Below are 223641 nucleotides of genomic sequence, written 5' to 3'. Positions count from 1 at the left end.
AGGTCTAGTCAGGGACTAAATGTCAGAAAACTGCATTTGAGTCTGTTGTAGGAGACTTTAAGCTACATCCACATTAGTGGAAGATCTGCCGTGGATTTACCCTACGGACTTGAAGAAGTGAAATCTGCAGCATAAGGGCTCATTCCAACGTGCTCAAATGAAATGCACACACAAAGTATTTTCCTTCTGTGAACAAACCCTTTGCAGTCAATGGGCTCTATTCACTGCATAGTGTGTGTGTGCTAATATGTTCACGTGACGCAGGCCTAATGCTACAAAATTAAAACCCGTATTGCGGGTCAATTTATACTTCAGATTTATTTTTAATGGTGGATGAGGTTTCTTGCAATCGCCTCCACACTGCTCGTACTGTTGCACGGTGCGTTTGCTCTGCAATATTCTTACTCCATGTGAACAGATCTTAGGCTCCATGATTCATTGCGGCACGGAGTCTCTCGGTACATATAGCTTCCCCACCCTGCAACTCCTTACAACATTGTAACCTACATTGAGGAAAAGGCTGCAAATAACGCGGATCGATTCCAACAGACGTGGCCCAAGTTTAGTGTAATAATTTATTGATCAGAATCACATTTAGTACCACTATCGGTGACCAACCAAAATGTCTACAGCATAATGAGTCAGAATTTACAAACACTGAGCCCGGATCGGATGTCCTAGTCAGGGGGCAGCGTTGAGCAGGAAAACAACTCCAAGGTATAAACATGCTATATACAGGACAGACGTACATCCCCGAAATAAAGCATCAACATGGTTCCTTCTCCTGCCAGCGGTGCCTGGAGATGCCCTGTGCTGCTCGCCCCCTTGGGCACATTCACATATATCGGATAGTGGAATGATAGATGGGATTTAAGGAAACAAACGCATTCACACAGTGGGGCCGACTTATTTACAGTGCTGGGAGAAGGACACTTTATAAAGAAGGGGGGAGAGGTCAACTTGTCTGAGAGTTGAGATGGCACAGGCTATATAATAGACACACTGCTTGTGCTGCCACCTTGTGGCCGTTGTACGCGTACGTCAGTATTTGGTCATAGTGAAGGATGCCCAAACTACTCATGGTCATTTTTTTTCCTTAAAATATAAATAGCGCCAGCATGTTCAGCAGCGCCGTACAAAGAATCTAATCCCTCATATCAGTTGTGAGTTATTGACTGTAGGCTACAAATATGGGATTAGGAAACAGGACTGCGGGTATGTTTATACGTACCGGAAGTGGCAAAATCCACAGCATTTCCAATGGTGCAGATTTTGACCCAAAATTGGCTGTACATCCACAGCTGATTTCAGAGGATACTGCGCTCCCACTCACTTTCGCGCTCTTGACGCTTCCTTCACCGGCACTAATGAGCGCAGGGTGCTGGTGAAAGATGGTCACTTCTGCATTAACTGACCAGCGGCGCTGACTAGAGGATTACAGTTGCTCCATGAAGGAAGCGCTGAGGGCGCAAAGACTTCGGAGATGAGTGGGAGCGCGCTGTCTTCTAAAATCAACTGATTTTGACACTAAATTTTCCGTGGAATTTTCTGCCGCGAATATCCGCAGCGTTTCCGCTATGTGTAAATGTACCCTAAATCTGGGTGGGAAAACAAAATATTGGCCTTCATTCATCAAAACTGTCCAACCTAGTGTGTTGTGTACACAGCTTCTGCGCAGTTAAGTTACCCCATAGAGAGAACACCTATAGTGTGAGGAGACTTATAAGGCCATGCATGCTCTGCTGGGCAATTTATGTAAATGAGAACAATGCCTCTACAGCGCCACCTATTAGAAAGCGGCATTACTGCAGACCTTGTAGCAATGACTGGAAAAATATTCCTGATGCAGGGTATGGGGGGAAAAAAAATTGACCCTAGTCTATAATGTGGCACTGTGCCCGACCCTTACCCATAATAATGTCTAAAGACCACCAATTATACGATAATATTAATATGCAAATCATAATGACTTCTTGGAATCTGCTAGAACTAGCCATTATTGTTACAGGGTGATAGATGTATTTATGTGGTTATTTTACCTTTTAGTAAACCATTTCTAATTAATGTTGCCCAGTCGAAATGTTACCTAAAGAAAATCAGCTCATTAATATGCTAATATATGCAGGTCAATCACTTACCATAATAAATTAGCAATAACTTTCATAAATGGTATAGGATCCAAGTACCTCAGTAAAGTGATTGAGCCCGAAAACTGTATATTGTGCCAAAGGCTTTATAAAATCATTGTCGGAGATGCTGCTCAACTGCACTTGGCAGACGATGGATGAAGGAAGGGGCGAAGAGTACAAGTGACTGCTGGAGTTAATGTATTGTGCTATGCAAAGACAACCCATGGAGTGAATGGACACCCTTAAACCCCAGCTTTTTTTTCCACCAAAATCATGGGCTAATTAATTTCTTATTATATCTTTACAGCAGTTCTACATCCGTATGTCTGATAAACCGCTACAAGCCCTTGCCTAGAACACTGACTGTCTAAAACCTCCACAAGGGGGAGCCTAAGGCTGTGGAATTGCCGCGCAGACTTTTTGCAAAGTCGATGAGATTTGCAAAAATCTCGTCCACACGCTGCAAAGAAGCGATGAAAATGACATGCCGTGCGAAGTTCAAAGCTGCAGGATGTCAATTTTATCGCCATCTCCGTTGCGGCCATCTTTTCTCTCCATGGGGAGAGGCAGCTGCAGCTGAATGCAGGCGGCGAAGCCGCTTCAAAACCCACGCTGAATGGTGCAAGCTGCATTTCTGCTGCGGAAATCACACTGTATTTCCGTGTGACTGCAGCCATTAATACACATTGTTCATACACTGAACTCAATAACACGGTATGCAGTAAACTCCTAAGCTCCCCCTAGTGGTGACTGTAGGCAGCTAGAATTTTATCATTTAATTTTACATCTGTTCAGGGGCTATGGAGCTCTGAAGACTGTAAAAATATATTAAGATGCACAGAATGTTGGACCTAAAGAAATCGCATGATGTTTAAAGATTGGACATTCACTTTAAGGATAGATACCACCTTCTACATTAACCATTGATAGTGCAGATTCCTGCTGAGAGATACAGAACAAGTTCCACTTTGAAGAATTATACATTATTGGATGCATACACTCCACACCAAAAGATGTAGAATCATGTATTCTTCGATCTGGCAAAAATGCCAACAGGTGCCAAAACCAAGGTCTCCGGTATCCCTGGCATCCATCCATGCCAGCAGCACAGTGTAGGTTGAGGTACCAGCTCAATATCACCATCTATTAAGGGCAATTTTGCTTCATATAGACAAGTGTGAAGATCGTATTGTTGGCGGTTTATGAGCTGGGTTCTTCACCAATTAGTAGAACATACAGGCCACAACTCATTCGGAGCTCCTCGAAGGTTTCCCACACTTACTCCTGATAAAACACCATTGTGACCCAAAAGGACATCATACAGAAGAAAATATGTCTACGGAGCTGGAACTTCAGATGACTAAGTCATTATAAAGCATGGGGCACGAGAGCAAAAAGCTTATTGTGACTAAATGAAGGTCGTATATGATGTTCCTCTAGTCATGTGCAGAACAAAGGAGGCGCTCCAGATCCTTTGTTCACCTCATGCTATGGAGTAGGATCTTCTTCATTGAATTCACAGGAATTCGTCTTGGGAGATTCAATATTTCCACAGGATAAAAGGCGGGCAATTTATTACAAAGTGCAGCTCCGAGATCTAATTCTAAGGAGATGAATGCAGGAAGTGGACACTAAGGAATGTTCACCTAGTCACTGTCCTACACGTCAGAGCTCATCTCCTTCAGTCTAGATTACCTGACCACGGTGGACACAGTATGGCACGAGACATTAAGACAGACATTATGCTGACATGCTCAGTCCTTGGCTGAACATCTGTAGTGGAAAGTGGGGATTTGTTCGGCAGAGCTGGTTTGGGTTCATTGCCTTTATAATCACAATTATCGTTGAGTTTCTTCCCTTTCCCACGTCACTTCATGGATGCGCTTTCTTTCTACTGTAAACCTTGTGCATTTGTGTAAACAGTCGTGGAAAACGCCTTGTATTATGGTTTATGCTTGAAGTGAGCCTCCACTGTAAAATAAAAATGTCATGAGATCAAGGAGGAAAGCCTTGTGTGGCGCAGAGTGCCAATCCAGCAGAAATGCAGTCCTAAGCTCTTGCTCACAACCTGAAGGTTGCGAGTTAAATCCCCTCATGGTTCAAGTAGCCGGCTCAAGGTTGACCCGGCCTTCCATCCTTCCAAGGTCGGTAAAATGTGTTTAGTAGAGGGTAATAAATTACTTGGAAGCACTGCAGAATAAGTTGGCGCTATACAAATAACAAGCTTGTTATTCTTTGAGCAGTTAAGTATAAGCCATTAGGATAAGTGACTAAGTTCTCTTTGCCGCCCCTAGGGGGAGCACATCACATATGGATTTATTACCGACCTTAGTGGAAGCTAGATAGATATATATATATATATATATATATATATCTAACATATATAACAAGTGCTCACTGTTGAGGGTTTTATATATTACACATACATATCATCGCTAGACAGTGAGCTCCACCTAGTGGCAGATGCAGACATAGAAAATTGTAACATTAAGATTGGGTTCACACTGGCATTATTTCAGAGTATCCTGTTTTACAAATACCGAAATGTACAAAATGATAGTGCCGGATGAAAACAGACTGCTTTCCATTTTTGTACTCTCCCACTGGCTATAATGGAAAGAAAAAAAGATCTGTTTTATGAACTGGAAACACAAGAGCAGCCAGCATTGTGTACTTTTGTTCCAGTGTAAAAACAGATTGGAGATGAAAAACGGGTTGAAACTGAAGACCATCTGCTTCAATACATTTCTATGGGCAGGAGAACTGAAACATTTCGCTCCCATGTTGCTGCTCCCGCAATGGAACAGCTAGATGGAAAGCAAAACACTACTGTAAAATGGACCTAAAGGGGTTTCTAAGATGAAAAAAATTACCATTTTTTTTCAGGCAAGGAGCTAAAAAAAATAAAAGCTCTATTCACCGATGAAATGGTCCCTCTGGTCCAGTGCCGTCGTCCTCGTTCCTGAAGCCCTGGTCCCTGAAGCTCATGCAGTGGTCACAAACCAACCATCGTTCACATGCCTGCTGAAACCAATCACTGGCTTCAGTGGTCACATGCTGGCCACAACAGTATCACTGCTGAAGCCATTGAATCAGCAGTCATGTGAGCTTCCAGGATCGGGGCGGCAGGAATGATGGCGACTCCGTGCAGAGACGGGGTACCATTTTAATGGGTGAATAGAGTTTATTTTTGTCTTTTAGCCCATTCCTTGAAAATAAATTTAAAAAAATTACTTTTTTGTCTTGGAAAATGTTTTTTTTGGTCTTGTTTAGTTTTGGCTTCTGGGATTCGAGCTGCATTGACTTTGGAAGCTGCACTGGATGGACGGAACTGAACGGTGAGTAGTGCTTATTTTTCTACTTTAGCCTATTTTATGCCCGTAATTGTTTTTAAGTCTCCAAAAACTATTTTAAACTCAATGTTTGTGTGAAGTGAAAAAAGGGAATTCGCTGCCAAGACCCTTATAAATCATCTAGAACCTACAATGTAAATTCTGTATAAATCCTACATTTGCTGTCCTGTCCTGGACCACGTTAATTAACCCCTTGACCATTTTAAACCTCCAGGAATGTATGTTTAACCTTAAACCTCACAAGACCCTAAGGATAAAAGTTCTTGTCAACCCCTTCAATTACCTCAGACTACCAAATACTTAGTATAAAGTACATTGACTACTTAGCGGCTTCATTGTGCCCCTAGGAAAGCTCTCTCTCACCTGCGTACTCCTGGGGAAGCATAGGCTTATTGAGAACTTTCTGGAAGGCGGAGATCCATTCTGTGCGGTCAGTATCGCTCTCACATGTAAACAGGAACTTCCTGTCGGGAGTGGTAATGGTGATGCCGTACTGCCAGTGATTCCCTTGTGTGGAGGGAGGAAGTCCTTCTTCTACTTTATAGTTATTTTCGGTGCTCCCGATAAACACTTCTCCTCTGGCAAAGGCATCCTGGAGGGGAACAAGACAATGTAGACCCCAATAACACCACTATATCTATGACGGGGGCGCTGGCTGGTAGATGGGGCAGTTCTCACTAACCGGGCTAAATAGAAATGAAAGGTTTAAAATGCACAATAAAAATGAAAACTTTACATGAAATCTATAGGTCAATCACATATTCCTCTTCCTACAGACTTAAAGGCCCTTACACCCATTACACCGAAGTTGTCCAAACTCTCAGACACTGGCAGGACAGGCTGACAGAGGTGTATGAGGCTTTCCTGACTTCTCCCCGACAGATGGAAGCGAAAGGATTGGGCATGTTGAATTTTAATGCCCATCCTGGAGATAAGCTGCCACCAGAGCATTCTGGCTGTGGCGTTCTCCACTATCTCCATGGAAAACACATGAATGCTCAGGAGAACTGAGTGTTCACATATATGGGGGAATCAGTGTTTGGCCAACAGCATTTAAGGTATATGAGCACCTTAAGAGAAAAGATCATGTGTACGAAGCTCGGATGCCAAAGTCTTGTGTTGGTGCCTTCCAACAGTCATTCCAGCCTCTTCTTAGCTGCCTTTGTTTCTGAGGTGAGCAACAATAAGGCTACAATCACAGTTCCTACAAGGGTTGAAAACCACCTCTTCTAGAGGCCTAACCCTAAATACTGTCTATTTATGCAGTAGGAATTGGGTGGGGGTTATTGTTCAAGAATAGGCAGATTTGCCATTTGGGAGTCCGTCTTGTAAATAGGATACAGTTCTTGCAAAATGCTTGAAGGGAAAATGCTGACCTGTTATACCAGATACAGCCCGTGAAGAAAAGAGGTGCTGTGTAATCCCTCTGCTCCAAACCTGCACCAACTATTGGGGCAGACCCATAACATGAAGCTCCTGGGCCCCAGTGGAAATGCTGTGGCCTCCAACTACCAAGCGTCATTCATAATACTGTCATCTTCTAAAGTGGTAGAGGGTTTTTTTGAGCTCTCCGGCACTAGGACACACAGGTGACTGCTACCTCTACACCTCCTACAGCTAAGCCCTTAGTGTGGGAGATTATGCAGTCTGGAAGAAGAGGATTTTTAGGCCTATATTTCTTCCTTCTAATTCCACTATACAAAAATCTAAAACTATGACTACAAGAAAGCAGTGTAAAGCTTGGACTAGTGTGATGAAGGTTACTTCAGGTGTAATCTCTGCAGGAGAACCTCCGATTGCTCCATATCCATCAATCTCACATCGCTCCATTATCCTTACCATTGGATCTTTGAAGTACATTAATCTCCTGTCATCCAAGGTGAACCATCTCTTCTTGAAGCCTTCTGTATGCTGCGAACACAAGCATGTATCTCAGACAGCTTATAATAACTATGGATCCCATGTGTGTTATAAGGTATCACCGTGATCTCCATTGTTGTCCTCATCATAATTCTAGTCAGACTAGTAGCAAACGTTTATCCACTGATTTATCCGCAATCACCCCCCCCCCCCCCCCCCAGGAAAAAATGGAGATTTACAAAATATATGATGCAGCACATCAATTGACCAATAGAAGTGACCATAGTACACTTATACTATGTAGACATTGATAAGTTTTCCTGTCCTAAATCACCTAACCTCTTGACACGACCATACTACAGCACATGTAGAGCACTCTGTGCTTGACTTGCATTGTACTACACCTGCGCAGAGTACAATTTGGTTCTGTATAGCCATAGCACATCACACATAACAGCATCAGGCCAGTAGACTATCCTACTGAAAGCCCTGAGACCCCCCTAAAAGTAGAATGGATTGTGTCTTATTAGCATGTTATGTGTTCTAAACCATGCTACATAAGTAGTAGTTGAGGTTTCAGCCATACTTTGTGATGGGAATTGCATGCTATTGGATATACAGGCTATGCCGCTGCACACAAGCCATCCATCACGTAGCACAATGCATCAGCCCATCTACTATGGTGCAAGGAGCGTTGTCATTACTGAACAGTTGAGCAATGGAAGAACATTCTATGGAGTGACGAATCACACTACATCTACAAATCAGATGGAGGTACTCGAGTGTGGAGGATGCCAGGAAACACCTTGTGTGTTGTGCCAACAGTTAAGTTGGCAGAGGTTCTGTTATGGTCTGGGATTGTTCTACATTGCATGGTCTCGGCCCGTTGGTTGCAGTGACAAGAACCATGAGCACGGAGATGTATCCTGACATACTACACAATAATGTGCTGCTGACAATGTGGTAATACTCTGGGAATGGTCGGCCATACTTCCAACAAGACAATGCGCCTTGTCACAAATCCAACACTGTTTTATCTTGGTTTGAGGATATGGATGTTCCACGATTGGACCGGCTGAACTGAACCCTACTGAACATCTTTCGGGCAAACTTGAATGTCGGGTCAGGAAATATGAATGGTGTCTATCTTCTTTGAGAGAACTCGCCAGACATTTGCATAATGAATGGAGAGAAACACCAGCTGAAGTGTATCACACTTAGAAAGTATGCCACTCAGAGTATCCAATGTTATTAGGGCCAAAGGAGCCCCACTAAGTATCAACATATGGAAATAAATACTACTTTGGATTCTTGCTCAGGTGTCCAATTACTTTTGGTGGGATCGTGTATATCTCCCTATACTGTACAATATACAGATATATAAGGCCACAAAACACACATTCGTACTATAGCTCAGTTTTGTATGGAGCCGTTCCCATGGGGTGTATGGGACTCTACAGTCTGTTTCTGATTTCATAGAATGGTGTATGTATACATCCGACAAAAAAAAGGGTGGTATGCTCCATTAGATACTCTATCTATGCAGATATAGTGGGAGAATCTCTCTGTACATACATAACTCGGTGGAGCCTGCATAGCAGATGACCACTGTATATGGCAGCTGATATCACTGTGTGCCAAGGGGCAGCTGCAGTGGTGCAAACATACTGGTATTATGTAAGAATCAGTCTCCACTGCTGCCACTTGTCATCTATGTGATAAAGGATCGTGTATCATACAATGTAGCTGTGACTTCCCAGAAACCCAAAGTACATGGCACTACTATATGACAGGACTAGAGTGTCAGGGTTATTACATAGGTCAGTAGGCCTTGTCATTGGGTTCTCGGAGCACAGGAACTAAGGGTAGATAAGAATAACACATGGTGTCACTGGCACTTGGCAGCAGGGTTGGAGCTGTACGATTGGCACATATACTCAGCTCATGTTCTTGGGACTCTCTAGGTGCCACATCAGCATCCTAATGAGTACTGTCTGCCCATGCCAAAGCAGCCAGGCAGAACGCCATCGTTATCAGGTGGAGCAGGTTTTGTGCAGCGGTGACTGGCTATTTAGTGCTGGGTCACTTAAGAACATGTAAGGAGACTCGATAGATTTTTCAACCATCTCCTACATACACAGAACATGTCATACAACAGATGCTGGATCAGCAGGTGAATGGCTTCTGGTGCTGAACCACCTCTTGCTGGACCATAGGAATTCTATTATATACTACTGAAGGCCCATTTACACGGGCCGATGATCGCTGAAAGATCGCTCAAACTACAGTCTGAGTGACAGCTTTAACCGATCATTTTGTATAAACTATTAAGTAGTTACTCAGCTACTTAAGTACCAATTAAGTGTGCAAATGAACAATGCTATCAGCACTCCCCGTGGAGAACTGCTGATAAGAGTGAAGGTCGATTTTTAGGTAAGACTGAATTTAACGATCAGCTAGCAGTGCCCGAAAAGCGCACGATGGGCGCACATTTAGATCGCTGATTGGCGATTTTTTAGCGATCATCGGCTGGTGTAAATGGGCCTTTAGATTTGATGAATCCTGCTATTGGAGTTTCCTCTCGGGATTGCTCCGTGCTCTTTACCTTTGGACCCGTCTTCTCCATGTATCCCTCTTTCAGAAAGTTTCTTGTCAGCTTTGGCACCAACTAGCGAGGGAAACATAAAAACATCTTAGATATGATGGCACTAGAATAGGATTGGTAGAGTCTTGGATGATGTATGAACTTGCAGGTATTGCTTAAAAGTGGGAAACCTGGGCTACAGATACAACATATCATTTTGTATCTGTATCTGATATTACATGCTTCTTAACTAAGGATGAGCGAGTATACTCGCTAAGGCACTACTCGCTCGAGTAATGTGCCTTAGACGAGTATCTCCCCGCTCGTCCCTGAAGATTCGGGAGCCGCCGCAGCTGACAGGTGAGTTGCGGCGGGGAGCAGGGGAGAGCGGGCGGGAGAGAGAGCTCTCCCCTCCGTTCCTCCCCGCTCTCCCCACCCCGTGGCAGCCCCCGAATCTTTAAGGACGAGCGGGGAGATACTTGTCTAAGGCACATTACTCGAGCGAGTAGTGCCTTAGCGAGTATACTCGCTCATCCTTATTCTTAACCCCTTAGTGACCAAGCTTTTTTTCGTTTTTCCATTTTCGTTTTTTCCTCCCTACTCTCACAAAAATCATAACTCCTTTATTTATCCATGGACGTCGCTGTATGAGGGCTTGTGTTTTGCAGGACGAGTTGTATTTTTCAATGTGCTGAAAATGTTTTAAAACAAGTGGAGAGAAATGGAAAAATGAAATTCCAACAGCTTTTGTTGCGTCTTGTAGCTACAACGCACAAACTGCAACAAAAACGACCTGATACCTTTATTCTACGTGTCAGTACGATTACGACGATACCAAACATATATATATATATTTTTTTTTTGTACTACTCGTATTTTTAATATTAAATTTCTAAACAATTATTTTCTGCCGCCATCTTCTGCGCACAATAGCTTTTGTATTTTTTCGTCAACATAGTTTTGCGAGGGCTCATTTTTTGCGGGACGTCCAGTAGTTTCCGTCGCAAGCTCCATGGGGCCAGTATTGATATGGGAGGTAGAACACTATTTGTACAATCATGACAACTGGACGCTTTATATTACACAGTACAGACTGCCTGCAGCTCTGAACTCTGGACCCTGTTGGCAGCCGGACTTCTATTGATCTATTAAAGGGAATCTTACATCTATGTCATTTTATTTGCATTAAAGGCACAGTCTGTTTAATAAAAAACAAGGTGCAATATTTTAGTAGTGATTATACATTATCTTACTAATGCAGTCTGTGACCCTTGTTCTTCACAAGTGATCCAAAGACTGCAACATTTAATGGCTGCAGCAGCCTGCCATCTGCTCAATGAGTGATCTTCTGCCTTAGGCAGGACAAGGCAGCGGAACACCCAAACTGCCTGTTCGTTTCTATAGTGCAGGCGCACCCGATGCCTCGACAGTAGAAAATCATAGAATGGTAGAATTGAAAGGGACCTCCAGGGTCATCAGGCCCAACCTCCTGCTCAGTGCAGGATCACTAAATCATCCCAGACAGATATTTGTCCAGCCTTTGTTTGAAGACTTCAATAGAGAACTCACCAACTCCCGTGGTAACCTGTTCCACTCATTGATCACCCTCACTGTCAGAGAGTTCTCTCTAAAATCTAATCTGTGTCTCCTCCCTTTCAGTTTCATCCCATTGCTTCTAGTCTTTCCTTGTACAGATGAGAATAGGGCTGATCCCTCTGCACTGTGACAGCCCTTCAGATATTTGTAGACAGATATTAACTCTCCTCTCAGCCTTCTTTTTTGCAAGCTAAATATTCCCAGATCCTTTAACCGTTCTTCATAGGACATGATTTGCAGACCGCTCACCATCTTGGTAACTCTTCTCTGAACTTACTCCAGTTTGTCTTTTTTTAAAGTGGGGTGCCCAGAACTGGACACAGTATTTCAGATGAGGTCTGACTAAGGAAGAGTAGAAGAATGGGGGATAATGACCTCACGTGTTCTAGACTCTCTGCTTCTCTTAATACATCCCAGAATTGTGTTTGACTTTTTGGCTGCGGCATCACATTGTTGACTCATGTTCAGTCTATAATCTATTAGTATAGCCAAGTCTTTTTTATATGTGCTGCTTAGCCCAATTTCTCCCATTCCGTATTTGCTTTTTTCATTTTTCTTCTTGTCTCTTTCCATCTGTCTCACTCCAGAAATATTGAATTTGCAATATATGTTTCCTTTCTGTATCACCTCTTATAGGCTGTACAGCAAGGTGTGTGCGCTTTATGGCAGCTGCAATAAATGGGAGTAAACTGACGGAGAAATGTCAGATTGTGACAGCCTCCAGGAGGTGATGGGGTACAGGGCTCTCGCCCATACAGATGTTTTCATGCTGAATGTGGTGTTTCTGGAGCTTGTAATAATATCTAGAATGGAACTTCTGGAATCCACAGGTCAGCCGAGGGTGCAGAGCTGCCATTTATTATTTAGCATGTCCTCTGCAGCCTCTTATTATTGAAATTCATTAGTCAATTTTACCAAATATGTGCAGAATTAATCATAACTGCAAGTGCCTGCCCTTATTGTAAATACTACACAAGCATGATGGATGCTAATGGACAAATGTCACCTACACTGCTGTAGTCCTGTATGCAATCTGATACTGCTGATACCATTATTACCTTCTTCAGGGTTCACAGGCTTTCTGAGACTCTTATATTCATACCCTACCCTTACAGAATAAACAACAACTATCAGATTAGTGTTGGTCCGACTCCAAGAACCCCTACGAATCGTATTGATGACTTATATCCTAAGGACTGGCCATTAATATTGTGGAGTCCTGGAAAATCCCCTTACATAGGTTTTCCCATTACCACTATGGCTTATACACAGGATACACAATAAGTGCGGTAAGTTGGGTCCGACAACTCTCATTCCACCAGGTGAGGCAGCCAGGGGGCGCCCATCTAGGGAGAGAATGAACGGAGACCAGGCTGCACAAATTCAGTCTTTGAGTGCCATTCTTTCTAAAGGGATGACGGAGAGAACATCAGGACTCTCGGTATTAGAACTGCATCTCTAATGTATAAATGTAAGTACCCAATAAATTACAAAGACTTAAATTACACCTAATTAAATGTATTTCCATAGTCAAAAGGGCGATTCAATGGCAATCAGTAGGTTCTGAACAAAATAAGATTGTAAACTTACATCAACATCCATTGCGATCGGATAAGCCACCTGTAAGTAGTGAAACCGTGCCGCTCGGATAGCGTTAAACCAATCAACGATTTCCTGCAATGAGAAAAAAATGACAAAAATGTTCAGAAATCAAAGCAAAAACCACCCCCAATATAATAAACAACATAAAAATGCAACAAGTTCTGAAAACATGCAGTTCTTTCGTAACACCACTAGGTGGCAGCACTCTACCAGCCCTGAAGCCTGGAGCTTTGTCACTGGGGAGCTCTTATAGCAACAAGCCAACTCCCAATGGCTACACCCTAGACAGGTGCCTGGTGGATAGCCTTTGATTCGTTATGCTGATTACTAGTGATATGAAAGGGCAAAAGGCATCAAGATCCATTACTAATGTCTTCTGCTTCCTCTGACAGCTGCACAGTCCTACACGTCTGCAGGAAATTAAAGCAGCTTCTTACGGTGGAATGGATCTCTGATATTTGTATTATAGAAAATAACATTGTGTTCTTGGAGAAAGATCTGCGAAGAAACAAGCCTCAGCAGGCAGAGCTCCCTGGGACTTGTAGTCCTACCTACATAGCTGGAACACTGATTGCTTGCCTTCCATGTACAAAGTTAAATGGGCTATCTCATGACCATAACCCTATTTCATAGGTAGATGTCAGGGAAGGAGGTCCCGCACTCCGGACTACCCTCTATGGGTAAGAGCTGGTAGTGATGCTACGTAGGAGTCACTTCCGCTCGGGGGGGATGTGACCGTCCGTGTATTACATGTTCAGCTATTCATCTGCATTACTAGATTTAGGGCTGGGTTCACATGGGGCGCAATTTTCGTGCAGACGTTCTGCATGGACATTCCGCCCGCGGCCTTTTATCCCGGGATTAGCCAGCAAGGTGGACGAGATTTGCAAAAATCTAATCCACACGCTGCGGCCGATCCATTGTGGTCAAACCGCGCTGAAATTGACATACTGCGCGGAATTCGAAGATGCGGCATGTCAATTATTTCTCTATTTCCGTGTTGGCCGCTCTCCTCTCTATGGGCAGAGATGGCCACAGAGGAATGCAAGCTACGAAGCCGCTCCAAAACCCGCAGGTTTGAAGCTGCATTTCTCTGACCAATAACTGACCAATATAACACAGCCATTGCAGAAGTAGCTGAAGAGACACCGAGGGAAGTATTAGCTAATATCTCGTACCCCTCAATCTAGGATCACTTATCGCACTGCTCAGAATGAAACCAATAACTAAGACGCGGGTATGCTGGTGATGTACTACCTGTGATGCGCCCGTTCTCTTGTCCTTCCTCTGTTGGGGAATAAGCCTTTGGAAGTTACTGGTTCCTCATTCCGAGCGGTGTGATAAGCCATTCTAGATCAAGGGGTACGGGGTATTAGCTAATACTTCCCTCGGTGTATCTTTGGCTACTTCTGCAATTGCTGTGTTACATTCGTCCATTACCTGAGTCGGGTCGGTCTCTTTTGTTTCTTCTTTTCTCCGTTTTATACCTACCTGTTCATGATTGGATGTCTATGACAGGGAAGCAGGACCCCCATATGTTTTTTTTCTTAATGCCTTCTTGGGCCTTAGATATGGAGGGGTTCATTTTTGTCCCCTTGTATATCCTAGGTGAGTTGTTCCTTCACTTTCTGTGTTTTGTAGTCCATTGGAGCGCTCTCCTTGTAAATTCTACATATGAGGCATGCAGATTTTGCAGCAGATTGGTACATGGTGAAAAACCAGACTGCATGTGAATCCGCCCAAACACACGGGTATAGGCGTGCCCATCTTAGAGGAGCACAAGACATCAAGGGATCAGCTCAACGTCTCTGGTTTATTGAAAACAGCATAAGTAGACGCGTTTCGGGACTATGGCACCCAGAAGCGTGGGTAGCGTTTGGACATCTGTCCTGTTAACAGAGAAGGAGAGCGATGAGCTGGGTGCTGCCCACGCTTCTGCATGTGCCCCCAGCAAGTACTGAGGAAGGGGTGCTCTAGCCCAGAAACGTATCTACTTATGCTGGCTTCAATAAGAGAGATATGATGCGCTAATCCCCTGATGTCTTGTGCTTTGCTTAGACGGGCGCACCTGTACCCAGTTTTTTACTATTGACCGACGGAAACATATATCTGTCCTCTTTGAAAGTTAAGATGTGATTTGGGTTGGCTGCACCTGTTCAAAAATTTTTAACTAAATCACCTGTAATATTATAATTGGTAAATTAGGCCACTCTGGTGATTTTAAAATGAATTCATTATGTAACTATCCCCCCAGTATATATAAGTGAGCTAGTGTTACCTTTGTAAGTTAGTTCTTTTTGTCTGAAACTCCTGGCCTCTTTTTCCTCCCGTGGTCATGTGACCTCAATTCTGACCAGCTTAAGTTTATGTGTGCTAAAATGTAAGCCAGTTTCACAGTCTGTGTGATGCTGTTACACGCATGTACCATAGAAACTGCCTAGACGGGGATACAGGCACTCCTGTCACACAGTTATAATAGAGGAGATCACAGCTCACCCCCCTGACTGTATACGTATGGTATGGACAAATGTCACCTACACTGCTGTAGTCCTGTATGCAATTTGATACTGCCGATACCTGGAATACTACAATTATTACCTTCTTAAGGGTTCATAGGCTTTCTGAGACTCTTATATTCATACCCTACCCTTAGAATAAACAACAACTATCAGATTAGTGTTGGTCCGACTCCCAGAACCCCTATGAATTGGCTGCTTGAAGAGATTGAATTGCTCAGGCAAGTGCTGCAGCCTATTCACTGTATACTAACTGCAATGCTGTACAATTCATAGCTGCAGTACCTGGTATTGCAGATCAACGCCATTAAATTGAATGGGACTGAGCTGTACAAAGGCCATGTGACCAATTAATGTCACATCACAGACTGAGGAAGAGGTCACAGCACTCTCTAAAGTGTTGTGTCCTCTTCAAACAGCTGATTGGTGCCATTGCTGGAAGTAAGACCCCCCACTGGTCTGGTATTGATGACTTATATCCTAAGGGCAGGCCATTAATATTGTGGAGTCCTGGAAAATCCCTTTACATATTTAGGTGACTATAATAGATAATCATAATAAAACGGTACCCCTGGCAGGCAGGAATGGTTTAGCCTCATCTAATACTATGCTGTTGCATCATGGGATAGACGTGAAACTGAAAGTAAAAAAATCTCAGCTTCAAGATGGTGCCAGATAAGCATCAGACAGGAGGCTGCACTGCATGGAAGTGGCTGGAATACAAAGAGGAGACCTACAGAATGTTACAGGCAAACAGATGAGGGGGGGCAAATGTGTTTGCAAAAGAGTAGCCCTTTAATTAAGAGCTTTTCATACCAACACTGTATTGAGCAATTGCTTACAGTGCAATTCCCTAATATACTCATTAAATGGTATCCAAACCAGAACTTCATTTTAAAAGTCGTACATGACACTATCAAAAACATCCATATATCACTGGTTTTTACGCTTTTTTAGCCTATGTACTCTTCATTTAACATGATCCCGTTTGGATCACTTACCTTGCCATCTTCGTGGTATACGAAGATATTCCTCGTGCTGTTGTCCCGTAAGTAGGTGATTTGCAGGCCGTTTGGGTTTCCTATTTTGGTTGGCTGGAACGTGGCATTTAAATGCTCAATCTTGATAATTGCTTTGGGCTCTCTTGCCTGGAAAACACATTTAGAATAAATAAAATTCAGTAAGAGCCGGTCACAAACCAATCAAATTCTCATTTAAGACTGTGAAGATGAAGTGATATTCCCTTGTAATAGCGGAGTGTGATGAGGCATATAATATGCGGGGACTGCCAGGAATGCCCTGATAGAGAGTTATCTAATAGGGACTCTACAGGAGTCACGGCATGGATTACTTGTACGGCGCTGCCCGCTATACAGGCATTTAATAAGTAACTACGCGCTTAGTGGTAGAGATAACCGCGCAGTCTGCTGTATCCGTGCACCTCACTGCATGGCACCACTGATCACACACTGGTGCCCCAGCCACTGGCATTGTGCCTAGCAGTGACAAAGGGCCTTTGTCATTGTATAAGACTGACAGAAGGGGAAGTATCACTTCTAGGAACTTCTTCTGTACATTCTGCACCGACGTCATAACGCTGCCGTCTACAACTTCACCACTGATGTATGATGGGTGGAACACATAATATCTAAAATAAATCTTTGGAGGACATCGATCACTAGTCGCAGTAGAGGAACTGGGGAGAGCAAAAGCTATTACACGCCATACACAAATAGTGTGCACCAACTATCACACTACCGTGTTTCCCCTAAAAAAAAAGACAGTGTCTTATATTAATTTTTGTTCAAAAAGGTTTAACTTTTTTACATGTATAGCTGCCTGGACACTATTTAAATTGCCTTTTTAAGTTAACTGTTAGCAGGGCTTAATTTTGGAGTAGGGCTTATATTTCAAGCATCCTCAAAAAGCCTGAAAAATCATTTTGCATCCTCAAAAATTCTGGAAAATCAGGCTGTGTCTTATTTTCAGGGAAACAGGGTATTACTAAGACTCACATTACTCCTACATCTAACAAGTCTGTGGGAAGGAAAACTTTTTTGGCGCTTCAGGTTGGCTTAAAGGGCACATCACACTGTGGTACAGTGCCAGATTGGCATCAGGAAGGAATTTTTCGCCTTTATTAGGGAAAATTAACTTCAACCTCATTGGTTTTTTTGGGGCTTTTTCTGGATCAACATAGGGGGTTAATAAGTGGAACTGGATGGAAATATGTCTTTTTTCGGCCTTACATACTATGTTACTATGATAATTATAATGTAGATGAGGAGATTGTTTTGTAGTGCAGATTGAAGTTTATTAGAGACCCCGATCCTTTCACCATTGGAGCTTCCATGCTTGGAAATTAGACATTTAGAGTGCGGCAAAAAATTCAGTGACAAGTTTTCCGTGGATCAGTTTCAGTGTGAATCCACATTAGATGGGAAACTCCAGCAATCTGAGTGACTTCCAATGAGTCCTGGTCATCGGTGCCAGACTAGCCGGGACCGGGATATCATCTCCTGCCTACCTTGTGGGGTTATTTTCGGCAACAGTTTCAAGAGTTTACAGAGAATGATGTGATTGAGGAGAAACACTCAGTGAAAAGCGATACTGTGGGTTAAACAGCGTACTGACGAAAGGGGTCAGAGGAGGATGACAAACAGTTCTGACGAACAGGTGGTCTGCAGTCAAGCAATTTGCAGCTGACTACAACACTAGTGGTCCAACGAACGTGTCGAAAAGCACAATCTGATGGGCTATAACCGCAGATGACTAGTTCCAGCACCATTACTGTCTGAGAAACAGAAAGACTCCAGGGAGCAAGAGAGGACAAAGACTGGATTACTGGGCAGTGGAGGACATCGCCTGGTCAGATGGATCCAGATTCCTGTTGCACCATGCTGCTGGAAGGTCAGAATTTGGAGCAAGCAGCATGAATAGATGAACCCTTCCTGTTATATGACAACAGTTCAGGCAGGTGGAGGTGCAGTAATGGTGTGGGAAATGTTTTCTTGGCGCACCCTGGTCCTCTGATAGCTGCGGATGGATGCCACAGCAAGTGGGTGCACTTTTGAAAGTTGAAGGACATCCAACACATTACTACACTGGTGTCTATAATAGCGACCATTCAGGGTATAAAAGATAGAATAAACATACGAAATTTGCATGGGGCCACAGCCAGTTGTCACATATCCTGAATGTGGCTCCCATAGAATCCAAAGGGCATATATAGTACCTTCATGCATGTTGCGCTATGGAGCCTATATCCCCTCATTCCACATGCTTGTCAGACCTCTGTAACCATTTTTTTTGAAGTAATGGAAACAATTGTCTTGGACAGCTGAAATCCAATCTGCCTGATCTCTGCTTCTCCTGACAGATGTCAGAGCCCAGTCTGCCGGACACCATGGACATGAGATTGTCAGCAGAGTCTAAAGTCAGAGGGGGGCTTAGTATTAAACAGGTGAGACACAGAACGTTGCAGCACAGATATGGCACTGTACCCGTGGGCTCCACAACTGCCAGCCTCTAGCTGACGGCGCAGCCTGCCAACTGTCTGTGAGCAGCAGACAGATTTCTGTAAACATCTACATGAGCCTGGCAGCGAGCAGAGCCGCCCCTCGTGCATGTAAAGCAAGACGCTGGCGTGTGCACAAATCACACGCGCTGCCATATAAATAGGGCGCCGGACTTGTGACACATATACAAATAAAAATATTCTCGCATTTGATTTAGGATCAGACTGAAAGCTGCCTGATGGCAGATATTCCAAATTATCCTGAAATCAACCCAAAAATCTACAAAACCTGTCTTCTGGGGGGGTCACCACTTTTCCATCTGAATTAGCAGGATGATGGCATTACTGCAAAAAATCCCTCTCCAGCTAATCCGTATAGAGATGAGCGGCACTCCAGGATGCAGCAGTAGGTTGTGATCAGAGATGGCACATTTGCCACAATTACCTATTTGAGTCCTCATCTGGCACCAGTTTATGGGGCTCAAGCGTAATGACAGTGTCCATTTAAAGGTCTATCCTTTGCATAGCTCATTAATATCAGATAGGTTGGGGTCTGACCCCTGGCACCCCCTCTGATCAGCTGATTGAAAGTGTCACATGGCTTGTCAGTTAGGTCCTGTTCATCCATCACATGACCCTTTCTACAGATCAGTTCTAAGTGAATGGGATTAAGCTATTACACCAGACACAGCCCATACAAAGTGTACCGCAATATGCCTGGTAGACAATGAAGTGGATGCCCCTTCAAAAGGCTGATCAGAGTGGGTGCACGTCAGGAAAAGGCAAAAGGTAATTGAGGCAGAAATGGCAAAAGGTTATCGAGAAGGAACGCACTTGTAGAAAAAGCCCTTTAAATATACCTCTTGTCAGTGACCTTCTGATCAAGCCTGTCTTGACTAGTCTCTGCTTCATCCCTGGATTGTATCTGACTGATCCTAACGTTTTGTCTGGATTCTGTTACACCCCTACCTTGTAACTCATTACTCCATATACCATGTGTGAACACGTGCTGACAACTATATACACTATCCTACATAAAGTATGTGAACTCCCCTATCAGCAGAATGGATCCTGTCTTATTACGTGTTACATGTCCTAAACTATGCTACATAAGATGCAGACCCTTCGGGGTGTCAGCCATAGATTGTTTTGCTTTGTTTCGCTCCAAGGAACTTACAAAGTTTACATGTCATATCATTGTTGGTTGTCACCCTTAGTAGACTATCAGTTCAAGGCCTTTCTTCTAAAACCCAGGCTGCCAGATCAACTGTGAGTTACGTGATCATAAGGTGGACGAGAGAGGGGCGTACCCCACCTTGTAAAATCAGCAATTAATGATCGAGTTACCATTAAACTGTCCTTTTAATTGTTCCATTTTCTGATTAAATGAGACAGTGTGGGAAGTCATGTGGACCATATCAGCACTTCTTGCAGGTCATTTACTTCCTGAAAGTTGTAAATGAGAAGATGGAATAATACCTCTACAGCACCACCTATGGGAAGGCAGCATTTCTGCAAGTTAGCATCAGAGTTTTTAACAAGCTTTGTAGCAATGACTGGGAATTGTGAGCCAAAGCCAGAAGGAAAAGATAACCATGTACAGACAGCTGTTTCGGGGTGATTGTAGCTCATCATCATGAGATTCCCACTTGCATATTTCCCAGAGGAGCATGGATGGCCTTATTAGTCTCCTCATACCTTTTAGGTGCTTTCCCTAAGGAGAAACTATACCCGTCTATAGGTCTCTCACTAGCCAAGACAAAAACCTGCTGCACACTGATGAGGGGCAATCAACCTGAAACAGCTGTCTGTACATGGTTATCTTTTCCTTCTGGAGAGGATTCTGGCTTTGGCTCACAATTCCCAGTCACTGTTACAAGGCTTGTTAAAAAGTTAGGTGTACTGTAGAGGTATTATTCCATCTCTCCATTTGCATATTTCCCAGAGGAACATGTATGGCCTTATAAGTCTCCTCACACCTTCTAGGTGCTCTTCCTAAGGAGAAACGATACCCTCCCTGTTCCTGGAAGATGTTACCACTGCGTATAAAGGGTTTGAAGATACACTAGAGAATAAGCGGTTACACCACAGCCTGAGGGGCACAGCAGGTCTTTGGTGTTGTGGGCATCGCTCCTACACTAGACATAACAAACATCAGTTTATACTGGAGTGTTCCTGTAGGGATAAAAAGTATAAAGCTCTCCTTACATCATTTTTATTAAAGTATTTCAGCGCTCCTTCCCTTTCCGAAAGAACGAACTTCCTGCTGAGAAACTGCCCGTTGTCACGTCCCCTCTTCCATAGTAATCCTTCTCGGTAACCTGCAAGAAAAAGAGAAAAGATCAGCTTTTCCATCTCGAGATCAATCATCCCTGATGTGGAGTGTGGCGCTCAACTCCTAAGAGTGTTGGCAAAAGGACAAAGTCAGCGCATGATTTATGTATAGCACTTATTACTGAGTCCTACGGTTTCTTAGCATTAAGCAACGCAAAAAACAGGATCAATCACACCGCTGCAAACGTCAAGCTGTCACGTCATGCTGGGAGGTGTAGTTTTTGGTTTAAAGACAATCTCCGACCTTTGAAGCAACTTTTTTAAACAATTCCAATTCCCATACAGTATTTTTTTTTTAGAGGGAGTCAGATGTAATTCAATGTACTGCTTTACTTAGGCCGGATTCACACGCACATGAGTGTAGCACTTCTGCTAAACGAGCATTGCTTTTTTGCGCGTATTTTACTGAACGCAAAAAAATACGTACTTATGCTCCCAACCATAATTAGTCTAATGAGTTCAACATGTGTTCTTATTTCCTATTGGCTTGAAGGAATGCTGCCTTCCAATAGGTGGCACTGTGGAGGTATTATTCCATCTCTCTTATTTGCATATTACCCAGAGGAGCATGAATGGCCTTTTGAGTCTCCTCACTCACTGTATAGGTGCTCTCCCTAAGGAGAAAAGATAGCGTTTCTGACCCCTGTCCCAGGCCTCTCACTAGCAAATCCAGACTCCTACTGTACACTGAGGAAGAGCAAATACCCTGAAACAGCTGTCTGTACATAGAGTCTGGCTTTGCTTTCGATTCCCATTCATTGCTACAAGGCTTGTATAAAGAGTCTAACTTTGGCTTGAAGGAGTGCTGCTTTCCAATAGGTGGCGCTGTGTAGGTGTTATTCCATCCTTATTTGCATATTTCCGGCACAACTGCGCAGGGTTTCAAGCATCCCCTAGTGTATTGCACACATTTGCGCATTCCCATTGACTCCTATGGAGACTTTCAGTGCGCAAATTTACAGGAAAATAGAGCATGCTGCATTCGTTTTTTTGCGCAACCAAATGCACAGGAAAAAAGGCGCATATGAACAAACCTATTGAAATCAATGGGTTCTATTCTTTGCATATTGTGTGCGCAAATTTCCCGTGTGCAAAAACGCCCCCATGAAGCCGGCCTTACGCTTCTATAGACTTAATATTGACATATGTGGCGTGATGGGTCTACTACAATCTGTAAATGAATGCCAGTAACAGAACTAGGGCTAATACAGACTTCTAAGCTTGCCCAGGAGAGTTGGCACCGAACACAATAGCAGGAGAAAATCTGCAGGAGCCTGGCAGCTTGTCTCAGGCAGATTTATAGCTGCAGGTTGCTGACAGAGCGGAGGAGCATGGTGCCCATCTCGCTATCTGTCTAGAATACAGAGTGACGTTCTCACCTGGCTGCCTACAGGCCAATGCCATGGATGCTTCCAGGAGATATCATTGTGGCGTGCCGCTTTATTGTGAACTAACTGCATTCTAATACATTATTATATGGCTGATCCTATATTTAAAGCTGTTCATACGTATTGAATTGATGTATCATCTGCTTATTTTCAGATGGATTTGCCCAAAATCATTCTAATCTGCACAGGGACTGCCAGAATCAGCCATGTCTGCTTTCTTTCCTGTCCGACAATCCTTTTGTTAGCTTTCTGCATGAGATAAGCCGAAGAATTATTGCCAGTTGTAATGAGTGCTGTGTAGTTGGTGATTTCCTTCTCTCTGCCAAGCACTGGGCATTGTGCTACATATGCCTGTTAGCGGGCAGCTTAACTCCTGCACCTACAGGCACAACTTTATGGTGTATTTCCCTACAATGGATCACAGGACCTCAGTGGCTTTATTAGGTCTCCTATCTGAGGGCTGCATAGGGTAAAGTGCATAAATGCACTGTCCTACCAAAAGCACTTGGACCCCCGTCAGTAGAATGGACTGTGTCTTATTAGCATATCACGTGTTGTAAACCATGCTACATAAGAAGTAGACCCTTGGAGGTGTCCGCCATAGTTTGTGACGGCAACTGCACGCTATTGATTCTACGGGTTATGCCGCTGCACGCAAGCCGACCATCGTGATGTGCGATGCATCAGCTGTTCTACATTGGCCAAAAGGAGCCCCACTAACTATTAACGTATGGAAATAAATACTACTTTCTATTCTAGCTCTGTTGTCCAATTACCTCTGGTAGGATAGTTTAACATTAAAATCAGCTGCCTAATATTATGTAGGTCCCACTCGCTCCGCCAAAACAGCTCTGACCCATTGGGGGACGGAATCCACAAGACCTCTAGAGGTGTCGTGTGGTATCTGGCACCAAGATGTTGGCAGCAGATCCTTTAAGTCATACGTTGTGAGATGCGACCTGCATGAATCAGACTTGTTTTTCCACCATTTGGAGGGAATTTGGAGGCCAAGTCTTCACCTTAAAGGGAACCTGTAATCACTTTTGAGCCTCATGAATAAGGGAACAGAGAGTTCGGGGAGTTGTGTTTCACACTGACCAGGTGCCCCGCTCCTGCCCTTTATCCCTGCAAAGTTGGCACAGGCACACAGCGTGACTCTTTTCAGCCAGCTTTGTATATTATCTCCTCTATTTATCTCTATGGCAGCGTATGTACACACGGCCCATTGGGAAGAGTCATGCTGTGTGTGCCCACTAACCTTGTGGGGACATGGAACAAGAACGGGGTGCCCGGTGAGTATGAAACCCAGCTCCATGGGAATTCCCTCACCATAAATTACATTATGGGGTTCAAAAGTGATGACAGGTCCCCTTTAAGCTGTTTGTCATGTTCCTCAAACCATTCCTGAACAATGTTTGCAGTCTGGCAGGGCTCATTATCCTGCTGAAAGAAGCCACTGCTATTAGGGAATATGGCTGCCATGAAGTGGTGTATTTGGTCTGTACATAAGTTAGGTAAGTGGTACATGTTGTAGTAAGGTCCACCAGAATGCCAAGACCCCAGGATTCCCAGGAGAACATCTCCCAGAGCACCCTAATGTCTCCGCCGGTTTGTCTCCTCTCTATAGTACATCCTGGTATCACCTTTTCCTCAGTTAAGTGACCCATACACACCTGGTGGTCCACATGATGCAGAAGAACAGAGGATTGGTCAGGCCACCTTCTTCTATTGCTCCATGGTCCAGTTCTGATGCTCATGTGCACATATAGACACTTTTGATGGTGGACCGAGGTCAACATGAGCTCTCTGACTGGTATATTATTTTTTACCATAAAATAGTTGTGGGCGGCTCTATTATAGCTGACAGCTTGTTATTTCAACAGAGGAAGGAGCCATAGCATATCCAACCCTAGTGAAGTCAGGCACAATTCGTCTATAGTGTTTTCCTAAGGGCCGCTGCCTTTTGGCAGAACTAAAAACCAAGTGACTATCGGAGCGTGTAAACTGGAGCCGCTCAACGTTTGAGCGACTCCTGTTTACTGTGAATGGAGGTGGGCGGCCGGAACGATCCTGACTCACTCCGCCTTAACTTACTTGGACAACTGGCAGCCCTGTGTAAATCATAGAAGCACTAGTCGGGTGGTAGCCCGCGGGACGCTTATGCCAGAAATTCTGAGTTCAGCAAAGGACATAAAGCCATCGAAGGATATTTAACAGTAACAGCTAATCTTGAGCTACCGTACGTTCCGGGAGGTTCTTTATCTTAAAGGGCTTCTGTCACCAGGTTCATGCTGCCTAAACCATGGTCAGGAAGAACCCAGGACAGCTATGCTTATTACTCCTGTATATGTTTTATTCTGAACCACTGTAGCAGAGTGACAGCTCTTGCTTTCTTTTTCTGTATTTGGAGAGAGCTGTCACTCCAGAACATATGGAATATAGATAAAGTCAAATTAGCATTAAAGTGGCTGTCCAGTTGTAAATTATTGGTGGCCTACACTTAGGATAGGCAGTGAATTAGTAGATCAGTAAGGGTCTCCCAACCAGGATTCCTACCAATCAGCTGTTGACCAGGTCAGTGCGCTCATGCAGGAAGCTGATGTGTGCCAGAAGCAGACAGCACTGTTCTTACTGCAGTGGCCAAACTATGTATTACAGGCACTGAAGTGAATGCGAAATTTAGCTGTCCGCTTCCTACAAAAATCAGCTCACTGCATGAGTGCACCGTTCTGACCACAAAAGCAATAGGCAGCTAGAGAGATCAAGTGATATAATTGTACGACTCCATATATGATCCACTGAATTGAAATTTCCATACAGTAAGAAAAGTATATCCACTGCAGTCTGGCATCATTTTAATTGGACCGGTTCAGATAAGACTTTTAACTAGTCGCTCCTGGCGAAGGGCGGCACGGTTGTGCTCTTATCACTGCTGACTTATTAAATAAGCCTTTCTGTTTTCCAATTGACAACTATTCTGCTACCTGCCGAAAATCCCATCATTCCAATAAGAGGCCGCAGACTAAACAGCGGAAATCATGACATTAAAATCGCTCACCATGACACAGAGGGTGACGGGAGCTCTATTAATATTAATTAATGTTAATTAAAGCATGAAGTACATGATTTATACTGCAATGCAAATTGCATGAGTTGGTTCTAACATTCAAGAGCTTAAAAATATCTCGGAGGGGTAGGGAGAACAACAGTAGTATACGAGTGTGCAGCGGAGCAATGTAATTAGAACCGAGGGAGCACAGAGCAATGGCAATGAGATAATAAACTTCAGATGAATGCAGAATTAAGGTAAGACCAACATGGGTACTGTATAGCGCTTGGCATACGTCATGTACCACATCAAGGACATATCCCATACAAATGCGGTACATGGGGCTGCAAAATAAATAAAGCAACCCTCCAGTCCTGGACAAACAAAGATGGCCGCTCTGCTTCTCTGACTACCTGATGCACACTTTGTACATTAGTATGCATTGGTATACTAAGGCCTCTTTCAAATGACCATATGTGTATTTACGCTCGCCGGATTGCAACGTAAAATTGCATGGAAAAAAAAAAACCGTGATCAAGTCCCGGTCTTAATTAGCATTCTCTCATCTATTGACAAAGGCGGCTGCGGCGTATCGGCAAAAATATACCCTTCTCTGTGGAAATCCCTCGTTTGACAGAAATCTTCGGAATGACTGCTAGTGGTTAAATAGATGCAGTGTTAGACGCAGCTAAACTCCCTCCCATCCTTTTTTTAAAAACTCCCATAGAAGTCTATGGAAGCCTCCAGCATATCTCGGCAAAAGATAGGGCAAGACCTATTTTTTCACGCACCGTATAAAATCAGTTGCTGTTTTCGGCCGCTGATGTCCTATTATTCTGGGCGCAGCTTTTTTGAGCGGCAAAAAAAAAATCGCTCATCTGAATGAATACATTGGAATCCAATGTTTCAGAGGGTCACAATTTTTTAACGTGGCTGACTAAGTCCTAAGGGCTCCTGAATAGGGATGAGCGAGCGTACTCGGAAAAGCACTACTCGCTCGAGTAATTTGCTTTATCCGAGTATCGCTGTGCTCGTCCCTGAAGATTCGGGTGCCGGCACGGAGCGGGGAGCTGCAGGGGAGAGCGGGGAGGAACGGAGGGGAGATCTTTCTCTCCCTCTCTCCCGCCCGCTCTCCCCTGCTCCCCGCTGCGACTCACCTGTCAGCCGCAGCGGCACCCGAATCTTCAGGGACGAGCACAGCGATACTCGGATAAAGCAAATTACTCGAACGAGTAGTGCTTTTCCGAGTACGCTCGCTCATCTCTACTCCTGAACACTTGTGTTTTCTTGCGCATTTTTTTTTACCTGATATCGCAGTGTTTTTTTTACGCGATTGTCAACGGGACTTTCTAATGTTGGTGCTTTGCAATTTTAGTGTGTTGCGTTTTTAACATTAGAAAGTCCCATTGACAATCGCGTAAAAAAAAGGCGTAAGAAAAATGCAAGTGTGCAGGAACCCTAAGGGTGGTTTTACACGGGGCCACCAGTCATCCCAGCAATAATCGCTCCTGTGCTTTCAGTGAAATACTCGACTGCTTCAGCATCTCGCAAACTACAATGAAGAGAGCGACGTGCACGAGTGGCTTATTTATTTCTGTAATACAAATGACGGAGAAGAGGGGAAGTATTCTCCCAATGGGGGTCACGTCCCCTTCTAGGACTCCCATCTATCAGACATCTATGGCATTTCATTGGTCAGAGTTCAATAACCTTTAAATTCTATTACGCCCTTGGGATTGGCTCAACCTGGCAATGTGGCCCTCGAATCAGAAAAAGTTGTACAACCCTGGTATAAGGGCTTCTTTCTTGATAAAACCCCTTAAAAAAGTAAGATAAGGAAAAAACTTACGCAGTAGAAAAAGACAACAGAAAGTTGACTCAAAGTCTTGTTTCCCCCTGCAAATAGGGCAAAAAGTTTCTGTACCCCGTGGATCCCCTCAGCTTCTGGGCTGTATAGTAGTTACCCCCCGGCTACAAACTGTTGTAGCAATGCCCAGTTTAAAAGTCCAGTATACTCCGCTACAGTTTATATATATATATATATATATATATATATATATATATATATATATATAATGCCAACGGACTAATTTTGTCAGGATCGGTTGGCCATCTATTGTAGTGTATGTTGGTCACCAGGCTCACCCCAGACATGCCAAGCCAGCATTTATGAGTATAGGGGACATGGGAGGAATAGTTTTTGGCTGGACAAGTGTTTGCCCGTCAGCTATATAAAGTGTGTGGAAGCTTTACAGTCGGTATTACAGGTCAGAGCAGCATTCACAATTCTGCTGGTTGACAAAGCTTATGGCCAAGCACACCAGCTACAAAATTACTGCGCACAAGTTTTAGGCAGGTGTTGAAAAAAGTGCTGCAAAGTAAGAATACTTTCAAAAACAGAAGTGTTAATAATTTACTTTTGTCCACAATATGTAAAATGAATGAACAATAGAGAAATCCAAATCAGATCAATATTTGGTGTGACCGCCCTTTGTCTGCAAAACAGTATAAATTCTTCTAGGGACACTTGCACAAAGTCAGGGATTTTGCAGGATTCTAGTCAGGTGTGTGATTAACCAGTTATGGCAAACAGATGATAGCGATCATCATTTTCATATGTAGGACCGCTGTATGCAACGTTGAGGACCGTAGAGGCAGCGGTCGGCCAAGGGAACAATGTAGCAGAGGACAGGCACATCATGCTTACCATCATGCTTCAAAAAACAGAAGATGTCCAACATTGCCATCTGCCCTGAAGTGGCAGAAAACTGTGAGACCGAGGTACACCCATCTACTGTTCGGAGAAGTCAGGCCAGAAGTGGTCTTCATGGAAGAATGAAGGCCAAGTGACTCAACTATGCTCAAAAACATAGGAACTGGGATGCAGAGAAAAATGTCAGCAGGTACTCGGGACTAATGAGTCAAAATGTAAAATATTTTTGTATAACAGAAGGCAGTTTGTTTGTTGAAAGGCTGGAGAGCGGTACAATAAGGAGTGTCTGCAGGCAGAAGTGAAGAATTGCAGAGGTTCCGCAGCAAATGGAGTTGGGGATTAGGTCAGGATTAATGCTGAGCTACAGGCAGATACTTATCCATCATACAATACCATCATGGAGGCATCTGATTGGCTCCAAATTTATTCTACAGCAGGACAAGAACCCCAACATCCAGCCAATGTCATTAAGAGCGCTCTTCAGCATAAAGAAGGACATGGAGTCCTGGAAGTGATAATCTGGCCCCACAGAACCCTGATCTCAACATCATCCAGTCTGTCTGGGATTACATGAAAAGACAGAAGGATTTGAGCGAGCCAACGTCTCCACAGAAGATCTGTGCTTAGTTCTGCAAGATGTTTAGAGCAACCTCCCTGCTGAGTTTCTTCAAAAACTGTGTGCAAGAGTACCTAGAAGAATTGCTGCTGTTTTGAAGACAAAAGGGCGGTCACACCAAATATTGATGGGATTTAGATTTCTCTTTTGTTTAGTCACTTTGCATTTTGTTAATTGACAAAAACAACTACTATCACTTTTATTTTTGAACGCATTCTTGCAGCGTTTTCTTTCCACACCTGCCTAAAACCTTTGCACAGTGCTGTATAATACAGTGTATTTAGCTTTTTCTACTTCAAAATACCGTGCCTGGTATAGAGACGGTACTTCCCAAAGTGTCTTAAAATACAACCTATTCTCTATAATGGAGCCGTCTTACAGATTGCTCATGTGCTGTTTATGCGCTACAATCACTGCAATTGGTAGGCAGATTCTGACGTGTGTCCGATCGGTATGCTGGCAGATAAGACACATTTCAATCAGTTTAATTGGCCATTAGGCCTACAACTGCTGCATTTTTGCTGCAATTTCAGAAAACCGCACCGTGAACAGAACGTGTGAGCCGTACACACGCCAATTTAGACTGACACTGGTCTGATTGGACAGAAATTGGTTGGAAATCTGTACATGTAAAAGAACTCAAGAATAAGAATAAGCAAGTAGAGAAATATGTTTTACAAAGTGCTGCAACGTTTTATATATAGTCATACGTTATGTACCCTGTCAATGGTTTTCAGAGATGAACATCCCCATAAAGACCATGTTCAGTGCCAGGATCCTGCGCCGCTTATGTATGAATGCTGTAGTTGCCTTTACAGGACTTTCACGGCCTCCTTGTTGGTCAATAAACAATAAGATAAATTAACCCTTTCCAATCCACTGTCTGACATCTAAAGACATTCTGATTGAAGACTGTACAGCGCTGATGTCGGAAGACGTCCGGCAGGGTATTGTTACTGTAGATTACTGGCCGCTCTGTTGTCCGGGGCCTCTCTGGCATGTCTCATACCGCAGTACTGGCTCTAGCCAGCAGATGGCGCCATTGTATAATGACAGAAATAGAAAGCCCCTTAGGAAACCCTGAATCCAAAATTGGATTGCAAAGGGTTAAAGCACAGATCTGGATATGAAATGTAGTGTTTATTAATGAGCTGACATCAGCAGGGACACATGCTCACAGCTTGACATTTCCAAGAAAAGATAACGTTTGGACGGATTGTAATGCAAATACGATGTAATAAAAAAAAAATGATATACTGCACTGACTCAAAGGTTCTCCTAATGTGTCAGCTTAATGTATAGAGACTATATAGTGAGCTATATAAGGCTATATGCATTGGTACAGCAGTAAATAGTAAAAATCACTGTGGCATCAAGGTGGTGCGTAAAAGTCTGAAAACAGCAGAATTCTATACAGAAGTAATAGAAAGTTACATTAAAGGAGTCGGACACGTTTTATAAAATGAGCACCCCAACAAATTAAACGGGGTCATGCCGCTAGGACCTTCAGAAATAAACTGTAATCTGTGGCGGAATCCAGCATCCAGTGTTCAATTCCCCTGCAGTGCCTCTACAGGGCAAATGGAGAATCACAACATGCCACACTACCCACAACAATCTCATCTACTTTGTAAAGTATGCCCTGATTTGTTCGTGCGTCCCCCCCCCCACCTTCTTTGTAATTCTTGCAGAAGAGAAGGGTATCATACCACTGTGGCCAATTCTTCACCCTCACTGGTTGATGTTGCAATGCTATAATCTGTCTCATGAAAGAAATGCAGCTGAAAAACGCTTGTGGTTGGGGGATTTGCCACCTGTCCTCTCCCGGTCAACAGAGACGTTCACGTGAACGGCACCAGTGACATTTGTCACAGGTGGCCAATCCCAAACCACAAATGGCAGAGTGATACACTCAGTGCCACCGCTATGGGCTGCACTCTCTTCATGAGACAGACTATAGTAGAGAGGGCAAAAACAAATAGGCTCTTGCCATCTGTTTAGAAACATGGACCCTCTTCTTGACTTCTCTTGTAGCAAACACACAGGCTTTCTTCATGCTTTATAAATAGAGAGAGAGATGAGCGAGCATGCTCGATCAAGCATTAGCATACTCGAAAGTACTCGTCACTCGAGAGAGCACCACGAGGTGCTGAGAGAGAGAGAAAGAGAGAGAGAGAGAGAGAACCATCCCCTATACCGAGCATGGGGCATCTTCAAAAATGCTTGAGTCTCCCATTGACTTCAATAGGGTTCGTTAGTCGAACCGAGCTCTCGAGCATTACAAAAAGCTTGGCTCAAGTAATGAGCATCCGAGCATTTTGGTGCTCGCTCATCTCTCTATCTCTCTATCTATATGATCACAAGTTGCCCATACACAAAATCAACTGAACCAGACGGCCATTTATCTATATATATATAAAGCTGAAAGCCCTCACTGACTCACTGACTGACTGACTCACTGACTGACTGACTGACTGACTGACTGACTCGCCAAAAGTTCTCCAACTTCCCGATGTCGTAGAAACATGAATTTTGGCACGAGCATAGATTATCTCCAAAATAGGAAAAGTAATTGGGTCCCAACTCGATTATTCAATTCTAGCGCAAAAGAATTGGGGTCAAAATTTTTACGTGCGGAATGTAATTTCTTCCCTTTCCGGTGTCATAGAAACGGGAAATTTGGCACGAGCATTGATTATGTCATAAATAGGAAAAGCTAATGGGTCCCAACTCGATTATTCAATTCTAAGCGCAAAAGAATTAGTGTCCAAATTTTACGTATGTAATCTAATTCTCTCACTTCCTGATGTCATTTTATATAAAGGAAACGTCGCATGGTAACCTCCCGTGGTGTTTCCTGGGTAACGCAGAGAACTATGCAAAATGGTGAACATATTTTTTTTCCTCAGTATCTCTAAAGTAACCACGACTTCATAAGCTTTTCCGTGTGAACACCAGATAAACACCAGTACCAAATTAACTCGGGCGAAGCCGGGTATATCAGCTAGTCTTATATGTATGCGAGTTGACTTCCTCGACTTTTGTGAAAGGAAGAATCAGACATGTTGAATTTGCTCTTATGGGAGATACGCTGCCACCAAAAATGTCAGACAGCGGCTTAGACTGGGTTCCCACTAATGTTCTGCATTCCATTTTTGTGCTCTATGCTTGAAGCAGGACAATGGAATGTCAGATGCACCGAATGGACCCCACTGACCTTCTGTCTTGCTTACCAGCTTTTTTTTTTTTAGGACAAAATAGCACAGCATGCTGTTCTATTTCATCCAGGATTGTATACCAGCTATGCACCAGAGGCTGCAAATGGAAACTCTGACACAGATGTGAACTTAAGCCTGGTTTAGACACAACGATTATGGCTCAAAAAAATCTTTTGAGCGATTTTTGAGCGATATTTAAATTGTTGTGTGCTTTTTTACAGCGCAAGGTGATCACTCAAATGTTGAGCAATCAGCTTGTCTTCTGCATCCAGCTTTTCCCTGCTTGGAGCTCCTGGCTGTTATACAGCTGAGCGCTCCGAGTGGAGGGTGCAGAAGATTAACGATCAGCGATGGCTTATTGAAAACTGCACAATGTCAGTGCAGTTAGACACAACGATTATCGCTCAAAAGATGGCTTTGAGAGATTTGTGAGCGAAAATCGTTGTGTCTAAAAGGGCCTTTAGCCTAACTCTCCTCTCCCCACTGAAAATACTTGCACACTCAGCCCAATTGCGCATGCATGTGTATGGGGGAGCCAGGAGAAACGGTTGTCGGACGAATGCTCAGCTATTGAAGATGTATGGCTAGCTTTATTAACACAGCAGACCCTAGAGCGTCTTCCAAGACCACATAATTTACATTCACGTCAGAGAAACACGTATCATGACGCACTGGAGACGAATGGAGTGGTCCAATATAATCTGGTTATTATTAGTCCAAGAAAGGGTCATTATTGATGAACTCGGAAGCAGCAGACCCATAAATTAAAGGAAAAACAAAACTCTTTCATTTATAGCAACTTGCACTTCATTTGGCTTGCCCTTTAGGTTAGCTACATATGATTAAAAGAGTGACTCAGCCTCTGTACTTGTGATTTACAGTACTCGGGGAATAAATGATGAATAATTCATAACGATGACCTCACCGATCAATACTCCCAGACAGGATATTAATCAAATGATCAATTCCTTTCCATGACAAGGTTCGCCGCTGCTTCTTAACTACCCGAACGCATCAGATAGCAACAGCTCTTGTTCCATCCTAACAGTCTTACATTACCAGAGAAGTGCCTGCCTTTATCTACTTAACCCTGTGTGCGCTGTACAGCAACAGACAGCATGAAATCTATTATAACCAATCACGGCACAGTCTGAGATCAAGAAAGGGGACCGTGGAGGTCCCCAAATGAATGGAGTGGTGCGCACTACTACTCTACTGCCGGATATAGCTTAGCATTGTACTTGTCTATCTCTGGAACTCCTATTGAAATGAATGGAGCAGTAGTGCCCACCGCTGCATTACTTCCGAGACATTTAGGACCCTCGTTCTCATGATTGAGGTGGGTCCCAGTGGTCTGACCCCAAATGATCATATATTTATTCCCTAATCTGTGATTAGGGAATACGATCTTTTGGTGGGACAACCCCTTTAAAGATCAAAACTGTTAAGGAAGGTATTGGCAAGATTGGCCTTGGGTTGCATGTTGGCCTGTGTGGTACTGTCTATGGTATGTAGTAGCATCACACGATTCCTAAATAAATACCACCAACAGTGCTCAAATTATACCAAACTACACAGACCAAACCACAGAGATCTGTGTACCAACTGTATGACGCTGTATGTCATTTTAGTGTTATAGAAAGGCACAATGGATATGTTTTATTCATGATTTATGCGGCCTATCCTCCAAAAACGATAGAGAGTGACTTTAAAGGGGAATTCTGGGTATTTATTGTTGATGACATCCTCAGAATAGATCATTAATAGTTGATCGATGTGGGTTCACCACTCAGGATTTCGGTCGATCAGCTGATCCTCTGGGCCACTGTCAGGGCAGCAGGGCTGGATGTTGGCATCATGGCCAGGGCCAGAAGTGTAAAAGACTGTTTTATTCTCATTGAAATCAATGGAAGTGATGCTTTCTATTACACTTCTTCAAGATAAGGTAGAAACCCAGCAGCACTCACCCAAACCAATTATAGGGAGGTTTCTTCTTAATCACCCTGCACGCCAGTCAGATCGTCAAGCTGACAAAGACCCATGTGTAGGGTCGAAACGTCACATATCTTTTATCATGTTCGAGGAATAAAGAAGCATCCTGATGGATGGATACATTTTGCACCAGAAACCTGCTGCCGCGACTGCTTTCCTTCCTCACTCCTGCTACACTTCTGGCTGCGACCGCAATGAGGAGCCAGAAGTGCAATGGAAGGCATTCCTCCCATTGATTTCAACAGAACCTTTCCATTACACTTCCTGCTCGGAGCACCAATGCAGACTTTCAGCTTGACTGCATTGACGCCAGCCGGATGATCAAATGATCGGCACAGATCTGTGCCGATCAACTATTAATGACCTATCCTAAGCATAGGTCATCATTAGTAAATGCCCAGAATTCCCCGGGAAGGGATAGGCATAAAAAATGGTTCAAATGAATCAGTCGTGTTTTTCTGTATGAAAATAGTAGTATGTCAATTTCTTTATTTCAGTATCCAATAATCCAGAAAATATGACAATCCCAGTATTATAACCTTCTATGAAATAATCGCCTATTTTCCTAAAAGGTCAATCGAAAAGCATAATCCAGAATCCTTCCATACCGTCCACTTGTAGTCCAGCCGGTCATGGTGCTACGATTACAGACACTTCCCTTACACAGTAAATGTCCCTCCATATAATGGATATCTAGCTTAGCTTCACACACTGAGCAGCGGCTAACCCTGTTGAGTTTATTTACAGACAAAGCCAGCTTGACTCATAAATCACTTTGTCAAATGCCGGAGCAGATAATTATCACGCTCTACGCCTAGAAGAGACCATCAGCTCTGGTCGGATGGGAAACCTCTCCTCCCATTCAGAGTTACATGCTTTCTACACGGGCAATATTAGGAGTAAATATTCCGACTAAATAGTCAGGCCAATGTCTCGCTGGGTCAGAGTAGCAGAAGATCTTCCGGTGGGTCCAGACTAACACAGTAATGGGAGCACGAAAATAGGCAGCAGATAGGAGTGCGGCATGACATGGCCAGGCAGGCAATAACGTTTTTGAACTAAGGGTGGTGTGATATGGGGAAGAGAAGGATGGGTAGGATGCGATTAGTGCGTTCATTGTCAGGGGGTGGAGTTTAGGGGAAATTCATTCACATTTTTACGCTTTTGTCGCTGGAGCGGTTTAGTATTGAATGCTGGGGAAAAGGCAAGGCGCATAGGAAAGAGGAATTGGTTGCAAGCCTTTGCAATTTTGGGAAGTGCTATTGGGTATAAGCACACAGAATGTTGTTCTGGTTTGTTCTGCTATCTGGATGCGATTCGGGGGCGTATCAAGTTTACAGCAGCAAAGCATGGTTAAAATATGATGAGCAGGGTTATAATCTCCTGTCTTTCAGCGTGTTGTTGACGAAGCTGCTATGCAATGGTTCCACAGGTGATTCAGCTGACTACAGTACTGCAGCTCACACTTGTTTGGGGAGGAGCTTGTGATTGACTAACCTCTTAAAATAATCCTGGTTTCTGCAGTGTTGCTGGTTATAGTGTAAACTGTATACATACAAATCCAGTATTCCCTGTTTACTTCTAGTATTTGTTCTAACCTAGCTTGTTCTTGTCAATGTAGTCTTGTTCCTATGGTGATGTCTAGTCCATTTCTTGCCTTCTAGCATTGTGATTTTGTCAGTTTCTTCCCTGTTTGTATCAGTCTAGTCTTGTTTCTTAGTTCGGCTCTGTTTTGTTTGATTTTCTTGTCTCTGGGTACTACTGTCCTTTCAGTGTTTGTCAGACTTTGAGAGAGCTAGATATATAGGTAGGTATTGTGCAGTTGTTATTGCTTTTTCTGTCACTTATCTGTTTCATTATCTGATCATCATCATCACCATTGTCTCATTATCATCCCCATTCTGTTCCTGTCATCTATATGTGAGTTCCTAGTCTTACATTTGTGTTGATATGTGCTTCATACTACTGTGCTTTCGACCGCCTGGTCGTTACATAATTCATCCCCACTCTAATCCCTGGGGATATCTGAGTACATGGAGGCATAGATAGTACCTAGGAAAGCTGACTGCTGTAGGTGAAGTCCACTTTGCCATCTAGCGTCCAGTCGCATCTTTGGAGGGGGAAGGAAGTAAATAAACCAGGTCAAGCCAACATCAAGCTCTCTCCATTATAGCCTGTGGCTGTCAAGACATGCTGGGAACTGTAGTTTTGTAAAAACTGAAGAGCCACAGGTTAGAGGCCACTGGTCTAAGTAGATCTGGTATATAATATTTGGCTACTTTATGTCTCTGAGGGTAAAAGAGTTGTGTTTGCCCTGTCTGATATATTACAAAATCAGGGCAAGGGATAAATAGAGGAATAATGCAGCTATCCATATCATACAGTTACAAATACTAAGGCCATGCTGGATTTCCCAGAAACCAACACTGCACCACGGTTTTTGGCAGCACGTTGAGGATAATAGCGTGATGCTCTTTGTTTTTTAACAATCTCCTTGGATATTGATTTTATCACTCAATATATTTTGATGTCTTTTCAATGGTCAGCATTTGAGCAATCCATCATCGTTCTCTGACTATTCTTCTCAGCCTTAACCTTCATCTGGTGACACTTTGAAGAACCAGAGATAATAGCGGCACTTTTCACATACCAGTAGTGCGTTGTTTTTCATTTGGTCAGATAAAAAAGACAGAAAACCTCAAAGCCCATGGGGTAAGTCATCTCCAAGTAGCAGCTTTCGAGTATCCAAAGAGGCCCTTATTTTCTGGGAATAGATGAGAGGAAGGGGTCAATGTTTAATGAGCTGTTCCAGTAGACCCCATGGACTTCATCTATGGATAAAATATTACTTACTGGTGACTATCATTTTTTCATCATTCTACCACTATAGTTCGGTTGTTTGTCTGCCACGTAGTTTTAAACACTATTATATAAGGTTTGCTTTACATAAACAGAATAGTAGGAGAAAAGGAGCTGGGAAGGGTGTAACCCTGGATAAGGCCAGGCTTACACATCCATATGTGGAATCTGCTTGCGGATTCTAGCTGTGAGCCCGGCCTTGATCGTGCGTATGGGCCGTGGGTATATCCACAACCATAGAGCACAATGGGCTCTATGTCGCAGATGTACGTGGTAAAATAGAACATGCTGCGTTCTATTTTCTGCAAGCAGATTACACAATTCCGACCCATCAATATGAGTGAACTGCATAATTTAATGCATTTAATTGATCCACGTATTATCGCGGATCAATTGCTCGTGGAATCCGCAATTATTATCTGCTTGTGTGAGACTGGCCTAACACTGCATATTTATATCTCACTCGGGGTCTGTAAGAAGATACCCCTATAGGCAATAAAACCCATCATGGTTTTTCTATGCTGGGTGACCAAGCATAGACATCTTGTGATCAGTGACATGGTACCACATGATGGCCGTGTCACAAACTCTGTGAGTTTGGCAATCATGGGTAAACATGGTGATTTGAGTGACTCTGACCGTGGGCAGATTATCGGTGCCCACAATTATGGTGCCAGTATTTCTGAAACAGTTATTAGCTGTACCAAGACCTGTTAAAACATGGACAGACATTCGACAGATGATCAAACAGCAGCAGGCCACATCTGGTTGATCCTACAGGTGAGTGTGGGTGGCACATCTGGTATCTCAGCAACGATGTGCCATAGTGGAGCAACTGATCCAGCAGGTACACACAATGACCATGCAGTATGTCTTGCATTGACTGGGGTTCAATAGCCAATGACCTTGACCCCCACAATGCCTTGCATGTGTCCAGGAAAAACATCAATGAACCTTGGACAGGTGGCAGAAGGTCCTCTGGAAGGATGTGTCCCATTTCCTGCCGAACCATACAGATGACCAGGTCTGCATCTGGTATAAAAAGCATGAAGCCGTATCCCATGAGTGCACCAATGAGGTTTAACAGCCGATGGTGGGGGTATCATTGTCTGGGGAGAGTCTTGGCCTAGAACCGTTGGTCATTATACCACAATACTTGAATGGTGAACACAACAGGGTCCTGTTAACTGACCATTTGCACTCATATCTTCAGGAAGTCTTCTCTGACCACCATGCCATCTTTCAGCTGGACAACACTCCTTGTCATCAAACTCAGATCGCTAGGGAGTGGATGGAGGAACATGACAGCGAATTCTCCACACTGCCTTGGCCCCCAAACTCACCGGACTGTAACTCTATTCAAAACATGTTTATATATGTTGGAAAGAACTGTGAGATCTACTGCCACTTCTCCACAAAATGTGTACCAATTGACGGAGCTGCTTCAGCAGGCATGGGTCGAGTTGAGCATGGAGGATGTTCCCCACCTTGTGCAAACTGCCATCTGACGTCTGAAAGCCATAATCGACAAAAAAGATGGCGCAACCCATTACTGAGGAGGTGTTCTTAATGCAGTGATCATTCAGTGTATATGATCTATTATGGTATATAGATAACAGAGGGGGAAATCCGTGCTCAGGCTGCAGGAGATGTGTCTGCACTGCTACAGCTTTAATTATATGTTAGTGGAGATGCTTTACCAGGGACATAACTATAGAGGATGCAGAGGATGTGGTTGCACTCGGGCCCAGGAGCAATAGGGGGCCCATAAGGCTTCTCTTATCTATATAGAGAGTGCAGTGCTATGAACAAAGCATTAAAATTGGGCGCCCTATTACATATTTTGCATTGGGGCCCAGAAGCTTCAAGTTACGTCTTTATCTATCACCGTATATATATATTTTTTACCTTATGCTCTATGCGAGCTGCAAAATATACGAGGACATGTATGAACTTTGCCTGTATAAGATTTTCAAAATGTTGGGAGTTATGCAAGAAATATCTTAATATCTTTCCAGGGAATAGTCCTCATATTCTGCCAGTACAAAAAGATATGTACCCGATGCACAAAACTAGTGCCAAGGCCTCATGCACACAACCGCAATACAGCTCAGTACAACCCAAATTGCACAGAGCCATAATATGGCACCCATAGAGGTATATGAGAGTCTAATCTACCTCTATATAGCTACAATTTCATGCGGAGCTTTATCTCTGTTGTGGCATACTCCATGGGATGCCATATGTACAGAGCTATTCTACTTTAGAAGCATGGCTTCTAGTGAAGAATATCTCTATCATACGGTATGGAGATACTTGGACTGCCAATGGCTACATAGTCCGGGGCTGCAAGCATTCTGTGTTCATGATCCATACACGTCTCCTAATTTGCCCAAAACTGTGACAACTGGCACCAGCACTTCTGGAAGAACAGTTGTCACTGTTATTTGGTAGCAAGTCATTTAGGATGAAGGGGTTAAGTTACATATGTTCTTTGCTTAGTTGCTTTGGGTTTTAATGTCCATGTCAAAACGGCCGTCATTCCCAGCAGCATCATTTAGACGGCAGCTGCCACGTTCTGCCAGCAAGTGCACAGAGCAAATCATCAATATTTAAAGTTGTGAAGCTAAGCTCTCCTCTTATTGTGCGGCCTCTTCATTCACATTTAGCGATGACGGGCTGACCTACTTTATACAAGGTTCTATTAACCCATCAAACATGCCTGACACATGAGCAGGGATTATGGAGCCCTGGTGGGATTGAAACCCTTGGTAAACAGAACACACAAAACCCATTCTCCTCTGCACTCTAATTCCTTTCTGAAGAGCTGTCATCCACCGAAACATGAAAGATCTCTTCATTCAAGTAAGGGTGCTGCACTGGGTCATAATACCAGCAGGTAACCACATTATGCACTGCTGGCGGTATATAAATAACCGCCCTTCAGTAACTGAAGACAAAGAACATCAGTAAAGTATTTTCTGCATGTTTTATTGCATACAGTTGCAAGAAAAAGTAATTGAACCCTTTGGAATGACCTGGATTTCTGTATTACTGCTAAAAAGTGGTTAGATTGTAACCACAATTCTAAACAAACACAATGTAGCTACACTAGTAACACACAAACAGTTGTACGGTTTTAGATCTTTCATTGAGCAAACTGAGTAAACATCCACAATGCAGGGAGAAAAGTTAGTGATCCTCTGTGTTAATGATTTTTCAAAGAGCTAATTGGCAAATGGTGTTTCAATTAAGAAGATTAGAAGTGGGGGTTTTACAGGCGTTTTTCCCAATAAAAAGAGGCACACAAAGCCTGGTTACTGACAAGTCTGTTTTTTTCTCAAAAAAGGTTGGTTAGTGTAAACCATGACTTGATATAAACAAATAGCAGATGACCTCCAAAAGACAAGTCATAGAGATGCGAGAAGCTAGAAAAGGTTACAAATATCATTTCCAAAGACCTAGGTGTACATTAACCCATTACAAATTATCTACAAATGAAGAAAATTCCGGACTATTGCTTCTTTCTCTAGGAGCAGGCGCCTTGTTAAAATCACTCCAAAAGCACAATGTGCAATCCTGAAAGAGGTGAAAAAGAATTCAACGGTAATACAAAAGACCTACAGAAGATTCTACAAATTGCAGCAACCTTAGTTCACGTGTCCACTATTAGAAACACGCTGAACAAGAACGGTGATCATGGAAGAAGATCACAAAGGAGGCTGCAGCTGTCCAAAAACAAATTGCTACCCATCTCAAAATTGCCCCAAACCACTTGAAAGAGCCACGTTGCATCTGGGGAAATGTTCTATGGACAGATGAGACTAAAGTGGAACTTTTTAACATACAGGCACAACATTGTTTGGAAAAAAAGAACACTACACCCCAGCACCAAAACCTCATCCCAAATGTGAAGCTTAAGTTTACTTGTTTTTACCTATAAGGCTGCTATTACACGAGCACCATTAACAATCATGTAATAGCGCTTACTGCCGGTAATTATCGAAAAACGTGACCGCTATCAGCTGCCACTAGCGGTTGTGTATTAGCAGCCTAATTGTGACTTAGATAATAAGCAGAACACATTTTATTAGGAATCAATGCAGAAATCCAGGTAATTCAAAAGGTTTACTTATTTTCCCTGCAACTAACAATGGGATACAATGAGGGTGCCAGGCTCCAAAACACAATCCACACAACCAAGTAGGCTGTGGCAGATTGTTGAATATTGATTGTTTTTTGCCTGTTCATTGCTAATGGCTGTGAGATTTTGCAGGTAACCTATAAATCTGTACAGCCATTAACAATGAACAAGCAATAAACGATGTTTAATAGTCTGATAGAAAACCTCTAAGGTCTACCGGGCCACACAGTTTGCTGGCCAACATCTTACCCGCCCCGCTATATCTTGCCCTTTAAACGTTCTTCCTAAAAAAGGCCTCCGAGTTCTCTTGATGTGTGTTTTAGTGAATACTTAGAACTCTTGAGCTGTACTTCCCTCCAGGAAATGTATGAATATACTGATGACTGGGTGTTACCATTCCCCTTGTCAATATGGCCTGTCCCTATACATATTCATGATGTCACCTGTGATTGGACAACGACAGGGTCTGGCAAAGGGAACGACACCCATCTGTGAATTTATTCATATGTTTCCGGGAAACACAACAGAAGAACAACACAATGCAGGGCAGCAATATAAAATGAACTGCAGTACTGTTTAATGGAGAATGTTTTTGCTAAAAAAAAAGTATATGATGAAACCTAACAAGCCCTCTTTAATGTTAATCGTCCACCAAAAACTGTGTGATCTGGCATCATACATGTAACACAAGACACTGTTCACATTTTTCATAGTGCTTCACTTCAAATGTTAATAGGGTTGTACCAATATACACAGAAGTGATAAAAGTTTGATCATTGGGGGTCTCACTGCTGAGACCCCCATTGATCCCAAGAATGGGGGATTCTTTGTATCCCTTTTCTTATCACTGCGGGGATTCTTCTCCCGCCCATAATGACATCAGAATGAATGGAGCTGCGTTACAGCCGCCACTCCATTAATTTCAATAGGGCTCACGAAAATAGGCGACTGCTTGCACTCAGCTATCTCCAGCTCCATTGAAAGTGAATTGATCGGCACTGTGCAAGTGCGACCATCGCTTCACTCAATCTCCTCACTGGGTGGTGCAGAATCGATAGATGAGGGTCTCAGAGGAGACTCCCAGTGACCAGACTTTTATCACAGGTGATAAAAGTGTATTTTGGTGCAACCCCTTTAAAGGTTTCAGACTATCATTCAGTCTACATAAGGAAGGAGTGGGGCACACAAACATACAGAAGACATCCACCTATACAATGTCATTAGATTGCAAGCTCTGGGGATCAGGGCCCTCATGCCTCTTGTTTGATTGTTAATTAGTCTGTTACTATGCAGTGTATAATTTTGTCTCTCTGAACTAAAGAGTGCCATGGAACAAGTGGTGCCATATATACTAGGGTGTCCCATAGAGATATGGCAAAAAATAGTGGCAGCTATACAGCAAGACACCTTCCCAATTGGTTACATCTGCAGATAGTAATGTTGGGTTAACCCCTTAGTGACCAAGCCTGTTTACGCCTTAATGACCAGGCCAAATTTTGCAAATCTGACACATGTCACTTTAGCATGGAAAAAGACCAGAAAGGTTTTGCATATCCAAGCGATTCTGACATTGTTTTATCGCCACATGTTGTACTTCATTTAGGTGGAAAAAAAAGACCGATAGAATTTGTGTTTATTTATTAAAAGCGCCAAAATTGGGAAAATTTTGAAAAAATCGTCATTTTTTCACATTTCCAACTGCAATATCTCAAATATGTGCAAACATAATATAGAAATTTTTGCTAAGATTTATATTTCCATCCGTTTACTTTATTTTGGGCGCACATTGGAAAAACTTTCGTTTTTTTTTAACCATTTAGGAGACGTACAAATGTAACATTACTTTTCAGCATTTTGAGGAACACTTTGTTTTCCTACACCAATCCAAGATTGGAAAGGCTCATAGGAGTCAAAATGATAGATACCCCCACAAGTGACCCCATTTTAAAAACTACACCCTTTAACGTATTCACTGAGGGGTGTCATGAGTATTTTAACCCCACAGTTTTTTTTCAGGAGTCAATGCAATTTAGAAGAGAAAAACAAAAATTTCATATTTTTGCAAATATGTCATTTTAAAGACAGGACTTTTTTCTATAGTACACATGAAAATCAGGATTTGCACCCCAGAATGGATACCCCTGTTTGTCCCGTGCTCAGAAACATACCCATTGTGGCCCTAATCTTACGTTTGGATGCACAATGGGGCCCAAAATGAAAGGAGCAATCGGTGGCTTTCGGAACAGAAATTTTGCTTGAAGGAGATTTAGGCCCCATTGCCCACTTGTAGAGCCATTGAGTGACCAAAACTATGGAGAACGCCCACAAGTGACCCCATTTTGAAAAGTAGACCCCTTAACGAATTTATCTAGGGGTATAATGACTTTTTTGACTTCACAGTTTTTGAATGAATCTAAGCCAAGCCGAAGGAAAAAAATTACAATTTTCATTTTTTTGGTAATTCTGTCATTTTAAAAGCAGTTTTTTTGTACAGCACATATATGAATGAAGACTTGCACCCCAAAATGGATACCCCTGTTTCTCCCGTGCTCAGAAACATACCCATTGTGGCCCTAATCATATGTCTGGATGCACAATGGGGCCCAAAATGAAAGGAGCAACCGGTGGCTTTCGGAACAGAAATTTTGCTTGAAGGAGATTTAGTCCCCATTGCCCACTTGTAGAGCCCTTGAGTGACCAAAACGATGGAGAACGCCCACAAGTGACCCCATTTTGAAAAGTAGACCCCTTAACGAATTTATCTAGGGGTAGGATGACTTTTTTGACTTCACAGTTTTTGAATGAATCTAAGCCAAGCCGAAGGAAAAAAAATACGATTTTCATTTTTTGGTAATTCTGTCATTTCAAAAGCAGTTTTTTTTGTACCACACATATATGAATGAAGACTTGCACCCCAAAATGGATACCCCTGTTTGTCCTGTGCACAGAAACATACCCATTGTGGCCCTAGTATTACGTCTATATGCACAATGGGGCCCAAAATGAAAGGAGCAACCGGTGGCTTTCGGAACAGAAATTTTGCTTGAAGGAGATTTAGGCCCTATTGCCCACTTGTAGAGCCATTGAGTGACCAAAACGATGGAGAACCCCCACAAGTGACCCCATTTTGAAAAGTAGACCCCCTAACGAATTTATCTAGGGGTATAATGACTTTTTTGACTTCACAGTTTTTGAATGAATCTAAGCCAAGCAGAAGGAAAAAATTACGATTTTCATTTTTTTGGCAATTGTGTCAATTTAAAAACTGTTTTTTTTGGAAAGTGTACATAGGAATGAAGACTTTCGCCCCAAAATGGATACCCCCATTTGTCCCGTGTTCAGAAACATACCCATTGTGGCCCTAATCTACTTAAAGGAAACATAGCTAGGCCTATAATGGAAGGAGCACCCGTTGGATTTCAGGGTACAACGGAATAAATTCCAGTCCCCATTGCCCACAGTTAGAGCCATTGAGCGTCCAAAACGATAGAGAACCCCCACAAATGACCCATTTTAAAAACTAGACCCCTTAACAAATTCATCTAGGGGTGTACTGCATATTTTGACCCCAAAGTATTTGAATGAATCTAAGCAAAGCAAAAGGAAAAAATTACGATTTTCATTTGTTTGTCAATTTTGTCAATTTAAAAACTGTTTTTTTTGTACAGTGTACATAGGAATGAAGACTTTCACCCCAAAATGGATACCCCTGTTTGTCCCCTGTTCAGAAACATACCCATTGTGGCCCTAATCTACTTACAGGACACATGGCTAGGCCCATAATGGAGGGAATGCCCGCTGGATTTCAGGGCAGAACTGAATAAATTCCAGGCCCCATTGCCCACTTATACGGAAATTGACTTCCTAAAAATAATCCCCCCCCCCCCGCCATCCCCATTTTTTGGCATTCCCTAAATATTAGATAAAGGTAATAATATAAATGCGTTTTATGTCCGAAGACAGGGGTAATTACGGAGGCTGGTTGGGCTGGGCACATGGGGCAAGAAAACCGGGTATCCCCCCTCCTCCTCTCATGTATTTTGGGGGGTATTTCGTAACCTCAGCGGCGGGGATGGGGTGTAGAAAGTGGCGCTGTGAGGCTTTGTAATCTTGCTGCGGTGCAGCGGTCTCACAGAGAAGGCGCTCAACAAGCTGCTCCTGGAACTGCAGGAAGGCGAGCGTTCCCGGGGCTTCTTGTAAATTACGGATTACAGGTAGCGGTCTGAATAACGCCGGGCTCACGTAGCCGTAGGCGGAATCTGCTTGCGGAGGCCCGCAGCGGATTCCAGCTGTGAGCCCGGCTGTGACCCTGCGTACGGCCGCGTAATGTACTGCACATAACTGCCTACTCACACAGGCGGTTTTTTGTTTGCATTTCCCGCACCGTCGCTTAGAGATGACCCGGGTACCCGCAGCCCGTACACAATGTGTTTGCATATGGGGTGCGAGTATATCCGCGGTCATAGAGCACAATGGGCTCTAGGTCGCGGATATCCGCGGTAAAATATAGCATGCTGTGTTCTGTTTCTGCGAGTGGATTACGTAATTCCGACCCGCTAATTGGGGGGAATTGTGTAATCCAATGCATGCGATTGATCCGTGGATTACTGCTGATCAAGCGCATGCAGAACCTGTAATTCCTCTCTGGTCACGCGTGACCGGCCTAATGTTAGTTCGCTACTTTATCATGTGACTGGGGACCGCTCAGCGAGGCCGCTGGTCACTGCTCCAAGCACTCAGCGACCGTTGGTCGCTGGGAGCAAGGAGATTTAACATTTCCTGGGCTTCCCGGCTCCTGCGAATGTGTCCGGCATTTTGCCGGCGGGCGCATGCTCAGCAGCCGGAAGGGTCCATGGAGGATAATCGCATCTGGATTCAAATGCGGAAGCCTCCGAGAAGATGTTTCATCTCCCCCCACCGATCGCATCGGTGAGGGGAAATGAAACTGCCACTTTTTAAAGAACTTTTACGTGATCGCCATTATGCATTGGATAACGGCGATCACGTGACCAGTAACCGCATACCGCGGCTCCCCGTGACATCTCCAGGCTCTTGGCTACCTTTTGTAGCCAGTAGCAGGGAGATTTTATATTTCTTGGGCAATCTTTCACTTTTGCGCATGCGTCCGCCATCATGCTGACGGGCGCATGCGCTAAAGCTGGGGTAAGATCCGCGGATCAACATCCCACCAGGGAACGAATCCGGGACCTTGGGTACGTAATTTCATCCCCCCTTACGGATACGATCCATAAGGGGAGATGAAACTTTAACTTTTTAAACTTTTTTTTACTTTTTACTTTTTTTTTTTTTTTTTACTTTTTAACTTTATATGATCACCGTTATCTGATGGATAACGGTGATCATATGACTGGAAACCGCATACAGCGGTCCCCAGTCATATCTCCCTGCACTCGGCTATCTGTGACAGCCGGGTGCAAGGAGATTTTGAATTTGCCGGGCTCGCCGGCTTCTGCGCATGCGCGCCGCATCGGCACATCGCAGAAGCCAGCGGGGGGTCCAGACACCGGCCGGAGGACATCGGCGGACCTGAGGTGAGTATTTTCACCTCCCCTCATGGATCCGATCCATGAGGGGAGGTGAAACTTTTCTTTTTTTACACTTTTTTTTAACTTTTTTGCGATCGCCGCTATCCATTGGATAACGGCGATCGCGGTACCGGGGACCGCTCACCGCAGTCCCCGCTGACATCTCCTGCCTCCCGGCTACCTACAGGAGCCAGGAGATTTTAAAGGGGTTGTCCCGCGCCGAAACGGGTTTTTTTTTTTTTTCAACCCCCCCCCCGTTCGGCGCGAGACAACCCCGATGCAGGGAGGTAAAGAAAGCTCACCGGAGCGCTTACCTGAATCCCCGCGCTCCGGTGACTTCTCTACTCACCGCTGAAGATGGCCTCTTCCTCCGTGGACCGCAGCTCTTCTGTGCGGTCCACTGCCGATTCCAGCCTCCTGATTGGCTGGAATCGGCACGTGACGGGGCGGAGCTACACGGAGCTACACGGAGCCCCATAGAAGACTGCAGAAGACCCGGACTGCGCAAGCGCGGCTAATTTGGCCATCGGAGGCCGAAAATTAGTCGGCACCATGGAGACGAGGACGCCAGCAACGGAACAGGTAAGTATAAAACTTTTTATAACTTCTGCATGGCTCATAATTAATGCACAATGTACATTACAAAGTGCATTATTATGGCCATGCAGAAGTGTACAGACCCACTTGCTGCCTCGGGACAACCCCTTTAAGTCTCCCGCGCCGCCGGGCCTTCTGCGCATGCGGCTGACGTAATGCCGCCAGGCGCGCATGCGCAGAAGGACGGCTACGGCGCCCGGAGCATCGGGACAGCTGGGAGTCGTGCGACGGACATCGGTGAGTAATTTCAGCTGCTCCGATGGATCCGATCCATCAGAGCAGCTGAATCTTTAACTTTTTGGGCACTTTTATTTACTTTTTTGCGATCGGCGCTATCCATTGCATAGCGCCGATCGCAATGCCGGGGGGGGCTCCGAACAGCCCGGGATGACAGCTCCATGCTGTCAGCTACCTGCGGACACCGACAGCATGGAGCTGTCACGTCCACAGCCCGAGGGGCATTATTCTCTGCAGGAAGCATGTTTTTACGTCCTCAGAGAATAAGGCCCACTTCGGGAGGACGTAAAAACACTATGGGCTGGTCGTTAAGGGGTTAAAGTTTTAGCTTTAAATTCCACCTACAAGATTGTGCTCAGAACTGATGTATATTATGAGAAATGGCGCTTAGCCAAAAGATTTACGGATACATGAGCTACAGCATTAATATTAACTATTTGCTTTTACAAAACAACCACTATACTTTACAACATTAAGTACTGACAACGGCATTTGTCCCGACAATCTACACATTTGTGCTGTTCCTCCAAATATATGAAATAAAGCAAAATTACGACACAAAAACTTGTCAGTCAGCGCTTAAGGACTGGACAGCAGACGTCTTGGATCTGTGTTGGAACAGCCTTGTGATTTGCTTCCACGACTTGAAGCAACAGTTATTTTTCTTTTTCATCATTAGTAAAAAGTCAGAAAATTCATGGTCTTTGAGCGCAACCTTGTCATAGACATAAGAACCCGAAACTGCCCCAAATAAAGGTTTCTTAAAACTAGAAGGGGCTTTGCATTGTTGTTCAAAGTTGAGTTATTTGGGCCATCCTAATACACATATATATGATGTTATATATATATATATATATATATATATATATATATATATACACACACACACACACACGAGTATACACACACATGTATACACAAAGATACGCATCTATATACGAGTATACACACACATGCCACTTACACCTCAAGAACATTGCAAGAATCCGCCCTTTTCTCACCGCGTACACGCTAAAAACGCTCACTGTAGCCCTCATCCGTTCTAGTCTCGATTATTGCAACTCGCTGTTGATCGGCTTCCCATGCACCACTCTCCCCTCCAATTCATCCTGAATGCGTCAGACAGGCTTATCTGCCTCATTGCTCTGCCCTGTGTCGATCACTGCACCAGCTGCCTGTCAAGTACAGAATTCAATTTAAACTTGTTACCCTCATCCACAAAGCCCTCTACAGCACCGCAGTGTCCTATATTGCCTCCCTCATCTCAATCCATCACCCAGCCTGTGTCCTGCGCTCCGCTAACGAAATCAGATTAAGCACCCCTTTAATTCGAACCTCTCACTCCCGCCTCCAAGACGTCTCCAGAGCAGCACCGGTCCTCTGGAATGCGCTACCAAAGGCTACCCGGGCAATCCTTGACTCACACAACTTCAGGCGTGCTCTAAAAACGCACCTCTTCAGGGAGGCTAGCCATAATCAACCGCTCCCTGCAATCATACCAATTCAGCCACTATCTGGACCAATTTGACCATTGTCTATGTGTATAGCACCCCTCACTCTCCACCTCGCCATACCGTGCACATCTCCAGCCCGTTACCTTCTGTATCACTCCATTATTTGTGGTATGTAAGCTCGTTGGAGCAGGACCCTCACCCCTACTGTTTCCATCAACTGATTACTACATGTAACCGTGGTTTTGTTGGTTCCCCGTCTTGTAAGCTCTGCGGAATATGTTGGCGCTATATAAATAAAGATTTTTTAGATATATATATATATATTATATATATACATACATACATAAACACACACACACACACATATATATATATACCAGAATGATAGGACAGGCTCAGTATGGCCCGTTGTGCATGTCTAATCCTTCAGAAACAATATTTGAGGGCATTAGCTCACACCAGGCAATCACTTTATGTCTGAAGTTATCGCTCAGTCATACAAGGCATCATCTCAGCGTTTGCCTCGGGCAGCAGCGGCTGACTGACAGCCCAAGTACCAGATGCCTGCAGTTGGGTATTATTATTTACTTGCTTAGTGTCAAACAATTCCATAGCAATCAACACTCAGGAATACGGGGAACAAACAAACATGATGGCTCTGTTTATAAGAGCTTAAAAAGTGTCCCTTAATATATAATATATACCACTTATACTTCAGCCCTTGAGACGGAGTGTTAATTTATCATCACGTAATCAGAGAGAAGACAGTATCTACAGAATATAGCGCAGTACTGACACATCTGTAATAACATTACACCACAAAGCAAAAAGCTCCTGAGTATAATCTACAGGGCAAACAAACCACTCTAACTCATAGCCAAAAATCCATATGCACTCAGGCCTCCAGCACACGGGCGGGTTTGCATTGCGAAATATGGAGCGATATTCCGCCTCCGGATTTCGCAGCAAATTCAGCCCATAGCATGCTGTGGAAAAATGCGATTTCCTGCTCATGAACGAAAATCGACTGCGATTTTCCGCTAGAGGGAAAGAAATCACAGCATGCTGCAATTTGCCGGCGGAACGAAAGGCCGGCTTTCATCAAAGTCAATGGAAGCCGTCCGTGCTGCGGCCAATCATCATTGTGGAATGGCTGCAGGAGCCGTGTCATCGCTACGGTGACAGCACAGCGTCCTCTCAACTGCGCATGCGCCGGCCGGAACATTCACAGAACAGAAGGTCACGTCATCGCCATAGCGATGGAGCGTTGTCCCCTGTACTGCGCATGGCGCATTGGCAGCACAGGAGAACACGGAGAAGATGCCAGACAGGTAAGCAGGCCTGGCACCGGGTCAAACTCCGCTGCAGGAATCCCGCATTTGGGGTCCGACCCACCCTGTGTGCAGGGGGTCACCGGCCTGGCACCGGGTCGAACTCCGCTGTGGGAATCCCGCATGCGAGGTCCGACCCGCCCGTGTGCAGGATGCCTAGATGGTCACTGTATTAGAGACCCTATCTAGTAGTGCAGTGGACCTCCCTTGGCTTCAGACACACAGCAATGCCCCATAACATAGATTCCACTAGGTGATGAAATTCTCCCATGCCTGTCTGTTTCCGCCCACCCATACTTTTAAAGTGGGGTCGGTCACTCTCAAACCAATTATTTCATTAAACACTCAACACTATCTGAAAGAAACTTTAAACACTAAATCCCACTTACCTCATGTAAATGAATACCCAAATTATGCGGTAGATACAGCTCTACCGTAACAAAAAACTGACTAAAACCTGTACAGTGGATATAAAAAGTCTACACACCCCTGCCAGGTTTAGGTCATGTCAAAAAATCTGACAAAGATGAATCATTTCAGCCGTATTTCCACCTTCGATGTGACCCATTATCTGTGCGATTCCATTAAAAAACAAACCGAAATCTTTTAGGTTGGAAAAATTAAGAAAAACCCCCTAAAATAATGTGGTTGCATAAATATGCACATCTTAAAACCAATACTTTTTGGTGTATCCTTTCGACTTTATGACAGCATTCAGTCTTTTTGGGTAGGTGTCTATCAGCAGGGAACATCTTGAATTGGCAATCTTTGCCCACTCTTCCTTGCAGAAGCACTCCAATTCTGTCAGATTGTGAGGACATCTCATGTGTAGCACCCTCTTTAGACTGGGCTATTCCAAAACTTTGATCTTCTTCTAGCGAAGCCATTCTCCTGTTGATTTGGCGGTATGCTTTGGGTCATTGTTGTGCTGGAAGGTGGAAGTCCTCTTCATCTTCAGATTTTTTAAGAGACTTAAATGTTTTGATAAACAGATATTATATAATATTTAGAACGGTTTATAACTCCCTCCACCTTGGCTAAAGCTCCAGTTCCAGCAGTAGGAAAACAGCCCCAAAGTATAGTGCTGCCCCCACCATCTTCACTGCGGGTATGATGTTCTTTTGGTGATGCGCAGTGCTGGTTTTGCACCAAACATACCTTTAGGATTAATGGCCAAGAAGCTCCCCCTTGGTCTCATCAGACCAGAACACCTTCTCCGCATACTTTTGGCAGACTTGATGTAGGTTTTGGATACATAGCTGGCTTGGATATTTTTCTTTGTTAGAAAAGGCTTCCTTCTTGCCCCCCTCTTTGCAGCCCAGACATGTGAAGAATACAGGAGATGGTTGTCACATGCACCACACAACCAGTACTTGACAGAAACTCCTGCAGCTCCTTTAATGTTGCTGTTGGGTCTTGGCATCCTCCCGGACCAATTTTCTTCTGGTCTTTTTTCCCAATTTTTGAGGGACGTCCAGTTCTTGGTAATGTCAGTGTTGTGCCAAATTTAATCCACTTCTTGATCACCATCTTCACTGTGTTCCATGGTATATGTAATGCCTTTAAAATGTTTTGGCCCTTCTCCTGACTGAACCTTTCAACAATCGGATTCCCTTGATGTGTTGTAAGCTTTTTTTAGGCCCAATGTCCACGGGTGGATTTAAATTGCGGAATCCATGGAAGATCCGCAGTTCAAGCCACCTATAGGGAACCATGGGCGTTCGCACTTGAAATTACACATGCAGATTTGTTTTTTCCGGATTCTGCATGCGGAAAACAAATCTCGGCATGCTCCATTCTAGTGCAGATTCTGTGTGGACGGCTTCCACTGAAGTCAATGGAAGCTGTTCCATCCGCGGCCAGTCCACAATTGACATTGGGGACAGGTCGTAGATTCTGCGGAAAAGCAGGAGTTTAAAAAAAAAAACATCCTGTGTATGTGCGCTGGCCGGCCCTTCTGCACACATCTGTAATACAGAAAAAAGAAGACCCGACGGATACGCAGAGTCCTCGGCCGCAGGCAGAATCGGATTTCACTGCAGGCTCCAGCATGCGGAATCTGACCCACCCGCGGCCATGAGGCCTTACGGCTTTTGCTGAAAGAAAGAAAATGTCAGGAAAACCCTCCTAGAAGAGCTGAACTTTATATGGGGAAAATCAGAATCCTTGTAAATAATGGCAGCGGAGTGCTGACTACTACTTATCATGAGATTGGCTAAATCTGAACCTAAGCACATCCCCAACTATAAGAGGGTGCGACACTTATACAACCATATTATTTTAGTTGTGTTATTTTCCTTTTTCGATTATATATGATTTCAGTTGGTTTCCCTTGGAATTATAGAGATAACGGGTCACCTTAATATGACAAATATACGGCATTTAACAGGGGAGTGTAGACTTTGTACATCCAGTGTATATGCGGATGCATTATAGGAAATGCCTTCAATGCTTACTTTACCAGACGATGCAAGCCATGCAGAAGAGTCAGGTGGCATTGTAGTGTCGCTGTGTTTCCTGAGCTGCTTAAATCGTTCTAGGGATTTTGGCACGTAAATAAAGAGTGTGAATCTATGGACGCCGGCCTGTCGGGAGTGATATTATCAGAGACTTGTTTGAATACTTAATTGCAGCTGGGAAGTTCATTCATCATCTCCCTCGTGGACACCTCACTTTGATTCATGACTGACAGTGTAACTTTTTAATGGTCTGTTGGCAACTTCTTTTGGCAGTAATTAGCATTCACCCACGAGGGTCAGATGTCTATTAAATAAGTGGGGACGTTAGTCTGCTGTGGACGTGCCGCATGAAGTCACAACTGTGGAGACTTTTTTTCTCCCATTGTAGCAGGTGTTCATAAAGACAGGGGTCATAAGAGGACTCATTAGCCAGGCGACACGTCTGCTTGTGAAAGTCAAAGTCTACCCTGAGTATTTCTAGGACAATGCTCGAAACATATGTACAAAGTACAACATCAACACTACAAGATTAATCTGGATTTTAGGTTGTTTTTCCTAAATCCACAAAACGAGAAAAATATCTTAACTTCTAAACAAAGGGGGATATTTACTAAAGCCTGGTTTAGATACAACGATTATCGCTCAAAAGATGTCTTTTAAGCAACTTTTGAGTTGTGTGCATTTAGCAAGGTGATTGCTCAAGTTTTGAGCAATCACTTTGCGCACTGAGCAGGGTATGCAGAAGACAAGCAGGGCCGCTTGTGTTCTGCATCCAGCTGTTCTCTTCTCGGAGTGCTCAGCTGTTATACAGCTAAGCGCTCCGAACAGGGTATGCAGAACACAGTTGCACCGCTGTGTTCTTCATACCCCGGCTGTTCACGGAGCGTTTAGCTGGTATACAGCTGTGCGCTCTGTGATGAGTAGGAAGAACACAGCTGGACTGCTGTGTTCTTCATACTCCGGCTGTTCACGAAGCGGGATACAGCTGAAACAATAGTATCAGCTGTATCCCACTGTGAACTCCTGCTGAGGCTCATCGTTCTCTTTCAGCATTCTGAAAGGGAACGATCAGCGATTTGTTGATGAAAACTGCACAATGTCCGTGCAGTTAGACCAAATGATTATCGCTCAAAAGACGGCCTTGAACGATTTTTGAGCGAGAATCGGCGGGTCTAAATTGGCCATAAGACAGGCATTCCACACTAGCGTTTTTCTCTCTCCTTCTAGCTGTTCTGTTGTGGGAGCAGCAAAACGGAAAGAAAAAGAAATCCGCTGCGGATCAGCTATGGCGCTTCCCTTCACCATGCAATATTAGCACTGTCGGCACAACCCTTCACCCAGCAGCCACTTATGCATCACCTGACCAGTGGCGCTACACTCACTAGAGGCTGCTGGGTAAAGGGTTGCACTGACAACGCGAAGAATTGCGAGGTGAAGGAGAGTGCTGTACCTGCAGCTGATTTTGGGTCAACCACACAGATGGTGCAGTTTTTGACTGTTTCCTTGGATGAAATGCTGTGGATTTTGCTGTCGAAAATCTGCAACATTTCCGCTACATGTGAGCGAATCCTAACACTGGAACAATGGTGCACACTGCGGTGCTTTTGTTTCCAGTTCAAAAACAGGCGAACAGAAATTGATGTTTTATTTTCACATTGTAGTCAATGGGAGAAGGAAAACAACAGAAAGCAATCTGTTTTCAATCTAGTTTTCCTCTACCTTTTTTTATTAGGTTTTATTTCTGATTTATGTAATTATGTTTCTTACTATCTATGTCCCCCATGACGTCATATAAGACCTCCTGGGGGACATTCACATTTTTATTTTTTATTTGACACTTTCCCACTGTAGCTGGGACATTCCTGGGAGCCCCAGTTACAGGGAAAAACATCCCCTGTAGTGACATTAGTCACTGGCAGAGCTGGTCAGGGTCTAGTACCACCCTGCAGCTCTGCTGTAGCAGGGAACCCCGGCGGTCACATAACCTCCCGGCTCCCATAGTGGAAGTTACACTTCCGCTTTCACTTTCTGGTACACAGTGCTCATTGAGCGCTGTGTACTCGGGGAAGGAAAAGGCAGAAAGGGTTAAAAACCCCTCCTGCCTTCTCCTCCAGGTTATCAGCTGTTACTAACAGCTGACAACCTGTCCTGTCCCTCAGATTGATTGCAGAGCCAGGAGGCTTAAAGCGCAGTGGTAATTTTACATACGGCTAGGCTTAAAGCCAAGGACCAGGCTCCGTAAATTTACAGTGCATGATCCTAAACGGATTAAGAGTTACAAAGTATACAACATGTTTTTTTGTCAATAAAGGCCGCCTGCAGACAGCCGTGTCAAATCCCCTGCGAGAAATCTCACAACGGGACCCGACCCGCGTCCCTGCAGGGACCAGTGCGGCTCTTACCTTCTCCCGCAGTTCCGGCTCTGCGATGTGACGGCTGCCGCATGCGAGACCCGCACAGAAATAGAACATGCCGCGATTTGTTTTCGGCGTGTATTTTGTATTTTCATGCGGGCAAATCGTGGCTGTCTGCCTAGGATTGCATTTTGTAATGCAATCCTATGCAGGCGGGTAGGGGCGGAAATTCTGCGGGAAATCCTGCAGCAGCATTTCCGCCCGTGTGTAGGGGGCCTAAAACAGAGGAAAACAAACTTGCTATTTTTTTTCAAATCTTCACTATATTTCTCAACATGATGTGATCCATGTTGAAGAAGATGGTACAAAATGTTCTAATCTGACAGCCTGGTGCAATGCTTAGATACTACACCAATATTAAAGGCATTGTACCAGCATTACAAGTTTTACCGTATCCACAGGATAACTTACTCACTGCAGAGACCCCACCGATCCGGAGAATAGGGGTATCCTCCTCACTGCAGGCTTACTTAGAATTAATGGAGCGTTGTTCGCACAAGTGCTGCTCCGTTCACGTTCAATGGGACTGCGAGATACTGCGACCCCACAGTGGCAGGCAGAGGGGAACAAGGGACCTCTTCGATATTGACAAGGGGCTCAGCAGTGAGACCCCCACCAATCAGCAAGTTATCTACTATCCTGTAAGCACATTATTATACTTTTGCTGCCCCTAATATCTACTGCATAGTGTTAAAGCCTAAAGCACAAAAATAACAGTAATTTTACATTCTGGAACAAACAGATTATTCTTTCATCAGAAAAGTCAGAAATGGATACTATAGTAATCCTCTGTGACCACTCACATAGCTTTTGGAATGAAACAGCAGTATGAAATGTGAAGAGTCCATTACGTTAATGCTTGCCATAAATATCTTTTTTTGCAAGTATTTTCTTCCAGCTAATTTCCTTATCAAGTGTTTCAGCCTCCTGGGGTCACGGAACATTATCTCTGGTATGATATTTACCTGGATAGAACAGTAGTAACATAGCACAAAGGTCAGGGCTGCCTATTAGAATCATGTTGTCATAATCATGTATGTTCCTGTTGTCCATCTTGGTACATGCTCAATATCCTAAAATGAGACCACCACCTTCCAATCTCCCCAGGCCCATGGGTCCCAAGATCAAAGTTGGGGGACTGAGTTGTAATAGAGACACCCTAAATATGCTTGCTTAGTAAGACTCCCCCACTGTGTATTGTGACCTCCGCTCAGAATAAGGGCCTTAGAGCCATGGTCAGGGGCCACAGATGGCTCCTGGACTACATTACGTGCAAGTACATTGATTGGTCACTTTATTAGAGTTACCTTCCCTGTATGGAAATTAGACCCAAAGCCCCCGGAGTGCGGCATAGAATCAAGTGACAAGTTTTCCATCAATCAGTTTTAGTGTGAATCCCCATTAGATGGGAAAATTGAGCAATCTAAGTGACTTCCAACAAGGCCTGGTCATCGGTGCTAGATTAGCCGGGGCCAGGATTTCATATCCTGCCAACCTTGTAGGGTTTTCTCATGCAACAGTTTCGACAATATGCTGAGAATAGGGTGATCGAGAAAAGTATCCAGTGGAAGGGGATCCTGTAGATATAAAGAACTCATCGATGAAAGGGGTCAGAGGAGGATGTCAAGAATAATTCTGAGGAACAGTCAGTACACAGTCAAGCTAATTGCACCTTTATACAATGTTGGTGCTTCAACTAATGTGTTAGAACGCACAACTTGTAGTTTCATATCATGGATAGGCTATAACAGCAGAAAATCAGTTCCAGTAAAATTTCTAGTGCCTTTACATGGGCCGATAGTCACTGGAATAATTGCTCAAATAAGAGATTATGGGTGACTGTTGGCCTGTGTACACACGGCCCATGACGGGGCACTGAGCGAGAAGTCACTTAGTAGTCGCTAGTTGTTCCGTTTCAGTGAACTGAAACCGAACGACTACTGAGTGGCTTCTCGTTCCGTGTAAACAGGAGTCAGACATTCTCTAAACGAATCTTGTTTTTTGCGATTGGAGGTGGGCAGCTGGAAGAGATCTTTGGCGCCCTCCATCAGCTGACAGACTATGGCTCCTATGTAAAGGTACAGGAGCGAAAGTCGAACCATGTAAAGGGACCCTAAGGCAGCTCTACTTGGGACAACCTCATCTGAATAGTCAGCCATGGATTGAAAGATTGTTTAGTTTTGGGTGGCTCACACCCACGACCACGTTTTCACCGCGTATCATGCGTGCGTTGCACAGACGGAACATGGCGTCGCACATGGCCGAGAAAAGCGCACAAATATGAACCCTGTTCTTTTGAATGGGGTCATACACATGAGCTACGTTTTCTGCAGGGCACCGCAATGTGATGCAGGAAACAAATGGCAGCATGTTCTATCTCCCTGTGCGCTCTCGCATCGCAGCCAGAAAAAGGGATTTTGACATTAGAAACGCCTGGCATCCTTGGGGAACGCACATGGTGGGGAGCGCGATATGGTGGCGGGATTCACGGCCCCATATCACGATTGCCAGTGTGAAGTTAGCTTTACATTTGCTTGATTGAGTGACTCTTAGGTGGGGTGGTCCAACCTAGGCTTTGGTGTAGGACCACGGCACCAGGTGAGTCTGGTGCATTTTTCTTCAGTCTTTATTTCTTTTCTTGGAGCGTTGTCCTATTCCTTTGTTTTGCACTCTGTGTTAGTTGAGAAACATCGCCTGGTCAGATGAATCTAGATTTCTGTTGCACCATGCTGATGGGAGGCCACAATTTGGTGCAAGCAGCGTGAATCAATGACCCCTTCCTGTCAGCAGTTCAGTGCATCTCAGTACCTACATCTTATTTATGGCCACTGCAAGAAGCTTCCTGTCCGCATGAGTCAATATGCTGCCGAATGATTTCATTGCCTAGTGTAATCTACACCACAAAGAATTGCTCTGGTTCTGAAGATTAAAGAAGGTCCAACCGGCCTACTAGATGGTGGTCTCTAATGCCCTATTTACACGCAAAGACAATCTTTCAAGCAATTGAAAGATTGACAGTTTTAGCGATCATTTTGCATAAACTGTTAATGGACAGTAATGTCCATTACCACTTTATCAGCTTCATTTGTATGTAAAAGGGCCTTTGGGAGCTGTTTGCAGAATACAATGTAATCTCTGACTCCCAAGCAGAACATAGCATGCAGTCTCTGTTATCTCTCTCCGGCTGAACAATGGATTTTAAGCTCACCTTAAAATTATTGTTCAGCGATAATCGCTCATATGCCCTTGTTTGAACGAATTTTGAGCGATAATCATTGCGTGAAAATGGGCCTTAATATGATAATCCTTCAGTGTATATATTAGAAAAAAAATTGTTCTGATAACAAGATAACTCCAGATCTTCAATACATAGCATGAGAAAAAGAGTCCTATGTCCATGGCCAAAATTAGCAAATGTCTCCTATCAGCTCATCTTGGTTTTTTACATTCCCTATAAATATATATTACGGAGCTGGCAGTTCATTACACGCACAGATTTATCTCTCTGCAGACAGAGAACAATGTCTGGCATGCAATAAAGCCCTGAATATTATATTATACAGTATGGCTACATCTCTGCGTCCCATCATTTATGTTCCATTGAAGTACATTCTACTTTTAATACAATGTAGCTAATCAAATGCATGGTCTGGTTACTATATTGCAGCCATTAACCCCATCTAGTTGACGCTTATGTCCAGAACCGGCTTGATACTGCAGTAAACCTATAATTGGAAACACAGATTGATGCTGCTTGTAATTTGCTCTTCTGAGATGTCTCATTGTACAGTGCACAACAAAAAAAACCCAGAGAAAATGGAATGAGTCATATTCCCCCCTGGATGGTTGGGTGATGTCATATTCCGAAATGCAAGTCTTAGCTATCCAGCACCAGCGAGGAGTCCGGCAGCCTTATATAGAATTACTAGTATGGCTTCCCTTTAAAGGATTTCTCAGCATTCACTATGTGTGAACATGAATAATTCTGCCCGTTTTATTTCTACTTGAAGTTGAATAACAAGAAGTCACAATGAATATGCATCAACAGCTTTGACTTAGGAGAAAATAAATCTGTTGAGTTTTCATGACAGTGGGTTCTGATCTCATTTTACTACCTGCAAAAAAGGGGGTGAATGAATAAAATACAGGTAGTTATGAATAGAGAATGAATTTTCAAAATATGTACGTAAATGTTATTATGCATGGAAAGATTTTGATATGATTTGACTTGTACTTAAAGGGACGCTACGTATCTTTGCATTAAAAGGTTATTGGGGGCTGCTCAGGTTGCACTTAATGAGATGAAGTAGAAAGCTATAGAAGTCCTACTGGCTGGACACAACTTCCCCAAGTAAAATCAGCAGCTTAGTATGTCCAATCTGAAAGGGGATGTTTGTGATGAGACCACCCCTTTAAAGTCACCCTCCTGTCCTGGACAAAAAAAGATGGCTGTGCCACTTCTCTGACTACTTCATGCACACTGTGCCCTAGTAGGCATCAGTAAATGAAAGGGGTTTTCCAGGGAGAATACTATTGATGAACTATCCTCAGTTGGCTGGGGTCCGTCACTAATTGTGCGTTGCAAACACAATCATCTGATCAGTCGGGATCCCAAGCGGATAGGTCATCAATAGTATTCTATCTTTACGATACTACAGGCTGCTGTAATTGACCAGTGCTGCCCACATGAGCTGAAGCGGCCAGTCAGAGCAGAATGTAGCGTCTTAGACTACCGATGCATACTAATGAACAATGTGGCAGTCAGAGAAGTTGTGTGACCATCTTTGTCCAGCACCGGAGGGTCACCTTGATTATATCTATCACTGATGAATATACTACGGAACAAGCTGTTTTATTTAATTTATGGAACTAAATTCCTTTAAATAATCTAAGTTCCTAAATGAGTTGTTTGGGATTTGAAAAACATGGCTTGTCTTCCAAAAAAAGTGTCATACCTGCCTACTGGTTGAGTGAGGTATTACAGCTCATTCAATAGATCTTTTGATTTGGGGGCAAAATTCTGTCCTGGGACCGTAGGAAAAGGGAGTATATTATCTGCACTTGTTCTTCAATACCATCCCTCTGTTCCACTGGTTTTAGGTCCTGCTTTTGGACATCCAAGATGGCCGACGCAATCTTCAGGTAGTGTTAGACTACCAATGCACTTATTCTCACCCTCTGATTGGCCAGAGCTGCTCATGTGATCAGTGCTGGTCAATCAGAAAGAAGTGCACAGTGTAGATTAGGTGGTTAGAAAATTGCTGCAGCCATCTTGGAAACTGGAGTGGCAGAGATGAACAACTGCAGGTAATATACCACCCTCCCCCTCTGGTCCTCGGACAGAATCTTATCCTGAAATTGGAGAGTCACCTTCACTTCAATGGGGCTGAGCTGCAATACCAGACGTAACCCATGAACAGGTGCAGTGCTGTTTCTGAAAGAAAAGAGACATGATTGTCCAATTCTGGACAATCCATTTAAAACCCCTGATCTTCCCTAGGAATACATCAAAGAAGTTGGCTAACTTAGATCATTCAGTGTAAGCAGGTTTGCCTTTAAAGAGCATCTAGTCTGTCTTAAAGAGGACCTGCCACATTCTTCGACAAGCAGGATGGGATGCTTAAAGGGTTGTGCCAAGTTATAAAGTAATCCCATACCCACAAGATAGGGGATAGCTTTATGATAAGTGAGGGTCCCAGTGGTTGGACTCCTACCGGTCCCAAAAACGGGGGTCCAGTCGGTCCAGGAGGGAATGGAGGTCTCGCAGGCGCGCCACTGCTTTGTTCACTTCGCATTGGATATCCTATACTGGAGATAGAGTATAACAGACAGTACACTATAACCTATAATACCTTATTGGAACTGTCTGTTTTTGTATTTGCACTAGATTTGCAAATACACTGGAATGCATCAGGAAAAAGCGAAATATTTATTACTAAATGGTGTTGTCATACACTCCAGTAGGCTATGACAAAGTAGACAATCTGTATGTGTCTTTTATTGGAAGCATCTATCATCCTATCCTGGAGTATGCCCCCTCGGCGCAGATCACCAGTGACAGGGCAGGGATGATTAACAGTCCGATTCGCGCAGAACGAAGCACATTACTGGCCTCTGATTTAATGCTTTAACAATTTAGCACTGAAAAGACCAACGATCTTTGAGAACACTGAAGTATTTAAAGGGTGAATATTTTTTGAGGAGTAGATCAATCCTTGAAAAGTACACCAGGCTTACCATCAACGCTGACCTTAATAACATTCAAAGAACTATATTTGTACATAAGGGCTCAATTAAAAGCGCTTTTCCGATTCAGGTCCCTAATACATTCACGTACCAAAAGTTACGGGACAGGAACGAATATCATGTTCTACCCCCTCTAGCCCGGAAAAGTGCAGCAACTTGACATGCATTGATTCCACAAGTGGACGGAAAAAGTCTGGAGGGATGTTGGGCCTTGGCATCTGGATAGTCACCCACAGCTTTGTGGTATTTGTAGGTGCAAAATCTTTAGAAAGAATGGACCTATCCACCATATTTCATAAATGCTCCATTGGGCTCATGTTAGAAGTAAGTAAAGACCACGCCATTGGTAGAAACTCTCCAGAATGTTTCTCAAATCAATACTGGACAACTTGGGCCAAATGGCATAGTGCATTATCCTGCTGGAAGATTCCATCATTGTGGGAACACATGAAGTCCATGGAGGGCGGCAAATGGTCACCAAATAGTGAAACGTAGTGGGCACAGGTCAATGACGTGTAAAGGTAGACCAGTGCACCCAACCCATGCCATGAGAACTCTCTGCACCAAAATATAACCACCACCAGCCTGCACAGTGCTTTGCTGACCACTGGGGTCCATGGCTTTCTGGGGTCTGCATCACATGCAAACCCTACCATGAGCTCAAAATAATTGGTACCATGGCTCATCGGGCCACAACGCATTACCAGTGCTCTAGGCTCCAATGAGAAACCTAATGAGCCCAGGTGAGGCGCTGTGTCCGGTGTTATGGTATTAACAGATGCACTCTGGTGGGTCTTCTGCTCTCATATCCCATGGAAGCTAAAGAAGGCTACAGTGACCTGTGGTATATGCGTGTCAGTGGATGTGATTTCTGCTAGAATCGCTTGCCTGTTCACACAGACAATTTAAACTAGACGCTGCCAGACGTGATAATTAAGAACTTGTAGCTGCCACTGTGCTATCCACTGGGGGTGACAATGCCTTCTATGAGGTATTCCTGGTTCTCATGTGACACTGTGGGTAGGGAAATGTTAAATGCATGAAAAACTTAGAAAATGGAATATCACATCATCATACTTCATTCAAACTCGGATAATTTATGTCGCCTTGCCATAAGCACGCTGGGCAGTGTTCAACCATACTCATAAGACCACACCTCAACTAGATGGACATTGTCTACATTCAGCCTAACTTACTATAACTCATACAGGGGTAGGAATTCCCAAACCTAAACCTATTATTCCTAAACCTATTATAGCAGTACATCATTTTAGGGTATTGCAGTATATAATTCAACAGTAACAATAGGTGCCTATATTATATATAGATATTCCTTTGGAAAACACCCCATACAAAGCATAGCAATGTTCCTATATCCACCACATACGGCACTCGGGCTATGATGATTTGCTGCTAGGAATCCAGCTACTGTCGGTCATTTGTCGTGTCCTCTTCATGGTGTGAAATGTCTGGTGCAACTTTCTGCTAAGGGCGAGGGCGCTGTCATGTCTTTTCAATAGTCTAAACATGAGTTTAACGTCTCCAAATGTTTCCTATACTGCAACGTACAGCTGAGCCATATGCCATTCATTCCAACCTCAAAGGCAAAATCCACTGACTTTTAGTCTAACAGTTCCCTAGTCTGTTACAACAAAGCACAAGGCTGTTTTATCAACTGACTTCACAAGTAAAAGAGCAGGTTATCAGATCCTGGCGCCTTCACTACCTCTGCACACTTACCGAGGACCTGTCACCACCAATACTTGAACTTTGCAAGAAGTAATTCTGGAGCATCTTAGTTTATAACTCTAAATGATGCTGTTCCTCTGTTATTCCTCCTAGAAGTTTGACAACTGGGCATTACCATTCTACCTGCCAAAGGGGTGTGTCACTATATAGTCAACACTGACTGGACAATATCAGACTATGTATAGACACACCCCCAGCTGGTATCATCTAGTTGTCAATTTATTCATACATTTCTACTAGGAATAACAAAGACATGAACAATGAAGAGTTCTAAGAAAGGATGCCCCATTCTAAGAAAGGATGCCCCAGAACTGTTGTTTAATGGGGAATACAAATTATTTGTTGGAACAGACCTATCAGGAGAGACGGTAGCTCCTCTTTAAGGGAACATGAGATCAAGACCCCTTATATTTGTTACACAGCAGGAGGATAATGAAGATTAGATTGTCACTATGGATGTTATGTCACAGATATGGCGGCCAATTATACAAGTGAGAAGTACAAAAAACGGACCAGCACCCCCAGAAAAAAAAGCTATGAGAAACATCTAGGAACAGACTCACCTGGTGTGGTGGTGCCGCCCCTGCAACTGCGGGGTGCACCACAACACCTGACAGCCTGTTTGGCCTTATATATGTGAATCAATGGGTAGGGGAGAGTCCCTGTCTGGTATGGACATCCACTATGGAGTGTCAATCACAGCCGTCAATCCAAACCAATGGTCCAGGGTCAGAAAGGTTGATATAATGAACAAAAAAAGGCAGAAGGCACTCGAGGACAATCCTTCGTACAGTAATTGGCAACAAAATAAGAAAAACTGTAAAACTTACTTTCCTAGGGAGGTGTGTATGTCCAGGGCGGACCTCTGTCAACTCTCTGCATCCAGTAGTGCAATGATTCAGGAATGCACCATGCGGATGAACAATTATTGGTAATGTTTATTTGGAAGTGCAGACAAATGACAACAATTACTTGTGGGGATACAATAAAATGTAACATAAAATGAAATAAAAAATAAATAACATAAACGTACTAAAAAAACAATAAAAAAAAAGATAAAAATAAGGGATATGATGCAACGCGGCTTTTCTCAAGCATTGAATGTAAGGGCCAGCATTAGAGATGAGCGAGTATACTCGCTAAAGGCAATTGCTCGAGCGAGCATTGCCTTTATCGAGTATCTCCCCCGCTCGAGACTGCAGGTTCGGGTGCCGGCAGCGGGGGAGCGGTGAGTAGCGGCTGTCAGCAGGAGGGAGTGGGGGGAGAGAGAGATCTCCCCTCCGTTCCTCCCCGCAGCTCCGTGCCCGCTGCCGGCACCCGAACCTTCCGTCTCGAGCGGGGGAGATACTCGCTAAAGGCAATGCTCGCTTGAGCAATTGCCTTTAGCGAGTATACTCGCTCATCTATAGCCAGCATACCAAACTTATATAGTAGGGGCAATTTTAGCCTGTGATGAGGTGGCGGGCAAATCGGCACGCCAATGCGACCAGAAGGGGCGTGAGCTTCTGGGAACTGGGCTCAAGAAGTAGGGCTGTGTGTTCCAGCGAGAGAAGGTCTCACTTTTCATGTGGCCAATGTAGTGTACTGAGGCCCTATGACAGGAGGGCATAGTACATACTAGTAAGCCTTCGGAGTCGCTTAATATAAATGGATACATAACCTATGAACCAGTAATGAAATATACACTTGGACTAAAAGGCATTTTATTGTCCTAATTATAGGGACCCATAGGCAGTTACTCGGAAAAAGCAATGCTCGATTGCGAATTTGCCCTAAACGAGTACGTTCGCTCATCACTAATAGTCAGCGTTATAGAATCCCTTTCCACGGCCACAAGAAAGTTTTTAAAGCGTGGACTTCTGCAGCATGGGCATGCACTATAAATCATAGTATCTTGTTGAATTGCAGCCCTGGGCAAACCAGCCTAAGTATGAGCTTTTATGTACTGAGCATGCACCACAAAATAAAGTAGAAAAATATCAACGGTCTAGAAGAGACACACTGAGCACGCTCAGAAAGGCTGGACTACCATTCGCTGGGCTGATTACATCCTCACACATTGGGATTGGCTGTGTATGAGGGAGGCACTCTGATAAGATTGGCTTAAGGACCGGTCCTGCATCATTAACTTTTCTCTCCATTGGTCGCTCAGAAAGCAGTGTCTCTCACTGGTCAGTCAAATGGGAAAATCCCTCCCTCATGTTATATAGCAGCTGCCATTTAGGTAGGTGCACCTCTAGTAACACCAGACCCCGGTGGATGCCACTGCTTTGGCGGAAAATGTTGCCGGGGTTGGGTCTATGTTTCTTTTTGTTCTAACCTGCAGATCTGGCGATATTATTTAGGCAGAGTCAGAGGCGTAGCTACAGGCTTATGAGCCCGGGTGCAAACGTTTATCTTGGGGCCCCCCAAGTTCTCTTAACTCCTTAACCGTTGAGTAAATAGTCCTGCTTGATATCTTACATGACTACTAGCTATTTAGTAAAATTCTATAAGGCATAGTAAACAGCATATTGCAGCATCACTAAATGATATATATTATAGGTGGCTCAGCGCTCCCAGGTTTACTAGGTAGGCAGAGGTTTGTCTTCAACCATGGGGGTCTCTTGCCCCAGGGTAATTTAGTGTTAAATATTGTTAATGTACACCCTGAGGCACTTTATTGGGTAACCAAAAAACAGCACAATTCTGAGGTTGTGTATTTTTTTTTCTGACGACGTTCACCGTACGGTATAAATAATGCATTTTTTTTTGAAAGATCTGACTTTTACAGACAGGGCGACACCAAATTAGTTTTTGGGTTTTTTGATTTTGATTTTTTTTTAATTATAAATATGGCAAAAGGGTTTTTTTTTAAAAAAAAAACCAACTTTTATTACCTTTATTTATTTTTTAATAATAAATAAAAAACTTTTTAAAACTGATTTTTACTTTTTTTTTTTTTAGCTCCCATAAGGCACTTTGAATTCTGCAGTATGATGTAATACCATAGTATTACATTATACTGCAGTCTGATAGGCAGTTTATCAAGCCATATCACTGGCACGGCTTGAAAGGCAATCTGCAATGGCAACCCTGGGGCTTTCAGAAGGCCCCCGGCTGCCATGACAACTGAACGGCACCCAATCATCTCATCCGCTCTGGACTCCTGATCTCCGGTTGGAAATTTAAATGGCCCTGTAAGAATTTATGGCGGCATTTGAAGGGCTAACAGCCGCAATCATAGCTGTGAGAAACAGCCAACACCTGCATTCTATGCAGCAAGTTCGGCTCCCAATCCCATTCCATACAAACCCCAGACGCCCAGGACGTAACTGTACGTCCCGGAGCGTTAAGGGGTTAAAGGGCACCAGTCCTCAGTTGTGAAGCTCTTAAACTCCCAACACTCTTAAAACAATGATATAATGTACATTTCCACAATTAATTTCTTAGACTTCCTGGGCAAAGCATACCCTTGCAATGAAGGTTTTTAAATTTCCTGTGCCACATGCAAATGAGCAGCCTGGTGGGATGGCTGGGCCATCAGTGCTGGGCTCCGTGCCTCCCCAAATACTGCCCCACTGTGCTGAGAAACATGGAGACATCCTCCATGTCATCATTGCCAAAACCAAACCTGCGCATGCACAGTGAGCTCGAGAAGTGGCGCATGCGTAATTAATCTGTCCCTGTGGTGGGCAGATTCATCAGATTCAACTGCATATACTCAGATAACGACTTGCGGTCCTACGATCAGTGGTGGCACAGGATGGCGCTGTAGCAGAGAGGGGCGGTGTTTATGGCGGTACACCAGCCAAAAAAGACAGTCTGGCCCACAAACCGTACTGCTCACCAGCAATTTGCATGCAGTATGGGACATTTAAAAACCTTCGCTGCAGTGGTATGCTTTGATGGGTTTTAATGATGTTGAGTGTTTAAGAGCTTCAAAACTGATTATAGGTTCCCTTTAAAAAATGTTATCCATATGGAGAGGAAGAATTCTGCGCGGGTTCCAAATCCGCAGTGTGTCAATTTATGTTGCAAATTTTGACAGCGGATTTCAGCCTTAGTAATGCGAAAGTTGAAACACACAACAAATTGGCGCCACTTAGGTGCAGATTTTCTGCTGTGGGGAATCAGCAGCGAATGCGCCCTGTGTGAAGGCCTCATGTCCACGGGCACGCATGGATCCCCAGTGCAGAATCCCGCAGCATTTTCCAGCTGCGCCCGCAGCCAGGAGGCCAAAAATGACATTTCCTCACCTGTCCGGACGCGACGCGAGTCTGCTCCGTGGCGGCTGGATCTTCTTTCTTCTGCACGGCGGATGCATCCAGGACTGACAGCGGCATGCATTGCGCATGTGCCGTGCTTTTTTCTACATCTCCTGCTTTTCCCCGGATCCACAGCATGGCCACAGTGTCATCCGTAACCATGCAGCAGATCGGATGGCTTCCATTGACTTCAATGGAAGCCGTCCGTGTGCGAAACTGTAGAAGATGGAGCATGCTGCGATTTTTATCCTGCGCATGCCCAATGAATGTCTATGGGCATGGGCATATTGAACTGCGGATCATCCGCGCGGATTCCACAATTCAATTTTGCCCGTGGACATGAGGCCTAAAGCTGATTGCAATTTTCCCGAAGTGAAGCTTGACCTACATGCCTACAAACCCTTATCAATATTATCCTAATTTAGGAACAAACTGTTAATGAATGCAGTCCAGCCTGTCACAATATTCCCCTTCAGCTTAGATTGGAGCCAGCCAGAATCCTACGACCCTCGGTGTATTTAGTGGTTTTGACAGATGGGAATGAAGAGCGCAGTTTACAATTATTTCATTTTTCCTGTTGAACTAAAACAGTTTAGAGAAGATGAATCACTGAAAATAGGGAACTTGCTGGATCACATCTGGGACATGTACCACAAAGCAGAATGTCAATCAAAACCATATTCCCAGTGCTAGTAAATCTATTGCTTTGTGATAAAGAGCCCAATTCAGTTTCAGGCAGGAAGCATTTAAGCCGGAAAGATGTGAGGCTTTACATGAGCTAAAAAAAAAAGAAACACAAAAAAGTTGCTTTTATGACCCAGACTGTTTAGATCTGTAGGTTATGGGTGGAAAACGATGGATTTATTAAATTCTGACATTGAACAAGGCTGTAAGGCCAACATCAGACACACAATGTTAGTAATGAACCATATGGGCAATGAAAAACAGTGATATCACCAATGTGTACATAGTAGAGATAGCTGTGGACTGTCATTTTTTTTAGGGTTCCCTTCCTTCCCGAAAATAAAGTTATTATAGGGTGTACCGGGAGCTAGGACCCCCAGTAATCAGGTAAGCAGGTGTTTTATTTGACTGCAGTGCCACCCAAGGTGAAATGAAGCATTACAGATTTCTAGACGTGCCAGGTCCTCCAGGGAGAAGAAGCTCTTTGTACCCACACTACACTCCCACTAACTGATGAGGGTCCAGAATAAGGGACCTTTTCCCTAGTATCTCTGACATGGTGTTTTCTTAGGGTGCTTTTAGACGATTATTGATGAAGAAATCGTTCAAACGAGCCAAAGTGAACAATGATGTCACTTGCTCGTTCAAACGATAAATCGGCTTGGCTAAAAGGACCCTTAACCAGGAAACCCCTTCAAACGTTAAGCTCTTCTTTCCCCCATTCATTAAACTGATCTTTAAAGGGGTCTTCTAGGCACAAGATGGAAATTCTGAAAATGCTGATATCTAGGAGGTCCAGCTAAGTAGCGCCAACCTGTACCTTTTATCTGCCGCTCTGGACCCTCTTCTTCATCCCGTATAGCATCTGATCTTCCGCTGATCAGTCGCTGTGTTTAGATACATCACTTCTGCAGTAAACACAGCAACAGACTGTTACCTAAAACTCCCAGCATGCATAGCGCTTGTTTACTGGCCAGCACTGTTGCTCCGTCTCCAGCTCACAGGTCCTATAACTTATCAGCACCAACTTCACTCTCACTCAGAGGGCCAGAAAAACCTGCTGATGCTGGTAGATTGGACCTTCTGGCACTCTGAACTACACATGAGCAATACAGTGCAATACCTCCACCCATGCCATCCCATCATGCACTGCTCACAGGATGTTGGAGGCTATGGACAGGGGAGGAAGTAGCAAATGTGGACAAGATGTCAGAGGAAGTGGAGATATTTTTCAGTTGGAGGGTCATGTGACATACATAGAAAATGAAGAAAGTAGCTAGACTGGGTACAGTAAACCCATTACACAATGACTTATTGTGACCATGTACAATAGATTTTAAAATGTTAGTCTGTCCCCGGAACACCCCTTTAACCCATTTAATCTCTTAAACAACTGTAAATTGTGTCGCTCAGGGTAGAAGAGAGAAATTCTCCCAACAGTATGGTTGGACACATGAAGGGTAACCTTAAAAAAACCCTTTATTTTATTCCAAACACGTTCCTGATATTTTGGGAATATCGTTACATGACACACAACCGCGCTTCCATAAGTACTCTGTAAAGTTCCTTGCAGGGAATCTCCAATCGCCTATCAGCAGTACTTACATCTGGAGTCATCTAAATTTCAGATCAAAGTGAGAATTTATTCATAACTTTTATCTGCCACACAGAAATGAACGGAAACGTCTTGACGACTGACTCAGAGCTGTCTTATTTTCATCCTCTCCTAACAGTTAGCCACTTGCACTGGTTCAGCTTGTCTCCTTGTATACTTTTCCACTTGACTTCGCTTATTCTTCCCTTCCCTACAATCAAATCAGTCGTTTTTTTTAACACTGTGCAGTAATGCTGTAATTTTAGGACCTCTTAACAATAAATACCTGTCGCCTCACTGTGTGAAACCTCTGGACTGAGGCATACCGGTGTAAAGGAGCAAAAGGAGGCAACAAAGTGCAAGGACAGAAAACTGCAATGCTGATTTTAACATGGCACAAAAAAACCCACACAAAAACACCAGCAATGCTAACCATGATATTCTATTCTTCCTTGAACCTGCTTTATACCAGAAGGCCTCAAAGAAGTTTATAGCCCCCTCCCCCCTCATACTCTGCTAGTGCATATGAAGAAGTGTATAAGGCTACTTTGTCTCTGACTGTGAGGCACCTTGCAGCAGCAGAAAGCTACCCCAACAATGGAGGCCAAGCAAGATTAAAAAAAGAGCATCTCCATCCTAAGCATTTATGGCATGTCCATAGGATAATTGCCTAATAGATGTGGGCCATATTCCTGTGTCACTTACCTCCAGCGACTACCATCAGCTGACTCATGGCCACTGCTTAAACCACTTTAAAGGGTTTTTCCAGGCTTCAAAATAAGAAATTTTAAGCTGAAAATGTAACTTAAAGTAACCCTATGTTTCCTTGGACAAACTTTTGTTCTGAGACGGCAGAGGTGGTTATATTCGCTGGTGTCCAACATTATTCTTGTACAGATGCCAATCTGCTGGTTATTTGAGCCCCGTTCCAGTAATCAAAAGTGGCCATACTGCTTCCTAGATTACTTGATGCACACTGCATTAGTAATTTTTCATTACATGGTGCTCTGATTGGCCAGCACTGCTTATGTAAGCAGTCCTGGCCAAACACAAAGCAGCATACCATGGCCGATTACTGATGCATGATTTTCATTGGATAGCCTAAGAAGCGTCATGGCCATCTTGGATCACCAGAATGAGTCCCCAGGAACCAGCAACTGTACAGAATAAAAGAACAGCATCATTGAACACTCCACGTGTATGGGAATAGAAAACCAAGTCAGAAAACCAATCATTGTTTTACAGACTTGTCAAAAAGTTGTACATTGATTTGAAGGAATGCTGCCATCCAATAGGTGGCGCTGCAGAGGTATTGTTCCATCTTCCTTATTTGCATAAATTACCCAGAGGAGCATACATGGCCGCATAAGTCTCCTCACTCACCCCTCAGGTGTCTTCTCACACCCCTTCTGGGTGCTCTCCTTGGGAAGAGACAATGCCATCCCCGACCCACTCACACCCTAGGTGTCTCCACACACTTAGACAACATCCCTCTTGACCCACATTAACACCCCCATCTCTTGTTCCCGGACTGGAGGGTTGTTTAAACCTCTCAATCTCCGGGCACTGCTGCAGCATGACCAGTCCATGATCTCCTGACCATATATGTTAACATTTGCTGAAGTTGTGACAAGTCGTACCTACACATAATCACTGCAGTTAATCACTGGACTCAGTGGTCATATTCTGCATTTGCTGAAATCACTCCTATAGCAATTGATTTAAAGACTCATAAAATGTGGAGGGGCAAATGGGATGACACAAATAGAAGTAGCATTTCCTAAGGCGTAGCATCACTTTGTCCCGCCCCTGAGGAGACATATCTGATAGTAATACTATATAAGGGAACCGGTATTTAAAAATGACTTTCAAATAGAGTTGAATAGGTTTCAGGATAAGTATACTATATAATAGAATGTATCAAATAATGTTATATCATAAATAAGCTGTGTTTGTATTTAAGAAAGCCACGGCTGTTAACTATAGGGTATTAAATATTTAGTGTAGACTACAAACCGAAAAGCAGCCTGAATGCCGACTGAACACGGCTCTACTGGTTACATAACAATGACAAGTGGATGGCAGGAACACTGGACTAATTCTTGCCGGTCACTTGTGAACTCCTCGGTTCTACTTCTCCGTTTACAGCATTCCCTTTGTGACTTGGAAGCTTGTGTTCGACTTTAGAACAACATGTCACTGTGTAACAAGACAATGCCCCACTTGCAATTGTCTCTCATGTGAAAGACAAGAAAATGTCACAGAAATGGTATTTTGTATCTTAACATAATGAGCCTGTGGAAGAACAAGGGGAGCTTGGCTCTATGTCACGGCGTATACTGGGGCTTTTGTACAAAAGAACATACCTCTGTCACAGTGGATCTGCATTACGTAAGAATATTCACTATTTAATAAGACTATGGGTATGCAAAGTCTTCCATCACTGATTTATCAAAAGTATCTGATTTATATGAATTAACAAAGGTGTTATACCCTGCCCTACATCATATAGAGGGGAGGGGGTAATAGCCTGCACAGGTCCTCACCACCTAGTGGCAACAACAGAATGTACAAACCAGGAGTGGGCCTCTTATCTGCAAGGGTCCTATATAAGCCCCATGGTCTGGCTCTATGATACGTACACCGTTGAAGACAAGGGACTTTTAAAGGGTTAGAGATTTGCTACTTTCTTCAATTCCACTCTTCATCTAGACGGTGCTGGAAAAAGATGCAGCAAAATAATTAAAGGGGTTGTGCCATGAAGTGAACCTATCCCCTACCCTCAGGATATTGGATCTGATTAGTGGGGGTCCGAGTACTGTGATCCCCACCGATCAAGAGAATAGAGGTCCCAAGTGTCCTAAAATTATCTTGTGCCAGGATAGTCTTATAAAAGTCTGATCCGTAGGGGGGCTCACTATGAAGACCCCCACTGATCCTGAAAACAATTCCCCAGTGTTCCCTTTCTCTGTCACTGCTGGGAAACCTCTCCCACCTGCAGTGACCTTAGATTGAATGCAGCGGTGGCTGCGCCTGTGCAGCCACCGCTCCATTAATTTTACGCATTGACGAAAATAGCCAAGTACAAGCGATTAGCTATCTCCAGCAGTCCCACTAAATCATTGGAGTAGCACCGCACTTACATGACCATCGCTTCATTCAATCTGCTCCTCAGTGCGAGGGGTGCATCACGCCCACAGTGAGGAAGAGAGGTGGACACAGGACCCTTGTTCTCAGGACTGGTGGGGGGTCCCAGCGGTTGATCCCCACGATCAGACTTTTATCATCTGTCCTACGGATAGGTGGTAAAAGTTTATCTTGGCACACCCCCCTTTAATGGAGCAGTGGGCACACATTTACGCTCTTGCTCCATTCATTTAAAGGGACTGCTGGCGATAGCTGAACGGTTGTACTCAGCTATCTCCGGCACTCCCATACAAATGAATGGAGCATGACCATTCAAACCCCTACTGATCCGATACTTAACACTTGTGCGTCAACTAGTCATACATATGCGACATATACTGCCATGTAGCCATAGCTTAAAACACATACCTACCCTGAACGTTTCCAATCTCCGTAATGTAGTGCTATCACTATCCTCGGTCTGTCCTTGGTGTACTTGAGATTCAGTTATGACCCTTTTACACGGCATGATAAATTGGAAGCAGATACAACCAGCGGTGATGTAGCCATCCAATATCCTTTACTTGGCATGCATTTACACTGACCAATTGGGTAGTTTCATCATTCATTGGAAGATAACCACATAACCAACCCCACGTTGGTCACCCATCTGCCAACGCCTTCTATCCAGTACATCGTACGCCGCCTGTTTATACCAAACAATGCAGGCGAAGAATGATTTTCAGGTCCACATTAAGGATCCGATCAGCGATATAATCTAGGGGTTAATCACTGATTTCGGTTCACTGCACACATTTCCCCCTAACCACTATCGTGCGGCCCACTTGATCTAACGATGGTAGCTACCAGTAAAAGCTCCTTTAGAATCCCCATTAATTCCCTTAGTATAGTGTTCGCCCCCGCTCGGAGTTTCCGTTCAGTGTGGCATCCAGCTTAGTGAAGGTGAGATAGAGATCATTTGCATGTTCCTCTGACAGGATAATTGGGCCCCTCTACAGCACTACATCTATTCTCAGCAAAATGGAATTTTAAATTGTTTTCAGTAGCGTGTTTGTCGAGTGCCGGGTCAGCGGATTTCTTTATTTTTCTCTTTTTTTAACCTTTGGATTGTAATAGAATAAAAGTGTGTGCTTGACTGATTTTATATGTCAAGGTGAACAGTTCTAGGAATGAAAGGCTCCTCAAGCTGCGACCGCAGATTATGTTGTTCTATTAATATTATTATACGGCGATCTCCTCTCTCTTCATTGCTCCGTGTACTTCTAGATGACCTTCTGCCATTCTTGCTGTGATCCTTACATTAAGGGCTCCTTCTCACGGGAATATTTGCGCCCGAAATACGCAGAGAATAGAACCCATTGATTTCCATTTTTAGCGCATGTGAAAAAAACGTAGCACGCTCTACATTTGTACGCAAGGTCCCATAATCGTCTAAGGGGAGTGCGCAAATGGATGCACAATACGCTGCGCAATTCCGCAAGAAAAAGAACACATCTGGAAATGATTAGGCTAAATAGCCATTAAACCCTTTCCAATCCACGGTCTGACGTCTGAAGACATTCTGATTGAAGGCTGTACAGCTCCGATGTGGGAAAACATCCAGCAGGGTATTTTTACTGCATATTACTGGCCGCTCTGTTGTCGGGGGCCTCTCCAGCATGTCCCATACCGCAGTACTGGCTCTATCCAGCAGATGGCGCCATTGTATAATGGCAGAAAGAGGAAGCCCCCTAGGAAACCCTGAATCCAAAATTGGATTGCAAAGGGTTAAATTAGGGCGTGCTTGTGTCCCATCTGCAAAAAACCATGGTATGCGGGAGCAAAAAGGGTACAGTAAAATATGCCGATAAGCGCGCAAAATGCCCTCGTTCATAGAGCAAAAAGTTGCTCTAAGGCACGCACAAAAAACGCATACACCCATGCAAAACTATGGCGAAAACAAAATTTGATACGGTAGACTAAGGCCTTGTTCACACAGAGCATTCTCATATAGATTTTAGTACGGAATCCACATAAAATCCAACTTTGTCGAAATAAATGACTTGACGCTTATTTGATATGCATTCCACATCAAATCAGACATTCACGGCAAATCTGCATGTAAAATGGGAAATCCACCGAAGAAATGTACGATTAAATTGACGGGTTTTCCATGAAATCCATGCTGGATTTGTCTGACGCAAATAAAAATAACTCAAGGATCAACTAAATATTTCAGTGACATCAAAGACCCTCCAGTCTTATGAAAGTTTGCAGAAATGGACGACATCAGTTGCGCCAAGACTCTTTCCATTCTGTGATATTCCTTACTACAGAAAGCGCTGTTATGTAAGGGGGTCCTGGCACACTGCAGCCGAGCTCTAGGTGCCCATTGTGCCCTGTATCTAGTAGTAGTATGCTAGCATTCCTAGGCTAGGAACATAAGTAGACTCCATTGCTCATGCCCATTGTTGTAAAGCAGTAGAACGTTGCTCCGACTACAGACATAGGTGTAGTTTAGAAATAGACTATATATAAGGGGTCCTGGAATGGTGAATGCTCAGATCTAATTTAATAGCAAATCACTTATTTAGGGTTGGGTATTCTGAATTAGGGAGTTTTTATGACTTATTTTTCTTCTTTAAGTCCCCCCTGCCTCAAACCACAAACTAGTGGTGTACTTACTATGGCACCGGAGCATACCGCCCCGGTCTGTTTACAGGATGTGACTGATGACGCCTGTGTCGGGGCCTCCGATTGGCTGCAGCGGTCACATGGGAAAAACAAACACGTGAAAGCTGCCATTGAAGTAAATAGACCAACAAGAGGACCGTAGCATCAGCGGGAGAGCAAACTGTCAGAGAAGAGGGCCCACTGATTTTGATTGGCATAGTGAGTGTAATGCTAAGTCTTCCCTGTGGTGGCGCTGTAGGGGAACTGAAGACTTGCCTACAGCATAAGCTCATCTTGAAGAAAGAAATAGTGATCATCTATGAAAATCCAAGGACTTCTTAAAGGTTGATTGTCTAAATGGTTCCAATAAACATGAGGACTGTGGTCCAGTCATGCAAGAATCAGTTGGATTCAGGGCTAGTCACTTGATACTTTTATTAGTAAATGAGGGGTAATCACGATAGGTAAAGGTATTTAAAGGAATATTCCAATTTCAACAAATAAATGTTATTTTTTGCATAATGAAAAATTATACAAGTGTTACATTCGAAACAGATGTTGATCACAACCTGTCCAGATCAGATGCAATAGATTGCCCAAAAGAATGAATATACACACAAATTATAAATCGGAGAACAAACCGACTAATAACAATACAAACTAGGGGAAAAAGGGAAATCACTCCCTAAAATATTAGTATGAAAATACCCTGCCTAAAGCAGGGCGATCTTTCTGATGAGGGTGGCCCTACACCCAGAACCTGGGGCTACCTAGACTGCCCCTAAATGGAAAAGAGAATGACAACTGACAGATTTTAACAATAGTCACTACAGTACTAGAAAGGCGATGTTAAACCAAATATTCAATAAGAACTTATCTGGCAGTAAGCTGAGAGCAGGAGGACGTGGGCCGGACGAGAACTCTACCCAACAGAGGAATAACCAGCACCCTCTGAAAGGAGCGGCCAGAATTTACATACTACAATAAAGGTTGATTGGTCTGCTGGGGACACAACCTCCCTGCTGACCAATGAAACCACACACTGGCAGAAAGGTGCTTACACATCCGTGCTAAGCACCAAATGACAGGGTGTATTCACTGATGCAACAATCACATGTGTAGGCTGACGTCACAATGCCAGTCTGGATCTGCCTTTGTGCTGTGGCCATCGGACTGGCTACTGCGACGATGAGTTTCAAAATAGTTTCAGTATTAATTCCTGGTATTTTTTAAAGATCTCTGCTTGCTTTTATTCTATAGAAACTTTCATTGTTTACTCCTGGGGATAAAAATTAGCCCTGGCCATGCGATATGTACGGATGCTTAGTGAATCCAGCGCTGGTTCAGTCCTCCATGCAGAAAACTCTATGGGGACAAAACCTGGAGGTCACCATGGGGTTAAAAATGTGAGAAGGAGACCTTTCTGGTCTCCATCTCTCATAGCTTCTATCCATATCAGTATTTTACACTGGATCGAAAAGTGCCAAGAGTGGCGCTTTTTTATCCAGCTGACAGGGACGGAGACCAAAAAAGTCTCCAACTGACATATTCTCCCCTATGTTGATCTCTAGGTTCCATCACGGTTTCCATCACTTGCAGTTTTCTGCATGGAGGATGCAGATAAGGACGGAACCAGCGCTGGAGTCACAAAACCTAATGTGTAACCAACCTTACAAAAAACGGCTATTCATGTACGTCCATCACGGGACCAGGATAGACTTTTAGCCACTGCCTGACTGCAAGCAGAGATTTTGAATACCATGAAGAATTGATACAATGTATACATTGGAAAATTGCAAACTTTTTATTATACAAAGAACATTTATTTGCTGAAACCAGATTATATTTGCAGCACAACTCTCTTGTTCTGGCTTCATCTATGCTAATAATGGGACAGCAGGGGCCATATATCCCTAACCCCCTTGCCAGTCGTCCCCTGATTAAAACTGCAGTACATGTATTTGATGCCAAGAGACAATTACAGCATTGTAACAGAAAGCTTTGCAGTGCCACATCCTTATCATCAATGGCACCGATTCATGCATAAATAATTATTACAACAAATTTAATTCTATCCCCTCTGCTGGGTTGGAAAATGCACAGCAAAACATAAAAGGAGACTGTTCCGCTGAAGAAGGGCATTCCAAATAAATAAATGGATAAATTATTAAACCTGGTAAATCCTGCCTGCTCAGTTCTTTCCTCTTACCAGCAGATACAATTGATATTGAGCAGGAAGTATGAATAATGTATGTGAAGGAGAGGGTCGTGAATATGCAGGATGCTGCGAGTCTACATGTAGCCACCACCTCCTGCTGCACTGACACACTGTGCTGGGTAGTTGTGCTCTGCATCAGCGTGTAGCCATAGACTATTATGTCAGCAGTCTGGGTGCCTGCCAGTGTCTGGAGGCCATCAGCTGGTACACTTGTATTAAGTATAAGCACCTACAATGAATCCTTCTAGATACATGTATCAAAACTATTTGCACCATTCTGTGCTATACCTGAGATGATTTCATAGACCAAAGTCCTAAAGTGCGTTAAATAACCTGGAGGTGCAAATAATTATAATAAATCAAAGAAAACATCATGTACAGCAGAATGTACTGTGAAAATGGAAAAACAGCATTGCTAGGAGAACTCACTTCCCAACTCCAAGCCTTTCTTACAAGGGGACCCCTATTTTCAAGAATGCATGAGCATTTGCTCAGGTCCTGGGGTTTATGGACAAGTGTGTGTGGTACTAATGCTGGCTTATCTGAAGTGACTGGAACATCATTACATCAAGAGACGGGTCAAACCTTACACCCAATAAAGAATACTTGCAAAAAAAGAGGACTTGGGGGGTTAACTATTCAGCCAAAACTGTGTGTTAAAGGGTTGCGTTAAAATATGCAACCCTTTTGAGAACGCAGGGGCCGATAACCCCAAGTCTTGCTCTTGGCACCCCGGCAAACAGTGTGTTTTGTTGGGTAAGCCATGACATTTTTCCTGTAGTGGGGAGCAGGAGGTCCACCGAGAGGGGAACCGCTCTTACTGAGCAACTCTCCGATCTGGGACATAGAGAGGAGTCCCGAGAGACGGACATATGCTGTAATAGGGCATATGAATAGAAGATACCATTGTGGCCAATGGCACAACCTTTTACGTTTTTTACTCTATACCAACAAAAATTACTAATATACCATAAATATTTCTCCTGCACTTTCATAAAGTCATTTGTTCACTTCATGATGCCCTAATGTAATGCTTTTTATATGTTCATTGCCTGTCCAAATGCCTTATTCGAAGCCTAAGGAGACTAAAGTGGTGTTCTCTGTTCAAGACTCCTCTCTATGGTCCAAAATAGGCAACTGGTAAGAAAGAGCAAGCCCCGCTTTAGCCGGTTGGGTATCAGAGATGTAACTTAAAGCTCCTGGACTACAAAAGAAGAATCTGCAACCTATTATACACTATTTGTAGTACTGATGCCTTTGGGTGTCCTTAGGCACCAGGGCGCAGGAGTGACTGCTAGTTGATCCAAGGATTATTCTAACTGCCACTATGGAGTCAGGAAGGATTTTTCCCCCCCAAAATGAGGTAAATTGGCTTCTGCCTCATTATTTTTTTTGCCTTCCTCTGAATCAACAAGGGTGGATAGAAACAGGCTGAACTGGATGTACATTTGTCTTTTTTCAGCCTAGCATACTATGTTACCTCTGCACCTGGGAATGTATTACCTTTTCCCCCATTCACTCGACTATTTGCCATGTAATCCTACCTTTCACCAGTAGTGGCCGCTGTAGGGAAAATGTGTAGCCAGCTACAAATTCCCGCACTTGAAGCATTTGAAAAGCCAAATAGAACATCAATGTATAGAGCATGCAATGCAGGTGTAAATGTTGGCCGGCTCCAGCAGCACTGACCCAGGTGATCAACTCAATATTGGTGGAGCTGATGAAAAAGTAGGGTTTGCCCCTTTAAGAGTGATATGTCCAAGCAAGTGTGTGTAAAAGAAAACAAAATCGTAAAATAAAGAGAGTATCTGTCTGACTGGCATGGATTTGCTGTGCCAACCAAGGGCATTAATAGCCTAAAAGTACACTGCAGAGTTGAAATTGTTGTAATATTTATAAAGCACTGTTTGATCCTGGAGGATTGCAGAGCGGCCGGTGTGATCTGCTGCATTCTGTTTTATTTCACTCCAGGCGGCAAAAGGATTAGGAGCAGCTCTAGGCTGATAGCGTCCATACCTGCAGAATACGGCTCCTGCTTCTCAATGTAGATGAACTCTTTCCTCTCGTACTTGGCTCTAATCCACTGCTCACGGAGCACTCTGCAAGCACAAAGGACACCTAATTCAGCCGGCACATTAGACACTGCGCCTTATCTGTTCACACACGTTACTAAAGCGGGAAGGATCGATAAGTCGTTGAAAATACAATAAGGTCACAAAGTGACCATCGTTGCATGTCATGACGGAGAGACGCTCTTAAAGGGAAAGTTGCAAGTATGGCAGGTGGTCTTAAAAGGGAATCCATCAGCTCCGATGAGCCCTATAAACTAAAGTTATATACTTATAGAAACTGAAATGTCGAATCCAGGTATGTGACTGTTATATTTACCTTCATCAACCTTCCCCTGCTCTCAAAGCCGTGGGAGCAAGCAGATCGCGGACTAGTTCTCTCATTCTATGCATGCGCCTGTGTAGTCTGCAGTCTGCATGCAGCCACGGCTTTGTAAGAGGACAGCAGGGGAATGCTGAGGAGCGTAAATATAATAGTCACATCCTTGGGTTTAGTTCCGTTCCGATGAGTCCATAACTTTAGTTTATGGGGCTCATAGAAGCTGACAGATCCTCTTTAAAGCCACAGTGAATGTACAATAGGAGACCTTATGAGGTTTTTTAGAACAATAGAATAGGTAATTGATGGCATATGGGTAGCATATATGTCAATAATGTAAGATCAAGCGGGATCTGACCGCTGTGGCTCCTGCCAGTTTCTAGAATAAAGTGGCAGTCCCACTATTTAAGTGCCACTTCATCTCCTGCAGTGACGCCACATGGCCATTGACTAGAGGGATCCTTTAGGCCTCATGTCCACGGGGAAAATCCATGGAGAATCTGCAGCGGGTCCCTCCTGCCCCGCGGACATGAGCGCCGAAAATAACAATAAATCAGAATTAACTCACCTCCCATCCGCTCCGTTTCTTCTCTTCACCGCGGCGTCATCTTCTCTGCCTCGCGGCCGGATCTTCTTTCTTCGGCTCGGCGGAAGCGCATGATGACGTCGGTGACGTGCCCCGCGCATGCGCCGTCCCGAAGCCAAATGATCCGGCCGCGGCTGAGAGAAGATGGCGCCGCGGAGAAGAGAAGAAACGGAGCGGGTGAGTAAATCCCGATTTTTGTCTCCCGCGGATCCGGACGGCTTCCATAGGCTTCAATAGAAGCCCGCGGGAGCCGTCCCCGCGGGAGACCCGCATGAAAATGGAGCATGGTCCGGATTTTTTCATGCTCCATTTTTTTTTAAATCCCTTTTATTGACCATCCGCGGGTATTTATCTACCCCGCGGGTGGTCAATGCATCCCTATGGGGTGCGGATCCGCGGGCAGAAGAAGAGTTAAAATCCGCTGCGGATTTTAATTCTTATTTTGCCCGTGGACATGAGCCCTTAAGGGTATACTGCACATATATAGACAAGACAAAGTAAACCGTTAATATATTGAATTACTTACTGGCAGTCAGAAGCTGTAGGTTTGTAATAAAACGCTGGCACTTTAGACTCAAACTTTGCTTGTGCTACTTTGTTTCCCAGACATGACATGTACTGAAAAAAACGAAAGAAATAATTTATGCAGCATCTACTAAAGAATGTCAAGGTCAAAAGCAACGACTCGAAGACGAACTATTGGCGATGCAAGAAATTATATCCTTATCCTCAACAGTTTTCATATGATTCACTCTCTGAAAACTAATTCAGTATCTCGAAAAAAAAAAAAAGTCTTTGCCCCATTTCAGGTCCCTTTCTTACCATATTTAAACCTTCTTAATGAGTAGCTGCGCTTTTAATTAACATATCACAGAGACATGTCAAAAGTTTGGATCAGTGGACGACCTGTTGCTGAGACACCCACTGATCGCTATAACAAGGGGGCTGTAGCACTCACCTAAGCACTGTTCCCATTTATTACTTACCTGCTCCTCCCAGCATCTGAAGATGGCCTCATAAAGATCAATAGAAAATATCTAAAGACCTCTACACACTTGTCTTCAACTGCCAGGAGAAGCCGGCAGGTATCCAAGATGGCCAAAGGAGGACAGCACTTGGGTGATCACTACAGCCCCCTCATTCCAGCGATCAGTAAAGGTGTTAGTAGCGGGATACCTACTGATCAAAACTTTGAACATGTCTCTGATATGTCAAAAGTTAGTTAAAAGTGCAGCTACTCTTTAAATTTGAGTCCGGTAATGTGAAGATCTTGAGGAGAAGGGGTTAGTCCTCCAGAACAAGACATAGTCTTTGCACCTGCATAGGGGTTCTGTCCTGCTGTATTCCGTCCTCTATTCATTGCGGTGGTGATCCGCTTTTGACTACCCATTACCAAATGCCCTACTAATACAAATAGACAAACAACCAATAATCCCAGTGTTTATAACGCCATTATGACATAAAGCACACATAAGTACCAGATTTCTTACATAATGCACCATGTGTTTTTTCTTAATTCTTCCCTAGGTAATTTCCAACAAAGAAAAACTGGCCTTCTCATGTGACTCTACAGAGGTAGTTAAACACTAACTGTAGTCAGTACAACTAGATCACTCACCACCAGCAATACAATCCATTAAACGATCCCTTTAACTTTTAACCCCTTGAGTGGCGGGTTTCCTACCACCCTGTCGTGCCCACCAGGGCAGGTTTTGTTGTCTCAAGAGCCATAACTTTTTCATTTTTCCATTGACATGGCCATATAAGGGCTTGTTTTTTGCGGGACAAGTTGTGATTTTTTAAACAGGGGGGAAGAAAAAAAGAAATGGGGAAAAAAGAAAAAAAGGGGCCATGTCATTAAGGGGTTAAATAATGTATTAACTTCCTTCTCTGGGTCATTACGACGCATGGATACCACATGTGTGATTGTATTTTTGATTTTTTTACAAAGTAAAGGGAGACAAGTGTTTTTGTTATTTTTTTATAATTTTTTAGCTTTTTTTTTTTTTTAAATTTTTTTTTTGTCCCTTTAGGGGACTTCCACAGGGACCCATCAGGACCCCTGATCACATTCCGGGGGTCCGATGGTGACAGCCCTTTACATGCTGCAGTGACAGGCCTTTACATGCTGCAGTCACATAGACTGCAGCATGTAAGGGGTTAACACAGCAGAGATCAGAGGTTTTCTCTGATCTCTGCTGTAAGAGCTAGTACCTAGCTGTCCTCTGACAGCTAACAACCAGCTCTCCCTGCCACAGAGACCATCGGCTTGCTTCTGACAAGCCGATGGTCTCTATGGCAACCTGTAAACAAAGCAGGAGATTGCCGACATATCGGCAATATCTTCTGCTGGTTTTTCAAAGCCCTTGCACTGCTCTGTGTGGGTCTGTGCAGGCAGAGCACACTGCCACAGCTTGTGGCATTGTGCTCTGCAGCTCCCATAGTGATACATAGCCCGGAAATCTTCTGGGCTATGTTGCTATGAGCAGTGGAGCTCGTCCTGGAAATTTTCCGGGCATGCCACTCAAGGGGTTAAACCTCTTACAATAGAGGATCCAGCATATCTGTACATCACACGGACAGTCCGTTACTTTTAATCGGAACTGTGTAATGCTTCTTTTCACCTTTGGGGGTGCTGCAGGGAAATTAAACACTTTTTCTCAGCCTTCTTACAAGCAACAGGATACACAGTGATCAACTTATTGTCAGGGTGCCGTTCTAACTTACTGCCAACCGAAAGAGAGCAAAATAGTTAAATGTTGCATGTTTGATGGAGAATAAAGTACATCACAATAAAAAACATCAGAACAGTTGGATATCATTACACAACACAATGACATATTAATAGCTTCTGTTCAAGATCTTATGTCTCTTGTAGAAGATAGAAATGGCCTTCATGCTCACAAGACCTTGACCAACTGACCTCATAAATATAATGCCAAGCTCAGTGCTGACCAAATACTGAATATTATCATTTATCAAACTCCTTCACTTAAAAATAGCCAGAAACTGTGACCTCAGATTAAAGAAAGACTCAAGATCCAAAGCAATACTTAACCCTTAAAGATGATCTATCAGCTCTCTGGACAGGTTTGCTTTACTATATACCAAATTGTATCTTCCTCCAAGTAATTCTGGAGCATTTTTTCTTAGATATTAGTGTTTTTACGTTCCTCTATTGTAGAAATGTATGTATAAATTGACAACTGAATGTTGGTTGGTCAATACACAGACTGACACCGTCCAATCAGTTCTCACTGTGTGGGGAGCTTGACAAAGACCAAACAGGTCGGAATGTCGCATTGATTGATGGAGGAATAAAAGGATATTATATTTTTGCACCATTTGATGCTGCCACGTTATTGGATGATTTATGTGTAGGGAGACACACCCCTCTGACAAGAAAAATAGTAAGACCCAGTTGTCGATTTATTCATACGTTTCTAAGAGGAATGACGGAGGAACGGCACAATATAAAGTTTCAAGAAAAAATGTTGCAGAATTCTTACAATTATAGAACAAAGCAGACAAATCTGAAGAGCTGACAAGTCCTTTTCGAACATAATCTTACCACAAGGTCTAGAAAGGTCTAAATTCACCTCAACCTATTAAATAACACGACCTACAAATAACCTTCTTCTCAAGCCCTTGTGTTAGAAAAGTTTTCTTCTCTTTGATAGTTCTGAACTTCTCAATCGATTGTAAATTAAGCTGCAATCCTTGGGCTTGACCCAGTCCTCCTAGTTGTTATATAGCTCTAACATTAAAACATCTTAAAATCCAGTATAATCTTATCTTGCAATCTAAGATTGTAAGACTGCAGCCAACTCATAAAGCTAGCTACGTACGGGAAAAAGTTGTTTGACGATCTTACGTGTGTGAGGATGGAGCATGCTGGATATAAACCTGCCCAATGTCATTGTTGGTGCCACCTGTAGGGTGCATTCGTGCCCTCCTCTATAAGGGACAGCGCATGCACTCAGCTTTCATGTTCCCGGCCAATCTAGATTGTCCTCTAGTTACTTAAGACATCCTCCCCCACTGATGGGTTCTTTAGCAATAGGTTCTGTTTGTTCCTACAAAGGTGCTACTATTTTTTGTCTGATTCCTGATTCTGACCTGTGCCTGTTCATCGCACTTTCCCATCTTTTCCTGTCCTGACCTCAGCTTGTCATTTGACCATGTTTTGTCCGACTGCCACATTTCCTGACTACGGTATGTCTTACCGTTTATACATGAACTCCGCCTGTCATGATCTCGGCTTCTGTTTCGACTTCATCCCTGCCTGTCTCACCGGTATCATGATATGGTGCCTCTAACCACTGCACTGTGATTACTTTTGGGGTAATGACCAGGGGCGCCTGCAGCCAAGAGCAGATCCCACTTGCAGGGGTTATAGGTAGAAAAACAGAGGACACCCTTGATGTAGCCTTTAGAAGGATTTCATCACTGCTCCTCACAGCATGCAATGAAGAGAAATGTGGGGACGAAGTGGTCTAAAGTCATGGACTCATCATTTTAACTGGGCATAGACTACTTTTAAATGATTTGACATGATACACTACAACAATAATTAAGATAGGCAAGGCATCCTTCTGTAATGAGTGAAAGGCTCGTCCTACACATTAGATTTCAATCTCCAGAATCCGCTGACTTTGCTGGGTCTGGTTGATCACTGAATGTGTCTGGTAACAGATATCGGGGGGATAAAGATCAGGCAGTTGGACTTCAACTGTCCAACACTTTAGCTCCGAGGGACATAACCCTCTCTGCATTCAGAACACATACACGCTGCAACGAGTGTGCATGTGTAAGGGGGTGTGGGGCAAGATAGAGGTTGCCTGACGGAGCGTTTGGTCAACCGCTATGTTATGTGTATTGAAAGCCTAAGGATATAGAATGTATTTGGGAACAGCTGACTTCAGGGATTAGACAGGTTGAGATTATGGAAGACAAGTGTTAACATAAATGTCTCAACAATAAATGGAAGCTACCCACCACGTGTGTGAATCCAGATGGCATCACACATGGTCCAAAACAAGCCTCTAATAAAACCAAAGACAAGTAGAACTCCAGTTAGCAACCAGATCCTCGGATGAAACCGTGCATGTACAGAGGGACAAACGGGAAATAAAGGCACCGATATTTGGTAATGCAGGCAGATAGTCGAATAGGATTAATTTACATAGGAAGGGGGAGAGGAAGCACTAGGCACCACTCACCCCTTTCAACAAGACCAATGTAGGCTTCCAGATTCATCAGATAGAACTTTATTAACTCAACGCATTTTGGAGGTGTAGTAGACAGATTCCCTTTCCTCAGGAATATACAAATTTACAGAGGTCATATTTTTATTTTTTGTGTTTCTCCTGAGGAACGGAAAAGTGACTAATTCACCCCCAAAACGCGTTGAGTTAATAAACTGTTATCTGGTGAACCTGGAAGCCTGCATTGGTCTTCTTGAAAGCCTGCCTGGATTTTGAAGGGGTGAGTGGCGCCTGGTGCTTCCTCTCCCTGTTCCTATAGAGAGGTGCGTTTAGAAGGAACGGGCTAAAAAAAGAAAATCGCTAGATCGCTCAAATTTGAACATTAGTTGTTCTGTGCAATCACAGCCGACGATCGAACGATGAACAATCTATCCTTCATTTCATGCAAGCACGAAAATCATCGTTGGCTCATTCAGTAATCGTTCAGTTCAAAAGCCAATCATTCCGTTTTTCTTATTTCCTTTACAGTGAATGTGAACGGCGTAACAATTTAGCAAGTGAACCGTCAAACGATTTATCTGCCTGTATAAACAGGCTGCTCATTCAATAAATTGTGAGATGTAAAATCACTCTACGTAAATCCGCCCGCCTGTATCACCAACGTTTGGTGTCAATAGTTGAAACAGGAGCAGCGGAAAAGCGGCACTCACTGAGAAATGCTTTAAGAAATGCAGCAATTACTTTATTCCATGTGAGAAAGCACAAAGTGCAGGAGGACACAGTGCAATAGACGACAGACTTTTATACCTAGTGGTGGAAAGGCTGGCGTCAGCAGATGCGAAACAGCCGTCGTCCCTTGCACTGTGTCCTCCTGCGCCTTGTGTTTTCTCACACGGAATAAAGTAATTGCTGCGTTTTAAAAAGAATTTATCAGCGAGTGCCGCTTTTCCGCTGCTCCAATTTGAAGGGTTACTTGCTTTGCTATTTTTTGCGGACCCCCACCTTTTGACATATTGAGCTATGCTCCGTACCTGGTTGTGTCAAGTAGGAAGAGCCGTTTGCCTTCTGCAATTTTTTTGTATTTACTGTATTTATTTATTGTATTTATGTAACAGTCTGAGCGCCTTGTTTTCCTGTTTGTCCCTCTGAACATAAATGTCTGGCAGCCATTTATCTTACCCCCTTATTAACACAACAGTGTCGTTCAGCTAAGGGTGCTTGTAGATGAGCTGATTCTCATATTTTTTTTAAACAATCTCATTTTTATTGCTGATTCTCATTTAAACGAGCGAATGACGTCACCGCTAACTTGTCTTACCCCCTTATAGAGATGAGCAAGTATACTCGCTAAAGGCAATTGCTCGAGCGAGCATTGCCTTTAGCGAGTATCTCCCTGCTCGAGACTGCAGGTTCGGGTGCCGGCGCGGGGGAGCGGTGAGTAGCGGCTGTCAGCAGGAGGAAACGGGGGGGGAGAGAGAAAGAGATCTCCTCTCCATTCCGCCCCGCTCTCCCCCGCAGCTCCGTGCCCGCTGCCGGCACCCGGACCTGCAGTCTCGAGCGGGGGAGATACTCGCTAAAGGCAATGCTCGCTCGAGCAATTGCCTTTAGCGAGTATACTCGCTCATCTATACCCCCTTATTAACACAACATGGTCGCTCAGCTAAGGGACCTTTTAGACGAGCTGATTTTCATTTGAACGAGTGAGTGACATCACCGCTAACTTGTCTTACCTCCTTATTAACACAACATGGTCGTTCAGCTAAGGGTGGTTCTTTTAGACGAGCTAATTCTTATTTGAATGAGCGAGTGACGTCACCGTTAACTTGTCTTACCCCCTTATTAACACAACAAGGTTGTCCAGCTAAGGGTCCTTTTAGATAAGATGATTCTCATTTGAATGAGCGGGTGACGTCACCACTAACTTGTCTTACCTCCTTATTAACACAACATGGTCGCTCAGCTAAGTGTCCTTTTAGACAAGCCGATTCTCATTTGAATGAGCGAGCGACGTCACCGCTAATTTGTCTTACCCCCTTATTAACACAACATGGTTGTCCAGCTAAGGGTGGTCCTTTTAGACGAGCTGATTCTCATTTGAACGAGCGGGTGACGTCACCACTAACTTGTCTTATCCCCTTATTAACACAACCTAGTCGTTCAGCTAAGAGTGGTCCTTTTAGATGAGCTAATTCTTATTTGAATGAGAGAGTGACATCACCGCTAACTTTTCTTACCCGCTTATTAACACAACACGGTTGTCCAGCTAAGGGTCCTTTTAGACAAGCTGATTCTCATTTGAACGAGCGGGTGACGTCACCGCTAACTTGTTCGCACTTGTGTACACTGTTTATACAGGCAAATGCATCGTTGGCTTGTTCAGTCCCTGTATAAGCGAATGGAGGGACTGAAGAATTGCTATTTAAACCGAACGAGCCAATGATGATTTTTGTGCCTGCATAAAATGAACAATAAACTTGTTCGTCGATCAGCCATTGGCTCACGTCTAGACTGAATGATTAGTCACTTTCGCTTGTTTAAACGATTTTTAGAATGATAATGGTTACATCTAAAAGCATCCTCAGCTCAATGCATATATTTATCAGAGGTCTAGGAAGATAGCTGATCCAATCTGTATATACACAGCCTTAAAGTGGCCAGAAACACCCGGTAATAATGTTTTAAGGCCTCTAACATGGAACCATTATAATCCGTAAAACTTTGGAAGATAGAAGTGAATCGGACAAGAATAATCCATTCGAAGCCCTGAGAAGACTGGTGTCTTCAGCCACAATGTACCGTCTATACCTGGGCTTATACACCAACACATCATCTCATATCACAAGCCCACCAGTAATACACTGCCGGAAACTTTTATAAGAAAGTAGCTCTATAATACATTTCCCAGTTGATCTGAGGGCTACAGATCTGCAAACACTTGACATCATTACGTGAAAAGTCTCTTGTGACTACGTCTTAAGAATGATCAAATAGCTGAAGGAAGTCTTTTCTTTCTGGCACGCAGCACAAGGCAGACAGAGGTGTCTGATCAGTCATGTAACCATTTCTTGAGAAAAGCATCAAAAAGTCATCGCCTGTCGAGATTTCACAGAGGCTTTTAGACATTGTAGATGTTATCATTAAGCAGCACAGTGTGAAAACATATCAGGCGAAGGAGCGGCAGACTGGATAAATGATACGCATGAAAAGGATCTGCTTACTATCTTACCTTCTCAAACTCCTTCTGAAATGGACTCAAGAAGCAGAGATAGTTCTGATGACATGACTGATAATCAGCTTTTCTGCTAATCATTGGAGATACAGTATATAGCATAGGGTCTACATTTAGGTGATATGTACCAAGAATAAGCATGTTGAAAATACGCAGCGTATTACACTACAAGCAATCTCATCCAAGAAATGAGCAAGAAATCTCATCCACAGGCGGCAGAACAAATATGCAGGATAAATCGGCCTGCGGTATGAATTTAAAGCCACAGCATATCAATTTATGCTGCAGATTTTCACAGCAGATTTCATGGTTTCAAGCGAGGGGTGGAATTTACAGTGAAAATGTACTGAAATGTCTTTTATTCTACTTATTTATCTGGGGTGTTTGTACATCTTTTTCCTGCATTAGTGGCTATATTTATGTTACGTTTGCCACTATTCTCTGTCAGGGTTGCCCTGTGGTCGCTCTCATCAGGGCGATTGCCCCTCTTATAGGTTGGGTTTCTTATATTAGTAGGTTCAGGGTTAGATTTTCCGGGTTTCCTTTTTAGTATTTCCCTACTATAAACTTGTATTATCCGTGTTTATATTGTATGTGTATGTATATGTCACCTTTGGATACGACCTATACATCTGGTCGGACGTAACTAATAGTGGAGGTTCAATCAATGACACTCATTCGGTCAACAGTTATTTTATGTGTGAAGGTAGCCTAAAAGGGCTTAGTTCACAAAAAACACTTATCAAAGTCCTCTAAAATGGAGCCTTGGGAGCCCGCTTTAGGGATCATGGGGATCCCAGTGATGCAACTCCCATTGAACATAGAGGATAAATGTTGTCTGTGGAACAACCGTTTTAAAGCTCTGTTCCCATTGGTGTCATGTTGCTCCATTTTTACAGTATCCCTGGCAAATAAGACAGATCCCTTTTGACTTGCCTTGTAGTGGATCAATCACACTGACCAGATCCATGAGGTTTCCTTTTTTTAAAGCCAGACATACTAATGCACAAGTCTATGATATTCTGCGGTTATGGGGTAACGGAAACTGAATGGAATGGAAATATTGCACCAGGGTGAACATAGCCTACTCTATTTGATTGGCTGTATGGAAATAATCTGGGGCAAGCAAAACAAAAAATTTTGACCACTAAAAATGTGTTCCACTCATATCTGGACTAATCCCACTGATGTTAAGGGATCTGCTGACAATATAAAGTAGAAAGCGGCACCTTTACTGTGCCCTACTGTCTCCTACCAGAGTAAGCAAGGATTGGATGGGTTGGATTTTGAAGGTACCTTTACATGGGACAACTCTTCGGTCTCGTAAATGTTCGACAGTCATCCAACAGTCGTTCAAAGAATGGAAGAAGAGCGCGCCAGAGATCTCTTCCAGCCACCAGCTTCCATTCACAGTAAACAGGCAGTTGTTCATAGATGAATGACTGCCTGTTTACACGGGCCAATGAGCTTGGTTTATAGGTAAGCTTAAAACCAAGTGACTCGGACAAGAGTGATTTCTCGCTCAGTGTCCTGTCGGTGGCAGTGTGCATGTGGGATAATTATCACCTAAATTCTTTATTTCCAGTGATTTTTTTTTAGCAATAATTGCCCCTTGTAAAGTTATTTTGACCCTTAGACTTCCTGTAAGAGAAGTGGCTTCATATGTAACCTGACAATAGCCTATCCCAATCCCTATATTAAACCAAGATAGTTATATTACCCGAGCTACATTTGTCACTTGTGCTGCTGTCATTCACTTACTGTACGTGTCAAGACCCTATAGGTGTCTAGTAGAGATGAGTGAACCTACTCGTTTCGAGTAATTACTCGATCGAGCACCGCGATTTTCGAGTACTTCCGTACTCGGGTGAAAAGATTTTGGGGGCGCCGTGGGGCGGGGGGAGGCGTGGCGGAGCGGGGGGTAGCAGCGGGGAACAGGGGGGAGCCCTCTCTATCCCTCTCCCCCCCACTCCCCGCTGCAACCCCCCACTCACCCACGGCGCCCCCCGAATCTTTTCGCCCGAGTACGGAAGTACTCAAAAATCGCGGCGCTCGGGCGAAAAAGGGGCGTGGCCGAGTACGCTCGCTCATCTCTAGTGTCTAGTAATGACTGGAACCAACGTAGCCTATATTTCTATGCCATTCCCCCAATTACCCACACAGCTTGAAGAACTTACTTGACGAAATATAACCACAAACCTTCTGTCCTACAGTAACAAGAAGATATCATGGATGTCACACACCCTGAAAGGGATACACCATCAACTTAAACGTTACAATATTATTTATTTGGGGTCAACATTATTAAGAGTCCTTTTACGTGGGATGACTGTCAGGCGCTAAAGCACCCAACAGTCATCTCAGCCATCATCGCTACTGTGGTTTCACACAGGAGCGATCATCGCTTAGTGAATGGAGGTGAAGCGGGCTGGAGGTCACTTCCGCCATCCGCCTTCATTCACAGTCAACAGGCAGTTGTTCATAGATGAATGACTGCCTGTTAACACGGGCCGATCATCGTTTGATTTTTAGGTCTGCAGAAACTGAAAGACAAAAAATAAGCAAAAACGCTATCATATGTGGTTCACTTTACAATTATCATTCAGATTCCTGCGATCAAGCGATAATCTTAATGATTAGCAATCCACGTAAAAGGGCCCTAAATTAATAGGATGCTTAATGAAAATTATGCAATTCCGTCTCATGCAGGTGACAGAATAACAGCAATGTCACCAACCAGTCTGCAAAAGAGTTGGTGAAAACTATTACTTATTCAACCAATGTATTGGTCCACTTTAGAAACACCTGGGATAACAAAATACAAAAGTTTATTCAAAAGCCATGGCTATATATAATAATAATAATCATCTTTATTTATATAGCGCCAACATATTCCGCAGCGCAAATATATAAAAGACAATGTTTTCCTACTTCAATCTGCACATCATCCCACGGGTCCAAGCGGACGGATTTCACTCGGCTGATCTGAGGGATATTGCGGTGAATTCCGGAGCAATTCAGACAAATGAATACCCCGATAGTGTACGATGCCCAGTCTGGATCTGTAAAGGGGACAATAAACAGACATTACATATTAATTTACAGAAGAATTAAAAGTACTACGTAAGTACTAAGCAAATATAATTATGCTTCTTAAAGGGCAACTCTCCCCAAAATGCATCATTTATTGATTGCTTTATTTATTACCTATATAGCTATGCAACCTGTTACAATCGTGTGGGCAAACTAAGCACGGCACCAAAACGATCGTGACCAAAGAGTGAATACACCCACACGGGTTTCAGGCAACTGCCCCTGTGCTACCAGGAGGATGACATGGCCCTACCTGAGTGGCGACATCGCCCCAATAAAGGGCGGCCCAGCGGTCTTCGGATCTGGGCCCTAGCTGCTCCTAGGAACCACGCCACCAGAATAGGACACACACATATGCCACATGACAGGGACAGAACACAGAGCCAAAAAACACAGCATAGAGCAGGCAAAATGCAACCACTAATAGCAGATAGTAAGCTGAATATAAATGCCAGGTATTAGCTGACATTTTGTACAAAACATGGAAGCTAGCGGGCCACTTCACGGCTCCTGGCTATACAGCTAGTCCCTACACTAACCAGGAGTCCAGCGGCACCAGACACAGATCACACAGCAAGCTGAAACAGGACAGAACAGAACGCAGATCACACAGCAAGCTGCAACAGGACAGAACAGAACACAGATCACACAGCAAGCTGAAGTAACATGACTGCTCACCTTGAACATCAGACACACAGCAAGCTGTAACGGACATGGATACATGACTGCTCACTCTGGACACTAGACAGACGCTGACAGGAGCAGGGCTTATATGTGATCAAAGACCCAGGACATTGGCTAGCAGGAATTCACCACACGCAGCCATCTCAATCATTCACCACCTGTGTAGCTGTGAAACTATAGTACTACAGCTCTCAGTAGCACACGTAACACAACCATTATACATTGTGATCAGGATTTTTAGGCATATATAATAGTAATGATTATGTTATTTAATGCTTGTTCAAGCAAATGGATGAGAGAGTGTCATAACCGCAACAACCTTTACTGCCTATTAATATAACCCCTTTTGGTCTTTATATACATACTTTATGTATATTTTAAGATTACATGTATTGTTAATAATTTATTGGCTCAATTGCTTATTTTATCATATGACTAACAATACAATCAATCCCATTTTCAGTTTTGGATGGAGATTGCCTTTAAAGGGAACGAGTCATCAAGACTAAGTAGCTTTACATTTGGCCAATGTACATTTAAAGTGAGTGAACTAGTATGTGTATATACATGATTCTTCCCAAGTGAAAAATGGAGGAATAAAATGATTTACCCCGACAGCAAGATGCTCAGAAATCCCAGTGTTGAACTAAGTAAGTTTCCCTGTACCCACTTTCTAGCAAAAAGCTTAACAAAGCACATCTAGTACACATTTCAATTTAAAGGATTTCCCCATTAATTTCTAAATTGGTCCAATAATGTACAAAGAACCATACTGCAACTTTGTAAATAGTCTTAATTTCAAATCTCCTGCCTACAGCTCCTATGTGTCTCCATGGTAACAGACTACAAAACAATCTCTCTGTAGTCTGATTCTGAAGTCATATTCCCTTTCATCTTCTTGCTAACAGTTTGATAGGTTAGAAAGTAGGGGTGGCAGTCCCAATTATCATGCAAAAACCTGGGCTACAAGATGTGCAATTCAAACCTGAAAACAGCGTTACTCCTGATTTTGAGGAGTCAAAGTTGCAGCAAAATGTTTATCATTATGGTTCTACCAGATAAAAGAGCTTTTCAAAGCATTCATGGAAAGCTATTTACTAGCTAACCTATGAATATTTTGGAAGGCAATTAAAGGGCGTCCCCTGAAATGGTACACAACTATAATGTGAAGGTGCATTTTCCAGAGACAGGGGCCCTTTAGGCCGTCTGCACACGACCAAGTTGGATTCCGCAGGGGCCCGCAGCGAAATCTGACTCTGTGCCCAGCCGGTATCCGCGCATAACTGCCTTTTCTTCTGCTTTTCTGTATTGCGTGTGGTCCGCATGACGAGCAGTCGGACGTGCAGTACAAATTATTATTTTTTAAACCCCTGCTCTTCCCGTGTCATGGCCTAGCGATGCTGTGGAATCCGCGACATTTCTGCAATGTCAATTGCGGAAGGACCGCAGGTCAGGCAGCTTCCGTTGACTTCAATGGAAGCCGTCCATGTGGAGCCCGCACAAAAATAGAACTCGCTGCAATTTTTCCCCCGCGAGCGGAAAACCGCAATTGATTTCCGCTCATGTGCAGGCAGCCTTAAGCATTGCTTTCTTCCTAATTTCACTTTAAAAGTTAAATACCGATTCCACATTTGGTAGAAAATAACGGCTCCATAACCAACTAAAAAAAGATAGCATATCATCTGACATCTTCTTGAGCATATGGATTCTAAATCCACCCACTCAGGAAAAATAAAATTAAGATGCAAACTTTCAAATAGGATGAACTGTGCAGTTTGGAGAACGCCTTCAGATGGTGCGGAGAAACAGGACACATGGCTCCCAACAGCTCCGAGCCATAGCTGTCCCATTACACTAGGATAGAACATATGATTCACGCGTCATATATGGTGAACATCTGCCCCATGAGGAATGGATTCTGTATCAATAAAGCCCACTGCAATCATTTTATAAATAACGGATCAACTAAAAAAATCTGATTTAATAGTAAACCACATTCACTTACAGTAGAAGAAATAAGCAGCAGAAGATTTTCAAATCCAAATCCTGATTATTTGCTGCGGAAATGCTGCAGAAATCATTTGTGGCATTGTAATGAGTGAATTCTGCATTGAAAATCCACACCAAAATCTGCACGTGGATTTGATCTGTAATGTATGATCATCAGGCTTTAATGGCCCAGGTAAGGGATGGCATTCGGCCCACTCTGGGACCCCCACCAACGCCGAGAACGATGGGGATGCAGCGCTAGTTTAGCGCTGCACCTACTTCACCATTTTTCTTCTGTGCAGCAGCTCAAAGACCTCCTGATATAAATGGAGCTTCAGAGCAGCACTTATTAAGTAAACAGGGTCGGTTGGTCGGGAGCACCAATAGGAAGCGAAACTTAGAAGGGGACGCAATGCTTAACGAATGCTTTGGCTCCTTAGTTCTTAGGATCATTTGGGGTTCGGGAGGTCAGCCCCCTACCGATCATAAAGTGATCTCCATATCCTAGTGACATGCCATCACTTTATGAGATGGGAATACTCCTTCATGGTATATTGACATGCAGCAGAGTTGTATAAGTTTCTGTCCCATTCATCTGACTGCAGCTTATAGAAATGCATGTGTTTGCCACTAAACAACCTCAATCAGAGGAGTGGAACTGGTTTTCAGTTGCAGAATTGCTGCAACAGATCTGCATGTAGATATATTGTACCCTAATTAGTTTAAGGATACTTCAACAATAGAACCTTCTACGGAATGGGATTTCTTGATGAGGATCACAATTCATTGGATAATGAAGAAAACACCAGACACAATAAACGTGGCCATCGTGCCCTTTTCATCTGAACGATGATTTTAAGGTGAACTTAAAGCCCATCGTTCAGCCGCAGAGAGATAAAGTAAATTTCAATGGAACGCATGCATTGCTCTCGTCGGGGCTGCTGACAGAATACAGTGTAATCTCCCGGCTCCTGCGAAAAATAGAGCATGCGGTCTATTGAGAGATACTTTATCTCTCTGCAACTGGACGATGGATTTTAAGCTCACCTTAAAATTATTGCTCAGATGAAAAGTGCACAATGGCCGTGTTTACACCAATGATTATCGCTCATTTGCACGAATTGTGAGCGATAATCGTTGCATGTAAATGGGCCTTAAGACTCACATACCCAGCAGTTCAGCTGCTATGAGTCCATAACTTTAGTTTATGGGGCTCAAAAGAACGGATACATTTCCATTAAGAATCCATTAATCAATTGTCCATCCCCCTTAAGGATATTTTATGGGTCATCGATAAGCTCTATCGATAAGACTGACTTATGTGATGTGAAGTAGGTCAAGACGTTTGGTCCTTGGCTGGAATTCCAACTAAGGCCCCATGCCCACGGCCGTGGCGGACTCCGCTAGCAGCGTACCGCAGCGGAGTGCGCCACAACGCCCCCCAAAACCCTCACACTCACCTCCCGGATCCGCTGCGCTGTTCCCGTCCCTCGAGCCGGCGCGCATGCGCAATACAGCACATGACACACCATCAGTGCTGGATGCTGCAGCCGGTTGTGGGCGGGGACACGTTTCTACACGATACTTCCACTGTGCTACAGCAGAAGTATAGAGTGACGGCCGACTTCCATTGACTACAATGGAAGCCGACCCCGTGTATTCCCACGGCAATTAGAACATGCCGTGGTTTGTTTCACGCTGCGGAATTCCACAGTGTGGACATTGAGCTATTAAGTTCAATAGCACAATCATCCCTTAAAAAGCTGAGGCGTAGCTGGGGGAAGCATGTCCTGGGAGGGATATTGGGGGTGATGAGGAAGTACAAGCCCCTTTTTTCTAGGTGAAGAAAAGTCCATATATTGTACTACTCTTCTTACAGATCATCCAGTCCTTCATTTTCGTTTATGCCACTTTCACACCTGCCTTTGATTGGTTGGCTACACAGGGTTCCACTTACATGCTACATTCGGGGAGCAGGAAAGGGGAATCACCATAGCCAAGCGGCTCTGTCTCAGGACGGAACTGAACAGCCCAATGGACCCCAATAACTATAATGGGCTCTGCCTGGTTTCTGCTCAGCTGCCCGGCTCTTAGCACTTTTTCTTCTGGAATTTTGAGCCACATTTGCGGCGGAACCAAAGCGCTATTTTGTCCCGGATGTAATTCCGCATCTTCACCTGTGGCTCTGACCGTGGCCTTGGACGAAGATGTGAACACAAGCTCATTTTCCAAGGTAACGTGTAGAAATTCTTCTAAAACATGATATTATTAAAGCAGAATATATCCAGCCAAAACGTATGAATTTCTGGCTGAACCTCTTAAATAGGACATAACAGATTCTCGAACAGATTTGCGGCTAATTTAATGCCGTACCCTACAGCAGATGCATGGATTGTTTGATGTTCAATAAAAATCTCTTTATAAGAAGCAAATGAGCTCTTAACTTGTCTTTACATATTAAATCTAGAAAAGGCCAATTTATCCCTGAGAGGAAAGTGTGGAGAACAGATTGATAAATGGCTGGCTTCAGAATTTCCTTCCTTTGAACTACACATGATTTACTTAGGATCGAGCCTTGAAAAACAAAGAGAGGTGCAGCTACACTGATTAGAACTGATTAGTAAGGGAATCGGAGAATTTAATGTGACATATAAATGCATGCGCCACTTCTGATCCGATTTTATTTCTCTTGAAGGATTAGTCATAGTGAGGGGCTAAACACATATTGAAAGAAGATTAAAAGATCATTCCACCAAAAATTATTTCATTCTACTTTTAGGGCTCCTTCAAATTGCCGTATTTGTGCACGTTTTCTGCGCAGAAAATATGCTCGCACAAACCCGAGGGGCAGAGGGAGTGCTCTCCTCATTAAAATACTAAACTTATAAACATAAGTCTGCAATATTCTTTCAGCACTACTACCCTGTTTCCCCAAAAATATGACATACCCCAAAGATAAGCCCTACCCTGATTTTTCGGGGAGGCTTGAAATATAAGCCCCAGCCTGAAAGTAGGCCTTACCTGCGTTACATTAAAAAAATACATTATCTAGTCCGCGTCTCTCCCACTGCTCCGCGGAGCTCCGGCAGGCTTCCTGCAGGCCTCGGCCCGCCTCCAGGAAGTGATGGCTCTGATTGGTTCTCGACCGCTGCTCAGACAATTAATGCAGCACTCAATGCAATAGCTGTTATTGGTTAATCCAGCGCTACACTGATTGGCTGAGCAGCGCTTGAGAACAAATAACAGCCATCGCTTCCTGGAGGCGGGATTTATGAATCTCGTAATCAGGAAGCGATCTTCTGTGGGCGGCCAATGGCTGCAGGAAGCCTGCAGGAGCTCTGCAGAGCAGCGGGAGGGAGGCGGACAGAGCCTCCTAGGTAAGTATAATAAGTCATCCCCTGAAAATAAGACCTAAAGCCTCTTTTGGGGGGAAAAGTAATATAACACAGGGTCTTATTTTCAGGGAAACACAGTATTAGCTAAACAGCACAAAACTGGAGTACAGAAATCTGTAAAATATTGCCCTTATGTAGGATAGGTCACCAATAGCAAATTGGCAGAGGTCTGCAGCTCAGAAGCCCGCCGATCAGCTGAAAAGAAGCGGTTACAGATAGCCAGCCAGAACTGACAAAGAGCCATTCACAGAGCAGTAGCCCGCTTTGGTATTGCAGCCCATTCCCATTCATATCAAAGAGATCCCTGCCGATCTGCTACTGGTGACCTATCTTGAGGATAGGTTACCACTTGCTTTGATCCTGGAAAACGCCTTTATTCTTAATGGGCTCTATGCAATATTTAATTTCCCCTCTGGTGGTGCTGCAGGAGAACTGAACCCTTTTTTGCAGGATGCCTTGCAGATTACATGCGCAGGAATACTTTGTGATCAGCTCTTTTTCAGAGGATCCTTTTAATAAAAAGGGATTGTCCAACGTGGAAAACGCACCCGATATGGCATCCTGGTACAACTGCAGGAGTTAAATGCTAGACATACCAAGGAATAGATAGCCAGCAGAAGACTGTCAGCATCATCTGCAAGATCACCAAGAAGATCGATGAGCTGGAATTTGCCATAATCAATGTGCAATGTCAAGATCATGACTCTATCAAGCGGGGAAGGATGATGGATTCTCAGACATTAAGTTTATAAAATACAGCGATTCATCTCCAGCAAACACATGAAATTGTCTAGCAAACATAAAAGTCAATAGTGTTGGAGAGATAAAAGTGATGCAGTGATATTTGGAGCCTGGAGGCAATTTGCGTGCGCTCATATTATAGCAGGGTAGTCACCAAGAACTTCCGCTCTTAATGTGCTTGGGACAAATGAGTCTTCCGAAGAACCATTTGCCTGCAAGGAATAAATCTAATGGTCAAACGGGATTAAATGAATGAAATGGTTAACATCCCTCATGTCCTCAACAATTAGTGTTGTCAGATTACATCCTGAGCTGTTCCATAAAGTAAGCATTTATTACATATGTGTAGTCTCATGAAGTAGAAACGCTCTCTACAGATGAGGCTTGCTTAGGAATTCTCGTGAAGCAGGCTGTCTTACAACACGCTATCCCAATTCCCTCTTATCGAATGGAAAGCCTTGAACAGGACAACCCATAATACGCCAAATTTAAAAATGTCTAAAAAGAATTAAAAAAATTAAAATACTATATAAACACTTTTTGATGTCAAGAGGAGGTATTATTGACGCATTAACATATTGCTGAAGAAATAGGACCCAAGAGTTGCATCAAATTTTATTGGCTTAATGCTACATGGTGGAGATGTCCAGTACTGGTGTATCTGGTCTCCACTAGAAGAATGGGTGGAGACATGGGTTGGCCTGGTTAAGTTGTAGGGAAGAGCTTGTTGATGCCCACAACAGCGCTCCCATCTCTCCTGCCGAAGACGCTGCTGTCAGTGTCTTGCCTCCCATCTGCCATACAGACCCCGCATCACCCCACTGCTGCTGTGAGTCTTCCGTGCCAAACCCGCTGCCTGTGCTCCCTGGGCCGCTGTGACTGTCAGCCGCCGTCGGCTGTCTACCGGCTCCCTCTGCCCTGGCGTCCCTGCTCGCATCTCCGCTGTTACTCTGCAACTTCGCTAAAACAAAGTGCGGGGGCGTCTTCTGGGGCATGGGGAGAGCATGCTGTATTGCAGGGAGGCCGGTGGCAACACAATTACAGGAGGTATAGGCGTACCCTATACCTCCCACAGCACAATCCCAGGTCTCCACCCATTTTTGTGGTGAAGACAAGATACACCAGTACCAAGATGTCCAGCTACAGAATTTGGAAGGGATGAAATTGTCCGTCTTTGCTCTATCACATACTGGTAGAAGAACTAAGGGAACACTTAGGATTCACAGTCTTACACCTTCAGGAATATCAATCCATGCAGTTAGAAGGCAGAAGCAACAATGAATCCATTTCACCTGCTTTGGTGCAAATGAAAATGACAACAGGTGACAATAGAATGGTTGTGCAGGTGGTCGCCAGAGATAATTCCTCTCTCCTTAGCCTTCCTGAATGAGTCTTCTTTAATTTTGCATGAGACAATACCTGCAGCCTAATCAGGTTGGACAGGTAGCCCTGCTCCTCCAGGATGGCACATCCATATATGCCGTTGCAAGAAGGTTTACTGTGTCTCCCAACACAGTCTCAAAAGCATGAAGAAGATAGCAGGACAATGGTCAGTAGATGACTGATCTAGACACGATCATAGGCTGGTATCAACCAGCATCAGTACTGGAGGAATAGGAGGAGCACTGCCAAAGCCCTGCAAAATGACCTACAGTGGGCTACTGGTCTGCATGTTGCTTACCAAACTGTCAGAAACAGACTCCTTGAGGGTGTCATGGAACGTGGCATCCTTCAGTGTGACCAATGCAGCTTGATTGGCATTCACTAGAGAATGCAAAAACTGGCAGGTCCACCATTGGAACCCCATCCTTTCCACAGATGAGAGCAGGTTCACACTCAATACGTGTCTTACATTCATCAAGATCTGATGTGCAATTGAGGGGTTACCTTCATTTTTGTTAGAAAATTGCTTTCTTAAGTTTTTAGGCGGTATACTTGCCAACAGTCCTGAGAACCCTGGGGCTGTCCCACATAATGAATGACAAACAAGGCAGACGTCATGGCAATTTGCATTGAAAGAGAAATTACTGGCATTTTCTTGGAATTCCCAGTGTAATGGACATGACAAATAATATTCCGTTATTTGTGATTCAGAGGTTGGTAAATATGCTCTACTTCTGTTCAAAATAATCCTCACTTTAATATCTCATCTATGATTACTTATACTCACTTATAAAATATACTCACTCGTGGCAATGCAGGTGGCAACGATCAATTTAGGGCGATCATCTCAACCTTGCTACACTTTCCCAGTAGGTAAACTCTCCATCGAGGACTCATTGGCCGCAGAACATAAGAGGTTCTCTACCTTGTACATTATTTGTGATTCTTAGGCTAGATATACAAAGTCATAAGATTTTGCATATGACGGATGATAGGCAATCTGGGATGACATGGCGCCTTTGAGGCACTTGGACTGGTAGCCATGAAATCCAACTTTTTTTCTCTAACTATCCAGGTCTAACTATGGAAGATGCAATTTATTTAGTTTGATAGGTTTGATTTTGGGATCAAAGATGTTCTGTGACTGTGCCCCAGTGAGTTATCGGGAAAGGTATCATCTCTCCTTAAGGAGTGCACCTAGAAGGTGGATGAGGAGACTTATAAGGCCATGCAAGCTCCTCTGGAAATATATACAAATAAGGAAGATGGAACAATACTATGCCCTATAAGTCTCCTAACTCATCTCCAAGGTGTCTCCTCACACACCTTTTAGGTGCTCTCCTTAAGGAGAGGTGATACCCTTCCAGACCCACACCACAGGCCTCTCACTAGCCAAGCCACTGATGAGGGACAATAGCCCCAAAACAGCTGTATGTATATGGTTTTCTGGCTTTTAGTCAATTGCCAGTCATTGTTATAAAGACTTGTATAAAGGGTCTGACATTGATTGCAGGAATGTTGCCATCCAATAGGTGGCACTGTAGAGGTATTCTTCCATCTTCCTTACTTGTACGTGGAGTTATGTAATGATATGTTCCAATCAAAATTTTATTGGACTATAAGCATGGCGGAAATGGATGAAAACGCGATGCACAGAGGAGCCTCTGTACAAGCGCCCATCACCTACTCCTTAACAATGTGAGAGATCTCTAGTATAGCCCATCACTATGTATATTCTGGAAGGCAACTAGGCATCTTTCATGACAATTATTTTTAAGCAATAGTTGCCCTAAAATCAGGAGTTCGCACCGTACCCATCTGGTACCTGCCAGATTGAAAAGATTCTATCCAACATCGTCGCCCCTTTGTTTCAGAGGATGTACTGAGGTGGGAACCCAGCTACATATTTGGTGGACTTGCCCGGAGGTGGCCAGACTATGAGCTCAAGTCCACGGGCTACTTCATAGGCTTTTTATAAGACCATTCCAAAAATCCCCATCAGTGTTCCTCCTGGGGGATCGTCAACCAAGCGCACAAATTGATTCAGATTATCTGTATGGCGACCAGGGTGCATATTGCAGCCAGGTGGGAAAAGCCACATCTCTCTTTTCAAGACGTGTTAAGTAGAATTTCACAGATTGCTTTGTATGAATGGCTACATGCTATTGGATCAAATACGCTGGAAAGATACGGGCAGGTGTGGGGACCATGGATAGAGCTAGTCGATATTCCGGGACTACGACACACCCTCCTGTCGGCCTAGAATGACCTGAATGACCAGTTTTAGTTTGAAATTTTGTCTTAGACTTGTGGAACAAACTAAGTTATTTAATAAATAGAAGACCTCAGTTTAGTTTAGTTAAAGGGGTTGTCCCGCGAAAGCAAGTGGGGTTATACACTTCTGTATGGCCATATTAATGCACTTTGTAATGTACATTGTGCATTAAATATGAGCCAAACAGAAGTTATTCACTTACCTGTTCCGTTGCTAGCGTCCTCGTCTCCATGGTGCCGTCTAATTTTCAGCGTCTAATCGCCCGATTAGACGCGCTTGCGCAGTCCGGTCTTCTTCTTTTCTCAATGGGGCCGCTCGTGCCGGAGAGCGGCTCCTCGTAGCTCCGCCCCGTCACGTGCCGATTCCAGCCAATCAGGAGGCTGGAATCGGCAATGGACCGCACAGAAGAGCTGCGGTCCACCGAGGGTGAAGATCCCGGCGGCCATCTTCACCAGGTAAGTAAGAAGTCACCGGAGCGCGGGGATTCAGGTAAGCACTGTCCGGTTTTATTTTTAACCCCTGTATCGGGTTTGTCTCGCACCGAACGGGGGGGGGGGCTATTGAAAAAAAACAAAACCTGTTTCGGCGCGGGACAACCCCTTTAAGCTTTATTATATATATATATGAACAAGATATATTCTATATTTTGAATCTGCAGCAAAATTATTAATGGAAAAGTATTCTAGTTTTGCATGTATATTTGTAATAACCTTAGACAGTGCAGCAATGCAAATTTGATTCTGTGGCCCCCTGCGTGGGGATCAATGATGCCTAATTAATACATGCTCCAATTTTGTTAATCTTAATAAAAACCTTTTGAAACTAAAATCAGGAGTTCATGACGATTGAAGACGAACCTCTAATTCCATGCAGTTACAAGATAGTCATGTCAGAAACTTAGGGCTCACATCCACTGGCGACTTCCGACTTCCCTGCGATGCGAGAGTGAGTGAAAACGCATGATAATGAAAGCAATGATTTTCAATGATTTCACTCTCATTAGCGATGTTTTCACTGTAACCTCGCATCGCAAAGAAGAATGGGGGATATCAAAAAGCAGCGCTAGCCCCATTGAAAACATAGGGAGAACATTGCACTCCCCTGACACAGCTGTGACAGCTACGGCAGGGGATTCCTTCACCCTCCGCGGGGACCGCGGGGATGTAGGAATCCTCTGCCACAGCTGGCACAGCTGTGGCAGAAGCCTGTGGGTTTGCAGTGATGATTTTGGGGAAGAGCTTGAAATATAAGCCCTTCCCTGAAAATCATAGCAAGCTGTAAAAAAAAGTTTAACTTACCTAGAAGAGCTGTCTGACTGTCATTCAATGACGGTTAGGCACTGTCTTTGATTGGCCACAGTGCTCAGCCAATCAGAGACAGCGCTTTCTGGAGGTGGGGATTTTTCGATCCCTGGCCTCCAGAACAGAGAAGGAGGATGCCGGGGCGGGAGAGAAGAGCCGGATGGCTCTTCTTGGTGAGTTAAACCTTTTTTTTTTTACTTTTTTTTTTACAGCTTGCTATGAATTTCAGGGAAGAGCTTATATTTCAAGCCCTTCTCCGAAAATCATCGCTGCAAACCCACTGCTTTCAATGGGGCCGCAGCAGTGCCAGCCCCATTGAAAAAAATGGGATAGCATCATGGGCATCTGCCACAGCTGTGGCAGAGGATTCCTTCATTCCCGCGGTAGTGAAGCAATCCCCTGCCATAGCTGTCACAGCTGTGTCAGGGGAGAGCAATGTTCTCCCTATGTTTTCAATGGGGCTAGTGCTGCTGCCACTGGCCCCATTGAGAACAATGGACGATATCAGCCATTCTTCTTTGCGATACGAGATTACATTGAAAACATCGCAAATGAGAATGAAACCATTGAAAATAATTGGTTTCATGATCATGCGTCTTTACTCTCTCTCGCATCGCAGGGAAGTCGGATCGCCAGTGGGTGTGAGCCCTACTAAAGATGACCTCAATGCACCAGACTACTATTTCCATCTGCAGAAGATTTCGGTTTGCAGAGATGCTAGACGACTGGTCCATATAGATGAGGAGGACATGTGAAAACAACAACTTAGGTCAAACAAACAGGTTTAAAGATTGTTCTATGCTGCAAACCTTATAACCCTACTGCAAACAGATTAGCGGCAGCGACTACATGTTGTAGGTTAAGCCAATTGCCAACATCATTTAGTTTCTCTACTGGAGGAAGACGATCTATAATGTGCCTCAGTAACTGGTTTTATATTGATCTGCTAATACAGACATAAAAAATGACAAGAATTTCCATTTCTGCACTTGAAGGCAAGAATAACCGGAGGCCCAAGTAAGAAATAACAGTATCATTCAGAGACAGAATCAGCTGCGACCTTCACTTCTCCTTTGTCAACCCTTACGGGTCCTTCAGACGACCGTATTTGTGCATGCTTTTGCGCACGTATATTTTACAGAGAATGTCAATGGGTTCATTCTCAATAATGTTTTCTGTGCACGCAAAAAATAGGTCCTGCTCTTTTTTACGTACTGCGCAGCAACCCCCCCCCACACAGAAGTCTATGGGAGGTGCACAAATATGTAGTCAATATGCGTGCAAATATGCAATACTGTGACAAAAAAACACATCTGGACCTCATTAGGTTAAAAAGCCTTTTAAACCATGGAAGGGGTGTGTTGCATGTGCGTGTGAACTGGCCCTGCAAGCGCAAAAAGTACAGTACTATACACAGACACGCACGCAAATCTACCTCGTTCATAGTGCAAATATGTTTCGCTGAGGCGAGCGTATTTGCATATACGCTTATGTGAAGCCGCCCTTAGATAGAAAAACAGGTATTGGCTACAGGTCAAACACAACGATACTAAAGGCCCTTTTACACACAAAGATTATCGCTCAAAAGCCATCTTTTGAGCAATAATTGTTGCGGGTATATGTGCCTATCTTTCACTTTTCTGCCAAAGATGATTTTATGTTCGGTATAAAATCCATTGTTCGGCAAAAGAGCTGTGTTCTCCGTGGGGAGCGCTGATAATGTCTCAGCTGTCTGCCCTGTGGCAGAACAAAGGGAATGTATTCAGAGAACAGACCACCCGCTGGTCTCTGAATATAGCTCCCAGTGGCTCACACGCATTAATAAGCTACTAATTGGCATTAGTACCAACTAGCAGTTTATACAAAGCTATCTTTTGAGCGATCATCTTTGTGGGTAAATGGGCCATTATTCTCTTGAGCGGATTCTTAAACAATCATCTATAACTTTAGGCCAAATGCACATGGCCGAGTCGGATTTCGCAAGCGGGATCCTGCAGCGGACTCCAACCCTGTGCCCAGCCGGTGACCCCTGCATACCTCTCTGGATTCTTCATAATCTGCAATGTGGATGTGCCGAGGAACATGTGCAGTACGGAATATGGCGCGTCATCGTTAGATGATGATGCAGATTCTGCGACCTTTCTGCAATGATGATTGCGGAAGGGCTGCGGATCAGACAGCTTGCATTGACGCCAATGGAAGCCGTCTGTGTGGAAGCTGCACTGGAATAGAACATGCAATTGATTTCCGCTCATGGACATGCAAAAGCGATTTTCCATAGCATGTTTATGGGCAGTATTTGCTGCGGAATCTGGAGGCGGACGCACACTCTGAATTCTGCAATGCAAATACGCCCATGTGCATTAGGCCTTATTTTTCTAGCTTATACTGCACCTATATATTCTTCAGAGCTGTACACAGATTCTCATTACTCACATCAGTTTCTGTCCCTATTCCACACATAAACACTGCAAGGGAGATTTACTAAACCAAATGTGCCAGAATTCCTTCTCAGTTTGCACCTTTTATCACATTTATTATGTATTTTACTTAGATACTTTTTGTACCCTACTCGACAAGAGTTGTAATTTAGTGGAAAAGTATGACTTAAAGGGGTTGTCCCACTTTTAGGTGTCTTGCTGCAGGAAGCAGACAGCTCTGTACATTGCACAGTGGCTAAGGTTGGTTCTGCAGGCTAATTCCCATTCATTTCAATACTACTCAGCCTGCAAAACCAACCCGGGCCACTGTACAATGTACAGAGCTGTCTGCTTCCTGCAGCAAAACAGCATGAAGTGTGCCAACCCCTTTAAAATGCAAAAATATGTGGCAAAATTTTACCAAATTTTAGCACGGGAATTGGGGTAAACTAAGCCAAGTAATAGGTGATGTAAAGTTTGACAAAGATGTCTACAGATGCACGAAATGTATCATACAGCTTGAGCCACTGTGGTAAATTTGGTTACATCTTCAGACTGTCTAGTTTAAGTTTAGGCTGGGTAAATATTAGATTAGTAATTCTGCTCCTATAGGATTTGAAGTGTAGGATGAGATCATAGAATGTGGAGAAAGCTATATGGATAAACCTACGACATACAAGCAGCTTTATGCTAAATGTTACCCCTGACTGTCTTTGGACCCTGGACCACATTCCTGGTATTGAGCGATTAATGAAATATTTGAGTTGGAAATACCTGACCCAATTATCCAAAAATTATAGTGAATCGGGATGGCCGATTCTGACTCCCACAGAAGTCAATGGCAGTAAACATCATGCATGCATGTGTCCATGTTTTCTATTAATGTGTCCCAGATGTTAGCAGTCTTGCCTTTCAGTGCTAGGGTCTTAGATTCAAATCTCATCAAGGATAACATCTGCATGGAATTTGAAAACTCATCCAGATGTTGCCTTTGGTGAAACCTGAACCTACAACTCCAGCACTACAAAGCACCAGTGCTAACAACTGAGCCATCACTCTTGTCCGTTCTGCTTTAGATTAGAACAACAAGAACAAACACAAAGACCATAAAATACTCAACCAGATAGAATCATAGAAATGTAGAGTTAGATGGGACCTCCAGTGTCATTGGGTCCAAACCCCTGCTGAATGCAGGATCACAAAATCATCCCAGACAGATGGCTGTCCAGCCTCTATTTGAAGACTTCAATGAAGGAGAGCTCACCACCTCCTGTGGTAACCTCTTCCACTCATTGATCACCCTCATTATCAAAATGTTTTCTTCTAATATCTAATCTGTGTCTCCTCCCTTTCGGTTTCATCCCATTGCTTCTAGTCTTTCCTTGTGCGGATGTGACAGCCCTTTAGATATTTGTACACAGCTATTAGGTCTCCTCTCAGCCTTCTTTTTTGCAAGCTAAACATTCTCAGATCCTTTAACCGTTCCTCATGGGACATGATTTGCAGACCGTTCACCATCTTGGTAACTCTTCTCTAAACATGCTCCAGTTTGTCCATGCCTTTTTTTTTTTAATTGGGGTGCTCAGAAGTGGACACAGTATTCCAGATGAAGGGGATAATTACCTCTCATGATCTAGACTCTATGCTTCTCTTAATAGATCTCAGAATTGTGTTTACCTTTTTTGCTGCTGCATCACATTGTTGACTCATGTTCAGTCGGGGATCTATTAGTATACCCAAGTCTTTTTATCATGTGCTACTGCTTAGCTCTATTCCTCCCATTCTGTATGTGTTTATTTTCATTTTTCTTGCCCAGATGTAGGACTTTGCATTTCTCCTTGTTAAATACCATTCTGTTAGTCGCCGCCCACTGTTCAAGCTTTTCCAGATCTTTTTGAATCCTTTCTCTCTCTTCACCAGTGTTAGCCATCCCTCCTAGCTTTGTGTTGTCGACTAACTTAATAAGTTTCCCCTCAATTTCCTCCCCCAGATCATTTATAAAAATGATGAACACCACTGGGCCCAGGACAGAGCCTTGTTGCCACTGGTTAGGTTGACCTGCAAAGCAACAGTGCTAACAACCGAGCCACCAGACTTTTTTTTTCATCAGAAGAGGAAAAAATGGAGAATAGTAAACACAAAGAGAACATACAAACACCATACAAATGTTGTCCATAATCAGCCATGAGCCCATAACCTCTGTGCTACAAGATATTAATGTTAGCCAAGCTCCTTCTGTCTTCCTCCTCCTGCTTCTTCTCCACAGGAGGAGAAGAAGAAAAAGAAGGAGAAGTAGAAGATTCTTTTTCTCCTTCCTCTCTTTCTTCCTTTTTCTTCTCCTCTTTCAAATATTTCTTATTCTCCTCCTTCTTCTCCTTCACTTTCTTCTTTTCCCCCTTCTCCAACGGAGGAGAAGGGAGAAGAAATCGAAGAAGGAGAAAGAAAAACAAGACAACGGAAGAACAAGCATAGCGGTTCAGTCATTTGCACTGTTGCCTTGTTGGAGTTCTAGATTCAAATTGACCAATGACAACATTTAGTAGATGGTTTTATGTTCTCTTTGTGTTTATTCTTCCTGCCCTTCTCCTCCCCTTTAGCAAAAAGCACAGGTATGGTGACTCAGATGTTAGCGCCGCCTTGCAGAGCTGGAGTTGCAGCTTCTATAATTTTTTACGGCACAAACAGTGTACTCTGCAGCACTATTCTTGCTGCCAAGAATATCAGAAACCTGACAAACATACACAGCCCGCAGACAAGAGCGTTGCTGTCTCTAGAAGACGGGAGGCATGTTATTTTATCTTCATACATCCTATGTAAATAGAATACTTGTACATAACTTATATTAATATATATGTGTCAGGGGTACTGGTTCTCCTTGAGGAGAGCACCGTAAGGGCAAAGTCTGTCTTATAGGTCAACAATGCTTCCTGGGAAAAATGTATGCAAATGAGTGATGGGGAAATGCCATCTCCCACTAAAATATACTCATTAACAAAAAATATAATGAACCCAGAAAGAAATGTCAGATTGCTGAAAAACTTGACATGCAGTTCTGTCTCAGAAATGCAAATGATTACGGTTAGACACTGGATCTTGCCACCCAAGGCTGTAAAGTGCTTTCCCTGTTCACAGCACCTACTACATGTCCTGTCTTATTTTTTTGCAATGGTGTCATGAATAAGAAACCTGGACTACTACAAACTGGAACTGTACTGTCTTTAAAGATGAATCTAGGAGCCAACGATGGTCATGTTCGAGTATGGAGGTCTTGTGGAGAGCGCTTCAATGCTGTCTTTATCATGGATTGACACACTGCCCCCACTGCTTGTGGGAGCAATCGTATATGACAGCCGGCCATCCCTAGTAGTGAGAGGGACATTAGCAGCTCAGCGATATGTGCTGGAAACCCTGCGGCCACATGTCTTGCCTCTCGTGGCAGGGCTTCCAACAGGCATTTTTCAGCAAGATAATGCTCGCCCGCACGTAGCAAGGCTTTCCCAGGAATGCCTATGCAAGGCTGTCACACTTCGTTGGCCTGCCCGGTCTGCAAAATTATTGCCAATTGAGCAGCTAGGATGCCAGCTGCTTATGGGACCTGCTAAGGTGCCAGCTTTAGCAGCCTACAAGTATGCAGGATCTAGAGGCTCAGTTCCAACATCTGTGGGCAAATGTCCTGCAGGATAATATATGGAGCCTGTGTGCCTCAATGCTCGACTGATCCTTTTCATGCATCCAGGCTAGAGGTGGCCACACAGGGTACTAGAGCCTCCTTTAATTTGCACAGTGTTCCCCAATAAACATCCTTTTGCTCTAATATTACAATCACTTGTATATACCCTCAATGTAAAAAAAAAATCAAATACCTAGAAGGAGTTGTCAGAATTGAATTAAACTGTATAATGTTTAAAAGTTGATATAAGTGAGTGATTATAATTTCAGAGCAAAAGAATAATTTATTGCAGAAAACGGAACACTCTAGTACCCTGTTGGGCCGCCTCTAGCTTGGATACAAGGTGTGATACAGGTGGGAACGGAAGCTGTAGTACCCTACTGGGGTGCCTCTAGCTTGGATGTAAGATCTGATATCAGCGGGCATGGAAGCATTATGACCTTGTTGGGCTTCCTTTAGCTTGGATACAAGGTGTGATATGGGCGGGCATGGAGGCTCTAGTACCCTGTTGTTCCACCTTTAGCTTGGATACAAGATGCATTACGGGCAGGCATGGAGGCTATAGTACCCTGTTGTTCTACCTTTAGCTTGGATACAAGATGCATTACGGGCGGGCATGGAGGCTCTAGTACCCTGTTGTACCACCTCTAGCTTGGATGTAAGATGTAATACGGGTGGGCATTGAGGCTCTAGTACCCGGTTGTACCACCTCTAGTTTGGATGCAAGATGTAATACAGATGGGCATTGAGGCTCTAGTACCCTGTTGGGCCCCCTCTAGCTTGGATACAAGATGTGATACGGGCAGGCATGGTTGCTATAGTACCCTTTTGGTCCGCCTCTAGCTTGGATACAGATGTGATACGGGCAAACATGGAGGCATACATGTTCCATATGGTATCCTGCGGCATATCATCCACATTTGTAGTAACTGAAGCTTTAGAACAATCAAACACATAGGCTGATGTTGACGTCCCAAGATGGCCCCATACATGTTCTTTTGGCGATAAGTCTGGTGAGTGGGCAGCCACGGAAGTGTGACAATGTTGTGGAGACATTCCTGTGACCCCCTTGTGTGTGCGGCCGAGCATTGTCCTGCTGTCTCTTGGAAGCCGCCATGAGAGGAACACATGTGGCTGTAGGATGTCCTGAACATATCGCCGAGCTGTCATTGTCCCTCGTACCTCTGCTAGGGGTGACTGTCATATCACACCAGCAGGGGACAGTGTGCCACTCCAGAGCAAAAGCTGGATTGAGGTGCCCACCCCTAGGTCTCCAGACATGAACACGCCCATCGTCAGTGCCCAAAGAAAACCTTGATTCCTCGCTTAAGACAACCCTGGTTCCACTCCGTAGCAGTCCAGTTTCATCGTTCGTGAAACCCCTATAAATGGAGCCGACGGTGGGTGTCAAAGCAGTACACATAATGGGGGCCATGAAACTAAATGTCTTTCAGCCAAGCCACTTTTAGGGCTTCGGATGGCAAGACCGATCATCTAAATCACACCACAACTCTAATCATTTGCATATCTGCCTGAGATGTAACTGCATGCCGAGTTTTGCAGTAAAACGACAACTCCTTCTAGGGACCGGATTGTTGTTGTTTTTTTTTTATAAAGAGTGTATCATCATGACATCCACACATATAAAGTTCCACCCAATTCCAACAACTTTGTCTTGATGCGTTGTTTTGTCAGTAAGTGAATATCATAGCAATGTCCTAATCACTCGCGAATAAATATTAGGTAATTCCAAATAGTGTTATCATATGATCTAAGAGTATTACATCTAATGATCTGCACTACTACTCAAGAGCCTGAGAACATAGAGCACAGGGTTAATATGTGTCGAAACATTCACAATTCCAGGCAACAATTCAGGAAACTCTTTGACAATATCTATTGATGTAGAAACACTAAACAATGGACGCTGGTGTCTATATTCACAGCACACTACCGCAATAACAAATCCACGTGACTCCCACCGGTGGGACCCAGCGCGGGCGCAGGAAACGCTCCACTCTCTGAGAATGCTAAGTGAATGGTTGTATCCAGAGACTGGGCAGGATGAACATCGGGTCTCAAAGGGAAAAGTTGTGTTTTACTGGAAAGACACACATAAGACATAGGTTATTAGAGCTTGCTACTAGCAGTAGTTCTGGAGAGCACCGAGTGGGAGAACTCCTTATAATGTGTCCTGTATAGGATTTGTGTCAGACCGCCGTATAAATCAGGATACATACATAATTATATACCTGAAATGGCATGGCAGACGCTGCTGAATGCAAATACAAGGCAACAGACCTCAGAACAGGATGTTAGAATATAATTACATTAGCACAGGGCTTGAATTGCCTAAAGGCAGCTGCTGTGCAACCAGGTAACAAGACAGTTCTCTTCCACGTACTCTCATACTTGCTGGATTTTCTTTTTTTTTACCCCAGAAACAGTACCTATCTTATCTATGGGCTGTGCCCGGTATTGCAGCTCATCTCTATGAGCCAGAACTGCAATACCAAAGAGCCGAGGACAAGTGTGGTGATGTTCTTGAGGTAGTGGCACCAGTACTGTGACATGGGGGCCACATGCGTCTCCTATAGAGATGAGAGAGTGTACTCGCTAAGGCAAACTATTCGAGCGAGTAGTGCCTTATTCGAGTACCTGCCCGCTCGTCTCTAAAGATTTGGGCGCCGGCGGGGAAGAGCGGTGAGTTGCGGGAGTGAGCAGGGGGGAGCGGGGCGGGGGGGGGGGGGGGGAGTGAGTGACCGATCTCCCCCTGTTCCTCCCTGCTCTCCCCCGCTGCTCCCCGCCGGCACCCGAATCTTTAGAGACAAGCGGGCAGGTACTCGAATAAGGACTACTTGCTCGAGTAGTTTGCCTTAGCGAGTACGCTCGCTCATCTCTAGTCTCCTACAATCCCCTGACTCAGATCTCAGACCCACCGGAGCCGCTCTGCACTGGAAGTACAACCCCAATTCCAAAAAGTTGGGATGCTGTGTAAAATGCACATGAGTGTAAAGCAAAAAAGAATGCAATGATTTGGGAATCTCTTATAACCATATTTTATTCACAACAGAACAGATATCAGAAGGTGAAAGGGAGACATTTTTCCATTTTTTTTTATTAAAAGAAAAAACTAATTTAGAAACTGATGGCAGCAACACATCTCAAAAAAAGTTGCAACATGGTTATCAAAAGGCTGGAAAAGAAAGCAGTCCTAGTGAAAACCAACTGGATGGTCATTTTTCTACTAAGTCACATGGCTGTGTATAAAAACAGCATGTTACAGAGGTAGAGGCTCTGTATCTGTATCCCGAGGATAGGCCATCAATAATATTTCAGTCGAAAACCCCTTTAATGTAAAATTGCAAAGGCTGAATATCCCACCATACAGTTCATATTATCATCACAAGATTGAGAGAATCTGGAGAAATTCATGTGCACAAGGGACGAGGCTGAAAGTCAATATTGGATGCTCGAGATCTACGGGCCCTCAGGCCTTGCTGCATTAAAAACAGGCATGATTCTGTAATGTACATGACTGCATGGGCTCAGGAATGCTTCCAGAAATCATTGTCTGTGAACACAGTTCTCCGTGCAATCCACAAATGTAAGTTAAAGCTGCATCATGCAAAGGAGAAGCCGTATATCAACACAATCCAGGAATGTCAGCGTCTTCTCTGGGCCAAAGCTCTTTTACTATGGACTGAGGCCAAAATGGAAAACTGTTCTGTGTGGAGATCAATCAAAATGAGCAATTACTACTCTATGGGCACTTGTGTGACTATTTTATGGTCAATGCCGTAGATGCACATTTGTGCAGCAAATTTTCTTGTGTTGGGACAATGGGTATTCTGTGCCGATGTTACCAATTTTGCCTACACCACTGTATAGACAATACATTGTGTACGTGGCATGTGCCCCTAGTGTGGGAAAGTCAGCTGATAGCATGGTGGCACATGCTTCTATACTGAGGTTCCTTAGCAGCAGCTAGCCATTGTCCTGGCCTCTCCTGGTATACAGATTGCTGTATATGCCTTACTAACCCCTAGACTGCACCTCTTTACTGCATAGATTGGTTTTATGTGGTTGGGTTATATATTTTGTCATCTTTACTGAAGGGGTTAAAATAAGATTTCTTAAGTTGAAGTAAATAAATTCTTTTCTTTGCTCCAGAAAGGGTGACTTGTTCCTTTGACCCAGTGCAGCGTAGACAAGGCCCTTGGGGACTGTGAACAGTCAGCTGTGAAGCAGTGAAGCGTTCCCCATAGTGACAGCAGCCTGTGAGCAGGACTAGAGAAGGAGGGAGAAGACCAACGGCAAGAAGCTGCGGGTATATTCGAGTCTCTGTCAGTTCGGAGAATGGAGAGGCAGCTGCAGACAGTCGACAGAAGACTCATCGCAAGACTGGACTAGTTAAGGTTCATTTCACATCTGTGTTAGAGATGGGAGTCCAGACGGGGTGTATTTGCTGTGGAATTTCCGTGTGGATCCTCCGCGTGGAAATTCCGGGGCATTTATAGCAGCAGCAAAGTGGATGAGTTTTTGAAAATCTCGTCCACAAGCTGCGGAAATAGACATGCGGTGCAGAATTCAATTCTGCAGCATGTCAATTTTATGGCCGTTTTCGCTGCAGAATTCACCTCTACTCAATGAGCGGGTGAATTCTGCACAAACATACGCGATAAACCGGCTTCAAAATCCGAACCAAATGGTACTGATCTGCAGCGGAATCCCCACTGCAAATCAGCCCCCGGGTGGACCCAGCCTTATAGGAATAGAAAGCGGGAAACCCTGCAGTAAAAGGATCTGTCCTATGATGGAAAGATCCCATTGACTATAAGGCCTCATGTCCACGGGGAAAATCAGACCCGCTGCGGATTCTACATGCAGAATCCCACAGCGGGTCCCTCCTTTCCCGCGGACATGAGGCCTAAAAAGAAGAATTACTTACCTGTCCGGATGCTGCGGATCTGCCCTCAGTCGCGGGCGGATCTTCTTCCTTTTGCCTGGCGGATGTGTTTGGCACGCCAGCAGCGTGCCGCGCGCATGCGCCCTGCACTCTACTGTTCATTTGAACGCCTGCTCTCCCGCGCAGAGAGCAGAAATTCATCTGCGGGTGTGCTGCGGATCCGGACAGCTTCCATAGGCTTCAATAGAAGCCTGCGGGAGCCGCCCCCGCGGGAGACCCGCACTAAAATGGAGCATGCCGCGGGTGTTTTCCCGCACACGCAATCCGCGCCTCAGGAAAAAATAACATTATTTAACTACCTGTGGGTGTCCAATGCATCCCTATGGGGCGCGGATCACGCGTGCGGGAGAAACGCTGCGGATTTTAAATGTTATTTTGCCGTGGACATGAGGCCTAACTAATAGGGTCAATTCGGCTTCTGCTATGTAGTCTTTTTTCTGGATGAAATAGCACAGCATGCTGCACTATTTTGTCAGGGATTCCTGAACGGAACTGTGTTGAAGGCCCCGAACAGAGCCTAATTCAGGGCGCTCGCTGTTACTGTACACACTCGCTGACCACACTTTAAGGCCGCCTGCAGACGAGCGGAAATCCCGCCGCGGGATTTCCGCCGCTGAAAGTCTGCATAGGAGTGCATTACAATACGCACTCCTATGCAGACGGCCGCGGTTTGGCCGCGCGAAATCTCGCGCGGCAAACAAACCGCGGCATGTTCTAATTTTCTGCGGGGCACGCACTCACCTGGCCGCCGGCTCCGGTCTGCGCATGCGCCGGCTGCGCGGCAGCCGGCACATCAAAGAGCCGGGGCCGCCAGGCGCGGGTGAGTACGCGCTCGTCCCTGCAGGCTCTGGGGTCGGATCGCGCGGCGAGATTTCTCACTGCCGGATCCGACCCGCTCGTCTGCAGGCGGCCTTAACAGGTATTTAAGATACCTCTTAATTCAGATCAACGGGAGTTACAGAAACAGCTGAGCAAGTACAGATCTCAGATGTGCCATCATTGTCTCATGTGGGAATACCCATTTAAAGGCTATGCATGCTTTTGCAGCCATTCTTCAACATGTCAATAAGTTAAAAATAAAAAAGAAATGTAACTTTGCAAACAAATCTCTTTGTAGCTACACTTCCTATGCAGACCTATGTGTTTCCATGGTTACAGACTACAAACAAATATTATGTAGTCTGATCTCATTGTGTTATGTCATTCCACCATTTATTTACTCCTTAAAACTCCTTGGACCCCAATGCATGATTCATGACAGAAACCCCCATCTTCATTGCACCATTTATAACACCTGTGTCTTCTTTGTCACAGAAGGCCCATATGTGACTTCTACCTCTGCACTGCCTATATCTAATTCCCCGTGGGTATGATTTCCCATGTCTATGGTTAACCTTAGGTCTATGGAAAGTAAAATATTTGGACGTTCCATTTTTAGACAAATTACAACTTACAAAAGAAATTCTGTCATTCTGAGGAAAAACATGAATTCCAGGTTCAATTAATATTCTGAGTCATACATGGTGCCAGAGCAGTCATGGTGCCTTCCAGGAAAGTTTAATACATGCAACCAATAGTCTAGGTTTACCAGACAAAGCTGAATCATCAGCAGCTTCCCGTCTCCTGTAAGGTCTGAGCAGCTGACAAACACCAATGAACTAGTTATGTTACGTGTGCTTGATAAAGGAGGGGACAGTAGATCTTCGAAACGCGTCACGCTGAATTCTGTCAATAAACCTATTTATCGTGTCTACTCATAGTGGTTGAGAATCACTGGATTTAAAGGGCCACTCCAGTGATTTAAAAAAAAAAACCATCATTCACTATACAGCTTTCACCCCAGTATATATAACTAAGCTAGTTATAGCTTGATTAGTTATTTCTCTCTATCTGAAACTGTCACCTTTTACTGATGATGATCACACAGCTCCTGTCACACAGTTATAATAGAGGAGATCACAGTTCAACCTCCTGACCTATGGTCTGGAGCTTATTTAGATGAATCGAGGATGTCATGATAATTAAACTGTTCCTCCAGCAGGCAGAATGGTATAGCCTCAGTTAATGCTATGCTGATGCCTCATGGGATAGATGTGAAACTGAAAGTAAAAAATCTCAGCATTAAGATGATGAGCGTTAGACAGGGGGCAGCACTGCATGGAAGTGACTGGAATACATAGAGGAGACCTCCAGACAGGCAAACAGGTGAGAGAGCAGGGATCAAAAAATGCGCTTTCACTGGAGTTGCCCTTTAAAGAACTGCTGATGGATTACGGAATTTGATGGACTACCCTGGAAAAAAGAATGAATTAAGTACCGTATTTTTCGCTCTATAAGACGCAACGAATGATAAGACGCACCGACATTTTAGAGGCAGAAAAGAGGGGGAAAATATTTTGAACTCCCTCATGGACAGTGCAGGGGATAGTACCGGTGACAGAGCAGAAGGAGCAGCAGAGCTCTGAAATACCAAACCTTTCTAATACCAAGAAACAACAGCGAGAACCTCAACCCCCCGCTCCCCCAAAAAAGGTTAAAATAGATAATTCAGACAAAATAAGCCAATCAGTTTACAAAGCGTACGCCATTATACGTGCTGTAGTGCAGCTCTGCTGATGTGCACTACACATCCCAGCATCACTTGTAAAGAATGAATGAGATCAGCTAAAAAATACACTGCATTCAGAGTAGCGTCACTGCTGGGAAAGAAGCAACCCCCGCTGTGAAATGAGAACGGGACACGGGAGAAGTGGAGGGATTAACATTACTAACGTAGGTCTCATGATCCAAACTCGGAGTCCCATGCAATAACAGGCAGTGGGTTTTGATGGAGTTCTTAAAGGGGTTTTCCCACAACTTAAAATGGCTCCAAAGCCACTCTGTTCTTCCTGTTTGCTGCTGACCAGATCATGTGATTGCTGCAGCCAATCACTGGCTATAGAAGGTCACTGCTGTGGTCAGTGATTGGCTGCAGCAGTCACATGTCCTGATCAGCAGCAACCAGGAAGTACAGAGTGGTTGTGAAGCAATTTTAAGTAATGGGAAAACCCCTTTAAGGACAGGACACTTCAAACGGAAGAGGTAAGGCTTGTTCTCTCCGCCATTAGCTTCAGTTAACCATTTTAGTTTCATTGTTCCATTTGAAGAGCAGAGAAACAAAAATAAAACCTGAGTTAACCGTTTCCGTTCTTTTTCCCCAATGGAAATATGGCCGTTTATTTCTGTTCTGTTTCATTTCCGCTTTTCAAACTATTAAACAGCGCAGGTATTACACTAAGGCCGGGCTCACACGGGACACGTCCGGATTCCGGCTGCGGAAGCCCACACAGAATCTGTGCCTGACCGCGGCGGGTGACCCTGCGTACCTGTTGACTTCTTCGCCGGAGTCCGTACAGACCTGTCTTCTTCCGGCTTCTCTGTACTGTGGACGGTTCGCACGGCTCGCCGTCGGACATGCGCAGTACAGACTTTTTCTTTTAGGTTCCTGCTATTCCTGCAGAATCTGGGAAAAGCAGGAACTTAAATGGAGGCCGTCCATGCAGGAACCGCATGAAAATGGAGCATGCTGCGATTTTTCATCTGCGAGCACAAAGCGCAATTGGTTTCCGCTCGTGTGCATGAAGGATCATTTTTCCATAGTATGCTATGCAGGGTTATTGCTGCAGAACCCGGAGGCGGACGCCAGACCCAGATTAAGCCGCAAAAATCCGCCCGTGTGCGTGAGGCCTAATTTGCCTGCCCCTTACACCTTCCTTGATGCAGGGATAGGGGGTTCCCCAGGAGCGGAGGAATAATCTGGGCCTGCCTCATAGTTAAAAAAAGGTAAACTGCATCCTGCAAAAACCGGTATAGTTCCACCTTAAAAGAAAAGTTGATGCTTGATACAAATTCTGCTTGGATGTCCAACCACAACATGTAGATCACACTTTGCCTCCTTCAGATGTAATTCTACCTTCATGGCATAAAGCCATTTGGATTCGGTCTGCCAATCTGGGTGTCGCTGGGCCGCTGCCTGCAGGCTGATACTATTTCACCGCTGCAGTCACGTGACCTGTACTTTCTACTCTTAGAGCTCCAGAACTCTTAAGTAATTCCTGTTTGCTACTTAGCTGGCAACCTCTTCACATCTCCTATGTAAATTTTGTCTTGCAGTCATTATTGACTTCTGGAATCACTGCATCCGTCGACTTGATTCTAGAGGAATTCAAGTGGAATGCCAGTTTCAGTAAATAAGTGTTATTCTTTGCTTAATGAAAAGTTTTACAAGTTTTTTTAATCAATTTCTGACAGTTTTCAAGATCTCTGCTTACTGTCATTCAGTGGATAGAGATGTGTCCTGATTAGAGATGAGCGAGTATACTCGATAGCGCAAACTACTCGCGCGAGTAGTGCCTTAGCTGAGTATCCTCTCGATCGTCTCTAAAGATTCGGGGGTCGACGGTGGGCGGGGAGCGGTGGAGGAGAGACGGGAGGAACGGAGGGGAGATCTCTCTCTCCCTCTGTCCCCCCCTCCCGCTCCCCCCTGCTCACCGCCGCAACTCACCTGTCACCCGCACCGGCAGCCAAATCTTTACAGACGAGCAGGAGGATACTCAGCTAAGGCACTACTCGCTCGAGTACCGTATATACCAGCGTATAAGGCGACGGGGCGTATAAGACGACCCCCCAACTTTCACCTTATACGCCGGTAATACAGTGGAGAAAAAAAAAATCAGTACTCACCTCCCCCGGCGTTCTGTCGCGCTCCGGCAGGCTGTCGCTCCCTCCTGGTCTCCGGCAGAGCATGGCTTTCTGAATGCGGGGCTTGAAATCCCCGCCTCCAGAAAGCTAATACACACGCCGTCAGCCAGTTACAGCCATTCAATGACAGCATTGAATGGCTGTGATTGGCTAAAACACACGTGGCTTCAGCCAATCACAGCCATTCAATGATGTCATTGAATGGCTGTAACTGGCTGACGGCGTGTGTATTAGCTTTCTGGAGGCGGGGATTTCAAGCCCCGCATTCAGAAAGCAATGCTCTGCCGGAGACCAGGAGGGAGCGACAGCCTGCCAGAGCGCGACAGAATGCTGGGGGAGGTGAGTACTGATTTTTTTTTTTTGACACTTTTTTTTTTGTATTACCGGCGTATAAGACGACCCCCGACTTCAGAGCAGATTTTTCGGGGTTCAAAAGTCGACTTATACGCCGGTATATACGGTAGTTAGCCTTAGCAAGCATACTCGCTCATCTCTAGTCCTGATTATGTAAAGGAGACAGGTGTATAACTTGCTGTACAACAGTTACCAGCGCTGTCTTTCAAGGAGCGGTGCTCCTGAGTGTGATATTGGCCCGAGTCTCTCGGACCAATATCATACCCGCCCATGTAAACACACCCAAAATGATCCTCACTGTCAAAACGTTTTTTTTCTAATATCTAATTTGTGTCTCCTCGCATTGCTTCTAGTCTTTCCTTGTGCAAATGAGAATAGGGCTGATCCCTCTGCACTGTTACAGCCCTTCAGATCCAAAGCTAAACATTCCCAGATCCTTTAACCGTTCCTCATAGGACATGATTTGCAGATCGCTTACCATCTTGGTAGCTCTTCTCTGAACTTGCTTCAGTTTGTCTATGTCTTTTTTAAAGTGGAGTGCCCAGAACTGGACACAGTATTCCAGATGAGGTCTGACTAAGGAAGAGTAGAGGGGGATAATGACCTCAAGTGATCTAGATTCTATGCTTCTCCTAATACATCTCAGAATTGTGTTTGCCTTTTTTGCAGCTGCATCACCCTGTTGATTCATGTTCAGTCTGTGATGCAAGTCTCCTCCAGTTAACAAATAACTCAGTCCATCAATAGAGACTCTAATATAAGAAGCTTAAAAAATTCAGTGTCCCTACTATGTCCTACCTTCTGCAGTCGGTCTGCTACCTAGTTTAACCCTTTCTAGTGTGCACACCAGTAAACCTAATCAGAGGCTGGCCTCACTCACGCTTTGTTGCGTGGAGGCTGTAGATGCTATTGACCTGAGTTTGTTCCAGGCCAGCAGCGCCACTCTACTATTGTTTCCCTTGGTCCTTGTCACAGTCCAGCTGTCCCCATCAAGTTGGGGTTGTAGTGCTGAAAAAACGTTTTCTAATATACACCGCCAGGTACGTGTTTTCCCAGCAAGTCCTGAGGAGGAGGTTCATATACCTCGAAAGCTGGTTCTTATAATTAAACATATTTCTTTTGGCAGAAATATATATGACAGTCATTTTTGACTGAGGGTTGTGCCATAGTCACCCCTCCCAAAAAGTTTTTTTTTTGGTCTGCCATTCAAGGTTGGACATTCCTCAAAATCCCTACAAATTCTTTATCAATAGGTTTATGTAGTGTATTCCCCCAAAATATTCATTATGATCCCTCCCCCTCCATAATTAAACTTTGCTACCATCTGTGCGTGTCACCTAACCTTTTATATCTCGGTTTTCCTGAAAGGTTAAACAACGCAATAGTGCTATTCTAATTAACAGATCCATCCGTGCCAAAACAGCATTAACGCAGACGTCAAGTCAGCATTTTGCATCGGCTTTAATGAGAACTAACGCTTGTTGACTCGGCCATCTTGGTGAAACTCATTATCAGGCAAAAATATGTAAATAGCTCCTTTTGCTCCCCCATTAATACGAGCGAAGTAGCTTCCACAACGATGTGTGTTCGGTAATTAAACTCTACTTCTTAATTGAATAACTGGCAGTCCATTAATCTATAATAGTGAGGCGATGAAGACATGTTGGTGATAGTGGGTAATGGTTTTAGCTAGAAATTAGGATTAAGTTAGGATTATTAATTATTTACAGCAATTTGTTTTGTTTGTGTGAACTTTGCTGTTAACTAAGTAAACTGCATTGGACACATTCATTGATCAGTTGTCTGTATATTTAATTATGTACATACTGGTACTTAACGCTAACGATAATTAATGGGATTACTTTATTTAAACGTCTTCTCCAGTCTAGAATGATTTCGTGATGCCTCTTGGAAACAACAATTCTGCTAAAGTGCCCCCCCCCCCCCCCCCTCCATTCCCACAAAGCAAAAAAAGTTTTAAAAAGTTTTTAAAAGTTTATAACTTATTTATTGGGCCAGAATTTGTTTGTCTGCTCAAGACAATATGAAAGCCAAACGAGTGCTGACTGAGAAGCTGCCTTTTCTACATAAGACCACCCTTCACTGAGCTGAAGCTGCTACTAAAACACCTCCAAGGGTGAAGAAGATAATGGAAGTGCCAATGGGACAGCGTGTTTTTCATTTTTTTGTACTAAAGCTAGATGAGCACCTCCTATTGGCTCTAGTTCACAACTGCTGCATCCCCGAGCAGAAGGGTATAGACTAATGGTAACACACCTATAACACTATTGAGGCTCAAATGCGCCCCTGACCATATCCAAGTGTCACGTATTACATTCTGGAGATAGTCGTACACAGTAGGTGAGATATCCGTGTGTTACACGGCACTGTAAGCGCAGGGATTGGTTATTGATAATTGGGCTTTCAAAGTTATTTCCTTCTTCTACACAATAACTGATGTCACTGCGCCATTTTGCAGTGGTCTCAAATAATTCGTTAGTTCAGACGGTAAAATCAAATTTGTGTCATCCCTCTCAGCAAGTAGTTTTAATTCTGCTATTTATTAGGGCTCGGTCAGACAAGTGGATATTTGCGCGTTTTTCTGCACGGAGAAGAACCCGCACTGCGTGCGGAAAAAAATCTGCATGCCCGTGGCCATTGCCACCAATATGTTCTATCTTCTGTAGGTGTGAAGTTTTTTTTCGCGCATGCAGTGCGCTTTTTCTTTTCTACGCGGTACAACGCACGAATATCCGCTCGTCTGACCAAGCCCTAATAAATAGCAGTGTAGCGTTCACGCACGGTTATCGGAGTAGTCTATTGAAGACTGGACAGAACTCCCGTTAGCGGTCCGATATATAAGGAGCGAGGTACAGGTGGTGGAAGTGGGGAGATTAATTTTGCTTCCAATCTTAAAATTAATTTTCTTGAAAATGCTGCATTTAAAAACCTTAAAACGTGTTGTTTTTTTACCTCCCCTACAGGGAATCTCGAGTTTTATTTCTCGCCTCATTCATATAAAATGTCACGCAAATTGGTTCACACCTGTGGATTAGTGTACGAAACAAACAAATTCTGCATTTTATATATAAGATTTTATGACTAGCGGTCCTAGAATGTACGAAGTGGGCAACCAATCATTTTACCTCAGCAGCATAAGAAATGAAAACTGTGCTGTGATTGGCTGCTACTGGCGACAAAAGTTACGGATGCACAGCGCACTTCACTGCTTCAATTTAAAGGGTGAAATCTGCTACGAATAAGCAGCAAAAACCATGTTAAACTCTGGAGCGAATTTTGATGTGATTTTTGAAGTGGTTTTGATGTTGATTTTGGAACGTATTTTTGCTGCGAAAAATCCATATGATTTCTGCTGCGGGTGAAAATATCCGTTGTTTATGGCGGCGATCGCAGGTCATAGAAGATTTATGACATAAAAGACCCCGTGGTCCATCTAGGCTGCCGCTCTATTATAATAGATAGATGTTTATGTCAAACACGCTTAACATCACTTACAATTGATTTTTCAACCTTAGATGGTGGATTGCCTTTAACCCCTTCCCGCCACAGGGCTGAACTGTACGTCCTGGCAGGTACTTAACATAACAGGACGTATAGTTACGCCCTGGAGATAGCGCGAGATGAGAAGAGATCCAGTGCTCTCTGGCAGCGGGATCGGGCTGCCACCGATAGCCGGCCTCCACCTGCAACAGAGGGGGTGCATCGGGGCAGCAACCCGTTCTTAACCCCTTACACACCATGATCTATGTAGATCGTGGCATGTAAAGGGTTCACAGAGGGAGTGCGCTCCCTCTGTGACATCATCGGACCCCCGCGTTGTAATCGCAGGGGGTTGACGATTTGTCATGGTAACAGAAGGCCAGCTACAGGCATCCTGTATTGCCAGCGCCTATGATCTCTAATACAAGCAAAAAGACTTTGCAGGACGGAAGTCCTGCAATGCTTTATCATTGCGATCAAAATACAGTCTACAATACAGTCTATGTACCCAAAAATGGCACCTATACAAACTACAGTTCGCCACGCAAAAAACAAGCCCTGATATGGCCATATCAACTGAAGAATAAAAAAGTTAAGGCTTTTGAAAAATGGAGATGAAAATCCACCCAAAATCGTTGCGTCCCTTTGCCCAAAATAGGTAATGTCCTTAAGGGGTTAAAGAGATTGTCCAGGATTCGAAAAAAAAAGGCTACTTTCTGACAAACACAGCGCCACCCTTGTCCGTGGCTTTTGTCTGGTACTCTAGCTCAGCTCCCATTCACTTCAATGGAGTGGAGCTGCAATACCACATACAACCCTACGAACAAGGGTGGCGCTGTGTTTGGAAAAAAAGCAGCCATGTTTTTCTAATCCTGGACAACTCTTTAAGAAATGCCTGACAACACAATTTCATGCTAACTGGGTCCAAACCAAGCTTTCTCTTTGAAGGAGTGGGTCTACGGAAGTATGAATATTACTCTGTGGGTAAACTTCAGATTACCCCTAGTTGGAGTTTTTAGATGATGGCATGCCTGCCTTAGTTAAGTAATTAAAAGACACTAAAAATGTTATTAAGCTCTTGTTGGGTATGCTCCGCACAGTCGGCATCTTTCCTTTAGACCATCAATTTGAAAGCGAGCCGTTTTGCTTTTAATTAAATCTTTGTCCTGAAATTGCTTTGCTCTGACCTTTGTAAGGGAGCAGCGGCCCGGGCGGACTTTAATTACACCGCTGACTGCCACACAATGCAGCTCGCGGCCCACACGCCGTGCTCTATAAGCAAACAGCTATGGGCCACTACCGGGGCACGTCTGAATAGATGTGTATAGATGAGGGGTCCGGCTGGCATCACCATTTGTAATGCTGCAGCAAATGACCCCGGTGGACGCCCAGGGGTTTGCCATAAAGTAATCTGTGAGCAGGAAGAAGCAATCTACGCCAAATACTCAGCGAGTTGTAGGACTTTCCAGCCATTATGGAAGGGATCGATATATCAGGGGTTATTCACACCAGGGCTGTACACTTGAACCTGTCCATGGGCGTAGCGTTATCCCACGGCAGATCACCGCCGCTAGGGAGCAGGAGACAGGAGACGGTTCCTGACAGATAGGCTCACCGCGGAGAATCGCGGCAAATCGTTTGTAAGAATCACATGGGGTTTTTTATGTGTTTTTTGCTGTAGTTCAAAAACACACAAGAAAAGCAAAAAACAATGTGAAGTGTGAATGCGCTTTGATATGAAGTAGAGATCGAGCATGGTCCTTAGCGAGTACTGCCCGCTCGGAAGAAAAGGTTCGGCTGCCGGCGCGGGTGAGAGGTGAGTTGCGGCAGTGAGAGGGGGGGGGGGGGGGGGTGAGAGGGTGATCTCCCCTCTGTTCCTCCCCGCTCTCCACCACCGCTCCCCGCCCGCCGCCGGCAGCCGAACCTTTTCCTCCGAGCGGGGAGATACTCCCTAAGGACAATGCTCGATCGAGTAATTGTCCTTACCGAGTATGCTCGCTCATCTCTAATATGAAGTCATCGACTGTATGCGTCCCTCCGTGTGAATTTTTATCAATGATCTTCCTACAAGTCTGTGACTACCCCCTTGACAAAACCCTGCATACGCCGCAGAATCACATATGGGGCAATTATAGCCCAGAGCCCCGAGGGACCCATTGCTGAAACTGATGCTGTGGAAATCTGCACCAAAATCTGGCCCTAGCTATCCAGGGTTTATAAGACACTGATACTAAGGAAGGGACCCCAACAAAGTTTTCACCCAGGCAGCTTCCGGTGTTCCTACGTAGTCATCATACTGTGACGGATATGGGAAATATTAATAAATTAGCTACATAAGTTCCTGCCATTCACCATGATGAGCCCTCCTCAGGCTCCAGTATAACGTGGTGTAATCAGGGCGGCCTCCGCAGGCCTACAGCATAATGAATCGGTGACACTAAGTCTTTAAATGGACAGTTGTTCTAATGCACTTGATACATTGTATCTTTTCATTCTCCAAGGCATGAAGATCTATCCCTTTGTCAATACAAGGCTTTTAATATTTCACCACAAGGAGATCTGACCAATCCTTTCTCCCGTCAGATAATGGCGCATCTCCAGTGGGGGAATTCATTAAGAGTCTACTGTTTACGCCACAGATGCCGGCGAGGCGTACTAAAGGGGTTCTCTTATGAAGACGACCTCTGTCCATATGCCATATTAACCCTTTCCAGTCCAATTTGTATTCTGGTTTTCCTAGGGGGCTTACTGTTTTTCTGCCATTATACAACGGCGCTATCTGCTGGCTAAAGCCAGTACTGCATGAGGTGACACGTTGGATAGGCTCCGACAGCAGAGAGGCTGGCAATATACAGTAAGAGAACTCCGACTGACGTCTTCCAACATCGGAGCTGTACAGCCTTAAATCATAATGTCTTCAGAGGTCAGACAGTGGATTGGAAAGGGTTAGACCTTTCACAAGAGATGGAATTTACACCACAGGACGGAGTAAAATCCGCAGGTCTAAATGTGGATTTTGGTGCAGAATTTACCACGACTTGCAGCACAATTCAAAATCCATGTCAGAAAAAGCTGATGTCAAAACTGCGGCACAAATGCGGGAGTTTCAGCACAGATTCCTGCTGCAGATTTGCAATGAAAGCTGCTGTGGATTCACACAGATAGGGCTTATTCACATGAGCGATTATCATATCCTTGTGCTGTCCGTATTTTGCAACTGACAGCATACAGACCCATTATAGTCAATGGGACTGTACAGACAAATTCTTACTTACATGGATATGCATTAAAAATAGGCCTGTTTTTTCGTGCACCGAAATTGGACACATTTGTGTAAATAAGGCTTTTGAATCATTGCACGGGGCTAATCCATGCGCCAACAAGTCACTTCTTTTTCCATGATGCAGATTTCAAATCAAATGAGTGGGACACTTGGCCACCAATAGCAGATTGCTGGGGTATGACATCTGGGATCCCCTCTGATTGGCTATTGAACAGCCTGGTGCGCTTATGCACTGAACTGATTTTTGCAGGAAGCAAACAGCTCTGTTCCCACTGCAGTGGCCAGGCTTGGTATTACAGATAAAGTTTTCATTCACTTCAATAAGAACTTGCAATACCAAGCCTGGCCACTGCAGTGTGAACAGAGATATCTGCTTCCTGCGGAAATCAGCTCAGTGAACAATTACACTGGTCGGGCAAACAGCTAATTGACAGCATACCTCCACTGATCTATTATTGACCGCCTTTCCTGCTAATAGTCTATCAATAGTTTACAACTAAGACAACCCCATTTAATAGTATATTCTAGGGATATGCCAATGTTTATGGCCAAACAATTATGCCCTATGATTAGGTGCCAGCACAGTCAGGCAGAAGGTCTCAAGTCTACGAATTCCCTGCATATTGCCTATGAAGGGAAGTGATAGACTGATCATATCTATTCAGTCCTGACATTACAGGTACCGTCAGAGCTGCCAATAGTCTGAAATATCCAGCCGCACAGTGTTGTTGCACATAAATTATATCTTATCTGCGTTTGTTCTGCAATAAATGATTTATAAGTCATTAAGCTGACTAAAATGACCCCAATGTGATTGGCAGGTGCTGAGAGATACGGGGTGATACTCAGATAAGGACAACTATTCAAATCTGGAGTTGGAACATGTCCTTATGCCCTTCTGTACACAAGGACAGAGATCATCAGCAGAAAACCACTGGAAAGTCCCAGCCTCAATCACACATTCACATTATTCATCTCTTTATAGTAACTAGAAGCAGTGGACAGGACGCATTGTAATAAATAGTATCATGCTACCATTAGTATACACACGTTACTGCTCTCCTGTCACTGCAAGGGTCGCCTCTTCCCCCCACTGTGAATGGAGCACTGGCCGAGCATGCTTAGTCGGCGCTTCATTCATTTTGATGGGGCTCACAAAAATAGCCGCACAGCACCCGTTCTGGTATGTCCTCAGTCCCATTGAAATGGAGCACTCCATTCAGTCTCCACCTCATTGTAGGGAAGAGGGGTGCAGTGAACGCAGCTTTAAACCTCTTTTTACAACTTCCAAATATGGTTGCAATCAAAATGACTCAACCCTCACTGCAAATTAGGTTTATTTGGCACATTTACAAACTTTCAGGTTTACCAAATAAAATTATACAAGAACAATTTAAATCCCAACGCAAGTTATACAATTAGTGGTTTCCCTAAATTCAACACAAAATTCCACTTTTAATTACTACTGAAGTCGCAGAATTATTCAACCGCCTTAATAGAATAACTCATATCAAATAAAGTACTGTCTCAAGCACACCTGGTGTAACTAATCAAGAGCTTCAATAGTGGCAACAGGTGTGCTTTAGATAAAACACATCAAATATCTGATCAGGCTTAGGGCTTTGTTGACTGTGATGTTTCATTGTATGTTCGAAATATGGCTAAATCAAAAGAGGAGTCTAAAAAGTTAAGAGAACAGATCATCGCCTTGCACAAACAATAAATAGGATATACCAATAAAAAGATAGCAAAGGTGCTGAATGTTCCTAGAGATATAGTTGGAAGCATAGTTCACAAGTTCAAAGTCAAAGGAACACTGTCTACACTAGCTGGCCAGGGCCGAAAGAGGAACTTATCACCAGCTGCCACCAGATTCCTGAGGTGGCAGGTGATCAAAAACCCTCAAGTGACGGCGAAAGACCTGCGGCGAGAATTGTAGGCAGCAGGGACTGAGGTATCTATTTGCACAGTCCTGCACATGGGTGGATACGCCGACCGCGCATTCCGCAGCAAATACCGCCTGTTACTTCCTATGGAGAACCCGTGCTTCCTACACACAAGCGGAAACCAAGTGCGATTTCCACTCGCAGAGGAAAAATTGCAGCATGTTCCATTTTCATGCGGGCTCCGCACAGATGGCACGGGGGAAAAAAAATCTGTACTGTGCATGTGCAACGGCAAACCACCGGGTCCATGGCAAAATGTACACCTACTGACCCAAAAGCCCATGAAAAGTTGGCTTCAATACGCTGAAAACCAATTAAACAATCCCAGATAAATTTGGGGATTCTGTTCTGTGAAACAATGAAACAAACTGGAACTTTTCAGGCCTATGCATCAGCGCCATGTCTGGAGGAGGGGGACTGAAGCTGATGCCGAGAAGAACACTTGGTCTACAGTGAAGCATGGCGGTCGCTTGGAGATGCTCTGGGGTTGCTTTGGTTTCTAGAAATCTGCAGCATGTTGGGGGCAAGATGAATTCAATTATGTATCAAGAAATCCTAGAAGAAAACATCATGCCTTTCAGGCGGAAGCTGAAGCTTGGGCATCATTGGACCTCCTAACAGGACAGCAATCGCAAGCATACCACAAAGTCCACCAATGCTTGGTTTCAGAAGAAGTCCAGGAAGATTCTGGAATTGCCGTCACAATCGCCTGCTTTGAACCCTGTAGAAAAACTTTGGTGCGATGTGAATAAGGTGGTTGCAGCACACAAGAATCCTAAGCTCTCGCTCACGACCTGAAGGTTGCAAGTTCAATCCCCGCAAGGTTCAGGTAGCTGTTGACTCAAGGTTGACTCATCCTTCCGAGGTTGGTAAAATGAGTACCCAGCTTTACTGGAGGGGGGTAATAAATAAATAAATTACCTAAAAGTGCTGCGGAATAAGTTGGCGCTATACAAATACCAAGATTTATACCAGTGAACTGGAGGCCATTGCCCATAAGGAACGGACTACGACTGTCTGAAGCTGCTGTGTGGCGATGCATCCCGCTTGCAGCAAGTCATAACAGCAAAAGGGTGTTCTACTAAGTACTAAAGACGCTTCTCATGAAGGGCTTGATTCATTCTGAGACTGCAGTAGTCATTAACAGTGGCATTTATGTTGATTTTGGAGAAACCACTCATATTAGTTGTGTTGCGCTATTAGAATTGTTGCTGTTTGATTGTTTTTTGGCAAAAGGCTGAAAGTTTGTAAATTTGGCAATTAAACCTAATTTGCAATGGGGGTTGCATGATTTTTAATTGCGACTGTAAAATTATTGACTTTGCTTTACAGATTTTGGGTCCAACACTCCATTAATACCCAGACGGCGTGCGTTTCCCTAATTGAGTATGCGATAAATGTTTTATGAAATCTGGTCCCTGCTTAATTTTATGCATAATAGAAGAAAGATGTTACATTTGTCTTAGATGCTCCATAGGGACAACAATGGGGATTTAGAGAAATAAATAGCAAAAAAAAAGCAAAAAAGCCCGTCCGTTTGAGTAAAGTGTTACGGTGCAATAACAGATCTGTTCCTGCCGCAGCTCCACTGCTCCGCTCATAAAGCTGCTCTTAATTTATAGAGTGATAAAATGAAAAGCTTCCATCTATTGCCATTAAAGATCCCATTACACCATCTACAAATGCCTCTATTATGCTGCACACTGAACCCACAGATGTGTGGAGCAGTAAAAAAGAAGCTTAAAATGAATGTAAACTATTAAAATCATTTCTTTGAATCCAAATTAGTCAAAATTCCAGCGCCAATTAATTTTTTAAACATATTTTATAGTGGTTCTGTTACAGAGCTCCAAATCACCTGCATAGAGAGAGCACTAAATGACAAAATAGTCTCTGCCTACAGCCACCACTAGAGGGAGCTTCAGAGCGTAAAGGGGTAAATAGTTTTTTGAAACTTACTTCTTGCTCCCTGATAAGATTCCTGAACAGATCTCCCCTCCCAGATACGAGTTTTCCGACAGTTTAGGTGACTGCCGCGAATGCAGATTCTGCCATTTCCGATGATGTAGCATACATTAACAGAGTTTTAAGTCCGACCTCAGCAATGTACTTTACGTCACTAGTAACATAGTGTTCATTCCCTGCCCGGAAAGGCCTAATTCTCGGCCGTCTCGTACCCAGCGGCCATGCACAAACAGTTTTCACGTAGGTAGGACTAGACTGCGCAGTGTAGAGTTGGGAAATGGGTGGACGCAGCGCTGTGTGGGTGGAAGTTGCTCTCCAGCGCTACTACTCATGGGAATTGACTCCGTTGAGCGAAGGCGGAAGTGCTGTGGCGCCATTATTGCACATGCAACCGAACATGAACAGGAAAAACGAATGCAAGGTAACCTTGGCGGCGAAAATCAGCATGTAATTTGAATGCGCGATCGCCTTTGGGCTGGGCTGAATTCAGCTTACAATGACAAAACCCCCTTTAAAAGCTCATAGATACTTAATAACTGGCGCTTACGCGATGTGTCGGTCATGTGATGCCACTTCCGCATCACATGACCAGCGGTGGAGGCGGTCAGTAGCAGTTACTACTGTGTACAGCAGTGCGCAGTATTGGGAGGTTAGAGGAGCGCAGGCTGAAGTCAGTTGTGGATCCGCAGCATCCACAATTAATTTTCTGCAGCATTTCTGCTATGTGTAAACATCCCCTAAACTGAGCTATAGTGGCTGATGTGGAGCCCGGGGGGGCCGTGTCCTATACTCAAAATACTGTGTGGCGCCCATTCACTTCTATAGGAGCGCATGCGCAGCCTTCTGAGAAGAGTCAAGCTTGCTGTGCATGCACGGACGTTGCCGGGATCGGGTGAGTATGAGACAGCTCCTCAGAATGCACGCACCCAAACTATAAGCAACATAACTTAGCTTATGGTGCTTATACAGTAGTCGACAACAGGGTCCATTTAAAAAGGTGTCCAGCATTAAAAAAAAAAAAAAAAAAAAAAAAAGTTTTTTTTTATTTTTTACTACTTTTGCACAATAAAAACACCTAATTAACTTCATTTTTAAAGAAAAGCAATTAAATCTGCATTGCAGAATTCTAAGGCCTCCTTCGCATGACCCTATGCGTTTATACATTCACCCGTACGCGCCATATAATCCTATGAAGATTTGCTGCGATCGAGTCACGATCTTTATTCACGTATTTCATGTCAGTCACACTGGGCACTGCTCCTGCGTATAGGCAAAAAATACGCAAGTACAAAAGAAACCAACGATCGCCAGAAATCCTCGGAATGACCAACAATGCCAACTGTCTTCTTTTCCCAGCATTGGATGCAGGGTAACTCCCTCCCCCTCCTTTTCCGGCTATGGGAGCTTGTTGTGGGTCACGTCAAAAGATAGGGCGAGACTTATAAAACCGGCGACCAAATAACATACGTGCTATTTTTCCCGATGTGATTGCTTTAACCCTTTCCAATCCAATTTTGAATTCAGGGTTTCCTAAAAAGCTTTCTCTTTTCGCTGTTATACAACAGTGCCATCTGCTGGCTAAAGACAGTGTGTGTGTGTGCCAGAGAGGCTCCGACAGCGGAGTGGTTGGCAATAGACGGTAAGAATACCCTGCCGGACGTCTTCTGACATTAGAGCTGTACAAGCTTCAATCAGAATGTAGGAAGACGTCAGACAGTGGATTGGAAAGGGTTGAGTCAAAAAATCGTTTCTCTGAATGAACTAATTGGAATTCAATGCATGATTATGTGGCTAAATAACTGCATAAACACTGTCCTCTAAATAAGCCCTAGGACCCATAACATCATTAATTTTCCAGCACTGTGGCTCAGTGAGGGCTTGCTTTTTGTTTGAGGTACAAGAAAAATAAGTATACAGCCCTAAGGTTTAAATGCAGAAAAATTTGGAGCCAATTTTGCATTGAATTCAGGAAACAAATCCCCATTAAATCCCCATGAAGAAGTGTAACCCCACAGTGATGGCCATACGGTACCTTTATTTCCAAAGGCACCTTATCGCTGAAGGCGTGCATATAGCATACGCATAAATAATAGATCATCAAAAAAGGCTCATATCTATAAAAAGCCTCCATAGGATGACAGATCTCGCATCTCCGTTCATATGAAGCAGCAACAACACGTTACATTCCCCTTCGTATCTCATGAATGCCCCGATAATTATTTACATGGTGATAATAGCCAAAATAAGCCGCGCCTGTTCTCTGTTACGGGTTTATTCAAATCATAGTTTACATAGTATAATCAAATGTTGGGCCAAAAGGATTAGCTAGGCAAATCGGCCAGAATTCTGCGCAAATTACAATAAAATGATTCATTTTAGACACCTTGCTAGCTCTGAAAAGCGGGCCGGGCTGGAGGGACTGAGAAGAAAGCATACGGTGCATCATTTTTTGACAGAAAATATCTGCTACATCTATGCCATCCATGCTGCGGACGCGTCTACGGTAGAGTTGAGCGAACGTACTCTGCCAAGCTTGATGCTCGTTCGAGTATTAGCGTACTCGATGGTGCTCGTTACTCGAGACGAGCATCAAGTTGTGTTCGACCCCGCCACAGTTTTTGGCTCTCTCACGGAGAGGGAGAGGGAGATAGAGAACCATGAAAAAAAAAAGCTTGGCACCCGGCGTCCCACATACAAGAATGCTCGAGTCTCCCATTGTAGTCAACGGGGTTCGTTACTCGAGTAGAGCTCTCGAATTTTACGAAGAGCTCGACTCGAATAACGCGGACCCGAGCATTTGGGTGCTCGCTGATCTCTAGTCTATGGCTATGTTCACACCGCCGTTAGTTTTCTGTTTTCAGTGGATACATGAAAGCTTTAGAGAACGGATGGTAAAAATGGAAGCGAATGGAAAAAAATAGCATTTTTTTCTATGATCCATTTAACATATCTGTCAAAAACAGATGCTTTCCTTTCGGTTTCTATCCGTTTTTAATGGATCCTTTTTAAAATGTCCATGTTTTTTTTTCTCCACCTTTTCCTCCTAGGCCATGTCTCTTGCTCTATTGGGTCGAGAATTTTCGCAGCGTAATGCGGTCCCGTGCTCCTGCAGAGGCCTGCGGCTCACCTGCTCCCGGCCTCTTCATTCTCTGCTGTGCGCCGGCGCATGCGCGGAGCTGGCCCATCACTACTGACATTTCTGTGCAGGCCTCTGCGCACAGAATTGGACATGCCGCGATTTGTTTTTCGTGCGTGTTTTCATGCGGACCAATCACGGCGGTGGACAGAGGACACAGCGGAATCTCTTCGTGAAATCCCGCCGCGGAACTTCCGCCCGTGTGCAGGGGGCCTAAATTGACAGGCTGCGGATTTAAAATCCACACCATAAATCAATTTCTGCTGCAGATGTTTCCGCAGCCTGTGGATAGGATTTCTTCTCATCCACTTGGCCTGTACTGTAATATACTGTATGTAGATCTATATGGGTAGTATTAGATTTCCTTGAGCCTCTTTGGAATACAACATTCAGCTTTTGCTTGAAGTTTCTACAAACAACTTCTCTAATGTTTACCTTACAGCCCCCCGTTCAAGAGACCTATGGGGGTGTTATGGGTTTTAGATAACTTCTTGATATGGTGTAATCTGTAAGAACTTTGCCAATATATTTTGTTTAAGGCTGGGTTCCCATGGGTCATATTCTCAGTGGAAATCTTGCGGGTTTATCGCAGTGAAAAACCGCAAGATTTCCCCAGGGAAAGCATAGCTTTAAAACCGGCGGCACATAGCATCCAAATCTCGTCCACATGGCTGGCCAACCCCGGGATTAGCAGCCGCAGGCAAATTTGCGCAACAAATTTCGACACGGAAATTCCACAGCAAATCCGCCTTGTGTGAACCCAGCCTAAGGGTTGATTCAGATGACCGTATATCGGCTCAGTTTTCACGGTGTCCTCATCTGGCAGGGGGGGGGGGGGGGGAATGGAAGAGCCAGGAGCAGGAACTGAGCTCCCGCCCCCTCTCCACCCCCTTTCCGCCTCTCTGCACTATTTGCAATGAAAGGAGGCGGGACGGGGCGGGGCCAAGTTCCAAGAATTAGCCTCGCCTCTGTCCCGCCTCTCCCCATTGCAAATAGTGCAGAGGGGCGGAGAGGGGGTGGGAGCTCAGAGCACTGCTCCCGGCTCTTCCAGCCTCCTCCCCCTGCAGAGAGAGACGCCGTATATCGGCTGGGCATGAAAACCTAGCCGATATACGTTCGTCTGAATCCAGCTTTAAGGGTGACTACCCACTACAGTTTTTTTTCACTGCAAAATTCGCAGTGTTTTTTTTCTCTGCAGGGGTCTATGGGACTTGTTACCGCAAAAATCGCGATTTTGCACGATTGCGATTTTAACATTACAAGTCCCATAGACCGCTGCAGAAAAAAAAACGCTGGGAATTTTGCAGTGAAAAAAAACTGTAGTGGGTAGTCACCCTAAGGCCGCCTGGCCACGGGCAGGACGGATTCTTGCAAGCAGATTTCCGCCACGTGAGATCACTTAAAGTAATCGCGATGAACCTATCATTATGAAAGGTTCATTGCGAAAAATCGCAGCATGCCGTGAATTTTAGATGCAAACGGAATATCGCAATGGATTTACCGCTCACGTACATCAGGCTGCGCCTTTCATAGTTATCCTGTGGAAAGCGTTTTCAAGCGTGATTTGCTTGCGATTTATCGCTGTGGACCACGCTATGAATTATCACCTGTGGACAGCCAGCATAAAGGTTAGAAAGCGTTCAGTGTGGCGAATATGCAATCAGTAAAAGTAAAAACACATGGCAGCAGCACTCATACACATTTAAGGGCTCATGCCCATTGTGCCTGCGACATATCGCAGCAGAATCAGACGCGGCGCCCCCCCCCCCCAGAGACCCCATACTCACCTCTCCGGATCCACCACCCCGTGCTTTTTCAGTGCGGCGCATGATGCACTGGCGCTGGGCGGTGACGCAGATTCTCGCAGTACTTCCACTGTGCTCACAGCGGAAGTATCGTGGGACGGACGGCTTCCATTGACTGCAATAGAAGCCATCAGCTCGATTTTCCACATGGAATAAAACATGCTGCGATTCTCCCCTGCGAGCGAAAAACCGCAGTTGATTTCCGCTCGTGGGCAGGGGAGAATTGTTTACCACAGCATGTCTATGGACGGACAATGCTGCGGAATTTGCGGCAGGTGTCTGACTGCGAATTCCGAACGATCATCTGACCGTGGGCATTAGCCCTAAATAGGTTGTCTAGTTGTAAACTACTGATGGCCAATTCTTAGGATAGGACATCACTACTACATCCGACCCTGCTGATCAGCTGTTTATTTGGCTAGTGTGCTCAGTTGATTTCTGCAGGAAGCAGACGCTACATTCTCACTGCAGTGGCCAGGCTTGCTATTGTAAGCATAGTTTCTATTCACTTCAGCCTGGCCACTGCAGTGGGAATGGAGCTGTCTGCTTCCTGTAGAAATCAGCTCAGTACAGAAACACTCTGGCACAATGAAAAGCTCATCTGCGGAGGTTGCAGGCGGCAGACTCTTGCTGAACTAGTATCGATGGCCTATCCTGGCTTTACAACTGGACAAACCCTTTAACATCTGAATGAAAAGGCATATATGTAATATATACTTAATATATAAAAATGCAAGTTTCACATATTTTGATAAAATCATCTGGGTTCAACTGCCACATCAAGCAACCGTTAGCTCTTGGATGGGTTCCTAACTCCCATAGACCTCCCTTTGCGCATAAGCCTCAATGGATACAGGGAAAGCATTGAATCCATTAAGGCTTATGCAGAAGGAGAGGTGTCTTTTAAGAGTTAGGAGTCCATCTAACAGCAAATTGTTGCCTGGAGGTGGCAGATGAGCCCACATGTTTTGATCAAAATATGTGCTAAGAACCTTGCATTTTTAGGTATTAGTGTAGTATGTCTCCACTGGAAGTATGAGTTGGACGGGTGACCTACAAGTAACGCCCAGGTCACGCCCCAGTGGAGACATACTACAGTATCACTGGCTCGCTCACAGAGCAGCCAGCAGGGAGGAGGGGTGGCTGGAGGATATTTCTCTCCCCGCTCTCCCCCCTTCCCTCTCCATTCACTTTAGCAGCAACCGTTCAGTACTGACCTGGGCGTTACCTGTAGGTCAGCCCGGCCAACCCATACTACCGGTGTAGACATACTGCACTAATACCACATTTTTATATAGTTAGCACACATAACACTTATGCATTTTAATTCAGATATTTAATATGCATGACTGCTGTTGCCACATTTTTGCTTGCACTGTGTTTTAGTTTATTTGCTGGTGATGCTTTGTTTTTTGCTGCATTTGGAAGGTAGCAGATAATTTTGACAGCACTTTATAATAAAAGTGGTGCTTCACAGAATACTTGGTCTACCATTCCTTCAGCTTTTTCTCAATACAGCTCCAGCTCCGACCAGGGGCAGAATGGGAAAAAATTGGAAGGTTGACTGAAATAAAAACAAAAAAATACAGTAATCCCTTTGGTGGGTTGCATAAAGAAAATGTCCCATATTGACTCCCCTGATTACTGAAGATAACACGGACGGACAGTAACTGACCACGGACTGGCTCTGGGGGCACATACTTTTTCACAGTTCAGTATAAATAACTTGCACCCACCATGCAGATACACTGATGAAAGATATTTTTAGTAAAACCTTAACTGCTTGAAATTTCCGGCCCACTTGAAGGCTTACCACAATTTCGCACCATGCTGTGAAACTACTTTCTTATCTGGCTCATTTCATCAAGTGCTTCTTATGATTGATGTACAATGCACTAACATACGATGAAGCAGCTTTATGTTCAGGGGGATCATAGTTTATGCTTGAAGAACAGAAAGGAAATTCAGAACATGACGAAAGTAATAAAGAGCTTCACCAGAAGTTCAAGGCAGCACCTCATGGTTTCACACCACACAAGCTTTCTGCTTCGCTTCCCATTACAATCAGGTCCCTAAAGCAAAATATCGAGGACCAAGTCCTGATGTACAATTGTAAGAGAAATTTATGAATGCGTTCGATTTCTGCATCGATTACTCTTAAAATGTGGTCTGATTTGTGTTTAATTGTGACAATTTAACTATACTAATAAATAAGAATAAGAACCTTTATTTGTATATCTCCAACTTATTTCGCAACGCTACTCATGTTACCGACCTCGGAAGGATGAGACGACCTTAAGCTGTCTGCCCAAACTACGCGGGGATTGAACCCACAACCTTTAGGTCGTGAGTGACAGCTTAGAACTGCATTTCTGCTGCCTTATGCTACTGACATGCAAACGGTATTCTTTCATTGACCACAGTGAGGCATATGTATCATGCTTTGTACTCATTTTACAGGCATTGAAAGCACCAAAACACAAGATGCCCCAAACATATTTGAACCATTGAGACTTGTCTGAAATGACAGAGTAATAAGGCCCCAGTAGTGGCCCTAATAGTAATAGTAACCCCCTTAATAGCCCCAGTAATAATTGTGAACCAGTTAGTGGCCCCAGTAGTAATACTGAACCCCACCTCATAGTGGCCTTATTAGTAATAGTCATCCCCATAGTGGTCCCAGAAGTAATAATGACCCTGTTAGTGGACCCAGTAGTATAAGTGACTCCCATAGTGACCCAAGTAAAACCACATTAGTGGCCACAGTAGTAATAGTGACGGTATTAGTGTATCTTGACTCCACCAGCAATAGCTGGTGGAGTCAAGATTAACAGGGGGTGACGCTCCCTGTTACTGATTGGCTGCGCACCTTCTTGGGCACAATGTCCTGGAAGGGCACTAAAGAGAGCTAGAAAAAGGCATTGAGTGGCCGCCGGAGGTGCAGATACAGCTCCAAGTAGCTTCTCCGGCGGCGCCCCAGAATGCGGAACCCCCCTCAGTGCATAAGTGTTGTGGCACCAGGGCAGCACGGAGGCCACATGCAACATACAGCGTTAGGCCAGCCGAATGTTATTTTATTGTCAGCTGTCAGCGGGGTGGTGGCGGCCGGCCGCCACGGACCTCACAGCAGCGGCAGGGACTGAGGTGTCAGGCCGGCAGGCGGGTGGGACGCATGCCACAAATGCCGGCCGGGGCAAAGGTAAGACGCTGCTGTGTCTCGATCCATTTCTGCCGGCTGTGCTGCCTTAGGCTGACGGTTAGTTGTCTTCTTTGCCTTACATTTTTACCTGTTAATGCTGCCATGTTACAGCGGCAACATGGCAGTATTTTCAGGTAATAATATAAGGCAAAGAAGACAACTAACCGTCAGCGTAAGCCAGCACGGCCGGCAGAAATGGCTCCACAGTGTGCTGCAGGCTTGACCCTATCGGGAGCTGGGGGGGTCAAACCCCTAGCTTCTGGTGGCATCAGGATACACTAATACCAATAGTGACTCCTATAATTGCCCCAGTTATCGTGTCCCCCATAGTACGGCCAGTAATAATAGTGTCCCCCACAGTGGGCCCAGTAGTAATAGTGACCCCCATATTAGTGCCAGCAGTAATCGTGTCCCTCTATTAGCCTCCAGCCCAGCAGCAACCCAACAGGCATTTTACTCACCCAGCCTGCAGCTCCGTCTGCTGGCAGTTGTAGCTGCTGAGCCTGTGAGCCCTGACCTTCCTCCGGCGTCTGCACTGCATACAGACCAGCGTCTGCATGCAGGAACACCAATGCCAGGGGAGAGGTCAGCAGCGGTGGCCACCAGACTGGAGCTGCAGGCTGGGTGAGTGAAATGCCTATTGGGTTGCTGCCTGTCCAGCTCACAGTAAACAATTATTTTTTACTGGCCATTAATGGCCGGTAAAAGAGAATTACCAGCCAGGTGGCAACTTGTTGCCCCTCTGAGGTCTTGCAGACTGCCACCTGAGGTATGTAGTGTATGGGTATGTAGGTATGTAATGTATAGGTATGTAGTGTATGGGTATGTAGTGTATGGGCATGTAGGTATGTAATGTATGGGTATGTAGTGTATGGGTATGTAGGTGTGTAGTGTATTAGTATGTAGTGTATGGGTATGTAGTTTATGTATGTAGTGTATGGTTATGTAGGTATGTAGTGTATGGGTATGTAGGTGTGTAGTGTATTAGTATGTAGTGTATGGGTATGTAGTTTATGGTTATGTAGGTATGTAGTGTATGGGTATGTAGGTGTGTAGTGTATTAGTATGTAGTGTATGGGCATGTAGGTGTGTAGTATATTAGTATGTAGTGTATGGGCATGTAGGTGTGTAGTGTATGGGTATGTAGTGTATGGTTATGTAGGTATGTAGTGTATGGGTATGTAGGTGTGTAGTGTATTAGTATGCAGTGTATGGGTATGTAGTGTGTGGTTATATAGGTATGTAGTGTATGGGTATGTAGGTGTGCAGTGTATTAGTATGCAGTGTATGGGTATGTAGTGTATGTATGTAGTGTATGGTTATGTAGGTATGTAGTGTATGGGCATGTAGGTGTGTAGTGTATTAGTATGTAGTGTATGGGCATGTAGTGTATGTATGTAGTGTATGGTTATGTAGGTGTGTAGTGTATGGGCATGTAGGTATGTAGTGTATGGGTATGTAGGTGTGTAGTGTATTAGTATGTAGTGTATGGGCATGTAGGTGTGTAGTATATTAGTATGTAGTGTATGGGTATGTAGGTGTGTAGTGTATTAGTATGTAGTGTATGGGCATGTAGGTGTGTAGTATATTAGTATGTAGTGTATGGGCATGTAGGTGTGTAGTGTATGGGTATGTAGTGTATGGTTATGTAGGTATGTAGTGTATGGGTATGTAGGTGTGTAGTGTATTAGTATGCAGTATATGGGTATGTAGGTGTGTAGTGTATGGGTATGTAGTGTATGGTTATGTAGGTATGTAGTGTGTGGGTATGTAGGTGTGTAGTGTATTAGTATGCAGTGTATGGGTATGTAGTGTATGGTTATATAGGTATGTAGTGTATGGGTATGTAGGTGTGTAGTGTATTAGTATGCAGTGTGTGGGTATGTAGTGTATGGTTATGTAGGTATGTAGTGTATGGGTATGTAGGTGTGTAGTGTATGGGTATGTAGTGTATGGTTCTGTAGGTATGTAGTGTATGGGTATGTAGGTGTGTAGTGTATGGGTATGTAGGTGTGTAGTGTATGGGTATGTAGGTGTGTAGTGTATGGGTATGCAGGTATATAGTGTATGGGTATGCAGGTATATAGTGTATGGGTATGCAGGTATATAGTGTATGGGTATGCAGGTATATAGTGTATGGGTATGCAGGTATATAGTGTATGGGTGTGTAGTGCATGGGTAGGCAGGTATATAGTGTATGGGTATGCAGGTATATAGTGTATGGGTATGCAGGTGTGTAGTGTATGGGTATGCAGGTATATAGTGTATGGGTATGTAGGTATGTAGTGTATGGGTATGTAGGTATGTAGTGTATGGGTATGCAGGTATATAGTGTATGGGTATGCAGGTATATAGTGTATGGGTGTGTAGTGCATGGGTAGGCAGGTATATAGTGTATGGGTATGCAGGTATATAGTGTATGGGTATGCAGGTGTGTAGTGTATGGGTATGCAGGTATATAGTGTATGGGTATGTAGGTATGTAGTGTATGGGTATGTAGGTATGTAGTGTATGGGTTTGTTGGTGTGTAGTGTATTAGTATGCAGTGTGTGGGTATGTAGTGTATGTATGTAGTGTATGGGTATATAGGTATGTAGTGTATGGGTATATAGGTATGTAGTGTATGGGTATATAGGTATGTAGTGTATGGGTATGTTAGTGTATGCAGTGCAGATTTCTAGGGTAAACCTCCTGTACAGCATTGTTTTAGTTTCCCGATTAGACTGTTTCACCAAGCATGAGGGCAGAGGACGGCGGACTGCAGGCGAGAGGTAGGTAATGTATGGGTATGTAGTGTATGGGTATGTAGTGTATGGGTATGTAGGTGTGTTGTGTATTAGTATGCAGTGTATGGGTATATAGGTATGCAGTGTATGGGTATATAGGTATGTAGTGTATGGGTATATAGGTATGCAGTGTATGGGTATATAGGTATGTAGTGTATGGGTATGTTGGTGTATGCAGTGCAGATTTCTAGGGTAAACCTCCAGTACAGCAGTGTTTTTAGTTTCCCGATGAGACTGTTCCACCAAGCATGAGAGCAGAGGACGGCGGACTGCAGGCGAGAGGTAGGTAATGTATAGGTATATAGGTATGTAGTGTATGGGTATGTAGTGTATGTATGTAGTGTATGGGTATATAGGTATGTAGTGTATGGTTATATAGTGTATGGGTATGTTGGTGTATGCAGTGCAGATTTCTAGGGTAAACCTCCTGTACAGCAGTGTTTTTAGTTTCCCGATGAGACTGTTCCACCAAGCATGAGGGCAGAGGACGGCGGACTGCAGGCGAGAGGTATGTAGTGTATGGGTATATAGGTATGTAGTGTATGGGTATATAGGTATGTAGTGTATGGGTATATAGTGTATGGGTATGTAGGTGTGTAGTGTATGGGTATATAGTGTATGGGTATGTAGGTATGTAATGTATGGGTATGTTAGTGTATGCAGTGCAGATTTCTAGGGTAAACCTCCAGTACAGCAGTGTTTTTAGTTTCCCGATGAGACTGTTCCACCAAGCATGAGGGCAGAGGACGGCGGACTGCAGGCGAGAGGTCAATCTGATTTTTTTCCAGGAAGTTACACAGCAAACCGAAGTCACCGAGGTTATGTCAAGTCATGAAAGTACGGATATAAAGAGCTAGAAGTGTATTGTGTAACATCAGCGGTCACTCCTCACCTCCAGGCTCTGGCAATACAGAAATTAACCCATTAGGTGTGCTCACCCTTCCCTATCTATATGCTATGCTCACATTCACATACTGGATATATAGTTCTATCTCATATCTAACAGCCGTATAGAAATTTTAGAGTATATACAAGGGATGCAAACAGAAATGCAAAACCCTCCATACATGGATCTGGCATTGAGGTAAGGCTACACCTGTGTATTGTCCTGTATACACAGCCATTCCCAAATATACTTAGAATCAATCCTTTAATTAGGCAGAGCGGTCTGGAAATAAAGTAGGGCAGCTGCAATGAAATGAAGCTCTACCTGGGCCCGTCTACCGCATGCAGAATCCAGGCTGTCATACACAGCTGGTGTGCTGATAATTTAGGATTTACCTATCTACTATTTCTGTTAGACCATACATATACTGTAGAGGTGCCATCAGTCACATCAGCACCCGTCCACAATGGGGGCACACAATCTAATTGTCTATCGCAGATGCACACGGGAATGGGGGGCGGGTGAACTTTGTAGGAAGCCAAGTAAGCTATAAGTATATTTTTGGAACATGGGAGGAAGTGCAAACCTGGGTAGAGCATATATACTCCATGCAAATATTGCCCGTGGTCGGATTTGAATCCCAAGATCCATGTCCCCTCCTCACTGTGGGCTCACTGCGCCAACGAAGAGATTGAGTGGAGAGGCAGATGCGCATGCGCGGTGCTGCTCTGTTCATCCTCAGTGGGGCGCAGTGCTTGTACTTGGCTATTTCCATCAGATCCATTGAAATGAATGGAGGACCGGTAGGTAATTCCCCAACTTTTTTAGAGGTAGCTGGAGTTACCCTTTAGTCTCAGCTTCTACCCCCAGAATAATGAATCACAGCACAGGGTATTCCCATCCTCATAAGTAACAAGAGTAATTATACCGTAAAGTAGGTCAACGTGAAACCAGGATAGCATTGTCACAACTCTTAACGAGAGGCACAGCTGGTGGCGGCATAGAAGTAGCTGCTGCCATTGTCATACGGTCATCAGGCTCATATATACTGGATCAGAGGGGGTCGCAGGGTGCCAAATGTTTCAATATCAGAACAATCGTCTTTACGCAGCATACAGTTATATGTAAAAGTAAGTGAACCCTTAGGAATGATGTGGATTGTTGCACTGATTACTACTAAAATGTGGTCCGCTTGTTATCAAAGTCCCAATTATAGACAAACACTTGTATCACTCATGTCTGATATTGAGTAAGCCGGTCTCACACGACCCGATTTGGACTGCGGAATCCGTGATCGTCACCCGCACGAATGATCCGTGGTATTTGGCATCCATTAACAAGAATAGACCATTGGCATGTCGGCTCACATGAGTGGACACCGCTTCTGATTTCGGCTCGTGGAAATAAAATTGTAACAGGCTGTATTCCGCACGGACGGCTTGCATTGAGGTCAATGGAAGCTGTCTGACCCGCGGCCCATCTGCAATTGACATTGCAGATATGTCGCGGGTACCGGCGTCCTCGCCTAGCGACGGTGCGGGAAAACAAGAGATTAAAAAAAGAAAATCTGTCTTGTATGGACGCGGTCGGGGGTCCAATGCGGGCTCCTGCATGCAGAATCCGACCCGTCCGTGTGAGAGCAGCCTAACATCCACAAGGTAGGGAGAAAAAGTAAGTGAACCTCTGTATTATACCTCTTTCACACGGACGACAGTGATATCGCCGCGAGAAAATTGCAGCAATATTGCATGTGTGTTCTGTGCGATATCGCTACGTTTTCTTGCGGCGATGTCACTACAAGGTCGCACGTGGCGCTACAAAGTCATGCGGCGGAGCTGGACAGCGCCTCTTAGGTGATGTATTGTGGTTTTTGTTTTTTTTAATCCAGATAGATTTTATTTTAGGGACAGACAGTAGGTATTTCCTACTGTAAAAGTTGCATTGCACCGCACAAATTTTGTTGCCCGTATGAAAGCGGCCTTAGGAGATGGCTGTGATTGGTTCATCAAGCACTGTAGTGGTTGGCTGAGCCACAGTGCTCGACAACCAATCAGAGCCAGTAATTCCTGGAGGTGGGGTTTTTGAACCTCGTCACTAGGAAGCACTGGCAGAGGACTACAGACAAGGGCTGGGGACCTGCATTGGAGAAGTGCAGCTGAGCGGACAGTGCCTGTTAGGTAATGTATTATTTTTTAAATTATTTTTAATGCAGATAGGGCTTATTTTTGGGTAGGGCTTATATCTTTAAAGCCCCGGAAAATCCTGGCAAAATGGCGCTACAAAGTCGCGCAACTTTGTAGCGACACAAAATCGCGATATTGCTGTGAGAAAATGCAGCGATATCGCACAGACCACAGATGCAATCTTGCTGCGATTTTCCCACGGCGATATCGCTGTCGCCTGTGTGAAAGAGGCCTTAGGGTATGGTCCTACAGTGTGGTAACAGCAATGCTTCGAAGCCTCGGCCCCTGGGTTTCATCTAGATCACCGAAAATGGCATCCGGATGAAAACCTGGACAGAACCACAGGCTACGATTACTGAAACGGAGACCAATAAGGTCGCAGCTTGAATGTGTTTTTACTCGTTTCTAGCGTTTGTGCCAGACAGAATAGCGCACTTAACTGAAGTGAATGGAAACCCACTTAAAAATAGGCTTTATTGGCCTCAGTTTAAATATTGGAAGCCTATGCTGCCATCAAGGTTTCTGACTGGATGCTGTTTTTGGCAATCCTGATGAAGCCCGAGGATGGAGGCCAAAACGTGCTGTGAACGAGGCCTTACTTCTCATGTACTGTAGGTGATGTAACAAGCAGAGCTTCTTTACACAGCATTTCTCATTCTTTTCCACCACATCATCATGTTTGTGTATGCGGACACGTGAAACCAAGATTTCCTGCCCCAAAGCCTTGTGAAGAAAATGATTGCTAATTGACACAATGGACAAATCATTGCTGTAAGGAAGTAATCTGCACTACGGGGTGCAGCCCACAGTCTGTCGCTGTTCCATTACCCTTAGCTAGGGCTGTCAACCATCATCAGGTCCACTTAATTATAATAACATAGAACCTAAGGATATATTAAGACACAAAGCAATCCCTACAAACACAAATCATAAAGAAGTTTAACCAGGAAAGTAACTGTTGCCTTTGATGTTCCCGAAGAAGGCTGTAAAAGTATCTTCTTCCCAATGACCGTTTATATATAGATACAATGGAAGTGCAAAGTTGGGCAACTTTGTAAATACATTTCATTACTTATCTTGTACCAATCTTGAGTTCCAGTTTACACCTCAGAGCTGTATTCAGAATTCTGCTGGCTGTCGTTGGAAACAGCGGTGTTGTTGTTAGACATATCCCCAACAACTACAGCTTCTGTAATGCAGCAAGACCCTCCAGGGAATCACCCGCATGTTTCAATCACTAGTCCGAAACATCTCTTGTGGTTCTCCACCAAGAATGGAAACGTTTCCTGACCAAAACAGTTAAAAGTTGAGTCACCGCATGAGGAGTGTATGCCAGGTTGTCATACAGCAAAGGGTGGACTCTTCGAGGAGTCAAACGCTGGAAGTTATTTCCAGCTTCTGAGAGTCGGGTGGAAGACTGAGCTGTTTTTGTTTGTTTTAGTGTATGCATGTCCCGATTTTGGATATTTCTTCACAATTTTACATTTTTAAGGGGTGTTTCCAAACTTCTGGAGGGTACTGTAAGCTGGCCATACCCATTAGATCACTATTGGCCAAGCCCAGTGATTTTGGCCAACCATCTAATGCATACGGAGGCCTCCTGACTCTCCTATGACAAGTTGAATTTCAACATAGCAAAGACAGTGGGACACATTGTATGTTCTAAGTGGGCAGAGATAAATACCAGGCATATTTGATACTATGACAAAACCTGGGTGTATGGAGCAGCATGTATGTTGCTTCTATATTGGCTTTTGTATGTAGTTTCATTATTATTATATACCTCTATTAAAAAAGGCTCTCGGAGGCTCCTTGTGTGTAGTGACCTCTTCTTCCGCTTGTGTAGAGCTTGTTGACCACTAGACACCTCTACGACGCAAAGAAGAGATGTCACCCAGTTACCAGTGTCTGAGACTGGCGCATTATTGGGATGTGAGAAGCTGGATGGTCAAATCGATAAATTGCCGCCACCTAACCAGACTATTAGGGTATGTCGGGACCAGTGGATATGGGAGTGCACACACAAAAGTTGTCCAGGCTCGGGACAAACCACCAGTGGAGAGGATCATCCAACAAGTATGAGCAGCATGTTTGTTGTCTGCCATCCAGTGACTGGTGGTGCCATCGTTACACCCCTGTGTCTGACGGAACCATTTCCAGGCGCTTGGATGAAGGCCATTTGGTCTCATGGCACTTATTATGTGTACTGCTTTTGACACCCACCATCGCCTCCCTTTGCAGTAATGTTGTGAACAACAAAACTCGACTGCTATGGAGTGGAACCGGGTTGTCTTCAACAACGAAACCAGGTTTAGTTTCGACACTGAGAATAGGCGTGTTCATGTCTGGAGACCTAGGGGTGGGCGCCTCAATCCTGCCTTTGCTGTGGAGTGGCACACTGCCCCCCTGCTGGTGTGAGGTACTATTGTATCTTGTCTCCACCACAAGTATGGATGGAGACCTAGTGATGGGCTGTACCCGCCTAGTTTATGCACACAAGTTACTGATTGGCTGGCTGGTGCAAGGTCCTAGCAGTGTGGAATGACTTTTGGCTTGGACCGATGGTTAGGGTTCATTGCAGTGTTAGGCTTACATTATTAGGTTACATGCTTCCATGTCAGAGCAGGGCTGCAGTAACATGGAAGCAGTTACAGCTAATAATCTAAGCCTTACACAAAAACTAACCCCAACTCTCCATCCCAGGCAAAACTGATTCCCCATGCTGCTAGGAGCTTGCCGCCCGTCTATCATCATCTACCCTCCAGCTCCCCCCGCCTCGCTGCCAAGCTGTTACCGGGGCTGCGCCCCTCCATCCAGCCATGAGGAGAGCGTTGCCCACTTCATGGGCACAGTAGGAGGACAGGAGCAGCTATCAGCAGTGCAGGACGAGCGAGCTGTGAGAGGAGAAGGGAGACTGGGGGGGCGAGTGGCAGGACCCACGAGCCCGACGACGGGAGCGAGCCACGAGCAGAGAAGGAAGACGACTGGGGGAATGAGTGGCAGGACCCGAGAGCCCGACGACGGGAGCGAGCCAGTCTTACCCTTGTCTCCACCTATACTTGTGGTGGAGACAAGATACAATAGTACCCTGGTGTGGTGGTCTGGGGGGCCATCGTATACAACAGTCATCACCCCTAGAAGTGGTACGAGGGACGATGAGAGGTCAGCGATATGTTCAGGACATCCTGCAGCCACATGTGTTCCTCTCATGGTGGCTTCCAAGAGACAGCAGGATAATGCTCAAACACACACGCAAGGGGGTCACAGAAAGCCCCCGCAACATTGTCACACTTTGGTGACTGCCCGGTCACCAGATTTATTGCCAATACAACATGTTGGGAACCATCTGGGATGCCAACTTCGACAGCCTACAAGTTTGCACGACCAAGAGGCTCAGTTACAGCAAATGTAGCGCGATATACCTCCATGCCCGCCCGTATCACACCTTGTGTTCAATAAATGGTCCTTTTGCTCTGATATTGCAACCACTTACTTATATCAATGTTACAGTCACTCAAAGAAAGCTTCCTTCAATTCTGACAACTCCGAGCTGCTTGATTTTCTTGACGGAGTGTATTTTTATTGGTTTTGTATTATCTTACGGTTTAATTTAGAAAAAAAACTTAACATCATACCAAACCAATAAAAAATACACTGGCTGTCAAAAAAAAGAAGAAAAAGTAGGGATATTGGTATAGCAACGAAACGCAGGATAGTGCAAACCATCTCATTCCCTATAGCCATGTATGGATGTGAGAGCTGGACTGCCAAAAAAGCTGATAGAAGGAGTATTGATGTGTTTGAGCTGTGGTGCTGGTGAAAGCTGCTGCGTACATCCTGGATGATGAGTGACAAACAGAGAAGTCCTGAATTGTATAAGACCCGATATATCACCGGAGGGCAAGATGGACGGGCTCAGGATCACAGATTTTGGCCATGTAATCCGAGTAGAGTCGCTGAAAAAAATCTATAATGCTTGGACAGATCAGTGGCAAAATAAGACCCGGCCGCCAAAGACCACGATGGCGGATACTGTCAGAGCGGATACTGGAATGGATATCACACCGCTGAAAGAAGCAGTACAAAACCGAAAAACATGGAGGGAGCTCGCCTTAAGGGTCACCGAGGGTGGTGAACGACTAAACGGCTAATAATAATACGTTTTTCTTTCTTCTTTTATATATATACACTTTTTTTATTTTGTGACAATTTTCGTTACTTTGGTTTGCTACCTATAAAGAAATGTATCCGTTAAGTTTACTGTTGTTTTTGCTTTTGGATTTTTGTTATATTTTATATCTTAGTAGATAAAATGCAGTTCTAGCCTTTGGCATATCTGCAGGTGTAACCTACATTACCACATATGATTCATGGGTACATGCCCACCAATAACTTTTCTGCAAGTATAGCTACATGTCCAGCAATGACTTTTCTGCATATACAGTAAAGGTACTTGCCAACCTATGACTTCTCTTCAGGAGTAAATCCATGCCAACCTATGACTTCTCTTCAGGAGTAAACACATGCCAACCTATGACTTCTCTTCAGGAGTAAATCCATGCCAACCTATGACTTCTCTTCAGGAGTAAACACATGCCAACCTATGACTTCTCTTCAGGAGTAAACACATGCCAACCTATGACTTCTCTTCAGGAGTAAACACATGCCAACCTATGACTTTTTATCAGGAGCAATACATGCCAACCTATGACTTCTCTGCAGGAGTAAATCCATGCCAACCTATGACTTCTCTTCAGGAGTAAACACATGCCAACCTATGACTTCTCTTCAGGAGTAAATACATGCCAACCTATGACTTCTATCATGTAAGTATAGATACATGCCAACCTATGACTTTTTTCACAAGTAATACATGCCAACTTATGACTTCTCCGCAGAAATAACCTGCATTCAAAACTATGACTTTTCTTTAGGATTAATTGCCTGCCAACCACTGACTTCTATCATGTAAGTATAGATACATGCCAACCTATGATTTCTTCTCAGGAGTAATACATGCCAACCTATGAGTTCTATCATGTAAGTATAGATACATGCCAACCTATGATTTCTTCTCAGGAGTAATACATGCCAACCTATGAGTTCTATCATGTAAGTATGGATACATGCCAACCTATGATTTCTTCTCAGGAGTAATACATGCCAACCTATGAGTTCTATCATGTAAGTATAGATACATGCCAACCTATGATTTCTTCTCAGGAGTAATACATGCCAACCTATGAGTTCTATCATGTAAGTATGGATACATGCCAACCTATGACTTCTTCCCGGGAGTAAAACTTGCCAACCTATTAGTTCTCCTCAGAATTAATATATGCCAACCTGTGACTTCTATTATATAAGTATGGATACATGCCAACCTATGAGTTCTCCTCAAAAGTAATAGATGCCAACCTCTGACTTCTATCATGTAAATATGGATACAGGCCAACCTATGAGTTCTCCTCAAAAGTAATAGATGCCAACCTCTGACTTCTATCATGTAAATATGGATACAGGCCAACCTATGAGTTCTCCACGGAAGTAATAGATGCCAGCCTATGACTTCTATCATGTAAATATGGATACATGCCAACCTCTGACTTCTCCTCAGAAGTAGTAGATGCCAACCTCTGACTACTATCATGGATACATGCCAACCTATGCGTTCTCCTCAGAAGTAATAGATGCCAACCTATGACTTCTATCATGTAAGTATGGATACATGCCAACCTATGAGTTCTCCTCAGAAGTAATAGATGCCAGCCTATGACTTCTATCATGCAAGTATGGATACATGCCAACCTCTGACATCTCCTAAGAAGTAATAGATGCCAACCTCCGACTTCTATCATGTAGATATGGATACATGCCAACCTATGCCATTTCTGCAGGTATAAATACATGCCAACTAATGGCATCCCCAATCCAACACAGCAGTCCCTGGTCTCTTCTTGACTTATTCTGCAGGCTCCTACAGCTAAAGAGGTTCTGCAGCAGCACAGACACAACTATTACACAAGACTAAGTGGTCCTGCAATCTCGGCGCAGCCAATGCATATACAGGTGCATGAGTCCCCCACAGCTCTCAGCCGGGGGGCAGTTGTGAGAATGGGGTCGGCAGCGTCCTCACCTGGAGCCCTGCACTCAGCACACACCGTGTTCTCCGGCTTGCGGGCCAGCTCCAGCAGGGCTCTCCTGTTCCTCTCTTCCGCCATGGTGCACAGCCCAGAGATGGCTTTATCTGCTGCTATCTCTGCTCTCCTCACCCTCCTCCTCCTCCTAGCCCACAGAGTGACACAGGCGAGGGCTACAGCAGGGGGGCTTCACGTAGTCCTCATGGCTGCAGGTGGACCTGTGCTCGCCTATTAGTGTCTCCTCCTTTCTTCTCATTCAAACTGGACTCGGCTTCTAGCAGACCGCTGACTTATTCTGTTCCGCATTCCTCCAAATATTAAGAAAGTCATGAGGAGATGCGCCGCTCGTGGGCGCCACCTGGCGGCCGCTGTGTGAGGCGCAGCGCCGGGCTTTCCCTCTGCTCTCACTACTGTACAATACAAAGGCTTACGTCATAGGTTTTACCATATAAGGACTTGGGACTTCCTAGTCAGGCAGAGCAGGGAGCTAAGGACAGGGGGGCTGCAGATTGTGGGGCTCTGAGCTGCAGTCCTCCTATTTGTCCTTAGATCATCTCCTCATGTTTATAGGAAAGGATTGTATTATTTCACACAATGGCGATCCGTCCAAATCACCGGCGTGTTTTTGATTTAATAATACTATGAATACTAATTTATGAAAACTGTGTAAAAAACCAAATTCTTTGTTTCCCATAGCGACTAGTCACAGCGCAGCATTGGGTGTGCTAACGCAGCAGAAAATTCCATAGCAAAATCCATTGTCCCATACAAAAAAAAAAAACGCATCAAAATCCAATTTGGACTCGGTTGCGGTTATGCAGCTGATTTCAGCCTGTACAAAAGCCGACAGCGGTGGCTCTCCGTAGCTGCAGGGGTGACCAGGGGCGTAACTATAGAGGGTGCAGGGGATGCGGTTGCACCCGGGCCCAGGAGCCTTGGGGGGCCCATAAGACCTCTCCTCTCCATATAGGGAACCCAGTACTATGAGTAAAGCATTATAGTTGGGGGCCCTGTTACAGGTTTTGCATCGGGCCCCGGTAGGAAGAGGCTTTTGTGCGTAACAGCAGCTGATTCCGAGTCAAAATCCATACCGGTGGTGCATATTTTGGCGCCGTTTTTAAGGCAGAAATGCTCCACAGCCTAAAGATGTGTTCACTGATTTGCTGCAGATTTAGGCCGCCTGCAGACGAGCGGGCCGGATCCGGCAGCAAGAATTCTCGCCGCGTGATCCGACCCGAGCGCCTGCAGGGACGAGCGCGTACTTACCCGCGCCTGGCGGCCTCGGCTCTTTCATGTGCCGGCTGCGGCGCAGCCGGCGCATGCGCAGACCGGAGCCGGCGGCCGGGTGAGTGCGTGCCCCGCACAAAAATAGGACATGCCGCGGTTTGTTTGCCGCACGAGATTTCGCGCTGCCAAACCGCGGCCGTCTGCATAGGAGTGCGTATTGTAATGCACTCCTATGCAAACTTTCAGTGGCGGAAATCCCGCGGGAAATACCGCCACGGGATTTCCGCCCGTGTGCAGGCGGCCTTAGGTGCAGATTTCACCCCTTCAATTTGAATTTAATTGAAAGATTGAAATCTGCAACAAAATCCACAGCTAATCAGCAATGTCTGAACGCACCCCAAGGACGCCCCCACACAGCGCTTGTCAGTTGCAGCAGAAAACCCACAGCAAATACGCTTTAAGGGCGGCTTCATATGCGTTTTGGCACACACCTCATCACAACACATTTTCTCCGTAAACAAGGTGCTCTTGCATGCGTATCTGCGAATCTAACTGTAGTTTTTGCGCACGCACGGCCTGTTCACATGGGCGTGGGACCTCCCACTCTGATTTAATAGGCTAGTTAGCCTAATAAGGCCCAGCTGTGTCCTTCTCCTTGCGGTTTTACACTGTTTTTCTTGAATCCCCTTGTGTATTGCATGCACCTTTGCACACCCTCCATAGACATCTATGGGTCCCTTTGGTGCGCAAATGGGCACAAAATAGAGCATGTTCAAATTTTTTACGCGTGAGAGAAATACGCGCGTAAAAAAGGGAAATGAGAATGAACGCATTGATATCAATAGGTTCTGTTCTCTGTGTATTGCGCGGAAATACGTCTGTGGGAAGCCGCCCTCAGGGTACATCCACACATAGCAGAATTGGTGCAGAAAAGCTGAACCAATATCCGCAGCAAAATCCACACATTTGGTGCAATTTTTTGCTGCAGTTGCGCAGCAAACTTCACTCAAAAAGGTGAATTCTGCTGGAGATCCGCGTCAAATCACAGCAAAAACTGCATGAAATGAGGTCTCTGCCTCACATATTGACCCCTAGGGTTCTATCCCACTTCCTCCGAATGCATAGATGAAAACCAGAATGGAACTAGTGTTGGATTGTAAATTATGAAAAGCGCCTACGGATACAAACGGAAGCGATCCGTTTTCTTGACTGAACCGTTTCCTTTAGTTCACATTAGCCATTCGTTTTTTGAAGAGGAATCAGTTAATTATGGATAAAAGAACATTGATGTGATCGGCCCCCTAGTGGTAGGTCCTCCGCAGTGGGTTTAGAGTCCTCTCTAGTGGGTTACAAGTGGCTTTGGTGGTGGTTCACGAATGATTTGCGGTGGTGAGATGCCAGTGATTTGGGGGAGTGGGGTCATAAAATGAATCAATATAATTATTTCATTGGATTTTAGGGGAAAGTGGAATGACAGGACCTGCTAAAGAGGTTCTGCAGCATCATATAATGCTGGTGCTCAAGGCCTAGACTAGGAGTGCACAAGCCGCCCCCCAAACCAAGAGACAATTTCATCATTGGTGGATAGATGGCAGCTCTATTCCCTCTTGGAAGATATAAGTGACTATATATCGGCTGCACCCGTCGCTGATTTTGGTGCAGATCTGCAGTAGATTGCACCATTTCTATTGAATTCAAACTGAAGGGATGAAATTTGCTGCAATTCTGCCCAAAATCCACAACAAATCAATGACGTGTGAACGAACCCAATAGTGTAGACATCCTGAAGATATGGGTGCAGATGGTCAGCTAACAGGTCCCTGTACTATTCAATATTCAATGATTGTGGTATAACCAATGGTCTTAGGCCAGGGGGCCAAGGGCCCCCGCCATATACTAAATTACTGCTGCTGCCCGCTCAGGGAGAGGAGGACCATTACCCGAGAAGCCGGCAGTCCCTTCCACTGAGAGACTGCAGTTGTGATTGGTCACAACTGCAATCTATTAGTGCACTGCCAGCCGCATGATTGGTCGGACTGGCGGTGCACTGACAGTATCTGAGAGCAGAGGAGGGAAGAGGACCATGAGGTGCAACAAGCTATGCACTGTATATAATCATATATGTATAGCTGGTATAAATTATTACATAATTATATAAGGAGATATCCAAATTATACCAGCACGGTCCCTATCACTATATACAGAAGACTTATAGTGTTTACCAGCTGTACATATATAATTATATACAGAAGATACCCAGGTTACACCATCATGTTCGATATATACATCTCCTGTATAGTGATATCGACCATGCGGTGTAACAAGGTATCTCCTGTATGTAATTATACAAATATACCTGGTATATGTTATACCAGCTGTACATACATAATTATATACAGGAGATACCCAGGTTATACCAGCATGGTATATATCACTATTACAGGATGTATAACGTACACCAGATGTATACAGTAAAACCTCTACTACCATAGCATTGACAACTACTAAGGCCGATTTTGAGTAAGGCCGTTTTTTTAGCCAAAATTTTGTCTCTAGTAACATTGGTTGCCTCTAATAACACCGGCTTGTGCCGACCCACGTGACCTTGCTGCTGAACCCATGTGATCTCCTGTTGAGCGTCTCCTCCCCCTGCTGCTAATGCAACCCACCCTTCTCCATCATCGGTGATGGGTAATACACTAGTACAGTACAGTACAGTACTGTACAATTACACTGCAATGTAACAGCACAGAGAACACAGTGATAACGCTGAGGTCAGATGATGTACTGTAGTACAGCAGATGTCACCTGCAGTCCTATGTAACAGCACAGAGAACACAGTGATAACGCTGAGGACAGATGATGATGTCACCTGCAGTTCTATTAAACAGCACAGAGAACACAGTGATAATGCTGAGGACAGATAATGATGAAACCTGTAGTCCTATGTAACAGCACAGAGAACACACACAGTAACATGTTCAATAACATGTTAAATGTTCATTTATTCTTTACAGTTTATCCTTTTTATATTCATTTTTTACTGTTATTGTTTTTGGTATTAAAGACCAGATTTATTGTCCATTAAATGTGGTTTGGTGTGTTTTTTGGAATGTCTAGAACGAATTAATTGGATTGACATTGATACCTATGGAAATAATTACTTTGAGTAACAATGGTTTCAAGTAAAACCGATTGCTTTCTGACGGATTACCAACGTTAGTAGAGGTTTTACTGTATATATAATTATATACAGTAGATACTCAGATTAGGGTGGCTTCACACCTGCATTAGGGATTCTGCTTTCCTGCTCTGTTGGGGGAGCAGGAAATGGGAATCCCCAAGGCCGAACAGCTCCATCTCTGGAATGAACCGAGTAGCGCCAGACGGACCGCATAGACTATAGTTTTGGATGGAAGCGCTTACTCTTACTGTATTTTGCGACGGATCTGTGACGGAACCTCTGACCAAAGGTTCCAAAACAGATGTTAAACCGATCTTTCACATGCATGGTTGATATCACTATATACAGAAGATGTACATAGTAATATTGACCATGCATGAAGTGATATAGACCCTGCTGGTATAACCTGGGTATCTCCTTATATAATTATATACATGTGGTATAACTTATACAAGCTATACATATATGATTACATGTGGTACATACCTGGTTACACTGCATGCTCGCCGCTCGCCACTCCCCTCCCCTGCTATCAGCCACCACCAGTTGGACCAATCACGTGACTGGCAGTGCACTGATAGACTGCAGTTTTGACCAATCACAACTGCAGTCTCTCAATGGGAGGACCACACACTGGGGGAGTCTGCTGCGTGGGATTGTCTGCTGGCTGTTCCAGTTAACGGTCCTACCTTCCCTGAGTGCCACCCACATTCAGCCCAAAGGCTGCAGCAGCGATATAGTACATAGTGGGAGCCATGGGCATAATTGCAACTCCTCTAGGTACGTCGGTGTCTTAGGCCATGTTAGGGAAACACTCCCCAGATCATGGCACTGCCACCACTGGCCTGTTGAACCGCAATGGTACACCCATGGGATATGGTTTCATGTTGTTACAGCAGATGTGGACCTATCCATCTGTAAGTAGGAAATAAAAATTGTCACTCCAGATTACCTTTTCTGCCTTGTGTCCAAGGTCCAACGAAATCTTTCCTGGGCCCAGGTGTTCTTGGGGATAATGCATGGTCACCAGCGGCACTCTTATCAGTCTTCTGCTATTTATTCCCAGTCAATGCAAGGTACACTGCATAGTCATTGTGAAAATTAGTCCAAGTTCCTCGCCACTGGCGTAACTATAGGGGATGCGGTTGCACCCAGGCCCAGGAGCCTTAGGGGGCTCATAAGGCCTCTCTTCTCCATATAGTACTATGAATAAAGCATTATAGTTGGGGGCCTTGTTGCAAGTTTTGCATTGGGGCCCAGGAGCTTCAAGTTACACCTCTGTTCCTCGCTATTGCATTGCTAGGTAATTTGGTCCACTATATGTCGTTGCTGAGATACCAAACATGCCACTCAAAGCTCGCCTCTAGGATCAACTACATGTGGCCTGCGATGATCTTCTGTTGGATGTCTGTCTATGGTTCAACCAGTCTTGGTTCACACTTAATACCATGGTTCGAAAACAGCCAACAAGTGCAGCTGTTTCAGAAATACTGGCAAAATGTGAATGTTCTCAGCAAGAGAAACCAAGTAATCTTGTAGATATGATAGCTTTTAATCGCTAACAAAAAGAAATGATGTTACAGCAAGTTTCAAACTTTTTTCAGGCCTAATAGATCTAAAGAGGTATATATGCAGTGTCCGAAGAGCAGGCTCACAGCCGAGGAGATAGCGGGGTAGATAAGGATAATTATGTCACAGTGACTCCACCATCTCCTCCCCTGGGAGTAGCTCGGGACCGGTCCAAGTTACTGCTGGGGGAGGTCACAGGGAAAGCGTAACTAGCAGTTACCTTAAAGTTCGTTGTCACTCGTGACGCCGCCATTCCATCCTCTGCGGTGAATCCTGAAGGTGTAATAAATAGTCCACACACAGGGATAGCTTTCTGAACAAAACCAGGAATGGTCGGTAATGTCCGTTTACTTAACTTCAACAAGATAACAGTAGTTCAGCACAAAGTACACTTCTTGAAGGTGGTGTGACAGGGAGGCTCTCTCGGGGTAATCCGGACAATCCATAATCTCAGTTATCTGTGTAATCCGGCTCCCGGCGACTTTCTCTCTTTTACTCTCTACCAGGCAACACTCACGCTTCAGGTGATTTCCTTGTCTCTCCCTCTCTCGGTGTTTTAGTGATGACACCAGAACATTCTGGGTAGAGAAGGCCCAGGTCAAGCTGAAGAATGTCGCTCAGCCTCTCCCATTCTCCCTCACACAGACCAATCTGTGTCTGTGTGGCTCACTTGCAGACTTCTCTCTCACCGGCTAACTTGTAGACTGACTCTTGCAAGAAGGCAGAAGACTTGCTAACTCACTTGTATTCCTCTTGCAAACACATATATAAACCACAGTCACATGACATACAACAAGATACATTTCTCAGACATAACCCAGACATTAACTCATTCAGTGCTGCAAAGGTGCAATACACATCACAAATGCATACTACATAGAAGACACTGACAATACAATGGCACGAGACAAACATATAACATTACGGAGGGTCCCCGCTAGCTCTGGGCCACTACATATATATGTATACACACACATACATATGAAAAGGCACAGATATGGTGTGATTAATTTGCACTTAAAAAATACCAGAACAGGATAAGTAGAAGAGTAAATACTTAATTAGTTCACTGAGAAGGGATGTGAAAGTTTTATGGTCTCTAAATTGGTGTTAGGGGGTCAGCAAGCCTGTGTGTAATCACTGCTATATATTTTTCAGATTCTCTAATGATGCATGAAGCCATCTAATGTTAATTCCTGCCTTGAGAGTGTCGAAGATGGTGATAAACTGGCAAACCCAAATTCTTCCATGACGTTGAGATTTGAAATTACCTTTTAGTATAGTAACTTTCATGTGTTCTGTGTTGTGTCCGTGACTAGAAAAATGCTTTGCCACAGGTAATTCTGTCTATTTTTCTTTGTGTGGTGATAAGATCTCATCCTCGCTTTCAGTTTTAGGCCTGTTTCCCCAACATAGTGCCCCCCAACAGGACATTTGCTGCACCGGATCAGCTACACAACATTGGACGTGGAACATGTGAATGTCCCATGGATCTTATAGTCCTGCTGTGTGTTGGGGATTTGTATCCTGTCCTCAGTCAGTACATATGAGCAGGTCTTACAGCTACTTACATTGCAGGTATAAGTTCTTTTTTGTGTGTCAGAGGGCAATGCACTCCTGATTATAAAGTTCCTTAAATTTGGGGGTTGCCTGTAACATAGGAAGGGAGGTTGGGGAATATGATTTTCAGATGGTCATCCTTGTGTATGATGGAGTTTCTTTGCGGTTTTCCTTAGTACCTCTAGCTGTGAATTGTAGGTCACTACTAGAGGCACACGATTGTTTCCTTCCTTCTCTGTGTATTGGAGTAGTTAATTCCTGGGTATCCTGGTGGCTCTGGTGATTTGGTCATCAATTGAGGTGGGATGGTAGCCCTGATTTAAGAATGTCCTCTTAAGATGGTATAAATGTTCCTCTCTGTCCGTTGGGTTGGAGCAGATCCCGTTGTATCTGATGGCCTGGCTGTAGATGATGAATTTTTTGATGTGTTTAGGATGGAAACTGTCTCATCTGAGGTATGTGGACCGATCAATAGATTTTCGGTATAGGAATGTCTGTATTGAGATTTTTATGGTGGTGTCCAAAAAGTTGATTTCGGTATAGGAGTAGCTTAATGTCAGGTTTATGGTGGGATGAAATGCATTGAATCTCTCATGGAGTTTTATTAGTTTTTGTTTGGTGTTTGCCCAGATGATTATGATGTCATCACTGTAGCAGACGTAGGTTAATAGCTTGTTGGGGCAGGAGGCCAGAAAATCACTCTCCAGTTTTGCCATGAAAAGGGTGGCATATTGTGGGCCATTTTATTGCCATGGCGGTTCCAGTGAGTGGCGGTTTCTTTGCCAAAGGAGAAATAATTGTGTGTGAGGATGAATTTTGTGAGTTGTAACACTGATTCAGAGGCAACCCCATTGACATCAAGGTATATCTGGCAGTCGGTCAGTCCGTTTTCAAATGGGATGTGGGAATATAAGGAAATACTGGCATTACACCTCCAGGAACCAACAATCTACCCAAGGTCAAAGCCATTCAAGTCACCACTCTTACCCATGACATGTAAATGTTGCCTTCTGCCACACAGAGAAGAGGTTAGCACATTATCTGAGAGCAGATTGTGACGCGTCCATCACGCGGTACCGCATTACTGATCACAAGATGTCATCTGCCAGCTGTTCCTAATGCAGTGATCATTCAGTTATAGAAAGCACATCTGGGAAGGGAACACGTGGCAGATTATCAGAATTTCGCTGTGCATGTACTTTAGGTCTTGTTTCGAAAATGCTAATTTGGTACAGTAAAGCCAAATCAAGGAACTAATCCCTTCTTTCAGGCTCTATTGACTTCAATAGAGAGATATTGGTTATCTTCTGGCATCTGATGGATCAGGCACCACATTCCCTTCTGTATGGAAATGCACATACGCTAACAGTGGCTCCATATTTTGGAAGAAAAAAACCTACATGCAAATGATAATTACAATTCTGTACACGAGGCATGACACAAAAGATATATGATGCATGTCTATTTCTAATGCCTCTATTTCCAACTTCCTTCCTCTTTCAATATTCCTTCGTAACCCAAAAAAACTGCTCAGTGCTGTCTCTATTAATAATGGTAAAGAGGAAATTAACTACTTCTATGAGCCAAGTCTCATTCAGGTAACAGGTTTATGTAGATCACCGATCTTTATAGATATCTTCCAAGGATGTGAAGTGTCATCACTGGGAGCCTACCAAGACTTCTAATCGTTGCACAGATCTTATATACTCAGATCTCTATTCTGCTCCAAAAAAGTTAAGGGCAGACTTATATTGCAGACTGAATCGCATTCAATACAAAGTTTTAAGACTCTCTCATCTGACACATAATCAGTGTGAATTTGCTCTCATCTGTGAAGAGAACGGGGCACCAATGGCAGACATGCCAGTTCTAGTGTTCTCTGGTGAATGCCAATTAGGCTGCATAGTGGGCTATAAGCAGGGCCGTAATGGAGTCTAATTCTAAAAGTTTGGTCAGAAACACATTAACCAGAGCCTGCTAGAGGACTTTTTGTAGAGCTCTTGTCGTGCTCAATCTCCCACAAAGGAGCAGATACCAGTCCTGAAGCTAGGTTTATGTCCTTCTATGGTCCTGTTCTGTATCTGGTCCATACTCTAAAGATTGCTGGGAGAAACAGCAAACTTTTTTTGCAACGGCATGTATTGAACTACCATCCTGGAGGAGCAGGATTACCTGTGCAACCTGATTGGACTGTAGGTGCTGCCACTAGTGACAAGGACACTAGCAAAACTAGAGAAGAATCAGTCAGAAAGGATAAGGAGAGAGGAATTGTTTATGGCCAACACTGCATAAGCATTCCCTTTTTGGGGGGGGTCTTGCTGTTGACTCTCCAGTGCAGATTTTATCACTTTCATTTGCACCAAGCAGGTAAAATTGATTCACAATAACTTAAGGCCCATTTAGACACAGCAATTATCACTCACAATTCGCTCAAAAGCCATCTTTTGAGCGATAATAGTTGCATGTAAATGTGCCCTTTAGTTTGGCTTGAAATCCATCGTTCCGAAGAGCAGCTAATAAGATGGACTGCAGGCTGTGCTCTGCCTGGTGACCGCTGATAGCTGAATGCATTGTCTCAGCTGTCAGCCCCGCCGGCAGAACAAAGAGAATTTATTCAGAGAACAGCGGGCGGTCCTCAGAATACATTCAGCTCCTGGTGGCTCACATGCTACTAACTGGTACTAATAGGCATTAGTACCAATTAGTAGATTATGCAAAATGATCGCTTAAAAGCCATCTTTTGAGCGATCATCTTTGTGTCTAAATGCACCTTTAGGCTTCCTAACTGGATAGATTTAAACTTAAAGGGGTTGTCCCGCGGCAGAAATGTAAATTTTTTCTCTTCCCAGTCTCCCTTCTAAAGCAAACATACTACACTACCCGTGGAAAGCGTTTTTAAAGAGCGTTTCTACTCACTTAGCTCGTTTCGTGAACTTATAAAATTCTTCTTTCAAGATGGCCGCCGGTCCTTTCCCAAGGTGCACCGCGGTTTTCTCCCATGGTGCACCGTGGATGTTCTTCTCCAGTCTTGCGTTCCACTGCTGATTACAGCCACCTCATTGGCTGATCGGCACCACGTGATGGAGGCGGAGCTACGATGACGAGGAAGAAGAGGGAGGAGCCAGGACGCCGCTCGTGAGCCCGGACACAGCTAGCAGAGGATTCTTGTCTGCGCAAGCGCCGACTGTTGTGGCGACCAGAGAAGAAGGCTTCAGTCGTCGCCATGGAGACGGGGACGCCAGCGCCGGAGGGGGTAAGTGTATAACTTCTGTATGGCTCATATTTAATGCACGATGTATATTACAAAGTGCATTAATATGGCCATACAGAAGTGTATAACCCCACTTGCTTTCACGGGACAACCCCTTTTTAAAAAATATCAAGCAGGATAGGTCATCAACAATAGACTAGCAGGGGTCTGGCACCTGGGACCCCCTGCCAATTAGTTGTTTGTTTGGCCAGTTTGTTCATACATGAACTGATGTGTACAGGAAGCAAACAGCACCGTTCCCACTGCAGCAGCCAGGCTTGGCATTGTAGGCAAAGTATCCATTTACTTTAATACGAGCTAGGCCTGCAATACGCAAACTGGCCATTGCAGTGAGAATGGAGCTGTCTGCTTCCTGCAGAAATCAGCTCAGTGTGCATGCATACAGGCTCAAAGAACAGCAGATTGGTGGGTGTCACTGGCAACGGATCCTGTCACTCTACTATTGAAGACTTGTAAAAATTTACAACTGAACAACTCTTTTAAGTGACTTGGGGGTTTTTACTAAAAAAAGTTTAGTACGGTGTTAGCCAGTAGAGCAAAGTGTGATTGTTCTCAGTAAGATAAACCAAGAAATCTTGTAGATATACCTTTTAATGGCTAACAAAAATACATGATGTTATAGTGAGCTTTCCAACCTACTTAAGTTCCATTATTGTTCCATTATGCCTGAGGCCTCGTTCACACAAGTGTGGTTTTAGCACTGTATAGGTGCACAAAAAATTGTGTGAAAGGGCAGCAGCTCACTGAAGGGGAGAGATAAAGGAGTCCCGCAGGGCTTTGGGATTTCTCCACAACAGGGAGAGATAGAGCGGGCTATGAGGTATTAACCCATAGCCCTGCTCAGGCCCTCCCTACTATGGGTTAATCCCCCATAGCCACGCTCTCTCTTGCTGCAATGGGGGATTAACCCATAGCCCCGCTCTCTCTCTCCCTGCTTTGGGGCTCTCTGAGGGATATCCCTATAGTGCAGAGAGAGGGCGGATCCAGAGGGGGTGGTGCCATATGGCTTCTCACAGAGATTCCCCATAGCAAAGAGGGGGCGGGGCTAGAGGGCAGCTCCCACACTCACAGGAAGCCCTGTAACCCCACCCCCTATCTCTCCCCGCTATAGGGAAATCCCTTGGTGAGAGAAATGGAGGGGGTCCCCTACTGCTAGGGAATTGCCCAGCAGTAAGGACTAACAGGAGTTTACAGCGGGACATTTTAAATGTCCTTCTGGGCAGCACGTTTTCAATTTTCCACTTTAACCCCTTAGTGACGAAGCCTGTTTGCGCCTTAGTTACGGAGCCAAATTTTGGAAATCTGACATGCGTCGTTCAACGTAGCATAACTCCATAAAGGCTTTACGTATCCAAGTGATTCTGACATTGTTTTTTCGCCACATGTTGTACTTCATTTAGGTTGTAAAAAGAGACCGATATAATTTGTGTATATTTATTAAAAGTACCAATATTGGAAAAATTTTGAAAAAATTGTCATTTTTTCACATTTTCAACCGTAATAGCTCAAATATGTCCAAACATACTGTACAAATTTTTGATAAGATACATATTTCCATCTGTTTACTTTATTCTGAATGCACATTTGAAAAACTTTTGTGTTTTTTTTAACCATTTAGAGGACGTACAAATTTAACATTACTTTTCAGCATTTTGAGGAGCACTTTGTTTTCCTGCACCAAACCAAGTTTGCAAAGGCTCATAAGTGTCAGAATAATAGATACCCCCCCAAATGACCCCATTTTAAAAACTACACCTCTTAATGTATTCACAGAGGGGTGTAATGAGTATTTTGACCCAACCAGTATTTTTCAAGAATTAATTCAATTTAGAGGAGAAAAAATAAAATTTCAAATTTTTGCAAATATGTCATTTTAAAGACATATTTTTTTCCTATAGAGCCCGTGAAAATGAGTATTTGCACACCAAAATGGATACCCCCGTTTGTCCCGTGTTCAGAAACATACCCATTGTGGTCCTAATCTTATGTCTGGTTGCACAACGGGACCCAAAATGAAAGGAGTAGTCGGTGTCTTTCAGAACATAAATTTTGCTTGAAGGCGTTTTAGGCCCCATAGCACTTTTGTAGAGCACTTGAGCGGCCAAAACCAAAGAGAGCCCCCACAAGTGACCCCATTTTGAAAACTAGACCCCTTAACGAATTATCTAGGGGTGTACTGCCCATTTTGACCCCACAGTTTTTGAATGAATTCAAGCCAAGCAAAAGGAAAAAATTGTGATTTTCGTTTTTTTGTCAATTCTGTCATTTTTAAAACAGCTTGTTTTGTACAGCACACACATGAATGAAGCCTTGCCCCCCAAAATGGATACCCCCGTTTCTCCCGTGTTCAGAGACATACCCATTGTGGCCCTAATCTTATGTCTGGATGCACAATGGGACCCAAAATGAAAGGAGTAGTCGGTGTCTTTCAGAACATAAATTTTGCTTGAAGGCGTTTTAGGCCCCATGGCACATTTGTAGAGCTCTTGAGCGGCCAAAACCAAAGAGAACCCCCACAAGTGACCCCATTTTGAAAACTAGACCCCTTAACGAATTTATCTAGGGGTGTACTGCCCATTTTGACCCCACAGTTTTTGAAAGAATTGAAGCAAAGCAAAAGGAAAAAATTGTGATTTTCGTTTTTTTGGCAATTCTGTCATTTTAAAAACAGCTTTTTTCGTACAGCACACACATGAATGAAGCCTTGCACCCCAAAATAGATACCCCTGTTTGTCCCGTGTTCAGAAACATACCTATTGTGGCCCTAATCTTTTGTATGGATGCACAATGGGGCCCAAAATGAAAGGAGTAGTCGGTGGCTTTCAGAACAGAAATTTAGCATGAAGGTGATTTAGGCCCCATTGCCTACTTGTAGAGCCCTTGAGTGGCCAAAACGACAGAGAACCCCCACAAATGACCCCATTTTGAAAACTAGACCCCCTAACAAATTTATTCTGGGGGTGTACTGTGTATTTTTACACTACAATTTTTGAATAAATCTAAGCAAAGCAGTAGGAAAAAAAATTACAATTTTCATTTTTTTGGCAGTTGTATCAATTTAAAAACCGTTTTATTTTTGTACAGCACACATAGGAATGAAGACTTTCACCCCAAAATGGATACCCCTGTTTGTCCCGTGTTCAGAACCATAACCCTTGTAACCCTAATCTACTTAACGGATACATGGCTAGGCCTATAATGGATGGAGCACCCGTTGGATTTCAGGGTACAACGGAATAAATTCCAGGCCCCATTGCCCACTTATAGAGCCATTGAGCGTCCAAAACGATAAAAAAAACCCCACAAATGACCCCATTTTAAAAACTAGACCCCTTAACGAATTCATCTAGGGGTGTATTGCGCATTTTGACCCCACAGTATTTGAATAAATCTAAGCAAAGCAGAAGGAAAAAATTAAGATTTTCATTTTTTTGGCAATTTTGTCAGTTTAAAAACTGTTTTTTTTTGTAAAGTGTACATAGGAATGAAGACGTTCACCCCAAAATGGATACCCCCGTTTGTCCCGTGTTCAGAAACATACCCATTGTGGCCCTAATCTACTTACAGGACACATGGCTAGGCCTATAATGGAGGGAACACCCGTTGGATTGCAGGGCACAACTGAATACATTCCAGGCCCCATTGCCCACTTGTAAGGAATAAAAATTGACACCTTAAAAAAATACCCCCCCCCCCCCCCACACACACACCTACCCCTCCGCGCCCTTTTCGGCGTTCCCCAAATCTTAGATAAAAGTAATAATGTGAACTGTGTAATATTTCCAAAGACAGGGGTAATTACGGAGGCTGGTTGGGATGGGTACATGTGGCTATAAAACCGGGTATCCTCCCTCGTCTCATGCTTTTTGGGGGTATTTCGTGACCTCAGTGGCGGGTATGGGGTGTAAAAAGTGGCGCACTGCGAGTCTCCGTAAGCTTAATGAGATGCGGCGGTCTCACACAGAAGGCGCTCAACAAGCTGCTCCTGGAACTGCATGAAGGCGAGCGTTCCCGGGGCTTCTTGTAAAATACGTATTACAGGTAGCGGTCTGAATAACGCCGGGCTCACATGGCTGTAGGTGGAATCCGCTTGCCGAGGCCCGCAGCGGATCCCAGCTGTGAGCCCGGCTGTGACCCTGCGTATGGCCACGTAATGTACTGCGCATAACTGCCTACTCACACAGGCGGTCATGCGCAGTATATTTTTTTTTTTGTTTGTATTTCCCGCACCGTCGCTTAGCAATGACACGGGTACCCACAGCCCGTATACAACGTAGTTGCGTATGGGCTGAGGGTATATCCGCGACCATGGAGCACAATGGGCTCTATGTTGCGGATATCCGCGGTAAAATAGAACCTGCTGCGTTCTCTTTTCTGCGAGTGGATTACGCAATTCCAACCCACTAATGTGAGCGGAATTGTGTAATCCAATGCGATTGATCTTACCACGGATCAGAAGCATGCGGAATCCGTAATTCCTATCTGGTCATGTGAGACCGACCTATGTTAGAGCGCTACCTTTTTTTCACGTGACCGGGGACCGCCCAACAAGGCCTCCGGTCACTACTTCAGGCTCTCGGCGACTGTTGGTCGCTGGGAGCAAGGAGATTTTAAATTTCCTGTGCTCCCTGCCTCCTGCGCATGTGTCCGGTGTTTTGCCGGCGGTCGCATGCGCAGAACCTGGGAACGTTCACGGAAGAAGATTGCGTCGGGGTGCAAATACGGAGGCCTCCGGTAAAAAGTTCTATCTCCTCTCACCGATCGCATCGGTGAGGGGAGATGAACCTTCACCTTTTTTTTACTTTTACGTGATCGCCATTATCCATAGGATAACGGCGAACATGTGAGCAGGAACCGCTCACCGCGGCCCCCCGTGAAATCTCCAGGCTCTTGGCTAAGTTTTGTAGCCAGGAGCAGGGAGATTTTAAATTACCACAGCTTTTGCGCATGCACCTGCCTTATTGGCGACGGGCGCGTGCGCAGAAGCTGGGGTAAGGTTCGCGGATAAATCCACGGGCCTTAGTTACGTAATTTCATCCTCCCTCACGGATATGATCCGTGGGGGGAGATGAAACGCAAGTTTTTTAAAACTTATTTTTTTAATTTTTACCCCTTTTTTAATTTTTATTTTTTAACTTTTTGCACTTTTTTTTTTTTACTTTACATGATCACTGTCATCCAGTGATCATGTCCCTGGTGACATCCCTCTGCTCTTGGCTACACATGGCAGCCAAGAGCAGAGGGATTTTCTGTGCACGCGCCCGATGTCAATCATGCGCAGATGGGGATTTCGGGTCCCGGGACATCGCAGAGGATCGGGGGTGAGTATTTTCACCTCTCCTCATGGATCCGATCCATGAGGGGAAGTGAAACTTTACTTTTTTTTTACTTTTTCAACTTTTTCGCAATCGCCGCTATCTAACACCTCCTGGCTCCCGGCTACCTTCAGGAGCCGGGAGCCAGGAGATTTTAAATTTGCCGGGGGCTCCCGGGCTTCTGCGCATGCACGTGACGTCATCGTCTGGCGGGCATGCGCAGAAGGCCGCCGGCGGGTCCGGGAGGACGAGATCTACGTGGGACACCGCCGACAAGCCGGGTAAGTAATTTCAGCTACCCTGGTGGAGCCAATCCAGCAGGGCAGCTGAATAACTTTTTTGACAGTTTTATTTACTTTTTTGCGATCGGCGCTATCCATTGCATAGCGCCGATCGTAATACCGGGGGGGACTGCCCGCATCCTGGGATGACAGCTCCATGCTGTCGGCTACCTGCGGGCACCGACAGCATGGAGCTGTCACGTCCTCAGGCCAGTGGGCATTAATCCAAAGAGGACGCATAAAACTACGTCCTCTAGGATTAAAGCCCACTTTCTGAGGATGTAGTTTCCCGATGGGGCCGTCATTAAGAGGTTAAGCAGTGGGGAATTTCTTCGGTCGGCAGAAATCCTGCGCAGGTGTTTCTATAGACTCTAGCTCCCACAGTAGTCTATGGAAACTCCTGCACATGGCGCACCAAAGATAGATCAGGTCCTATCTTTTCTCGCACCACAGACCTCAGATGTGAGCTTTGCAGTCGCATGCCCTATCTTTGATTGGTGCAAGTGTTTAGCGCATCTAACACTCCTTTATGTGAACGCTTCTATTGGAAACCATTGGTTCTTACAGAAGCGCTCTTTTCATGCGCCTCTAATGTGCGAGAACAGCACTCCTGTGAACGAGGCCTGCGGGAGAGCCCTGAGTAGGTTGGAAGCTCACTATAACATCATGTATTTGTGTTAGCCATTAAAAGGTATCATATCTATAAGATTACTTGGTTTCTCTTACTGAGAACAATCACACTTAGTGGTTTTATTGTAATGCTTAAAAGCGTTCCGTTAATTTTTTTTAGAAGTGTATTTTTTATTGTCCCAGGAGACTTTTATTCAAAAAAGTTCAGTAACCTCCATAGACATCAACAGAAAACAACTCAAAGAGTTGTCTATCTGGAATAAACTCTTAGGCTGTGCTAACACAGGCGTATGATTACCACGTATTACGCATGCGCAGTATGCCCGTGTGATATGCTATAACTCACAGGCAAACAATTACATTGCCCTACTCACTTCCGCTCACATTAGCGTAGTGCTCAGAATTGCGTAGTATGTAAGAAAAAGAACGCAGTATGTTCCATTTTGCTGCGTACATACAGTATGTGCAATAGAGCCCATTGTTATTACATTGCTATGTTATTACATTGCTTATGGGCAGCATGTATACACACTGCAGCTGGAAATATAAACAAACAAAAAAGAAGAAAAAAGGGGGACTGTGCTTGACCACATGTGTGAGATACACGGTCATGCGCACTACAATTGCACCACCATATGCAGCAGGCAGGTCACTGCCAGCTCAACAGCTGTAAAACACTGCGTGACCCATGTTGGATTTTATGTTTATGGCCGTGTGAACCCAGTCTAAGGCTTCTTTCACACGAGTGCATATCGGCCGGACTTTTTCACGGCCAGCTCATATGTGCTGTGATCTGATGCATTGGATTCCAATGCATCAGATCACATGGGCGTATTTGCGAAACGTAAAAACACCCGGCCAAGCCAATATAGCGCTGGGTGTTTTGATGTCAGGCCCAAAAGATAGTCCTGGAACTATGTTTTGGGCCGGAATACGTTGGCCGCTGCAGGAGGGAGTTTAGCAGCATGGCTGCTAAACTCCCTCCCTCTGTTCCCCACCCTCCCCATCGCAGGCTCACCTCTTGTTCCTCCCTGCTCATTCTGTGCAATCGGAGGGGGCGGAGATAAGTGCTGGTCCACCCTGCCTCCTCCTATTGATGGCTATGGACAAGGGGCGGGACATGGGCGAAGCTAAGCACCTACCCTCTCTCCGCCCCTTCTCCATAGCCATCAATGGAAGGAGGCGAGGTGGCGCATAGCTCCACCCCCGACCCATTGCACAAAAGCTGCGGGGAGGAACAAGAGGTGAGCCTGCGATGGGAAGGGAGGGGAAATGGGCGACGGCCTGGTGAGCTCGGCGCATTTGCACCGGGCTCACCAGGTTATCTGAACGGGCGCACAAACGTTTGATTTGTGCGCCCGATAATCAGATTTTCCTCTCCCAACGAAACGTATATTGGCCAGCCGTTTTCACGGCGCTCGTGTGATAGAAGCCTTTGGCACATAGAATTGTAGGTTAGGCTAAAAGAAGACAATGTCCACTTGGTTCAGCCTGTAGGCAATCAGGCAATTTAGCCCATTTTGGGGGGACAAAAAATTCCTTCCTGACTCCATAATGGCAGTCATAATGATCCCTGGATTAACGTTTGGAAATTCCTACCTGACTGTAAGACCTGGATCAACAACCCGCTGGTTATTTAGTGTCTATATCCAATAATATTATAGCGCTCTAAAAAGACATCTAGTCCCCCTTTTTGCCATCACCACATCCTCAGGCAGAGAGTTCCACAGTCTCACTGCTCTTACAGTAAAGAACCCCTTTCTATGTTGGTTATTAAACCTGCTTTCTTCTAGACGTCGTGGATGCCCTCTTGTTACCGTCGCAGTCCTGGGTATACACAGATCACGGGAGAGATCCTTGTATTGTCCCCTCATGTATTTATACATAGTTATTTGGTCGCCCCTCAACCCTTTTTTCCAGGGTAAATAATCCTAATTTTGATAGCCTCTCAGGGTATTCCAGTCCCGTCATTCCATGTATTAGTTTAGTTGCCCTTCTTTGAACCCCCTCCAGCACTGTAACATCTTTCCTGAGCACCGGTGACCAGAACTGTACGCAGTATTCCATGTGAGGCCTGACAAGTGCCTTATATAGTGGGAGGATAATGTTCTCATCCCTCGCCCCTATACCTCTTTTAATTCACCTCAAGACTTTATTTGCCTTTGCAGCAGCTGACTGGCATTGGTTACTTCAGTTAAGTCTACAATCCACTAGTACCCCCAGGTCTTTTTCCATCTCGCTTTTCCCTAGCAGTACCCCTATTTAGTGTATATTGGCGACACCCGTTTCTCCTGCCCATGTGCATAACCTTACATTTATCAACATTGAACTTCATTTGCCATTTTTCTGCCCAAGCCCCCCAGCTTATCTTGGTCCGTTTGTAGCCGCACATTGTCCTCCGTTGTATTAATCATCTTGTAAAATTTTCTATCATCTGCAAATATTGATATTTTACTGTGCAGCCCCTCTATCAGATCATTGACAAATATGTTGAACAGAATGGGGCCTAATACTGAACCATGTGGCCCATGATCCTAGGATTTGTTCAGCCCTTCTTTAGGTTACCCGAACTGACTAGAGTTTAATGTTCTGTTGTGGTGTTTTAGACTGGATTTAGGCACCAAATATAGATTAACTGCTTGACAAATTTTCCAGGTGCAACCAAAAATCGAAAATGGAGAATTGCAAGGGGAAATAAAGATCAGGCATGGTAAAAATCCATCATACTAATCTTTTGCTCCTCTTGGCCACAATCGTAACAGTCAGGTCAAAGATGACTACCAAAATCACTGCATTTCCTGTTGTCATTTTAGCAAAAATGGCCGCTAACATAAGTAACAACTTCTAATTTACTTTCATATGGCCAGTTTATATTTTGCCCGGACCACCCTTTCCTTTTGAGATTACCAAAAGAAGAAAGTCAACAGAAACTTCTTGCTACTGTCATGTTGCAGTCACAGGTCTTTCCGTTATGTGGTATGCCAATGGCAGATGGTCTAATGCCACTGCAACGCCACCTACTGGCAGGTAGTTTTCCAGCTATTAGTTGTCTGACCTTCGAATGGGCCTTGCAACGTGACTAAGCATATAAGCCAAACCAGAACCCTCTCTACAAGTAAAAGATACCCATGTAGAGAGACGTTTCGGGGTCCTTGTTCCTTATCAGTATACAGTAGTAGGTTTCGGATTGGCTGGGCAAGATGGGTTATGGTTTCTTGATGATTTCTTCTGCAGTGACCTTGAGTTGTAAGACGTTTGTCATCATAGCACCTTACCTTACAAGCCCGAAATTTATACATGGATGATAAAATTACTAAAAAACAATGTATTTATTACTTATGGTGTAATGACGAAATTCAAGTCTTCTTCCCACATTCCTCATCCATTGATGGCATAAATACAGAAATCTTAAGAATATATACAACATATCAAGGCTCTGCTTTATAAATCGTCCACACTCCTCAGTAATTCATTAATGTTATAACTTGTTTTGTTCTTCTGTGGCCTTTTCTTCTGCTAGATCCTTGAAGCCGAGTTTTTCCAGGGGTTCCTTTGCCATCAGTTGCCTACAAAGAAAGCAAGTATATACTTTAAGGAATTGCAGAAAAAAAAAACTACACATAAAAGAGCATGAATTGTATTTCCTGCATAGAGTAGTGGGCCTTGTTTATCAAAAGTGTCCAAAGAAAAGTTGGCTGCTATGGGCAACAAGGAAAGTTTTTCTGTTAGACAGTTTTGATAAATGAGGCCCATCTGATCCCAGAGACACTGTCACTCAGCACCGCACGGTCCTAGCAGGACACATTTGGCTCCTGTCAGATTCTGCTCTCCAGTTTTTTTGATATGGGATCAAAAGGAGAATTAGATAGCGACACAATTGACAAATACACCGTAGGACCCTTTTATTAGCGACACCAGCATTTTCATGATTGGAGCTTCCCTTTGACCCCGAAGTACAGCATAAGATTAAGTGACAAGGTTTTATATGGATCAGTGACAGTATGAATTGACATTAAAATGGGAAAATTCAGCAATCTGAGCATCATCCAACAAGAACTGGTCATCAGTGCTAGATTAGCCGTGGCCAGGACTTCATACACTTCCAATATTGTGGGGTTTTCTTGTCAGCGGTGTAGTATACCAAGAATCGAGGAAAACATCCACAGAAAGGAGATCTTTTGGACGTAGATGACTCGTTAATTAAAAAGGATCAAAGGAGGATGTCAAGAATTGTTCTGACGAACAGGCAGTGCACAGTCAAGCAAACTGCAGCCTATTACTACATCGATGCTCCAACTAATGTGTTCACATACAGAATTGATTTATGAAACTGACAAAAAGAAAAACTGTCTTTATTGCCCATCGCAACCAATAGCATTGCGAGAAATGAAAGCTGTACTGTGATTGGTTGTTATAGGCAAAGGCAGTTTCAGAAATCTTTCCTATTGTTCCTTACACAATGGCATTGGAACTGGTTATCTGGGCTTATAGCCTATTTGTACTAACAGCAGGGGTACCCCAAGCCTCTATGCTGCCTGAGGCGAAGTGTGAAATCACCCCCCAAAACCCCATTCATTATACAGCCATTAAAAACACCAATCTATAAGATACCCAACACATATTTGAACCACCGAGACTTGTCTGAAGCAGCAGATTAATAATGCCCCAATAGGAATAGTGACCCCCCCCTACTAGCCCCAGACGTAATAGTGACCCCCCCCTACTAGCCCCAGACATAATAGTGATCCCCCCCTACTAGCCCCAGAAGTAATAGTGACCCCCCCCCACTAGCCCCAGAAGCAATAGTGACCCCCCCCCCCACTAGCCCCAGAAGCAATAGTGACCCCCCCCTACTAGCCCCAGAAGTAATAGTGACCCCCCCCTACTAGCCCCAGAAGTAATAGTGACCCCCCCCTACTAGCCCCAGAAGTAATAGTGACCCCCCCCCTACTAGCCCCAGAAGTAATAGTGACCCCCCCCTACTAGCCCCAGAAGTAATAGTGACCCCCCCCTACTAGCCCCAGAAGTAATAGTGACCCCCCCCCTACTAGCCCCAGAAGTAATAGTGACCCCCCCCCTAGCCCCAGAAGTAATAGTGACCCCCCCCCTACTAGCCCCAGAAGTAATAGTGACCCCCCCCCTACTAGCCCCAGAAGTAATAGTGACCCCCCCCCTACTAGCCCCAGAAGTAATAGTGACCCCCCCCTACTAGCCCCAGAAGTAATAGTGACCCCCCCCTACTAGCCCCAGAAGTAATAGTGACCCCCCCCACTAGCCCCAGAAGCAATAGTGACCCCCCCTACTAGCCCCAGAAGTAATAGTGACCCCCCCCTACTAGCCCCAGAAGTAATAGTGACCCCCCCTACTAGCCCCAGAAGTAATAGTGACCCCCCCCCTACTAGCCCCAGAAGTAATAGTGACCCCCCCCTACTAGCCCCAGAAGTAATAGTGACCCCCCCCCTACTAGCCCCAGAAGTAATAGTGACCCCCCCTACTAGCCCCAGAAGTAATAGTGACCCCCCCTACTAGCCCCAGAAGTAATAGTGACCCCCCCTACTAGCCCCAGAAGTAATAGTGACCCCCCTACTAGCCCGAGAAGTAATAGTGACCCCCCTACTAGCCCCAGAAGTAATAGTGACCCCCATACTAGCCCCAGAAGTAATAGTGACCCCCATACTAGCCCCAGAAGTAATAGTGACCCCCATACTAGCCCCAGAAGTAATAGTGACCCCCATACTAGCCCCAGAAGTAATAGTGACCCCCATACTAGCCCCAGAAGTAATAGTGACCCCCATACTAGCCCCAGAAGTAATAGTGACCTCAGTTGTGGCCTTAGTATTAATAGTGTCCCTTGTTGTTTACCACAAGCCAGGTAGCAGCCCGACAAGCATTTAACTTACTGTGTCCAAAGTCCCCGTCCGGCGGCGGCTGCTGCTGCTGCAGTAGTTAGTCCATTGACCCTGACTTCTTTCCCAGCGTCTGTACTGCACAGAGGCCTGCGCCTGCATGTAGGAATACAGATGCTGTGGAGGAGAGGTCAGCGGCTGGCTACAGCAGCGGTGGCCGCCACCGAACAGGGTATGCAGACCCAGTCAGTTGAGGGTTTATCAGGTTACATCCCGGCCAGCTCGCATGCGCAGCTGGCAATTATTTTTCCCCGGCCATTAATATGACTAGTAAAAAATAAATGTCAACCTTAAAAGGGGTTTTGTCAGTTTAAAAGAAAAAAAAAAAATTCTATACTCACCTATTCCTTCACAGGCAGACTCCTTACGACAGCTTCTCCTCGCTAATCTTCTCCAGTTCCCTGGGTCATGTCACCTCCAGCCGGCCGCCTTGTTATGAAGCCTGCATGCCTCTCATTCTTCTTCCTGCAGGTCAGTGAAGGTCACGACCCTGTGCTGTAGCGTTCACCTCCTAGGAGGGAATGTCGATCTACTGTAGAGACAGCGGGCATGCAGAGTCTATGCAATAGCTCGGCACTCCCTCCAAGGCTGTGAACTAGTGCCGTAATGTACATTGCCGGACAGAAAGAAGACTGCCTGTGAATACGTGCTTCGTCAGAAAAGGCAGAAGAATCAGCCGGGTGAAGAGGAGGTGGCCCAGGGGAACTGCAGGAGACATGAGAAGATGCAGTAAGTAGACTGATGTGTTGTATAACTTTTATATATTTTTTTAGGAGATTCGGGAAAAAAAAATCTGCCGTTTTTTTCTGGATTTCATTTTTACAATGTTCAGTGTGCAAAATAAATAACATGATAAGATTATTTTCTGGGTCAGAACGATTTCCACGATATTAGACTAAGGGCTTATCCACACGAGCATATATCGACTGCCGTTTTCATGGCCGGCCAATATACGCTAACATCTGAGCCGTTTTCCCCCTTCCCTCCCCCTCACCGGCTCTCTGCCTCTCTCTTCCCCTCCGGCTGTTTGCAATGGGATGGGCCGGGACAGGGGCGGAGCTAAGCTCCTGCCCCTTGTCCGCAGCTAGCAATAGAAGGGCGGAGTGGAGCTTAGCTCTGGCCTCTCCAATTGCAAACAGCTGGAGTGGAGGAGAGAGGCAGAGAGCCGGCGACGGGGAGGGATGGGGGCAGACAGATGGTAGCATATATAGGCCGGTTGTGAAAATGGCGACTGATATACGCTCTTGTGAATGAGCTCTTATACCCTTTATTTATGTTTTGCTATTTTTTAACTAAAAAAAAATGTTATGTATATTTTTCGATTTTCTCGCCTGTATGAAACCGGCCTAATTGAAACAAATGTCCAACATGCAAAGGGCCTAAATCTACACGGTTCTGTCTAACGCACCCCCCCCTATGATGTTAGTTTAAAACACGGATTGAAATATCCATGCTAACTATTCCATTGTTTTCTCCGGGCTGGCTGGATGCCAAAGGGTGTCATTTTGGTCTTCGATTTTGTGAATGAAAAGATACAAAGTTTTTTTTGCTGTAGGCAGTAATGTAAGTTAAAAAACCCCATATGCACCAAATACCTATTCTTAGAATAGAAATCAATAAGACACTATACAACTATATGACCTAATAGAAAATACAGTATATAAAAAGGCAAATTCACTAAGTGCGAAAACTTTAAAAACTGATTTTTTTATGATGTGAAATTTATGCAAATGAGATCTGTATGTTTTAAAGACATGCTGTACTTTTTTTTTTACATTAAGAGGCATACCTTGTGAAATGCGCGGTCTTATGTCGAGTTACTCAGAGAATGTAGCAGAAGATATTTTAGAATTACGATTAAAAATTTGTGTGTCGAGAATTGACACTAGCGTTTAACTTCCAGTTTGGCTTTCCGGCCCTCTGTTCCATTTTTGGAGCAAGAGAGACAGAATTAAAAAAAAAATGGAATTATATTAGATCCGTTTCTACTACCATGGATTTCAATTGGGTTTTTAAAAAGGGAAAGCTATCATTTTGAATCGGTTTTGTTAGGTTTCTGTATTTTAACCCTTTGCAATCCAATTTTGCATTCAGGGTTTCCTAGGGGGCTCTCTCTTTCTGCCATTATACAATGGTGCCATCTGCTGGCTAGAGCCAGTACTGCGGTATGGGACATGCTGGAGAGGCCCCCCGACAACAGAGCAGCCAGTAATATACAGTAAGAATACCCTGCTGGACGTCTTCTAACATCGGAGCTGTACAGCCTTCAAATAGAATGTCTTTAGACGTCAGACAGTGGATTGGAAAGGGTTATAACCCAATTTGTTGTGTTAAAAAACAGAAACCTAATAGAACTGAAGCAAACAGAAAACTTTCCGGCTTTTAAAATCATATTAACGTCAGTGCAGCAAAAATGGCTCCGCTTAATTTTGTCTCTCTGCTTCAAAAATGGAACAGAGAGCTGGGAAGCCAAAACGGAGATGAAACACTCGGGTGAAAGTAATTTGCTAAAACCTGTTTCACAAACGTCTTCCTGGGAATATTCATCACTGCTGAGATTTCAAAACATACTTCTGCTAAACCCAACTTGTAGAACGCTCCTCCCTGCGCCCACGGAACGAGATCATCGCATCACCAGACAAGAGGCGCGCCACTTCCCTAATTCATCCAGGAACCCACCAAAAAACGTCAGATTCACTAAACCACAAAACAGCTTCATGTAAAGGGGCTTTCCAGGGAAAATACTATTGATTGGCTGGGGTCCGCCGCTCGGGACTCGCCTGATCAGCTGATTGTGCGCCCGCGGACAGCGCTGCAAATACACATGCAAATACTGGAAAAAAAATAACACTTTCTGTTCCACTTAATTTTTCCTTTTTTTAGTCTCCACAGGGGATGTGAACTTGTGATTGTTTGATCGCTTATACTATATACTGCAATAAGTCAGTATGACAACGTATGGCATTTCCGCTGTCAATCTATTAAGACAGGCAACAGGCCTGTCCTAATAGGCAGAAACACACGGCAGCCCTTGGGGCCCTTCACATGATAACTGAACAGCACCTTGCAATCTCAAAGTGGGATGGAGGATTGGGGAAGGGGGCGCATTTGCGACCCCCACACCCAAAAAGGGCCATTTAAATGCAACGGTCAGAATTGACAGCAGCATTTAGAGGGTTAACAGCCACGAGTAGCATCAGCGCTGATCGCAGCTGTTGCAGGTGGGTGTCAGCTGTCAAAGACGGCTGGTGTCCGCCATGTATGGAGCAGATCTGCTCCCACTCCCACTGCATTGAAACCTTGACGCCTGAGGCCATATGCGTACACCCAGAAGCGTTGAAGGGTTAAACACGGACATCTACAATACGCATTTTAGGGCTCATTTTGACTTTTGTTGTAAACAGATCAGTTTTTTTTTTCAGTGCAATTGATAGCAAAATGGGACTGAAATGGAAACAAATAGAAATTATAGTTTCCGTATGTCTAACAGATCTGTTAAACGGACAACGAAAATGCAACTACTTGTAAACCTGAGGCTCGGGTCACACGGGGCGGAATTTCCGTAAAGACTTTCTGCGCAGAAATTCCGCTGGCAATTTTCACTCTCGGATAAAGCAGCAAAGTGGGCGAGATTTGCAAAAATGTCGTCCGCACGCTGTGGAGAAGCCGTTGCGGCCAAGCCGCGATGAAACTGACATGCGTGCAGAATTCAAAGCCGCGGCATGTCAATTTTATCGCCATCTCCACTGCGGCCTGTCTCCTCTTTATGGGAAGAGTAGGCTGCAGCAGAATGGAGATGGCGAAGCCGCTTAAAAACCCGAGCTGCATTACGTGAGTTTTGAAGCTACATTGCTGCTGCGGAAATCTTGCAGTATTTCCGTGTGGTCATTCCGCTCTCTGTGAACCCAGCCTTAGGCTGGGTTCACACAGGGCGGATTTGCCGCGGAAATTCCGTGCGGAATTTCGCCGCGGCAGATACGCATGCGGCCGCTAATCCTGGGATTAGCCAGTCATGTGGACGAGATTTCTCAGAAATCTCGTTCACACAGGACGGCAAATCCGCTGCGGCTAAGCCGGCAGAAGCCACCGCTGCGGCGCGGATTTGCCGACCGCAGCATGTCCATTTTTTTTTTCCACTGCGGCCGGGCTCTCCTCTATGGGAGCGCCAGCCGTAGCGGAAGAGTGAGCGGTTGGGCCGCTTCAAAGCCGCCGCGGGTTTTGCAGCAGCAGTTCTCCCGGTGGAAATCTCGCGTTTTTTCGCTGCGGCCAAACCGCGAGATTTCCGCCAAGAATCCGCCCTGTGAGAACCCAGCCTTACAGTCCCTTCACCCCTTTTTCTATAATGTAAAAAAAATAAATAAGTGCAGTAGTTGCATAGAGACGACTCGTAGCGCATATGTGTGACTGCCATGCCATTCACATGTAACGAGTGATCTCGTCCCAGCTGTCGCAGAGAGACGGATTATTGCTGGGATCCATAACTCTTCCTTTCCATTGCGCCCCTCGGCCTATGTAAATCTTCATCCATGTCACATGATCACGCGGCCTTGTCCTCCAATAGCAGTAGGTGCGTAGCGGGATGCTCTTGGCTGCTATTGAAGGACTAGATCACATGGATGACTCACTCCAGAGCCCGAGGGAGTAACAGAGGCCATTGGCAGCAACAAGGGAAGGAAAAAACGGATTGCGCATTTTTTTAAAATTTCCTATCCCCAACATGCTGCGCACCAGCGGCCAGACAACCGCTCGATTGCAGGCAACGCACCTTTCCATCCGACACTCCAAATATTCTTTTGATTCCTCCCGGCACAGACTGCTCTGGTAGTCGTTCTCCCGCAAACATTTCATGAACGTCTCTTTAAACGGCTTACATTCCCCTGCGAAGAAAAACGTATTTAAAAGCAACATAAAATGGAATATCATCGCCACTGGGCCTAAAAACTTTCTAATGCATGAATGGCTAAATTGATTTTTTAGTAGCTGCTGCAGCTTTCCTTCGGGCTGCGTATGTATTCAATGGACCTACGTCTATAGTGTCTTAAAGAGAACCCGTCGCTGAAGTCCGCGTGGTACACGAAAATCTGATGCGTGTGCTCTCCCATAGACTTCTATAGGAGAGCAAGCACATGGGACGCCAATTTTCGTCAGCGGGGTGCACCATGGGAACTAGGAGAGTATAAAAAAATATATATATACACATCACCGGACTCCATAAGTTAGCTTATGTTGCTTTAGGTCGAATGCACACAATCAGGTCGGATCCCACAGCGGAATCTGACTCTGTGCCCAGCAGGTGAGCACTGCGTACCTGTCCGCTGTCTTCTTATCTGCGCTGCGGATGTGCCGGATGGCGTACATGCGCAGTACAGATTATGCCGCACTGTCACTAGGTGATGACGTGATTCTGCGGGCCCGTCCGGCTTCCACTGACTTCAATGCAAGCTATCTGCACTGAAATAGAACATGCTGCGACTTTCCCTTCGCACCAAAATCCACATATCTAAGGTGGATTGTCACGCGGATTGGCAGCAGCACTGCTGTAGACTTGCCATTACAAATTTGCCACCGCCAATGCTGCTCAAAATCCACACGGCTTTACATTAAGATTATGGTGCAGATACTCCGCAAAGGATATTCTGGCCGGTCTGAGAGCACCCTTACAGCGTGGTCCTAAGGAAGACTCTGCAGAATTACTACAGCAGAGCTACCTAGCTAACTCTCGACATGCGTGTGGTCACGCAGCATTTTACCGTCCTGGGAGCCATCTATCGCCACCTATGGCAACGATAGTAAACTGCATATAACAACGTATCTCACGCACGCCGTCATGTGCAGAGCGACTTTTTTCCCCCCTTTATAATAATTCTCCGCTCCATCTCATAGCAGGGTTGTGTACGCAATGCCATCTATAGGCAATGTATTGCGTCCGGACAGCGACTCATAGAGAACAATATAGCTGTTCGTACGTGATATGCGGTGAAATAGAGAATGCGGCGTACTTTTTCACACACAGTATAGGTACGCCACTGCGAATGGATCAATGACAATCAATGTACTTGCATTGATTCCATTCACCGCGTATCATGCGGGCGTGCATTGCTTGCTTGCTTAATGCGCTGTAAAATCACAGTCATGCGAATGAGCCCTTAGGCCGGCTTCACACAGGCACAAATCTCAACCCCATTTTTGTGGAAAATGGGATTATACACCTGAGCGATGTTTTCCTGCACGGCGATGCGGGAAACAAATTGCGGCACGTTTTATCTTGTACGTTTCTCTCACATGGCAGCCCCATTGTTTTCAATAGGCGGCAGTATCACCGGCAATGAGAGAAACTCTGCGATCACAGCCACGGCAGAGGATTGCTTCTTCGCCATATTCACATGTTGGGGAGCGCGGTATGGGGATGGGATTCACGGCCCTATATTGCGCTTGTCCGTGTGAAGTTAGTCTTGGAGTGCATTCACACTTGTGATATTGCTGCGTTTTGATAGCGCAAATGTCAATAGGACTTTCTAATGTTAAAAACTAGAGATGAGCGGACCTACTCGTTTCGAGTAATTACTCGATCGAGCACCGCGATTTTCGAGTACTTCAGTACTCGGGTGAAAAGATTTGGGGGGCGCCGGGGGGCGTGGCGGAGCGGGGGGTAGCAGCGGGGAACAGAGGGGAGACCTCTCTCTCTCTCTCTCCCTCTCCCCCCACTGAAACCCCCCACTCACCCACGGCGCCCCCCGAATCTTTTCGCCCGAGTACGGAAGTACTCAAAAATCGCGGTACTCGGGCAAAAAAGGGGCGTGGCCGAGTAGGCTCGCTCATCTCTATTAAAAACGCATTGCACAAAAAAAATAAATAAAAAAAAATAAAAACGCACGTTTTTACAATGCTTTACAATTTTTGTGCGATGTGTGCTTAACCTTAGAAAGTCCTATTGACATTTGCGTAAAAAAAACTCCCAAAAAACGCAGCAATATCGCGATCGCAGGTGCGCAGTAGCCCTTAGTCTGCAGCCTTATAGATGTGCTCGCCAGGGTATTACTGACAGACAATTGGGGTACGTTCACCATTATTTGGGGTGGATTTTCATGTAGATCCGTAACAGGTTTCATACAGTAGGGCGGCCTCAAACAGGCACTTGTGTTTTGCACGCAACTCAGCAAAACGCACTTGCGCTATAAATAAGTCTCTTTTTGTGCACGTATCGGCGTATTTTATTGTACAACCTGCAAAATAACGGTAACGCGCTATTTATACACTGTAAATGGCTTAAATTTAAACACACAAACCCAAAGCCCGCAGCAACCAATCAGCTCCCTGCTTTCATTTTCCAAAAGTCTCTAAAAAAACATGAAAAGGTGCAATCTGACTTGTTGCCATGGGCAACCGCCACCTTTTTCTCTTGCACCTAAATGATATACTTTATAAAGCGACCGAGCACCTACTAGGGTAGACTGCTGCACGTTAGCACACCACTAGGGGGAGCTGTAGTGCAATTTGCAGTTACACATGGCGACCTCCAGTATAGATCGTACGGAACTGCCATTAGTTCATAGGACTCACCAAAGTGATCCAGAGGAAAGGACCCCTTTTCTGGAGGTCGAGGTTTAAAGGATTTTGCCCCGAAGTTCATAGCAGTGGACATTTTTGCGGCGTCTCTCTCAATCCACTTCCTGTGACCTCTTCCAATATGGACGCTCAGGAGCTCGGTCACCTCATGTGCGCATGCGTAACCTCGCGTGACTGGTTTTGGAGCTTTTTACCCATACTGCGCATGCGTCCGGTCAAAAGCTCCTGTAGATGACACAGAGCTATACTCCGACGAGTCCAAGACAGCATGATTTTTCTGTTAGACAGATATTTAATTTGAGCACTAGATGGCGCTATACACGAGCCAGTCATGTACTGCTTTGACAATAGGAGAATTAATATTAGGGATATTAAATTCATTTTTACTGAGGGCCACATCAGAAGTATTTTGCCTTGAAAGGGTCATTTATGAGGGCTCATGCACACAGCTATATTTGCGCTCCTTATTATGTTTATATTTTTACACATATTATATGAACAGCTTAAACACCATTGATTTGCTTTGGTATATTCAGACGTGTGTATTTTACATGCGTTAAAAAAAAAAATACCATGACTTATTTTGGTCCGTATTACAGACTAAAATTGCTCATTAAGGCCCAATGTCCATGGGCGGATCTGATTTGTGGAATGATCCTGCGCGGATGATCCGCAAATCAAGCCGCCCATAGGAAACATGGGTGACTGCAAATATGATAAAGCATGTAGATTTAATTTACGGACCTTTAGGTCCGGAAAAAAAGTCGCAGCATGCTCTATTTTAGTGCTGATCCCGCACAGTCGGCTTCCATTGATGTCAGTGGTAACCGTTCGATCTGCGGCCCGTCCGCAATTGAATTGTGAACAGGCTGCAGATTCCGCAGGAGATTTAAAAGAAAAAAAATGTGCTGGGTATGCTGGGCAGCGAGTCATGCGGACCATCCGCAGTACAGAAAACCCCAGAAGTACAGAGGTCCGCACAGACGCCGCCTGTCCGCACAGGTATGCAGGGTTCTTGGCTGCGGGCAGGGTCAGATTCCGCTGCAGGCTCCCGTATGTGGTATCCAACCTGCATGTGGACATGGGGCTGTACCCTCTCCAATCCAATTTCGCTGCCACCTGCGTCCTCCCCACACATGATTGAACACGGTATTGGCTGCAGTGTATTTTTCCCGGGCCCATTGAAAACAATGGGCGATGCATTCCGAGGGAACGCTCAAAGACAGGACAAGCCATGATGTTTTCCCACATCGCAATGGGATTCATATTCGAGTTACATTTGTGCGTTTCGCAACGCACAAATCTTGCACGATTTTCACGGCTGTCTGAAAGCGGCCTTAGGCTAACGTCACACGGGTAAGCGTGATATGGGACCATGAATCTTGCCCCCGTATCACGCTCGCCATCTGTGGGAAATCCCTGAGGATGCCAAATGTTTTCATGTGAAAACAGCCTAACATCATTGCAGGGAGCCTCCGTCGTGGCAGAGGTTCACAGAGTTTCTTCCATGAGACCTCAAATTGCATCGTGGGCACCTAGCACGTGGTGCGATGTTGCCATCAGTCCCATTAAAAACAATGGGTGCTGCGATGCGAGAGCACGCACAAAGCTAGAACATGCAACGATTTGTTTCCCGCATCGCAGTACCATGCAGGCAAACATCGCTCATGTGTATGACCTTATTCATAAGAATTGGGTTCATATTTGTGCGTCTCGCAATGCACAAATCTCACGTGATCCTATAATACATAGTATGTAAGGCTGAAGGAAGACAATGTCCATCTGGTTCAGCCTGTTTCAACTCCCTTTGTTGATCCAGAGGCAAAAAAAAAACCAAAAAGGCAAAAAAAGCCAATTTTGCCCATTTTGGGGGAAAAAATTCATTCCCAACTCAATTATGGCAGTCAGAATAATCCCTGGATCAACGTTTGAAAGTTCCTACCTGACTCCAAGACCTGAATCAACAACCCGTTGGTCACCTAATGTCTATATCCCATAATATCATAGCATTCTGGAAAGATATCTAGTCCCATCTTAAACTCCTCTATGGATTTTGCCATCACCACATCCTCAGGCAGAGAGTTCCACAGTCTCACTGCTCTTACAGTAAAGAACTCCCTTCTATGTTGGTGATAAAACCTTCTTTCTTCTAGACGTAGAGGATGCCCTCTTGTTACCGTCGCAGTCCTGGGTATAAACAGATCCTGGGAAAGATCCCTGTATTGCCCCCTCATGTATTTATACATAGTTATTTGATCACCCCTTAGCCGTCTTTTTTCCAGGGTGAATAATCCCAATTTTGATAGCCTCTCTGGGTATTCCAGTCCCTTCATTCCGTTTATTAATTTATTTGCCCTTCCTTGAACCCCCTCAAGCACTGCAACATCTTTCGTGAGCACTGGTGTCCAGAACTGTACGCAGTATTCCATGTGAGGCCTGACAAGTGCCTTGCATAGTGGAAGAATAATGTTCTCGTCCCTCACCCCTATACCTCTTTTAATGCACCCCAAGACTTTATTGGCTTTTGCAGCAGCTGACTGGCATTGATTGCTCCAGTTAAGTCTACACTCCACTAGTACCCCCAGGTTTTTGCCTTCTCACTTTTCCCTAGCAGTGCCTCATTTACTGTATATTGGTGACATCTGTTTCTCCTGCCCATGTGCATAACCTAACATTTATCAACATTGAACTTCATTTTTCATTTTTCTACCAAAGCCCCCAGTTTATCCAGGTCCTTTTGCAGCCTTACATCACCTGTGTGAAGCCGGCTTTATTCAACAGAAACACATAACCATGAACTGTCCATGATGATTTTATGAGCAATTTTGGGATAAATTTACAGTGAGTTATGAGTGTTTTACATCGGGAATATAATTTGTAATAATCCCATAATTATAAGTATATTGATATTATATACATTTATATAATAAAACTATTTATTTCCAATTTCTGTAATGATAGATATCCCTATAATACAGTGCCACACAGACGCATCCTAAAACTGCATACAATGTGTATAGCACATGTTTCTAACACTATGCAGGACAGAGCTACGACATCTGAGAGCTGTCCTGCATAGTGCTAGAAAAATGTGTCCGACCAACTTTGGAGAAATTTTAAATGTTGGACAGGTCCAACATTGGATTAGGAAGGGTTAAAGTCAATAGGATCACGTAAATATGCAGTGAATGTGCATGATACATGTGTATTCACTGTGTATTTATGCATGGAGGCTGGAGAAGTCAATGTGACCTTTTTGTGTGCGTGAAAAATGCAGTGAATAGACACGTGAAAAAACGCAAAAAAAGTCTAAATAAGCAGTGAATGCACACAATTTCAGTCCGTAAAATGCTACAATTCTGCATCAAAAACTGCAGATGTGGCTTCGTCCTGCGGAGTAATTCTATCCCGTGTGAAAAAGGTCCCAAACATGGGTATGACGCTCTCTGCACTATGATGGGGTTTCTCCGCTTCCACCTCTTTAGCACGGGGCTACCTATTTTGGAGGTGGCTAGGGTGTCCAGGTAGGGATGTCAGAGCTGTGCCACCACATGTGATTTTGCTGAACAGAGCAGTGTAAAGGTGAGTGTCGGAGCTCAGAATCCAAGATGGCAACTGCTCCCTGTGCTGGTGCTGCCCTCTCTGCTAAGCACTGGCTGCGTCCTCCGGGGAAAGTAGAGAGCTGGTCCTTCTGTGTCCAAACCTCGCAGGCCACTTCAATCCCAGCTGTGGGCCTTGAGTTTGACGTATGCTTTAAAGCATTGGGCTCTAAGTTTATAAAGCTTCCTCCACAGCAAGGGTCGGCTACATGCAGTTAGGCTAATATCACGTGGGCGAGTCACGGCCCGATATCACGCTCGCCAACATGCAATTTCCCCGTAGATGCGTGGTGTTTTTGTATCAAAAATGACTCGAAGCACTTCAGGGAAGCAGCGTGACTCCGGGGCGGCTGACAACTGCGGCAGAGGATTGCGAAGTGTTTCCCATTGTTTTCAATGGAAAACCTCACACTTGTACGCGGTGCAATCCTTTGCCCGCCCCATTGAAATAAATGGGCAAAGCGAGGGCACATCCAAAGATTGGACATGCCGCGATTTCTTTCCCGCATTGCACCACAATGTTTTTTTGATACACCTAGGGCTTATTGTAGGGCTTTGACAGTAGGATTTCCTACTGTTAAAGTTGGGGCACAATTCAAAGGAAGGCCACATAGGGAAACATGGGCTACAAAATACTGCAAATCGCAGCTGTATAGAGTATGCCACGACTTTGTAGTGTCCCAATGTCACAGGCTATAAAACAACGCTAATGTAAAGAAACCATAGGAAAGCATGGGCTTCACATATGTGAGATTTGTAGCACTGTCGCACTGCGAGAAAATCGCGTGAAAAAAATCGCCCGTGTGGAAGTGGCCTAATTGTGACAGTTAAAAAAAACTAAGGAAAAAACTGTATGAAACCCCTGTAATTGATTTCTGTGTTAAGCATATTTTCCAACGTCAACCACTGACAGGAGACTGTGACGTACAGGCATACTGTGGCATGCTTTGCCCTCAAGGCTGGCAACCTGATTATTTTTTCTGTACAACTTATCCAAAAACCACTGACGCCCAACATTTTTTAGGTACTGGTTTAATATGTCAACACCGGAAGTATGGGTGGAGACCTACAGAGTGACAGGTAATGCCCTGGCAACGCCCGATTGGCTGACATCCTCGTCTGGTAGCATTGAGGGCACAGGGGATCCGGAGCTTCTCTGTGGTGTGCTTGTTGCCGTGGGGGTCCCGTGGCTGGAGAAGATGTCCACAGCAGGTCCTCCAGTAGCTGCTGCTGGCTCAGCATTCAGGCCAGTTGCAGCCACTTGCAGGAGCTGGGCTGCCAGAAGCAGGACTTGCCGCAGCGCCACTGCCGAAGCGGCTTCCAGGAGCTGTGCGACCAAGGCCGCACTGGGACAGCTGAAGCCAATTATAGAAGCTGGAGTGCTCGCAGCGGTGATGCTGCTTCCACGAATTTGGCGGCCAGGAGCAGTAGCGGCAGTTATAAGACTGCCGGAGCTGCTTGTAAGCTGCCCATTAGCTGGATGCTAAGACCAGTAGCTGCTGCTACTGGACTGCCAGAGCCACTTCTAATAGCTTGCCACCCATGAGCTGCATGGAGTAAGAGGAGGAACCACCGCAGCGCTACAGCTGCAGTCGCTTCCACCGCCAATTGTTCCTTACTGGCAGGATGGGAAAGCTGGAGCAGCTGCCAGGAGCTCAGGAGGCCACATCTGCAGCAGCCAATCAATGGCTGAGGGCATTTCCTTACACTCAGGACTGCCAACCCATGTCTCCATCCATTATTCTGGTGGAGACATATTACACTAGAACTCATTTTTTATAGACACGTTGGAAACCATAATAAACCATAAAGTTTATACATATTATCATAGACACAAGCCCTTTCACAATTGGAGATTCCGTGTATGGAAATTGGGGCCGTTACCCCAGAGTGCAGCATAAAATCACAAGGGCTTATTTTGCTTTGATTACTTTCAGTGTAAATACACAATAGATAACAAATCCAGTGATCTGAGCAACTTCATACACTGCCAACCTCTTGGGCTGAATCACTGAGCAGTGGAAAAACATTGTCTGCTAAGAAGAATCCAGATTTCTGTTGCACCGTGCTGATGGGAGGATCAGAATTTGTAGTAATATCTGCGCTGGAGATGGGGATTGGCAAGGACACAGTTGCTCACACAATCCTCATAAAGTCCATCCAGCTTTAATTTATTCCAGCAACAGAAGATCAGCCACTTGCAGCACATAAACTTTATGCAATAAACAGAAATTAAACACCTGCCCGGCTGGGCACCAACTATGCAGTACTTTGATCACCTAGCAATAACATGCAGTGTTTGCCAGCAAACAGTCAGAAGTTCACAGTTGACTTAACACTATCAGGGCTGGACTTGCAGTCTTTTACGTCTTAGTCATGAACTCAGCTGAACTCTTAGTGGAAACAGCTGAACTAAGTGGGACCCAAGAAGAACTCCTGTACTGGATTGGGGGAGGAAGTGATGAGTCCCACTACCAAGCTACCCATCACAACAATAAAATCCAGCCAAACTTGCATAACAACTCAGTAGAGTACATTTACTGAACGCAACCATAATTTCTGGATTTTTCATCTCACCCAGGCTAAGCATCTGGGTGGCATGTACAGTCCCTCTGGTACCTTCCCTTTCACATGCCTACATATTCCTCCCCTCTTCTCCAGTATAGGGAACTGGGCATTTTTGACCATCATACAGTACACCCTAGACAAGGCATCAGCATTACCCTGCGACTTGCCTAGTTTATGGTCGATGGTAAAATTGAAGTTCTGTGATGGCAATGTAGTGGCCCAGTGGGTCCTACAGAACACTCACAGCACACTTGTCCTGTCACACCTGTCTATATGCTGTCCATGGATGTAGAAGGTGACATCTGTAAGAGAGACCTGGTGTCTCCCCTTCTTCTCTAAGCCTAGAGCTTAACCCTGATGTTAGCTGGTGGTCAGGTCCAATTGCACTGGTGCAAAGCCCAAGGACGGGAAAGCCACAATGCAAGTCCCTATGCAAGAGTGGGAGGAGTACAAAAAAAGTGCTGGAAAGAAACAGAGGAGATAAAAGGAGGAGTCAGTGAGCAGTTAGTCAGATGCAGCCAGGAGTAAGAGAGGAGTGGTTGTAGTCCGGCTGTGTCAGAGAGGAAGAGTTACCCGTACGAGAGCAAGCCAGCAGTTCACCATGTTTTCTTCCAAGGTCGAGCGAGGTGTAAACCCACTCCCTTGGTATCCCACAGCAGAGGACAGGAGAACCTTTTTGAGGTCCATCTTCTTCAAACAGTCATAGCTGCCCAGTAAATTCAAAGCCAGGATTAGCCATTCAGCCACTTGTCCCTCTGTTTCATCTACACTTCACTAAACTCAAATCAGCCCTTCATCCAAAACAACTAGTGAGAAAATTGTTTAACAAAATAATTCAGAAGAAAGGAAAGGAGAGAGCGTTGAAGTCAGGTCTTAATCAAGTCAATATCACTGTATTTTGCATTATGTTCAATTGCCTGCTTAGTACTGCATCTTCGTGTACCTGTTTCAAATACTTTTCCGGAGAATTGTAAACTCAATTTGTATTGCGAGTATCAAAGTTAGTAAATGTGTATACTCCCAGATTTCTAAACTATTGCTAGACTCATCTCTGTTATTTCTTCGGCATAGCATCCCGAGGGTCCAGTCTGAGTGCTGGCTTCACCGTGACAAAACTAGGCTTTCCGGCCATACATGCTACAGTAAGTTCTTTGGGGCCGTTACAGCAAGAAGCATCTTGTCACCATTGCATCTTCTGTGTTCTGTTTCATCCATGTCAGGCGGTCATGGTCTGATACCAGCGTAAACTTTCTGCCCAGGAGTTAATACTGGCTGTTGGCAAAAAGCAGACTTCAGGTTTTGAAAAGCTTTCTCTGCCTCCGGAGTTCATGTTATCATTACTGACTTCCGACCTTTGCTTTCTATGTTGAGCATATTTCCCAACATCAGCCACTGGCAGAAGACTGTGACATATGCCACTGTTTAGGTATACTGTGGCATACTTCGCCCTCAAGGTTGGCAACCAACAATTTTTTCTGTACAACTTATCCAAAAATCATTGATGTCCAACATTTTTTATAGGCACATTGAAAACCATAATAAACCATAAAGTTTATACATATTATTATAGACACAATGTGGAGAATATACAGAGAATGGTGTGATCAAGGAAAAAGTCCATTGAAAGGGAATCGATTGCATGGACATAAAAAACTTGTTGAAGAAAGGGGTCAGAGGAGGATTTCAAGAATCACTCTGATGAACAGGCGGTGCACAGCCTAGCAATTTACTGCCAATGCAGTGTTGGTGCTCCGTCTAACTGGTCTAAACACACAGCTCATCATTCCTTAGCATGGATGGGCTATAAAAGCAGATGACCAGTTCCAGTGCCATTGCTGTTTAAGGCCTGTTGCACATGGGGTGACAAAGTCGCATGATTTTCTCGCTTTGGGACAATGCAACAAATTGCATATATGTGAAGCTCATGCTTTCCTATGGGTTCCTTCACATTTGCGATGTTTTGTAGTCAAAAACCTCAAGGGTTTTGCGATATGCACACGACTTGCAGGGTTTTGCAGCCCATGTTTCTCTATGAAGCCTTCTTATGTGTTGCATAGGAATTTCTCTTGCAGAGCTTCCTGGTCGGGACTTTGGAAATCCCCACCTCCAGGAAGGGCTGGCTGTGATTGAGAACCAATCGCTGGCTCAGCCAATCAGAGCCAGCGCTCGAGGAACCAATCATAGCTATTCATTGAATCATTGAATGGCTTTGACTGGTTCATCGAGCACTGGCACTACAGTGCTCAGCCAATTAGAGGCAGGGCTTCCCTGGAGGCAGGGATTTTCCGATCCTCCGCCAGAAGACATGCCTAAAGACCAGTTCCGGGGTCCGGGGGGGAAGATCCTCTGCATGAGCTGGAAGGCGCTTCTTAGGTAATGTATTATTTTTAGAGATGAGCGAACCTACTCGTTTCGAGTAATTACTTGATCGAGCACCGCGATTTTCGAGTACTTCCGTACTCGGGTGAAAAGATGCGGGGGCGCCGGGAGGCCGGGGGAGGCGTGGCGGAGCGGGGGGTCGCAGCGGGGAACAGGGGGGAGCCCTCTCTCTCTCCCCCCACTCCCCGCTGCAACCCCCCACTCACCCACGGCGCCCTCCGAATCTTTTCGCCTGAGTACGGAAGTACTCGAAAATCGCGGCGCTCGGGCGAAAAAGGGGTGTGGCCGAGTAGGTTCACTCATCTCTAATTATTTTCTTTTTTTTTCTGCAGCTAGGGCTTATTTTCAGTGGAGGACTTATATTTAAAGCCCCCTCCCTTCCCAAAAATCCTTGCACGTGGTGCTACACAGTTGCGCGACCTTGCAGCACCACAAAATCGCAGTATAGTTGAGAGAAGATGCAGCGATATCACACGGACCACCGATGCAATATTGCTGCTGTTTTCTTGTGGCGATATTGCGTCGTCCATGTGAAACAAGCCTAAGGGTATATTCACACAAATGATTTTTTGTCTGAAAAAAAACTGTAGCTTGTCCTATTTCGGTGTGAGTTTCGGATGAAAATCACCCATTTAAATCTATGGGTATGATTTAAAAAAAAGGGGATTGCACTTGTTTTATGCCATTGCAGTACATTTTTATCATATGGTACCATGGTAACCATAAAAGTATGCAGAATCTTTATGTTCATTTGACCCATTATGCATTTTTTTTAACACACATAAGTATCAGGTGCAAAACAAGTGAAAATGGAAAAAAAATCTAACAAAAAAATTGTGTGAAAAAAAGCACTATAAAAATCGGTCCAATTTTTCAGGACTGAAAAAAGTATGTCTGCGTAAATATATCCTGAGGCCGCTTTCACATGGCTGAGAAAATCGTGCAAGATTTGTGTATTGCGATATGCACAAACCTGCACGAACATGAACCCGATTCCTTTGAATAGAGTCATATAGATGAGTGATTTTTTTTTCTACAGCACATTGCGGTGTGGGAATAAAACATTGTGGCATGCTCTATCTTTGCATGTTCCATGGAATGCATCGCCCAATGTTTTCCATTGGACAGAAAAATAAATCACACGGCGTGTGATGCGTGGTTTACCATTAAAAACCATGGGAAACACTTGCCCTGTTGGAGGATCACTACTTTACCTGAAGAGATAGAAGTTGATTTTTTTTTTTAAAGAAAAACGCCTCTCATCTGCTGGTAAATCGCATGTTGGTGAGCCCAATATCGGGCTGAGCGTAGGAGGCCTAAGACAAACAGAAAAGCCAGACTCCTGTGGGCAAAAGAGCACAAAAATTGAATCACTGAGCAGTGGAAAAACATTGTCTGCTAAGAGGAATCCAGATTTCTGTTGCACCGTGTTGATGGGAGGGTCAGAATTTGTAGTAATATCTGCGCTGGAGATGGGGATCAGCAAGGACACAGTTGCTCACACAATCCTCATAATGTCCATCCAGCTTTAATTTATTCCAGTTACAGAAGATCAGCCACTTGCAGCACATAAACGTTGTGCAATAAACAGAAATAAAACACCTGCCCGGCTGGGCACCAACTACGCAGTACTTTGATCACCTAGCAATAACATGAAGTGTTTGCCAGCAAACAGTCAGAAGTTCACAGTGGACTTCTGTGAACTTGACTTGCAGTCTTTTATGTCTTAGTCATGAACTCAGCTGAACTTTTAGTGGAAACAGCTGAACTAAGTGGGACCAAGAAGAAGTCCTGTACTGGATTGGGAGAGGAAGTGATGAGTCCCACTACCAACCTACGCATCACGCCAATAAAATCCAGCCCGAAGCATACTTGCATAACAGCTCAGCAGACTACGGTGACTGAACTAAACCATCATTTCTGGATTTTTCATCTCACCCACGTTAAGAATCTGGGTGGCATGTACAGTCCCTCCTGTACCTTCCCTATCACAATGCCTACATATTCCTCCCCTCTTCTCCAGAACAGAGGACTGGGCATTTTTGACCATCATACAGTACACCCTAGACAAGGCATCAGCATTACCCTGCAACTTGCCTGGTCCATGTTCCATGGTAAAATTGAAGTTCTCTGATGGCAAGAAGCATCTTGTCACCCTTGCTTCTTCAGTGCTCTGTTTCATCCATGTCAGGGGGGCATGGTCTGATGCCAGCCTAAACTTTCTGCCTAAGTGATAATATTTTAATGACTCAAGTGCCCACTTAATTGCTAAACACTCCCACTCTACGATGTCATAATGTTTCTCTGCAGGACACAACTTTCGACTCAAGTATATTACTGGATGTTCCTCACCATTTAGAGTTTGCGGCAAATCTGCATCAGAAGTATTTTATTGTACTAGAAATTCCTTGGTGAAATCAGGGGTGATTAGTAGTGGCTGTTGGCACAAAGCAGACCTCAGGCTCTGAAAAGCCTTCTCTGCCTTCTGGAGTCCATATCACCATCACTGACTTCCAACCTTTAGTCAAGTCAGTCAATGGTGCAGCTATGGGGGCAAAATTTGTCACAAACCTGCGATAGTATCCCATAATACCAAGAAAAGCCCTGACTTTCTTAGGTTGGATTCACAAGAGCCTAAGCATATTTAAACCTGCATTTGCGCTGCGTATTTGCATAATAGGTATTGTCCATTTACAAATGCGCCTTTTTATGTATTTTTTATGCACACAAATCGTGTGCAAAACAACAAACAGCCATTCCCCCATCTGTTGTAATAATTTCAATATGTGCTCTTTCCCTGCGCAAATATATAAGAAAATAGAGCATGCTGCTTTTTCTTGCGTGGCTGAAATGCGCACGCAAAATACGCGCCTGTGAACAAACCCATTGAAATCAATGGGTTCTATTCTCTGCGTATTGCACAAAGTTTTCATGTGCAATATGTAGCACAGATATGCTCATGTGAATCCGGCCTTAGTTAACCCCTTAGTGACCAAGCCTGTTTGCGCCTTAATGACCAGGCCAAATTTTGCAAATCTGACATGTGTCACTTTAACATGGAAAAACACCAGAAAGGTTTTGCATATCCAAGCGATTCTGACATTGTTTTTTCGCCACATGTTGTACTTCATTTAGGCAGAAAAAAAAGACCGATAGAATTTGTGTTTATTTATTAAAAGCGCCAAAATTGGGAAAATTTTGAAAAAATCGTCATTTTTTCACATTTCCAACTGCAATATCTCAAATATGTGCAAACATAATATAGAAATTTTTGCTAAGATAATTATTTCCATCCGTTTACTTTATCTTGGGCCACATTGGAAAAACTTTCATTTTTTTTAACCATTTAGGAGACGTACAAATTTAACATTACTTTTCAGCATTTTGAGGAACACTTTGTTTTCCTACATCAAGCCAAGATTCCAAAGGCTCATAGGAATCAAAATGATAGACACCCCCACAAATGACCCCATTTTAAAAACTACACCCCTTAATGTATTCACTGAGGGGTGTCATTTTTTTTTACCCCCACAGTTTTTTTTCAGGAGTCAATGCAATTTAGAAGAGAAAAACTAAAATTTCATATTTTTGCAAATATGTCATTTTAAAGACAGGCCTTTTTCTATAGTACACATGAAAATGAGGATTTGCACCCCAGAATGGATACCCCTGTTTGTCCCATGCTCAGAAACATACCCATTGTGGCCCTAGTATTACGTTTGTATGCACAATGGGGCCCAAAATGAAAGGAGCAACCGGTGGCTTTCGGAACAGAAATTTTGCTTGAAGAAGATTTAGGCCCTATTGCACACTTGTAGAGCCATTGAGTGACCAAAACGAGGGAGAACCCCCACAAGTGACCCCATTTTGAAAAGTAGACCCCTTAACGAATTTATCTAGGGGTACGATTACTTTTTTGACTTCACAGTTTTTGAATGAATGTAAGCCAAGCAGAAGAAAAAAATTACGATTTTCATTTTTTTGGCAAATTTGTCAATTTAAAAACAGTTTTTTTTGTACAGTGTACATAGGAATGAAGACGTTCACCCCAAAATGGGTACCCCCGTTTGTCCTGTGTTCAGAAATATACTCACTGTGGCGCTAATCTACTTAAAGGAAACATGGCTAGGCCTATAATGGAAGGAGCACCCGTTGGATTTCAGGGTACAACTGAATAAATTCCAGGCCCCCTTGCCCACTTGTAGAGACATTGAGCGGCCAAAACGAAAAAAGAACCCCCCTAAATGACCCCATTTTGAAAACTAGACCCCTTAACAAATTCATCTAGGTGTGTACTGCGTATTGTGACCCCACAGTATTTGACTGAATCTAAGCAAAGCAGAAGGAAAAAAATAACGATTTTCATTTTTTTGGCAATTTTGTCAATTTAAAAACTGTTTTTTTTTGTACAGTGTACATAGGAATGAAGACGTTCATCCCAAAATGGATACCCCTGTTTGTCCCGTGTTCAGAAACATACCCATTGTGGCCCTAACCTACTTACAGGACACATGGCTAGGCCTATAATGGAGGGAATGCCCGCTGGATTTCAGGGTACAACTGAATAAATTTAAAGGGGTTGTCCCGCGCCGAAACGGGTTTCTTTTTTTTTTCAACCCCCCCCCCGTTCGGCGCGAGACAAACCCGATGCAGGGGTTAAAAAAGAACACCAGAGAGTGCTTACCTGAATCCCCGCGCTCCGGTGACTTCTTACTTACCTGCTGAAGATGGCCGCCGGGATCCTCTCCCTCCGTGGACCGCAGGGCTTCTGTGCGGTCCATTGCCGATTCCAGCCTCCTGATTGACTGGAATCGGCACGTGACGGGGCGGAGCTACACGGAGCCCCATTGAGAACAGAAGAAGACCCGGACTGCGCAAGCGCGGCTAATTTGGCCATTAGACCGCGAAAATTAGTCGGCTCCATGGGAACGAGGACGCTAGCAACGGAGCAGGTAAGTGAAAAACTTCTTATAACTTCTGTATGGCTCATTATTAATGCACAATGTACATTACAAAGTGCATTAATATGGCCATACAGAAGTGTATAGACCCACTTGCTGCCGCGGGACAACCCCTTTAAGTCCCCATTGCCCACTTATACGGAAAAAAAATTGACTTCCTAAAAATAATCCCTCCCCCCTCCCACCATCCCCATTTTTTGGCATTCCCTAAATATTAGATAAAAGTAATAATATAAACCGCGTTTTATGTCCGAAGACAGGGGTAATTACTGAGGCTGGTTGGGTTGGGCACATGGGGCAAGAAAACCGGGTATTCCCCCTCCTCTCTCGCTTGGGGGTATTTTGTGACCTCAGCGGCAGGGATGGGGTGTAAAAAGTGGCGCTCTGTGAGTCTTCGTAAGCTTGATGAGGTGCGGTGGTCTCACACAGAAGGCGCTCAACAAGCTGCTTCTGGAACTGCATGAAGGCAAGCGTTCCCGGGGCTTCTTGTAAATTACGTATTACAGGTAGCGGTCTGAATAACGCCGGGCTCATGCAGCTGTAGGTGGAATCCGCTTGCGGAGGCCCGCAGCGGATCCCAGCTTTGAGCCCGGCTGTGACCCTGTGTACGGACGCATAATGTACTGCGCATAACTGCCTACTCACACAGGCGGTCATGCGCAGTACTTTTTTTTGCTTGTATTTCTCGCACCGTCACTTAGCGATGACATGGGTACCCGCAGCCCGTACACAATGTAGTTGCGTATGGGCAGCGGGTATATCCACGACCATGGAGCACAATGGGCTCTATGTTGCCGATATCCGCAGTAAAATAGAAGCTGCTGCGTTCTCTTTTCTGCGAGTGGATTACGAAATTCCAACCCACTAATGTGAGCGGAATTGTGTAATCCAATGCAATTGATCTGCGTATTACCGTGGATCAGACGCATGCGGAATCCGTAATTCGGATCCGGTCATGTGAGACCGACCTAAGGTAGATTGCTACCTTTTAATCACATGACTGGGGACCGCTCAACGAGGCCACCCGTCACTGCTCCAGGCTCTCGGCGACCGTTGGTCGCTGGGAGCAAGGAGGTTTTAAATTTCCTACGCTCCCCGACTCCTGCGCATGTGTCCGGTGTTTTGCCGGCGGTCGCATGTGCAGAATCCGGGAAAGTTCACGGATGAGGATCGCGTCGGGGTGCAAATACAGAGGCCTCTGGTAAATAGTTTCATCTCCTCTCACCGATCGGTGAGGGGAGATGAAATGAACTTTTTTTTTTTTTACTTTTACGTGATTGCTGTGGTAAGGTCCGCGGATAAATCCGGGGGCCTTAGGTACGTAATTTCATCCTCCCTCACGGATATGATCCATGAGGGGAGATGAAATGTAAGTGTTTTAAACTTTTTTTTTTACTTTTTAAACTTTAAAAAAAAACTTTTTTACACTTTTTTAAATGACTTTTTTACACTTTTTTAAATGACTTTTTTACACTTTTTTTTACTTTAAATGATCACTGCTATCCATTGAATAACAGTGATAATCTCTGCAGGGACATCCCTCTGTTCCTGGCTACACATGGCAGCCAGGAGCAGAGGGATTTTAAATTTCCCGGGTCCTGAGCCTCTCTGTGCACGCGCCCGATGTCAATCATCGGGCGCGCATGCGCAGAAGGGGACTCACGTCCCAGAAGACTGGGACGCCGCTGAGGACTGGGGGTGAGTATTTTCACCTCCCCTCATGGATCCGATCTATGAGGGGAGGTGAAATTAAGCTGATGTTTACTTTTTTTAAAACTTTTTCGCGATCGCCGCTATCCATTGGATAGCGGCGATCGCGGGTCCGGGGACCGCTCCCCGCGGTCCCCGGCTACCTTCAGGAGCCGGGAACCAGGAGATTTTAAACTCCCCGGGGTTCCCATTCTTCTGCGCACGCGCGTGACGTCATTCGTCTGGCGCGCATGCGCAGAAGAGCCGCGCCAGGTCCCGGAGGACCCTATCTCTGCGGCAGACATCGGGGAACCTGGGTGAGTATTTTCAGCTGCCCTGATGGATTTGATCCATCAGGGCAGCTGAATCTTTAACTTTTAAGGCACTTTTATTCTTTTTTGCGATCGGCGCTGTCCATTGGATAGCGCCGATCGCAATGCCGGGGGGGACTGCCCGCAGCTCGGGATGACAGCTCCATGCTGTCGGCTACCTGCGGGCACCGACCGCATGGAGCTGTCAGGTCCAGAGCCCACGGGGCTTTATTTTCTGCAGGAGACGTGTTTTTACGTCCTCAGAGAATAAAGTCCACTGGGGCAGGACGTAAAAAGACTATGGGCTGGTCGTTAAGGGGTTAAAGGCCCTGGCAAACTCTCTATGGCCTTGTTAATCGGAGGTTTGATTACCCCACTGCCAATGATGTAGCAAAGGTATTTGGCTTGCTCCCAGCTTAAAGTGCACTTTTCAGGATTAATGGTAAGGTCTGCATCCTTATGGCATCCAAGACAGCCTGTACATTGCAAAGGTGACTTTCCCAATCCAAATTGTGAATGACCACATCATAGAGGTAGGCAGCTGAATAGTCACGATATGGCCTCAAAATCCGATGCATCCTTTGAAATGTAGCAGTTGCTCCGTGCAAACCTAATGGCATGTTATTGTACTGGAATAAACCATCTGGAGAAAGCAGTTATCTCTTTTGCTCTACCAGTTACACCTTTGTAAGATCAAGAGTGATAATGTATTTACCATTACATAGTCTCTCAATCAACTCATCCATGCTTGGCATGGGTAAGCATTAGAGATGAGCGAGCACCAAAATACTTGGGTGCTCGTTACTCAGGACGAAATTATCGCGATGCTCGAGGGTTCGTTTCGAGTAACGAACCCCATTGAAGTCAATGGGCGACCCGAGCATTTTTGTATATCGCTGATGCTCGCTAAGGTTTTCATTTGTGAAAATCTGGGCAATTCAAGAAAGTGATGGGAACGACACAGCAACGGATAGGGCAGGCGAGGAGCTACATGTTGGGCTGCATCTCAAGTTCCCAGGTCCCACTATTAAGCCACAATAGCGGCAAGAGTGGGCCCCCCCCCCCCCTCCCAACAACTTTTACTTCTGAAAAGCCCTCATTAGCAATGCATACCTTAGCTAAGCACCACACTACCTTCAACAAAGCACAATCACTGCCTGCATGACACTCCGCTGCCACTTCTCCTGGGTTACATGCTACCCAACCCCCCCGCACGACCCAGTGTCCACAGCGCACACCAAAGTGTCCCTGCGCAGCCTTCAGCTGCACTCATGCCACACCACCCTCATGTCTATTTATAAGTGCGGCTGCCATGAGGAGGAACCGCAGGCACACACTGCAGAGGGTTGGCATGGCTAGGCAGCGACCCTCTTTAAAAGGGGCGGGGCGATAGCCCACAATGCTGTACAGAAGCAATGAGAAATATAATCCTGTGCCACCGCCATCAGGAGCTGCACACGTGGGCATAGCAATGGGGAACCTATGTGCCACACACTATTCATTCTGTCAAGGTGTCTGCATGCCCCAGTCAGACTGCGTTTTTTTATAAATAGTCACAGGCAGGTACAACTGGGAATCCCCAACTCCGCAATGGGAATTCCGTGTGCACCCACAGCATGGGTGGCTCCCTGGAACCCACCCGCTGTACATAAATGTATCCCATTGCAGTGCCCTGGACAGCAGAGCTAACGTCAGATTAAATGCAGGTGGGCTTCGGCCCAAACTGCATGCCCCAGTCAGACTGGGGTTCTTTAGAAGTGGACACATGCAGTTACAACTCCCTATGGACCCACAGCATGGGTTGCTCCCTGGAACCCACCGGCGGTACATAAATATATCCCATTGCAGTGCCCAACACAGCTGATGTAACGTCAGCTTTAATGCAGGTGGGCAAAAAATTAATTGGATTACACTGTAGGCGAGGGCCCCAAAAAATTGGTGTACCAACAGTACTAATGTACGTCAGAAAAATTGCCCATGCCCAACCAAGAGGGCAGGTGAAACCAATTAATCGCTTTGGTTAATGTGGCTTAATTTGTAACTAGGCCTGGAGGCAGCCCAGTTAAAATAAAAATTGGTTCAGGTGAAAGTTTCAACGCTTTAATATGCATTGAAACGTATAAAAATTGTTTAGAAAAATTATATGACTGAGCCTTGTGGGCCTAAGAAAAATTGTACGTTCGACGTGATTATGTCAGGTTTCAGGAGGAGGAGAATGAATATTATACACAGATTGATGAAGCTAAAAGGTCCACGTTTTTGATGGTGATAGAGAACAATGCTTCCATCCGCGGGTGCAGCCTACGTATTGTTTAGGTATCGCTGCTGTCCGCTGGTGGAGAAGAGAAGTCTGGGGAAATCCAGGCTTTGTTCATCTTGATGAGTGTAAGCCTGTCGGCACTGTCGGTTGACAGGCGGGTACGCTTATCCGTGATGATTCCCCCAGCCGCACTAAACACCCTCTCTGACAACACGCTAGCCGCAGGACAAGCAAGCACCTCCAGGGCATACAGCGCGAGTTCAGGCCAGTAGTTGTAGGGGGCAGAGGCGTCACGGAGGACGGTCGTGCGATCGGCTACGTACTCCCTCACCATCCTTTTACAGTGCTCCCGCCGACTCAGCCTTGACTGGGGAGCGGTGACACAGTCTTGCTGGGGAGCCAGAAAGCTGTCAAAGGCCTTAGAGAGTGTTCCCCTGCCTGTGCTGTACATGCTGCCTGATCTCTGCACCTCCCCTGCTACCTGGCCCTCGGAACTGCGCCTTCGGCCACTAGCGCTGTCGGATGGGAATTTTACCATCAGTTTGTCCGCCAGGGTCCTGTGGTATAGCATCACTCTCGAACCCCTTTCCTCTTCGGGTATGAGAGTGGAAAGGTTCTCCTTATACCGTGGGTCGAGCAGTGTGTACACCCAGTAATCCGTAGTGGCCAGAATGCGTGTAACGCGAGGGTCACGAGAAAGGCATCCTAACATGAAGTCAGCCATGTGTGCCAGGGTACCTGTACGCAACACATGGCTGTCCTCACTAGGAAGATCACTTCCAGGATCCTCCTCCTCCTCCTCCTCAGGCCATACACGCTGAAAGGATGACAGGCAAGCAGCATGGGTACCCTCAGCAGTGGGCCAAGCTGTCTCTTCCCCCTCCTCCTCATGCTTCTCCTCCTCCTCCTCAATGCACTGAGATATAGACAGGAGGGTGCTCTGGCTATCCAGTGACATACTGTCTTCCCCGCCTCTGTTTCCGAGCGCAAAGCGTCTGCCTTTATGCTTTGCAGGGAACTTCTCAAGAGGCATAGCAGAGGAATGGTGACGCTAATGATTGCAGCATCGCCGCTCACCATCTGGGTAGACTTGAGGAGGCTGACTCCCACTGCGCCGCCCATGTTGGAGTTGGTATTCCACTATAGCTCTACGCTGCTCATAGAGCCTGGCCAACATGTGGAGCATAGAGTTCCACTGTGTGGGCACGTCGCACAGCAGTCGGTGCACTGGCAGATGAAACCGATGTTGCAGGGTGCGCAGGGTGGCAGCTTCCGTGTGGGACTTGCGGAAATGTGCGCAGAGCCGGCGCACCTTTCCGAGCAGGTCTGACAAGCGTGGGTAGCTTTTCAGAAACCGCTGAACCGCCAAATTAAAGACGTGGGCCAGGCATGGCACGTGCGTGAGGCTGCCTGCTGCAGAACCGCCACCAGGTTACGGCTGTTGTCACACACGACCATGCCCGGTTGGAGGCTCAGCGGCGCAAGCCAGCGGTCGGTCTGCTCTGTCAGACCCTGCAGCAGTTCATGGGCCGTGTGCCTCTTCTCTCCTAAGCTGAGTAGTTTCAGCACGGCCTGCTGACGCTTGCCCACCGCTGTGCTGCCGTGCCGCGCGACACCGACTGCTGGCGGCGTGCTGCTGCTGACACATCTTGATTGCGAGACAGAGGTTGCGTAGGAGGAGGAGGAGGGTGCTTTAGTGGAGGAAGCATACACCGCCGCAGATACCACCACCCAGCTGGGGCCCGCAATTCTGGGGGTGGGTAGGACGTGAGCGGTCCCAGGCTCTGACTCTGTCCCAGCCTCCACTAAATTCACCCAATGTGCCGTCAGGGAGATATAGTGGCCCTGCCCGCCTGTGCTTGTCCACGTGTCCGTTGTTAAGTGGACCTTGGCAGTAACCGCGTTGGTGAGGGCGCGTACAATGTTGCGGGAGACGTGGTCGTGCAGGGCTGGGACGGCACATCGGGAAAAGTAGTGGCAACTGGGAACTGAGTAGCGCGGGGCCGCCGCCGTCATCATACTTTTGAAAGCCTCCATTTCCACAACCCTATACGGCAGCATCTCCAGGCTGATAAATTTGGCTATGTGCACATTTAACGCTTGAGTGTGCGGGTGCGTGGCGGCGTACTTGCGCTTGCGCTCCAACACTTGCGCTAGCGACGGCTGGACGGTGCGCTGACAGACATTGGTGGATGGGGCCGAGGACAGCGGAGGTGAGGGTGTGGGTGCAGGCAAGGAGACGGTAGTGCCTGTGCCCTGAGAGGGGGGTTGGATCTCAGTGGCAGGTTGGGGCACAGGGGGAGAGGCAGCGGTGCAAACCGGAGGCGGTGAACGGCCTTCGTCCCACCTTGTGGGGTGCTTGGCCATCATATGTCTGCGCATGCTGGTGGTGGTGGCTCCCCGGCTGATCTTGGCGCGACACAGGTTGCACACCACTGTTCGTCGGTCGTGTGCACTCTCAGTGAAAAACTGCCAGACCTTTGAGCACCTCGGCCTCTGCAGGGTGGCATGGCGCGAGGGGGCGCTTTGGGAAACAGTTGGTGGATTATTCGGTCTGGCCCTGCCTCTACCCCTGGACACCGCACTGCTTCTTGCAACCTGCCCTGCTGCTGCCCTTGCCTCCCCCTCTGAAGACCTGTCCTCAGTAGGCGTAGCAAACCAGGTGGGGTCAGTCACCTCATCGTCCTGCTGCTCTTCCTCCGAATCCTCTGTGCGCTCCTCCCTCGGACTTACTGCCCTTACTACTACCTCACTGATAGAAAACTGTGTCTCATCGTTATCGTCCTCCTCACCCACTGAAAGGTCTTGAGACAGTTGCCCGAAGTCCCCAGCCTCATCCCCCGGACCCCGGGAACTTTCAAAAGGTTGGGCATCGGTCACGACAAACTCCTCCAGTGGGAGAGGATTCGGAACCCTTGCTGTCCATTCTGGGCAGGAGCCCGGGAACAGTTCCTGGGAGTCTGCCTGCTCCTCAGAATGTGTCATTGTAATGGAGTGAGGAGGCTGGGAGGAAGGAGGAGCAGCAGCCAGAGGATTCAGAGTTGCAGCAGTGGACGGCGCAACACTGCAAAAAGCAGCCTCCACACTACTGCACACGGTTAGATGTGGCCCTAAGAAGGACCGTTGGGGTTCTTGAAGCCTAAAATACTCCTAACACTCTCCCTATAGCAACTCCAGCAAGACAGCACTTTCCCTGAACGCATCTGTGGAAAGCCGCGGGAGGGGCCGATTTATATACTCGGGTGACACCTGATCTCGCCAGCCACTCACTGCAGGGGGGTGGTATAGAGCTTGAACGTCGCAGGGGGAAGTTGTAATGCCTTCCCTGTCTTTCTATTAGCCAGAAAAGCGCGCTAACGTCTCAGAGATGAAAGTGAAAGTAACTCGAACATCGCGTGGTACTCGTCACGAATAACGAGCATCTCGAACACGCTAATACTCGAACGAGTATCAAGCTTGGACGAGTACGTTCGCTCATCTCTAGTAAGCATCGAACTTCGAGATTTTGTTTAATTTTCTATAATCAGTAGACAATCTCCATGTGCCATTTGGGCTTGACCACTTGTTCACTCATTAATCACTCCGATCTCAAGCATGCACTTAATCTTGCCAGAGACTGCCTCTTTACATTCCTCCAGTATCCTGCCTAGGGTGAGGTTTACCTTCACCCCAGGTTCAGTTATTGTATTATGTTTTATGACATGGGTGCAACCCAGCAGGTCAGAGAACTTACTTTTATTTCTCTGCAGGAACTCATTTGCCTGTTGCTGCTGGCGTACTGAGTGGGTGTCCCCTATTTAGACCGAAATGGGTTGCTGCAAATTTTTCTTCCTAATGCCTGAGGCATCTAAAGATTCCCTATCCTTTCAGTATCACTGGAGGGGACCCCTTTAAAACATAACTTTTATTAAATAAGATCTAAAATTTATTTGGACCAAATGGGGTAGACAAACAAACAATTATGTGTATAGAGGGGATGATGAGAGAAGTGGTCATACATCCACCACTCTCTTTAACCCATTAAGGACCAGGCGCTGTAAATATACGGCGCCTGGTCCTGGGCTTAAAGCACCGCCGATAGTAAAATTACAGCGGTGCTTTAAGCCTCCTGGCTCTGCAATCAATCAGAGGGCAGGAACGGGTTATCAGTTGTTAGTAACAGCTGATAACCCAGAGGAGAAGGCAGGAGAGGTTTTTAACCCTTCCTGCCTTTCCTTCCCCGAGTACACAGTGCTCAATGAGCACTGTGTACTAGAAAGTGAAAGCAGAACTGTAGCTTTCACTACGAGAGTCGGGGGGTCATGTGACCGCCGAGGTTCCCTGCTACAGCAGAGCTGGAGGGTCAAACTAAACCCTGGCCAGCTTTGCCAGTGACTAATCTCACTACAGGGGTTGCTTTCCCCTGTAACTGGGGCTCCTATGGATGCCCCAGCTACAGTGGAGAGTGTCAAATAAAAAAAATAAAAAAAATGAATGTCCCCCAGAGGTCTTATATGATGTCATGGGGGACATAGATAGTAAAAAACATAATTCCATACATCAGTAAAACAAAACAACAGAATAAAACAACAACAATATATACATAGGAAAGAAAATAACCCAAAGATGACGCCAACCAAAACCGTCGCGGCATGCGCCCTGTAAACCAAAACCATACATATTATATATCAAACCGTCCGAAACAGATAGAGGAACCCATTCCCGACTTTTTTTTAGCATTAATATACTGAAAATATACTGAATAAAAATGAATAAGTATAAATGTTAAAAAAAAATCACATTTTTTTTAGCATTTTGCCCCCAATAAAACTAAAAAATGGAAAAAAAAGTCAGTAAAAAAGATATTTAAAAAATCGCCCTATTTGTCACTAAAAAAACGCTGTAAAAATAATTTTGGTAGCTAAAGGAAACAAAATAGGGCAGTAAAACCGTCACATGAGTAAAATCCCTAAAAACAGCTTGGTCCTTAAGGCCTCATGTCCACTAGAAAAATACAATCGGCACAGATTTCATGCGGATATCCGCACGTGTTGATAGCAATGTGATAGCAATGTGGCCGATCCGCGCGGAATCGGCACTAAAATGGAGCATGCTGCGTTTTTTTTCCGCACGTGAAAAACGCAAATCGATTAAAATGCCATCCCCGGGTGCAAAATTCAATTTAATTGACTTGCAGATGGCCAATGATTTCCTATGGGCAAAATTTCACCCGTGGAATCCACAATTCAATTTTGCTAGTGGACATGAGGCCTAAGGCTGGGTTCACATGGGGCGGATTCCCGTCGGAAATCTCGCGGATTGGCCGCAGCAAAAACTGTGAGATTTCCGCTGGGAGAACCACCGCGGAAAAACCCGCGGCGGCTCTGAAGCGGTCCGGCCGCTCGCTCTTCCGCTGCAGCCGGCGCTCTCATAGAGGAGAGCGTGGCCGCAGCGGAAGGAAAAAATAAATAGACATGCTGCATATTTGAAAGCCGCGGCTGCGGCCGCTGCAGCCGCGGTTCCAGCCTGACTTACCGCAGCAGATTGGCCGTCCCGTGTGGACGAGATTTCTGAGAAATCTCGTCCACATGGCTGTCTAATCCCGAGATTAGCGGCCGCAGGCGTATTTGCCGCAGCGAAATTCTGCGGCAAATCCGCCCTGTGTGAACCCAGCCTAAGGGGTTAATGCTAGGAGGGCTTACTATAGTATCTCCAGCACCAGTTGTGTCTTCTATCAGATACTAGGAAACTATTAATAGTCCAGAAACACCCCTCACCAAAGGGCCAAAAGGTTTCAATAATGACTTATGAAAAACCCTGTGAAGCCTCCATGTAGCTGGCAAATCAAATTCATAAGGAAGCAGGTTTACTACACGCGTGATGACAAAGGGACCCACGTGACGCGGCGCCAGTTTCAAAGACGGAACCTTCACTCTGAGATTTCTAGAAGACAAATATACCTTCTGTCCCATCCTGTAAGGTTCAGATACTGACAGACTCCTCCCACTACGCAACTGCCTACAAGCTCCTGTTGCTTCCAGGTTCTTCAGTACTTCTTTTCATACACCCTGCAGCGCATCTATGACGACATCAGCTGCAGGACAGGCAGACGACGCAGAAATAGCTGTAAGGAAGCGAGGATTCTGGCCATATACGCACAGGAATGGAGATACCCCAGTGGAAGAACAAGAATGGTTGTTTAGCGCAAACTCTGCCAATGGCAGGAATTCTGCCCACTGATGAGCCTTTTTGCTAGCAAACAGACGTAAATATTGCACTAAATCCTGGTTCTTCCGCTCAGTCTGACCATTAGTTTGCAGGTGGAATGCTTACGAGGAGGAAAGCACGTTCCCAGGTTTCTAAAGAAGGCTCGCCAAAATTGCGCAACAAACTGAACCCTGCGATCAGATACAATATCCTCGGGAACCCCATGTAGATGAATGATTTCTTTTACAGAAATCTTGAAAAATTCTATCACAGAAGGTAGCTTCTTTAACGCCACGAAATGTGCCATCTTTAAGAAACGGTCTACAACAACTAGGATAGTGGTGAACTTCTGCGATCGGTGATAAAATCTACCGATAATTGCGACCACAGACGAGAAGGCACCGGTAACGGTCTCAAAGGCCACTCCGGACAACCCCGCCGACTTTTACTGCGTGCACAGACAGAGCATCCCTTAACAAAGTTGCATATCTCTTGAGACATGCCTGGCCACCAGCAGTGTCTAGTACAAAGATCCAGAGTCCCCTGAACCCCTGGATGGCCTGCGAGAACAGATGAGTGAGACTCTTTAATGACTCTGAGACGCAAGGTCTCTCGCACAAACCATCTGCCCTCCGGCACTCCCGAGGGAGCGTCCATCTGACAATTTTGTAGATGAGGAGCGGGATCAGATTCTTTAGCTGCCACCACCACCCCAGGTGCCAACATATTCTTGGGAGGCACTGTCTCACTTTCCGGCGAACCGAAACTCCGTGAGAGGGCGTCTGACTTCACGTTCTTCTCCCCTGGAATATATATAACAACAAGTTTAAACCTGGCGAAAAACAACGCCCACCTGGCCTGGCAAGCTGTGAGTCTCTTAGCGTTGGCGAGATATACCAAGTTTTATGATCAGTATACACGGTAATAAGATGCCTTGCCCCCTCAAGATGGTGATGCCACTCTTCTAGAGACCACTTATTTGCCAATAACTCACGATTACCCACGTCGTAGTTATGTTCCACCAAACTGAACTTCCGCGAGAAGAACGCACATGGACTATACCCAGATCTCCCGCTGATTTCCTGAGACAATACAGCCCCCGCCCCACCCCCACCTCAGACGCATCGATCTCAATGAAGAATGGTCGTCGCGTGTTAGGCTGTACTAGCACCGGGGCAGCAGTAAATGCCCTGTTGAGACGACTAGAAGTCTCTAGGGCCTCTAATGACCATCTTACCAAATTCAGGAAGCCAATCTGACAAGGCACCAACAACTTAGGGAGTACCTGTGATCGTAGGCGATCCTCCCAAAAATCGCCTAGGATCTGAAGTTTGGGGATGAAAAAGGAGTAGATCCTTGACAGCATCAGAAAGACCCAACAAAAACACATCTTTAAGGGCGTTATCATTCCAAGAGGTTTCACCTGCATACAGTCTAAATTTAGAGCAATAGTCCTCTACCCACTGCTGCCCCTGACGTAGAGACATGAGATGAGATACCGCCAACCCCGCATGGTCCGGCTCATCAAAAATACCTTCAAGTTCCCGAAAAAAACTAATCAACTGACTGCAGGCAAGCCGAACTCTCGGGTAAGGAGTAGGCCCATGTCTGAGGGGAACCCCGAAGTAAGGATATAATCTATCCAACTTTTTGGGATTCTGAGCTGGAGGAGTGGGGCCGCATCCGAAAATACAATCTACATGCCTGCTGAAAAACAAAAATCTTGCTCCTCTCCCCTGAAAATACCTCAGGAAGAGGACACCTGGGCTCAGGAATAGAAGGGGCGGCAGAAACATGTACTAACTCGCACTGCTCCTGGGCCACCATACGACCGGACAGGTCTTGGATCACGTCCACTAAATCCTGCAACTAACTTGCGAGGGTACTCTTGGCCTCCATTGGAGAGCAATTTTAAGGGCCAGTTATTATGTTATGGTATACTACCCTTGATACGCTAGCCCGGGTGCCCTAGATCTCACCCACAACCCCTGTCCCTGCCTACTTGCCTCCACTCCTGGCTAACTCCAGGTGGGCAACTGGGCGGCAGACCCTACTCTCACTAGGGACCGAAAAAGGGACGCTGGCGTACCAGGATGGAAAGGGTAGAACACCAACAGCCAACTCCCAACAGAACCCAACAAAAGGGAGCTCGTACACGGCAGCTGCACTCACAGATGCACGCGCGCACAGTGCCGTGCGCCAACAGGCTCCTGTACCCCCGGCAGCCGGACAACAAGCCTGGGGGATGAGCCCCAACCACGGGACCCCACACATTGTAGCCCCGGGAGGACCAGCAACCGCCGCATGGTAACAGAATACCATTGTAGGCATTTACTATAGGCCGCCTGGACAAGCAAAAGATATTGATGAACTGTTTTTACATCAGATGGCCAAGCTCTCAAAAAAGCATGACATAGTGATCATGGGAGATTTTAACTATCCAGACATTTGTTGGGAATCTCTCTCAGGTAAAAGTAATGGATCCAACAAACTCTTATCTGCTCTTGCTGACAACTTTATCTTCCAAAAAGTAGAAGAGAAAACAAGGGGATCTGCTATCTTGGACCTAATTCTTATAAACAGGGAGAAAATAGTTGAGAAAGTACGGGTGGCCGGGACCTTAGGAGGCAGTGATCATGCTATCCTCTGTGAGCCACGCTCAGAAATAGAGCATGCCGCGATTTGTTTTCCGCGTGTGATTTCGCTCGGACAAATAGCGGCCTTCTGCCTAGGATTGCATTTTCGAATGCAATCCTTTGGCAGCAGCCACAGGTGGAAATTCTGCGGGAAATCCCGCCGTGGAATTTCCGCCCGTGTGCAGGGGGCCTTAGTCCTTTAATATCAACAGGTTGTTATGCTATTATCCCTAGCAACCAGGTTTCCCGCATCTTCCACTATAAGTAGCAATGTCTGCATTGGGGGTAGGGTTCGGCAAGGATGCAGTCACTCACACAGTCCTTATAAAGTCCATTCAGGTTTATTTTATTTCAGCAACAGAAGATCAGGGGAGAAATAGCCACTTGCAGCACATAACTAGGACCCAAGAAGAAGTCCTGTACTGGATTGGGAGAAGGAGTGATGGGTCTCAGTACCAACCTACCCACCCAATAAAATGCAGCCTGTAGTACAGTAAATTGTGTTTACTGAACAAAACCATGATTTCTGAAATTTGCATCTCGCCAAGGCTAAGTATCTGTGTGACATGTGCAATCCCCCCCGTAACTTTCCTGTCACATGCCTACAATATATATATACAGTATATATATATTGGGGGGAGAAATGAATGCCAACACACAGATGCACAGTGGATCTCACTTAATGCTGTGTGAGTGAGGCCGTATGGATTCATTTATTATATGTGCCAAGAGCTTTTCTAGAAGATACACTGAATGTAGTTAAAAAAACAAAGTATAAGAACCTAATGGTTTTATGGTTGGATGATCCACAGTAGAATGGAAAGTGTTCCTATGGAGGGACCAACCCCATACCAATGCCCATGGTTTTGAGAAAATTTTCTATAAGTGTTTTTCAATATGTATAGTGCCAGTCAAGCATCATAGCATTGTCTCTAAGGCCACAAACTGTCAAGCTACACCTGTGACAATGCTAATGAAATATTTGGATATAACTAATATGTTCTACCTGCCAATAACAATAATAACCAATGGTGTCAGCCAGGATGTTATTCAGTAAAGAACAAAAGCATTGCTAACTTGGAGGAAGAACACGTCGAGGGAAATACTATATGCTGGACATGATGCCAAACGAGAACTTAGCCTATGTTTACCAAGCTCAAGCAATAAGAAAAATGAGGGTTAATCCTTCCTAATGTATGAATAGATAAACTTATCTGTAATAAAAGCCACACGGCGCCAAAGACTTTTATAATGACCTTTCCCTAAGGACAGAATGTTCTGTAACAGCATTGTGGAACATGCCCTTCTGCGGAATATTCAGCACTAAAATCCACACGGCTAGCGTATGGGGTTTGGTGTGGAATTGAAAATAGCAGAATTCTGCGGGCAATTCCGCATCAAAATCCGCAGTTAGCCATGCAGATTTTGATGCAGAATTCAGGGACAGAAAATTCCACAACATGGTTGCAGAATATTCCGTTCTGAGTGAAAGCTCCCATAAAGTGCCATGTTTTCCCCTAGCTACCAGAGTATTATTTGTTACAGATGTGGCAAAGTTTAACTTGATAACATTCTAAGGCAAATTATCGCAAACAATTGAAAAAAAAACAAAACTCTTATTTTAACCCTATAAAACCCATTGTTAAACAATTTAAAAAGTGTAAACAGTGGCACAAAAAGTTAGGATAACAGTTAAAAGTTAACTTATACTCTACAATGGCAGCACGTCTGCAGGTCCATATGGTCTACATTGCTACAGGTCCATAATACTGGTAGCCAAATTGGCTTTAAAAACATTGCACCAATTAGGTACCAGGAGCACTGGAGGAATTAACCCGACATTTAGTTTATGTGGAGAGTGCTCTCTGCCCCTCAGGGTGGTGATCGACTCTGCATGCACATGAAGTAGCTGCTTAGACATTTCCTTGACAAGAAGAAGCATTGTTAGGCTACTTTGACATCTGTATCATGGATTCCATTTTCCTGCTCCATTCAGGGAGCACGACAGGGGAATCTACTGGCTGAACGGCGCTGAAAAGACCCCATTGAATATAATGGGGTTCCTTTGGTTTCCGCTCAGCTGCCCGGCATTTTACCAGAAGAAAACGTGCAGATGTGAACCCAGCCTAAACTTAAACTTTCATTTTATTAGTAGGAGAAGAACTATTTTGATACCTGGAGCGCAGTCTCCATGGTCGCTCATAAACCATAATAAAATCTACACAGCAGCATAAATTTCCTTAACCCCTTAGTGACCACCCATACGTGTTTTTACGTCCTGGGTGTCTGGGGCTTTACTCCCAGGGCCATAAAAACATGCTGACCCTGCAGACTAAAGCCTCAGGGTCTCTGTGTGTGACAGCTCCCTGCTAACAGCTTGCAGAGATAACCAATAGCCTAGAGCTGTCATCAGGGGCCGTGGTGTGCAACTCCTAGTCACGCGATCGCCGTTATCCAATAGATAACGGTGATCGAATAAAGGGAAAAAAAAAGTTGAATAAAGTTAAAGTTTCATCTCCCTTCACAGATCGGATCCGTGAGGAGAGCTGAAACTACTCACCTCCGGCCTCCGCAATGTCTTTCGGCGATCTGGTACTGAAAGGACTTGCCACCGCCTTCTGCAATAGCTTAGCGTTAGTGTAAATCTAGCTTAACATCCCTTAAAAATATACATCCATATACTATAATGATATACACAAAAACACCCTATGACAGAATGACAAAAATAATACTGTAAAATAAGGTAATCTTCAACCCACCACAATGAAGTGGGCAGATACTAATAGCATGTAATGAAATAAAGTCTAATACCGCGCAATGAATCAACATGAAAAAAGAACTGTAGTTGATTATTAATAACAGTATTATTAAAAACGAGTGCTAAGGCTTCCTTCAGATATTGGCCTTTTTTGTATTTTTTATTAGAAAAAAATTATAAATAATGAAAGGAAAATTGCATGCGTTTTGTGACTGATACCTGTGTTTTTTGCTGGTAGTTTTTGGATGGTGTTTTTTAGTCACAGATGCATTTTTTTGTGGCATTGTTTTTTGAGGCGCGACTGACATCAGACTGGACACAAGCACTTCATCCGTATGTTGCATATTTTATTCTTGTGCGAGACGTGTGCGAAAATAGAATATTCTGCAAGTTTTCCATCTCACATTATTGCTGTGAGACAAAAATCACCCATCTAATAAGACCCATTGGAAAGAATGGATTCTACTTACATGCGTGTTTTGTGCGACCTGCGTAATTTTATCACCCTGCAAATGAGACCTTTTAGAGATACCCATGGAAAACCACCAGAAAAAATGCCATATCCTGAGCATGGTGCGAATTGCAAAAAATGCCATGGACCATAAAAATGCAGTAAGGTCACATCCACATGGGCTATTTTGTCACAATGCGACAGTGCTACAAGTCGTATGCATGAAGAGACCATGCTTTCCTATGGGTTCTTCCACAAGAGTAATGTTTCGTAGCCTGCGACATTGCGAGACTACAAGATCGCGGCATGCTCTATACAGCCGTGATTTTTTGTAGCCAATCTTTCCCTATGGAGCTTTCCTATGTGTTGCATTGCATGGAAACACGGCTTTCATGCAGATCAATGCAACTTTTACAGTAGAAAATCCTACTGTAAAAGCCCTAAACTCAGCTCTAGCTGCATAAAAAAACTGAAAAAAAGGAATACATCACCTCTCCGGTGCTGTCATCTCCCCGGCAGTTGAATGAAGTTCTCCTGCAGAGCTTCCTGGTCAGGACTTTGAAAATCCCCACCTCTAGGAAGCTCTGCCTCTTACTGGTTCCTGCACACACAGCTCAGCTAATCAGAGCCAGCATTTGAGGAACCAATCACAGCCATTCAATGAATGAATAATGGCTGCGATTGGTTCATCAAGCGCCAGCTCTGATTGGTTCATGAGCGCCGTGGCTCAGCCAATCGCAACCAGCCCTTCCTGGAGACGGGGATTTTGATCCTCCAATCCAGGAAAGGCTGGCAGAAGACTGAAGACGAGTGCCGGGGAGCTTCAGGGGAGAAGAAGGGGTAGAGCTGACAGTGGCTGTTAGGTGATGTATTATTATTTTTGTTTTTCTACTACAGCTAGGGCTTATTTTCAGGGTAGGTCTTACATTTCAAGCCCACTCCCCAAAAATCCTCGCACGTGGTGCTACAAAGTCGCGAGACTTATTATAAGAGAGTGAAGCATTGCTTTGACAGACAGACAGACAGAGAGACTGACAGACAGACAGAGACAGAAAGAGAGAGACACAGAGAGATCGACAGAGAAAAAGACAGAGACAGACAGATTGACAGATAGAGAGAAAGACAGACAGGTTTTTTTATATTAGATATCTACTCCAATAAGATATTCACAACAACCATTTCTCCAAACATTGGGTCAATCTAGTAAAATGAAAGCTAATGCCAAGTGAAATAAAAGACAAACAGCAAAACCAGTTAATGCACAATATTACCTTTAATAGAATAAACAAAATTAATACACGTGATAATAAAAGTTAAGCAAAAAACTTGTAATAAGACTAAGGGCTCCTGTACACGGGCGAATTTTTACTGTGTTCCCCGCAGCGATAATTCGGCCGCGGGGAACGCAGTGAACGCTTTCCATAGTGTTGCTATGGAAAGCGCAGCCCCCTTTCCACGAGCGGAGAATTATAGCATGCTGCGAATTTCCGCAGTGAGCCTATTTGTCAGATAGGCTCACCGCGGAGATCCATCAGCTGGCTACTGCTCCCTGGCGACGGCTATCCGCCGCGGGATATCGCATCGCCTGTGGACAGGCAGCCTAAAAATATTCAGTCGCAGGCTGCCTTGTTTCATATTAAAAGAATATCACTGACATACGGTATAATACCACATTCTATAGCTCTATGAATTTAAAACCCAAGTAGACATAAATAAAAAAAATTAGCACACAGTATTGTGCAAATGTTTTAGGTCAGATGTGGAAAAAATGGTGCAAAATAAGAATACTTTCAGAAATAGAAGTGTTAATAGTTTATTTTTGTCAATTTAGAAAATGCAAAGTGACTGAACAAAAGAGAAATGTGAATCAAATCAATATTTAGTATGACCGACCTTCCTTTGTCTTCAAAACAGCATCAAAAGTTACAATCTTCAAAATATATATGTATATATAACTGATTTATATGGTACATAATTTTAGAAAATACTGTGTCTTTACAGCAAATTACTTATATCTCTCAACCTAAGTTTATTGACATTACACATGGTGATGTTACCACACATATGAATGCAAGTGGTTGGCAGTAAAGACAATACATGAATATAACGGTTTATCACTATACTGGAGACACAAGTAATGAGTAAGAATGTGGATCAAATGTACTGTATGAAACTGTGTGATACTTTTCTTTTGTCTGTTTTGTTTTGATATAATGGAAAAAGACACTAAAAAAGTTTAAAAAACAGAACAAAAAAACCCAAAACATCACGAATTCTTCTAGTTACACTTGCTCAGAGTTTTTAAAGGAATTCGTCAGATCTTCTGTGGATGTCGGATTGATCAGATCCCTACTTATTAATCTAATGAACCTTAATAATTTTATAAAAATGTCATTATTATAAAATAAGCCCCATTACAGCAGATATAATGCACCTACATGGAATTCTAACGAAATTCCTTACAGTATACCAACCAATTACTACTAAATAGGGAATACACCTGTGATAAGTAATAGAACAGCAGTACTACATAGCACACACACACTCATAGACCTCTAACATTTCATAATAAAATGCACATTAATGCTACAAAAGATGCAAACAAATGCAAGAAGAACTATAATATGCATGTTAATAAACTACTATTAATAATAGTACATAAAAATACCCAAATTAATACTAATAGAACACTAATATACATATTAACACTGCATAGTAATCTGTTAGCCACAGTGATACTAATATAACAGTAATGTTGCAATAATATAGTCACTAATACAAATAGAACACTAGGACCTTTAACACAGGACAGAATATTCCCGCAACAGCATTGCAGAATATGCCCTCATGGAATATTCAACCCCAGATCTGCACTCCTGACATGCTGATTTTGGTGAAAAATTGAAAATAGCACAACGGGCTCAGGACACCCTTAACTGACCACCAGTAGAGAGTATTATCTGATCGTCCAGAAAGCATGAGCAACTGGAACTGTTTTGTGAACCGCCATCCAGTGACAGGTGGCCCCATTGTTACAGCCTCCTGTATCTGTTTGAACAATTTCCAGGCACTTAGCTGAAGGACATTTGGTCTCACGGCGCCCATTACTTGTACTGCTCTTGACACACACCATTGTCTCTGTTTGCAGTGGTATCATGAACGACGAAGCTGGACTGCTACGAAGTGGAACCAGGTTGTCTTCAGTGATGAATCCAGGTTTAGTTTGGACGATGGCCGTATTTGCATTTGGAGATCTAGGGTGAGTGCCTCAATCCTGCCTTTGCTGTTCCCACTGCTGGTATGATGATCTAGGGTGCCATCGCATACGATGGTTGGTCACTCCTAGTAGTGGGACGAAGGACAATGACAGCTCAGCGATATGTTCAGGACATCCTGCAGCCACATGTGTTCCCCTCATGGCGGCTTCCAAGAAGCATCTTCCAGCAGGATAATTTTCAGCCGCACACTGCAAGGGATTTCACAGAAATGTCTCCACAACATTGCCACACTTCCGTGGCCTGGACAGTCTCCAGATTTATCACCAATAAAACATGTATTGCACCATGTGGCACGCTAGCTTCAATAGCCTATGAGTTTGCATCCAAACTAGAGGTAGCCCAATGGTGCTGGAGGAAATGCCAAGTAGAATGAAAGTAAAGGGGTAGCTGACTTGGCATACTTATTGTTTGTGTTAGAACACTGGATGACATCCTTTACGGTAAATCTGCTAGGTAAATGCATCTTCCCATTCCTTTACTATTGATTTCTGAACACTTTGCAAATGACAGGTTTTCCTACAAAAATATATTTGGAGGTCTTGGAGATTTCCTCAGTTTTTAACAAAAACAGCATCTCAAAAATCATGCAACCCATATAAGTTTAATTTGGTGCAAAGGTGTAATGTGAAGCTCCTGGAACCCAATGCAAGGTCTTTAACTAAGCCCCCATCTACCATGTACCATTTAGCAGAGGGACGATTGAGTCCCCTCAGTTTCCAGGACCCGACAGCAACCTCTATCTATTGATCTCTTTATCACCTAAAATCAGTGGAACCTAAAATGAAAAGAGGAAGAATGACATGTGATGTGGAAAATTACAAGCTGGAGTCCCTAACCCTCTTAGCAAAGAACATTATTTGAACCTTCTCCTATTGAGAAATCAAAGACTTTTTGCTCTGTGTTCCATATTACTTGCCAAGTGTTTTGTTACCTACATTTGCAAAAAAAAAAATAAAAAGGATCAGGGGTTATAGAAGTTACTAGTATTGCCTCAATAAACCTTTAGGACAAAGTTTACCTTTAAAGGCACTGTTATAAAAAAGTTTAAACTTTATAGCTTTTATATCTACATAGTGGGAAGTATAAAGTTATGAATCAGATTTACCCCACTGATTTTCCATTAGGAATGCTTCACTATACATTACATATACTGTTCATTTAATGGTCCTTTTCTGATTGGAGCTTCCCTTTATGGAAATTACACCCGTGATAAGTTTTCTGAGGATCAGTTTCTGTGTGAATCTACATTAGATGGGAAAATCCAGTGATCTGAGTGACTTTCAACAAAGCCTGGCCATTGGTGCTAGACTAGTTGGGGCCAGGATTTCATACAATGTTTGATTGGATTTTTGAAAATGTACAAACATAAATATAACTGCTGCTTAAAGCGACCCTCCAGTCCTGGAGAAATAAAGAAGGTTTTTCTGACTACCTGATGCACAATGTGCATAGTATGCATCGGAGGTTAAGACACTACATGCTAATTTGACTTGCAAGCACTGTGCAATATCCCATAGGTTAACCCCAGACACATGACATACGTTGAGGAGCTGAGAGGGTAAAGTGTTGGCTTGTCACGGTGGCACTTACCAGGCTCCCTCCTGGAGGGACATACGTAGCCAAGGCCAGGGCAGCGCTGGGCCCCCTCCGGACACCCCCGGCATGGGGATGCCCAATAAGCAGGATAACAGATGCAGGAGAATTTGTCACATGTGATGCCACTGTTCTGATACCCCCCGACATGATCATTGACGGGGTGAATGAATGAGCCACAGACAGTTTAAGTACCTCAGGTCCCCGGGAACGGTCAGGGCCTGGAAATAATTTTACTGAGAATTTCACTTTGATAGTACAAGGCATACATTCAAAAGATACTCTAGTGCAGGTAAAACAAGAAATTTGAGGTCAGGGAGGAAACTCAGGATGATACCGGTCCTGCAGTCCATGGTATCTGTCAGGAACCGCTCCTGTAAGGGGAACATTACAGAGGACGAAAAGGGGTAGGGTCACTCCACAGACTCTCCGTCAGACAAGTACCTCAACTCAGTGGGACTCAGATTTCAATATGCTTGAGTGTGAAACACAGACGATTAAGTACCTCTGCGCTAGGCCTTGACTAACTAAACTTGCACTCTGCTCACTCTCTCTCTTTGGGGCTCACTTACAATTTGAATTGAAGACACGCATTCCGGGAAAACCTCTCCTCTTCCTCCATCTTCAACACATGAGGGCTGAAGGTGCCTCCACATGCCTCTGTACTTTCTCTAGCAGCTCTGGAAGATGGAACCTGAACTCCTTTTCCCGCTCTCAAACACTCACATTTATACCTTCTCTCATACCACGTGACAGGATAGAATTGATACATTCACAGACAGACAGCTCATATTTTGCAGACATTAACCCATCACTTACTGCAGCTGTGCAATACACACAACAGAATGACAAGACATTTTGCACAGTGCATCAAGACAAGATGTTACATGTATGACATTATGGAGGGGGCCAGGAAAGTACGTACTGCGCCACTACAGCTGCTCTTGTGCTCCTCAAGTATATGGAGTGAAGGTCGTGCAGGCGTGCCACTGCACAATATACTTCAATAACAAATCCAGAGATTACTGAGTTTTATCAATTCAGCAATCTCCGGTGCTGTCATTGAAGTGAATAGAGGAGTGGCACACCTGCATGACCTCTGCTCCAATCACTCAGGTGCCGACTTGACCCCAGTTCTCTGGATTGGTTGGGGGCCCAGTGGTCAGACCCACATTGATCATAAAGGTATTCCCTATCCTGTGGATAGGAGATACCTTTATAACTTGGCACAACTCCTTTAAGAAGCAATTGTGCTTATGTTTGTACTTATACATGAGAAAAAAGGGGTTGTCCATGAATAGCATAAAATGGTTGTTATCAGAACAGCCAGTGGAACCCATTCTAGGATGGGAGAATTTATGCGGGGGAGGAAAATGGTAGGGCCAGAGACAGTGCCTAAAGGCTCATTTACACACAAAGACAATATTTCAAATGATTGAAAGATTGACAGTTTTAGTGATCGTTTTGCATAAAGTTCTAATGGGCACTGACGGCCATTAGCACTTTATCAGCTTCATTTGTGTGCAAATGAGTTTCCAGCAGCTGTTTTCAAATCCCAGCATGTGGTCTGGACTTTGCACTCAGCTGCATTGTCTTTGCATGGGTTGCCGCAGGCTGTCAGCTGAATACAATGTAATTAGCTGCTCCCATGAAGAACACAACCTGCAGTCCCTGCTATCACTCCAGATGAAAGATGGATTTTAAGCTTACCTAAAAATCATCATTCAGCCAAACAGTGAAAGATCAAAGCATTTACACGCAACAATTATTGCTAAAAAGCCATCATTTGAACAAATTTTGAGCAATAATCGTTGCCTGTAAATGGGGCTTTAGGCTACACTCTACTGAACAGTGTAGCTCTAGTCACCCCCTGTTCACGGCCTGTCAACTTCTCTTTATAGAAACATAGTATGTAAAGCTGAAAAAAGACATATGTCCATCCAATTAAGCCTATTTTCCTGCAATGTTGATCCAGAGAAAGACAAACAACCTAAATGAGGTAGAAGCCAATTTTCATCATTTTAGGGGAATAAAATTCCTTCCCAACTCCAAGTCCAGCAATTAGAATAATCCCCGAATCACTGACGCTCCTGAAGAAATCAGTGACCATAACAGGAAACATTGTTGGACTCAAGAAAGGCGTCTAGGCCCGTCTTGTACTCTTTTAGCGAGTTTTCTTCTAGTCTGCAGTTGAATTTTGCCATCCTAGGATGAATTGCCGTAGGCTGCAATGACAGCAACCACTTTATACCATTCCTGGACAACCATTTTAATACAGAACCATAACACAATTAATTAGAATTGCAGTTCTAAGACAGGCATAACCACTTTTACAGGGTATCAAGGGATTAACATTTCTAGTCCTTATGCACAGGTTTTATGGAAGATAGCTCAGGCCTGACTGTAGGCTACATGAAAGATTTGGGGAAAATATACTAATATGACTGGCTTTTCAAATGCTGGTTTTAATACTATTTCTGCTGACATATGATGCACCTAATATAAGAAGAGGCATTTTTAGGCGCATCTCAGCTCCTCCAGACACAGAAATGTTAGCCAGGTCCGATTTGGGGTATAAGTAGATTTGCACAACATTTTGCCACTTTTTTACAATAAAAGTTTTCCAGTTTTGAAAGAAATGTTGTATATTTTTTGTTCTTTATGTCCACTCTCATCAATAATTGTAACTGGGAAACTATCTTTTCTAAAACAGGAAGACAGGTTGGGGCCACCGACAGCCTTACATATTTATGCCAAAAATGTGCTTAAATTATCTCACAACAGCGACAGCTATGTAGATCAGATTTTTAGGTGCACATGATGGCCATATATGCAGCAAATTTATTAAGACACATTACATCCTACTCCCATGGGCAGTTCACTAAGAGTATCATATGAAATGCCAGTCTTAGTAAATGTTCCCCATAAAGTTATCCTATTATACTTAGATATTGATTCATTTTTAAGCTGACTTCAGGCTCACAAACAATTCACAGAATGAGTACATAACAATTCAAGAAAATCACAGAAGGAGGCAATACTTACTGATATACTGATTTGAGGGTGAGTATCAGTATTAGAGATGAGTGAGCGTACTTGCTAAGAGCAAATACTCGAGCCAGTATTGCCTTTTGCGAGTACCTGCCCGCTCGTCTCAAAAGATTCGGGTGCCGGCGGAGGTGAGCGGTGAGTTGGAGGAGTGAGCGGGGGGAGAGATTGAGTGAGAGATCTTCCCCCCCCGTTCCTCCCTGCTCTCCCCCGCCTCTCTCCGCCGGCACCCGAATCTTTTGAGACAAGCGGGCAGGTACTTGCAAAAGGCAATACTCACTCGAGCATTTGCCCTTAGCGAGTACGCTCACTCATCGCTAATCAGTATGATCTCTGCATCAGCTTTTGAAAGTTCCTACCTGACTCCAAGATCCGGATCACAACCCTACTGGTTATTTAATGTCTATATCCTGTAATATCATAGCGCTAAAAAAAAAAGTCATATGTTGTATCTACACCTGATTGTAATCATATGTGCAATAGTCTGCATTTGCCGAAACTTGCTGAGATATTCTGTAGTGGAACTTTTAATAAAGAAAGGATTGACACCTGCCATAAATTGTTGAGCTTCTTACATTCGGAACATGAACGTAATCTCCAGAAACATGATGGCCCTCATAGGATATATTTCAACAGATGGAATCCATCAAATGGAATCAAGTAAATGCAAGGGTAGGAGTAATTGATGTGTTTCAATCTGCAATGGAAAGAGGCCTGATTAGGTTATATGATACATCTAGATCTGCACAAATAAATCTAAATTTTTGCTTTAAACAAGAGGCAGCAATATTCGAATTGAAAAATGATGATACGATCGTTATCAGGAAAGCGGGTAAAGGAGGAGCTGTAGTTGTTTTAGACAAAGAATTCTATAAGGAACCTGCACTGGAAATTATTGATGATAAAGCTTATAAAAATTAACTGTTAATCCAACAAAGACCTTTCAGGACAAATTAAGAGATCTGATTAATGAGGGTTTAGCTTTAGGTATATTCAGTGAAAAACGAGATTTGTTTATGCATTGACTCTCCTATCACACCAATTTTTCAGGGTCTAACAAAAATACACGAATCCATTGTAAGACCACTATTATGTCTTATTTTTGCTGTTATAGGTTCGTTGAATAAGAATGAATGTGTTTGGGTAGATACTCTGCTGCAACTAGAGATAAGCGAGCACCCAAATGCTCGGGTCCGCGTTATTCGAGTCGAGCTTTTCGTAAAATTCGAGAGCTCTACTCGAGTAACGAACCCCATTGACTACAATGGGAGACTCGAGCATTTTTGTATGTGGGACGCTGGGTCCCGAGCTTTTTTTCTTTTTTCCGTGGTTCGTGATTCTCTCTCTCTCGCTCTCTCCCTTCCCCTTCCTGCCAGACAAAAGATTTGTGGCGGGGAGGGGCCAAAACAGTCATGTCACAGCAGGGAGGAGCCAAAAGCTGGGGCGGGGTCGAACACGATTTGATGCTCGTTTGAGTAATGAGCACCATCGAGTACGCTAATACTCAAACGAGCATCAAGCTCAACAAAGTACGTTCACTCAACTCTAGTTGCAACCTTAAATTCAGAGAGTGGCTGGATATATCAAGGACACCAAACAAATTTTAGGAACCTTTCATGATTTTCAGTGCAAGGAGACATTTTCTTAGAGTACATGTAACTAAAGTCTCTATATTCCAGTATACCACTTAATAGTGCTTCAACAGCCTTGGCTTTCCATCTTTACAGCTATAGTGAACACACCTGTGAATTAAATGAATATATTATAACAGTTGTCCAATATTTATTAGAACATAATTTTTTCACATTTGATCAACAATATTATCTGCAGGTGTGTGGAGCACCAACAGGTGCAATAATTTCACCATCGCTTGCAAATTAGTTTGTTTCATAGTGGAGAGAGAATGCCGATTTTTCATTTAATAACCAGTATCTCCATTACATACACCGGTATGGTTCTTTCATAGACGACATATTGATTGCATGGGACAGAGATATTGCAATCATAATAGAATTTGTTGCATCTCTTAATGATAATGATATTAATCTGAAATTTATTGGTAATTTTGATAAAAGCATGATTCATTTCGTAGATGTCACTCTGGTTGTGAATGTGACACTAGGGAAAGTTAGGACTACACTTTATCGCAAGGAAATCGTAGGTAATACTATTCTTTATGCCACTTGTAATCATCCACAATTAAAGCTCACAAAAATTAAATGTGCATGTACGGATGATACCGTAGTATAGTCTCTCCTTAAGGAGAACACCTAGAAGGTGTGTGTTGAGACACCTAGGAGGTGAGCGAGGAAATTTATAAGGCCATGCATTCTCCTCCAGGTAACATATGCAAATAAGGAAGCAATACCTCTGCAGCGCCACCTATTGAATGGCAGCATTCCATCAAATCAATGTCAATCTCTAAACAAGTCTTTAAAACAATGATTGAGAATTGAACACCAAGCCAGAAAACCATACATATCTTCCTTATTTATATATATATTCCCCAGAGGAGCATGCAAGGCCTTATAAGTCTCCTCACTCACCTCGAAGGTGTCTCCACACACCTTCTAGGTGCTCTCCTTAAGGAGAGACTGAACTTTCTTCCCGACCCATGTCACAGGCCTCTCACTAGCCAAGCCAGAAACCTACTGCACTCTGATGAGGGGCAAACACCCTGAAAGAGCTGTCTGTGTATGGTTTTCTGGCTTGGTGTTCAATTCCTAATCATTGTTTAAAGACTTGTTTAAAGAGTCTGACATTGATTAGAAGGAATGCTGCCATCCAATAGTTGACGCTGCAGAGGTATTGTTCTGTCTTACTTATTTGTAGGGATGATAACATAGAGAATTCATGAAAAATTTGCATTAGAGAGATTGGGTACACGTGACTATCCTTCTTGTTCTGTTCATAGGGCCACCAATATAGTCCACAATAAAAGCAGAAGTTTATTATTAGAAAACAAATATTAGGATCTAAATACTAGGACGTGATTACTTTTTCTACACAATACAGTAATGAATATAAAGAAATGATTTGTTTGGTTACAAAAAATATTGGATTATATCAGGATGGCATATTAGCTAAGATTATAGATAATAGATATTGATTTGTAGCTACAAAGAGACAGGACTTTGGGGAATGCTTTATCACTGAGTACGCTTTCTAGTAAAGCAACAAGTGAAACATGGTTACACCTCAAAGGCAATTATAGGTGTGGATAGAGTAGATGCAAGGTGTGTAAATACACATGCACCACGGATAAGACGAGTAAATACGCAAGCACCTTGGATAAATTTAAAAATTTTGATAGTTCATGTTCTTAAGATATTCAAACATACATTAATTGTGATAGTGAACACATGGCGCATGTGATCGAATGTGCTGCATGTAATCTGAAATATGTCGGAGGTACAACACGAAAGTTAAAACACAGAATTTCAGAACCTATTGTGGATATAAACAATTTGGGAGATAGGAATATATCTGGAACAGCAAAACACTTTTTGAATGCTCGCAATCTGACCTAGTTTAGATACTATGGCATTGAAAGTATCATTAACTGAATGAGGGGAGGAGATAAGTGAAAGCGGTTGATGTGTCGCAAAGCTTTTTCGATTTTCAAATAGCGATCATGCTATATATATATATATGTATATATATATTTATTTATTTATATAAATATATATATAGACTAGACTGCGCGCCCCTCTAATTTAAACTTCTCATTCCCGCCTCCAAGACTTCTCTAGAGCAGCACCAATCCTCTGGAACGCACTACCAAAGGCTACCCGGGCAATCCAGGACTCACAAAACTTCAAGCGTGCTCTAAAAACGCACCTCTTCAGGGAGGCATACCGCATTCCCTAAACCAAACCTCTTAATACGCCGCCTGATAACATGCTCCTTGACTTACAAATTGTAATCCCTGCTAGCCACCATAAACTGCCCCTGCAGTCATATCGATTCTGCCATCACACAGTTAAATATCTGACCATTGTCTATATGTATAGCATCCCTCACTCTGCACCTCGCCATACCGCGCACATCTCCAGCCCCTTTACCTTCTGTATCACTCCATTACTTGTAGTATGTAAGCTCGTGGGAGCAGGACCC

The 223641-nt window shown here is 44.5% G+C and overlaps 2 protein-coding genes across 3 annotated transcripts; both read right to left on the bottom strand.

Annotated features, from left to right (window-relative positions):
- Positions 1-556: 556 nt before the first annotated feature.
- ADAP1 (ArfGAP with dual PH domains 1) lies at positions 557-151597 on the bottom strand. Of its 2 annotated transcripts, none has more exons than XM_066576355.1 (11): positions 151296-151597; positions 92387-92517; positions 81546-81637; positions 80062-80144; positions 21366-21478; positions 16642-16788; positions 13113-13196; positions 9948-10010; positions 7322-7393; positions 5846-6074; positions 557-4100 (listed from the first exon to the last, which is right to left on the bottom strand). In XM_066576355.1, the coding sequence occupies exons 1-11, from the start codon at positions 151378-151380 to the stop codon at positions 4072-4074; spliced, it is 1128 nt and encodes a 375-aa protein (XP_066432452.1). In that variant the 5' UTR covers positions 151381-151597; the 3' UTR covers positions 557-4071. The 2 variants fall into 2 exon arrangements, with proteins under 2 accessions (XP_066432452.1, XP_066432453.1); XM_066576356.1 differs by having other exon boundaries at positions 151321-151597.
- A 20053-nt stretch (positions 151598-171650) lies between these two features.
- On the bottom strand, positions 171651-181960 carry COX19 (cytochrome c oxidase assembly factor COX19). Its single transcript, XM_066577511.1, has 3 exons — positions 181803-181960; positions 179008-179119; positions 171651-171902 (listed from the first exon to the last, which is right to left on the bottom strand). Exons 1-3 carry the CDS (start codon positions 181882-181884, stop codon positions 171815-171817), a joined length of 282 nt encoding a protein of 93 aa, XP_066433608.1. The 5' UTR covers positions 181885-181960; the 3' UTR covers positions 171651-171814.
- Positions 181961-223641: the final 41681 nt, after the last annotated feature.

Source organism: Eleutherodactylus coqui, chromosome 8 (assembly GCF_035609145.1).
Source record: "Eleutherodactylus coqui strain aEleCoq1 chromosome 8, aEleCoq1.hap1, whole genome shotgun sequence".
Taxonomy (NCBI): Eukaryota; Metazoa; Chordata; class Amphibia; order Anura; family Eleutherodactylidae; genus Eleutherodactylus; species Eleutherodactylus coqui.
Note: the sequence above shows the minus strand (reverse complement) of the source record. Positions and strands in the feature narration are given on the sequence as shown.

What these genes read in the sequence shown, in the direction of transcription:
- COX19 (XM_066577511.1), bottom strand. Translation starts at nt 181,884, where the DNA reads ATGTCCACTGCTATGAACTTCGGGGCAAAATCCTTTAAACCTCGACCT. An exon ending in CTTTCCTCTGGATCACTTTG is followed by an intron (nt 179,120 to 181,802) that starts GTGAGTCCTATG and finishes TTTTCTTCGCAG; the next exon opens with GGGAATGTAAGCCGTTTAAA. An exon ending in TTGGAGTGTCGGATGGAAAG is followed by an intron (nt 171,903 to 179,007) that starts GTGCGTTGCCTG and finishes CTTTCTTTGTAG; the next exon opens with GCAACTGATGGCAAAGGAAC.
- ADAP1 (XM_066576355.1), bottom strand. Translation starts at nt 151,380, where the DNA reads ATGGCGGAAGAGAGGAACAGGAGAGCCCTGCTGGAGCTGGCCCGCAAG. An exon ending in CCTACAGCTTCTGACTGCCA is followed by an intron (nt 80,145 to 81,545) that starts GTAAGTAATTCA and finishes TTGTGCTTGCAG; the next exon opens with AGTGCTCCGTGAGCAGTGGA. An exon ending in TATACCACGAAGATGGCAAG is followed by an intron (nt 13,197 to 16,641) that starts GTAAGTGATCCA and finishes TTCTCATTGCAG; the next exon opens with GAAATCGTTGATTGGTTTAA.